The 233,488-nt window shown below is 38.4% G+C and overlaps 1 protein-coding gene, 1 long non-coding RNA gene and 1 pseudogene across 4 annotated transcripts; 1 reads left to right on the top strand and 2 right to left on the bottom strand.

The window, feature by feature from the left end:
* Positions 1-58,074: 58,074 nt before the first annotated feature.
* TET2 (tet methylcytosine dioxygenase 2) lies at positions 58,075-173,476 on the bottom strand. 2 transcript variants are annotated; one of them, XM_037154447.2, is made up of 11 exons: positions 173,194-173,476; positions 137,287-137,432; positions 96,618-100,072; positions 94,897-94,987; positions 93,464-93,557; positions 92,651-92,859; positions 77,197-77,347; positions 75,362-75,451; positions 69,145-69,282; positions 64,857-65,211; positions 58,075-62,905 (listed from the first exon to the last, which is right to left on the bottom strand). In XM_037154447.2, the coding sequence occupies exons 3-11, from the start codon at positions 100,024-100,026 to the stop codon at positions 61,356-61,358; spliced, it is 6,087 nt and encodes a 2,028-aa protein (XP_037010342.2). In that variant the 5' UTR covers positions 100,027-100,072; positions 137,287-137,432; positions 173,194-173,476; the 3' UTR covers positions 58,075-61,355. The 2 variants fall into 2 exon arrangements, with proteins under 2 accessions (XP_037010342.2, XP_037010343.2); XM_037154448.2 differs by lacking the exons at positions 58,075-62,905; positions 64,857-65,211; positions 69,145-69,282; ... (1 more) ...; positions 77,197-77,347; positions 94,897-94,987 and having other exon boundaries at positions 92,678-92,859.
* LOC128626127 (rho-related GTP-binding protein RhoN-like) lies at positions 67,243-69,061 on the bottom strand (annotated as a pseudogene).
* On the top strand, positions 172,715-186,801 carry LOC119056129 (uncharacterized). Of its 2 annotated transcripts, none has more exons than XR_005083826.2 (3): positions 172,715-172,931; positions 186,022-186,130; positions 186,535-186,801. It is a non-coding gene; the product is annotated as an uncharacterized LOC119056129 (long non-coding RNA). The 2 variants fall into 2 exon arrangements; XR_008390052.1 differs by having other exon boundaries at positions 186,022-186,332.
* Positions 186,802-233,488: the final 46,687 nt, after the last annotated feature.

Below are 233,488 nucleotides of genomic sequence, written 5' to 3'. Positions count from 1 at the left end.
GAAAGAACAGATAAGGGGAATCAGCAATCCAGCTTGTGTTCAGCAGTAGGACTGTGAGTTAAAGTCAGACTGAGTGAGTCAGTGCAAGCCTAGTTGGGAAGATGACAGAGAATAAATCTTGAAGAGAAGCAGGAGTGGGCCCAGGTGGGTCTGGGAAAGAACTGAGGCAGGTGCAACTTCAGGAACAATGGCCCTGAGGTGAAGTGTGCTCTGCTTGTTGGAGGAGCCCCCTGGCTAGAGGGAAAGGAGTGGGGTGAGGAGTGACAGGTGGGATCCCAGAGGTGGCAGGGACATCCCACAAGGGCCTTGTAGGCCAGTGTAAGGGCTTGAAGGCCTTTTACCCTGATAAATGAGCCATCAGGGTCCGGAGCAGAAAAGTGTGGGTCACTCCATCTGCTGTGTTAAAAGTAGTTTGTGCTACCTAAGCTGGGTGGCTCAGTTGGAAGATCCTCCCATACACAAAAAGGTTGTGAGTTCAATCCCCAATCAGGACACATAAGAGGCAAAGGACTGAAATTTCTCACCGTCTCATTCATTTTCTATCTTCCACTGCTCCCGATGCCCTCTCACCCTCCTCCTCCCTCTCTAAAATCAATGAACATATCCTCAGGTGACAATTAAAAACAATAGATTGTGCTGGGGTGGGGGGTGGTGGCCTGTGTAAGTCAAGTGTGGAAACAAGAAGATCACTTACGAGGTTTCTACAATAATTCAATGAATTTGATGTTTTTCTTTCTTTGAGGTAATTTTCTAAGCATAAATTCCCTAAGGTGGAGTCAAAGAATAAGAACATTCTATGGTCAAGTGCATTTTTGTAAGGGCTATTCCAAGTCACATCGTCACCAGCAATAGGTGAGATTTCCAGTTTCTTCTTTCCTACCCTTCCTGGGATAGGATACTTTATTGATGTCACTGTTATTGTTATTAATAGGTTTAAACTTTTCCTACACATTTACTTACTGTCTTTTATGAGTGTTCTATTTATTTGCCTGTTTTCTACTACATTTTAATGTTTTTATTATTTACATGATGTCCTTAGTTTTAGGTGAGAAATTTGGATTTTATCACCCATATTCAAAAAAAAATTAGACATGAGCTTTGGAAATATTTATAGTAAGATAACTGTGAATTGGGGGTGAAATCTACTAACTTTCCTTTACACAGGATTAGCTACGGTAGTATATACTTATTATGTTACTGCTTCCTGTTCTCTGTTAAAAATTAGAAAAGAATGATAAATTTTTAATGCTAATACCCTAAATTTAAAATGGATAAAATACTAAACCCAGCCCAGTTTTCAAAGAAATCATGAAAAAATGTCAAACAACAACTTTTGTCCAATTAAAGCAGCTGAAACTGTGGGCAGATGTGCATCTGTGGTCCTCAACCAGGAGAATTCGGCAGTGGGCAGGGCCAGGGATTGGGGTCCTAAACCAAAGTTTCTCCCCACTGGGGGAGTAAAACATGGATACTAGGATTCAGACCAGAATCCAGACAAAAAGTTGAGTGCACAGTGAAATGGGCAAGTAGACTTGGCTGTTCCTTCCTGTCTGAACAAGCAGCCGCAGGGGCAAGGACACAAGCCCAGGCCCTCTGTGTGCAGAAGATCCCTGCAAACTGCCTGTGAGTGGTGCAGATGGAAGTGGAACAGAATCTAGGCTGTTGACTCCAAGATGCCCTTTTCACATGCTGCTTCTTGAGCTCTTTCTTATCCTCAAAGCTCATCTTGGGTGCTGCCTTTTCTGTGAAACCTTCCCCAATCCTTCATGCTGAAATCAACCATTTTTCTGTATGAGAGAATAGCACTATTAGTTTTTAGCACCATTACAGTATTTGGGCCGTCCTGGCTTATATTGCTTTAGATTTGTTCATTGTCTCTACTGCTGGATTAGAAAGTCACTGAGCTCAGTGACTGCACCATGAAAGTTTGGTATTGTTTTACACACTAAAAATTAGCTGTATGAAATTGATACAACATCCTGTGGGGAAGACAGATATTCCATTTTACTTATTCTATTAAGGTTAGAGAGGTTGAGTAGATTCCCAGAAAGCACAGCCCTTTTGCATGTGAAGTTCTATTACTGCAGTCAAATGTATACATTTTGAGGGTTATCACTGTAGTCTGTTCCAAAGGGCCAGGTAAGGTCTTTAAAATATAAGAATCTATTTCTTTTCGGGATCTCTAGAAGAGAGGAGATTTAGTATCTAAACTGGATACTTTTTAATTTTATTTTGCTTTTAATGTATACTCAACTCATAAATCTCAAGGTAAAAATATAAGAACTTTTTCTAACTTGAATAAATTCTTGCCTCCTAAAATTTTACTCATCATCGAGATTTTTTCTAAAATCCTTTCTAAACTATCTCCCTTGCTATGGAGTCCCCAAATGAATAAAGATTTGCAAAGTGAAAAAAAAAACAACTTCATTTTTTATGCATCCATACACCTAGAATTTTTTTTTTGCCTTCTAAAACAATTAGTATTACCCAATCCCAAGCGAATAAATCCTATCCAGAAAGTAAGATTCTCTGAAAAGGATCTTATTTATTACTAGTATTTGAGACATTTTGAGAGTTCTTACACAGGCATCTTCTGATGCCCCAAGAGAAAAGTTTTACTTGTAGAAAAACTTTTGAAAAGTCGTGAAAACACTAAGACTGATCAACACATGTTTACTGCTGCTCTTTGGTGAAATAGGAGGCAGAAATGAACACGAAATACTTAAAAATAGGCTTAGGGCTCAAAGGTCAAAATGTTTCTTTTTTTAAATGTATGTCCGTCTAATTTTCTTGTTCCACACATCTGCACAGTATGAGCGCCCATCATGGGATTAATACTGTCCTATATTTAGGAAATGTGCTCCTTGAACATGGTGACAGCTGCGGCATTTAGATAATGGGTTTCTGTGTGAAAAAATGCATGTCACCCTGAGCTGTTTTTATAGTTTTTGAACATTTCATATTGCAATGAGTCTTTTACACATACTCAGAAAATGAAGAGGATCCAGCGAAATCTTACATTGCTGGGCTCTGAATGAAGTAGTCTTAGAGCACAAAGCTTCACATGTGACGTCCACCAACAGTATGTAGTGCTTGCTTAGTACTGATTTTGTATGTCTTTTTAATTGTTTAAAATTGTACTCCCACAGCCACCCACCCCACCCTTCTTTGGCAACCACCAGCTCATTCTCCATGTCTGTGGATCTGTTTGTGTTTCATTTTGCTTAATCATTTGTTTTGTTTTTCCAGATTCTACATATCAGAGAAATCATATGGTAGTTGTCTTTGACTTAATACCCTCTAGATCCATCCATGTCGTCACAAATGGCAGATGTTATTTTTTTATTGCTGAATAATATGTACACCACATCTTCTTATTCATCCATTGATGGGCACCTAGGTTGCTTTCATAGTTTGGCCATTGTAAATAATGCTGCAGTGAACATAGGGGTGCATATATTTTTTTGAGTAAGTGTTTTTGTTTTTTTCAGATAAATACCCAGAAGCAGAATTGCTGGATCAGATAGCAGCTCTATTTTTAATTTTTTGAGAGATATTCATACTGTTTTTCTGAGTGGCTGTACCAATATATGTGCCCACTAATAGTGCACAAGGGTTTTCCCTTCTCCACGTTCTCACCAACCCTTGCTGTTTGTTGAGAATTATTCCTGATAGGCATTCTGGAAGGTGTGAGGTGATGTCTCATAGTTTTAATTTGCATTTCCTTGATAATGTTGAGTATCTTTTCTTATGTCTTTTGGCCATCTGTCTGTCCTGTTTGGAGAAGTGTCTGTTCAGGTCTTCTGCCCATTTTTTAATTTAAAAAAGAATACTTAAAAATAGGCTCAAGGATCAAAGGCCAAAATTTTTTTCTTTGGGGTTGTTTTTATGGACTTTGAAAAAAATTGAATATAGCTTTAGATTATCCCCTAGATTAACTGTAAACTTTTTATTCCCTTTTTGTTTAGAACAATGAAAACTTATGAAAGCTTTTGGTTTGTCTTCTGTTATCAGAATAATTTATTTGACTTAATACTATATGTACTGCTAATACAGTGAATATGAAACACCAATGAGAACCTCAGTTATATAGCTCTTAAGGCCTCTCTCATTCCAAGGGAGTGTGTGTGTGTCCAGTGTGGTTTTTTACATAGATTTTGATGTAATTATTGATATAAATATTCACATTTGAAATTTGACCTCCCAAATTTGAAAGTAAAAGAACACGTTTTGATTTCCACATTAGAAATACCATGAGAAGCACTGTGAGAGACATGAATAATCTTACGAGAATGCTAGAACAAATAAGAATAATATGTTTATTCTGAGGTAAATTTAATCCATGTGAATCTAATATATTTAGTTCAGATAATAAACTCTCATGCAAAATAGTTTTAAAGGTCATCCGTTGTACCTAAAACTCTCTAAACTACTGTACTTGTGGGAATCTTTTTTTTTTTTTTCCACAAAAATACTAGTTTTTCCTTTTCTTCCCACAATATCAAATGTCTCTTCTTTGGTTTTTAAGAATAATTTAAAGCTAAATTATTCATGAAATTTTTAGATGTTCTTACCAGGCTCCCTCTCAAACCATAATTTGATTTTCACCAATACCCACTTCAGCTTCTATTCTCCTGCCCCTCAAAACAAGCACTATAAATGTAATTTATAGTAGTATTGGTACCATCTCCAGAATATACTCACCTACTTACAAGTCGATTTTATGTAATCTGGGAACTGCTGAAAACATAGTAGCACAGCCTGTAGGTTGCTTTTCTGACTCTGAAGAAGGATTTAGAACACGGAACATTTTGAACCGTAAAGGGCCTTGCCCGTGAGATGGGGCAGGTGCACTCGAGAGAGGTGAACTGCCTGAAGCCACCAGCCAACGACTCGGGAAGACTGACCTCAAAGTAGGTCTTTTGAATCCAAGTCTGCTGTTTTGTTTCTGCTTTTTTTTTTTAAAAAAAATATGCCTTTCTGTGTAGTTTGTCACCTCCATGTAGAAAGGTGTTCATTTGCCCCTTTGTGGGGCATGTGTTTAAAAATAACTGTGCTGCCATGACTGGGAATGAAGATGTACATCATTTTGCTATTCTTTGCTGCACAATTTCCCCAACTAACAGGTATTTAAAATGTCTGTGGTTTTAAAACAAGACAATATTCTCTACATAGAGATTACTTTTTTTAATAAGAGCTCGTTATGCTCTAAAAACATTTGACATTTACCACTGCCGAACCTCATAATATCTCTTGTAAACGTGACGATGAGTTAAAGATCACACGTAAGCGCAGGAGTACAATGTGTGGCTCAACACCCTAAATCATAAAATAGTATTTGTGCTTCACTTACAGCAACATTTCTGGCAACGTTACACTCAATTTTTGTGTATGATTCCAACAATGAGCCCTTTGCTTATCTCTGGCGTGTTTCCAGTCTGCAGCTCCCAGTGTCCCCTGCTGGGACCAGGAAGGCAACGGATGTCATCCGTGGCTGCTTTCCCCTGACACTTCCCAACAAGGAAAGTGTGGATCAATCTGAAGTTTTCCATGATGCAGTAGTACTTTGAGCACATGAGAGGAACATAAGCCAACTGTGCTATTAAAAACATCATCTTCATCTAGCATCTGTTTGGGGATGTTTTCCCATGTCATAAAACAAAAACTGCAACAAATCGGGTTTGCTCCTCCTCCGTGCTCTTTTCCAATGTGCATTGAATGGAAGATTTAAGAGGGACAGAATTCCAGAGAAAACAGGTGGCGTGGGAGCTGGAATTGACCTTGGCCAAATACTCAGTGGCACGGTTTCATCCTCTCTCACCAATTAATTGTCCATCCCATGAAATCTTTCTGTAATTTATTATAAGGAACATATGTGAGAAATATTAAGAGTTGGCCTCAGGGTTGGACACTTGGAGCGATTGTGACAAAGAACTATTTGCTGATACCTCCATGCACTAAAACAGTATACTTTTAAAATGCAGTTTCAACTGAGGTTGGTACTTATTTCTTGGAGAGAGAAGGTACTATTTTTACAAGCAGATGGCACTTGGCTTCTTACCCCGATTCTGTCCCCTCAGAAGGATAGTCTTAGTGGCAATTATACTTGACTATTTTAATGCATACACCCATATGTATTGGTTTGAGGTAATGGGTGCCTCTTGGAGAGAAAAGAGAAAAAGAATGAGTCTTTATGTTCACCACAAACAAAAGTTTGGCGCTTGCTTTAGTAGTATGTAAACCACTGATGACAGGATTCATAGAAAAATGTTGTTTCCAAGGAAATTACTCAGAAAATAATCATCTTCCTATCATCTGTGAAAATAGCAGTAAAAGTTCATATATAAGGAAATACAGTATCAGATAGTGGGTGCCTCTTCTCCTCTTCCCTGTCACAGAGAACATGGTCACTCATGCCATAGTTGTGACAACATCGTAAGAAGAGGTTGATCATTTCCTCACTACAACTGATAATCATCTACTGGCCTGATTTGCATTCACTTTGGGATGAATGTTGGAGTCATTTTAGATCATAAAGTGCTTTTTCCCTACTATTCTCATTATCTTCTAATGTGCTTTATTGTTAATTTTGAAATTTAAATTATTATTGTGAAGTATTTTAGTAAAGGATATTATGTAAAGAAAGTGGTGGTAGAAAAAATGTTAACTGAGTGACCTTGGCAAGAAGTTACATTGAAGACACATGAGATAGTGACCATGAAGTGATCATTAAACTGGGGTGTCCTGTAATTACGTTGGGAATGTACTTGTTCTCACTTGCCAAATGTTAGTGTGTTAAAGGAAAAAACAGCCTCAGATTTGTATTTGTTTCTTTCTCTGTTCCTAGCATAGTATACTGGAAGTTATTGACAAAAAACGCTCTAGATATGAACAAAAATAGCCTATTGTGTACCTCGCATTAACAGTTATTAAAATAATCCCTCCCCAAAAATCAAATACATAATGGATTACATTAGTATGATAGGAGAAAATTTGATTTTTAGACAGTTATTTTATTAATCTATTTCTGCATAACAGACTATCACAAATGAAGCAGATTAACACATTATTTCTTAGTTTCTATGGGTCAGGAATCCAGACTGGGCTTAACAGGGTCCTCTACTTAGGATCATTCAAGGCTTGGCTAGAGAAGGATTTGCTTCCAAGCACACATACTTGTTAGAAGGGTCAAGTTTCTTGCCGGCTGTTGGCTAGAGGCCACCCTCCACCCCTTCCCATCATGGGGGCCTCCCCAACATGGCTGCTTACTTCACCAAAGTGCACAAGCCAAGAAGAAAATAGAGTCTCGCAGAAAGACAGCAGTCACACGGGATAAAATCATATCACTGTGGCATATCCTACTGCTAGAAGCAAGTCACCAGATTCAGCCTGTACTCAAGGCAAGGGATGAAACGCGGGAGTGGGTGCTGGGAAACCAGGATCATTGAGCTCCATTTTATTTATTTATTTATTTATTTATTTATTTATTTATTTATTTATTTATTTATTTTAGATGAAAAACCAACATAGTACCTTTTTTTTTGTAAATTTCGAAGACACACTCAAGTTCTGAAACCAAACAGGCTTGCCACCACGTAACAGCTGCATGTGTTGGGCAAATTAGTTAATATCTTTGCACGTCCCTCTCCTTTATCTGTAAAATGACTTGTCAGAGGTATCTACTTTGACGGTCTGTTTTGAGAATCAGTGCAATAATGTTGATACCATTTAGTGGCATACAGTAAATGTCCACTGAATGTTAACTATTACTGTTACACCAAGTGATGACTGCACACACAGCAGAAAGAGATGAGACAGGCTGATTTGAGATTTTGGCCAAGGATTCTGGGAGAAGGCTGGTACCATGCATTCATTCATTTATTCATTTACACAAAGAGCAAATGTGGGCAAGGGGGCACACTGTTTAGGTGGGACATGATGAGGGAAACTTGAGGTGGCAGCATGCGATCATATCCAGCAATTCTTTATATACTTGGGTGGAAGTTTAAGTCCAGAGTTGATGATTAGAGACACCGTGTTCTTGTGACCGATTACCCATGGTTGTTCAGTCCCTGGTGAGCACCTGGCCCTTTTCCCTGACTGGATCTCCTAGTCAAAATTGATTTATTCAAGACCTAGGCCTAACCCTAGGCAACCAAAATCCTTGGAGATCTGGAATTGAGACCAAGTCTCTGCAGCCTAGTCAGTCTTCCTGCTCTCGGTAACAAAAGAGAAATTAGATAGACACACAGGAAAAGAAAACAAAAGATCCACTCATCTTACCCTTTGCAACAGCATGGGTGGACCTGGAGAACATTATGCTGAGTGAAATAAGCCAGTCAGAGAAAGAAAAATACCATATGATTTCACTCGTATGTGCAATCTAATGCACAAACTGAACTAATGAGGAAAATGGGGGCATATTCATAGACGGAAAGCAGGCTGACAGCTAGTGGAGGGGAAAATTCTTTAGGGGGTGGAGGGATTGAGCAAAAAGGAAAGAGGACTCATGGACGTGGACCACAGCGTGGTGACTGCTGGGGGTGGGGCTATAAGGGGACTAAATGGTAACGAAAAAAATACAATTAAGATTTAAAAAAGACAACAAAACAGATTAAAAGGCCATAATTTTACATTCCTGATCCCAGGCGTCCCTGAAGATCAGCTTTATTGTTGCCTTGAATCTTTAAAGTAAATATCTTTTCAACTCTTACACTGGTTCAAGCAATGTATTTATTACTTGCAACTCCCAACTCATACCCTAAAGCCACATGTAGGTGATAATTGCAGGTACTGGGAGTGAATGAACCCTCTGAGCAAACGAAGAAACCATCAAAAGAACGGTGAATGTACAGTAGAAGGAATGTGAGAGCAAAACTAACCCAGTATTGTAGGTGACATGGAGGGACAGATGGACAGCTGTGTCAAATGCCACACCATGGTCAAAGAGAATGAGGTTGGAGGAAAGCCCCCTGAACTTAAAGTTTTCTTTTTTTTGGAGTTACTATTTGTAACTTTACCACTCTCAACAGACTACCTATAATAAAATTTCTCAATTAAAAAATTTTAAAGAACTTACATGACTCCACTCTAAGAAGACACCCAACCCAATTAAAAAATGGGAAAAGGACTTGAACAGACACTTCTCCAAGGAGGACATACAGAACATTCAGAGACCCATGAAGAGATGCTCAATATCGTTAGCTATCAGAGAGATGCAAATTAAAACCACAATGAGATACCACTTTACACCAGTCAGGATGGCTATAATAGACAAAGCAACAAACAACAAATGTTGGAGAGGGTGTGGGGAAAAGGGGACCTTAGTTCACTGTTGGTGGGATTGCAGACTGGTACAACCATTATGGAAAGCAGTATGGACTTTTCTCAGAAAAATAAAAATTGACCTGCCTTTTGACCCAACAATTCCACTGCTGGGATTATATCCTGAGAATCCTAAAACATCAATATCAAAGAACCTATGCACCACAATGTTCATAGCAGCACAATTTACAATAGCCAAGAGTTGGAAGCAACCTAGGTGCCCATCAGTAAATGAATGGATCCAAAAATTGTGGTACATATACACATTGGAATTCTATGCTGCAGAGAGAAAAAAGGAGCTACTACCTTTTGCAACAGCATGGATGGAACTGGAAAGCATTATGCTGAGTGAAATAGGCCAGGTGCTGAAAGACAAATACCATATGATCTCACCTTTAACAGGAAGCTAAACAACAAAACAAACAAGCAAGCAGGAAAAAAAAAAACAAAGACACTGAAATAGAGAACAAGGGGACAGTGACCAGAGGGGAGAAGGAAGGGAAGTTAAGGGGGAAAAAGGGGAGGGATTTGGAGGAACAAATAGGAAGGACACAGGGATGAGAACTAAGGGGGCTGGAAATGGGAGGGAGGTGGGGAGCACGAGGTGGGGGAGGCTGGGATGGGAAAAAAAGACAAAAAACTGTACTTGAAAAATAACTAAATAAAATTAAAAAGAAATTTAAGCCTGGCAAATAGTATTCTCTCCTTTTTAATATGTCTTCTTAGCACTCATGCTGAGTATGTCTGTTTTCCTTTTGAACTGTTAGTTAATTGGCTGCATGAAATCTACATTGATTAATGTCACGTTTACTTATTCCAGCTGAGTTTGCCAGTCTTGAGTTTAGATATCAGCTCTGAAACAGCAGAGAGTGGCACTGTGACCGGATTAAAAGGCAGGAGAAGAGGGGCATCGCAGGTTGCTCAGGAGGATGAGAAAGGCCACACAGAGGGGAACAGCTGCAGACCAGGGTGAAGAGCGTCACAGGAGAACAGAGCAGACCAGAGACAGGCCTCTGTGAGAATCAAGAAGGATTCAGTACAGGTGAATTGAGTACACTGTATCTTTTGGCAGCTGAGTAACAAACTAGGAAACGGTTAGCTCTTTAAACACTGAGAATTAACTTAAGATACCTCTTATGTGTTCCCCCTTGGTTTTCCTTGTTCATGTGTGGTTCCATGTATTTGTGTTTCATAAAAAATACACCAATTGCTTTTGAAATGTGTGTGTTAGGGTAAATGGGCAGTTTTAGCTAGACCAGATTCACACTGCTGTCGGCTTAAGTCACTGTGACTCTGTCACTAGCCAAAAGAGGCACACAGGTCTCCCAGAAGCACTGATGGAAGGACTAGATGAAAAAAATCAAAGACGTCTACTAACCACCTACCGAGGTAATCTCAAGTCCCACTGGAGCTCTGCTGCGGTGAGAAGGAAGAAAACAACATTCCAGATTTCTCTGTGACACACCTGGGACCTATTTGGGCAGATGACAGAAGCACACAGCTTTAAATGCTTACAGAAAACACAAGTTTTGATTGGTGCTGTCTGTTACTACTGACCCACACTGCCCTTGGGACAAAGGTATCATCTCCGTGATCTCCAGCTTCTTTTTCTGCTGCTTTTGGATCCTAAGGTGAGTGTGAAGAAATATTCCAAAATCTCCTGCCTAGGTTAGTGGGTAGGAAGTAATAGTCACATATTACTCCCCACCAGGCCAATGAAAAACCGATAAAACTAGTTTGTTTTTGTTCACATGTGGCCAATACTTGTCAGCATTCTGGGCGAGGGGGATGAGGGTGAACTTTTCCCCTAAACGACTAGGCAGTGACCAGATTTAGAACCTAGAACTATTTAAAGAAGTAACTGAAACAGTTAAAAGTTTAACATCTGACGTGGGTGGATGGGACCACTCAAACGATAATTTAAAATATTAGCAGCTCAGAAAAAGTGATCCCTGAAAAGTTAGGTGAAGGGAAGCTAAATACAAAGCAGCATCTGTTATGATTAACACTAGGCAAAAAGTATGCAGGTATATAAATAAAATGTAAAAGACTATGGAAAAACTAAAGAAGGTGATTTATTAGAGCCATAGGCATCCTGGGGATTTTTTTAAAAATTCTTGTTGCTGTTATAATGTTATGAGTAACATTTAAAAAATTTTAAAAAATTTTTTAAATTCTTGTTGCTGTTATAATGTTATGAGTAAATTTAAAGTAACCAAAATTGATGTATTCATAGCGAGTGATGGTTTTCTGGGCGAACTTCAATAAAAACATCTTAACCTAAACCATGCACATAATCACTGAATCAAAGAGTGGCCCGAGTCCAGGGTCTTGAGATCCAAGCAGTTCTACAGGGTGACAGAGTGGCGAGGCCCCACACCCCAGGACCAGCGCCAAGAGAGTGTAGGAAGGGCAACAGGATTCCTCACGTGAGTTTCTTTCCCAGCAGTGGAGGGATAATAGCTAAACTCTAAAGCTGGACTGTTCAAAAGTTACATGAGTAACTCTGGGTTCATGGCTAGTTAGAAAGAGGGAAAATATATGTCAGTTTCTTCTGGGAAATCGTCCATGAAGATAAACAATAAGGATGGTCTAGTGATGATAAATTGTACATAGAAAATTGACCAGAAGAAAATGTAATTTTTCCTTGGGAGGAGATGGGTCTAACTTCGTGGAGATATAGCTGTTCTGCAAAAGCAATTAGACTTGACTTCTCGAGAGAAGGCCAACTCAGCTAGAAAGCAGGAAGTTTCACTTCCCTTGATTTAATGATGTGGATGAAAATGTGGACACTCCGCCTGTCTGTTTCCAAGGAGCATTTGTTTTGCATGTTAAACTTGAAGAAGACACAGCAATAACTTCTGCAAATCACAAAGGCTCTAGCTTAGTAGATTGAGATGTCTTGAGCAGTTTGCAATGTGTTGAAATTTTTTAATCTAAATTAATATAGTGATGAAAGCACAGACCTTAGAGTCACACGAACTTGGGCTTGAATTCCACTTTTTACTGTCTGCATGACCTTGAGCAACATACTTAACCTCTGTGAGTCTGTTTCCTCATCAACAAAATGGGGATAAGAACACTCTTTTAGAGGCCAGTGTGTTGTACTGAATAAAATGTAGTCGAAGTAATTTAAGAAGAAAAGAGAAATATTTAGAAGGAGACAGGATGTCTTACAAACTCCCCGAGGACAAGAAGTGTGGAATGCCTCTTAAGCAAGTGAATCTAGGAACTGAAATATAGTTGGGTACCCATGTGACTTCCGGTTCAGTTCATGTTTCCAAAGGCCAAATGGTCTATGTACCATTATTTATCCTTTCCAAAGACCTGCAAATGGATCCAATGGGGCTTCTCCATTAGAACATTTATTCTAATCTTCATCAGAGATCAAACTGGTTTGTCTATATCCAACTGCAAAACAAATTTAAGATTGATTAGAACAGTTTACCTGGTGTCGGGTACCCATTTCTGATTTAGTCAACAGTGACCTGGTGGGTCAGGCACTTATCACAGGAATGTCACCCTTTCCTGAAATGTAAAAAGGGTGTGGGAGTAACGAGCAAGTGATAGCCATCTCTTTAATTGAAATTTGACTTCCTACGGACAATACGGGAATGAAATTAGACAATGGCTGTGAAGTATCTAGAATAGTCCCTGACGTATACTTAATAAATGGCATCTAGGAAACAACACAGCCAATAAGCAAGGGCCTTAAGAATCTCATTTGCTTAATCTTTAAAATCATATTTTGCACCCTGGCTGGTGTGGCTCAGTAGATCGAGCACCGGACTGTGAAGCAAAGGGTTGCCGGTTCCATTCCACAGTCTAGGGCACATGCCTGGGTTGCAGGCCAGGTCCCCATTCGAAGGCAGGTGAGAGGCAACCACACATTGATTTCTCTCCCTCTCTCCCTCTCTTCCTCTCTCTCATAATAAATAAATAAAAATTTAAAAATATTAAAAAAAATATTTTGCTGCATCTGTCATCAGGGGAGGAAGCTCACAAAATTCTTAGTCATGTGATATCTATGACAGATTTCTTTCTTAATCAAAGTGGTCACTCTGAGAAAAAGCCACCTCAGCAACTGATGTTAACTGGGGTCAGGTCCCTCCACTCTGGTGAATGCTCACACCCCAGCTCAAATCTTTGTGGTCAGTCTCATTTGAGTGTCCCATACGTGTTTACTGACTATAGGTACATAAGTAGATGACTATTGAGAAGCTACATAACAGAAGGACTGAATTATTCAGATATTTTCCTTGAGTTTATGTAAAAGACATGTGACTATTGACCAACTTTTTTGCTAAATTGCTTTAAAAAAAAAAAAAAGCCCTGGCTGGTGTGGCTCAGTGGATTGAATGGGCCTGCAAACCAAAGGATTAACTGGTTCGATCCCAATCAGGGCACATGCCTGGGTTGCGAGCCAGGTCCCCAGTAGGGGGCTCCTGGGAGGCAGCCACACATTGATGTTTCTCACCCTCTCTTCCTCACTCCTGTCTCCACTTTCTAAAAGTAAAGAAATAAAATATTTAAAAATAACAATAAATCGTTTTCTCCTCCTGCACTGATTTTTGATGACATGATAGAGGTACAAGAGTCCAGACATTGGGCCCCATTGAATGCTCCTTGTTTGAACATCGAAGTAGTAATTCCTTTTCTTCGGTACCTCTCCTCTGGTTATCAGAAAGTACCCACCAAGCAGAAAGAAGCAGTCATTCACCCAACTCGCCAAGCTTAGCTGAAACACAGGCTACTTCCCAATGCGATGTTTCATTCCCACTTAAATCAGGTTGTCTATTTTTAGGATTCAAACATCCCCTTTAATGAAAGAAACATTATGGAACAGGTATGAGTGCACTTTTTCTTCTGCACCTGTAGCACTTGTGGAGTCTAGAGCTGCTGTTGTCCAGAAAGGAAAAAAAAAATATCCAAACTTGAGTTCTATAATTAATATTGTATACTAGATAAGTTTTTGAAAAATTCGAAACCCCAAACACACTGTGCAGTTTATCTTTGCAATGATTTGAATTTGTACCAAATTAATGAAATGCCTTTACTTGCTGAAGTATCGGACTTTAAAACAAAAAAAGTATATAAATAAAGGTAAAAAGTTAACTTCTCTTTGAAAGACTTTTTAATGATCTTACACTCATGGGAGATATTACCTAATAGGTTTCCTTCTTTTCCTACTAGCAGCTTTCCTGACTTGACCCTTCAGGGCTGAGTTCTACCCTCACCTCAGGTCCATATTTATTTTAGAGGCAAAGGTACTGGCACAGTTGTCATTGTGGGTGACCAGTGTCAGTGACCAGTGCAGGAGATGCCTTGTAGAAAATTATGACATACAGGTATGAGGAACAACATGCATTTTGTAGATGTCGGCAGATCGGCTATGGCAGCTTCTGGTTTTAGGCTAGAGAATTTGGGGGAGAAGTTCAGACTTCCACCTAGCTTAGGTCAACATCGGGAATGTATATTCGTCCTGCCTGGGTCTAGCCACTCTGGTGCAGACTTCCTGAAATGGCCTCAAGGTGGCCTTGATAGATGAACCTTGAGAGCCCTCCATGGCTAGGGAGTAAAAATAATATGGTTTTATGGTGGATGCACAGGCCCAGCTGACATGTTGAAGGTTGCACATAGACATTGTGGAGGACATCAGAGCTACCCTGGTTTTAAACGGCTCCAGTTTGGCAGCGACAGAGGGAAGGTACTGGACCTTGATCATGATGCTGGAGGAGCTTTGTGTAAGTGACCCGCACTATCTCATGCACTCAAACTCCTCCTCTGAGCCTGACCTGTATAGCCAGCTAGAAAATCCACAAGCATCAGCATGGCCAGAGGTTAAAGTCTTGTTTTTTTCTTCTAAAAGCACACATCTTCCTCTGGTTGAATGTGTTCCAGCCTCCATCCACTTGTCTAAGCCAGAAATCCAAGAGCGACCCTTAATTCTTCCATTTGTCTCCATATACAGTTTCACTCAGTCATGTTAATTCTGCCTCTTAGTAAATCTTTGCCTTTGTGGTTTGCACGATTCTCGGGCTACTCTTAAAGTGCTTCACTTAAGAGTATTTTTCTCTCTCAGTTTAAATGATGGTTAGTTTCCTAAGAATGAGGCATTTAAAAAAATACAAAGAAATGAATTTTCCAAAAGAAAAACAATAGCATTTAAGGTACATATTTAAGTAGCAAAAAGTAGAATATCCATATTATAGTCATGTGAATAGTAAAAAACAGTTTATAGAAAAATGAATAGATAAAGTTTTTTTTCCTGAAAAAAATGTGTAATGACAGTGCCCAAGGAAGCCACCGATTTACAGCTCAGTCCTCCTCAAACATCAATGTGCCTGCAGGTCACCCAGTGATCTGTTAAAAGTGCAGACTCTGGTTCAGTGGGAATGGGATGAGGCCTGAGACTGGATTTCTAGCAAGCTGTCAGCAGCTGCTGCTGCTGCTGGTTAGAAGACCATGCCTCCAGCAGCAAGACCTTAGCCTTACATCTCTCAGTTACGTACAGTTATATCTCAAGGAATTCTTGTGCCCAAATTCTCTCTGTCTTACTAGGTGGGGTAGAGTTTCAAACTTGGGACTTAATTACTGGCAACATTGTTCTGATGTTTCCCCTCTGGTGAGGCAGTACCTCAGAGAGATGACCCATTCACATTTCTTTATTGTAGGTGATAATATAAAATAGAAAAAAAATACATGTATTTTTATACCAGAGGTACAAGCGTCAATTTGCACAAATCCCAGTGGCATTGAATGACACTTGACAGACATGAAAACTCTTCAAAGATTAAAAATTAAAGCAAAACACTCTGAGAGTACCCATATTTATGAGTCTGAACTTGAAAACACTTCAACAATCACTGAGAGATGACTTTGCAAGATCCTTAGCCCGTCTCAGCATGAGAACTTTCGTGCAGCAAAGGACGCCAGAGATGTTGTCAGGCCGTATACACCACGTTATCCTGGAAATGGCACACAGATATTTTCCCCGAAACAGTGGTGAAACTCTTCGTCACTTTATTACAAAAATACGAGACACTTTGAGTTCTAAAGTTTGATATGTTTTTGCGACCAAATTTTTATTTTTTGGGTACACAAATAAGATCATGCTCCCTGCATGTCTTCTACTTGCTCTGTTTCCACTTAACAATGACCTTGGGCATCCTTATGTACTAGTATATACAGTTTTGGGCATATGCTTTTGATACCTGTGTAGCCTCCCTTTTTGTCTATTTGTATCTACTCTAAGTGCATTTAAAATCCTTTTGGCCTGAGGTAGAGGTTCATATTCATTAACTGAAAAAAAATAGTCAACTGACTTTAAATGACATTGTGTTACTAACATTTTCTGAATGCTTCCTCTATACCAGATAATGTATCAATTGCTTTACAAACATAACTTCATCGCATCCTGAGGCAAAATTTAATGTGGGGCGTTGTGCAGTACAATGGAGGAGTGAATCACTGTACCCAGCTCTCTCCAAAACCCATCCTGCCTTCACATTCAGTTTGGTGCTTCCTTACCTGGCCTAGCATTTGCAGTGACAAAAATAAAACTTTATATTGAATGAAATATGATTCTGTAAAAGAACAGAATACTTACTATTTAGAAAGAAACAGTCTACGAAAATCATTTGGCTGAAGAGTGGAGCATCACCTGTGTCAGTGTTTCGGCCCGGCGCTGAGTTTCGGACCAGCACTGAAAGCAGTTAGATCCTTGTGAAAGGGATCTCAGTGGGCATTCTGGTTTGAGTGCAAAAACCGCTCCAATGGAAGAGAGAGATTTAATGAAAAAAATAGAAGTTATTTAACTTGTGGTTTTTGGACAGGCACAGGATAGGAATCTCTAAATGGAAATGAAAAGTTACGTGGGAGAAAGCCAGGCACTCTGTCAGTCCTGTCACACTCATCAGATTGGGGACCGCAAGGACAAACCCCTTGTGAATGTCAGCAGAGGCTGCTGCACCAGGTGTTTTGAACTGGTCGACTTCTTTCTCTCTGTCCCCTCTGCCACTAACCTCCTTCAAACTTTTGTGATTTCTCAGCTGGGCTAGTGCCGTAGACTCCCGCCTGGTCTCGCTGTCTCCAATCTCACTGCTCATCCTGCCCCAGCCCAGTTTGTACAGTGGTGACAAAATCCCCTTTGCAAATTGCAGATCTGAGTCTGTCATTCCTCTGCAAATCCTCAGTGAGGCATCAAGCACGGGGTGAAGCCTCCGCACACACGTTCCCAGCAGCCTGGGTTGTGAACACAGAAACCGTGCCTTGCTTACCTCTCAGAGCCGAGCACACTTACGAAAGGTGTGGAATGACTGCCCCTTCATTTCTTCTTGTGTCTCCTCCATTACTACTGTACCTAACATATATTTCAGATGGTTTTTTTTTATCATATTGCAATTATTTATGTCCCTGTCTTCCCCAGCTTCACAGAGAAGGGGTTGAGTAATTTACCCGAAGACAATTTCTTGTTCATCTTTGTGGGGTAATTATTCAGCGTAGGGCCTGACAGGGCTCAGTAATTTTTTTTACATAATTTTTAGTATATGACTTATTCTATTTATTTATTTTCAGATAAATTACTTGGGTGGGGCTTCCTCATTCAAAAGGTATACACATATTTTTGGTTCTTAATACATATTTTACCAGGTTGCTCTTAGGGTTTCATCAATGTAGAAGGCCAATGGTACCATATGAATGCATTCAAGTTTAGCACAACTTTACTCATCTTGGTTTAATAGTTACTATTATTTTTTAATTAATCCAGTAGGATTATGTGCATGGTGGATGGTTTTAGATATATCTCTTCAGCTTTTCTAAGCCACTTACTTTGAAGAGAGGAAGGTAGAATGCGGGTAAGCGCTGAGGCAGGAAGCTCTGGTTCCGTCAGGATGGTCTCCACTCCTCCACCTCCATTGTGTTGACTTATTTTAACTGTTAAAAGTCGAGCCCTACACATGCATAGAACAGGTCACTATTCCAAAAGGAGTTGAAGGTTTGCTCTACATGATGTTAATTTGGAGAATAAGTTCTTTATTAAGATGAATCAGAGAGGCAAAAATTCTTCCTGACTTTTCTGGATCTCATCAAGGAACTTTCCAATGTTTTCTTGTGTTCATGGATGATTTCTGATTGAAGACCTTTTAGGTTGCTTAGCTGATATTTATTTAGTAACATTTTAGTCCTCTGGGTCTGTTTTCCTCATTGTCATGTGCTTTGTGAGCCATTTGGAGAAGGAAATGCATCTGAGTGACTTCATGCACACACCTAAAGCATACTTTGTGAGTAAGTGATGGAGGCTTGAGTCTTTATGTGCAGAACCTGCAGTGGGGCCTCTTGCTGTTTATTTCTGTGTGAATCCTGTGATAGTAATAAAGCAGATAGGAGCTGGGTGGAAAAAGAGAAGCTCAGAGAAGGGGAAAAGGAAGCGCATGTGTCAGCTATTTCAGTTCTCATCATACTTTCTGTTTGGATAGCACATCACATTTGGCTGCAGCTGAAAAGCAAAATCCTATATTTAATGAGCCAATAAAATGCCTGGAGCACCAGTGCTCTCGGGGAGGCTTGACTTTCCACTAAGCTAAAAGCCGATAATTGAGCCTGTGTGCCAGCTGAGACCTGGAGATTTCTACTGAAAGAGCTGTGGCTCTAACATTTTTTTTTCTTCCCTTCTCATATGCAGTCAGCTTCTGATGAGGACTCCAATCCTCCTGAGAATTAACTGCTATCACCTACATTATTTTGATTAACCTTAACTCTGAGATTCTCAATTTATTGACATGCCACATTAACGCAATACTCCTGTGTAAATGCCTGTGGGAGGAAATGATAAACCAGGTCTAATGCCAGGGGGACAAGGTTGAGGCTTTTTTTTTTTAAGCTTGAAATAGAATTGTAACTGTTTCTGCTTCAGAAACACACAGGGAGAAGAAAAGATTAGCAGGAAAGACCATTTTATGTAATTTTTGGCTAATCTCCCCTATAAAGTGACAAATTTAGCTGTGAGTTGGCTTTAGTGGAGTATTAAAAAAAACACATTGAAGGGACCGCGCTTCATTAGGTCTTTAAACAATTTTCCTAACATATCTGGCCCTTCATCTCCATAGTCTTCACTGTGCACATCCTGAGAGTGGATTCTGCTGAGAGTTTTACGCAAACACTTTCTTGAGCTTTTTGGGCTGGTGATGGAGAGCTGTTCTGGACATTTTAGAAACTTAAACAATAACAACAAAACAAAACATTACAGGCATACCTTGTTTTATGGTGCTGTGCTTTATTGCACTTCCCAGATGTTGCTTTTTTACAAATTAAAGGCAAGATCCACTGCTGACAAAAAGAATACAGGCTTTATTGCAGCGGTCAGGATCCCCAACCCACAGCATCGTCCAGGTGTGCCTGCATTGTTACGGTCCGTCCGGGCTGTGACCACAGATGACCTCGGACTGGGCGGCTCATAAACAAGACATTTATTGTAGAGTTCTGCAGCCTGGGAAGGTGGAGATCAAGGCACCAGCAGGTTCAGTGTCTAATGACAGCCCTGTTCCTGGTTCATGGATGACTGTCTTCTAAATGCCCTCACATTTGGGGTCTCTTTTATAGGACACTAATCCCATTGATGAGGGCTTCACACTCATGACCTAATCACTTCGTAAAGGCCCCGCCTCCTGCTTTCATCACGTCTGGGAGCAGCCTGGGATCTGGCCACCTGCCACCACGCACAAGCACAACACGAGGACTGGTGGAGGAGGAAAAAGGTCTTTATTAACAGGGTCCCCAATGTGGGGGGGAGGGGGAGCAGGGTACCCTGCTCCAAGCCAACCTTTTCAGCAAAACACAGAAAATCCCTTGTTCCCCGAAAGACAGAAATCTAAGCCCATGCCAAGAAGTTTCCTCTCATGCTTATTGGTTATTTTGGAGCCCAAGGCGGCTACACAAATGGTTCTTTTCAGGCTCCTTGTCTCTCTCTGGGGTGCACACTTGTGGGTTCCAGAGTCACCACTGTCTCACGCAGCTCCCTCTCTCTTTTGGGACCTGGAGTGCACTGTTAGGGTACCTCAGCTGGTGGTGCAGGGGAAGCTCCATCCACTGGGCTCCGGGGTCCAAGTTTACTCTCTCCAGGGCCAGTGAGTGTTCCCTGCCTATGCCTCTGTGAGCCACCCTCAGCACAAGAGCCGGGGCACAGTCCCAGACCCATGTGGTGAGAAGAGGCCCAGCCTGGGCCCGTATCATGCAGTGCAGAGCCGCTGAATCTCAAGAGGTGGCACATGGCAAGACTTGTCCCAGAGTAGGACTCCAGCTCCGTGCACTGGCTCCTGACCCTGTGAGGCAAACCACGCCCAATACCTGCCATGCCTGTGGGTCCCGTGATCACTCCTGTGTCCCACACCATTTGGGGGCAAAAGGCAAGGAAGAAAAAGAGCACTTCTCCGTGCAATCTGTTTTAAAGTCTTGACCAGCAAACCTCTGTGGCACAGAGCATCGGCTTTTCAATTAATGTGTGCTAACATCTGTTATGTCTGTCAGCCTCCGAGTGCCTTTGCCTCTCTTCTGGCTGCCGCTCTCTGGAGGGGGTCAGAGTCTTTAGCACGGGGCTGCCTCCCGCAGCACAGTTGGCTTTGTTTAGAGTTGCCTTAGGCAACCTTCCCTGTGGCAGCCCCTCCCTTCTCTACGAGGGCAGGCTCTCCTGCTGCCTCAGGGTTTCTCCCCTGCCCTCCGGTGATCTGGCCAGACTCACCCTGCTACAATCACCTTGGCCATTAGGGATTAATATAGTATTCTTTTGGGGGGGGAGCACAAACCTTTAGTCTCTAGCAATTATGACAGATTAATTCAACTCTATCTGTGGGCCTAGACTGTAGTAATGATCACAGTACTTTTAGGCTGGTTCAGAACCTGGATCCTCTGGTGTAAGATACGACAAAAGAAATCAATTATATGCCTGAAGTCCCCTGAGGCTTTGGCAGAGGTTTCTATGTGTATGAATTGAGATTCCAGGAAGCATTCTATAATTTACTCATGTGTCAGGATTAATCTGGTTATGATTGCACACCTCCAAATTTTTACAGACAATAGGCAAATGTAAGTGAAGATGGGTCATCACATTTTAGGTAAGTGTATTATTATATTTTAGGCTCGTGCAGCTACGTCCATCTTTTGCCATTTCATTTGCAAAGAGGTTTTATGTCATGTTATTCTTTCATTTAAAAGTGTCTTTAGAGAATTGAATATAGTTACATAGGATCAAATGATTTCTTTAGCACATTTTAGTAAGGAAATAATTCCCTTCTGGCCTACATTTGCAAACTTCATGTACACACAATCTGGCCAATTGGGAAACCAACTGGAAGACTCAACTACTAGAGCCAGCTTTTGGCTTTTCTCCTCCTCTTTTCCCTTGTACCCAATTTCTTCTGCATCAGTCCAATTTCATTTGAAAGTTGTCATTGAGACTTCAGAAACACTCAGAAAAAAATGAGGGAAACATTTGCAAATCAAGGGGGCACCTGGGAAGTTTGTCTCAATTCCCCTAACTACCACAAGATAAAGGGTCTCTAGTCTCCTGTATGGGGATCCTTGCTTATTCTTGCACATTATCCTCTGATGTTTAAGGAGAACATGACCCTTTTCGAAAAGTTATATACAAAGAACTTTTTTGGTTACGGAAACAAAAATTCCATTTGTATTCATTAAAACTTAAACTGAGAACCATCACCATTGAATAATACTGGAATCAATAAGATTGATATAATGTAAGTAACATAGTCATGTATTATTAAAAAAGAATTTGTTTAAGTAAGTTTCTTCCAGAAAATCACTTTAAAATTGGGAACAGATGTTCTTGGCTTAAATTTAAGTTTTGAAATCAAACCGTATGTTTTAACCCTTCCACTGATCTCCTTGTTCTCAAACCTTACTGTGCTTGAATTAAAATCAGTTGAAGGGCTTGTTAAACCACAGATTGCTGGACTGCCCCCTGCCCCAGCCCTGAGTCTTATAAATCTGGGATGGGGCCTGAGAATTTTAATTTCTAAAAGTTCCTAGGTGTCACAGGCAGAATTCTAAACATGTGCCACCAGGATTCCCATCCCCAGGTTATTCGGTCAAACACCAGTCTAATAATTCAGGTTACTTGCAAAACAGAAGATGACCCCAGATTGTTTCAGTGGGCCCTGTGCAGTCAGCTGAGCCCTGCCACGCAAGGAGAGGTCAGAGAGAGTTGAACCTGGAGAAACATTCGGTCTGCCCTTGCTCGCTTTGAAGTTAGGGTAGGGACTACAATCCGAAGTTGTGTTTGGCTTCTAGACACTGAGAACAGTCCCAGGTAAGTCAAAGAGGCAGGGACCTCACTCCCTCAGGAACTGAATTCTGAGGACAACCTGAATGAGCTTCTAGAGAAGCTTCACTTCCAGAGCTTCTAGAAAGGCGTTCAGCCCTGATGATACCTTGATTCTGGCCTGTGAGACTCTCTAAGCTGAGAACAACTCGAGCCTCACTGTGCACAGCCAGCTGACTTCCAGAAACTGCGAGATAACACATTCACGTCATTTAATCATTAAATTTGTGGTGATTTGTTATAGCAGCAATAGCACATTAATACACAGTCATACTGATGCTGCTGGTCCCAAAACACAATTGGAGAGTCACTGGCTCACCTCTTGTAATAAGTCTTCTGTTATTACAAATTTACAGACTTGGAAAAGTTCCTTTATCTTCGTTTTTCTTACTTGAGAAAATAGATACCAAGGTGAAGCTTGCCACTTTTATTACTTAAAATAATGTATGTCAACTGTTTAGAAGAGTGCTTAGGCCCTTGCTATGAAACTAACTTCTACTAGTAGATAGTACTTATTAAAATGCTCAATGACCGGCACTGGGCTATTTATCATGATTTTTGCCTGTTTTATCCTCATGTTAACTCTATCGGGTAGCTACTATCATTGCTCTCATTTTATAGACGTGCAAACTGAGACTCAGAGCAAAGGTGCCCAGAATCAGAAGTCAGTAGAAAGGACAGGTGAGGTGCGAACCTGGGCAGTACAACTCTAGGACCAGACTCCTCATTGCTGTGGCTCAGGTTATCTCACATCTGATTAGGCATTCACATCTTGTTTGACACTGGAGTCAAGCCTCCCAACACAGTTTTACAAAATAATAAAACTTCAGCTATAAAATTTTGTCTTTACTAAAGGATGCTAACATAATGAAGGGTATCTATTATTTACTTAGCTGGAATCCATTGAACACATGCTACATGCCAGGCACTGTGCTGGGGTCGAGTTGGCAGATCCGAGAGTGGTTCCTGCCCCTGTTAAATGTATGATATTGAAACCAGCAGTCTTTAAAGTGTTTAGAGAAGCGCCGTAGTCATTCCCAGTGAAATCAGGAGTAGTGCAGTCATGCTCTAATCACCATTTTCGGCATGATCCTTGTAATGCTAGCAATGCAAGTAGACACTCCAGATTTAGCAAATAACAACATAAAACACCCAGTTGAATAACTGTGAATTTTATAAAAACAAAAATATTTTTAGTATGAATGTATCTAAAATATTATATAGGAAATACTTGTGTTATCTGTTGTTTAACTGAACACATAATTTTTGACTCTTTATTTTATCTGTCTCTTCTAAATACTGCTAAATAGAAAAACTAAAGATACATGACTATTACTTGTAAGTAATCAGCTGAAAAGCTAGTAGTACTAATCAAAGATCAATTAAAAGGCTGGGTATAAAATATATAAAGATCAATGACTTTTGCATATACTAACTGTAATCAGGAAACATAGGGGGCAATAATAATTTTTAAACTTATTTTAAAATTGAGAGATAATTGACTTGACAGTGTATTAGTTTTAGGTGCACAAAATAATGATATGAGCTACATAATGATATGATTACCACAATAAATTTAATAACCATCTCATTGCAGTTAGCATTTTTTCTTGTGATGGGAACTGTTAATATCTATTTTCTTGGTAACTTTCAGCTAGACAAAATAGTGTCATTAGCTATAGTCACCATGTGGTATATTATATGCCTAGTACTTTTAATCTTATCCTTGGAAGTTAGTACCTTTTGACTGTCTTCACCCATTTTCTAAACCCCAGCCTCTGCCTCTGGCAACTACCAATTTGTTATGTATCTGTGAGTTTGGTATTTTTTAGATTCCGTATATAAGTGAAATCACACAATATTTGTCTTCTTTGTCTGACTTCTTTCACTTAGCATAATGTCTTCAAAGTCCATCCACACTGTCACAAATGGCAGGATTCCTTTTTTATGCCTGAATACTATCCATGTATATAGGTCTCTCTCTACACACACAGACGCACATACACACAGATATACATAACTGCCATATATATACATATATCACACACATCTAGCTGTCTAGTTACATATATAAATAAAACAGTCCATCTGGAAAAATTCCAGCCATTGTTAATGTAACAAGAATGGTTTCCATGTAGCCTGGCCTGGGATGCACACACGTGAACACTGGCCCCATACGTAATGACTTTCTTTGTCTCTTGTAACAGTTTGTCTTAAAGTCCATTTGGCTGATACAGGCATAGATGTTGCTGCTTTCTTCTGACTTCTCATTTGCATGGAATGTCTTTTCCACACCTCCTCTTCCAGTCTGTGCGTGTTCTTAAAGGCAAGTTGAGTCTCTCGTAGGCAGTGTATAGTTCTCCCTTGTTTTTTAATCCATTCAGCCACTGTAGGTTTTGATTGTAGATTCTAGTAAATTTACATTTAAAGTAATTATTAATAGGAATGTAGTTACTGCCATTTTGTTCATTGTTTTCTGGCTGTCTTATAATACCTTTGTTATTTTCTTCTCTCCCTCTCTTTTTCTACCTCCCTTCCCCTCTTTCTAAAAATAAATAAATAAAAGCTTAAGAAGCATAGCATCACCTTCAGTGCCATTTCCAATAGCCTCACTTCCTACAAGATGACCTTTTACCTGGAATTTATTCTAAGGTGATTTTTGAAAAAGGGTGCAAACATACACATACATATACCTACATGTATTTTAATTGCTGCATTTTTTTAGAGTATCAAAAAATTGGAAACAACATAAGTGTGTGATGATTTAAATGATAGAGTATCCATACAAGAGAACATTAGGAAACCATTAAAATGATCCTATGTATTGACTTGAATTTAAATGTTCTAAAACGTCTATGACGGTTGTTATGGGCTGAGTTGTGCCTCCCCCAAAATTTGTATGTTGAAACCCCAACTTCCAATGTGCCTGTATTTGGAGAAAGGACCTTTAAGGTGGTGGTTATGGTTAAATGAGATCATTAGAATGTGGCATTTTCTTATAGCAGCTTAAGCAGACCAATGCTGGGGACAAATAGCTAACATAAATAATGAACTTATTTATATATACTTTTATAATTATATTTTTACATAAAAAGATGTCTATACAGGTGTTTGTCAATTATGCTAACACTGGTTATCTCTGGTAGCTGTTGGGTGGCATTTCCTACTTATTCTATTCTACATTGCTTTACTTTCTGCAGTAAACATGTATTATCTTTTATATTAAAATGATGCATTTTGCACTTTGGGGAGGAGTCCATTTTGAAGCTCACCTTGGCATAATTCCATTTTATTTAATTTTCTTTCTTGTCACATCCCAGCCTCATCTAGATTGTGGGTCACATGACCTTTCCCTTTCAAGGGATGATTTCACTCATGAGTCAAGTATATCTTGAGATGAATAATCTTAGATGTGATGGTGAGTGGCTCCTGAGGAAAGAGTGGTTGGAGACTTAGGAGACAGGACTAATACCACATGTAACATATTAGGTCTTGCTCTGAATGTGAACTTGAACAGGGTGAAAACTGCCCAGTAATTAGTTAGTTTGGTGACCATCCTTTACTTCTGTCTTTCTGTTCCTCAAAATAATCTGACCTGTTGCAGGTGACAATACTGGCAGCTTTGATTTAGGTGTTATTGGTACAGTAAATTTCTACAAGGCAGAGACCAGAGGTAATTGCTTTTTAATTTTACTTAATATTTTTGGGCACCTATAAAGGCAAATGCAGCCTCACTTAAGCTAAGGCAAGTTATTTGTTAGTCAATATAGAGAGGAGGCTTGTTTTCATAAGCTGCGTCATTAGGAATTTGATGTATTCAAAGGAAATATTTTCATTGTGATTGGTGCTGTCCTAATTATTACATCCCGACATTTGTATGTAATTTTAAAATATTAACTCCTTATAATTCATCACATTTATTTTATAGTAGACCAGGGATGCATTGGCGGGCTGTTATTGACAATGAAATAAATGTGTGACCCAGGTGTCAGTTGCAGCTTCTGTTTCTTGAAGGTTCACGTGACTTTGGTTCAAATCGTCAATATCCCAGTTTTTACTCATACAGAATTCTCCACAGAATTTTTGTGACTACCCACACTCATTTTCTATGGGTCACTCCTGCTCATCATCCATCACGGCATACCCCTGACATTATAATCCAACCTATACCACCCAATATGAAGGATTTAGCCATTTCACTTCATTTTCTATGAAAAAAATCCAGTCGTGATTCTGTGGATTAATGTCACTATTGAACACTTGAAGGGCCGAAAGGAGCAATCACACTCCACTGGCCCCACCGGGTTGCTGGTCTCATTCTAATGTTTGTGCCTTTGACAAAAGACCCTTCTCGTGGTTTGCAGACACCTGAAAATTGTAGTCTAGTTGTATCAGTTTGACTCCTTTTATGAGGAATGTTTTTTTCAGGTTATTTTGCCTGCCTCTGACCCCGGGAGAATATGCATTTTCCCATTTCACTGCACTGACACCCATGCCACAGCCCAGGGGGAGGGGTGATAGCCCCGTGCAACAGACATTTACTAGGCTCTGTCCCACTACCTCAAATTGTGCTAAGTGCTGAGGATACCAAGATGTAATAATGAAATGTTTTTAGAGCTTTCTCCATTAGAGGAAACTTACAAAGTTACAGAACTTTACAACTAGAAAGGCTCTTGGAAGTCATCTGTTTGAACTCTGTAATTACATAGATGAATAGTGAAAGGATCAGATGGTTTAAATGACAGTGGCAGAACTTGAACTGGTACCTGTGTCTTTCATCTCTTTGTCTAGTTGTTTTTTCTGGACATCTGGGAATAGGGAGGAAGTCCACTGAGTGGGTACATGCGTGTGAGCTGTGATGAAGGTACACCCAGGGGTGAGACGTCAGAGGTGCACAAGGAAGGAAGAGATGGAATGAGCAGAGCCTCATGATGAGAAAAAGTGAAAGAGGATATGCCCAGCCACGAGGTGAGGGGCTCGTTCAGGCAGGAGTAGCTCCCCCGAACGCGGAGGTACGATGCAGAGCAGATGAGCATAGGTGTGTGCGCTGGTAGGTGGGGAAAGGAGAATAAAATGTAAAACCAGTACTTCCTGAAGTTCGATAATGTTTCATCTTGTTGTTTTCAAACTGACTGCCCTTAAAATTTCCTCTGATGTCACTTTTCTCAATACGGGCCATGAGAGTAAGAGCTGGTAAATTTTTGAGAAATCGGGCCATCATTCTGGGATTCCCAAGGGTTGTGAAAACAAACTGAATGTTGTGAAAGAAAATGAATCGAATGTTGTGAAACGCTCTTCTTTTTCTCAAAGGATTTCTTGGAACCACTGGAGTAAACAAAATAGCTGTGCGTAGTAAAAATAAGTGTGAGTGTTAACTGAAGGGCCATAACCAATGACGCAGCATATGATGCCCGTTGTCCACAGGCTACAGAACACCTGACTGCATCAAAGTGGTGACAGCCAGAGGGCGGACATACCGCTGAAGACACTGGTTCCCTGCTACATTCAAAATAGGAGCATCCACCATGCTGAGGAATACTTTTCCTTTACCTCTCTGCGTACAGTATTTTCATGCTCAATCAGTGCACAATTTGGTCTTACATGTGAACTGGCAACCTGGGCCAGTTATAACCATATTTCTTAAGGTTTATTGCTTATAAGGAATAAAAGCACAGTGTTAGTGTAGAACATGAATGTTTCAGAATAGAAAACAAAGGAGAGCCATGCCAGGCAGAAACCAGAACTGCGAAAGAAGCGAGGTGGTTCCTGCCATCTAAGTCCACTTGTTCTTTCCATTTTGGATTTCGAACCTCGCTTCCCAAGCTCAACTGGCTTTATCAGCACATAGCCCAGTTTGGTGGCTTCAGCATAATTCTACACGACCCTTCTCATAATTTGTGCACATGTGATCATATTATTGGTTCAGTTCTTGTGTCTCAGCTCAAATCCTGGAGAGGACCCCAGGCTTCTTGTGCTGGGCTTGCATCTTGGCTCCCTCTGGAAAGGTGTCTGCGGTCGATCAGCTCGGCTGTGGCTAGAGAGGCAGGGCGGGGTGATGAAAGCCCCCTTCTCCATCAAGGGAATACGGTTTGCTGTTTCCAGGGGAAGTCCATATGCTTGGCTCTATGATCTAAATTATTTTTTAAGCTAGTTTTAAGGAACAAATAAATCACACTTTCCAACTCATTAAGCATTTCCCAGTGGTGTCTTGGTCTGGGGTTTGGGTTTTCTTTGCGAACACTTAAGAAATTTAGAATTAGTATTTGGCATTTCATTGGAGGAGGAGAGAAAAATGTAAAAGCAGGAGAATGTGGGCTTTTGTTTGTCTCCTTAACTATAACTGTCAATAGCTGCAATTTTCTTGATGTTCCTGATTCTCTCAGAGGGCCTAAATTTAGAAGGAAATCAGAGTGGGTTTCTAAAGAAATATTTATTTGACATGGTGGGACAGCAGGCTTCCAAAAATAAAAGCCAATTTGAGAAATTAAACAAAATTGGACTGTAATGTGAGGATATGCTGATTGGGCAGTGGGATGAGTTTTCTTTTCATTCTTTTTTCTTTTTTCTTTTTGTCTGTAAATTTTGATAAGTGGTGCAATCAATCAATTCCATTTGTCCTTTTGTGGAGGCTTAATACTCTAATGCAAAGCACAATTCACAGCTCCTAGTAATGTCTGCAGGATTTAGTGGGTCATAATAATGCATTTATTGATTACACTATGAGAAATCAATTCAAAAGTCTCCCAGACCTTTCCTCCACGATGCCCTCTGTACAGGCAATGGCAGGCTGGCTGTTCACCACGGTGGTCAACATTGACTACCACGGGTGCCCAATGACAGCCCTGCTGAGAGGACCTTCAGGGAAGTAGTTCTGGAAGTAATTTTCCTTCATTGCCTTCATGTGGCCCTGGGTCGAGGAGCCTTGCCGTTTGGTTCTTTCCCTTTCCGGGGACAGCGAGAGCACTGACGGAGCTCTCTGGACTTTTGACTTCCCTGCCCACTGGATTGAGTCAGTGCTTCCCTGTGCCTTTAATGAAACTCTTTCCCACAGATGCTGAGCAGCTGTCATTTTTGGAAGATGCTCCAGGAAAGAGAAGCAGGGGCTAGAAACCCTCCATTTCCTTTGTTTGTAGCAAGCAGACTCATTCATTGAAAACAAAACTTCCCCCTAGAAAGGAGAGCAGGAAAATACTGGGTTCAGGAGGGAGCCAGAGAGGCGGGGGGCGGGGGGGGGTTGTAACGGAGGAGCTTCGTCAGAGGCTAGGTCCTCCCCTCCTTATGGGCATCTGGCTCCCTCGTGCTAGAACTGATATTGTCGATAAAATGCTTTGGATCGAATAGGTTTCTTAAAATGAATTTAGGGCATAAGTATCAGGACAATTAGGGAGAATTTAAGCCATATGCCAAAAAAGGGGAAAAAAAAAAGCTGGCCAGATTCTAATGTGTCTTAATCATTGTGTATTTTTTAAGGACTTAATTTATTTATTTTTAGAGAGAGGGGAAGGGAAGGAGAAAGGGAGGGAGAAAAATATCAGTGTGCGGTTGTTTCTCATTTGCCCCCTACTGGGGGCCTGCCCTGCAACACAGGCATATGCCCTGACTGGGAATTGAACTGGAAACCCTTTGGTTTGCAGCCCAATCTCAATCCACTGAGCCACACCAGCCAGGGCTTAACCATTGCGTATTGACTTATTCTGATCTACTAATATTCTTCTGGTGTCATTGTAGAGCCTCATGTGTAGAGAATGAGGTAGAAAGAGCATGACTGTATGATCAAAGAGAACCATGTTATTCTTTCTATTAAAAAAAGAATTATTCCCCCCCCCCTCCGCACCCATCCCTCAGTCTTCTCCCTCAGTCTGGGAATAAATTGGGCTCAGGTGGGGATGATTGGAGATGCAGAGTCAGATATGGGCAGCTCAGAGTTCCAATGTCCCAACCTACAGGGGACTGGTTGGTCTGTGACTTTGGAGATTTGATAGGCAAAATTTAATATAGGCTCATCTCAGAGGGATTGAGGGTTCACTTCCAGGCTATTGCAATGAAGCAAGTATTGCAATAAAGCGAGTCATAATCTTTCTGCTGATGGAGAGTCTTGCCTTCAATCTGTTTTTTTTTTAATGCCTCTGTGAAGCACAATAAAGTGAAGCACAATAAATGAGGTATGCCTGTAGTGTACATGATTGGATTTCTATTACATTTTTTCCAGTTATAACTAATCTTCTAGATTTTGAGTTTTCACAGCAAAAGAAATAGCCTCAATACCTAAGCCTTGACTGTTTTTATCCCACCAGAAAGAAATAGCTTAGGCCTTCCTGGTCATTGTGTCAGAGTATATAGGAATCATTCCTATAATGTGATCAATCAACGTGGAGTTTGCATTAACATAAACCACCATCCATGTGAGTTCCTTACAGCAGGAAAAGGGAACAGCTGATATATGCAAGGAGGTCTGCACAAGCAAGCTATGAGGAATTGTTGGTTTCTGTTGTCAAACGCAGACTTTTCTGATCTCATTTTTCTTTTATTGAAATATAGTAAAATGTACAGTTTGGGGGAAAGACTGCTACCTCAAAAGTAGGAAACTGTTTAAGCTACGTTAACTTAGCTCTGATGAGTTTTGGTGGTGACTGGGTACAATACTGTCAGTGATGTATCTTCAGGGGCAAATTGTCAGTCTAAACTGTGGAAGACAAAATGGTCAGCTATGTTTCTGGATGAGCAAAGTTACTGATTGCATCTCCAGAAAGTACTGTCCTTGGGAGTGAGAGAAAATTGTCAGATGCATATTTTCCAGGCAGACCCATTGGCCATGTCAGTTAAATAACAGGTTACTATTATTTTACTGCTGAACCTTGAAATGTACCATTTGTGTCCCCTTTACCATTTGAATTGACAGAGTGAACTCCACTCAAATTGTCTCGTGCATTGGTACTTAGCAAGGACGGATGTGCCACATGTGTTTTTGTGTTATGACTGGAAAGATAAATACATACGGGCAACCGACCAGACAGCATATGATGAAATGCTATGCATGTGTTCATGGAGAAAGAGCCATTCTGAATTCCTTGAATGGCACTTCCATTCAAAATGAAAGGCAGTCAGCAGAGGGTGGGGCACAGGAATGGGGACAGGGGCAGTCATTACTAGAGCACTGCATTTAATAACATGGCTGGTGGCAGGGTTGTGCTGAGTCAGTAATTCCCTTCTGAGTCATTGTTTGGCTCCTGAGCGTGTGTGTGTGTCTGACAGACAGAGACAGAAACATAGGCAGGAGACAGAGACGGACTGGCAAAAAGTGTGAGGGAGGAAGTTAGCCAAGAGTAAGGAGCAAATAGATAAGAAGATCTTGTGCTCACCTATATAACAGAAGTTTTCTAATTCATATTTGAGAAACTGGCCTGAATAACCCTGCCAAAGTGAGGTGGATTCTCCATTAGTGAAAGCATTTGAATTCCCTTCCGAGTCGCTATAAAGCTAACACTGGGTGTGTTTTTGAGACCAAGACCTTGTGCTACAACTTCCCAGGAATCTCTGGGTTATCCCCAGAAATTAGTTGTATATTTGTGGGAGGAATCTTAAGATTCTCCCTGTTTTTAGCTGGGTAAATTTTTATTCCATGTGCCAGAAAAGAAGGAAATAGAGAAAGCTTATAATATCTAAATTTGGTGAAACATTCAAAAGGATCATAAATACAGGCAAGTTTCTAGACAAATTTATTTTGGAAGAGTATGTATCAACGAAAGACACTCTGAAGAGTAGCAAAAATATAGTATCTGTGAAAAATATGTGAGCTGAAATACTTCCAATTTCAATATGTAACATTTGATTTTGGCCTAGGCTTATCAGGAACCATAAATGGTACTCTCAATAAGAAAAACAAGGGCTCCAGGAAAGAGTCAAGCAAAGGTGTAAAAACCTCACAGTATGCAACTTAAAATATTTCAGGTAATTTTATAAAAAAATAATTATTTGGAAAGTATTTATAGTGTTAAAGTAATATAGCAGAGAAGGAAATTTAACACATAAATATGTATCAAGAATAATTCTACTAATGAGATTTTCAGTTTTAGATAATCCACATAAATTATTTTTTGCTTTAATATATACAGAAATATGTGATTTTTAGAAACAATTTTATTTAATGTGGTAAAAAATAACAAAATTTGCCATTTAAAGGTTGTCAATATGGTGGCATTAATTACAGTAACAATGTTATGTAATTGTAGCCACTATCTTTATGCAAGACATTATGACAGCTGAAAGAGAAACTGTGTACCCTACGCCCCTGGTCCCAGCTCCTTCTAAACTCTCATCTACTTTCTGTATATATCACTCTCTCTGTTCTGTAGTTTGATACAAGTGGAATCCTACAATATTTGTCCTTTTGTGTCTGGTTACTTTCACATGGGGCAGTGTTTTAGAGGTTCATACATCTTGTCTCGTATATGGCTGAAGAATATTCATATACATAGATAGATAGATAGATAGATAGATAGATAGATAGATATACCACATTTATTTACCCATTCATCTTGTTGATGGACAGCTTTTGGCTACTGTAATGTCACAGTGAACACTGGTACCTTAATATTTGAATTTCTATTTTCATTTTTTCTAGATCTATACCTAAGCGTAATATTGCTAAGCATTAATTCCATTGTTTATTTTTAAGGTTTTGTTTATTTTTAGAGAGAGGGAAAGGGAGGGAATAAGAGAGGGAGAGAAACATCAGTGTGTAGTTGTGTCTCGTGTACCCCCCACTGGGCACTTGGCCCACAACCCAGGCATGTGTCCTGACTGGGAATTGAACCAGCAACGCTTTGGTTCATAAGCCAGCACTCAACCCACTGAGCCACACCAGCCAGGGCCTCCCATGTTTACTTATCCGAGGAACTGCAGAACTCTTTTCCACGGTGGCTGTGCTCTTTTACATTCCTACCAGGAACGTACAGGGCTTTCAGTTCCTCCAAATCCTCACACTTACTATTTTTGTTTTTTAAATTTGTTTTTGTATTTTTATAGTCATCCTAGTAGGTATGAAGTAAGATCTCATGGCAGTTTTGAAGGACTTTACTTATGAAAAAGAATTCTTGAATAGAACTCTTTTATCAGTTAGGCAATATATTGAAATCAACTTGTCAGTCAAGATACGACTATGGGAGGGGAAAAGGGTAAAGGTGGGGGGAGTAGGGAATGGCAACTGTTGTAGTTCAAGCAGTAGATGGCGATGTCCTGAACGTGGGTAGTCATTATGTGAAGGAAATAAAGAGATTTAAGAAGTCAATATCCAAAGATACTTAGCCGGTAGAGTCGGTGGACTTACTGACGGATTTGGGGGTAGACAGAGGAAAGAGTTCAGCCGCGTGTTCACATCTCTGACCTGAGCCACAGTGTGGGTGGTGGAGCCACTTCCTATGACGTCGACCCCAGGAGGGGGAAGAGCAGATGTTGAGGTGAAGGTGGGTCGAGATGACGAGCCAGGCAGGTTGAATCGGAGATGTCCGCGGAGCACCAGCGCGGCGATGTTGACCCGGCAAGCGGGTGGAGCTATGGGGCTGAAGCTCAGGAGAGAAACCTGGGCCAATCATGGAAAGTTTGGAACTACCTCTATTTTCTGTGTTCTTATTTTCAAAACAAGATGATAAGCTTCTTGAGGGCACTTCAAATATTTCCTTGTAGCTCTGTTTTTCAGACACATGGCAAATTTTAATTGGATGACTTTAATGCTTGAAACATTGTACTAGATGTTAGAAAAATTGAATAAAAGGTGAATATGGTCCTGTCTTGTCTTTAGGTAATTTACAACCTAGTAAGGACAAGTAACATTTTAAATATATAAGTAAATACAAAGATTGAGTGAGGTACTTTGAGGCATGGAGAAATGTATCATTCACGCTGACTTAGGAGATCTTAGAATGAATGATTCACTTCAAAGGACTTCAGTACTTCCCTGCTGATTGGATGATCTGATCATGGTGGCTACAGAATTTGTAGGGCCCAGTGGAACATGGAAGTCTGGGGTCTTTGGTTCACAAAGCAGGAAAAATTGCTCATGTATATATATATATATATATGTACATAGGAACTTCCGTGAATTGACAGTTGTTTGCTATTTAATGCTGGTCTCAGCTCAGAGAAATGAAGATTTTAAATTATTAGTATAAATTTTACCATTTATATTTACAGTGTGAAAAGCTAGTTTAAAATGCAAATATCACAGCACCTACTTCAATATGAAGAATCACTGAAATTATACAATTTGAACCTTGTGGCTCATCTCCTGTCCGAGTGCTTAAAGCTGTCTAGAACGTGTAAGCACAAAGAAGGAAGAGAGGCTCCCCACTGGGCATGGGGATATTTGAGGGGCAATTCCAGGTACTCTCTGGCACAGAGGGCCACACGCTGCCATGCAGGCCGCTCCATCTTCCTCTGACAGCCAGACCCTCTGCACGGTGTGGTGACGGGGCCGCGTCTGGGAAGTGAAGCCAGGAACCACTGCTTCCTAAGGACCCACACCCTGACTGATAACGCCTACGAGGACCCCCGAGGGTCTTTACGGCTCCACACCTGAACAAGCTCTGTACCCAGACCAGGGGTGAATGGGTGAGGGACTCCCCTGCTAAGATGCTGACTCCAGCTAGCTGTTCACATGACAGGCCACGCTGCTGCCAGCCTGGGGTGGGACCAGCTGCGACCATGTTCTTCCCACCGAGTCTGCCCCGCCCTTGCCTGACCTCAGCCCTCTGCCACAGCCTGCAGGGGATGGAGGCCAGCTGTGGTCTCACGGCAGGGCGGGGAGGAGGCTGGCCAGGGCCAGTGCACCAGAATCATCCTTGGCAGGTGGTGTGAGGCAGCCTGCAGGTTCCCAGTAAGTGTTCCATGGTCCCATGAACCTTCGTTTACACATACACACACACAACCCCAAAGTATTCAAAGTATTTTAAGAATTTCAAGAAAATGACAGCAACAGCACTAACCCTAAGGATGGGGTCCTCTGAGCACAGGGGCCCGTGTGACTGTACTGGTTGCATGCCCGAGACGCTGGCCCTAGAAGCAATTGGCTCATCAGGAGGAAGCAGTGGGTTTCTGGCTCTGTGCGTGCCAGGCCCTGGACTCCATGCTCCCCTTTCAGACAAGCAGGCACACGACCTCCCCCGCCTTGGAAGTGAGCATGGAGATGTCATTTGGGAAAAGTCAAGTTAAAGTGGAAGGTGTTACACCAAACTGAGAAGGAATGCTCCTTCCTATGCCATCTGTCCCCCTACTTACTGAGGGGACAACTCTGGCAAAAACCTGGGGCTCCGTGCAGAATGCCCCAGAAGAACTGTACCTGTGTATTGGAACAGCGTGTGTTCATACTCTCTCTCTCTTTTCCCCTTTACGCCTTCTTTTTCTCTGGTGGGGAAAAAATAGAGACAAACCTGAAATACACAAAATGTAAATGTATTCAGTCTAGACAAAACCCTTTATTTGGTTCTGATTGGTCTTTGGTGCAGTGGAATGCAGGGGAGGGGGAAGAAGCCAAAGGGGGATTTATCTGGCCTTGGAAAAGAAACTTCTGGAACAAGAATTACCTACGTGTTGCATTTCACATCATCATCCTGTTTAATTCTGGTAACTCTGCAAGGCAGTCTTCATTATCCCTGTTTCTCCAGCTGAGGACAATAAGCCTCAGAAAGGTTGAGTGACCTGTTCAAGTCCTGACACACAGAACCAAAATTTGAGCCCAGATCAAAGGAAAAGCTAACAGCTGTCTTTTGAGACTAGGTTCTTATCTTCGGGCAGCAGACTAGTCTCTGGCCTGGGTCTCAAGAAGACCATACGTGACACGTTTTTCAGGGGGTCTAATCAGTACCAGGGAGGTTGTTTCTCCAACTTTCTTCCAGCCCAGGCAGACTTTGAAAAATTTTCCAAAAGAGTAGCAAGTGTGAGATATTGCTACAAGTATTGACACAGGTTGCAGCCAAAGGGGGATGGTGGTGCAAAAAGGGATTTGGAAGGGGGCCCAGAACTCAAGGTGTCTAGGAAGTATTAGAAAGACATATAAGGTGTCCTCACCCCTTCCCCCCACAGGTGTGAATTGGGGGAAGGGACACATGGAGCAGGAATATGCAGAGCTGTTTTGTACAGCAACAGCTTTCAGCTAATCTATGGCATGGTCATTTATCATATCTATACCTTTTAACTGGCTGAATAGATGTGTTAAATAGCTGTGACCATGCTCTGAGCCAGGGCAATGGAGAGGGACTACCCCCCAAGATGTAACTGGGGGCAGGTCCCCCAGGTGACAGTGCCTGTGTGAGAGCTTGGACAAAATTGGCTCCATGACATGGGGCCATACCTGCCCAGACTTGGTATCGCAGCCCAGTAAACTTGGAATCATACAGGAATGCTGGCAGGTGTCACTGATTGTAGGAGGAGTGGGAAACGGGGCTGCAGAGGAGGACTGGGGCGGGGATTTAAACCCAGACTCAGCAGCCATTGGAGGGAGAGCCATGTGCAACTTTGCCAGAGGGAGCCACAGGGTTCCACAAGAGTGCAGACCCCTGAAGCTCTGGTGGAAGAGGACCATGTGACTTTGGTGTGCTCCCTTTGGCTATGTGGCCTGGAAGGAGGGTGAAAGAACTCTTGCCAGTAGACCATGAGAAGGTGCCACATGGCTTTGGATTAATTAGAGATCCTGCCTGGACGGCAACACAGCTGATGGTGCCAGCAGCCTGGATCCCGGATGTTTGCTTCTTTTCCTGAGTTACTGTACCCTGAATTAGGGGCAGGGGAGAAGGAAGCACTGTGGGCATCTATGGGTATCGAAAAAGGACTTTGGTATTTTAATGAAGATGTTAGGGCACTACTTTAAGTCTGTGTAGCATTAAATAGACATTTTCTTTCCTTTTCACAAATCTCTGGCATTGAGAGATGTCTTTTCTATCTGGTGGTGGACATAAGGAACCTGGTAGGGGGTCCTTTCGGTAATAGTATATTGTGACCCCCTTGGCCCTGTGTGTGTGCTGTGTTCTGTAACAGTGCGAGAGAGAGGAAGAAGAATTGGGAGTAGCTCCCTTTCCCCACTAGGAAGTTGTTAACATCTTGTCTTTCTACTGGGGAAAGAAAGTCATTAATCTTCTCTCCTCCCCCACTTCTCCTCTCCCCAGGCCCCTCCTGAAGTCCGTCACCATAAATGGTATATTGAGTCCACGTGTATAAGATAGAAGAGAAAGTAGGGGATAATTTTTCTTGCCCAGCCCAGTTAACTCTCCTGTCTCTGCAATTTCCAGTGTCAATGCCATGCACACTGGACTGTGAGGTCAAGTTCTTTCATTTGTGCACTCTGTCCCTCTGAAGCTGAAGTAGACGGACTGGGCCACTTGTGAGTCTCCGCCTTCTGAGACTGTCATCATTAAATACTTGAGAAGAGCATCAACCCCGCGGAAATGCTTCTGAGTCTCTTCTGCCCTCCCTCAGCCCCACCCCTCCAACTCACCCGCCTCCCCTCGCTGACTCCATTTCCAGGACAGGTAGTGCTCTCTTGAGTCATTCTTTCTGTTTCCAGTTGGCTCACATTAATACTGACTCAGAAGCGGAACGGCCTCTTTTCTCTGAAAAATCTCATGGTTAGATTTAGCCAGTGGTTTCTGGGTGTCTTTCTGTGCTTGGGTTGCAGAGTGTCAGCCTGTGCAGCCCTGGGGGTTTCCCCTCTTCGGTTCTCGCTATGAATGGTGGCCCTGACAGTGAATGAGTCACCGCTGTGTAACGGCCAAGGAGTAGGCGAGGCTCGGTGACGTCAGCTGCTGGCCTGTGCTTGCGCTGGGAATCAGACACATGCCCACCCACACCCACACGATTTGGCTGCTGTCATTCCGAGCCGGAAGCCCCGAGTGGAGCCGGATCCCAGGTATTGTCACATCAGCTGTGCTGTAATGTTTTCCACCGACGCTCTTCAGAGGGAGAACTGTGTGCCCGGCTAGGGGGGTTGCAACGTGTCTGTGCTGTATACTCACCATCCTGAGAGGTCATTTTTGTCTTTTCCTTTCACTCACCCTTTCTCACTGACGCAGACCCCTTTGCCGGGGAGCAGAGAAATAATGAGCGGTGCATCTCAGCCAGTTCTTTAATGGGGCCAGACACAACCTACAGGGCTCTGCTGACGGGCCTGAATCTGGCTCACAGACGTGTGGTCCCCTGGGAGCTGGATTAAAAACTGGACAGCTGGGCAAAGGGCTGAGCTACAGAGCTTCCGACTGCCCTGATTGGTCAGCCGAAGATCCTAATGCCCAGATAAAACATAATTCTTCACAGCTGCCTTACTCTCTGCCAGGACCTAGAGGCACTTATTACTTCTGTGATCCTGAGAAAATTATTTCGATTCCAAATCTCAGTTTTTCAATGATAAAACAGAGATAATAGCAGGGCTTCCCTTAAATGGTGGTTAGCGAGGACTGAGGGTTAATCCGTGTAAGGTACTTACATCAGTGCTTAGTCCATGCTAAAATTTTAAATACATGTTAATGGCTATTAACATCTTTACTAAGCCCCAGCTTGAGAACTTCCTAAGCTGCAAATATACACGTTTGAGCACAAATAACGCCCCCTTTTAATTACAAAGTCTTTTACTATAAAATCATGAGTGTGTAATTCTGTAACATAACAATTTCACACTCAAGCACACCATATGACATTTTAGGTGAAATGTTCAAATTAAAACTATAAATAATTACACCCATATTGTTACCCTCCTGAGCACACTCAACCAGGCTTCATTTTGCCTGACCCTGGATAAGTGATATCATACCCTACGTAGGGGATGAAAACAGGTTTTCGATGGTTCTGCACCTGGACATGCACATACTATGACTGGCGCCGAGTCATCTGATGCATAAGCACCTGTGTACTCTTCAATATGGTGCTCTCTACTTGCAGTAATATTTAAAAGGAAACCTGCAGGGGCCAGAACTGAGTCATATTTATCCTATTTTCATAGCCTTTTGTGGTTCTTCCGCAAAGCCTGGCACGTGGCAGGTGTTCATTTGAATCACAGTGGAGGGTATGATATTGCACGTTTACTGGGAAATGCTCCTCCTGCCTGGCTGAGTGGAGGTGACTGCTCCCTAGCTTGGTGGAGGCTGACGTTGGGCACTGGTGGCTCCACAGTGCTGGTCTGCTATGATGTAAATGTCCCAAACGCACAGGGATTTTTTTAACTATTGTATTTCCAGTGTGCAGGACAGTGCCTGGCCCATGGGCCATGGTCAATAAATATCCAGTAAAGGTATATTAAAAGAAAAACATTGGAAGAGTTTGGGAGATGATGTGTTTGGGAAAGGCACAGAGGGGCTGACTTAAAGTCTATGGTTGCATAACATTAAAATTTACCATTTCAACAACTTTTAGGTGCATGGTTTGGGGGCATCAATTAAACTCACACTGTCATGTAACCATCTCCACCATCCATCCCCAGAATTTTTCACCTTCCCAAAATGACATGTGTGCCCTTCCAAACTAACTCCCTTTTGCCCCCTATTCCCACCCATGGCAACTGCTGTCCTTTCTTTCTCTGTGAATCAGACTTCTCTGGGTGCCTCGTATAAGTAAAATCATACCATATTTGTTCTTTTTGTGTCTGGCTTATTTCATTTAGCACAGTGTCCTCAAGGTTCATCTCTGCTGTGGCATGAATCAGCATTTCATTCCTTTTTGTGGCTGAATAATATTCTATTGCATGTATATGTTCCACGCTTTGTCTATCCATTTTTTCAGTCAGCTGGCACTGCTGTAATAAATCACCACAGACTAGGAGGCTAAACAGTAAACATTTTTCTCATAATTCATGAGTCTGGTGAGTCAAGTTTGAAGGTATCAGCAGATGGCCTTGGTCTCACTGTGTTCTCACTTAGTGGAGTGCAGAGAGAGCAGGCAGACTCTGCTGTCTCTCCCTGTAAGAACACTCATTTCATTCCTGAGGACTCTACCATCCTGACAAAATCAGCTCCCATGGTCCATTTGGAGGTTAGGACCACAACATATGAATCGGGTAGGCAACACAAATGTTCTGTGTAGAATACCATTCACCCATCAGTGGATATTTGGGCTGCTTTTACCTGCTGTGAATGATGCTGCTCTGAGCTTTGATATACATCTATCTGTTTGAGTCTCTGCTTTCGGTTATTTTGAGTATGTAGCCAGAAGTGGAATTGCTAAATCATATGGTAATTCTGCGTTTGAGTTTTTGTTTGTTTGTTTGTTTTTTTTTGAGGAACCACCATACTGCTCTCCATGGTGATCACACCCTTTTACATTCCCACCAGCAGTGCTCTGGAGCTCCAGTTTCTCCACACCCTCCCCAGCACCAGTTGCTGCTATCTGGATGGGTGTGAAGTGATACCATATTGTGGTTTGATTTGAGTTGCTATGATGATTAGTGAGGTGAGCGTCGTTTCACACACTTATGGACATTTGTATATCTTCTTTGGAAAAATGTCTATTCAAATCCTTTACCCATTTGTAAATCAGTTTCTAAGTTGTTTTCTTGTTGAGTAAGAGTTGTTTTATATTCTTTGACCAATTTCTTTAAGTTCGTCTGATGTCTGTGCTTTTTTAAGGATGCTTTCTGCTGGGTTTTCTTCTTCTTTGCAATGGGTACATTTTCCTGTTTGTCTAGTGTGTGATTTCGTTGTTGTTGAAAATTGGGCACTTGGAGAAACAGCTACCTCATCCAGTCTTTGTAGACCGGCTACCGGCTGGGCTCATACATCACCAATTACCTGGGTGAGCTCTGGGCCTTGGGGTCAGCCCGAGTTGAAAACTTAAGGTTTTGGAGTTCTTTCTGAGCCTGAGTTCTGTCCAGATCTTGTATGGCATCTTCAATCCCCTCCGCCCCCATATCAGACTCTTTTTGAGTATTTTACTTCTCTGGAGTGTCTCTCCCCAGCTTCCTCTCGGGGCCTTGGACGGCCTCTTGTGTGTCTTCACCAGTAATCTCTTGCCCTAGGGATCTACTGGTCTGAGTCTCCTTGCAGCTTCCATGAGTAGCTCCTACTCCTTCTCCCCACTTGAGCTCTAAATTAGGCGAAGGAGAAACAGATTTTCAGGGCCCCAGACAGACTAGAATGTAGCAAAGAAGGTTTATTCTAACCCACTGGTTTATGGCAGGGAATTGGAAACTGGGATCTACCTTTCCCAGATCAGGACACTGCCAGGAGCAGGAGGTGGTGGGCCAGGGCCAAGTGAAAACGCCACGTTTCCTACCATTTTGAATGTGGCTTTTTCTCAACTGGGTGTACTCTTGGCTGCCGGTGGACCTTTGACTTTTTTCCATGGTTCCTATAAGCTGATTTTAGCATGTGTGAGTGTGTGTGGTGTGTGTGTGTGTGTGTGTGTGTGGTGTATGGGCACATGGTGTTTCTGTGGGGAAGTGAAAGCTTGGAGATTACCGGTCTGCCGTTTTGTTGACATCACTCCTGAATTTATTTATCTTATTTTTTGTTTTCCTTTTTCTGATTTAATCTTTATTGAATTTTTTTTCCATTACCATTTGAGTCCCTGTTTACCCCTCTCCACCCAACAATCGCCACACTGCTGTCCTTGTCCATGAGTCCTTATTTGTTTTTGCTCAGTCCCTCTAGAACTTCACCTCCAGCTCCCTCCCCACCCCACCCCACCCATTAGCTGTCATCACTCCTCAATTTAGAGTTAATGACTTCTTTTTAGAATAGCTTTGCGGGGAGTATTGATGGAAATTGATACTCTCTGAATGCCCTCTCCACTGAAGGTACCCTTAGACACTATCCCAGATTACTGGATTCTGAAGCCATGAGTTTAACTAGAGACTCTCACTAGACGGCAAAGGACCGAGTCTATGGAGAGCCATATTCGGAGTCGGGAGAAAGCCCCCTAACCCCAGGTATGAGTATATCAATGACGGCGTTACTCAGTCAGCATGTGTTATTTATGCAGTCCCCAGAAAGAAGCCATTGTCTTTACTTGATAAGGTTTAAAATACCTAACTGTTCTGGAAAAGTAGATATGACAGTTATCATGCCCACTTGCCTCATGAGAAAAATGAAAATTCTCACCAGTTTTAGCCAAGATTATTCTTCTCACAATACTGTGCCACCCCTCCTGCCCTCCCTGAATATGGAAGATTTATTTGTAGCCGAAAGCAGGATCTCTGTCTTGCTTGCTGATGTATCCCAGGCATCTAGAATGGTGTCTGGCACATAATAGATGTTCAATAAATGTCTGTGGCATGAATGAATAAATGGGAGAATCTAGTTTCCTATAGTGTATGAAAGGAAAATGAGGACTTTCTTATCTTTTTTAATACTCTGGTGAACTTTATAATGAAGTAGAACATATATACAGAAAAGGGTGCCTGTCACAAGTATATAGGCCAGTGATTCTCTATGTGAACACATCCATGTGACTGGCTCCCAGACACCGAAACACGCTGTCCTCTGCCAGTCATTCCACAACCAACCTTCACCTTCTCTCTGAAGCATAAAAACTACCCTGACTCCCTAACTACTTAATTTGTCTTGCTTGTTTTTGAGTATTCTGTAGATTAAATACTGTAATATGTACTCTCTTCTCTTTTGTGTTTTGCTCTTTTTTTGTTTTTGTTCAACATTTTGTGAGATTCCTCCATGTTGTTGAGTGAAGGTGTTGTTGAACTTTGGCCTTTTGAAACTTTAAAAACATTTATTTGAAATTAATCAATGCCAGGGGGAACCCCAGATTTATAGAATATTAGCCTTCAGTTACCACCATTTTTTAAGCACAGGGTAACAAACTCTGCTGAGAAGCAATATTCATGAATGAGCTTACTTAACCCTTTCTACTGTTTCCTGAAGTATAGCTATCATTCTCCCTACTTTCTTGATAGAGAATCTCAAATATAGGGAAGTTAACTAGCTTGCTAGTAAAAAGAAGCAACAACAAACAAACAAACAAAAAGCAACAACAGACTTGTAAATGATGAAGCTCTCTGTGGAACCCTGGCCCCAGAGTCAGCAATGTCCATGGTTTTGTTAACCGCTGCTCCCAATGGCCTCATTTGCTATCCCCAGATAGGACTTCTTTAAGAAACTGTTTTTAAATGGATACGCATATATGTGAAACTAGGGGGGAAAGTGGGGCTGGTACTAATTTGGAGATAGCTGTGTGTTAGCATCTGTACTGAATGACAAGACAGTTTCCCAGGGCCCCTCTGCGAACCTTTTGGGTCCTTTGCCCTCTGATCCCCATGGCCGGCCCAGGGACCCAGCGCCCAGGAGGAGAGGAAGAGTGGTCCTGGGCCCCGGCCTGGGTATCACAGATTTGGGCCTCAGCATCAAGTCAAGAAGGACAGTCCCCTGCCATGGCCATTCCTTCAGGCCCCCAAAGTCATGGGTCACAAACCAGCTAGAGAGGTCAGCCTCATGCCAGCTGTTCTCAATTTCTGGGTGGGAGGTGGTGACCCTGGTTGAATCAGCCCCAGTTGAGAACTGGATTCCTCTGTCAAGTGGTGAGCATCTGTGGGATGTTTCTCCAGAGGCAACTCCCAGCCTAGGATTTATTGTGTTTACTTCCCAGCTGTGTTTGAGACACTGTTCAGAATGCTGCACGATTTTCTCTTGTTGGATTTTGCTTGGGCCCGCACTTGGCCTTCTCCATTTTTGTTGCCCTTAAAAACTGCAGGCTCTTGATTTTGCATTCTCTTGTAGGAGACATCAGTGGGGAAGGACAGGCATCCACGTGGCACCAGCAAAGGCTGTCCTTGCATTATGTTGTCTCACCAACTGGCCTGCCCTTTGTGACCCAGGACACACCCTAATTTTCTATTCTCCTCAAATCTTCAATTTTTGTTTAAAAAAAAAAGCCTTTTTTTTTCTTTTGCTGAGTTTACAGATTCAGCCACCATTGAACTATTAGTGTAAAGTTTTCACTTCCCGAGTTTGGGGGAAATGCACATCCTCTGTCTCTTCGTCCTTTTCTCGAATTCTCTTATTTCAGGCCTTGACCTTTTGGGGTGCACTCTCTTGATGCCATCAGCCTCTATTGTCAATGTAATACTTTCTTTTATGTCTCTGCTGCTTTTAAAGATATATCGTCTCTGTGCTTTTATGATCGAGGCATTTGTTCATTTCTTCTGCTGATCTAACTCTCTTTAAAAGGCACCCTTCTCCTGGCTCTCCCTTTCTTGTTCTATCTCCTCTTGCCTCAGAGAGAGATTTTGAGGTGGTAAGTACAAATTCCCACTCCCCACAGCCTGTCCGGATTACCTAGGAGAGCCGGGCAGCTCATTTTGCAGCAGACTTCCTGTCGGCCACCCTCCCGGCCCAGTGCACGCACCCTCACTCACGCCTCCGTGAGGGAGATGCTGCTCTCACCATTCAATCAAGACAAAGAAATTGTGCTAGAACACAAGGAGCCAGGAGCAAACTCAGGTTATTAAAGCTGAAATTTTGTCTTTTTACCCCACGGCCTGCAAGCTTTTTTACCTTTGGTAATTATAAAAGAATGCTGTCCAGAGGACAAGGATCTCGTCCTATAATTTGTGGAGGGAACTTCTTAGAATGGAGGGCCCTCAGGGCAGCATGCCCCCGTTTGCCCAACTAACCTCCCATCCTTCAGTGCCCAGCTCAGATCTCACCTCTTCCGAGGGGCCTTGCCCGGGAACAGCCCTGCCAGGGCTTCTGTTGTGCCTGTGAGCAACCCTGAGGCCCTGTGTGATTGTGTATCTGGCACCTACTTATTCACACTTTCATTTCGTTCTTTACACTGCGCACATCCCCACCTCCCATCATCAATGTCTTAAGGGTGGCGGCAAGTTCATGCGCTTTATCTTCCAAACCGCCCTGAGCATAGTGTGCACCCTGAGAATGGGTCACAAAGGGGACTTTGGTGAACTGAGTAGACCACATCTCTGGGTTATTTGGTAGGTTCTGCCTATTCCCTTTCATTTTGGTTTTTTTTCCTCTCTTTCTCTAATTTCTCATTTCCAGAGATGCACTCTCGAGTGTCTCTCCTTCCTGTCTACTCAGAAGCCCTGAGATATTCCCAGGTTGCTTAACCGTCGCCTTCCCAAGCTCCTGCTGGGGGTATCTCCCTCCCTGGAGCTCCCACATGTCTTAATAGCAGCAGCCTTCACAGTGCTCCAAGCCCATGTAAACTTGCATTAGAGACTTTCATAATAAATTATTTCAGGCAGCAATTGGTTAATCTCATTTGAACTCTTCTTACATTCCAGGCACTTGACTGGGGGTGGGGGTCAGGCGTGGGAGTAAAACAAGGGCCCACAGGGACCCAGGTGCTGCGTTCCAGGGGCAGAGCCAGCCACTGCAGCCTGGCGAGTGGGGCTGAGGACGGACAGATCTGCTGGGAGAGGGGGACGCTAATCTCAACTGGAGGAGCTGAGGACTGTTCCCATGAAGAATTTCTACTGTGGGTGAACTAAAACATGTTCAATATGACTAGATTATAAAATGGACTGAAGATAGAGGCACAGGAATGGCAAGGAATGTAATGTTACAGTAGCAAATAGCTGGGAATAGCCCAAATGTCCATCAGGAGAGAAATGGATAAAAAGGCTGTGGTACATTTATACACAGAATACCACTCAGCCATATAAAAGCCAGGGGAGGGGAGGGGAGGGGAGGGGAGGGGAGGGAGGCGGGGGCTGACATCTTATCCTTTGGGACAGCATGGATAGACCTGGAGAACATTATGCTAAATGGAATAAGCCAGTCAGAGAAAGACAAATACCATATAATTTCACTCATATGTGGAATCTAATGAACAAAATACACTGACAAACAGAATAGAGATAGGCATGGAACATGGAGCAGACTGACAGCTGTCAGATAGGACGGGGGAGGGAGAACTGGAAGAAGGGAGGGGAAGGAATTAGCCAAAAACAAGTATGCATAACCTGTAGACACAGACAACGGGTGTGGTGATGTCCTGAGGGAAAGGTCAGGGACTGGGTGGAGGTGAGCAAGAGAGAAAAACATGGGGACATCTGTAATAACATCAACAATAAAAATAAATGGAAAAAAGATGTGACAGAACCAAAAGCGAGGGCCCATCTTGTAGGACCGGGTGAGCCCAGCTTAGGAGGCTGATGCCCACAGCAGTGAGGAGGCCCTGAAGGGAGCTGGTCAGGGATGAGGGTCGTTCTGAAAGCCTGTCACCCTGATGGTGCTAAGGTCTTTGAAGGCAGGAGAACGTGTGGCTTTTCAGCAACCCTATGGTACTTTGCACATAATTGCTTACTCTGTTGACAGTGATGCAATACAGGGCCAGAGTTTTGGCTTCCCTCCTCTCAGCCCATTGCCTGGAAGGAAGTGAGAAGGACAGTGGGCTCGTGCTACATTTGAGAGCTCCCTCTGTGTTGGGAAACTGGGAAAATACGGAGGTACTGGTCCAAGGGTGTAAATTTTCAATTACAAGATTTACAAGTTCGGGGATCTAATGTTCCACATAGTTATTTCGTTTTGTTTATATTTTTATTTATTTAGGAAATCTTTATTGAGCACCTAGTTTAGGGGTGTCAGACTCATTTTCACTGGGGGCCACATCAACTTTGCGGTTGCCTTCAAAGGGCCAAATGTAATTTCAACTCTTTAACAGTTAAGGAGTAGTTACATTTACACAGTCCTAAAATTATTTCAGCCCTTTGAAGGGAACTGCGAGGCTGGTGTGGTCCCTGGTGAAAATGAGTTTGCACCACTGACCTAATTAATACGGGAAACTCTACTAATAGTGAATGAAAGCAACTATGGTTACTGAGGAAGATAAATACACTTGGTTTTTAAAAAAATAATGTACAAAATAGTGATTTTAGCTAATAATACTGTATCGTACACTTGAATGTTGCTAAGAGAGAGGATCTTAAAGGTTTTTGCCACACATACAAAATGGTACCTATATGATAGCAGGTGTTATCTGATGCTATGCTAGCAATCATTTTACAATATATAAATGTCTCAAATCAACACATTATACTCCTTAAACCTATAAAATGTTATGTGTAAATTATATTTTTTTAAAAGTGGGTTTAAAATTAAAATTTAAAAAAGGCAAAGATGAAAACAAGGAAGCCAGATAGGAGGTTACTGTAACAGGCCAATTAAGACACCAGGATGGGAGAGGTGACGAGGTGATGTGACTGAACCAAGGAAGTGAGTGTGAAAGAAAAGTCAGAATGATTTCAAAGTTTTTAACTTGAGCAACTAGAAGATTGGAATGGCTCTTTACTCAGGAGGCAAAAATAAAATTCAAAAAGGAAGACTAAGAAGAAAAGGTTGGGGTCTAAGGTGGAAAGATTTAGGAGTTTAGTTTCAGAGAGTTTGACTTTTTCCAATTCCACAGGTAAGTGTGAACACAGAGTAGTTGTCTTTCTATTTGACTTATTTCACGTCAGCATCAGGACCTCAAGTATCTTCTGAGTTTTTGCAAATGGAAGGGTTTCCTCCTTTTCTGTGATTGAATAATATTCATAGTATTTGGTCCTTATACATGGTTTCACTTTCCATGGTTTCACTTATCTAGAGGAAATACCAAGTGGAAAATTCTAGAAATACAAAAATTCGTAAGTTTTAAATTTCCTGCCATTTTAAGTAGGGAGATGAAACCTCATTCTGTCCTTGCTCAGTCCTCTCTGGGACGTAGATCATCCCTTTGTCCAGAGTCTTACAGTGATCTGTCTGTTTTTATGCCAATACCATACTGTTTTGATTACTATAGGTTTGTTGTATGTCTTGAAATTAATGTCTCCAACTTTGATCTTTTTTCTCAAGATTGTTTTAGCTCTTCAGGGCCAAAACCCTGAAGATCCCTTTGTAATTTTGTACAATTTTTCTATATCTGAGAAAAATACCATTGGGATTTTAACAGAGAGTGTGTAGAATTTGTAGAATGATTTTGAAAGTGTGGAAATTTTTACAATATTTTTTTCAATCTATGAGCATGTGTATTTTCATTTATTTGTGCTTTCTTTAATTTCTTTCATCAATGTTTTATAGTTTTTAGTGTACATGTCTTTCACCTCCTTGGTTAAATTTATTCCCAGCTATTTTATTCTTCTTGATGCAATTGTAGGTGACATTGTTTTTGTAATTTCTTTTTCTTAAATTTTATTATTGAGTACAGCAATGCAAATTATTTTTCTATATTGTTTTTTGTACCTTTAAAATATTTTTAATATATTTTATTGATTATGCTATTATGGCTGTCCCATTTTTTCTCCCCTTTATTTCCCTCTGTCCTATAATGCCCACTCCCACCAGCATTCCCCCACCTTAGTTCATGGCCATTGGTCATAGATATAAGTTCTTTGGTTTCTCCATTTCCCAACTATTCTTAACTTCTCCCTATCTATTTTGTACCTACCATTTATGCTTCTTATTCCCTGTACCTTTTCCCCCATCCTTCCTGCTGATAACTTGTATGCCATTTCCATTTCTGTGAATCTGTTTCTGTTCTAGTTATTTGCTTAAATAACTTAGGGTTTTTTTTTCAGTTCATTTGTTAATAGTTGTGAGGTTGTTTTCATTTTATGGTTTGCATTTTTGATCACCTTCTTTTTCTTAAATGAGATCCTTTAACATTTCATATAATAAGTGCTTGATAATGATGAACTTCTTTAACTGGACCTTATCTGGGAAGCACTTGATCTGCCCTTCCATTCTAAATGATAGCTTTGCTGGGTAGAGTAATCTTGGATGTAGGTCCTTGCCTTTCATGACTTCGAATACTTCTTTCTAGCCCCTTCTTGCCTACAAGGTTTCTTTCGAGAAATCAGCTGATAGTCTTATGCGAACTCCTTTGTAGGTAATTGTCTTCTTTTTCTCTTGCTGCTTTTAAGATTGTCTCCTTATCTTTAATCTTGGGAAATGTCCTTATGATGTGCCTTGGTGTGTGCTTCCTTGGTTCCATTTCTTTGGGACTCTCTGAGCTTCCTGGACTTCCTAGAAGTCTATTTCTTTTGCCAGATTATGGAAGTTCTCCTTCATGATGTTTTCAAATATGTTTTCAATTTCTTGCTCTTCCTCTTCTCCTTCTGGCACTGCTATGGTTTAGATGTTGGAATATTTGAAGTTGTCCTGGAGGTTCCTGAGCCTCTCTTCATTTTTCTGAATTCTTGGTTTTCCATTCTGTTCTGGTTGAATGTTTATTTCTTTTTTCTCCTCCAAACTGTTGATACGAGTCCTGTTTTCCTTCCTGTCACTGTTGGTTGCCTATACATTTTCCTTCATTTCACTTTTCATAGCCTTCACTTTTTCCTCTATTTTGTGACCATAATCAACCAATTCTGTGAGCATCCTGATTGGCAGTGTTTTGAACTCTGCCTCTGATAGGTTGGCTATCTCTTCATCACTTAGTTGTATTTTTTCTGGAGCTTTGATCTGTTCTTTCATTTGGACTTGATTTTTTTTTTCTTGGCACACCTGTTACATAGTAAGTGGCAGAGCCTTAGTTATTTGCCAAGTCTGGGCAGCCCATGTAGCTGGGTTGTGGCTATGTAAGTGGGGTTGGGTCAGAAAGAGAACAATGCCGCTTGCTCTGCTCTCTGCCACTTTTCAGTCACTTCCACTGCTACCCACAAGCAAATAGGACCCTTCTGGTGCTGATTCCTGGGTGGTGTTGTGTATATTCTAGGACCCTATGGGTTTCTCTAATGTACTCTCCTGTGAGGCTGGGAGTTTCTCCCGCTGCTGCCTCAACCACCACAGGTTTTTTCTGTCAAAAGTTTTGAGGCTTTATTTCCCTGCATTGGAACCCTAGGTTACATGGTCTGTCTTGCTCACCAGTTATTCCTCCCAGTTTATGTGCACAGAAATGTGGGACCACCTGCTCCATCAGCTGCCACCTTGCCATGAGTCCTCTGTACCCCATCTGCCCATCTCTGCTCCTCCTACTTGTCTGGGTGAATGTTTCTTCTTTAACTCCTTGGTTGGTTGTACTTCCATACAGTTCCATTTTCTGGCAGTTTTCGTTGTTTTTAAATTTGTTGCCCCTCTTTTGGTTGTGTGAGGAAGCAAAATGTATCTACCCATGTCTCCATCTTGACCATTCTCCATCTTGACCAGAAGTCTTGTATCTTTCAACTTTACTAAAGTTACTAGTTCCAAAGTTTTTTTTCATGTAGTCTTCAGGGTTTTGTACCTACAATATCATGACATCTGCAAACAGTGAGTTTTACTTCTTTTTTCCAATTTGAATGCCTTTTATTTATTTTTCTTCCCTATTTGCTCTGCCTAGAACTTAGAATATCATGTTGAATAAAAGTGACGAGAATGGGTACCCTTGTCCTTTTCTTGATCTAGAGTCAGATCTTTGAGCTTTTCCCCATTGAGTACAATGTTAGTTGTGAGCACATTGTATATATTTATTATGTTGAGGTACATTTATTCCTTAACCCTATGAGAGTTGTTATTACAAATGAATGTGGATTTTGTGAAATACTTTTTCTATATCTATTGAGATTATATGATCTTAATCCTTTGTTTTGTTAATGTTGTATAACATGTTTTTGATTAGCAAATATCTAACCATGATTGCATCCCTGGAATAAATCCCACTTGATCGTGGTGGATGATCCTTTCATTGTATTGTTGGCTTCAGTTTGCTTACATTTGTTGAGAGTTTTTGAAGGTTTGTTCATTTAGTATATTGGACAGTGATTTTCTTTTCTTGCAGTTTTCTTATCTTGTTCTTATTAGGACAATGGTAGCCGTGTAAAATAAATTTGAGAGTGTTCTTTCTTCATTTTTTTGGAAGAGTTTGAGACACTTTGTTGTTAATTATTCTTTAAATATTTGATAGAATTCACCAATGAGGCTGTTTCATCCAGGACTTTTGTTTGTTGGGAAGTTTTTGTTACTGATTTAATTTCCTTCTCTGTTATTGGTCTGTTAGGCTTTTCTGTTTATGAGTTAGTCTTGGTAGATTATGTGTTTCTAGGAATTTATCCATTTCTTTTAAAGTACCCAGGTTTTTTGTTTCTGTCTGTCTGTGTGTGTATACTTGTTTTTACTAGTATCTCATAATACTCTGTAGTTTTGTGGTATCAGTTGTAATGTCTTTCCTTTCATTTCTGATTTTGAATTGTGAGTTCTCTTTTTCTGAGCAATCTAGCTAACAGTGTGTTGACTTGATCTTTTCAAAAGCTAGCTTGATTCCACTGATCTTTTTGTTCTTTCTAGTCTCAACTTCATTTGCTTTTGCTCCCATCTTTGTAATTGTCTTCCATCTGCTAGCTTGGCACATTGTTTGCTTCTCTTTTCTAGTTTCTTCAAATGTAAACTTAGATTGTTTCTTTGAGATTCTGCTGCCGTCTTAATACATGCATTCCTCTACAGACTGCGCTCTCGGAGCTGGGCAGTGTCCCACAGGTTTTGATATGTTAGTGCCTCCACTTTTATTCTGCTTCAAGATATTTCTTGATTTCCCTTTAGAGTTTTTTCTTCCATTCTTTGGATGCTCAGGAGCATTTTGTTTAATATGCACCTATTTGTGTATTTTCCAGCCTTCCTCTTATTACTGATTTCCAGTTTCATACCATTGTGTCTGGAAGAAAATACTTGTAATGATTTCAGTCTTCTTAACTGTGCTAAGACTAATTTCGTGACCTGTCACATGATCTATCTTGAAGAAAGGTCAGTGTGCATTTGAGTATAACATGTATTCTGTTGAATCAATATTCTGTATATGTCTGTTAGGTTTATTTGCTCTAATGTTTGGTTCAAGTCTAATGTTTCCTTGTTGATTTCCTGTCTGGATGAGTTATCCATTGTTGAAAATGGAGTGTTGAAGTCCCCTGCTATTATCGTATTATTATCTCTTATTCCCTTCCAATATGTTAGTATTTGCTTAATATATTTAGATGCTCTGATGTTGAGTGCATATATACTTGTGATTGTTTTATCTTTTCAATGAATTTACCCTTTTATTATTATATAATGTTTGTCTTTCATTCTGATTATCATTATTGGCTTCCAGTGTACTTTTTCTGATACAAGAAGTCTATCTGTGCTCTCTTTTGGTTTCCACTTGCATGAAATTTTCCCCCCTTTTTTTGAGTTTATGTGTATCCTTAAAGCTGAAGTGAATCTCTTCAAAATAGCATATAGTTTGGTTTTTAAAAAAAATTCCATTTAGTCACTTATTGGGAATTTAATTCATTAATATTTAAGGTAATTATTGATAAATAAAAATTTACAAATGCCATCTTATTTATTGTTTTCTGGCTATTTAAAATTTTCCTTTTTTTTCTTTTTTTGATGCCTTCTCTTGTAAGTTAATTGTTTTTCATAGTCAAATGCTTTGCTTCTTTTCTCTTTAGCTTTGTGTTGACTATTGTGGATGTTAGTTTTGTAGTTACCATGAGATTCATATAAAACATATGTATGTACATATATTTATATACTATAGTCTATTTTATGCTGATAACAATTTAACTTTACATACAAAAACTATACTTTTATGTCTGTTTCTCAGGTCATCCTTTACCATATTTTTATTGTGTGTTCATTAACAAATTGTTAAAGCTATAGCTATTTTATGCTTTTGTGCTTCTGCCTTTACTATAGAGTTAAGTAGTTAGTACATTACCATATGACAATATTAATGTATTATGAATTTTAATCCATGCTTACCTCTGTCAATATGTTATACATTTTTACATGTTTACATGTTATTAATTGGTGTTCTTTTGTTTGAATTTGAAGAAGTCATTTCCGCATTTCTTGTAAATTTGGTTTAGTGTTGGTAAATTTCTTCAGTTTCTATTTATTAGGGAGGGTCTTTATTTTACTTTCAGTTCTGAAAACAACTTTACTGGGTAAAGTATTCTTGGTTGACAGTTCCTTTCTTTCAGCATTTTGAATTTATTATTCCTTTCTCTCCTGGCCTGTAAGACCACTGCTGAAAAATCCACTGAAAGAGTTATAAGCGTTCCTTTGTATGAAAGAATGATTTTTCTCTAGCTTTTTAAAAATTTATCTCTTTGTCTTTGGTTTTGGACAGCTTTATTATTATGCCTTAGAAAAGAACATTTTGAATTAAAGTTTGAAGTGACCTTTTAAAATGTTTTCTTAAACATAGAATTATTCTTTAAAACAAAAGTCAGCTGTTTCTCTTTTTTTTCGGAGAAACCTTTAACGTCATCATCTTCCTTAAAGACTAAAGGACCTTAAATCCTCTGCAACTGGGCCCTTGATTGTTGGACCTTATCCCCTACCAGTCTTCTTATCCCTCCTTCTGTCCACCTTGGGTCTTCCTGTGCTCATGTGCTTACTTTAATGCTTTTCACCTGAAGTTCCCTGCTTAATGCAGTCTTTCTCAAATATCCACATGGCTTGCATCTTTACTGTTTTCAGATGTTAGCTTCTCAGTGAGATTTCCTTGACAAACCTACATTTCAAAAATCCTCCGCCCCTCCCAACAGCCAGCACTCCTTCCCCGTACCCTAACTTACTTTTCCCCATGAGGCTTATCTCCAGTTCTCCTTTATTCTGTTTCTCTCAACTAGAATATAAATGCCAGGAGGATAGGGACTTACGGTTACTGTTTAGTTTTTTTTTCCCATTGCTGGATGCCTAACATCTAGAAATGTACCTGACACCATTTTTAAGAGTGGGAGCTTAAACATATTTGTGAGTGCGTGACTGAAGGAATGACTACTGTAAAATCAGGGTCTTAGTCAAGATATGTGATCCCTAATGTCTCCCTCAAACCTGCTTCTCCATGATTTTGTACAGTTAGTAAGTACTGTCTCTTTTGCACTTATGACTAAAAAATGCACACAAAAGCACTATGGTAAGAAAGAACAGCCTCAGCTGAATTAAGAAACATAATTATAATAGCTTTTAAATACATTTTTTCTATATGTTTTAAATAAACTCACTTCTTCCTCAACACCCTTGTGAGACAAGTATTATTATTTGAATTTTTATACGCAGAAACTGAGAAGAAAGGATGAGCGCCTAGCTTAAGGTTACACAGCTACTAACTGGCAGACTGCAGACTTGAACAAAGAGCTATAGTTATTCATTGTACACTGTCTACTATAGGATACAAAAGCATAATTCTTTACAGTCAATTATACATAGCCTTAAAAACATAAGTAGTGTCTGCTTTCCATTGTAACTTACTCTGCCTTAAAGTATTTCATTATAATACACATATGTGAAACATAGATATTATAAACACTTATTTCATGAAATAAACCTATTAATGGGTGACACTGTAAGTAATGGAAATAAAGATATAATTTCCTCAATCATTTTTTTTTGGTTGATTTCTTTTCTGCTTTTAACTCTTAAATTGTTTGAGCTTTTCCTTAGTCTTTGTGTTTTTGGTATGTTAGACACTGGGGCATCATTCCAACTATTGGAATTGTCACATAATTGCAAGGGGATTATTAATGCATCTGAAAATCAGTCTGAGGATTTATGAAATTACAGGATGGGGTTATTTCCGTTTTTTGTCATCGTCTTCTCTTGAATTTTGAGGTCCCCATGATGCTTCAGGATCAGGAGCAGTTACGTAAACCTGTTCCGTCAGGTAAGGGCCTCCAGGGTCCTGCCCAGGGGGAGGAGGTAGGGGGAGCTGCGGGAGTTGGCTAGACAGGCACCAAGGTATGGTCTGTGGAATGACCCTCCTAGCATGAATCGAGGAGAGATGAAAAAACCTTTGTGAGCATAACAGTTTATTCTAGTTTGTGCTTAAAGTTTTACATTCCCATTAGTCTTCAGCACATTCCTGTTTTACTGAGTTCTGCAGAGGAGGTTTCATGGCACATGACCAGTACCCTGCAGGGCAGAATTGAACGCCAGGTACTTCCCATCACACTGTTACTTGCACGTCATTCGATTCCCCAGAGCAAAACCAAGAGCTGCCTATGAGAGAAGGATTGAGGGCACCGAGAGCATATCAAGTTTCATGCAACAACACTCATGTTTCCATTCATACAACTATTTGCTGTAGAACAAAGGAAGCGCTCAGTGAATATGCCTGTAAATCTTTAATTCTGTGAATTTCAATGGTCTGAACTCATTTTTGTGGGCGTGGGGAAGAAGTGGAGTAGCTTTATGTAACTGCCATTTTACTCGACACCTAAGTAGAAATCTCAGTTCAGTTTGAATTAAGAATTGATTAGAGGGTAAAATGTCAAACTGAGTACAGGAATTCCTTTTGAAACAACATAAAAGAAATCCCCCAGAGAAAGCGTATTTGTCAAGTGTAGATGCAAGGAAAAGAGTGGCCCTTTTCGAGAATGAATGTTGGCTAGACAAGCACAAAATTTGTGAGAAATTGCCTGGTAAGAGAGGGGAATGTAGGCAGGTGGCCTTGAATATACGGGAACAACAGTACCTTTGTTCTTTGAAGCTGAAGAATGCTGGTAAAACTGAAATAATCTATAATTGCAGTTAATTTTCATCTCAGTATCTTTTATGAAAGTTTTTCTCACCCCTCTACCAGGGAGAGAGTGTGTTTCTGGGTGGGGGTGGGTTGGGGGGAGGTAGGGAGACAAAGAGTCCCAACTCCTTACTGGTAAACCAAGAGCCGAAGTTAATGATCAAGTGTCTTCCTGCAGCAAGTACTCTCCCTCGCATTGACTTTGGAAAAGAAAAGCTGCTTCCCCACCCTTCCTTTTCTGCTGGTGCTCACCTCCCCTGTCCTTTCAACCAACAAAACCAAGGTCTTTTCTCACTGAATCTAGTTCTCACATAATGGGCAAGTACAAAGCAGTAGAACCAGGCAGAAGGTCAAAGCTAAGCTAGAACTACCCAAAGCAGGAAGACTTTTATGATAAATCAGCTGGTTTATCCTGTGACGGACTGAAGGAGCAGTGGCGGTGGTGCATGACAGGGCAGCTCTGTGCCCACCTGCCTACGTGAAAAGGGTCATCCTTGACAATTATTTCTAGAGAAGGCAAGTGGCCAGCAAAGCTTGTGCTGCTGCCTCATCCGTCATTTCCAGCTGTGTTGACCATTCATGTGCAAGGCACTAGCATCACCTGCCTCGGCCGGCTGGGATGCCAATTGGGCCCTGACGGGAGAAGTTCTTGAGCTCATGGAATCTTAAGTTCCCTTCACCCCGGGCATGGGAGACTAGCCAATGAGAAGAGTTGGAGGTTCCTAAAGTTCAGCCAGAGGATGGATGATGAAATGGGGTTGGCAATGTTCCTAAAAGGCTGACATTTAAAAAGATAAATCATTAGATCACTGCTTCTAAATGACATTGCTGCTTCTTTTACTCTGCTTTGTGTAGAGTGCTAGAGGAATCACCCAGTGAAGCTCAAAGGTTACTAAGTAGCAATTCCTGGGCTCAGGAATGACTATTTAAGTCAAATATGGCCCAGGATGAACAGAGAGGGGAGTATGGGAAAGGGATTACCTTAATGTATGATGAAAATAACTTCTCTGTCAATTTGGAAAGAGGCGGAGGTTGGGTTGGAGGAGGGCTGAGACACATAACCACACCTACTTACTGTGTTTAATACCTTGTGTTACCAGGAAGTGTTTCAGCAGGGGCGCACTGGTGCTGTGTGAGGGGGGATTCACCTTACAGGGAAGGGGCAGAGAGGAGGACCACCTAGCCTCTGGCTCCCTGAAGCCATGTGGGATATATGAGGATGTACATGAATGTCTGTCTATCTGGTACCTCCCAGGCCACTTCTCCCCTCTCCTCTTCCCCAACATGACCTGCCTTTTGGATGGGCAGGAAGAATTTTTCTTGAGAAGAGTGGACATGAAGAGGAATATGTCAATCTAATAGCATGCTGGTCTTTGACCAGAGCGATGTGAACTCAACCTCAGTGTATCTGCGGTAGGTGATGGTCCTCAGATGCTACACACCAGAAAGGATGGTCAGTCTAAGGTCAGCAAAGGAACTTACTGCTCTGTTCCTGACTTACACTGGCTATACATGTGAGGTGAACAGAATAAAGAGAAAACTGGGGTCAGAGCGGGGGAGTTGAATATCTAGACTATTCAACCAGATAAATATTTTGGCCATAATTATATGGATATTATCACTTTAGTTATGGTTTAGCATTAAGAATAACCATCTAAAATATCTTTAATTATTTTATTTATTTACTTTTAGAGAGAGGGGAAGGGAGGCAGAAAGTGAGGGAGAGAAACATCAATGTATGGTTGCTTCTTGCACACCCCCTACTGGGGACCTGGCCTGCAACCCAGGCATGTGCTCTGAATGGGAACAGAAGCAGTGACCCTTTGTTTCACAGGCCGGCACTCAATCCACTGAGCCACACCAGTCAGGAGTAAAAATATCTTTAAAAAAAACAAATTCTTCTCATTCCCCTTGCCTTATCAAGATGGCAGTAATTTAGAAGTAAACAGAAACTTCAACAAGACAATACTTAGAGTGCATTAAATAAATATAAATTTTATTAAAAACACTCACATAGCGTTATCAGGAATGATATAATAATAAACACTTTGAAATAACTTGCATTCATAACATTACAATACTTACAGTATTTATAACCATCCTCAGATTTTATAGACAAACCAACATCTCATGAAAATGAAGTGAAACTAAGTTTTTAAAGAAGCATAGAAAAATGCACATAGAATTCATTATCTTAGTGTCAAACTGCAAAAGTTTCCTACACGAGTTGGCCACTAGCTTTAGAAGTGAACTGTACATCACTGTGCATCAATCAAGATGAAAAAATCATTCAAGTAAAGTTGACACCACTCAGAAGCATTTTCAAGTATGGCTACATAGTCAACCTGATATTCCTATGTAAGCAAATTGGAGATCTGCTTTCCATTCATTCTGAGTCAGGTTTTATATTTACAATTGTCGATCTGATATTTACAATATGCCACTTAGCTTCCTCTTCTCCCTACGTAACCTCTCCTCAGTCCCCCTAACTATACTTCCTGCTCTTGCTGGCCAGCAGTTTGACAAGTGACAGCAGATAACATAAAAAACAAATGTCCATATAGGGATGGCTGATTCAAAACCAACAGATGTGCATACAATAACCAAATATTTGGTGTTAGATATATGGTATATGCAAAATACTAAAATCATGTGGTTTAACATACGCAAAGCCAGTATGTTTGAAACGATTGTAAATTGGTCACAGACAGGAACTAGAGAAAGTTTTTAGAAAGACAGAAGCCATGTTATAAAGAAAGATTTGACCAATAAAACCCAAAGGCTTTACTGGACTGAGAAATTATTTGAAATATTAGTAAGCAAAAATGTACTTAGACCAAAATGTAATTGTACAGTCAATGATAGTACACCACACCCCTAAGTGTTTTGCCTTTTGGGGGAAGTCCTTATGGATCTGTACCTACCCTGATTACAGGGTCAAAGCATCTTTATTTAGAGAGTTGAAAGACTCTAGCCAGCAGCCACTTGCCAAACTCCTGCCTTACAATTGTCCCTTTAACAACTCAGTGCATTCTATTTTCATGTAATTTTTTTCTGCTTGAAACAGTCAAAATATTCCCTCAAACTTTTAAAATGTTTTCCTTTACAATAAAAAAGAGTCAACAGATTTATAAAATTAGATTTAGTTACATTAGGACATTTACAAGCAAAATAGGAGGGATTCAAAATAAAAAGGTTAAATCCCTGAAAAAGAATATATTTATTAACCTACAACAATTTTACATAAACACAGGTGACACATTGGCAGAAGGAGAACATGAGCAGAAATATCCCTGATTTTTAGAACAAAAAGGTTGACGTTCAAGTCATACTTGCTAAGAAATCAAGTATTGAAAAAAAAAGGTATGCTTTTTAATAATAAAAAAGTAAGTCTTGGAAAAAAATGATGGTACACAATGCTATAAGCTTTCACCCTCAGTTCAATATCCTACTGCCAAACTAGTGTTGAGGTATATGACAAGTAGGAACATCACTCAAACCTTTAATGAATTCTTAGCTCACATTATAATATATTTGTAGCAGGCTGAGTAGCACCATCATGATGTAAATTCTGCTTCAAATCCATATATATATATATATCTATATGTATATATTTAATTTTTTTACAGTACTAAAATACTAAAGCATTGTGTTAAAAAAGTTTTGTTTACAATTAATTTACTTACTATACATCTCTTTGACTTCTTTATACAAATTAATGATTTAAAACAACTACAGCAAACTAGCTGCCTGTTTTTTTTCCTTTTAATTAACAGATTCACATGGAACTAACCCTGTTTATTCATCTTATGCAGGCATCAGTCTGCTCGGTCTTCCTGGTAAAGAGGACACTTAAGCTAAGAAATGACAACATCACAATGTACAATTACCAACAAAAAAGGCAGACTGACATTCAGCTCGCTGAGGAGCACACAGATCCATAAAGTCGCTTTGCGTCACTGAACAGCTTGGTTGAGGCTGTGGCATGCAGTTGACTATTACTGCAGTTGACAGAAAATTCTTAAAACTACGTATTTGAGCAATGAACTTCTCATACAAGTTTGTATAAAACTGTTACAGTATAGCATGTGAGATGAGCACCAGAAAACATGTTTTATAGACTAATGTACTCCCTTGAACCCAGTAAGCCTCCTTTTGGATGTAACTGGCTGTATGAAAAACGAACACATTGCTCATCAGCAGAGGCATGGATAAAAGCAAAAACATTTTTAAAAGCTTTCCTTTCCTTAAAAAAGATCAACTTTGAATTTTAAAAGGAAAGTAAACTTTTTCAAAAACGTCTCAGTACCTTAGCATTGTTCAAGTTGTCAAAGCTTAGGTAGGCAAAGTGCTTCTAAGACACCATTTAAAATATTTATACATATACATGTTTGTGCACATATACATATGTGTGTGTATATATGTACATATATAAGTTTATTGTCCTACAAGGACTTCCCTGGAACAAAATCCAGGGGCCTTTAAAATGTCCACATTTTAAAAACAGTTTGTGTAAGAATAGGTAATTATGGTAAAAACTTGAGTGAAAAGGTACCCCTAATATCGCAGGGCATTGGAGTACACTGAGAATAGCATGATATTCCCGCTATTCTTCAGTACACTGAAGAATAGCATGATCTTGATGATATAAAGGCATTACATTTTTAAATGTTAAAGACACCATTTTCTTAGCACCATTTCTTAGAACATCCAAACAAATTCAGTGTTTTGCTGTCTATTCATTTGTTTCCTGGAACTATTTTGATAAATAAAAGTTAATATTAAGGTTACAGTAAAAACTGCATGTTAAAAAGCCATCATTCCAGTATTTCAGTACATCGTATGTTCAGCACCAGATGGTATTTGAGAGTCCTGTCCTGCCACTGCTACAGTACTGGTTTGATCGGTGTCGTGACCATGCAAACTTGGTATTGTTAAAAGTGGTCACAGATGTGTGAAGTTGTAAGGGGGAAGAAAGTGACATTTACATACCATCTCGTCCAATAACAGAACCAGTGTTTAAAAATGTAAATTGTGGACCCCTTTCTTCCCCGCCTTCTTTTTTGCATAGAATGCTTTGGTCTTTCCCCCAGATGCCATCTGTGACCACTCAGGGGTCAGTGGAAATTTAAGTGCTGTGGTGAGATGACCTCTCTGTCTGCCGGTGAGCTGGGGTTCTTCCCACCATCTCTGTCATGAATACTGTATCTCCCCACTGCCCATGTCATGAGGACTACACTACGGACAGGCTGCTTGTGGTCTTGTCAAATGAGGTAACCGCGCCAGGGCGGCATCATATGTATCTGTTGTAAGGCCCTGTGACCCGAGTGAAGGCGTATGGAGATGTGGTCACTGTGGAGTCTGTGGTCACGGACATGGTCCTTTCTGCAAGGGACTTGATGAAGCGCAGGTAAGTGGGCTCCGAAGGTTCGTGCGGCTCATGGGGCTCTCGTTTCACTTTCTTGCCGTGAGTTTTCTGAGGCACATAGTCCGGGCCGTACTTTTCACACTCTTCTTCTTTCTCCCGGGCTTTCTCGGCCATTTTGGCTTCCCAGAGCGCCAAGCCATGTTTTGGCTCATTCATGCTCTTGTGCTGGTAAAAGACCAGAGATATCCTGGTGGGGTGGTTCCTGTTGGGGTTCTTCAAAGGGGTGGTGGCGTGGAGCTCACGCTTTGCACACTCGATGAGAATGGACCCATGAGTTGGAGCCACAGCCACGCCCCCAATGTCGGGGTCCAGAAAGCTCTGCTCGCTGTCTGACCAGACCTCGTCGTTTTCCTCTGTGGCCGAGGGCTGCTTCTCCTGACCGCCCGCCTCATGGAATCTGTACAAGCCTTCTTGGACAGAAGCAGTTCTGTTGTGGTTGAGACCGGGGAGCATCCTGGATAACCCATTGGCCGTGTGGGCTGCAAGCACATCGTTCTCCTTGTTTTGGAGATGCAGGGAATGGAGAGAGCTGCCGAACATGCCCGGAGATGCACCGTAGTTATGCATGATGTGAGAAGATGGGTGATGTTCCCCATTTTTATAGTTTACGTTTGGATTGCTCATATGGGGTGGTAATCTAGTGGCAGCTTCCATGAAGTGACCATCCATCTCATGTGTGGAATAAGGAGGAAATGTCCCTACGTGGTGTACATTTGGCCTAAGAGTACAACTGCTGAAGGTATCTCCTTGCATATTTTGGTTTCCATAACCTAAGTACTTAGAAGTAAAACTCTGGCTATTCCCAAACCTTGGCTGGTAAAGCGTATGGATGGGCGGTAGATTTAGCTTAGAGAGAGGGTCTTGGTTTGGGTACCTATATAGATCCATGGGCTGAGCCTGGGGAGAATAAGAGCCCAGATACCGGGAGCAGTTGTCCACTGAGACATTTCCATTGCACTGGTATGATGGATATTGGTTATTCTGATTTAAAAGCCCGGGGTAGGGGTTAGACGGATTCAAATATGATCCTGCAGTTTGGGATGAGGTGGAATAGAAGTTCATACAGTTGGTGCCTCCATATGTATCAGAAGTGTGTGAAGAGCTTGGATAAGGACTAACTGGATTGGGCCGTCTCATATATACATTGGTGGATCCAGAGGAAGAGTAAGAGTTGACAGCCTCTGGCTGAGGGTTAAGAGTCAAGGGGTGATGTGGCGGCGGTGGCAGAGGTGGCGGAGGCGGCGGTGGTGGCTGGGGCGGCGGTGGCTGCTGGGCTTGCTGCAGCTGTGGTTGTGGCTGTGGCTGTGGCTGCGGCTGCGGCTGCGACAGTGGTGGCTGCTTCTGTAGCTGTGGAGATTGCTTCTGTAGTTGCTGGGGTTGTGGCTGGTGCTGCTGGGGCTGCTGTATGACTGTTCCTGAAAGTCCCAAAAGTTTTGTGGACAAGATAAGAAAGGGCAGGGCAAGCATGCTCGATTATTATTTTATAAAAGCTAGTGAGGAGGCTTAAATGTATGTAAGAACCACCACTAGGACTATGCAACACTCAACAAACAAAGTCAAAAGTGAAGTCAGGGTTCTGATCATTGTCTAGCGTAATTTTTTTGTGTGTCTGAAGTATCAGAAATAAAATGGCAGTTCATATAACAGGACAGTCTGGTGAGTGAAGACCAAGGTAATGAACACCCAAAAGCCATTCATTCCACTGAGGGCATCACACTCTGGAATGGTGCTCCAACCACGCCACACTCTGCACATGGAGCGCCCTCCTCCCTCCAGCCCATCTTCCTGCCCTTCCTTGGCACAGTCTTCCCTGCCTTGACGAAGCCTCTAGGACCTCCTCTTCCAGTGCTTTGCAGTACTCACTGCAAACACAGGTCCCATGAAGCACCAGTCACAGTGGCTTGTAATTATGCATTTTTAGTCTCCTCTTTACCCTCCTGAAAAGGATTTCCTTGAGGGAAGGGACCATGCCTTATTTTACTTTATTTCACCATTGCCTGGCATGCAATAAAATTGGTTAAATAGTTAAAATAAAGTAGCAGAAAATTTATTATGAAAGACTCAGGAATGCTATGAGGAAAAGAATGACATTCACTTAAACACCTAAAGCATCTTCTATAATAGATGAACCCATTATATTAGCATGCTTTTGAGAAAGGAAATTTACAAAGTTGTAGATAAAACTTTAATGAAACTTTTAAGCTCTGCAAGTGACACTTTCCAAAGTCATACTTCTTATGACCTCACTTAGGAAAGTTATCTGAGATAAGAACAAATGGTGCTTCAAGGGCAGCCCCGACAACTGAAGCAGTCATTGCAGAGACTGGTTGGAAGGGACTAGAGACCAAGTTCTGTGTGCTTACACTTTACAGCCAACTTACAGGAGATGTCAGGGGCTGAAGAGGCCTCACTTCCCTTAGTGTGAGTCAGCCAATCAACAGATATTTATTAAGCATCTTTTGCATTTTATTCTAAATGGCTTCAAAATAAATCAGCAGGGAAATTTAAGTTTGTGATGCAATGATGGTTGGTTGTAAGCAAACTACACTAAACTTTAAAGATAGACATTTTCTTTTATTAATGGCCAGGCCGATACCATCTCTAAAATTTGGATATAGATATTATATTGTTGTATAATTTTTTACACTATCAACTGTAGACATAAAGCAAGGACCTTTGGCAAGAAAATATCAACTTAGTATTGATAAATCATGATCTATTCAGATGGGTAAAAGCCTTATGAGAACTACATATGAACCTACTACTGAACCTTAGATTCAATGTGGCTAAGGAAGGGTATTTTATTTTCCTGCCACTACCCCTATTAACCTTGTTTCCAAACTTATTTTAAAACATAGTACTGTTTTAGCTATCTAGGCTTAAAACTTTAGAGTCATCCTTAAATTTTTCTTCTCCTCATTCTAAAGCATCATCACCAGTGTGTTGATATTCATTTTGGAAGAGTTCACTTCCATCATTTTTGCTACAGCTCATGGCTACCACCAAGATTTATGGTCTTATTACCTTACTCTTGATTTATTGTATCTGTCTCCAAACGATTTGCTCCTTTACCTCTACGGTGGCCTACCTGCCATGGCTAGATTCCTACTACTTTCACTATATCACTCACCTATCGGAAAACCCTGCCATTTATTATAGAATAAAACCCAAAGTTTCCCAACAAGCACAGGTGGATGGTGCAGTATCTCAGTACCATCCCCAAGAGCAAAGCTGGCCCTTGCTACTTTACAGATGATTCTGGCACAGAACTAAGACCACAATTAAATGTAACCTTCCAAAATTGACAGTATTCATTCTGAAGCATCATATAATGCCTTTTTCTACAATGCTTCACGTTAAAATTACCTGCCAACTGTTTAGCCTGGGCCGCGCCTTCGGCAGGTTTTACACGAGGTGGGGCAGCCTTGTCCTTTTCGTTCTTGCTCGCGCCGTTCTCCAGAGACAGGAGCTTTTCGGCCGCAGCTTTCTTAGCTTCCAGTTTCCTTTGTCGGCAGGTCTTCACGGGCTCTGCCAACATCCTGACTTTCCGCCGGAAGGAGCTCAGGACCTGAATAGCACCGCTCCGCTTCTTCTCTGCCTGAGCCTCCACGCTCCCGAACTCGTCCACGTCGGACACTTTGTAGAGCGGCAGAACGTGCAGCTGCTCGTCCTCAGGGTTTCCTCCAATTTCTCGATTGTCTTCTCTCGTGAGGGTGCACACCTGGTAGGGAAGTAAGGCAGAGCGGCCTCAGGTTCAGTCCCCAAGAAAAGTGTGTGTGTGTCTGTGTGTGTCTTTCTTGCTCTCAGTATTTATATTTGTGGTGTTGGCTTACTGGACCAGAGCAGGGGCCACAAAACCATGCCTGTCTGTTACTAATGAAGGTTGGGTCAAAACGGTAGAAGGAGATGGATGAGCTCACTTGGACTGTTTGTGCGCGTGCCTATCAGGAACTACAATCTCTGGTGATTCTGTTCTTCACATGTATTTCTGACGCTAAGGGAAGAAGCAACAATCCTACCAGAATGAATCAGTCGCCCACTTTTCACATCTCAAAAACAGATGTGATAAATGTACAGCTTCTTCAGAAAAAGGCCAGATGCTTATTTTACCAAATGGCTTTCTCTGTTTTTGGTCATATTACATTTGCCTTGTCTCACATTTTTATGCACAAAGAAATTTCACATCTTTCCTCACACCTGACTCCTAACTCTCTTTCAGTGTGTCTGAGAAATTTCCACCAGATACTAAAGTGTAACCTAAACGTAAAATTGAAGATTTGGTTGATAGAGCGAACATGTAACTTAACCCTGTCCCTGCCTTCCTTTTCTCTCCTCTGAACTCTATTAAACCTAACGCATTGTTTCTCTTCTGATTTCTTTTCTGAGACATCACCACATACACGGAAGTACTCCAACAGTGGGGAGAGGCTACTTTTGTTGACTTAATAATACTTTTTTCTTTTGGTAGCTACAATCCTTGTTTTAATGAAGCATTATTGTTGGGTTTTTAAATACTAGCTTTTAGCATTGTTTTTTGGATGAGTGGAGACAATGTAACCATGATTATTTAAAACCCAAGGAGATATAAAATCATTGGAAAATACTCTTGAAGAAATGTGATCGTTATTATAGCAGACCTGTTTTTATAAAAAAAAGGTTATCCATGAGATTGAAAGCACATTGGTCCCTGCTTATCTAGTTCTTATCTAGTGCATTTTTCCAGCTCACTGCACAGAACCTGTGACCCGGCAGAGGCAAATTTCCCTGCATTCAAAATACCTTTCTCATCCTCTGCTGGAATGGAACGCCTTATCTTTAGGACCTACTACAGCTCCAGCTATCACTTTTTTCTTCTCTTCCCAGAAACTAGCATAGCCCCCAAATACTGAGCAGGTGCTCAGTACATCAACTTTAGGTACTTTAAAGCTAACTTTAAGTCCTGCGGATGAGCCTTGTGTTAGTTCTCCTGGATCAGATCAGCACACAAGGACCTGTGGCCAATCTGCCTCACAGCCCGTTTTCATATGACCAGTGAACGAACAGTGGTTTTTGCATTTTTAAAGGATTTTTACATTAAGAAGCCCAAAGAATGTGCCCTATGTAAACCCTGCATGGTCTGTAAAGCCTAAAATATTTACTGTCTTGAGTTTAGTAGTAAAGTTTTCCAACCCCTGCTCCAGACCAGTGATTTTCAACCTTTTTCATTTCATGGCACACATAAACTAATTAATAAAATTTTGTAGCACTCCAAAACGTTTTCTATTTTTTGCTGATCTGACAGAAAAAATTGCTATAATTTGATTCACTGACATTAGATGGCTGTTGTTGTGTTGGCTGTTGTCATTTCTCAGTTGACAATCTAAGGGAAAAGAGTTCAGTGCCCCTGAGTAAGTAGTCAGGTATTACGTTTAAAAAAATATTTTTTCCCATGGACATGAGCTTTATTTGGAGACTGTTGGGGAAGAGCGGAAAGAACTATGACTCATAGATATATGGGGTGAGGGGCTCAACTTGCTTTTTAATTCAGTCCATGCTGCCTGGAGGTTGGGGAAGTGAGAACAGCTATGGAAGTGGGAGGAGAGGAAAAGGGAAGGTCCTGGAAGGAAGCTAGGACCAGGACCAGGACATGAGGACCGGGGGTGGGGAGGGACGGCATCATTCATACACTGAGACTCAGCCAAGGTCACTCACTGCTGGATGCCAGCTTCCCCAGCCTGCCTGCCCCATCCCAGCTCCTGTCCTACTAGCTCCCTCAAACTCCTGTGGAGAGGAGGGGGATGAAGGTGTGGGAATGGTGGCACCCTTTCCCTTGCCAGGAGCAAGGGAGCCAAGGGTCCCTTGCCCAGGAGAATTGGCACTCAGTCTGCCCTGAAGTCTCAGCCACAGTCTGGAGGTCAGGAAGCCAGGGTGCAGGCAAGGAACAACTGCGCCCTTCCCCACCTCCTAACACAAGGTTGCACCTCTTGGCTCAATCCTTGTGCATCTCATCTTTGTTCCTGTTTCCCCAGTCTGGCCCGCCTGCCAGCTGTGTGGATCACTGCAGACCCCAATGTGTTGGTACAGTGCAGCTTCCTATGACCATGAACAAGGGAGGCCACAGTGGCCTTGTGGAAGACACAGCTGATGCTGCACTTACAGGACACAGCCCCCACCTGCTGGGCCAGCACGGTGCCCTGCTCATGTGTAACAGAGAAGCCACGGCTGGACAGCCCCCTCAGTACAATCAGGTTGGTCTGCATGTCCTGTTTACAGCCAACCGGCACAACCTTGTCCTTGGAGAAAACTGAGTCTCCTTGGCCTTAGAGAAAACTCCTGAGGCTCCTGAGTCACTTCTTGAGGACCCTACCCAGAGTTTCGGGTAGGCTAATGTGGAAGCAGACGAGCACCTGGCCTATCTGAATCAGGATAGGCCAGGGGCCTGATGTTACCATAGTAAGGGGAACCTGAAGTGTCCCACGTGTTGAGCTCAATGCAGTGCTTCTGTCTCAAAGGTTGCAGTGCAGTTCTCCAATATGGTGGGGTTGTAACTCCTGGGTTAGGCTTCCTGGGCAATGCCTGCAGCAGTGCCATCTCATCTTGCCACATTCCGTGTCCCCTACCAGCATGATCTTGCAGGAGTCACTCTACCCTCCATGGTCCTGGCTATGCACCACCCCCCTCCTTGGTGTCACTGCGACACCAGTATCTGGCAGGTGCCCCAAGGTCCACCGGGGCCCCTGGCACCCACTGCACCTCCCCAGTCCCTTAAAAAGCCTTGTGGCACATTGGTTGAAAATCACAGTTCTAGACCATTAAATCAACTCTTTTTCTGCTTCTCAACAAAAACTTTGCACCAGCTTCCTCAAATTACTTTCCACTATTACCTACTACCTCCATGAATTCTTTTCTACCTTACACTGTAAATTTAGCAGCTGTCTTCAGTTTTTCATTTCAAGTCTCAGTGGTCATTGTTCTGAACTATGTAACTGTATCCATGTTGATGACTGACTCATTCAACAGTTGATTAGTGTATAGTTTCTTCACCAGAACTTTCTCATTCTTTGTTTCCATTCTGGACATTCTGTCTCTAGGCAAAGCCCCACCCCAGACTTCATTAGCATAGAGTGCTGCCCTACCCTAAGACTGTATCCATTTTCTCCTCATGCCATAGCCTCCAATTATGAGGTCCAATGCATTTCATCCATTGGAATAGGTAGTTCTTATGGCCGTTTTCCACTTTGAATCTCCTATGGTAGTTACCGTGGCAATGATGATGCGTTTTTCATTTGTACTTCTCTGCAAGGTGAACTGGTACCTTGGCTTGTTGCTGGCTTTCTGCTTAACTGATTATAACCTACCGGATATCTGACACTTAATTTTTAAAGTTTTTTTGGCAGTCAACTGTAGCTGGCAATGCATAGTCGCCGGTTTAGATTAGCACCAAGAATTTCCATGATTTTCATCTGCTTGTCAACACAGTTTTCCACCAGTGTGCCAATCTGCTAGGAGAGTACTAGTGATGCCAAACAATTGTGCAATAGCAGGTCATTCATGAAAACGCTGCTGTGCAGGGTGACACTTGCAGAGGACATGCCGCTCTACCCAGATGCTGGTGACTTCCAGCCCTCTGCTCGTCCGCAGGGCATGCGGCCCGCCTGTCCGCAGCCCCACTTACCAATGTGCTGCCGTTCTGCATGTTGTGCAGGTCCCTGTGGGCGTGAGCACAGAAGTCCAAACAGGCAGTGACCCCTGAGAACGGGCGGCCTTCCTTCAGACCCAGGCGGCACTCTGGTGCTCTGTGTTCATATTCAATCTGAAAAACAGACGTGAGTGGGCGAGTGCGAGGCACTCGGCCATGGATTGACAAAAGGTACAAGACCTGCGCACTAACTAGGCCAAAAGGCACATCGATATTCAGTATTTTTAGAAGTGTTGCATACTTTATACCCCAAAGCACAGTAGAATGACACAAAATAAAGCAAAAACCTTGACATTGCAAAGTTATTTGACAGGGTTACTGAGGTTTAATTGACAAATATTAAACAGGATACATTTAGAGTGTACTATTTGATAAGTTCTGACATATGTACATGTGAAACCATTGCTGCAATCAGAATAATGTACGTATCTTTTACTCCCCGAAGTTTCCTCATACCCTGTTATAATTCATGGCTCCTCTTTGTTCCCGGGCAAGTACTGATCTACTTTCTGTCACTATTGATTAGTTTGTATTTTTTAGAATTTTATATAAATAGAATTATATTTATATGAATTTTTAGAATTTTTGTATATGTTATAAGGTTAAGAGTCCAGGGTAATTTTTCCCATATGGCTATCCAGCTGTTCAAACACCAGGGAATAAGAAAGTTCTTTCTTTCCCAATGAATTGTTTTTGTTGATGATTGACTATCCATGTTGGGTCTTTTTCTAGACTCTGACCTTCTGGCATATAATGGCGTGTGTGTGCACACCAGTATCAACTGTCTTGATTACTAAAAATGTGGATTGTTAGTAAATCTTGAAATCGGAGTGTAAATCTTCAAGTTCTACTCTTTTTTTTTTTTTAAAAAAAGGGATAAGTCATACACAACCCACAAACACAGAGAATAGACATGCATAACCCACAGACAGACAACAGTGAGGTGATGGCCTGAGGGAAGGAGTGGAGGCGGGGGGTGGGCAGTGGTGGGGAGGTGGTGGTAATAGGAACATCTCTAATAGTGTTACCAATAAAAATAAAGTTAAAAAATAAAAAATGTAGTTTATTTTTAGTAAATCTTGAAATCAGATTATAAATCTTCAGATTCTGGTCTTCTTTTAAAAAATTATTTGACCATTCCTTGTCCTTTGCATTTCTCTCTAAATATTTTAGAATCACCTTGTCAATATCTTAAAACACTTGGTGAGATTTCAATACATCATGTATTGAATTCCTCTGCTTTGATTAATCTGGGACAACGGACATCTTCACAATGCTGTCTTTGTGATCGTAAACATGGTGTATTTCTCCAGTTATTTCGGTCTTCTGTAATTTCTCTCAGCAATGCTTTGTAGTCTCAGTGTACGGGTCTTATACTTCTTTGGAAGAGGTATGCCTAAGAATTTCATATTTTTCATACTATTTTAATTGCCATTGGTTTCCATTTCAATTCTTAGTGGTTTATTGCATATATTAGAAATACAATTGATGTTTGTGTTCTGCAACTTTGTTAATCCATTTATTGGTTCTAAGAGTTTTGGGGTTTTTTTTGTAGATTCTTTGGGACTTTCTATGTAGATGAGCTGCTGTCTGCAAATAAGAACAGTTGTATTTCTTCCTCTCCAATCTGCATTGTTTGTTTTCCACTCTCTAAAATTTTTAGTTAGATGTTAAATAGAAGTGGTAAGAACGAAGAATAAAATACTTGTGAAGATTCCTGTAAAGATTCCTAATCTTACAGGTAATATGCTCAGTCCATATTAACATCATTAAATATGATGTTAACTTTAGGTTTTTGATCTATGCCTTTTATTTGTCTAAGAAAGTTCCCTTCTATGAATGCTGAATACTGTCAAATGTTCCTTATTTTTCTGTCTATTGAGACAGTCATATTTTTTCCAGTTATATTTATTAATATGGTGAATCACATTGATTGATTTTAATGTTAAGTGAATGAATAAGATAAACTCCATTTGGGCATGATGTACTATTCCTTTACACATTGTCAAATCCAATTTTCTGTAATTTAGTTAAGAATTTTCACATTAGGATTTATGAGAAACATTTGACTATAGTTTTCCTTTTCTTTAATACTTTTGTCTTGTTTTAGTATCAGAGTATTTCCAGCCTCACAGAGTGTGAGTTGGGGAGTGTTTACTCCTCTTCTATCTACTTCTACTTCCTAATCTACTTCTACTTCCAAGGTCATAAGATTCTGAATATGCCATTTGGCATTTTGTGTGGTTTGTGACTGTTTAGTCCATGCTGTGGTATGGTCAGCATCATGCTGTTCCTTGGATAAAAATGTACAGAAAATCTAGTTGGTTATTAGACAGACTTATGCCATCTCATAAGAAATACCATGCCGGGGGTTTGTGCATGAATTACTGAAAATTCATCTCCATGTCTGGAAGACAATTCTAAGTGCATGGCTTTCTGATGATGTAAGATTTACTATTCAATATGGCAGGCACTAGGTAAATGTGGCTATTTAAATTTAATTAAATAAATTGATTAAAATAAAAATAAAATTCATTAACTCTCTTGCACTAGCCACATATTAAGCATTTAATAACCACAAGTGGCTGGCAGCTATTGAACTGAATAGTGTAGACAGAATATTTCCATTTTCATAGCAAGTTCTCTTGGATAGCTCTGGTCTAAAATATTATTTCTACATATGAAAGCACATGATTTTGAGATGTGAACCTGGTAATTCAGGCCTCAAGTTTAATGTTAAGACAACCATAGAAGAGACCGAGAAATGTAAGTTTACTGGGTAGGTATAAGGAAATATTTAAATTGAGAGTAACCCCATGTAGTTGGTGGAAGACATGCTCTGAAGACCCAGTGAAGTTTGACTTTAGTGATAAGATTTTAACTATGAAAACAGGGAATGAGACAAGGCAGCACATTAAGATATGAGAAATAAAGGTAATGTATTCTCTTGGGGGAAGCAAGCAAAGATCAAATGGTAAGTTTTGACAATATCTATAACCCCAAAACATCTTCCCATTTACTATGTGGAAAGATCACGTGTCTATTTTTAAAAAATCTTTAAACCATGTTAAGACATATAGATGAACATTACCAATAGTCCCTACCATGCAATATAAAAAAAACCTTATCCATTCATAGCCATTAATTGAATTAATTTAGAGAGATATTACATTTACTTTTTATGTACAAATGTATGTAGTATTTAAATTTTGTTTTATTGTGTTAAAAACACAACATGAGATCTACCCTTCCACCTAAATTTTCAGTGTACAGTACATATTGTTGACTATAGGTATAAATGTTGTACAGCACATCTCTACAGCTTATTCATCTTGCTTAACTGAAACTTTATAACCATTGCTTAATACATCTATGCACTTATTCATATATAAATATTTAAAAACATCTCGGGGTGGTGAACACACAATATAGAGGTCATGCATTATAGAATTGTACACTTAAAACATATGCAATTTTATTACCCAATGTCACCCCGATAAATTGAATAAAAGAGAAAACTGAATTAAAGAAAAACACCAAAAAAACATCTCATGAGTTACATATTGTCTCATATATAATCATCTTGTTATAGCTTAAAACTTTTGAGTACCTTCATATTTTATGTACTCAAGGTTCAGGAAATGCATAAAATATTCCAAAGAAAATGTAACAAGGTAGAATATAAATGCTTAGAAAATCAAGTGAATCTCATTCTACAGTGAAAATCAAAGGAGTAAACATTAATGCTTTGTTTATCTGTCTCTCTTCCCAGCTAAAATCATTTGATTAATAGCATCTATAAAGAATTCACTTAACAGAAAGCAGTGGGACTTGAAATTTAGCAACATAAACAATTCATTTTCTTCTTTTCATTCCGATTTATTGTGTTTCTCATCCAGAATTATTTTTCAATAGCACCAAAGCATCATTGACTAAATTAGGTAAGGTGGTAAAATAATAATTTTAATCCCACTATTATAAATAGCATTTAAAATAACTTTCATAGACATTTGTATACATTTCTAAAATGCTAAGTTGTGATATAAAACAACTTATAAACAGATCACCATTATTAAAATTGCTTCCTTTGCTCCCACTAAAAAAAGAAAGAGTTGAGGTTTAGAGAAAGTGTTAAGGTCCACAGTGGAAATGAGTAGCTAAATCATTCATTAGAATTGGTCTGTCTGCTATTAAACTAATATAATCCCACTAGTCTTCGATGTTAGGTAAATGTTTGCCAATGTACTACTGCCCTTCACACTTCCTGGTATCCCTTTCTGCTATGTACTCTGCTCCATGCCTTCTCGTCACCTCGGCTTTCCTCCATCCGTCAGTCTGCCTCTCGCCCTTAAATCTTCAGTCATTGCTCTTAGCCCTAGAACTCACTTGACTGGTTTCTCTTCCTCCACTTAATCATGAAATGTTGATGTGCTCCAGAATCCCCTCTCCTCTCTATAATCTCTGCTCTGAAAAACAGGCATTCACACCCATGCAGTCACTTCAGTTCCTTCCTGCATTTTTTGTAACTTGCAAACCTACAGTGCTGGCCAGGGTTCTCCTTTGGATTTTCCAGTAACCATCCTAGAAATATACAAAACCTAGCATCTCCAAAACAAAATTTATCCTCTTCCCTTTCTCTCCCCCAAACTTAATTACTTTCCCTCCCTGATTCCTGATACTAGTTAACAGAACTACCTGTTCAAGTCAGATTATTTTTGACTCATCCTCAAATCCAATGTCACCAAATTCTGTAAGTTCCACCTCCAATGTTTCACATCTTTATTTCCTTTTATATATCACTGCTCTTTCCTTTGTCCAATGATGGCAATAGCTTACTTCTTTTACAATTTAGTCTTACACTGATCTAAATTATATTTCATTTATGTGGGTGGTTCAGTGACCTTTTTAAAATTAAATGACTTCACCCCCCCCCCCCCAACCACAACACACACTTAACATACCCAAATGTTAACTTCCTTACCTACGTGATGAAATTCAAAAATCTTTTTGTGGCCTGTAAGGATTTGTGACCTGGAACTCTACACTGGTACTCTACTTTCAGAGAAAACCTTTTTGTGTCAGAAATGGGTGCATACTTCCATCCCAGCTGCTACTGTATTATTCTGTAATTGCTATTTTACATATCTATATCTCTTCTAGGGGAAACAATTCCTTAAAGACAGAAAAACTACATGCTCATGTTCACAGTGACTAAACAGTGTCTGGTTTGTAACAGGTTTTCATTAAATGCTTTTGTTGTTGATATTATTGAAACAGAAAAGACTTATAGTCTTTTGCTTCTTTCCTTAGTATGTCTGAACCAGAATTTTAGAAAACCTAGCCTTCTAAGGTGCATTGCAGAACATACATATAAAATAGAAATTTGCTTGGTTCATGAAGCCAAGGCAGAAATAAGGAGGATCTAGCAGAATCTAGCATATGTGGGCACTTACTTTACAGCTTTATGTGGGTACGTACACACACACACATACACACGCACGCGCGTACACACACACTTTCTTTGAAGACAGTTATGAAGTGGTAAGAGCCTATAGTTTGGTCACATAATTTTTTGTTTTTTTTAATGTTCCAACATGTAATGTCATTATATATATATAAATACATATATATACACATATACAAATATATATAAATAAATATATTATTATATTATAATATATAAATATAAATGAATAAATGCATATATATTTATTTATTTAAAGATTTTATTTATTTATTTTTACAGAGGAAGGGAAGGAGAGAGGGAGAGAAATATCAATGTATGGTTGCCTCTTGAGGGTCCCCTGCTGGGAACTGGCTTGCAACCCAGGCATGTGCCCTGACTAGGAATCGAACTGTGATCTCTTAGTTAGCAAGCCTGTGCTCAATCCACTGAGCTACTCCAGCCAGGGCATGGGTCACGTAATTTTAATCACCAAAAACTTCTTACAGAGATAAAATTATTCATATGAGAACAAAATTAGTAGATATTGTGATCCTCAGAAACTCATATTTACTGATTAAAAGACCAAAATAGTGTCATTTTGTTTAGCAAAAACAAAACATTGCAGCATCTTTAACAATTAGAGAAAAAGTTAGAAAAATCTGTGCCTCAAAAATATTTTTGGCAATAAGTAGGTAGGTCACCAATAATAAGTCAATGATCCAGTTATTGTCAATTATTTAAACTTACCTGATTATTATATGCATCGGGTGCGAGTTTCTTGTAGGTCGGTGCCATGAGAGTGGACAGGTTTTGTAAATGAGACTCCAGTTTTTCTTCCTGTATAAAATGAATAATTCTACATTAAATTCTCTATCTATTCTCTCTGTACACAAGAGACAATGTCAGTTAGATCCCCCCTTGTATCTTAGAACCAAATTATTACATACTATTCTTCTTGCTGAATAACTAAAGGACTTTGACATGACTATTTCTAGGTGAAAGTACGGGCCACACATTACTGAGTTTTGTATGTACTATTCAATATCTAGTTCTTCAGCATTTTCATAAGATTAATTAACTTTCCACGTTGCCTACAGACAGCTGGCATTTTATAAATAGAAGCCTACGCTAGCAGTAGGGTTGGGAGCATGAGAGTCTATGGTCTGAAAAAAGCCACATCTCTACTACCTCTCCAATTAGCTGCTAAGGATGATGAGCTATTTATTAAAAGGAATTGTTTGGCCCTGGCTGTGTAGCTCAGTGGATTGAGCACGAGCCTGTGAACTAAGGGATCGTGGTTCGATTCCCAGTCAGGGCGATTTTTTCAAAGTAATATTTTTTTTTAAGTCTTAAGGTGATAATACTCAGTTGTTCTATTCATACTTAGAAGTTCTCATTTCATATTGATGTTTCACTAAAAATTCTGGGAGATGTGACTACCAGGCAGAAATGTGCTTATTCACATTTTGAAAAGGCGAGGAGGATTCTGGACAGTGCTCCCCCACCTCACTAAGGGAGAATGCTGCCAGCCATTTCCTGAATTCGCTTCCCATGGAACCTGGCTGGAGCGATGGACATTTATGAGATCAGGTTGAACTGGCTCTCCAGTGTGGGAGCTTCAAGTGGCCGACAGCATGTGAAATTCCTGCTCTTCATTAGGCTTATGAAATATTTGGCTTTCCTTACAAAAAGAAGACATCTAGCATATTTAAGTTGTTTATTAAAAATGATTCTTAAAAATATTATATCATAATTTCATGAGTTTTGCACTTCTATTTACTATCATAGACATAAATAATAAAGTTAACAAAAATTTCATTTTTGGCATATCAATGTTATAATATCCACAGTATAACTATATTTTAATTACATTTAAAGTTGGAAAGATAATTATAAAGTGCACAGAATAACTAAAAATTTGGTTATATCTAAATGATAAATACAGTTAGGTTTTCTGATTATTCAATTAGCATACTCTAGAATGCATGCTACCCAAATGTTGTTAAATTTGATACAAACCTGCAAGTTATATTTTGAGAAATATATATTGTTGAGAAAAAACAAAAACCAGTAACTTCAATAAGAAATCAGTGTTCATTTACTTCAATTGTACTTTTATATTAAAATCTAAATATGTTTTAGGTACTTAAATGCATTTATTATAGTAACTAAATTACCAAATCTTATGGTGTGAAAATGTGACTAGAAATAATCTTTTCTGAATGTGGCAATTTTATTCAGGTTCAACAGATGATAGTTTTAACACTAAAGTGTTAATGTTTAGTTTTAATATTGAATTGATAGCTGTTCAAAAGTCTAGAATTAATGTAAAAGATAGAGAATAAATATAAAAGGTAATAGGTATGAAGAGCTTATGTTGCTCAAGTCTTGTTACTTTGTTATAACGTGGTTATTGTGTTAACTTAATAAATTATAATGTGTCTACAGTTTTGCAAAAATTTTGTTGATTCATCTCTGAGATGAAATTTTTTTGTTAGACTTTAAGGGAGTGTGTCATATTGTTCATCTGTGCTCATCAATTCTCCATCAACAAATAAAGGTATTTCAGGAAGTAAACAAACCTCTTTTGGGTCATCCCCAAGCAGCTTAAATTTTCTTGGTATCTTGCTTCTGGCAAACTTACATCCATTGTAGTACATGCTCCATGAACAACCAAAAGAAAAGGAGGCACCACAGGTCTCTGGGTCCAGCCCTTGACAGGCACAGGTTCTCCTGAGAAATCAAAGGATCAAGTTCATGGGTATGGTTAGCATTGTCTAGGCTGCCAATCTCATATTCTGCGTATCTACACACAAATATGAGAACAAGTTAGTTTCCGAACAACATCTAATCTAATTCTATATTAAGCTGTGACACCCATATCAGAAAAAAACTATTTTAATTGACTTTAAATATAAACAAACTTTTTATTGTAGTATAATACACACAGAAAACCACACATCATTTTATAGCTTGCAAATGCTCACAAATGAAATATCCGAGACAGTAGGATCCAAATGAAGAAATAAAACATATTCTTGCACCCCAGAATCTCCTCTTAATTATTCCTCCCAGGAACTGTTCCCCCAACAATAACTTCTATCAGAAGAGATTAGCTTTGCCTATTTTATAATGTATATAGGATATTATATACCTACTGTATACAGTGTATCTAGATATACACACATATGTGTGATGTAGTTTTGCCTTATTATAAAATATATTAAAAATACTAGTATTAAATATATTGTATAAACTAGGCAAAACTATATGCACACACGTATATAGAATTATATAGTATAAGCTGATTTGTGTTTTGCTTTTGTTCATTATATTCAGAATATACAACATGTTAATGCATGTGTTGTGCTTTATTCATGTGTTTATTTGTTGAGTTGTTTTTCATCATATGCCACAATTGAACTATTCTACTATTGATGGGCATTTTAGTGCTTTCTAGTTTTTGGCTAAAACACACGATTGTGCCTTCACAGCCCAAGTTAAATATATCCTAGAAGCAATAAACACTAAGCTAAGAAGCCAAAAAACAAAACATGATAAAACAACCTCCTAGGAAACCTATTTTCACTAGGTATGCTTTCAGCTTTACTGAGAAATAACTGGCAAACAAAACCGTAAGATATCTCAAGTGTACAATGTGATGGTTTGATATATGTATGCATTGTGAAAGGTTTCCTCCACAGAGTTCATTTACACATCCATCACCTCATGTATTCATCCTTTTTTTTTTGGGGGGGGGTGGAGCTCTTAGTCAAATATTTAAGTTCTACTTTCTTAGAAAACTTCAAATATATAACATAGTATTATTAACTTTAGTCACCATGTTATATACTAGATCCTCAGACTTTTATAACTAAAATATTGTATCTTTTTATAAAACTCATCCTATTTCCTCTGCTCTCAAGCCTCTCATAAACATTTTTTGGCTCTGCTTCTACGAATCTGACTTTCTTTTGCATTTGTTTCTGATTCCACATATAAGTGATTCCATGCAGTATCCGTGTGGCTTATTTCACTCAGCATAATGCCCCCCAGGTTTCCACGTTGTCACAAATGTCAGGACTTCTTTCTTAAAGCCTGAAAGGGCATTCCTGTGTGCGTGTTGTATGAATGAAACACATCTTCTCTACCCATTTTCTACCCACAATTTACCCACTGTGGATACTCAGGTTGTATCCACACCTTGGTTACTGTGAGTAATGCTCTAGTAAACACTGAAGTGCAGATGGCTCTTTGAGATAATAATTTCATATTCTTTGGATATACACCCAGAAGTGGTATTCTTGGATCATATGGTAGTTCTAAGTTTTTGAGGAATCTCTATAATGTTTTCTGTGGTGGCTATACCAGTTTGTGTTTCCAACAACAGTGTATAGCATTCCCTTGCCAGCATTTGTTATATCTCATTTTTTTGATAATAGCATCCTAACACGTGTGAAGTGGTATCTCACTGTGGTTCTGATTGACATTTCCCTGATGATTAGTGATGAGAAACAGCTTTTATGCACCTGTTGGCCACTTGTATGCCTTTTATATAAAAGGTCTATTCGGGTCGTTTGCCCAAGTTATGTTGTTTTCCCCTCCCTCCCTCCCTCCCTCCCTCCCTCCCTCCCTCCCTCCCTCCCTCCCTCCCTCCTCTCCTTCCTTCCTTCCTTCCTTCCTTCCTTCCTTCCTTCCCTCCTTCCTTCCTTTTTTGCTGTTGAGTTCTGTGAGTTCTTTTTGTATTTTGGATACTAACCTCTTACTAGAAATGTGGTTTGCAAATACTTCCTTCCATTCCATAGCTTGCCTTTCATTTTGTTGATGATTTCCTTGCTGTGCAAAAGCTTTTTAAATTTGATGTGGTCACACTTAACTTACTTTGCTTTTGTTGCCTTAGCATTTAGTGTCAGATCCAAAAATCACTGTCAAGATGTTTACCCCTGAAGGGGTTAAAATCAGGCCTCCTGAAGATGTGCCACTTTGGCATGTGAATTATTTCCAAGGCAACAGAGATCCTGTGGACTCACATGAAACTTTTACCTCTCCTTTTAAACAATTTATTCTAGGGGACTTGCTTATAATAAGAGTTATCATCAGAAATAATTTTTATGACTTATCTATAGCACAAGGCAAACCCCTAGTTACTGAACATCTGCTCTTCCTAGCATCCATCCTGCAAATGACCTTCCTCCCTTCTGAAGACCCAGGGTACCCTCACTCAGAATATTATATATATATGTCATTTTCCCTTTCTGTATCTGAACCTCTCATGTTTGTGAGCTCTTCGACTCTCTCATACATGTGGTTTTCCCATATGTACACATATAATTAAACTTGCTTATTTTCTCTTGTTAATCTGTCTCATGTTGGTTTAATTATTAGACCAGCTGGAAGAACCAGAAGAATAAAGTTTCTTCTTCATACCTCCTATGCTTTTTTCTATGAGTTTTATAGTTTCAGATCATATGTTTAAGGTTATAATCCATTTTGAGTTGATTTTTGTCCATAGTGTAAGAGAGGACTTCAGTTTCATTCTCTTACATGTGACAATCGGTTTTCCCATCATCACATTATTTATTTATTATTTATTATTTATTTATTTATTAAAATTGTTGTTCAAGTACAGTTGTCTCCTCATCATTTACTGAAGGGAGTACTCTTCTCCCATTGTATGGCCTTGGCTCCTTTGTCAAAATTAATTGAGCATATTTGCATGAGTTTACTTCTGGGCTCTGTATTCTGTTCATCAATCTATGTGTCTGTTATAATGCTAGTACCATACTGTTTTGATTGCTAGAGCCTTTTAATATACTTTAAATTCCAGAAATATGATGAATTCAGCTTTGTTCATCTCAAGACTGCTTTGAATATTGGGGACTTTTTTTTTGGCTCTATACAAACTTAAGGATTTTTTTCTATTACTGTAAAAAAATCACCATTGAAATTTTGACAGGGATTTCACTGAATCTGAAGATTAAAAAAAATAGTACAGGTATTTTAAACAATATCATTTTTCCAATCCATTGGCTAAGAACATATTTCCATTTATTTGTGTCATTTTCTATATCTTTCATCAATATCTTACAGTTTTCAGTACACAGATCTTTCTACTCCTTGGTTAAATTTATTCCTAGGCATTTTATTTCTCTTTGTACTATCATGAATGGGATTGCTTTCTTAAATATTCTTTTAGTTAGCTCATGTTAGTATATAGAAATACATTGGGTTTTTGTATATCAATGTTGCATCCTGATATTTTACTAAATTTGTTTAATGTAAGAGTTTCTGGTATGATTTTAAGAGTTTTCTACATATATGTTATCTGCCAATATTGATGAATTTACTTTTTTTCTTTCTAATTTGGTTATCTCTTATATCCTTTCTTGCTTGATGTCTTTGACTAGGATTGTCACTAGCATATTAAATAAAAATGGTGAAAGTGGGCATTTTTGTCTTATTCCTATCTCAGAGGAAAAGCTTTCAGTTTCTGAACACTGAGTATGATGTTAGCTGTGACCTCTCATATACGATTTTCATTATGTTGAGATATATTCCTTTTTAATCAATTTGTTGAGTTTTTACCTTAAAGGGATGTTGAACTTTGTTAAATGCTTTTTCTGTGCCTACTTAGATAATCATTTCATTTTTATCCTTCCTTTTGTTAATATGGAGTATTGCATTAATTGATTGGATATGGTAAACCATCTTACATCCCTGGAATATAGCCCCTTCGATCATGGTGTATGATCCTTTGAATGTACTACACAAGTTGGTTTGCTAATATTTTGTTGAGGAATTTTACATTTTATATTCATCAGGGATATTTGCTGGTAACTTTCTTTTCGTATAGGGTCCACTGTTTTGGTGTCAGGGTAAATAATGGCCTTTTAAAATAAATTTGGAAAGGATCTCTTCAAATTTTTTGGAAGAGTTTGACGTGAATTCAAACTCAGATAAAATGAAAACAGCCTGACTAGTAAGGTCTTCTAGAGAATTACCAAACAGGTAAAATGATGACTCTTCCCTGGGAATGGGGTTTTAGATGACATCCAATCAAATACTCCTACATCCAGGCGTTGCCAGGACAATTTTCACCATGAATGAAGCCTCTTGGTTTCCAAAACTGTTGTGGAGTTCAGGGTACAATGGGAATAAGGCAAGTTGAAACACTAAAACTTATTCTTCTCACCAAAATCCCATTGCCTTTCTTGAATAAATGTTCCTGGAAAGATGCAGGGCTTTTGTAAATTCATAGATTTCTCAGAAGTTGATTTCGATAATATTTACTAGTGTTCTTATTGCTTTTATGGTAGAGAGATTTCAGAGATTCTTATTCTGCCATCTTTGCTGACATCTATAAAATTATAATTCCTAATTATAACATTTCTTTTGCATTCTTTAGCTTAAATTCTTTAAATACATTTTATTTATCAGCTGTTTGGTCACTATGAAATATATATTGTAAACAAATGACAGAATAAATCCATGGTAAGTTGTGAAATTTTTGAATAGTAATTTAGTGCCTTAGTAATCATCCAAAAATAATCAATTAGTTTGTTCTTTGTTTTAGTATTGTTATTAACTCATGGATTTTAGCCTATGTTCAGTAACAAGGTCTCCTCATGTTACAATATAGAGAAGCAATTTCCAAATAATAACATTACTACTAATAAACTACTGATGTGCAATGATGTCAGAAGAACAAGAACTCAATTGAAAATTTCACTAAAAGAGTTCCATAGGAGCTTACATCAAGGGAAAAAAGATCAATGAAATCAAAGACAGGGAAAACAGCAGTGGAATTCATCCAATTAGAGTAGCAAAAGTTGAAAAGAAGGAATAGAAGTGAAGACAGCTTAAGGATTTATAGGATACCGTTAGGACCAATATATACATTATAGGGGCCTAGAGGAGAAGAGATCACTTTGAAATTTATGTTATGAGGCCATTATTACCCTGATACTAAGACAATGGAAACTATAAGAAAAGAAAATTGCTAGCCAATATCCCTGATGAACAATTTTACAATGTAAAATTCCTCAAAAAATATTAGCAAACCAAGTTTTGTAGCACAAAGGATCATACACCATGATCAAGGGGGCTACATTCTAGGGATGTAAGAAAGGTTCACCATACCCAATCTATGCAATGCTCTACATTAATAAAATGAAGGCACTGGGATGACATGTTAAAGTGCTGTTAAGAAAAAGACAACTACGAAATTCTGTATCTAGCAAAACTATCCTTCAATAATGAATAATAAATTAAGATATTTCCAGATAAATAATTTGAGAGCATCTATTACCATTAGGACAGCTCTATAAGAAATATTAAATGAAGTCCTTCAGTTTAAAAGGAAAGAACACTAGACAGTAACTTGAGTGTACATGAAAAAATAAAGAGAACCAGTAAAAGTTAGTACTAAGGTAAACAGAAAAGATGGTATACATATTTTTTGTTTTAAACATTTTTTCTCCTATCTGATTTAAAGGGAACTGTATAAAGCAATAATTGTAAGTGTATGTTAATGGGCATACAATGTATAAAGTGTAACTTTTATAGAAAAGGAGTATAAAGAAAAAGGAGGGAACAGAGTTATATAAAAATGAAGCTTCTATACACTATTGTAATTAAACTGGTATTTCTCCAATTATGTTGTTATAATTTAAGATGTTAAAATCTCCAGGGTGCAACCAACAAAAATATAACTTCAAATAATATAATGAAAGGAATGATAAGGGAGTTATAATGGTACACTAGAAAATACCAATGGAATACAAAATAAGGTAGTAATCAAAGAACTGAGAAACAAACAACACAGACATATAGAAATCAAGAGTAAATTGGCAGACATAAATCAAGCTTCATCAGTAATTAGATTTGATGTATATGGATTAAATAACACCATTAAAAGGAAAAGACAGAAAAAAATGGGTTAGAAACAACCCAGCTGCCTCCAAGAGACCCGTCTCATCAAAAGATACACACAGACTAAAAGTAAAAGGTTGGAAAAAGATATTTCACACAAATAAAAATGAAAAAAGGTGGGATAGAAGTACTTATATTTAAAAAATAGACTTTACAACCAAGGCTATATAGTAAGAGACAAAGAAGAACACCACATAACGATAAAAGGAACAATCCAAGGAAAGGATATAACCCTAGTAAACATTTATGCACCCAATACAGGAGGACCTAAATAGTAAAGCAAATCTTGATGGACATAAAAAAAGAGATCAACAGAAATAGTTGAAGCTGGGGATTTTAATACCCCATTGCCTTCAATGGATAGATCTTCTAGGCAGAAAATCAGCAAGGACATAGTGGCCTTAAGTGATGCACTAGATCAAATGGATTTAACTGATATCTTCAGAGCATTTCACACTAAAGAATATACATACTTTTCAAGTGCACGTGGAACATTTTCAAGGACAGACCACATGTTGGGACACAAAACAAGTATCAATAAATTTAAGATGACTGAAATCATATAGAGCATCTTTTATAGGCACAATGCTATGAAACTAGAAATCAATCACAAGAAGAAAACTGAAAAATACACAAAGACATGGAAGCTAAATAGTAGCAAGGACATGGAAGCTAAATAGTAGGTTATTAAACAATGAATGGGTCAACAATGAGATCAAGGGAGAAATCAAAAGATACCTTGAAACAAGTGAAAATGAGAACACAAAAATCCAAAATCTATGGGACATTGGGAAAGCAAACCTAAGAGGGAAATTCATAGCAGTACTTGCCTATCTTAAAAAAAAAAACCAAAACAAAACAAGAAAAAGCTCAAATAATCACTCTAACTTCATACTTAAAGAAACTTGAAAAAGAATAACAAACAAAGCCCAAAGTCAGTAGAAGGAAGGAAATAATAAAAATCAGAACAGAAATAAATGAAATAGAGTCTAAAATAATGATATAAAAGAGCAGTGACTCCAAGAGTTGGTACTTTGAAAAGATAAACAAGATTGACAGACCTTTAACCAGACTCATCAAGAAAAAAAGAGAGCGAACCCAAATAAATAAAATCAGAAATGAAAGAGGAGAAATAGCTGACACCAAAGAAATACAAAGGACTGTAAAAAAAAACCTTATGAACAATTACGTGACAGCAAAATGGACAACCTGGACAAAACGGATAAATCCCTAGAAACACACAATATTACAAAAATAAATCAGGAAGAATCAGATAATCTGAATAGATGGATTACACCAATGAAGCTAAAACAGTAATCAAAAAACTTCCAACAAACAAATGCCATGGACCAGATGACTTCACAGGTAAATTTTACCAAGCATTCTGAGAAGAACAGCTCTCTTTCTCAAACTATTTCATAAAATTTAAGAGGAGGGAAGGCTCCCAAACTCATTTTGTGAGGCCAGCATTATCCTAATTCCAAAACCAGATAAAGACAATAAAAAAAATAAAATTATAGGCCAATATTATTGATGAATATAGATGCTAAAATCCTCAACAAAATATTAGCAAATCAAATATACCAATGTGTCAGAAACATCATACACCATGATCAAGTGGGATTTATTCCAGGAATGCAAGGTTGGTACAACATTCACAAATCAATAAATGTGATATACCACATAAACAAAATGAAGAACAAAAAGCACATGATCACATCAACAGATGCAGAAAAAGCTCTTGATAAAATCCAGCACCCATTTATGATAAAAACTTTTAGCAAAGTGGGAATAGAAGGAACATTCATCAACATAATAAAGGCCATACATGACAAACCCACTGCCAGCATCATAATCAATGGGCAAAAACTACAAGCATTCCCCTAAATCAGGAACAAGACAGGGATGTCTGCTTTTACCTCTCATATTTAACATTGTACAGGAAGTCCTAGCCACAGCAATCAGAAAAGAAGAAATAAAAGTCATCCAAATTTGAAAGGAAAAAGTAAAACTGTCTTTATTTGCAGATGATATGATACTGTACATAGAGAACCCCAAAGATTCCACCAACAACTACTAGAATTGATAAATGAATCAGTGAAGTAGCAGGATACAAAATTAATATCCAGAATCAGCTGTGTTTTTATATGCCGATAACAAACTAAAAGGAAGGAAAATTAAGAAAACAATCCCTATTGTAATTGCTTCAAAAAGAATGAAATACCTAGGAATAAACCTAACAAAGGATGTAGAAAACCTGTATGTAGAGAATTATAGAACACTGAAGAAAGAAATTGAAGACACAAATAAATAGAAGCACATACCATGCTCATGGATAGGAAAAATTAATGTCATTCAAATGTCCATCATACACAACACAAACATTAGATTCAATGCAATTCCAATCAAGATTCCAATGATCTATTTCACAGAAATAAAACAAATATTTCAAAAATTTTATATGGAACCAGGAAAGGCCCTGCATAGTAACAGCGATCCTCAGAAAGAAGAACAAAGTTGGAAGATCATGCTACCTAATATCAAACTATACTACAAGACCATAGAAATCAAAACAGCCTGGGACTGACATGAAAAAAGACACATAGATCAATGTAATAGAACAGAGAATCCAGTAATAAACCCACACCCTTATAGTCAATTAACATTCGGCAGAGGAAGCAAGCATACACGATGGGCTAAAGATAGTTTATGCAATAAATGGTGTTGGGAAAATTGGACAGATACATGCAGAGAAATGAAACTAGACTGACCACCTTCATCCACCACACACAATAATAAATTCAAAATGTATCAAAGACTTAAATGTTAGACCCAAAACCACAAATATCCAAGGAGAAAATGTAGGCAGCAAATTCTCGGACATTGCTTTAGACATTTTTTATCGACTATATTCCCCAGGCAAAGAAAACAAAAGAAAAAATAAACAAATAGGACTACATCAAACTAAAAGTTTTTGCACAGCAAAGGAAAATATCAACAAAATAAAAAGACAACCCTTAAAATGGGAGAACATATTTGCTGAATACATCTTATAAGGAGTTAATATCCAAAATTTATTAAGACCTTACAAACTCAACACCAAACAAACAATCCAATAAAAAAATGAGCAAAGGACCTGAACAGGTACTTTTCCAAAGAGGACATACAGATGGCCAACAGACATATGAAAAGATGCTCAACATCACTCATCTTCAGAGCAATGCAAATTAAAACAACAGTGAGATAGCATCTGACACCTGTCAGAATGCATAGCATCAATAAATCAACACACAAGTGCTAGCAATGATGTGGAGAGAGGGGAACCCTATTGCACTGTTTGTAGAAATGCAGATTGGTGCAGCCACTGTGGAAAGTAGTGTGGAGATACCTCAAAAAATTGAAAATGGATCTGCCTTTTGACCCAGTGATCCCACTTCTGGGAATATATGGGAAGGAACCCAAGACACTAATCAGAAAGAACATAAACACCCCTATATTCATTGCAGTGTTACTTAAAATTGCTGAAATATGGAAGCAGCCCAAGTGTCCATCACTGTGGAATAAACTGTGGATAAAACAATTGTGGGCTATTTTACACCATGGAGTTCTACTTGGCCATAAAAAAGGAGAAAAGTTTACCCTTGCAACAGTATGGACGGGCATGGAGGACATTATGCTAAGTAAAATAAGCCAGTCAGAGAAAGACAAATACCATATTATTTCACTTATATCTGTAATTTAATGAACAAACTAAACTAACACGCAAAACAGACAGACTCACAGATGGAGAGCAGATGACAGCTAGTGGGGGGTTTGGAGGGTGGAGGGACTGAGCAAAAGGAAAGTGGACTCCTGGACGTGGACAACAGTGTGGTGATTGCTGGGAGGAGGGGGTGTATCAGGGGTTAAATGGTAATGGGAAGAAACAGTAAAATGAAGATTACATTTAAAAAAGCACAATCCAATTAAATGTTGCCTACAAAAGACACGCTTTTAGTTTTCAGCAAATAGGCTGAAAATAGAAGGATAGAAAAAGATATGCAAATAGTGATCAAAAGCTAAATGAAATGCCTGCACTAACTTCAAAACAAAATTTAAGAGAATATTTTCATCTTACTAAGTAATTAATAAGTATAACAAAGAAGTACATTCTACAATAATAATAATAAAGGGGACAATTCATTAAGTAGATGTAAAACACATATAAACCTAAGAAGAGAGAGCCAAAATACATGAAGTAAATAATAACAGAATTAAAGGATAGAATAGATAATTTAATACCCCACTTTTAATAATGGGTAGAACAACTACACTGAAAATCAAGCAGAAAATAAAGAGATGAAAAAACACTGTAAGTCAGCTAATGACCACAGACATCTACTTTAGAGAGCCTGGCACCAAATAGCAGAACCCTCCTTGTTCTGAAGTGCTCGTGAAGTATTCTCCAGAATGGACTACATTAGATTATAGGACAAGTCTAATTAATTAAAAATAATCAAAGTAATATAAGGTATATTCTCTGTTATCAATGGAATAAAATTATGAATGAATAAGAAACAGAGTTGGGTAATTAATAAATATGTAGAAATCAAACAATATACTCCTAAATAATCAGTGAGTCAAAGATAAAACAATAAGGTAAATTAGAAAATATTTAGTAAAAAAGTGAAAATATAAAGTCAGTATATCAAAACTTTATGTAATGCAGCTAAAGCAAGCTTAGAGAGAAATTTATAGTTTAAAATGCCTATGGTAAAAAGTAAAAAAATTCTCAAATTTCTAAACTAATCTTCTACCTTGAAAAACTAGATACAGAAGAGCAAACTAAATCCCAAGCAAGGAGCATGAAGAAAATACTAAAAATTTGAAATGGACTAAATAGAGAATAAGCTACAGGGAAAATCAAAGAAATCACAAGTTTTTTTTGAAAAAAATCAACAAAATTTACAAAATTAGCTAGAATGACCAATTAAAAAAAGAGACCAAATAATTAAAATAAGAGTGAAAAAGGACATTATTACTGATCTTATTAAAAACATTATAAGTGAATATTATACCACTAATATATCAACAAATTCGATAACCTACATGAAATGGACAAATTCCTACAAAGTTGCAAAGTACTGAAAGTGACTCAAGAAGAAATGAGTAAACTGAATAGACTCACAACAAGTAAAAAATTTAATTAGTAATCAAACAATTAAATAAATAGCCTCAGGACTTTACAAATTCTTCCAAAAAATAAAAGAGGGAACAATTCTCAATGCATTCTATGGAGTCAGCATTCTGGCTATAACAACATTAAAAACTATCATAAGAATATATGGACCAGTATCCCTTATCAAGAGAGATATAAAAATCCTCAATAAAATACTAGCAAACAGAACCCAGCAACATATAAAACACTATACATTATTCATTATCCCATAAATGCCATGTTTCTCCACTGCACAAAAATCAATATAATGTACCACTTTAACAAAATAAAGAATAAGAACAACACGATTATCTTATTAGATCCAGAAAAAACAGCTGAGAAAGTCTAACACCCATTAATAATATAAATATTCAACAAGCTAGAAACAAAAAGATACTTCTTCCACCTGATAAAGAGCATCTACTAAAACAAAAAGGTAGTAATGAGACAGCTGGATAGCCAAATGCAAAAGAGTGAATTTGGAATCTTACATAACAACATCAAATGAACTCAACAGTGATCAGCGACTTACATATAAGAACTTAAACTAAAATACTTAGAAGAAAACATTGATGTAAATCTTCAAGACCTTGGATTAGGCAACAGTTTCTCAAACATGCACTAAAAGTACAAAAAAATTAATCCAAAAATAGATGAATTTGATGTAATTAACATTAAAAGCGTTTGTGCTTCAAGGAGACAACCTACAGAATAAGAAAAAAATGGCTGTAAACCATGTATCTGATAAAGTTCCAGAATATATAACTCCTACAACTCAGAAAACAATTTAAAAATGAGCAAAGATTTAAGTAGGCATTTCTCAAAAAAAAATGCCAAATGGCTAAAAGCACATGAAATAAAGCCTGACATTATTAGTCACGAGGAAACGCACATCCAGTCCTTGAGGTACAGTTCATACTGGGAGGGCTGTAATCAAAAAGACAGACAACAATGGGTTTGCTGAGGGTGTGGAGACATTGGGACTTACATATGTTGCTGGCTGGAATACAAAATGGTGCAGCTGCTTTGGAGAACAATTTTTTCCCCTCTCAAAAAGTTAAACATTATAATTACCATATGACCAATAATGTCACTCTTAAGTCTATACTCATGAGAACTGAAAATATGTCTCCATAAAAAAAAAAAACTCATGCACAGCCCTGGCTGGTGTGGCTCAGTGGATTGAGTGCTGGCCTGAGAACCAAAGGGTCACCAGTTTGATTCCCAGTCAGGGCACATGCCTGGGTTGCAGGCCACATGCACAATAGAGGGCACACCAGAGACAACCACACACTGATGTTTCTCTCCCTCTCTTTCTCCCTCCCTTCCCCTCTCTAAAAATAAATAAATACATCCTTTACAATTTTCAAATAGCCTTTTTTTTAAAGGGCTAGTGGGGGTGGGGGGTTAATATCTGAAACAGTATTGACAAAATGTTGATAAATATTGAAGCTAAGTAATAGGCCCAGAGATTTGTTACACTACATACCTCCATTTAATGAACATTTGAACGTTGCTATAAAATAAAGCTTCTTTAACAGTTTAACATGACCTAGAATGGCAGAATGCATTTCTGGCTTTGCCTTTCTTATGATGAAAGATACACTCCCACAACGCTTAACTTGCCAAAAAACTGTTGGTTAGGCTTAGTAATAAAATTGAACTCTCAACGGGAAATCTTTAAAGGAGAAACAGCTGGTCTGGCTCAAAGGAAATGTGAAAATCCGTTTGTGACCACCCCCCTGGAAGCTGCTCTCAGAGTCCTTTCCTGGACTTGCAGTGGGCGGTTCTGGTGCATTGGGGCCCTGGGACTGGAGGGACTCAGGGAGGAGTCTCACACGGCCTTGATCATGAAACTGAGCCAACAGCTCCAGTTTGATATTATCTGATATTCTTGGCAAAAAGTCACAATTGTAACTTCTGTCAGACATAAAATGTATTTTATGGGGTAGAAGGAACTTCAAAAGTATGTCGAGTAAAGTCTCTGTTGCCACTGGTTAAGTGTCTCTCTTAACCATGTTTCTCAGGTACATTTTTTTGAGGAATTGCTGTTTGGAGAATAGCCCAGAATTAAAATTTTATCTAAGTAATTTACACATCTTCACCTTGAAATTCTAGACAAGAGATAACAAAAGTTACAGACTGGCCTTTCAAAAGTCTTAATATTTGAAGTATATCTTTTAATTATAATTTTTTAGACCCTGGCTCAATTATCATTCTGGTTTCCACATGTAAAATAACACATTTTAGGAGGGTTCTTACATAGAATTTCCTTCTATGTGTCAGATTCCATTCCAGGCAATGGCATTTATAGGAATTAAAAGCCTTAAGAGGGAAAACATCAGAGATAAAATAATAATGAAAATTAAATCAATTACAAAGAATATGAAATGTAGTTTACATAAAACTTTAGGAAATTTAGGTACAACAACTGTCATTTTTCACAAGTTCTTCAGTGCTTTAGAAGTTTAAGCCCTCACGTCTAAGAGGAAGAGTCTGCTTTAAAAATACAAAGCAGTGTTACTGAATTCCTGAAAAAAAATGCTATCATGAATTAATTAGCTCAAGATGTCTCAGCTTTCATTTTCTTTTTGATTCAAAGCGCCTTCCTACATTTTCAAATGAGAAACAAGGACAGTTTCCCCTGAAGAGTATTTTACACCTAAAGCAGTTCATCACAAGCCTGAGTAGTGTTATGAATCCGCCACTTCTCCTTCTTTCCTTATTCATTCCTAAAATGAAAGCATGGCAGTGAGGGACCCACCATGACATTTCTGGATTATAATTTCTATAGAGAGCCACATAACAATTTTTTGTAGGAAAAGTAACTTTACAAACAGATTATTTATAGTTGATTTGCAGTCCTTCATGACCCAGACAGAGGACCTATTTTACTACAGAGTTAGCAACAGGCCACCTGTTAGAGCAATAGCAAAAGAACTGGTCTGGTTAGCAATGGGGTTGCTGCAGGGAGCAGCACCGTGTTTCCATGGGCTCGGAAAACTATCCTGCAGTTTGGTGTATACAGAGGAAAGGAGACTAAAGAAAGAAGTACAAAATTAAAACTATTCTAGAACCAGCTGTGAGTAAAAATAAGTACTGTTAGATTTCGGTGAATTATCCTATAATCTTTGAACACTAATACAGGAATAGCATAGTAGAGGAATGATACAAAGTGGAGCTTCCTCCAAGAGAAGGTTTAAACTTCCTCCAAGTGGAGAGGTTAAAAACAAACAATGAACAGAAACATACTAATACGTGGATGCATAAATATATATAACTACAAAACTCTGCTCTTCTATTCCAAATATTTACATTCCTGAAAAATGCATATCCATACCTACTAAATTCTCGATTATTTAGTCATATTAAAAATGGAAGCAATTTTGATTACTTTGTGGAAATAATGAACTACACTAAATGGAAGTCAAAATTTGTATCTCTACAACTTCTAGATGCCTCCTATTTTGTGTACCACATATACGATTAAGGTTCTTGACCTGGGTATCCTAAAATTTCTCACCAAACTTACTTTCTGTTTCCAATTCTTCCACTTAGTAGGGCTGTCCATGCTTATGTAATGTGATGGTCAGGCACACAAAGAGCTGTAATTTGTAGAAAGTGGACACACACGTATTTTCCAGTTTATGGTCTGACTGAGTGCATGTGGATAAGAGACACTCAGGCCAGTCCATCCTAACTAATGGCTATGTTGTCTGAAGGCACAAAACATGAATGAAATCATCTCGAGCCGTCCATGTTAGCGAGCACAATCTCCCATTGCATGACTGTGAAGCAGCACTATGATCCTCCTTTTATAAATGTAAAAATGTGGGTTCTCTTCCCTCCAACCAAAGATCAGGCTTTCCTATCAGTGGAAAGTAAGGAGAGACCCTGGCTTCACTTACTCTTCGTTCAGGGCACACCGACGGTTGGTGAGCGCGCCGTATTTCCTCAGCGTCTCCGTGAGCTCCGAGTAGAGTTTGTCGGCCAGAGACAGGGGGATGCCTTCCCACACCAGGATGAGAATGACAATCACTGCGGCCTCACAGGTGTGTCCGGCTCGCTCCCGCACCAAGCACAGTAGCTTCTCCTCACTGCAGCTTCTGCGCACCACCTGTGCAGGTCACCGTTCCACCCCAACACCCCACCCCAACCAAAACAAAACAAGGGTCACTTGCAGCAGATGTCAGCACTGATTTATGTATGCACATTTTCTCACGCCTGGGACACAGTTAGGGCAACATTTCCCCCGCCTGCAACTTTTTTTGCTGCCCGTGTACAAAGTGAGGGTTTACCCTGGGGTGGGAACTGCTCAATGGTTAGCAAACTAACTAAACATTGGTGGATAGCACAGCATGTTGGGTTGGCAACCCTGGAATGGCTGAGCCAGAGCTAGGTGGAAGACATGCAGATCTTTTTCATGAAGTTCAAGGTTTTCATAAATGGCGATATAAAGATTAACTGAAGGTATGTATTTAAAGGAACAATTATATTTGTAGGAGATACTTGAATGGACCTCCTCCTCCCCATTCCATTCTTTCCATTAAATATGGCTAATACACATAATTATAGAGATAACACATGATAAAATAAATACAAGCAATAGTCCCTTTAACTGTCTTAGATGACTCTAACCTGGGTAACTCAATTCTCAGGATTAGATTAATGAATCAAAATGCTAAGATTGAAGACCAAAAGCCTTGTCAAGTCACACTTACCCATTTGGCAATAGGACATCCCTGAGAACTTTTGCCTTCTTTACCAGTATAGATGACTTTTTCAATCCTAATAGCTTTACCCTTCTGTCCAAACCTTAAAGAAATCCACAGAAACACACACACACATAAAATTAGCAAATGAATCTAAGAGGCATTCAACATATTGAACATTTGAGCATAATCTTATTCTATTACCACATCCTGAGAAATAAATGGTTTACTTTATTAAAAAAAAAAAAAAAGAAATCGGCCTAAGCAAAGCAAACTGGATAACAGACTTTAAGCCTTGTTTTTCTTCAGTATCCAAATACACGGGCAATTGTAATGAACTATTTTGAAATTATATGTTGGGTAGAAATAATGGAAAAGCTTAGTTTTACACATAATTCCACAAAACACAAGACTTTTTTTAAGTTTGCTAACTTTAGTCTTCTAAGATACATACTATTTGGTTTTTGCTCTTTATTAATTTTAGCTATTTTAAAATTTAGGGAATCATAATACATTTTAGTTAAGACTTTTTCTCAAAGAATCTCTCACATTTTTAAAAAGGAAGTTGGCAAATATCTAGTATCCAGCAATTCTGAAATACACTATATTTTCCCTTATGATCAAGGTACTACTTAGTACCTGTTAATAAAAAAATGCTAAATGATTATTTAGTGAATTTCTACACACTAATTTAGAAACAAATCATTTGGAAATGGGACAAAAATGATGTGGAATATATCCTTGCTGCCCAGAATGTCTCCTACCTCTTAAAGAAAAGACATCCTAGCATAGCAACAGCTCAAGGGCTGTGGATTCCTATACGAAAGTCTCTCTGCATTGCTTATCTTGCTCTTAAGAGTCTTCTGCATGCAGGAGTAACTGTGTGGGTTCAGGTAAATACTTGCATACCTGTGACTGACAGTAAAAAGGAAAATGCAGCTATAAATAGAATGTCTCTGTTTCTACTCAGTCTATCACACATGCCCTTTGCTCACACCAAGGGACAACTTCCTTCGAGATAACTACATCTTTACCGCTCTAGGTGAATTGAACTCAATGGTTCCTATCTTCCGCCACACCTCCCCCTTGTTCTCTTTGACATTTATCACCACGGGAGTGCCAGAGTGGGCTTCCCTCTGCAGCCCGTGCCAGCACCCTTGTGCCTGGTGGGCAGGCCAGGCTGGGCCTTGCTCACGCCGGGGTTTTCTGGCACCCACGTGAAGTGGGCAGCCTGTGCCAGCTTGCAGGCTATTAGTCCTGTCAAATATTGTGACTCTCTGGTGAATAGCACAGCGTGTTGTGTTGGCAACCCTGGAATAGCTAAGGCTACTAATAATCACTCAATTTACAGTTGTTTACTGCTTTTTCTCTGAGAGCTGGAAAAATTCTGACATATACCAAAGGAGAAACGTTAATCTGCCCTGTGCCTTTGTGTTAATTACCTTTCTTCCATGATTTCTCTAATAGCTGCCACATTAGGACCTGCTCCTAGATGGGTATAAAAAGGACCTTCATCTTTTTCAATAATTTGCTCTGTTGAGATAATAGAAGATTATTATTTTAGACCTCAATTATACTAAATAGAAAGGCTACATCCACAAAACTTATCCCCCGACTGCACATTAAGGGCCCTGAATGTGACTTTACACGTTTTTTTTTTCTTTTGGACGAGTAAGCTGATGGAATCATCTGTTAGAAAATGTGCAAAATAATTAAGTATAGGTACATGTTGGCTGTCGGATGAAAATATATTAAATTACATTTCAGATATGGGGTAAGAAATTATTTTATACCAAACATGTGGAACTGAACAAAGAAAACAGTGTGGGAATTATAGTATATTATATGTAATATCAACTACAACCCAATCTTTTAAACTGAAACAATTTTTTTTTTTACAGCTAACTAAAATACTGCCTGCGACCTGAATATTAGACCATTAAAAATGATCCTGTCTTATCCCACCCCCAGGAGATTGCTTAGTTTAGTGTCAAGACACCTTTCTCTCCTCTTGTCTGCCCACAGCATTACACTATTTTTTTGGAAAATAAGAGCACTGAATCCAGACCCATATTTAATGTACTTTAGAACAATTTATGAAGAGGAAGTATACTGGAGAGAGGGTCAGGTAGAAGGAAGAGGTTCCTGCAAACTATGAAAAGATGAAGGGGGAGAGGGTTCGAGTGATGGGAGAAGGGAGCGGAGGCGAATGTAACTTACCTAATATTATCTATGATGCACGGCACTCAAGCCCAGTGAGCCAACAACCTAATACCACAAACAAAGGCCAGTAGGCACCCTCCCTGCATTCATCTATAAAATGAGGGGGTGTCCCATTGTAAGAGGAATGACATAGGGTGCGTGGACCATTAGCCACATTAGCTTAACATTTGTTTTTTCAAATGTCTTCTAGTGCATCTGAGCTGAGTAGCTATAATTAAGATTTCCGAGTATATATGTATAAAATCTGCATTCATCAGCAAAATGTTTCCCTACACTGACAGACCTATCTCATATCTTGAATTTTAACACAAATGTGTTTGTTTAAAAAAATTACATAGTTTCTATCAAAAGATAAAACTTTAAAGAGAAAATAGAAGAAAAATGAATATACATCACACAATATTTCGAGTGTATAAATAGAGAGAGGGCAACTTCATGAATATTCAGAACTTTAGCACTACAATTTCTCCCGACTCACAAAGACTGGAGATAATTTCTCCCTTATGTAGAAATTAACCTTGTAAAACTATTAATAAATTCAACTTTGAATTAAAAACTATGAAAAGCTTCTACATTAGTTTGCATATGGCAGGTACTGCTCTCGTTTTAATAGATGTTTCTATTGCCCGGCTGTCTCTCCAGAAGGTGATAGATAGAGTTAAAAGTTGATTAATATGAAACAAATACCTTTATATTTTAAAGGGTTTGGATACAAGGAAAACTGAGCATGCACAATTGTTTTAAAATTTTGGAAAAACTGAATGTAAGTGAAGTTCTTTCTTGCACAGCACAGGCATTTGTAATTTCACGAAATGTAAGCTTCAGATTTTTATGAGCCTTTACAAATTACTGCCAGACTAAAAAAGAAATCCCATCTCTACAGATAAATTTGCTAATTCTGGATAAACACCAGGTGTCTCAGGGCATTTTTGGCACTTACCTACACATCTGCATGATGGGAAATCATATTGAGTCTTGACAGGTGTATCCAATAAATTTTTTATAGGAGTATCTAGTAATTTGGAAGGTGACTCTAAAAAATTATTGAGAACAGAACCAGCTGTTCTTTTGGTTGGTGTCTTTTCTGAAGAAGGAGTTGCCCGCTGCTCTGCAGCTGGGGTGTGGCTGTCGAGGTCTGCAGCAGTGGTCTGTCTAGTTAAAACTGTGACCGGCCCTGACATTTCAACTTTTACTTGCTTCTGTGATTTGAGAGTAAGGGCCTTATGGTCAAATAATGATTTGACCTGAAACTGTTTCAGATGTTGCTCCATGGTCTCAAGGATGCTCCTTTGCTGCACATTATCGCAGCTCGGAGGTGGAATCTCTTGCTTACTTATCTTTTTCCACGTTTTGTTTTCTGGCTGTGCTGACTTGGGGTGCATACAGGCATGGGGCCTGGTTCCTGGTTCAACTTTAACTGGCCTGTGTGCCTGATTATGGCAAGACTCAGTCTGGGATTGTTGGGCTTGCTGCTGTTCTTGCCTCTGTAAGAGGTGCCACCTTAGAGCAGCGTGCTTCTGAATGTCCTTTTGGGGAGGGGTCTGAATGTGACTCCCTCCTTGGCCAGGCACCGGGAAAGCATTCGCTTGGCTGTGCATCAGGTACCTTTGCTGAGCAAGTTGTGCAGCTTGTGGACCAGATATGCCTTGGTTTTTACTTCTGTATCCCTGCAGAACTGAAGCTTGTTGAGGCTTCTGTTCCTGTTCTTGAAAGCACCTGTGAAGAGCATCTTGCTTCGGGGTCACATTATTTGGAAAAAATGGCATGTGATGCAAGTTTGGGGTCTTGTTTCCTGCAAAAAGTTCAGAATTTCTAGTCTGTTCTGTATTCTCTGAACCTAAGTGAGTACTGTTTGAACAAGAAATCTGTACTTTGCTTGCATTTGATTTTAAGATCTGACCGTAGGGGGAATTTCTACTATTCATGTTCTGTATGTGCTCCAACCCCATTTGGATATTATGAGTCTGAAACTCACTTGATTTTGAATACTGATTTTCACCATTGAAACATTCTTCCACTTTAATCTGGCTAAAGAGCGATCCTTCTCTTTGCCGATCATTATTGCCTTGGGGATGAGAAAAAGTTTGGGGCATTTGTTCTTTATTCTTCATGAATTTTTGCTGCTGCTGCTGCTGGTTTTGAGGGAGATGTGAATTCTGGGATGTTTGTATTTGTGCTGCCTGCTTATGAGGTTTATGTTGCAGAAGGTGTGAATTTGAGAATGGCTCAGTCTCTGAAGCCTGTTGATTCAAGTGCTGCTTTAATGACAAGGGGAGGAGTTTCTCAGTTTGGGAATCTGGTCTTTGTTGAAAATGAAATCTAGGGGTGCACAGTGACTCCATGTGAGTTTCGGATGAAGGGTCTGTCTTGGAGAAGTGCACCTGGAGTGAGGGTTTTTGGAACTGGAGATGCTGGTCCACTGTACCTTGAGACTGCCCTTGATTCATCTCAACTTGGTACCTTTGTGGCCTCTGCTCTGGCTGCATCATTTTCTGGATGTAAGCTTGCCCTGGGAGCCCCCCAGGCACATTGGAACTTCCAGTGTATTGTTTGGAGGTCATTTGATTGGAGGAGTTGGACTGATACTGAAGAATTGACCGCAGTGATGTTTTATTATATTTCACATGGGATTCTGCTTGGTGGAAGTGAGGGGCCTTCAATTCAATCCATCCTGGTTTCAGGCAGGGCTGTGTTGGGGGCACAAGGTCTTGTATTTGTTCCTTATCCTGGCCCTTCAGATTCTCTTGCTCTTTGTGTCCCATCAACTGCTGGCAGTGGTCCTGCAGAACTTCACTGCGACCAAGAATTGGTGGGTTAGGCTTGAGATGTTCTGATATGTGCCTTGTTTTCTCAGAACACAGTGGAACAGTTATTGTCCCTGGAGTCCGTATGTCATCCTTGTTAACACAACTATTCTGAAGCCTTTCTGGAAGTGTCAGAGAGGGGCTGGACACATGTGTAGATGGATTAGGACTCTGGGGTGGTGGTGCCTTGGGTTGACTCTCTATTTTCACTTCCCTTAAAAGAGTTGTATTACTTTGGTTGGGGTAGTGATGGTATTCTTCCAAAACACCATCATTCAGAGTGCTTTTTCCTTCTGAAGGAAGCTGAGGAACCTCTGGGAGAGGAGGAGGTGGAGAAAGAAGCAATCGCGATGGTGGTGGTGTTACAGCGGCAGGAAAGGAATCCTTAGTGAACACTGAGGTTTGCTTGAAGTAAGCACCATTCATTTCATTTTGCTTGAAATACCATTCAGAGCTGCCACCAGGAGCCTGCATATTGCTGATGGAACCTGAACAGAATTCTTCACCAGATACTAGCTTTGTGGTTCCTTGGATATTACTGTTTTCTGCAGGAGATGGGCTTATCTCAAAAACTGATTTTTGTTGTTCTGGTTTCTGAAAGGAACAGGTACCTAGCATCGCAGCTGGTTTGCCGACATCATCAGCGGCACAGGCCTCAGGCACCACTGCAGCTGGCTCTGGAGGCAGCTCAGAGTTCGAGGTCTGTGGCAAATTGATCTGCCCTGAGGTATGCAACGGGTGAGTGATCTCACAGGACAACTCATTAGTAGCCTGACTGTTAATGGCATGTATGTGAGATGTGGTTTTCTGCACCGCAATGGAAACACAACCTGGATAATATTGAAACAGTGTCTGTTCCAGGAGTTCACCATGTGTGTTTTCCATGGAAGAGGCAGAAACTGTAGCACCATTAGGCATTAGCACTGACTTGTTTTCAAGAAGTAATACAATGTTCTTGTCATGGTAGTTAGCATTTTTTCCCTCCTGCTCATTCAGAATCTGATGCTCTGGATTTTCAGACCCACTAGAGTTATGTGTTGAAAAACTTGTGAAATCTTTAACTGCATTTTCTGGGGCCACAGAGCTCACAGATTCTCTCTTATCATTCACATCGGAGACATCTGATTGACTGCTGCCTTTGTCTTGATTTCTTTCTTGGCTTTCCCCGAAGTTCTTTCGTTCTCCATTGGCCGTTTGGTCTTGTTTCAATTTCTTGTTCTGATGGAGCCCAGAGAGAGAAGGTTCACTAACCGTGCGCTTTATTCCTCCGTTTTGCAAACACTTGGAATACCCTCTGCCTTCTTGTATAAAGTCCGGACTCACACGGCTATTCTGGCGTCCTTTCATATGGGGTATTCCATAGTAACTTTTGAAAGACTGCCACTTGGTGTCTCCATTTACTTCTGGATATGGTCTCTCTGTTAAAGGGCTTCCATTCTGGAGCTTTATAGCCAGAGGTTCTGGCTGGCAAATGGGAGACGGAGATGGTGTCAGGAATGGACTTAGTCTGTTGCCCTCCACATGGTTGGTTCTATCCTGTTCCATCAGGCTTGCTTCGGGGCCATCCACAAGACTGCCCTCCAAGTGAATTCTAAAGAGCATGGACACAAAAGTTAAAGTTCATTAATACACATCTAACAGTAATAATGCATCTTACAGAATATCCATGTCATTAATAATACTGGAATTCCTAGACATAGCAAATTGTGATACTTATCTTCATGTTTCAGAGTGACAACTGGTAGCGACTCAAGAAATGATTGTTCTTGTCTTCTCAGCAAGTGTGAAATACTTATGGTCATACAGAACAAAGATGATCAAAATCACCAGCTCATGTGGGACGTTCATACTGCATTAGTAAATCTCATTAACTTTCTTCCCGAATAATTCTTCATGTCCAAAATGCTGAGAATGACATAGAAAGACTACTTCCTTTCTGTCCTCTAGCACCTTACAGAGCCAGTCACTTGCTAAGCTGCCAATTCCATTTCCTATGAATTCATTGAATTTTCTTCACCGCCACTTGGCAGCCAGATGTACATTATCTGGCTTCATTATCAATTGCAGTAACTTTTTAAAGAGTTTCCCTCCAGCCCAGCCTGTCCCGTCTCCAGTCCCCAAGGACCCTTGAAGTTGTTATCAAAGGGAAGGTTCTAAAATGTGAATATGACGTCATGTCTCCTTTAACACACTTTACTGGCTTTTTATTGTCTACATTAGTAGTTTTCAAACTCTTTTACCCAAACACACCTGAAGGATAAGGTACATTCCCTTTAGTGTTAATGTCCCAAGTGACGGGCCAGTGATGAAAAGTGTAGTTTATAAAATGCCCTTTCTAGGTGAATCTATATGTTCTTCTCCAGGGCCTGGTCATCCACTTCTATTGAGAATCCTAATATAAATGGTTTTCGCATGCGGATTTCTATTGTTCTTTCCTTCGACTTTCTCTCGCAGTTTAGAGTACAACTATAAGAACATCTTATAAATATACACAGTAAGCTCTTTCAGACCACTGTGATTGCTGTCTTGTCTGCCCAGAATGCCCAGTGATCCCTATGCAACCCTCTAGAACTGTCTCAGACATCATATCCTCTGGGGTTCCTCCTTTGATTTTCCAAGAGAATTAATCATTCCCATTTCTGTGCTGTTTCTGTAGCTGTCATATGGTGCTGTTTCTGTAGCTGTCATATGTCACTAAACATATCATACTCATTTACACTTTATTTGCTCTCTGGCCTATAAACTTAAGAATATTCTACTTTGTTCATATTTGTGTTTAGTATAAAGTAACCATCCAGTCAGATTCACTACGTTGATATAATTGTGCTCATCTTATGATCATTTCTTCATTCATTCATTTATTCAAACATTTTGAGACCAATACTGATGGAGACCTCAAAGGCCAAACGATAGAAAAAGCAGAAAGAAATGGGCACTAAAAAACACGAATGATCCATTAGTGAGTGCTGCCCCATTCATAATATGGACATGCTTTATTTTCTCACAGCTTTTCCCGTTACCGTTATTTTAAGAATGTAAATAGAAAAAAAAAACAAGACTGCTTTGCCTTTGGGCTGTTAAAGAGGCTCTATTAACATACCCATTGCTTACCAAACAAGACAAAATGAGGAAAAAGTAAGATATTAGCACTGGAAAGCAACACTAAAGTTATCATTATTTGCAGATAGTAGGAGTGCACACTGGTCAACCAAGAGAATTAACCACAGAACTGTTAGAGCTGATGAAAATTCAGTAAAGTAGATGAAGAAAAAATCAATAGTCTTGGTGTATAAAAGCGACAACCAGCCAGAAACTTTAGTGGAAAAAAATGCAGTGATAAAAAGTTATAAAACACTGGAATACCCTTAAAAAGAAATATAGAAGACCTATTTGAATATAAGTTTAAAACAAGTAGAATGGTATATGTTCTTTTATAGTTGTCATTTTAATCTCTTCATTTAATGCATTCTCAGTAAAAATGCTGGTAGACTGTTTTGAGGAATTAAAGAAGGTGACACTGAAGTTCATGGAGAGAAACAAATTGGGTGGCTAGGAATAACCTGAAAAAGAATCACAATGGGGCCCCGACAGGGCAGGAGCCAAGTTAAAAGAAACTTAAGAGAAACTAGCACTACCATACTTCAAACAGTGTGTACTTGCACACCGACTAGTAAGAAAGTGTTAATAAGACCAATGGAATTGAACAGAATGTCCAGAAACAGATACAAACAGAAATATTATTTGAGGTAATGATGACATTTCAAGTAAATGTGATATTGAAACAACTGGATACTCTTCTGAAAAAAGTGATAAAGTTGAATTTGTCACTTACATCCTATATCAAAGTGAATTCTAGATGATTTTAAAATTTGAATATGAAAAATATCTCCCATGCCCAATTAAAAGTAGTCTAAGAAACATTAAAAAAACTACTTAATGACTGGCTAAGTCCTTTGTGGCACAAACCTCAAAGACAGAAAACAGTAGAAAGTTCAGTAAAACTTATGCATGCAAAAAGTAAGTCATAAGCAAAGCTAAAAGTCACATAAAACTTTTCTTAATAAATAAAACTCATACAAACTGACAAAGAAAAACCTAATCATCCAATAGAAAAATAAGCAGAGGACATGGACAGTTTACAGAAAATGAGATGCAAATAGCTCTTAAACATATATCCATATAAAAATATATCCAGCATCACTCATAAAAATGCAAATTAAAGCTGCAACAAGATACCAGTTTTCTCAAATTGGCAAAGATCTAAGTTCGATACTACACAATGTTGGCTCGCACGCAGGGAAGCAGATGCTCCCTTGCCCATGGTTTCTGGGAGTCAAAATTAATACTAATATCAGGAAGGGCAATTTAACAGTATCTATAGAATTTCAAAGAACCTTTAAAAATTTATTTATTTTTATTAAATTTATGGGAGTGACATTAATAGGATCATATAGATTTCATGTATGCCTATGTATGATACATGATCTGTATATTGCATGTGTGTCCATCACCCAAAATCGCATCATCTTCTGTCACCAAATGTTTGGTCCCCTTACCACCTGAGCCTCACCCCACCACCCTCTTCCTTCTGATAACCACCGTACCATTGTCTGTGTCTATGAGTTTCAGTTTTATATCCCACAGATGTGTGAAACCATATGGTTCTTAGCTTTTCCTGACTAAGCTTATTTTAGCATAATATTCTCAAGGTCCATCCATGTTGTGGCAAATAGCAATATTTCATTTTTTCTCACGACTGAGTAGTATTCCATTGTATGTATGTACCACATCTTCTTTACCCAGTCCTCTGTCAAAGGACCCTTAAATCATCACCATGTCTTGGCCATCATGAATAATGCTGCCACGAGCACAGGGGTGCCTATATATTTGCAAATAAATGTTTTCGAATAGAGAAACTTTTTTTGACCCTTTAGCTTTAATGACTTATCTAACAAGTATGCTCATATATGTGCTAAATGATGTATGCACAATCTTTTTCAATAGCAAAGAGAAACAATCTGTGTTTTTAGGTAGAAGTATTTCCAAGTAAATGAAGTAAAACAAGCTGCAGAACAGTATGTATAAGAATGCCACACCTGTACATTTACAAAAATAAGTACAAAGTCCGCCCTGGGAGAAGATACAGCAAGCTGGTAACTGTGCTTTGCCTCCAGAAAAAGGACTGGGGGGCGGGGGGCTGGTGTGGAGCACTTGGAGGGAAACTGCTCTGAATTGTTCCTTGTTTCTGTAACTTTTAAGCATGTATATTAATTAGCAAATAAGACTGGTAAAAAAGTCATAATTTCTATGGAATAAAAGAAAGAAACAGAGCCAAGTGATGTATTTATTTCTGTGAGAACTCCTTGCTTCCAAACAGGAACATTAAGAGATGGCCTGCATATGCGCAGCTACCCATCACACTGGCTGGGGGGCCCCCCCCGAGACGTGGTCAGTGCCCCCTGAGATGTGCGCAGGTGTGAATGCACAGTGGGATTTAAAGACCTTAGTGAGGGCAAAGAAAGACCTGAATTTTCAAAACTATTACATGTTGAAATGCAGTATACTTTTTGAATGTATTGTTGAATTGAATTAATTTCACTTGTTTCTTTTGACTTGTGTTAATGTGAGTACTGAATAACTTAAAATTCCATCCTGTGGCTTATGTCATAATTTATTGGACATCTCTAAGCTAGACTAATATTCTTAATCATCAATAACTCTTAAAAATTCTAGGTTCCAGAATCATAAAAATGGATTTGCAGGTTTTGATGTAAGATGATTCTCCAAAATCAAAAATTAAGCATAGAAATAAGCCTAGATTAGATTAATTAGATTTCTAAATACTACAGCAAAAGGTTTTCTTTTGGCAACTGTAAAATCAATCCACAAACATACTAGTCAACAGGTATTCAACATGCATGCACCTGTATATTTATGTCATGTATCATATAAAACATCCATGCTCTGTATACAATGCATAATGTCCTACTGGATTTTCTAAATATAAAACATCTTCAGTACTTTTATTCCCTTACGGTCAATCGCACAGGATTTGGACACCCTTTAAAGTGTCAAAGGCACAGTTACAATAGGTGGAATTGTGGATCTTTTATGGGCAAAATAATTGCTCCTATGAAGAAACAAAAGTGACTTAAAATGAAATTTGTTTTAATATGGAGTTTTAAATGCAATGCCCACATCCAAGCACTAATTTACATCAATTATCAGAACTGTTCTGTCTGTGCCAGCAATTCCTTTACTGAGTACAACTATGAGATCTAGAAAGTTAAATGTTTAATTTTTTCAGGGAAGGCAGGAAAATTATGTATCTTTCCATTTTAGGATGAGAATAATTTGTTATTTGAGGAATATCTGTTATTAACCTATGAATCTGATTCAGAAAATTTAAACCAATAAAGTGTCCTTTCAGAGGGAGAAAAAAATCTTTCTTTGACTTTCATATGTCCTAAACCACACTTTATGTGTATATATCCCAGAATGTTACATGGTCCAGTAACCTATTCACAGAGCATTCTTTCAATCACCTAGTCCTTTCATGCTGACATTGGCAAGCCTTATTTTTAATAAAAAAGAGAAATGAGACCTGTTCATTTTGTTCCTCATAGAAATATTGAGAAAGCTTTCATGCTGTAATTTTTACAGTGTTATTTATACCTAGTTTTTTCAAGCTTACATAAAGTCAATGATTTGTGTATAAGACACAAAAATATCTTCCAAGACAATTTTTATAGCTATCCACCTACTAACCACTGAAACAGAGTTGATAAGTTATTTATACAAATTTAGGAAAAAAAGAAAAAAATTTCCAAATTTAAACTGCTTTTCAAATAGATGCAATTTTTGCTATCAAGATATATTTGTGTGACATTGCTTTTGCTTCTCAGAGACCAAGAACTAAGATTTAGAGTTGTTATTCATTCACATCTGCTCTCATAAAGTGACTGGTATCAGAAATAATTTGAACTCTTGCAATTTATTTTTTGAGATTTATGTTAAATACCCTTTCTCTTCCTACAGCTGAGAATGTTTAATATAATTTACAGTACCAATCCAGATACTATTCTCTTATGTAACTGAATATTCAGTTGCTTGGAGGTGTGTATATGGTAATTGATGCCAAATAAAAATGTAAGTACAAAAATCAGGAGAAAGAATCTTCATTTTAGAGTGATACTCAGTGTTACAATAGGGACAATGACTCACCTAAGAAGACATTAGTTAATTAAAATTAAGGCACTTATTTTTTCTGAAAAGTGTTACACAGTGGAAATGCAAAAGCTGAAGCAGAAGAGTCCTTGGCAAACCTGAGAAGGGTGACTGGTTGTTTCCAGGGATGTTTTTCATGGGGTCAGTATAACTTTACGGTGCAGCCTTTAGTTACATTTTCAAAATGAACAATGGAGTAAAGACAGCTTTGGAAAAATTGAACAGGTATGCAAAAAAAAAAAAAAGAAACTGGATCACCAACTTACATGATACACAAGAATACTCTCAAAATGGATAAAAAACTTAAATGTAAATCATGAAACCATAAAAATCCTAGAAGAAAACAAAGGAAGTAAAATCTCAGACATCTGTCATAGTAACGTTTTTGCCAATATGTCTCTGAGGTCAAAGGAAGTGAAGGGAAAATAAATAACCAGGACTACAAAAACTAAAAAGCTTCTTCATAGCAAAAGAAACCTTCAATAAAATAAAAAGGGAACCCACTATATGGGAGAAAATATTCACCAATGATACATCTGGAAAGGAATTAATTTCCAAAATATATAAAGAACTTACACAATTCAACACCAGGAAGACAAAAAATCCAAAAAATTTTGGATTCAGGGCAAAGGACCTGAATAGACACTTCTCCAAAGAGGACATGAAAAAATGTGCAATGTCCCTAATTATCAGAGAGTTGTAAATTAAAACTACAATGAGATACCACCTCACACCTGCCAGAATCTCTATCATCAATAAATCAACACCTGCCAGAATTGCTATGATCAATAAACCAACAAACAACAAGTGCTGCCAAGAATGTGAAGGGGGAACCCTTCTGCACTGTTGGTGGGAATGCAGATTGGTACAGCCACTGTGGAAAGCAGTATGGAGTTATCTCAAAAAACTAAAAAGTGGAACTGCCCTTTGACCTAGCGATTCCACTCCTGGGAATATATCGTAAGAATCCAGAACACCGATTTGAAAGAATATACGCACCCCTATACTCACTGCAGCATTATTTACAATAGCCCAGATCTGGAAACAGCCCAAGTGCCCATCAGTAGATGAATGGATAAAAAAAAAACAAAAAAAAAACCTGTGATACATTTACATAAGGGAGTACTACAGAGCTGTAAAAAATAAGAAAATGTTACTCTTTGTGACAGCATGGATGGACCTAGAGATTATTATGCTAGTGAAATTAGATAGTCAGAAAAAGACAAATACTTAATGATTTCATTTGCATGTGAACTCTAATGAAAAAAAAAAACAACAAAAACAAGACCTGAAAAGCAAAATGGAAAGAGAGGCATGGACATGGAGCAGACTGACGGATGTCAAAGGGGAGAGAGAAGAAGGGAATGGATGAAAGAAGATGAAGGGGTTAGCCAAGAACATACATGCATAACCCACAGACCCAGACAATAGTGTGGTGAAGGCCAGAGGGAAGGGGGCGTAGGGGACGGATGGAGATGGGCTAAGGTGGGAGTGGGGGTTATGGGGACATCTGTAATAATGTCAACAATAAAAATTAAAAAAAATAAATAGCAAAACAAGCAAGCAAAATAAAAACAACGACACTGAAATCGAGAACAGGGGGACAGTGACTGGAGGGGAGACGGGAGGGAATTTCAGGGGGAAAAAAGGAAGGATTTACAGGAGCTAGCATAAAGGACACATGGACAACTAAGGGGGGTGGAAAGGGGAGGAAGGTGGGGGGCACGGGGGATGGGAAGGGAGTAAAAGAAAGAATACTGTAGTTGAAAAATAATTTAAAAATAAATAAATTAATTAAAAAAATAAATAGCAAGTGTTAACATATTTCTTATGTGATGCTCTTATGGGACATAGCTGATATCAAGCTAATCAACTTACAGGCACAAAATTTCTGAAACCTTCACCATCTGCTCTTGCAAAGTGCTGTGAGCTGGTTCTGAACACACTGCTGTTAGAGCTACCAAAATATTGATCACACTACTTTTTGTTTTGCCAAGAAAATGGAAGTTCCCTGAGATCAAATGCCTGCCACATTATTTTGGTAGTTTTCCTGATGATCTCCTGAACAGTACTGGACAAAGAGCTCTTGCTCACAGAATTACTAAACAGTATTTTAAACTTCTGGAAGGCTAAGAAATTTTAAAATAACATATTCAAAATAAGTGATAATATGTGATGATGAACCTAACAATATATAAAACATTCATAGTATAATAAAAACATCTACTTTCATTCTCTCACTTTATAGATGTAAAAATCAAGCAATTTGCTCAAGATTAGGCAACAAAATAATCATTCTCACAGGGGTTAGACTGGCAATTTCATAGAAGCACTTCCTGCCACATAATATTTTTAAAAAGGTACAATTCAAAGATTCGGTATTATTTTGTTAATAAGTCAAATTTAGCCAACATTTGAGTTTTTTCAGGCTTAGGATGAAAAAAAATATTCTGGTTACATATTTGTGGGCTTGTAATAATTATTATGTTTAAGAGTATTCTGCAAGTTATTTCATCAAGGTATCATTTCTTTGTGTGCATTAGGATTAAAAAGAAAATGTTACATGTAGTAAATGGAATTTGAAGTAGCCACAAAGTTACTCTGATCCCTTCCTTGCCCCTTTTCTAGAGCACTCTTTATCAGAACTGGGTTGCTTATGATTCTTCTCTAAAATATTTGAGGACAACTTATAAATCTCCACAGATAATGTCATTGAGAGAGTTGGAGCTCAACGTGCCTTATTTGTGAAGTTCATAGTCATAGCTCATCAGTCAAGCACCAGCTGAATCCCCACTGCCTGCAAGTGCTAAGGAGTGCAGCAAACACGAAGACAGACAGGTCTGCACCACCCTCCACTGTGAATACGGGAAGGCCCTGGCTGTTCCAGTGCCGCTGGAGCAGAGGAGAGGGGAAAAGCACCTCCACGTGTCAGGTCTGCACACCACCAACCCGAATCTCTCGTGAAATTCATTCCTCACATGACCCACTAAGTTAAAGTTCATTTTAAAAGGATGACAATGAACTTAACATCAAACATATCCATCAACATCCCTGAGGCAGAAGAACTAGTGCTCTGAGTCAAATATGTATCAGTTGTCATTTAGTCCAGAGAAGACTATGTAAAAAACTCCTTGCGGTATATTTTAAAAACTAAGAATATTCACAAATGACAATTATTGAACTCTTAACCTAGGAAAAGTTATGGCAAGTGTTTATATGCTTCACTGTAACAGTTACCACTGCTAACCAAAATGTAGTAAGTAAGTAGCTTATTGTTGTATACATAAAATAATACTGTATACATGCACACACAGGGTTTTTGATTAGATGGTACAATGTAAGATTTCTTAATAGGTTTATCAAAAAAGGCAACAAAATGACAAACTTTAAGAACAAAAAAATTGTAACAGTCAAATTCTAAAACCAGCTTCGGCCTTTTTTTAGAGCCTAAAGAGGCAGTTTTAGAAATAATTTACCTAATGACAGGTGTTAATTAAATCACAATTTAAAATATCATAATTTAGATCCTACCAAGTCATATTATTCATATTTATCCTTTTATTCTAATATTTCCATAAAGTATGGCCTTCTAAGAAACCCAAAGGAGTAATTCAGTCAGCTATAAATACCACAATATTCTTGGAAATTCCAAAGGTCAAATTATAACCAGGTAATATGATATAAATAGAATTGTGTGCAATAATACATTATGGTCACTCTATGATTTCAGTTAATGCTCCAGAATAATGTTTCATAAGCTGTGAGAGAGACTGAGGCAGAGACTGAGAACTTTAAAAATGTCAAGCATGTCAGCCTTCATCCTCCATGTCAGAGGAATGCTTTTATGAAGCACGTTTACCTAAGTTGAAAATACTGGCCTTTTAACGTTCAGGTTTCCTAAGACCAAAGCAGGTTTTAGCCAGTGCAGTTTTCCTTTGGTATTTGATTTTGCTCCTTCTCCCACCTCTCTGACAGTAATTTATTATGAATTCAAGTCACATCCGCAGCATCTGTGAAACAATTACTGCATCTAGGACTGACTCTGCAGTCTAATCCATCATAATTATGACAGGCCTCTTTGAAGATGCTATGATGCATGACTTAAAAATAGCACATTAGTGTGCAAATGGATCAGCATCTCATTTCGCCAATATGCATTTAGGGCTGTAATTTAGCTTAGAACCATCTGAATCTTTGAATCGCTCAAGAATGGAGACTGTATCTTTCCCCACATAAAGCTGTAGATGATGCTTAAAATTTGTGAAGAGGGCTTTTGTTTTTGGGTTTATTGATCTTCTTGTTGGTGTGTCTTTCACTGCTAGAAGAGAAAAAAATATGCATCATTTAAATCTCACGTCAGCTTTTTTTCAAGGAGACAAAAGAGTCAATTTATTGGTCTGTATAGTCGCCATACTATAAAGCAGTACATTTTTTTCCTGTAAAAACCTTTGAGTTCATGTTCTAATATGAGAAGCACATAAAATACTTTGCCATCATCAAATGAATTGTTTATTGATACATGCAAATGATTGGGGGGATTCTTAAGACTAATGATTTGTAGGGGATGTATCTCCTAAAACTGTGTGTTCCGGCACCAACCTTAGGAAATTACTGTGTAAGTCTCTATCACCCCACTGACGGGTTTCGCCCCTATCAGTAATTGGGCATTAGGAATTAATTTGTTTTGGGCATGGAAACTGTTAAATAAAGATGCTATATTTGACACGTCCTCCTACAAAGATGACACTATTCTCCCAAACTATTTGAGATTCTTCCTATCAAAATGGGGCACAATTTGTCAATTATACATTTACTTCAACATATGTGCAGGACAATGTGCATATCATTTAAATGTCCCTCAGAGAGTGCTGCTCGGAAATGTTGCTTTCAACCCCTATCTTCTGCATCTGCCAAAATCTCTGTACTTAGTTTGACTTTCTTTCTTAATTAATATATAATATTACTATGGTTGTTAAGTCCCACTCTAGTGGCAAGCAAACTTTTTATAGGGTATTATGTATAAAAATTAACATCTTTGATAATTTAATAATAAAGCTAAATTTTTAAAGGAAAAAATTATCAATCCAAAACATGCATTTTCAACAGCAAAATTAATGTATCTGAGCTACATGGTAAATATAAAATATAATGCTTTATATATGCATTAAGTGTGCAAAATTTGAAGTGAATAAATCTTTTCATGGCAAAACTGACATTTATGTTTCTCATCTGATAAGAAATTTCAGTCTCAACATTAAAAATTCTGCGATGATGCATTTCATAGCTCTGGAAAAAAGGACCAGTGAACACACAAGCACATTAGAGTCGCAAAAGAAGTTCTTGCACTTCTGGAAATGTGCTGGCGGAACAGGCGTCTGGACACACACACACACACACACACACACACACACACACACACACGCCACGCATGCGCACTGTGCGCACCGTGGGGTTGCTGCCGGCGCCCTGGGGGCCACATGCTTACTGTTTAGTCCCAACACGTGCTGTTTTGAAATTTGTTCTTATCTTAGAACAACAGTGTAGACAAAATTTAATAATATATAGATTATTTGAGGGAGGAGAGCCAGGAGGGACGTCACTGGAGTCTAGAGAAGACACTACCAACAGAATATGAGTTTAGGACGTGGACAGGACTGACCCTTTAGAAGCAAATGTCCTTACAGTTTGCAGCTCTGGTCAACCAGTTTCCCAGCTGATAAGATAAGATGGGCAAGATTTTTTAATCAGTTCTCAATTATCCACATATCTGTTAATCCTGGAATTATTTTTTTAAATTTGGGCATATTCCTGGTCTCTCTCTAATCTCATTGCACTAATAATATGTGCCTCAGGAAAAGATCATCAAACATAATTAGAGATGAGATTTGATACAAGCTTGTTTATCATGAGTTATAAAAATTATCTGAATATTTTTTTCAGTTTCAGTCTACTGCATTATTACAATGGCTAAGCATGAGCTGGCTGGTCTCCTAGTCTAGGACATAGGAGACACTATCAAAAATTTCACATTATCAAGTTTTTAAAAATGTACTGCAGAAACTGTAGTTATTCAGTCTTGCTCTCACTGATACCCTATCCAGAATCTGTCCAGTGGGCAAGCAGACACCAGCAGAAAGGTGGACTCTTTGCGGACAATGGGAAACAGACACCCCATGGCAGGGAGCTATGCAGTAAGAGCCCCCGCAGGCCCCCTGAATAGTCCACACGTGCCAAGGGAGAGCTAGTGTTTGGTTGCCTGCCCCACCAAGGGCACGGGAAGGCTAGTCGGTGTCAGCTATGAAAACACAAACACCCAAATCCTACAGCCTCACTTAGGAGAATATGGAGCCTTAAGTTTTTATCATTCTTCCTCAAACCTGCTCTATCTCCTAGTGTCATTTATGTTTGTTGCATAAAAGAAAGGGGTAAGAGGAGGGGAGATATTCAAAGTGAGACTCTCCTGCTCTCAAAGCCAAGTGTTGCAGCCAGAGGTTAAGCCCGTTGGGGGAAGGGGAAGAGTATTGAGTCAGGCTTGACTTGGAAGTTTAGGACTGCATTTCAAAAACTGGAATGCAATCATTCTAATAACCACATGACACTGTAAAAATTATGAAATGTAGTCAAGCAGACACCATAGGGACAGTGGGCTTGGGGAAGATACCATAGTATATTTGAGGGGCAAGTACAGAAAAGATGCTTTAATTTTTATATGGTGAGGTATAATTTTTCCAACAAATCCAATACAATTTCTCATAATATAGAAGAACTTCATGGAATTTACAATGGGGTTTATAATCATTCAATGTTTTTATATAATGACTGTGGTACCTATAAAAATAATCTGTCAATGTATTTATTCTTTTATTCAACAAATATAATTGAACATAGCCCATGTGCTAGGCACTATTGTAGCAACAGCATTATACCACTGGACAAGAGACACAAACACCCCTGCCCTCTTGGACTGATATGTCAGTGGGGAGAGAAATGATAAGCAGCATAAGGAGTAAACTGTATGGTATAGTAAGAAGATGTTGAGTGCTAGGGGAAATATGAAAAAAATAACAGGGCAGATAATGGGAGATCATGAGCACCAGGGAGAAGCTGCAGGCTGCAGTGTGAAGGACTGTAATCAGAGGAAGTCTCACTGAGATAGTGAGATCTGAACAAAGTCTTAGAGCCAAATTATATAATGAATATGCAATTCACCAAGATGATCTTAATTGATCAATGTGTTACTTTTATTTTATTGGATACATTGTTCCATATCTTCAGCCCTAAAATCAAGAATGGAAAAGGAAATAAAACTATCAAGATGTAGAAACTATATTAGTGTCAACTAAATTGTTACAGCTCCAAGAGCACCTAAAGTATTGATGTGAAACAAACTAATAAAATACCTACCATTTTACCTAAAAAGTCTGTACCAGGGATCCTTGTAACACAGGTATTTTGGCAGGTGTCCACTGTACTGTAGTCATGAAATCTGGTTCTTACCAAAGTGTTTTTTTCTTTACCACTGTCTCAAAAGGCATATCATCTGTGTTTCAGAAAACTTTTGTACAACCTTGACTAGTTCTGCCTTCATTCCAATCACATTCTAATAGACCACAGTTACCATGATAACCTACTCACTGTCTTCTTCCTATTTTGGAACAACTAGTGATTACTGTGTTTCAGTTCATGTTTCAGGGTGCTACAGAGTTATTCTTGAGGGTAAAAGAAATATTTTACTTAAAGATGGAGATGTCATTAAACTAGTTACCCATCAAAGGGCTAACAACTAAAGATACTTTAATATGTATCAGTCCTAAGGAAAACTGCCAACATTATTTCATAATAGAAAGAAGATAATTTTAGTCCATCTGAAAGGAAAAAAAATAAAAACATTTCTCTAGTGGATAAAGCATTAGGAACATAAAAAACATCAATTCCAGAGATGTTTTAAAGGGACTTCGCATAACCACAAATCCACCAGAAACATGCTCTCCCATACATTGTGGAGGTCACTCTCATCTTCATCTTCTGTGTTCTGTTAAAACGACTGATAAACGCTCCGGATCATCTAAAATCACAGTGCACATTTTAAACAGCATCAAAGAAAAAATAGAAAAACTATATTTTTTTTTTGCACAGAAAATGTTCTTTTCTGGGAATACAATCTCTGGGATGAAGATGTAATTTCCAATATGGCCTTTATCTTTACAGATTTTAATTATTTAATTGGCAAGAGAAGACATATATGTATGAGAACAGCTATTCAGAGCAAGAAAGCTAGTTTCTAGTTCTCAACAGAATATCCGAGCAAGTCACAACCTCCACAAAATACAATAAAAAAAAAGTAAAAGGATGTTTAATATCACATGAGGGAAATGAACAATAATACATCTAAGGTCTTTATGAGGTCTAAAGTGCTACAGTTCTCTAAACTGGCAATGATAAATATCTACCAGGATATCACTGAAATGTCATCAGAGACTACTTTTGGTCTGGGGGGGTATAATTTTCACCTCATTTGTATGTAAGTAACCAGAACTAAAAGAGTCAAGTGGCGTGGCACAGCTGACCCGAGGCAGAGGTAGGCGTGAACTGCAGGCTTGTGCAATTTCTGAGTCAGAGTGTGAACAGACTGGGGCTGCTCGGCTCGGGGTGGAGACACAGAGTGGGCACTCCTCGTTGACACTGTCCTGGGAAGGGAAACACTGGGCTGGCCCAGGTTATTAGGCACATTTATTAGGCACATTTATTAGGCACGCAAATTCCTCCGTGTGAAATGGGTGACTAAGAAGCTTCCTTCATTGAGGTCTAGATAATAAAATATTACTTAAGACTCTCTGCCTCCAAGAAACATGGGGTACCCCTAGTGCAAGTTCTTTGGACAATGGACATACATTACATTTTGATCACTGGATCTGTGAGTTTCCGATTATGAGTTGGTAAATGTATATATCTGTTTCAACAGTAACCTCTGACAAATTTAATTAAAACATCACTTTTTGAGGGGAAGATAAAATTGGGTTTCTGGTTTTTCAAATTAAGGAGCAGACCCTGGGCAGTGGTATTCGCCCCAAAGTGATACCTTTTTTATATCTCTAGCAAGTCTGTTTCTAAGTGCATCGCTAATCAACTTGAGATGAACATGCATGCACAGCTGTGTGCATGCAAATCCACACCCACACTACTGGAATGGTCACATCATGTGGGATCTCTGAAACACTGGTTCTACTAGGTATTAATTAATATGTTTCTTTAAAAGGGGCCAGAGGGAGAATAAGTAATAAAAACTGGGTTAAAAACCAACTTAAACTTTGTTCCGTGAAAGGCCTCAAAGCGTTTAAGACGATGAAGGGATCTCTAAGAAGTCGCTGTGATGTGTGGTGTTTCACACACACAGCTTGGGTACAGAGTATCCTGCACAACCCACATCTCGTGGAACAGCACACACAGGAGAACCCCAAGTCAGATGTGTTGCATATGATAATTTTATGCAGTTTTAATACATGCATGGATCTTGACACATTAATGAGAACCTGTGGTCTAGGAGAGTATAAATTCGATCACCATTCATAAGTTAGCATTATAAGGAGCTCTGTGTTTATCTTCAAGAGCCAAGGATGTGCACATATGCGAGCCTTGCTTTAACCTTCAGATTAAACATGTAAACACTGAAATGTTTTCTTTGTCTTATTTCTTCTAATTATGTAACTGTTCTGATTATTTGTACTCTTCCTTAAAAAAGGCTCTTGCCTTTAGATCAAAATCTCTTCTGTCCTGGTGGTGAAAATATTCAGAAGCAGTGACAAAACTGCAAACTGAAATAAAAGTTTTAAAACAGTAACTCATAACTCTGTAGTTAATAGTAACATTTTTCCTCAATAACTTTAAAAGTAGCAGTCATTTAATTAAGGCCCAAAGTGATTTTCATCATCTATACATGCGACAAGACCACAAATAATATAATTTTGCTCAGTGTCATTTCATTATAACCTAGATGAGATGCCGTAGGAACTTAACTTTTGTTTACACCAAAGACCTATGGTAAAATTAGTTTCTTTATATATCTTTCCACTTAAAGTTGCAGAACCTACTGACAACATTAAGTAAGGGCTTACTGTATTTTGAGAGACAAATACTGAGTTTTATTTATTTTTAATATATTTTATTGAGTTTCTTGGGTTCCACTGGTTAATAAAATTATCTAGGTTTCAAGTACATGGTTCTACAATGCATCACCTATATATTGTTTTCTGTGTTCACCATCCAAAGTCTAGTCTCCTTCCATCACCATTTATTGCCCCTTTAGGCTCTTCTACCTCCTCCCACCCCCTTTCCCGCTGATAATCACCATCCTGTCTCTGATTTTTTTTTGCATAATTCCTTCACCTATTCACGTAACCCTCCAAGAGCCTTCCCTATGAGTACTTAGTTTAAAAATTAAATCTTATAAACTATCCTTTGTGATCTCTTTATTTCCACTTGCCACTTCAACAAAACCACTCCTAATTGTCCAACAGCAGATCGCATAAAAATGTCATAGGAGCGTGAAGATTGGAAGTAATTTTTTACAGTCATTTTTTTACATATTAAATGATAGAAATAAAACTGGATTAGGGTTGAGGAACTATAGTAATATATGAATCCAATGAAGGATAATATTAAATAAAATAGGAATAAAAACCTTAGTTTTTCATAATTATTTTCTAAACATCAAAAAATGCTCATATGTTCATATGTTCATGATTATGTTCTTGTATCAAAAATTTCATTGATGAAGTGAGCAATTAAAGTTTTGATAACAATGACCATCCAAGTTCCTGTTTACTTCTAAATTCTTCCAAATATGCCATGTATTAGATAGAATAGAGTCTTCAGCACTAGTGCAGAATGCAATATAAAACAACCCTGAAGCATAATTTTATTTTTTAATGAAAAAAAGAGATTTATTTATTTATTTATTTATTTATTTTTAGAGAGGAGAAGGGAGGGAGAGAAACATCAATGTGTGGTTGCCTCTCACACGCCCTCCACTGAACATCTGCAACCCAGGCGTGTGCCCTGACTGGGAATTGAGCCAGTGATCTTTTGGTTCACAGGCCCATGCTCAATCCACTAAGCTGCACCAGCCAGGGCCCCTGAAGCATAATTTTAAAAATAAAACAAGACCCACATGAAAATTCAGATGCTCATCAAAAGTTTTATTTACATTAAATTATCCTGTGTAACTCTGTACTTTCACCAAATTCACCGAAATTCATTAGTTTTTTATGGGCCATGTAAGTTATATCTTTAAAGCTGAGAAAAAAATATGCTCTCAGGGTTTAATCTGGGTGATTTCCTTTAATGTAGCTTGGCACTAATGTACATTTTCACAGGGCATTCCAGGAAGGACAAGAAGAAGAAATTTAAAAAAAAAAAAAAGATTGTAACTCACTAAATGTAAACATAGAAAAAAAACTAAAAGGGTACTTCCACATGTTGGCATTAAAAATATCATTTGAATTCAAAAGAAGATCTAATTACCTGCAAAATAATTTCCATATAACCGCTGCATTATTTAGATATCACAAATTCACATGTCACAGCAAATGGTACATTTAAAATTAATTTGGTCGATAGTGTGCCAACACAAATAGCTATATATCTGTTTTCATGACTTTGTAAATGATGAATTAGCTCTTTGTTTGAAAATAGTTTCAAACTCACCTATTTCAAAATAGATCAGTGGATGATCCAAGTTTATGGCATTTTTCATAAACAATATAATTTTCTAGATTAAAAAATATAATAGAAAATGACATAAATTTTCTGCTTAAATTTATCACATAAATTTTCTTATGTCAAATCATTACTTTTAGCTTTGGCCTGGTGGCTCAGTTGGTTGGAGCATGATCCTGTACACCAAAAGTTTGTGGGTAGAATCCCTGGTCAGGGCACATCACTGGGTTATGGGGTCAATCCCCAGGCTGGACGCAGACAAAATGCAACCAATCCATCTATGTGTCTCTCTCATACTGATGTCTCTATCTCTGTCACTCTCTATCTCTCTGCAATCAGTAATGATATTCTCAGGTGAAGATAAAAAAGTCATTACTTGTTACAGTTTGATTGTATTTGAATATAGTATGTACAATGTAAATCTGCAACAACATACACTAAAAAGGTCACTAACTTCCTAAAACTAGCTTTCCCTTGTTTCCTTCTCTTTTTCATGATGCAGTGGGTATAAGAATACTGATTTTAATATCCACCTTGCAAATGTGGCATCATAAGTCCACCAGTTAAAAGAAGCACTGAATCAGGATGAGGAAAAATAACCTCTCACATAAACTCTTACAGGTTCCTGAGGGGTAGTAACCACAGCACCAACACTTCCTTGAAAGGGCTTCGCTAAAACTCAGAACAGTTATTTCCTCTGACTCTCCTCCCCCTCACCTCTTTCAAAGAATTATAGTGAAATAAACACATTTGAACATTAATTTGTTTTAGTCTTTGGCTTTAAAAATATTAATTTTTACTCCACCGGTCGTCTTCTATCTTGCCCAGAAGTTCTAAACAAATTCCAAGTCCACTAACTCTAATATTCACAGGTAGAAATGTTTTACAATGCCTTTCAAACCCATGGTTAGCAATAAGGGCCATTAAAATACTCTAAAGCTAAATTAATTTTATTTGAGAAAAGAACAAAGGGTAAAAGAAAATGGTGGTTAGTGTCCTAGTGGGAAAATTGCTTTAAGCACAAATGAAGAAAACAGAACTCTGAATTGTCAGATATTTTGATTTGAAGGTATTGACTTGCAGTTGAAATATTACTCAGGCTATCCACTTAGGATAGTTCATAAAAATTCAGCACTGCTCTGCTGAAAGAGGTTACGGGTTAGAATCCCAGAATGGAGTTGGCATTCTGCCCCCCTGTCGGTTTCCTACAATTCAAGGTGAACTCTTTCCCGGGTTTAACTATTCTCTTACTGGCAACATGCAGCATAAAGAGATGGTGAAGTCACTGGAGACACACACATGTGCGCGCGCACACACACGCGCATGGACACAACTGGCTGATCTTTTCTTAACTGCAGCTAATGCACGGTGATGTTTAAAATGGCATTACTGAAGCAATGCTGGGAAAATGTATTTCTGTCTGTTTCTCTCTCTGAATCACTTCAGAAACTCTCAATCTGTCCTCAGAACCCACTCCGGCCCTTCCAACTTTGAAAGACAGCCACAACTCCTACAAAGATTTACAGTACCCCCTAGCTAGTTTAAGTTTGACATAGTTGAAATTATAATGTGCTGAATAAGAATTCAGGCTTTCAGGCTTTTTGGTAAAAAATATAAGTCAAATGTCACAAAGTTTTAAAGGCCCTTTCATTGATTTTTTTGAACATATACTTCATGCTCTGGCAATTGATCATAACACATGTTACTATAAACACTGAAATAACCCATTCCTTTCTATTTAATTTTCCAAAAGATTTTATTTACTTATTTATTTTTAGACAGAGGGGAAAGGAGAGGGGAAGAGAAGAAGAGAAACATCAAAGTGTGGTTGCCTCCAGTGCACCCCCTACTGGGGGCCCAGTGTGGCTGGCAACCCAGGCATGTGCCTTGACTGGGAACTGAACTGGTGACCCTTTGGTTCTCAGGCTGGTGCCCAATCCACTGAGCCACACCAGCCAAGGCTAATAACACTAATTCTATTTCTAATGTATTCAAGCTGGAAAAAATACACTAAAAATATAGAGAGCCTTCACAATTCTAGCTTCAAAACTTACGAGAATGCTAACTTTGACTTAGTGTGCACAAATGAGTAATTTTACTCTAGTTTAAAATATAAATGTGCAAACTAAACTCAAAGCAGAAGGAAGGAAATAATATAAAGATTAGAGCAGAAATAAATGAAACAGAGAACCAGGAAATAATGGAAAAAATTAACAGAACTAAAAGTTGGTTTGTTGAAAAGATTAACAAAATTAATAAACTTTTAGCTAGACTGACAAAGAAGAGAAAGGACTCAAATCAATAAAAATATAAATGAGAGAGGAGACATTACAACTGATATCACAGAAATATAAAGGACCACAAGAGACTACTATGAGCAACTATACACAAACAGACTGAACACCATAGAAGAAATGGATAATTCTTAGAAACACACAGGCTACCTGACTAAATTATGAAGAAATAGAAAATCTGAACAGAGCCATACTGAGTAAAGAGATTGAATCAGTAATCAAAAACTTCTCAACAAAGAAGGGCCTAAATGGTTTCACTGTTGTGTTTTGTTAAATACGTAAAGAATTAACACCAATCTCAAACTCTTCCAGAAAATTCAAAAGGAGGAAACACTCCCAAACTAATTTTACGAGGCCAGATAAGGACACCACACACACAGGCACACAAAAAAACTATAGGTCAAAATCCTTAAAAAATGTAGATGCCAACCATATCAACAAAATAGTAACAAACTGAATTCAGCAGCATATTAAAAGTATCATACAGCATAATCAAGTGAGATTCATCTCTGGGATGCAGGACCGATTCAACACATATAAGTCAATAAATCAGACATGTCACATAAAGAGAATGACACATAAAAATCATGTGATCATCTCAACAGATGCAGAAAAAAGCATTTGACAAAATTCAACATTCACTCATGATAAAAAATAATTCTCAACAAACCAAGTAAATACAGAATGCACATCAACATAATGAAGACCATAGATAGCAAGTTCATGGCTAATATCAAATAATCAGGGGTGTAAAATTCATTTTCACTGGGGCCCACATCAATCTTGAGGTTGTCTTCAAAGGGTCGAATGTATGTTTAGGACTGTATAATTGTAAGCACTCCTTAACTAGGGACAAGGAGCTCACTGCTGCCAGGTAGAAACAAGGTGCTGGGCTGGATAAAACAAGGTGGAGGGGCTGGATTTGGCCCATGGGACTTGTGTTTGCCACCTGTCATATAAGTGGTGAAAGGCTGAAAGTTTTCCCTCTAACATTAGAATAAGACAAGGGTACACACTCTCACCATTCCTATGCAACATAGTACTGGAAGTCCTAGCCAAAGCAATCAGTCAAGAAAAAAGAAATAAAAGGAATCAAAATAAAAAGGAAGAAATAAAGTTGTCTTTATTTGCAATGACATAATTTTATGTATACAAAAATCTTAAAGACTCCATGATAAAACTGTTAGATCCAATCAACAAACATAGTAGTTTCAGGATGAAAAATTAGCATACAATTATCAGTAGTGTTTAATAAGTTAGCTAAGAAAAGAATTAAAGAAAATTATTCTACTTACAATAGCATGAAGAACAATAGCATACTTAGGAATAAATGTAACCAAGAAGGTGAAAGATCTCTACACTGAAAACTATAAACCACTGATGAAAGAAATCAAAGAAGAAACAAGTACATGGAAAGCTATCCCATGTTCATGGACTGAAAGAATTAATATCATGAAAATACCCACACAACCCAAAGCCATCTGCAAATTCAATGCAATTTCTATGAAAATTCCAATGGCATTTTTATACAAAAGAAAAAAAAATCCTAAAATTTATATGAAACCACAAAAGACCCTGAATAGCCACAAAAAAAAAATCCCGAGACAAAAGAACAAAGCAGGAGGCATCACACTTCCTGATTTCAAGCAATATTATAAAGCAACAGTAATCAAAACTATGGTACTGGCACAGAAGCAGACATATCAACCAATGAAACAGAATCAAAAACCTAGAAATAAAGTGATGAATATATAGTCAACTAATATTTGACAAGGGAGCCAAGAATACTCAATGGAGAAAATACATTTTCTTCAATAAACAGTACTGGGAAAATTAGATATTCATATGAAAAAAATGACAGGAGATGCCTATCTTACACCATTCAAAAATTAACTCAAAATAGATTTCTACTTCTAGTCCCCAGCAGAGTTCCCAATTTAAATTTGCTACTGTCTCCCAGTTATCTGTATATCCAAAACTGAATTCATTATCTTTGATTTCAGACGTGTCCTCCCTTAACTATTCTCTATTCGTGTTGAGTAGTGATATAATCTATTCAGTTACTTAAGAAGAAATCTTGGATGTTTTATTCTTTCTTCCCTCTTACAAACATTCCATCAAATACCAGGTATTTTTGGTTCTACCTTCTTATTGTCTCTGGAATCCATAAGTTGTCTACATCCTTGCTCTTAGTACCATAGTTCTTGTTGCCACTACCTAGTTGCTGGATTACTACAACAGTCCATTAAATGGACTTCTTGCCCCTAGTCTTGTTCATCTTCTAACTCTTCCTTATACTAAAGTCCACTGCTGAACACCATTACTTCCCTACTTACTTCCCACCCTTCAGTAGATCCTCTTAGCCTCCTATCCCCCTTAATATGACCCTAAGACCTTCTCTCTAACCTTTTATCTCATGTCTATTTGCCCCAACCACTTACTGATACATTTATAATTTGTAGTTTCTTTAACACACCATATTCTCTCTTACTTCTGTGCCTTTGCACATGTGGTTTTTCTCACTGTGATAAATCTTACCTATGTCTTTCTTCTTCACTATTCCCATTCTGGAAGAAATGAACTCTTACTTATTCTACTCAGGTTTTAGTATATAGAATACTTCCTCTAGAAAATCTTGAATGAAGTCATTAAAGAGGGTTAAGATGCTCTTCTAGATGCTCCAAGAACACCTACTACATTTCCTCACCGTAGCACTTACACTACATGCCATCTGCCTGTATGTTGACCTGCATCCTCCACCAGGCTTAAAGTTCTTGCCAAGTAAGAGCTGTGCCTATTGGTTTCATAGTCATAAACATAATGTCGAACTTAATACCTGGCAGAAAGTATTTGGTGAAGTAATGATTATGTGTATATATTCTCTCTTCTGTTGGTTTATAGGAGTCTTAAGATCCACAATTGGCAATTATGCCTTTTAACACAGATCTTCATTTTAATGATTAAGTGCATTAAAAACTGACATGAAAATTCTATGAAGAGCAAAGGTACATACTATCAGGTATAGCTAACACACAGGAAAAAATTATTTAAAACAAGTAATACCTAGTCACTGAATTAGCAATTAAGGAAAATCAATTTAAAGTCTCTTCCCATACAAGTGTATTTTCAACCTATGTCCCAATACACAAAAAATAAATCCACAAAAAAACTACTTTGACTACAATATAAATGACTCAGTTTCTTTTTAAAGTACATTGTCTAAATGTACAAAGATCTTACAAAGAAATGTGGAGCCCTAAATTCTGCTAGTGATTTCCTTTGTTATCACTAACAAAGTTCATCCTTTGACTCAGTTACTTCTGAATTACGTACAGGCAAATTCCATGTCTTATTTAGCTTTCCTCTCCAACCTAATGGCTAGTAGAGGTATTTAGCAAGTACTCAAATATTTTCTGTCCACTGAATACAAATAGGATAGGTCTGATTATTCTTGATAGGCTTCTCAGTAAACAAACAAACCTGAACTGTCAGCACAATACCTAAACGAAGTATTTTATGTCAAGCACAGAAGGATATTTTTAGCATTGGTGTTCCCAGATAAACAGAAATAAATTCTGAGTTTTCTGTTTTTGTTTAAAATTGTTATTTCACCGTTGGCTACAAGTTTCAGATTTCTGAATTTTCTTAAAGACATCTACTAAAAATAAAATATCTTCACTGTGAGAGAATAAAATCACATATTTAATTGCATTAAGAAGCATACACATAAAAAAGAAAGAAATCTGTTGCGAGGTATCTGTTCTGTTACCATTGTGACAAACCAACCTGACATATGTACTATCCGAATTAAAATAAAGTTGTCGGGAGCACATCATGTCAGCCATGGACCTCAATCAGTGGGCACAGAGTGTTTAAACCTCTAACTCTGGAAGTCAGTACAGCTGACTATTTGATGTAAAGATCCAAAGTCAGTGGGTTCTGTGTCCAGGATTACCCAAGCATCTCAGTCAGAGTCAGAACAGAAATTTCAAATTTCCTACAAGATAAGGCTGAAGAGTTATTTTGACCCAGAAATCTGTTATTGTACTTGACTTATTCTAGAACAAATTCAACCTTCAAATACCGTTTATCAAATGTAAACCTCGAATTATATTGTTATAAATTCAATCGCCCTGGTTGAGTAACTCACGACTGGAATGAACACCAAAGGTGAATGTATAAATGACGTTCATGTAGACATTCATTCCAGTGTATTTAGTTTGGCTGGATGCAGTCTTCACTCAAACATACACACCATGCATGAGGCATCTATTTGTGTTTCTGCTGTGCTCGCTGTATTTATTAAATTCCGAACTTAATTAAACTGTCATGCATTTTAATTATTTTACAGCAGATGTTGAAATTCAATAGCTCTGTCTCTTTATTCCTGTTTACTTCTAAAACACTTATCACTATTTGAATTTGAGATTACATTTGCTGACAGTTCAATTCTTTGGTGGAAGGAGATTGGTTTTAATTGGTACAAAGTTTCCTGCTGTTTCCTCTTTGTTTTGGCAGGTCACCATGTCAAAAAAACAGGAAGACATCAAAGAGGAGAATTAATACTAAATTAATCCTAAACTTTGAGATTAATTGGAAACACTATCTTCTCACCACTGTGCCTTTATGTACTCCTATTTTACTCTTCTCTATCCTATAAGCTAGTAAACAAAATTGGACACCCTCAGCAACTTTTCTATGCTTGGAAAAGTTTTAAGAAATGTAAAAGGCTTAAGTGGTAAAATAACGATGCCCTAATTAGGTTTTTAAACTTGTTGCACACAAGAATAAATCGTCTATCTGTGTCCCTTATACTTCAGTGAATGGCAAGAAACATAATTCGATGATAAAAGTAAATAAGAAAAGCAGAGATTACCAGTTAGAAAACTGATCCTACTGCAAACTAAAAATGTAATGAGGAGAAATATGTTGGAAGGGCCCAATCATTGCTGGGCTGTCAAATTGCTCATGGATTGAAAAATTGATGTTTTCCATTTTTGTAGGAAAATGTCCTACCTGCTTCCTGCAAAGTAAAAGAATGTTTGAAACTCTTCTGATACATATGAAGAGGGAGTTTTATTTATTCTGCTAATACTTAACTGTAGAACAAAGGTACTGATCATGATTTCCACAGCTGAAAAGGTTGTGTTAGGAGTCCAGTTCTTTCCTTCCTCTGAAAACACAGAAGTACAGAATTGCCATCGTGCCCAATCATTTAAATTCCTTCTCCTGGTCCCTGAACACAGACACTAAAACTGAAGTCATGGTCAAAGCCAAGTGAACGTGCTTACCACTTGTCTCCTAAAACCTCCTCCTCCTTCCTCCCGCAGCATACCAGAGGAGCTATGCAATGCAAGATCTTGCTCAAAATTTGCTGGTTATTCTGGATAAACTTCAAATCATCACAAATCCAGTTTTCTGCACTACAGCTTCAGTCTTTACTCTCCTTTTAAGGAGAATTTCCATGCTTAACGTTTCTGTGCTTGTGTTAAAGCAATCTCTGGCGGAATTAAGTTTATTATCCTCAATGGACACTCATAATATGGTACATTTTTGCTTTAATTATCTTATACATTTACAGCATTAGCTCCTTAACTTTGAGATCCTGTTGAGAATCTTATAAAATCACCTGGTCTCCTCTTCCTCATGAAATTTGTGTAAAATTTCCAGCGGACTTATGGAGCCCCCCCAAATTAATGCTTAGAATCTTTATCAGCTAAAGACATAAGCTCTTCGATTTCGTTTGAAAAGTTCACCTTGAATTTGCAAATGTAAATAAAGGTTACTCCGAACCTTTTATAAGATTTGGCTTATTTTTGCCTTTGTGAGACTGCTTGACAATTTATTCTCTCTTCTTAAAAGCTAACTTTCTATTTTGAATTTCCTTGAAAGCAGCATTTAATATTAAATCCATTCAAGAAGCTAATTGTCATCAGGTTCATGAACAAAATTAGACTTGGATGACTTGTAGAAAAGTGGTAACATAAAAGTAGACATCCAAACCCTCTTTCCAGTAAATAATTGGAATAATTTTTTTTAAATTATAAAATATCCTGTATCAGTACCAAAATACCAGGGAACAAAGCCAGTCAAGATGCAGAAAGTTTGAGTTTCTGGGTAGCATGTAGATGAATCAATGTTAAGGGACATCACTACAAGTCTAGCCACAGCCCCTGTTCCTGAGTCAGTTGTGGAAAGCTGCAGAAAATTTTAAAAACCAATGTGACCGCCCAGTGCCCTTAAAAAAAAGTACCATTTTTCATGCATGGACTGGGGTAGACAGGGGTAACAGAAGAGGGAAGGCCTTTACAACAGAAGCCCTCCACCCCTGTCCCATAGCTGAGAGGAAGCCAGAAACCCAACAGTGCAGTGGTATTTCTCTCTGAGCTGCCTACTCTTTTGCCCAGCTTACCCTGACAAAGGAAAACTGTCTTCCCAAACCAAAAGATGCCCACCTAACACAGAACAGCAAAAGCTAAATGGGAGGGAGCCTTTGGAGAAAAGGGCTTTTTTTTTTTTCTACTTAACCATGAGGCAGCCAAGGGAAGCAGTGTTGGGAAAATAAAATATGCATGAACTCTCCACAAAGAACACCTAGGATGGCAGGACACTTCTCTAACCAGGCTTCCCATTCACAGCAGGCTCACCTCCACAAGAATGCTCAATTTCCTCACCTGGTAGGGCTCACTGTGGGAGGGGCCCCCTGAGGGGACTGAGGTCTTCCCCACTAAGTGGGCTAAAGCACCAAAACAACAAATCAGACAAAACCCAATTACAGACCTGGACTAGAGGATTCAATGAGTGAAAGAGATGGTGGTGGTAGATGGGGGGAATGATGCTGCAGGGATCTGAGCTCTGAAGCAATATTTTCAACAAACAGGAAAAAACTTACAGCGATAATGTTCCAAATGTACCATGAAAGGAATGTTTTGAACAATCTAAGACAATTCTGTCACACTTTTATGGTAGCAGGTAAGTCAGCCTTCCTTAAAGGATGTATAAGTAGGGGACAAAACCAGAATGATACTGATGGGTGGGGACAGCAAAACTTCAACCGAGAGAGGAAAATAAACATTACTCAACTGTAGAAGAGAACCATGCTTTCAGAAATGATTTACTTACTGTTCTAGAAATAAATCTTAGGCCTCGTGTTCTTAATCCTGCCCAAGAAAGTTTTTATAGGTACTCTCTGAAACAATGGGTGAATGATTAAATTAGAAAACAGACTATAATTAAGAAGGAAATTAAGAAGACAGGTAACAATTTCACAGAGAAATATAAAATGGAGTTAAAAGAAGCAACCCTGCCCCCGCCACACAGAGGATTAACACTACAAATAATAAAATTACAAGTAAAGAATAAGCTGAGGAAAAATTTCTTTCTTTATTTTTCTAAATAACCTTTTGTTCAAAGAAGACATAAAAACTTTAAAAGAAAGAATTTCTGACAAATGATAACGAATGCAGCACATCTCAAAGTGCATGGGCTGTAGCCAAATTATAATCAGAGGCTTCAAATCCTTTTATTGACAACATAAAATAGAATAAAAAATAAATGATATAAGCATTCTAACCTAGTAATTTAAGAAAACAAAACAAAATAAACCTAAGGGGCAAAGTAATAAACAATAATATAATTAATTATTAACAAAAATATATGCACTAGGCTTAGTGAATGAATTCAGGAATTGATTATTTGAAGAGGAACAATACATTGACAAAAAAATCAGCACGTCAATTTAAAAAAACAACCCCCCACATAAATTAGTGTAGACAGAGGTGCTACATTTATAGAGACTATTAAAAGAATGATGAAATATTATATACCAATAAATTAGAAAACCAAGATAAACTGAATAGAGTTACAGAGAAATACTGCTAAAATTTGCTCAAAAGTAAGTAAGACCTAAATAAACTTACACTTCTGAAATACAATCTTTAAACTTTCCAAATTATTATAGTGCAATTAGACCAGAGTTCAAATGTTCCCACAGACATATTCTTACAATTTTCCAATAAGCATGTAACTCATGTTATTTAAACTTTACAAAGTACAGAAAAAGGAGTAACTAAAGTTCCCTCCATTGGGAAATTATTCTGAGTAACTGAGAGCACTTTTTTCTCTATAGACGGCACACCTGATATTATATGCTATCTACATCTGTAGGCATTTGTAGTCCCTTTTTCATTTGAATAATAAATGCTTAGTATGTACTAAGGATTCAAGATCTTCGTCATGGAGGAAGAGATATTTTCCTGGAGGAGGAAAATATCATAAGGAAACAATATAATTAGCTTTCTAATAATTATTATAATATGTTTTGGAAACAGAAAAGAAGCTAAATTTTCCTCAAGGAATTGGGGATGACTTTACAGAGGTTGTGTATGTCTTATTAAAATTAAAACTTACTCAGATTTTGTCATCATAGTAATTTAAATTGATAAAATTTCTAAGAATTGACTCGCCTTGACAAAGCAGAACATAAAAGAAGGAACTTAAAGCCCTGGCTGGTGTAGCACAGTGGATTGAGCGTGGGCCTGCGAACCAGACAATGACGGTTCGATTCCCAGTCAGGGCACTTGCCAGGGTTGCAGGCCAGTTCCTAGCAGGGGAGTCACGAGAGGCAACCATATATTGATGTTTCTCTCCCTCTCTCCTTCCCTTCCTCTCTAAAGATAAATAAATAAAATCTTTAAAAAAAAAAGAAGGAACTTAAACACAAATTATGCAAAGAAAACTATTTCTTACCTTTAAAAAGTATGAAACTGAATAAAGGGAAAGATCTTTTTACTGTATTCTTCTCCATTACTATTTATCCCCCTCATACTCCCCTCCCCCCTCAACTACCACGCCTTGTCCAGGTCCATGAGTCCTTCTTCCTTTTTGCTCACCACCCTCACCCCCACAGCTGTCAACCTGGTGAACTATCTGGTTATGTACTTACATACTTCGAATAAATATGTAACTACAAACTATATATCTTTGTCCTAATTGCAATACATTTAAAAATGTTCAACTATTCCATTCTATTCTGCATTTTATGTAGAAAGTTTATTTACCTTCCTCTAAAGCTATGTTTTACCCCTTTTTTAAAGTATTTTTTATTGATTTTGCTATTACAGTTTTCCTAATTTTCCCCCCTTTACTCCACCCTGGCCCCAGCATGCCACACCCTTAGTTCCTGTCTATGGGCTGTACATATAGTTCTTTGAATCCTCTGTTTCTGATTCCATTTTTCTCTCTCCCCATCTATTTTATTCCTACTAATTATGCTTCTTATTTCCCATACCATTCCCCCCACATTCCTCCCTTCCTCTTCCCCACTGAAATCCCTCCATGGGATATCCGTTTCTCTGATTCTGTTCCTATTCTAGTTTGGTTAGTTTTTGTTTTCATTGTTTTTCTTTTTCTTTTAGGTTCATTTGTTGATAGTTGTGAGTTTGTTGTCATTTGACCGTTCACAGTTTTTATCTTCTTTTTCTTAGATAAGTCTCTTTAACATTTTATATAATAAGTGCTTGGTAATGATGAACTCCTTGAACTTGACCTTATCTGAGAAGCACTTCATCTGCCCTTCCATTCTAAATGAAAGCTTTGCTGGATAGAGCAATCTGGGATGTAGGTCCTTGCCTTTCTTGACTTCAACTACTTCTTTCCAGCCCCTTCTTGCCTGTAAGGTTTCTTTGGAGAAATTAGGTGACAGTCTTACTGGAACTCCTTTGTAGGTAACTGTCTCCTTACCCCTTGCTTCTTTTAGGATTTTCTGGGTAACTTAAAGATGATGTGAATCTCTTTGGGTCCAAGTTCCTTGGGACTCTCTGGGTTTCCTGGACTTCCTGGAAGTCTATTTCCTTCACTAGATTGGGGAAGTTTTCTTTTATTATTTATTCAAATAAGTTTCCAATTTCTTGCTCTTTTTCTTCTCTTCCTGGGACCCCTATAATTTGGATATTGGAACATTTCAGGTTGTCCCAGAGGTTTGTAAGACTCTCTTCACTTTTTTGAATTCTCATTTCTTCATTCTGTTCCCACTGGATGTTTATTTTTTTCCTTTTGTTCCAAATCGTTGCCTTTAGTCCTGGTTTCCATCCTGTCACTGTTGATTCCCTGAATATTTTGCTTTATTTCGTTTTGGGTATATTTCATTTGTTTTTTTCATTTTTTTTGATTAAGCTCAGTCAGATCTGTGAGCATTTTGATGACCAGGGCCTTAAATTCTCCATCAGATAGGTTGGCTATCTCCTCATCTTTTAGCTCTCTTTCTGAGGCTTTGCTCTGTTCTTTCATTTCGTTCCTATTTCTTCACTCTGGACACCTGGTGAGTTGTAAGGGGGCGGGCCTTATGTAATCACCCAGGCAGGGCAACCCTCCTTGCTGTGCTGCCTGTGGAGGAGGGGCCAGAGAGGGAACAGTGCAGCTCCCCTCCTCATCTCTAGTGCACTTTTCAATGGACCCTCTTGTGAGACTGGGAGTATCTCCCACTGCCACGACTGCTGTAGTTCACAGCCACCTCTGAGTCTCAGTTTCCCTTTAAGGCAGCCCTGCCTGTGCATCCCACCACGTTGGCGCAGACAGCCTTGTGTGCCCAGTGCGTGGAGTTGCAGCAGTTTTTCTGTGTCTGCTCGAGCCATCTTCCACCTTATCTGTCTGGTCGTTCTGGTTAATTTTTTCTTTAATTCCTTGGTTGTTGGGAGTTCCGTGAAGTTTGATTTTCTGGCGCTTCTGGTTGTTTACTGATTTTTAGATTGATTGTTATCCTCCTTTTGGTTGTTCCAGGAAGCGAAGGGGTTCTACCTACTCCTCCATCTTGGCTGGAACTAAAAGCTATGGGTTTTAATACTCACTTCACTGGTTTGGTTAGGGAACCTGGGGCCCTGCAAGCTAGCATGCATTCTCAGCTAGGTCCTCATGACATCATGAAGCCCCTCGCTAAACATCCTGTCTCCCACAAGACCTGCATTCTTAAGTCGCCTGACCACTTTCCTCCTTTTACTTGAGAGTGAAAATCAGAATAAAACAAAAACTGCTGAAAGTTGAATGTTTGTTATGCAAAAGGTTAATAAAATTTTCAGAAATCTGTGTTTTTTTCAATAAATAATTTAGAAAATCATCATCAACTAAACTTTCTAGAAGTTTCAAATCATTTACTGAATTCATAACTCACTAAACAAGGTCTGAAGTGTGTTTATTCATCAAAATTATCATCCAATAGATATCAAACACCCCTAACAGCTTTCAAATTTCTCTTTCTATAGTAAAACATTTATGTTTACCAATAACACTGGAATTAGAATGCTAAATGTATTCCTAAGTCTCTGAAATAGCCAACAAAAGCACAAATCCCAACTATAATAAATTTAATTTGGGGAGGATACTTTAGAAAAAAAAGAAAACAGTATCAAATGGTACTTAAAAATATTGTAACAACAATTGAGCAGCTCTGAGGTTCAAGCTCTGAAATAATGTAACTTTGTACGTCAGATTTACCGTGTGGAGACATTTGACGTTCCAACTATCCCCTCCCTTCCTGTCTCCCCAACTTAATGGGTAGGTGCTGTATCAATTTTAAGAAAGGGCCAGAGAGAATGAAGAAAAATAGAAGATAAAAAGATGACAAAGTGAATCCATCCTTTTGAAGAGTGTGATTAAGTGTCTGCTACATCACCTAACGCTGGGCACAGTGTTAGGCAGAGGAAAAGAAGACACAGCCTTTGTCCTAGGGATGTCTGAGTTCGTGGAGAAAGCAGGAGCACACGACTACAATAAGTGACACTGAGAAACAATGGTGTCACAAATACGAGGCTGCACTGATGAGAAACCTGAGCTGGATCTCTAAGCAGAAAGGGCAGCTGACCAGGGGAGGAACAACAAATACAAAGGCTTAGGATGAGTGAAATAAGTTCTGTTCAAGACCTATAGTTAGGAATAATTATATCCTATAATCTGATGAACAATATGATGCCAAGGAGGTTGAAAAGTAATCGGGAGCCAGACAAGAATATTGAGCACAAACTTTGATCTACTTCCTATAGGCTAGTAGTGCTTAAACTGAGTCCTTTATATACTGTAGGTCCACAGAGCTGCACAGGCCCAGACTGGCTGAAGACAGGTAGAAAGGTGGTCCTACGCACCTTTGCATTGACCACCTCTACAATGACCAGAGGAAAAATGCTAATTGAAATTTAATTCATTTTCATTGAACAAATTCTGTGGGGTGGAGAGAAGGCACATCTGCCACTTTAACAAAGTTTGACAGTAGGTATCCATCAAAGGGTATTTAAGAAGTAGCATGCATGGTCAGATTTGTGTTTAGAATGAGCACACCGGAACACATTCAACTGAGCATTAGAAAATAGGAAGAACAGAAGTAGAGAGAACAGTAAGGACCTGACTAATCCATGGGAAAAGGAAATTCCAGAAAGTAGTAAGAAGGATTATGGTGTGGAGATGCTGGATTCGTGGGTATGGGTGGGAAAGAAAGGTAGAAGTTCTTGTCAAGTTCAGCATTCTCAGCGAAGAAAGAAACAAGTAGGTTAGGAGGACTTAAGGAAGGATGTTGTATGCACATGTGTGTACAGGTGTGTATGTGGAAGGAGAGTCAAGATCTTGAGAAAATGGTCAAGGTTTTTTTTTAAGTCCCTATAAGATCCCTTCTAAGAGTCAAGAACTGTATGTGCCTTGGTTTGAGAATTACGAAATTGTTATACACATATACAATATTAGCTGTACGATCACAGATTCTTCCAGAAACCTATTACTTGTTCTTCTAATTTTCCCAGCTTAAAAAAAAAAAAACAGTCAAAATAGCACACTATTTTCACATTTTTAGGAAAAGATTAGGTCAGAGTTAACATCTGTCAAGATGGATAAACTTCTCTAGTATCTCCATTTATATTAAAACTTTCTTTCAGAATACAAAGTCTATTCACTCAGACTCTCATTTCTGTTTAAAATACCCTATGAGATCAGTGGAGGCAACTGATACTTCACCTTCTGATGGGGAAACTGAAACACAAAAACGGTAAAAATAACTTCCATAGGGTGCATTCTTTTAGCAAGGCTCACTGGTTTGAAACTCATAGTACATGTCATATGCGGTCATCGGTACCAGCAATGCTCTAGAGCTATTTGTGAATTTAGGGATTGTCAGAGTTCTCAGGAGAATCCCATGAGAGTGTCAACAGTCATCTGAAATTCAGTCTCCTGGGACAGTAAGACTACGAGACCGGTTTGGGGCTGAAAACACACATAAGACAGCACATGTAACAGAGGTATCATGTTCACATGGTTGAGTCATGGCTGGCACCATAATGTGGCAAATGAAATGGAGAGAGCGAGGGCATGTATAACACTTGTAAATAGAAAAATAAACATTTTCTATTTTAAATACACCTCTTCTTACTTGCCAGATCATTATAATTTATTAAAAACAAGAAGACATTAACAAACCAATGGGTCCCAGAACAGTTCAGTTGAAGAGTTCAGTTTGAATAGCACTGCAGTAGATGATTTTTGTTTAAAGTCTTATGACTGAAAAGATAAACTGATAGGCTTGTTAGAACAATGACCACTGATTTCAGTTTATAAGATTGATCTTTAAGAAAGCAACATTTGATGTCTTAATTTTAAAGTCGAGGTAATGATTTAAATTTGAGATAGCAGAAACCACTTTTCTTCTGAAAGATAACCAGAAAAAAAGTACAATGATAGAAATACTTATTCCACCTCAAACTATTAAAGAGAAAGAAAGATGGCTTATTTTAAATCAGGAAACATCACCAAGACTAGATTGGAGACTCTAAGCATATGTAGCAATGACCCTCTTCTACTCCTACCAATGGTTCTTGGACCCCGTCTAAACAAGTTAGATCTGTTTCATGAAAGGAGATAAAAAATGTCCCCATTAACTACAAGAGCAGCTAAACACAGTGCTAATGGGCATTTCCAAACCTTCTAACTCTCTTCTCCACAAGCAAGCCAGCAAAACACAAATCACTAACACTTTTCACAGCCAGCATGGGTTTCGGGGTGGTGGGGGAGAGGCTCTTAAAGTGGAAACCTGAGGCCAGTGAAGGTTTTGCCATTAGCTCATGACATGACCTCAGGCAAGTCATGTTCCACCTCTGGGCACCCTGACTTCCCTATTTCTTTTAGCGCCAACACTTCACTGGTCATTTTAAAACTTGAAGAGAAACTTAGACTCCTCCTGTATCTCCCATGTACAAAACCCTGATAAAATCCTCATGATTTTTCCTTAAAAGATATCAAATCTATCTTCCCTTTCAGACTTATTTTTATTATAGTAATCCTTTTAAATCACACTCTAACCATTTCCCCCATCTCCCCACTCTTCTAAACTTGTCAAAATAATAACATTGTTAAAGACTTGAAATACCTTGTTACTTACTGCTTCAACTGTTCCTCAACATTTGCCAGACAGCAAGTAATAATCTTAGGTCTGGCCTTACGATTTTACAAAATTTGGCTCCACCTGCTTTGCCATCTTCTCTCCCACTGCTTGCCCACTGTGCACAAGACTGCTGCCTCTGCCCCTCCCCCAAGCCCTAAGCCCAGCAGACCCATGCCCTCAAAGCCAACATCCTTATTTCACTTCACCTCATGCTCCCCTCCACCTGTCTCTAGTGGCATATTGTATGTGTGTGTGTTGTTTGTAAAAATAACTTGAACTAGAACTTTTTCCTTGGAGTTTCTTTTTGAGCATCACTGACATATAAATGACACATTGTAAGATCAGTATATATAAGGTACCATATAATAATTTGATATAGACATTGTAAAAAAAAAGGTCCCCTCATGAAGTTAATTAACACATTCATCATTTCACATATTTAAAAATTTTTTTGGTGAGAACATTTAAATTCTACTCTCTTAGCAAATTTCAATTATACAATACAGTGTTATAATCACATGCTCAGACTTTATCTATCTTATAATTGAAAGTTTGCACTCTTTTACCAATTATTCATATTCTTTTTATCCTTCAAGTTCTAGGCCACAGCCTGCCATGTATTTTTGCGGTCCCCTCTGACTGTTGTAGTCTACACGAACTGTGCTATTCCTTGAACTTCCAAAGCTCGTATCTGTATCACTTGGGTATATGGATACATGTTTATTGGTAGGATAGGATGAAGTTGCAGAAGATGCTCTGATTTTCTCGGACTCACCTGGAAAACTGTTTACAGTTCTAAGGCTTTGTGGCTCTTCTCTTCTCCCTGGAATACTCTTTATCTTTACTATGTAACTTTATGATTATGTTTCTATTTCTTTTTTGCACTTTTTATTTATCTTGTTTTTGTCTGTCTCCCACTCTAGATTCTAAGCTAAACAATGAAAAGAAAACTTTTATATATTTTGCTCATTAATGCATTCTAGTTCTTAAAGAGTGCCTGGTATTTGCTAAGTTACTCAAGAAATAGTTTTTTTTTAAGATTTTATTTATTTATCTTTAGAGGGGAAGGGAAGGAGAGAAGGAGAGGAATATCCATGTATGGTTGCCTCTTGTGGGTCCCCTGCTGGGAACTGGCCTGCAACCCAGGCATGTGCCCTGACTGGGAATCAAACCGAGATCCTTTGGTTCCCAGGCCTGTGCTCAATCCACTGAGCTACACCAGCCAGGGAAAGAAATACTTTTAAACTAAATTCACTAATAAAAAACTGAAAGCAGCATTAATAATAGCAATAACAAAGGCTAGTATAAAATTGAGAACTTATTATGTGCCAAGCCCTATAACATATCATCCACATAATATTATATTATTCCATTATATTAACTGTCACCTATTTGCTAAGTAAAACAGGCTTAAAGAGGTTAAATAATTTTCCAAAGAACATATAGCTAATAAATGTTACTAAAATATAAGCCCTAGGCGTATTTGCTACTGAAAATAAGTCCTAGACTGACCTTATCAAAGTACAGGAAAGTAAATGCAAACTAAGATATTTTTTGCACACGAGGGCTACTTGTAAAATCTTATTTTCTTTTTTAACATATAGATAATAATTTAATTTCTTGACCTCATTTCTTGCTGGTAATTTATCTTCACTTTTCTGTAAACTTCTGCACTTTCCTACCTACCCATCTCTCACCTCCAAGAAGACAAAATCTTAGGACTTGACTAAAGAGATAAGAATTTCACTTTGAAAATTCCTCTCAGTTCTTAAGGTCAAGTACAGAGTGAGCAGTCACAGTCCTCACAGTGAAAGGCAAAGCATCCTCTAAGGGAGGAGGGGAAAAGCAAAGAATGCTTTATTCATAATTACCTAAGATTTTCCAGCATGAGAGGGGAAAGAGGAAGTCTATTTTCAGTGACAATGATTACTCTAAAAACATTAGCATGCAAGGGGAAAATTTTCATTCTGAGAGTTACTACAGTGCTGAGTTCTCTTTCCCTTACTTAAAACTCCCAGGGCAGAGAGGTAATCTAGGCAAAGGCATTTGCCCTGTGTCTCGAAAATGGCAACATCCAGGAATCATGGGAGTTTAACTGAGGACACCCTGGAAAGGGTTTCTCAGCACCAGGTCCATCGCTGAAAAGTATCAAGTGGCAGAGTGCATACTTATATCCTCAGAAGTCTGGAGTGAGGGCACAGATTATAGCTACATGGGCTTTCTGGGAAACCAAAGCTGAATCACTTGCTAAAGGAGTTACAGAAGGAAAAAAAAAAAGCCTCATGATACCTTTTTTCTAGCTAACCTCCATTTTCTTTCCTGCAAGGTCTTCATAATTTTAACTGGATTATAATAAAGACAAAGCTATGTAGTAGAATTCATTCTAGTGTCCACTTTAAATATTTTGGAATAAGAGTACATGCATTACCTCCTTTTACTCATCCACATAGGTGATACTGATCTGATAAATAACCCTTATGGTGGGACCTTCATTAGCAGGTCAGTGACATTCAGAACAAAATTGATCTCTGTTAAGATCAACTCTAAGAACGTGATGTAAAAAGTATTTGGTGTCTCTCTCTCTGTGAGTTTTCTATGTTTTTTCAATCATGTTAAAAAAGAACATGTAAACTATGACATAAGTTTTCCTAAATTCTGTCATTTTATATGTTAGTTCTTTACTAGTTCTCTGGAGCCAAATTGTCATGAAGCCCAGCTGCCTAGGCTCAGCAGGTGCTCACTTTTCAGTCCAGCAGATGACCACAAGTATCATTTTTTGGTCCTCAACAAGACTGAGACAAAGTGGCCACAGTGATGTAAAAATGGACAGCAGAAATATGGGGGCAAGTGGTTACAGATATCACATTTCTCCACGCTTATAGCTGTATTTGCATGGTGGTTATCACTTTAAAAGTCACAGACATTGAGAATCCGATGAAAGTCTTTTCTCCAGAAAAATGAAGCATATACACAAAACTCAGCACACAACTTTGGGGAATTCATAGATTTTAAAGTCTAAGCCATGTGTCTAGAACATAGATAATACAGGTAGTTGAGAGAGTACAGAGGAACTCGGAGTTGAGCTTGGAAGAGACATTTACCATAAAATTGGGGATAAACTTCTCCCACGCCAAGCACCAACTGTCCCCACTGTCTTACCAGCAGCTCTGTCCCTCACTGCTCCTCCTGGATCACGGCCGGCTGGCTGCTGCTGAGCCCATCTCCTGCTTCCAAGCGTGGTAACTCAACGGGAACAAGGGCAAGTAAACAATCTTAAGAGGGTCTGCTGCTGAATGTTGGCCAGCCTGGGAAAGACACAGAGTGAATATTTTTAAGTTAGCAAAAAGAAACAAGGCATGCACATCTGGTATGAAAGCTATTACATAGAGTTTAAAAGGTTTAAGATGCCCATAATTGGATATTTCCACTACACCGTTGGCTGTTAAAAAAGAATTAGGGTTGGAGGATCTTTCTCAAAGCAGTGAAACTCCCAAATGCACCACAATAACACTGTCTAATGTTTGTAAAGCACTTTGCAATGCCCACAGCATCTCTGCCGACTCCGGTGCTCCTCACATCTTGATTGTGACAATCGAGCAGGCTTGGGGTCCACTGGCTCAGAGTCCTTCATGTGTTTAACCACAAGGCTCTCAGTCCTGGCTGCAATGCTATCACATGCATGTGAAGCTGAGGCCTCTGCTCAGAGATTGTGATTTGTTGGACTAAAATGAAGCCTTATTCCCCAAGTTATTCTAAGGTGCAGTCAGGACTGAGAATCACTAGTCTAAACCCCTGTACTTGCTGAGATGTAGCACTACCTTAACCAGTAAACAGCAAATGCTTATTCAGAATATTTTATCAAGGCAATGTGCTAAGTGACTGGAGAAGATAAAGCATCATAACACGTGGCCCCTTTAATTTAGCTGGAGAGATTGGACACGTACTTTTAAAATATTACCTACTAACGTACATAACCAAATATATATAACCAAAGTGCACTGGTCAAAGATGTAGTAAAAGTCTTGTAGTTAAAATGTCTACTGGCTACAAAAAGGAGAGATTATCATCCATGAAATAAAGGAGGAAATTGAACGCGTGGTCTGGGAAAGTCTTCTGAGTTCTAAGGGCAGGGTGAAATTCAGAGAAAGACAGACAGGAACAGGAAGAGAGCACTTTTAGGTCAGAAGAGCTGTAAGGATATGTATCACACATTGAGGGAGAATCAAAAGCTCGTCTGACTGCAGGATTGCTATAAGGGAACATTAGAAGAATTTGGACAGGCAGATTTGAGTCAGAGCATAAAGAATATCGGTAAAATGGCTAAGGAAGTTGGGCCATTTATCCAAATATCTGAAAATAGTATCTGGAATAACACTGGAAGCTGTTGAAAGCTGGTGCCCCAAGGGGTCTTAGTAAATTTACTGAGTTCTGAGTAAATGTTAGTCAAAGTGCTGGGTGTGTTACATGTGTTACCTCATTTAACACAAACAGCTGGTGAGGTAGTTATTATTGTCCCTATTGTACCGAGTGAGAAGAGAGGCCACTCAATGTTCTCAAAGTCACGAAGCTAGAAATAATAAGCTGAGACTGGAGCACACTGTCCCTTTAGAAATAAGGCATCACGTAGGTTTTTTAACAACTGAGGTATAATTCACATATCATAAAATGCATCCCTTTAAAATATACAATTCAGCATTTTTAATATATCCAACAAGGTGTGCCATTATTGCCACTATCTAAAATCTAGAACAGTTCGATCACTCCTCAATTAAATCCAGTACCCATTTGGAATCAGTTCTCATTCATCCGTCCTCTAGTTAATTGAGTTTCTCTCTCTATGGATTTGCCTATTTTGGCTATTTCAAATAAATACAGTGCTGTACAATTTGGCTCTTTGTGTCTGGTGTCTTAGCACAATGTTTCCAAGGTTCATCTACATGTTAGTGTGTATTACTACTTCCTCTTTATTGGTGAGTAACATTCCACTGTATAGGTGTATCACATTGTATTCATTATGGTCATTTGAGGTATTTCTACTTGTCGCTATTATACATAATGCTGCTATGAACATTTATTTACATACAAGTATTTCTTATTGTAGTAAAATGTATGTAATATAAAATTCGCCATCTTAACCTTATTTTAATTGTCCATACAGTTCTATGGCAACCATCTATGACAAGTTATTCACCACCCATCTCAAGAACTTCATCTTCTCAAAATGAAACTCTGTGCCCATTAAATACTAACTTCCCATTTTCCCCTCTCCAAAGCTCCTGGCAAACACAATTATACTTTTTGTCTCTATGAGTTTGATTATTCTGTATACCGCGTATAAGCAGACTCATACAATATTTGTCTTTTTGTGACTGGCTACTTCATTTAGCACATGTCTTTAATACTCTTCCATGTTGTAGCACGTGTCATAATTTCCTTCCTTTTTTTCCATTTACTTGTATTAGCATTTTTTATGCTGAATTTACTCCTGCAGCATAACTGTTTATTTCTTCAGTTTCTCCTGGGATGTTATTGTCCTTCTGTGCAACCTCCCCTTCTGGTTCAGACACGATCTGCTCTTTTTCAGTAGGATCATCTTGGTGTAGCAGGGAGAGCCCATGTAGGGGTTCATCTGCCCATGAGCTCTGTAAATTCTGTGCCACGTTTTGGGAACTTTGTTCACCTGGATGTGCTCAATAACCAGAGAATTTATATCTGAAACCTTAACTTTCTGCATTTTTAAGCATGTGTAACAAAAATTCAGCAGTCTTTTCAGGCCATCTACCCTGTGTCCAGCCCCACTGTTTGGCCTGGGCATACCTACCAACTCCACCACTCTAAGGACAGAATGGTACACATTACTTTTGTAAAGTGACATCCTGAAGATACTGATGGCTTTTCAAGTATGCGTGACTTTGATGGCCTGGGCAGTTTCACGCATGTTCCGAAAGTGAATATGATGATCTGAACTTCTTGATTTGCATGACTTTGTGGGATTTTCTTGGTCAAATGTATAGAAAACCATTATCAAAGGTCACCTCTGGCCGCTTGTGGGAAGAGCTCCTTCCGTTTTTAAGGTGGAACAGTATTCCATTATACATTACATTTTGTTTATCCACTCATTTGTCGATGCACACTTGGGTTACTTTCACCTTCAAGATGCTGTGAATAATGCCGCTTTGAACATGAGCATTCATAATTACTCTAAGCTTCGTGTGGATACACGTTTTCAATTCTCTGGGGAGTAGGAGTCTTAGGAGTAGAATTGCTGGGAAATATGGTTATTCTGTTTAACCTTTCGAGGAACTGTCAAACTGCTTTTGCAAAGTGGCTGTACTATTTTCCATTTCTATCAGCAACATATTAGTGTTCTAATTCTTCCACACCCTCACCAACAGTTGTTACTGTCTGTCTTTTTTATTATAGCTATCCTAGTGGGTGTGAAGTAGAAGATTTAGGTGTTAACATAATATAAGCAAGATATTAACTTCCTGTAGTGGTTCGGATATAAACTGGTAAGAGAATGAGAAGGCTCCAGAGGAAATGAAACATAATGACCAAGCAGAAAAATACTACTGATTGAGAAATGAGTGGACTTTAGTAACATCTATATGTAGGAAGAAAAAAGATTCATTTAGAGTAATAAAGTTTTGAGTTTGCTAGCTTGAAAGAATGATGGTATTAATCTGAGAAATGGACAATTCTAGAAAGAAATCTGAAATGACAAAATAAATTCCTGACATGATATATTTGAGGAAGCTATATAATCTAAGTAAATATAATAATTGTCAGGCAGGTGAAGTTCAGGAGGTCAGGGTTGGAGACAATGAAATATGTCCTGCTTTTAGAAAGGATTAAAGCAGCATTGGTACCACTAGAAAAGGGTCACTGTCTGTACATGCTTAGATTCCTAAGGCTGGGTTTAGCAACTTAAGGACCAGTCAGGAAGGTGAAGCAGCAGAACTAGATACTTGCCTTCCTATTTTCTGTTTAAAACTGTAGAACAAAACTTAAATAGTAACAATGACATATTCTTTACCTCAGAGTTTTATTGGAACTTTAGCTGTAAGTCTTTTGAATTGGTGTTAGATTTCCACCTCTACCTTGGGGCCTTCAGGACAGCAGTACCCTTAATCAAAAGGGCGTGAGCGGCTTAGCGGGACAGCCCTCTGAGGGCTGGCATGGGATCAGGAGTCCTAGAGCAAGGAGTGTCACTACAAGCAGCTATCTGGTTGGCTGGGAACCCAGCTGGCAAACTGTCAGGGAGAAATATGAAGTTCCAGTTTTCTATGCCTCAAACAACCCTGTTATAAAAAGAGGCCATCTGAACAAATAGAACGTACACCTGTAAGAGACCACAGGTCTCTTGTTAGAATTCAGTTCCTCAATGGTCACAATCCTGGCTTTGTTCAGTTTTGGAATGTCTCCCATATGATAATATTCAGAAATCAATAGAGTGATGACTTGTGAGCTTGAGTACCTGTTTTGAAAGGGAAGTTCAGTGAGACTATTTAGGGTACCTATGGTCAAGATTCTCAAAGAAGCTGCAAAATATTGACAGTAAGCTTATGCATTGAGCTTTCCCTCTCACCTGGAAAACTGAGCTTATAAAGAAAAAAACACTTAGAATGCAAAGCAGAATAAACATGCAGGGTAACTGTTGCTGAAGACAGGTTAAGATGAGGAGGGGAGCGGGTGGGGGTGGAAGGGAGGGAGAGAGACCTAAGAATGAAAGCCTGAAGTTCACTTTAAATTTTCAATGCTCTTACTCCCACACACATATCCACATTTTTAATCTAATGAAATAAACCTCACCGTCAAAGTTGCAATCTTACTAAGGCTATGTGGTTTCAAGACAGATTTTTCTTTGTTCTCCTAAATTGAAACCTATTCTGATATATTTTACCTTCACCAACTCTTCACTATGTTTTAACAGGTAATATGTACTTTCTATAATATTTTTCAGAATGTAGATGAAAAACTAAACACAGCTAAGACTTATTGAACGTCCTAGTCCTTTAAGACTCACAAGGCTACTGACCACGCCCCTCAGCACACACTCTGTGGGTGGCAGGCCTCTGGGGCCGAGCTCTTTCCTCCACCAGGCCTCTCGGCCTCCACTGGCTGAGATCCAATAAAGAAAACATTTTATTTTGGTTACAGGTAAGTTCATCTATATTTCAAGCCCCAGAACAGATACTTTCTCTCCAATAGGAAATACAGCTTTTCTTTACAAACCAATTATCCCACCTGTCTATGTGTATGTATCAATATGAACTATACATACATCATGTATAGAAGTCTTTCTTTGGGGCCTTCAATATATTGTCTGTTCAACAGATGAATCCATCCGTGATCAAAAGTCATTAAATGCCTCCGGTACAAACAGGGGACTGTTATTTGCTGGATAAAACCCTTCCTTTTCCCCTGTCTCTTCGAAGCTTCAAAACTATAGGTGTTTCCTCCTGTTGTGACGCTGCCTTCGCTGCTTCCGCAGCTGAGTGTGATCCTCCTCCAGGCCCTAATGGGGTCAGACTGGAGGCCACTGGACAGCAGGTTACTGACTTCAGCAGTATATGCCCGTGAATGGTTTTCCTCCCCTTTCTCCTCTTTCCTCGTGCATGTGCTCTCTCCCCTCTCTCTCTCACCCCCCCACATGCATACCCACACCCTCTTTCTGCTAGTAAATGACCCCAACTGGATGGTGCCACAGGGAAGTGCTATTTCAGAATGCCAGCTACTTGGCAGCCATGGCTGCTCTATTAATGCTTTTTAAAAATCACTGCAGTAGTCGAAACTCTAAGAAGAAACCTAAAGGAAGTCCCTTTGCATATTTATGCCCTGCACTTTCTAACACATTTTTCCTTGGTGACTTCAAGGAAAAATTCAGTAAGTGTTTACAGAACAAATTCCACGAAGAAAAAAACAAGTATACACCAAACGAGATTGTTTCTAATCAATAGCCCTTATAGAACTAATGTTGACAATGAAAGATGAAATATCAGGCAGCAGTTATAAAGTGTTTGGCATAGTATTTCTGTTGCACAGAGAAATTATTTAAGAGTCAGAGCAATGGAGGAGTTCAGGTACGGATTCACTTGGCACTGCTTGTAGGTTATCAGATCAACTTCTATATCTCCCAGAAACTAACAAAAAGCGGGGAGGGGCATGAGGGAATAAGTATTTTAAAAACCAAGATGGAAACCCATATCAGAAGAAAATGCTGAGTAAAAATCAAGCAGAACAAGCATGTATAAATAGTTTCATCTGGAACACAAACATCTTTATGACACTCTTACACTTGCTAATGCGTGATCACTTTGGTTAGAGACTGGGCAATTACAAACCAGTTGAGATGTGCCCCGTATCTTAACTCTGAAAAGCCAGTACAGGATATGGTTTATTTTTTATCCTCTAAAATAGGAACCATAATTCTCTAAAACAGAACTGGCATCCCTAATGTCCAAGCATTTGGGGGATCCCCTCTAGAGATTACATGTAGTGAAGGAGAAGAAAGGGGTAAAGGAGAAAAGGAGGTAAGGAAAAGTGTGTGCACACTTTTCTGATTTTAATGGTTCATCTGCCATTTCCTTTTTCTCCACACAAGGAACTTCATATATTGGCGATTATATGATAGACTGCAGGGCAATCATTTTACTTGGAGCTAAGTTTTGAGATGAATCGCAGAAGCAACTTCTGTCCCATAACTCTAATAAACCCTTAAGCAAACTAAGGAAGTAGGCAGGTAGAAGAGTAAGTCCATCTCAGGCTCTAATTCTGACACTGTTACTCCATAACTTCATGGCCCTCAGCCATGAGGACTGCAGTTGCCTATGAAATGTTGAATTGCAGTATTGCCATTCCAGACCAGGTTTAGCATGTTATGACCCTATGACTTAGAGATCTAATTTAATGCAGACAGAAAAAATTACATATATAAGAAAAAGAGGTATTGCACAAATGAATAAAATATAAAAACACGAGCAAAATTATACTGATAGAATTATCCCAATTTAAATTTCACTTAAATACTATTAAAGCTTTATAATGAATAATCCTTAAATTGTGATATGTAACTGTAACTGATAGTCATAATGCTAATTATTGATTACCAAGATATTTTTACAATATATATATTCCATTCCTTTAGATACGGTAATTTTATAAGTGATGTAATGGAATTTTCAGAGTAATGAGGTTACTACCATGGCTCATTTAGACTGAATGGCTAATTACATCCATTCATAACAGGAATACATTGAGGACTGATAACTTGGCAGACTGTAAGTGCACTTCAAAAAACTGCTCCAAACTATAATATTACCTAGATATTTAAAAAATTAATTTATTTTTCCTACTCTTCAGGAAAATTACTAGGTGTATATTAATCCCACCTTGTCATTTCTATAAGACAAATGGGAAATAAAAGAATACATTTTTAAATTTATTAATTATGATATAAACCATTAAATAGCCTGGATAATATGCTCATGCAAGAGTGCTTTAAATCTTATGACCTATGTGAGTGAAGGTGTAAAGCTATTACATTAATAACATCAATACAAATATCAAAGGATCGATGAGAAAAATTCTGAGGCTTGATGAGATGGCAAATAGTGTGTAAAATGAGATTTTATACTATATATAAAGCTGCCGACATTTGATTTATTGCTATTTTTAAAAAGCAACATTACTTCTAATATAATACTGCCTACATTTTGCATTCTAAAAATTTAAACAAATCAACTCTTATTACCAACAAAAAGGCAAAGGAGAAAGAAAAACTCCAGGAATTTCCCAAAGATTCTAATTTTATCTTGTTTCTTAAAATGGAACATTATACTGAAAAGATCTCAAGACACAGAAAAACTCCAGTGTTAAGATTACCTTGTTAAAAATAAATTATGCATTTTGCAAAATTGAGACATTAAAATCCTTCTATCATAAGGTATTCTTAAAAACAGTTTAGTAAACATCAAGTTAAGACAAATGATGATTCTCTTTTATCCACGAAAACAGGCCGTGACAATCAAAATAGGAGTGATAATCACATGAGTGGTAATCAAAATATTAACAACTAGCATGTGAAAACATGAGTTAGAGTGCTGCAGGCGGGCCCCAGAGGTCACCTCCGGGCTAGATTATCATAGTTGGGGGATCATGGGGAGGGTCAGGGAGTCCAGAGGACTGAGCCATGGTGGCTTAGGACAGCAGAATTCTCCGGCTGCCTCGGCAGTGTTTCAGTAGCCATCAGGACAGCCACACTCACGTCCACCTGCTGCATATCAGTTCTGGCTGTTTACATGACTCTTCCAAGGGATAAAAAAAGGCATTAAGTAAAAGTTAAAATTTTTTGCAAATCCACCACCTCTTATTGGAGAACATGTAGCTATTAACTTTGGCAATGGCTAGAAAGCAATATCATGGGTAACTCTGATGGAAGGAATGAAAATTAAAGATGAAGTTTTTCTTTATTTTTCAGGATTAACTATGAAAATTATATAAAATATTTTATGGTAACTTTTAAATTATTAAAATGTAAAACTATGAAGTTAAACCTTCAAGTAATGACCACGATGACAGAATTGAAATATATTTCGCTCTAAATAAAGACATTTAGCATGAAAAGCTGTAAATTCAATCATACTTAAGACAAAAAGTCATGTAAATGAGAAATCCAAATAGATATTTTAATAACAAAGCTTGGATGCAATATTTTTTCACGAAATTATCATTTTCATATTAAACTGGATTTTCATGTAGTAATTTCCTGGATATGCGGTACAACTATTGCTACTTAGAAGATAAATGATTTCTTATTAACAAGCATATCATAATAATAAAGAAATGGCAGCATAATTTTCAAGTATTTGATGCTACGTTAGGGCTGTAGGAGGTGGTCTGTATAGAAGCACGCTCTTGAAAAATGTTTTAAATCATTTCTTATCTACAGCTTCTAGGTAAAATATACAAACCCAAAGGGGACAGGAATTTGTTGTTGTTGTCCTCTTGTTGAAAGGGATTAAAGTCACCTAGCAATCTCTGTGTTGTAGAAACCAAAATAAGAGTTGGTTGTCTACTAATCAGAAGAGTACAAGCAAGTACAGAAGCCCTATTAGTGCAGGGTGCTTTGACACGCAGTTTTCACAACATGACAAAGTAAAAATCATCAAGAAATTTCCCAGGAAAAAGAAACCCTCTGAAAGCATATTAGTTGTAACCACCTCAGAGTCTACCGATCGCTCAGAGACACATGCACACTCCAAGAATGCAAATAACAAAGACTCGACCAAAGGGCACACAGATTATGGCTTAGAAAGGGGGCTGGAAGCAGAAACTTTTTAAAGGTCTTTCAAATATTCTAGGTACAAATATGAATGACAACAATAATGATAATAGTAATGTGTAGAACCAGAGACTATTTTTGGACCTACTTTTATAGAGATGAACAAGAAATTAAAATTTGAGTCATAAAGAACGATAAAAGGATAATGCCAATTAGAATGTGAAATACAGTTTGTGATGATAGTAAATAATAAAAATGTATTTCAGAAAGTTCTATTTTGTGTCATAATATTTCAGAGTGCAAGAAATGAGCTCTGAAATAAACATAACTTTGCTCCCTAGTCAAACCCACTATATGTCTTAAAACAAAAGAGCTCAATAAGTATAGAACATGTGTGCATATATTTTATACATATGCAAATATGAGAGCAGAAAAGAACAGGAATGTGAGAACTTGTTTTCCTCTGTGTATTAATGACAGGGGTCTTAGAATGCGGGTCAGTATTTTTAGAGAGTGAAAGAATAAAATCACCACTTTCAAATCTTCATTGAGCAAAGTGGAGTTTGGAAATAAAGGAGCCACTGACTCTGCCTTTAGAAAATGATGTCTAAATGATGTCTACCTTTGAGGTACCATGGGTACTGGCTGCCTTCTTCATGTGTCCCATCCCCTCCTCCACCAGCCTTTCTATGAATGACTGGTGCTAACCGTTCACTGCAAATAAAGCCTTTATGCTAACTTAGGTTCACAGGCAATGAAAATCAATATTAAACACCTTGATTCTTCTCTGACCCTGAGCAGATGAAAACTGGAGTGTGTACTCCTTATAGTTGGGAGTGTTAAAGTGTCATTTCTAAGAAAGATCAATTGTCAGTTGACTGAAAGACATACTTGCTCTAACCTCCAAGAATGAAGCAGAAAAAGCAGAGAATGGAAACAACCAAATGAACACCATTAGTGGATGTATATTATTTCAGCTTAGTAGCCATTAAAAGCCAGATATTTTGCATGCTAGAAAAAAATCTCTTTCCTTTAGAGAAAAATGAATAAAACTAACGAACCTACTTGTGAGGCAAACATAATCAGGTCCCACAAGAAATGCAGCTGCTTTAGAGAACCTTACTGAATGTAGACGGTCCCATGGTTTGAGGTCAGGCTTCCCCCCACAAGTGCCCGCCAGATCAGGGTACATGGGTCATTTCCAGAGCCACAAAGGAGGTCATGCTTTATCAGAGAGCACATTAGAGGTGGCATAAATCACCTAAGTGTAACAGCTAACTAAAAATAAACTTCTACTACAAGTGGCATTTTGTAAATGAAGATAATATATATCCTTCATTTTCTGAGCAGGGATGAGGGAAATACATAAAACCGAGCAAGACTTTTCATCTTCAACACTGTAGAAAAAGGCATGGGGTCTGTAGGTACAAGAATTTGGCTTACAGCCTTTGAGGTGCCGTGGGTACTGGCTGCCTTGTGCATGTGTCCCACCCCCTCCTCCACCAGCCTTTCTATGAATGACTGGTGTTAACCATTCACTGCAAATAAAGCTGTGGGTCATTTAAGAAGATTACGTTATTTCCTTGACCTCAAGTTGGAAAACTGACTGACCAAAGGGGACTTGAACTGAAACATTATGGCCACCCATAAGGAAGAGAAGACACTCTTTTATTGCCTCGTTTCTTGTATTTCTCTAATTGTGTTTTTCCTGTTGTCTTATTTTTTTCAATTAATAAACGTTATTTTTAAGAACAGATGTAGGTTCACTGTACAATTTAGCAAAGTACAGAGAGTGGTCACGTACTTCTGCCCACACACATGCACACCTTCCCCATTATCAACATCCCCGACCACTGGAGCATTTGTTACAGCTGATGAACCTTCAGGGATAAATCATCATCACCCAAAGTTTGTACATTCTATGAGTTTCCTTTAGTTTTGACATGTAAAATGCCATGTACCCACCACGGTTGTATATTATAGAGTAGTTTCACAGCCCTAAAAATCCTCTGTACTTTGCCTATTTACTCCTTCCTAACCTTTCATCCCTGGAAACCACTAGTCTTGTTACTGTCTTCATAGTTTCACCTTTTCCAGAATGTCATGCAATTGGGATCAAGCTATATGTAGATTTTGCAGAATGGCTTATTTCACACAGTAATATGCATTTAAGGTTCCTCCATGTATTCTCGTGGCTTAGTAGCTTCTTTCCTTTTAGTGCCGAATAATACTGCATTGTCTGAATATCACAGTTTATTTACTCATTCACCTACAGAAGATCATCTTCGTTGCTACCAAGTTTTGGCAATTATGAAGGAAGTTGCTATACACATTGGTGTGCATTTTTGTGTAGATATTACTTGTCAACTCTTTTGTGTAACTACTGAGGAGCACAACTGCTGGACTGCATAGTTCGAGTAAGTTTAGTTTTATAAGAAACTGCCAAACTTTCTTCCAAAGTGGCTGTGCCATTTTCCATCCCAGTCAGCAATGAATGAAGAGTTTCTGTTGCTCCAAATCCTCACTAGCATTTAGTATTGTTAGTGTTTTGGATTTCAACCATTCTAATAGGTACATACTGGAAATTCATTGTTATTTTAATTGCAATTCCTTAATAACATATGATGCTGAACATCTTTTCAAATGCTTAGTTTTCATCTGTACATTGTCTTTGGTGAGATGTCTATTCAGGTCTTTTGCCCATTTTTAAAATCAGGTTGTTCATTTTTTATTGCTTTAAGACTTAAATTAGTTCTATTTTGAATAAAGTCTTTTATTATATGTCTTTTGCAAATATTTTCTTCCAGTTTGTATTCTCATCTTGTTGACATTGACATTGACTTCAGCAGAGAAGTTTTTCATTTTAATGAACTCCAGATTAAATGATCACTCTCATGGGTCATGTCTTTAGTGTTTCATCTAAAGAGTCATTGCCATCCTGAAGGTCATCTAGGTTTTCTCCTATGTTATCTTCTAGGAGTCTTATAGTTTTGCATTTTACATTTAAGTTCATGGTCCATTTTGTGGTTTTGTGGAGAGTGTAAGATCTGTGTCTAGATTCAGTTTGTTGCATGTGATGACCAGTTGTTTTAGCTCCATTTGTTGAAAAGATTTTGTTCCTACTCCACCTTTGTCAAACACAGATCAGTGAACTATATTTTTGTGGGTCTACTTTCTGGACTCTCTATTCTGTTCCACTGATTTATTTACCTACTCTTTCACTAATACTATACTGTATTGATTGTGGTAGCTTTGTAGTACGTCTTCAAGTCAGATTGTGTCTGTCAGTCCACCTTCTTCTCCTTCCACATTGTGTTTGAATATTGGGTTTTCTGCTTCTCTATTTAAAATTTATAATCAATTTATTGATAGTTATAAAATAACTTGCTGGGATTTTTGACTGAAATTGTGTTGGACCTATAAATCAAGTTGGGAAGAACCAATATCTTAACAATATTAAGACTTCCTATCCATGAACATAGACTATCACTCCATCAATTTAGTTCTTTTTAATAGCTTTCATCAGCATTTTGTATTTTCCTCAACAGATCTTGTACATACATTTTTAGATATATACCTAAGTATCTCATTTTGGGGATACCAATGTAAATGGCAATGTGTTTTCAATTTCAAATTCCACTAGTTCATTGCTGGTGCATAGGAAAGTAATTGACTTTTATATATTAACCTTGTACCCTGCAAGTTTCTATAATTGCTTATTAGTTGTTGGAGTATTTTTGTTGATTATTTCAGATTTTCTACATAGAACATCATGTCATCTGGGAACAAAGAGTTTTATTTCTTCCTTCCCAATCTCTTATTTCCTCTTCTTGTCTTATTGCATTAGCTAGGACTTCAGGTTCTATGTTGAAAAGCAATAATGAGAGGGGACATCCCTGTCTTGTTCCCAATCTTACTGGAAACACTTTGAGTTTCTTATCATTAAATGTGATGGTAGCTGTAAGGTTTGTTTTTTTTTAAATAGATGTTCTTGATCAAATTGAGGAAGTTCCCCCTCTATCCCTAGTTTGCTGAGCTTTTATTTTAAATATTGTCACATTTTGTTAAATGCTTTTTCTGCATCTATTCTTCTTTAGCTTGTTTAATGTAACCAATTAATGGGTTTTTAATTTTTTTAAATTTATTGTTGTTCAGTTACAGTTGTCCCGCCTTTTTCTCCACCCACCCCCCTTTTGAATGTTGAAACAGCCTTGAATATCTAGCATAAATCCTATTGGTCATAGTATATAATTCTTTTCTGTACTGTAGTATTTGATTGGCTAATATTTTGTTGAGGATTTTTGCATTTATGTTCATGAGAGATATTAATCTATAGTTTTCTTGTAATTTCTTTGTCTAGTTTTGGTATTGGGTAATGGCCTCAAAGAACAAATTAGCAAGTATTCCTTCTGCTTCTATTCTCTGAAAGAGATTGTTTTAAGTCAGAATATTAAGTGCAACTTTATAATAACTTTCTCAATGTGTGTGTTGACAAAGACCTATGATTTTTTTATCTTTAGACTTCAGTTTTATTTTAAGAGATCATGTTCATTTTATTCTGTAATAAACTTAAAAGACATCCATCCACCCATTTGGTCAGATTTATTTATTCTTTAGCAATGGAAGTATTAAATGATGGCAGTGTTTAGTCTCAATCTTTAAAAACAATACATTCATTATAATTGGAATTGTTTAGCTTTCTCATGGGAAAAGACACCCAAATACAAACCTGTATACTATCCCCTCATAGTTCTGTAGCACAATTTTATAAAACAATTTTGCTGATAATTGAACAATTTATATGTTGTAGGCAGAGGAGTATCAACAGTGATTAGTGGCCAGTCTTGTAAGTCAAGAGCTATGACTAAGGTCTTTTCAAGTCATTGCTACCCATTATTAAGAAATTACATACTCTATTTTTATGGGCTTCAGTAATGTGTTTATGTTTCCATGCATCTACCTTGTCAATATTTTGTGAAATGAAGTCCTGAAGAAGTCTCAAAGTTTTCCTAACCAGTATTAATCTCTGTATAATTCTGTTTATATACATTAGTTTGTTAAGAGAAGGTCTCCTAAGAATATCAGTCTGACTTCAAAAACATCTTAATTTATCATGTAATTGATATCTGAATAAATGGACTTTTGCATTAACTAAATAATAGAGAAAATATGCCACATATAAAGGGACTTTGCATTAACTAATAGAGAAAATATGACAGCAAATTTCTCTGAATTTCCTAGTCTCATCAATTTTTGCATTCTTGTAGCAAATATGTCATTTTCAAAACTATACTTTATTTCCTTTACTTACTAAAAATACTCATTGTTTTAACTTTTTCAGTAGAGTGAATTTTTCTTAAAAGATTAATCCAGAAAATTATCACTTTAGCAAATTGTACACAGTAAATAGCAATTTCCTCTAGGAATTAAAAACAGGTAAAATTTCATTCTTTGTTGCAGGAGTGAACTTCTTCTTAAAAAACAAAATCTATATTCTTAAGAGGATCTGAAAAGCAAGTTCTTTTTTTTTCCTCCACAGCATCTATTCTCTGAAGTGATACTTAACATTTGGTTTATGAAACAAGTGTTGGTGAGGATGGGGGAAAAGGGGGACCTCTGTGCACTGTTGGTGGAATTGTAAATTGGTACAGCCACTGTGGAAAACACTATGGAGCTTCCTCAAAAAATGAAAAATAGAATTATCACATATAATCCAATGATTTAACCTCTGTGTATTTATCCAAAGAAATCTGAAACACTAATTTGAAAGGACATAGGTATCCCCATGTTCATTGCAGCTTAATTTATAATAGTCAAGATATGGAAGCAAGCTAAGTATCCATCAGTAGGTAAATGGATAAAGTAGATGTGGTACATATACATAATAAATTATTACTCAGGCATAAAAAATGAAATCTTGCCATTTGTGACAACATGGATGGTCCTAGAGGGTATTAGGCTACATGAAATAAATCAGACAGAACGAGACAAATACCATATCATTACACTTATTTGTGAAATCTAAAAAACAAAATAAATGAATAAACAAACTCATAGGTACAGAGAGGAAACTGATAGTTGCCACATGGGAAGACAGCTTGGGGGTGGGGTGAAAAGGGATGCTTCTTCATCCCTGGTGAAGTACAAACTGGCAATTACTACACCGTCACTGGGATATAAAGTACAGCATAGGGAACACAGTCGGTGTTATTTAAAAACTATATGTGCTGTTAGGGGGTTACTACACTTATACCAGGGGATCAATCTGTATGTTATGTAGGTATCTACCTACTATGTTGTATAGCTGAAACTGATGTAATATTGTATGTCAATGGTTATTAAAATTTTTAATTAAAAAAATAAAGTTTGGTTTATGGAAATAAGACCAAAGGAACTTCACTCTTCACTGTCAGAGAAGCAATATAATTACATAACAAAATAGTAGTAGCATAGTCAACTTAGAAAAAAAAACTATTAATTGCCCCGTCAATTTCATTACCAAATATGTATCATCTATCAGAACACTTTTAATGAATGCTTTTTTCCTCACCAAAAGATTCGCTTTTTAAGTTAGGGGAAGAGTTAGTAAGTTTCACCTCTTAAGGCCATGCATATTCTCACATTATGAGAAATACGGCAGAAAGTATAAAGATAAACCTATAAGAAACCCTGAATTGAAGCTTCATAGTCCTGAAATGTTTATACAAGCATTTGAATGCAATACTATTTTTTTTTTACCTTGGAAGGAAATAAAAAGGTCACTTACAAAATGCAATGAAACAAATATTTACTTAACATTTGTAATATGCTGTATTTGAAGTTCAGTGAAATTTAAAAAATGTTATTCTGCCTAAATTCTTCATTTAATGGACGAGGAAATCCATAGTAAGCATCCTCCCCAGCATCAATCACATTACAAGTCACAGATTTCATTTAAAGACAAGAATTCCTTTTTGCAATACCAAGGATGTGGTAATATATTTGGCCTGTCTGAAAAAATGCATGTTATGGACATGTGAAGGAGATAAGCCTTGGAAGAAGATCAGAAAACAGACTCCAAAACAGGTAAAGACAAGCATGCGATGATGAATAATGCAATCTGGAGGAAAGATCTGGTCTATTTCTGTAGGTCTATTCTCAGATGTAACATGCTGCAGCCTTCCTTTTTAAAGATCCCAGGGACCAAATTGTAGTTTCCACTGTAAATGGGCACAGATAACTAATACTGGCCACAAGGACATGCATCCTTTATGAAGAAGCAGTCACAGCTTATGAGTTGCACCTTGGAGTGCCAGTACAGACTTGAAGAATTCCAGAGGAAACCTCCATAAGTTCTGAGTTTATTTGAAGATTTTTTTGAGCTCTGATTTTTAAAAAATTCTCATCTTTCTGCCACTTTAAAAAAAATAGAAGATCAATGAAGGACTCTGATTTGCCCTCCCCCCTCCTCTGGTTATATAGTTATGTATTATTCTGTCAATACCATATATTACAATGCCTAAATCAGTTCTCTGAATTTAGAAAATTCCTATACTTGGAAGAGGTAAAGAAAAAATCATCTATCAATTTGTACTTCATTTCACTAGCATCAAGTAAATGCCATTTTGGGTTGTTTACACTACTAAATTTTTGGAATGAGAATTCTGTATAGTATCTGGCACATCCAAAAAATACCAACTGTGGACTTCCCATGTCCCAGGCACTGTGCTAGATACTGGACATAATACTCTAAACAAGACAGAAATAGAACTCCCAGCATGGAGCTTACCAAACTCAAAGTCTGCTGGATTTTTAGCCTTTAATAATAAAAACAAGAACAACAGTAGGAAAATACATTCGGAGCAAATGAAGAAGGCATTTCAAAACCAGCAGAAACTTACATAGGAAGAATTATCTACCTATAACTACTTTTCACTATGAAATAAATGCCAAGGATATTCAGGCTCAGAAGTAAGGAACCAGTGAATGATGTCTCATCACGACCTTAAACAGTAAGAGAGATTGGGAATGGCGCTACTTCTCCTAGCGTAGAAAGAAGCTGGTAGCCATATGACTGAATCAAAGAAAGCAGAATGAAGAACATAGGCAGTACTCATCTGCCTGAGCTCCAAAAGTCTGTTTATAAATCACTGTCTAAAAGTAATAATAGTTTTGCAAATCATGTTTACATTTTGAAGCAGCCACAAAAGTCCTTTGAACACAAAATGTAACTAAACTATTATCCAATTATAATAATATCAGAAAGAGCATAGCTGACAATATGTATAACATTTTAGCTACAAATGTTTCCTTGGCTCCAAAAGCTCCCGGGACATTGTCTCAGCTATGTTGCATGGATATGAAAGCCTAACTTCACCTAGGATGTGAGCTCAATAAATACTTTATCCATATTTAATTTCGGATAGGGAGAAATAAGGAAATACAACATTGGTAGCCTTAAAGAGAAAAGCAGTAAAAATAAAATGATATTACTGTCACTTACTTTTTTTCTTAACATTTTCATTCACTCATACATTCAACAAATATTTATTGAGTGCCTACCATGTACAGCCACTGCCCTGTGTGCCAAGGCTGTGTACCAATGACCCATACAACGCCCCTGTCCTCTGAGAACTCGGGGAACTAATGGGGAGGGGGTCAGACAATAAAAGAAAAAATTTTAAAAGCTTGAAAAAACAAATACTCTGCCAAATGATAATAAACTTCATAAGAGGTAATAAACCTTACGAAAGAAAAAAATAATCAATCCAATAATGAGTGACCATTCTGTTAGACTGAACAACTAGTCAGGTAATATGTTCCTGAAAATGTGACTCTCAAGGAGACATCAGAAGAAGGGAAGAAGCCATGTCACTCCTGGATGCCTGAAGCAAAAGTGTTCCAGGCAGAGGAGCAGCAAATGAGAAAAAGGGGAGGGAACAGCACTTGTTTCCAGGTTGTAAAGGATCATTGAATGCTGAAATGGATGCACTGGAAAACGTCTGTGCCTAGACACATTTGGACTTAGATCGATCTGAGCTTTTTTATTTTCTAGTGGAATTACAGAACTGAATAAAGATCTTAATAAACATTTAAATAAGAAAAAAGTTATATAAAAAAAAAAGAAATCAAATTTGTACCAGATATCTCCTAAACAAAACTGGGCAAAAGACAGAATGTACCAATGTCTCCAAGGTTCTGAGGGATAATTACTTTGTACCAAGATCATAAACATAATTACTTATCGATTAACTCTGAGAAATAATTTAAGGCATTCTGGAAATGCAAGGACTCAGTTTGCCTCCTACACAACATTTCTGGGGTGGGGTGGGAACTGAGAATGCATACCAGTAAAAAGAAAAAAAAAGAATCAAATACACAGAAAGTCATGGGACTAAAGAAATAATAATAGACTTAACCAGGAGAACAATGAAAAGAAACTCTAATTCAGAATAGAAAAATCAGAGAGCACAGAGAATAATGATTTTAAGAAGAAATATTTCATTCACCAATAGCATAATTAAGAAACTGAAAAAAGTCACTGCAGTATGATAAAAATATATGTTCTTTTTATCAATAAGAACAAAGGAGATTAGAATTTTCAAGAAAAATTAAAAGCTCACAAGGAAATTTAAGTCCAAAAGTGAAAGAAACTAAAATAGGGCACAAATTTGAGGAACTAAAGAAACTGAAGGAAATGCAATACATTTGACCTGGAAGCTTAAAATACTTCCTTTGGAACCAACCGAGCTTCAGTGCAATGGGATCATGGTTTCCTTTCACTACATGTTCAACCACACCACTTGATATTACAGTGATCCCTGTTATAATCAGAACACTGTAAATGCAGTTATTTTCGATTAGCAACATGAAGCAACAAACAAAGCACAGGAGAAATAGCTACAGATGCAGAATAAAATATAAATATTATAAACCTAACAATAGAAAGGAATGGTATGATATCCAGAAGTAGTCAGAAGGTAGGGGACAAAAAGTAGATAGAAGTGAGGAATACTAACTTTGACAGCTTCCATGATGGGAAGTCAGGAGGCTATAGTCTGACATTGGTCATTTTAAAAATTAAATGTGCTACTATAGGAGAAAATAAAGACATACTTCTGACTTTATTATTTAAAATCGTTTGGTTTTGTTATTACCATATACTTGCAATGTTTGGAAAGTCATTGTAGAAATTAACCAATCAATCATATGCCACAGTTTTGTACTTATTTCCCAGAAATGACAGTTCAGCCTTAGAATGGTACTCAGGAGAATTTCCAAACTACACAAGACAACCAGTGTGTCAGGAAGTATGTGTGGTATATGTGGTGAGGGTCTGCTGTGCACTTGGTTACACACTGAATATTATTGTGGGGGATCCAACAAACACACAAGATGTGATCTTGGCTCTCATCAAAATTTCAGTCTTGATGAAAGAAGACAGTTAATATATTTTAAACTGTTAACTAATTGGGAGACACTCCAAAACATCTTTCACATGGGCCCCAAATCCCAGGACACCACTATGTAAGGAATTTTCATTCCGTGGGAAGCTCCTAGGAGCACAGGACTATCACCAATCTTTAAGCAAAGTACACCAAAGTATCTATTCCTGTCTCTAAAATGGGATATGAAACACTTAAGAAACAGTAACATCTATAATCCTCAGTAGTTTTTAAATTGTGCATGCTATTATTTTATATTTCAATGAACAAGCCTGCATCTTTTCACTTAGTTTACCTAGTAAAGGCAATAAACAATGACTGTGAACAGATGAAACTACAAGCTCAAAGTTTCTATCTTGATTGAAACAATACAAGGAATGGAAATAATCTTTAATCTTTTCCCTCCAGGGGCATTCTTCAGAGCCCTTGTTCTCAGACTTGTGTAATCCGTCAGACCCCAGGGCTGGGAAAGCTATGTCAACTCTAGTGCCTAGGGCCATTCAGGCATTTGAGGAATCACACCTTTGAGCAAAGGGCTGGAAGCATCCTGGGAAATTCTTCTCTTGACCAGTGTGGACAACCTACAACTTCCATCTTGTTTGATTTTTAAAAAATCATAGTACTGATTCTTTACTATGAGTCTACTATATATGCCCAAGCATAAGGAAGGTGGCTCTCTTCTTTCCTCATACATGGATGCTTGACATATGCTTAAGGAATGAACAAATATTTATTCAATCACTGCAATTTTACCAAGTACGATGCTGTACACTTGATTTATATCAACTCGTCTGAATGACTGTCTCAACACATATATGTTTTACCAGCTGTTTCAATTGTATAGATGCAGAAGCAAATTCTGAGACGTTAAAGTTGCTATGCTGAGTAAGAACACACACAGCTTATAAGAAAAGTCGGGGTTCAAAACTAGACCTTGTAGCTGTTTAGGAGTTGATTTTGATCCTTTAGAAATAAGGAGATAACATAGATTCCTTTGAGCGGAAAATACGGTAAAAAGCAGAAATAAGTGAAAAGAGGGTGGGAAAGAAAGGTCATACAGGTGAGTACACTGAGGAAGAGGAAGAAATGACAGTCCCAATAGAATGAAGAGAGAAAAAGAATGAGCGAGGGAAGTAGAAATGTAAAGGGGCCAGGCAAGTTAACACAGTAAAATATTTTATAGAGTTTAGTAACAAATTTGCAAGTAGGGAGACGGCAAAGATAATTCAAAATGAATAGGAAAGTTATTTACTCCTGTTCTAGTTTCTTCCTCAGTAATATGGGAACACTAACGGCACCAAAAAAATGAAGGCAATGTGAGAATTAATAAGATAATCTCTGGAAAGTACATGGCACTTAACACAGTGTAAAACATATTCGATATTGACTGTTATTAGAATAAGTATCCTATTATGCCTTGAGACACTGTCTTTCCCTTCTCAAGCCCCCATTTTTCTCATATGTAAATACGACAGATAAGTTAGAGCGTGTCTGAAGTCCTTTCAGCCATTAACAACCTATGATTTTATTTTTGAAAATGGACTACATTTTTGCAAACCTGATGAATGATTTATTAAAATGTTAAAAGGTGGTGGAAATCCAGGTAGCAATCAATGTTTCATAAGTAGTTGGAAATATCTCTAATTTACAGACACACTGAATTAAACATGCAGTCCAAAAAACCTGCTAAAAGTTCAAAGGAAGAAAGTTTTAGATAATTTGCAACAAGTAGGCAAGAAAACTCGAACATGTATTTATTGAAAACACTTCATAGTCTCCGTGTGTGTGTGTATATGTATGTATACATACACATATATACATTATAGATCTATATTTTAATGTGTTCCCCTTACTGTTTCGGCACTTTTCCATGTTAAACACAGTTGCTGGTATAATTGAATGAATACCACCATTTTATTATTACATATTTTCCAAAATTATCATTTACTTTTTCTTTCCCTTTCTCATAATTCTACCAAATAAGAAGGAGCTCCCCTCCCCCATGTTGTTGTAGGTACAGGCTGTTAAACAGATTATAATATTAAGCAAAGTAGTTCTACACAAATATTTAGTGATGGTGCATATCATTTCTATATGCAGTAGGAATGACATACTTTCAAAAACAAAACAAACAATGGGTGAGAAACAATTTTAACACAAGAGAAAATGGTAGCTCTAACTCCAATGATCTGTTTTCATGTTCATACGTGGTAACATTATTATGGATGGTTAAGTTGCCATAACTTCTGAAAGAGCCTGAGTCAGCTTGGTTATGAAAGAGAGTGATACTCTTGAGAGCTTCATCACCTCCAGTCCTTGGATTCTAAAGCACTTACTCACTTGTCCCAGTTAAACGCTACTATTTTAAGTTCAAAGTAGAAAGCTTCTTTCAGGTGGTAACGATAGGTTAAAATAAACTATGGGGGGTGTTGGGGGAAAGCCTCCTTTAAACATGTACCATATTTCCCCCTTCCATCCCCAGTTGAGTTTTACTACCATCAGTGCTTCCTTATTCTGTCAGTCAGTATTCATGGTCCAGTTCATTAAACAGCTTATGAGCTACAGACCACTCTTTCCCCACCCATTTCCATTTTTACATCACTAGTGTTCAGAATTCTGGAACAGTGTGTATGAACAGTAAACTGTGCTTGACCACATGGGGAGGCATAGGGTGACCTGGAAGTCCTGTGCAACAGGGAATAATACCCTAGCACCAATCTTACCAGCACCAAGCCAGCTGTTTGTTCTTATGTATGAGCTCCTATTTGATTCCTCAGCTATTTCCTAAAAGAACCACATATATCAATGTCATGTATACAAAAGATCCAGAGGTTTTTGTGCAACTTCATAATATTTTTAAAATGCATGACATTAGTACTTTTTTTCATTTTATATTCATAGAGATTTTAATGATGGTTTGTTTAATGAACCATTTCTACCAAGGACTTAACTCATGTACCAAAAGTCCAAAACACACGGTGTACACTCATGAGTAACTGCAAAGGAATAAACAGCCTAAAATTTCTGTATTGCTTCTTGTGTGTATATTTCACCCTCAATCTACACTTTTGATATTTTATAATATAGAGAGAATTGCCGAAGTCTCATCTTTATGAAGATAGCTCATCCATTAACTTTTATTGCTTGCTTGCTAATTCAAGTGAAACTATACTCAAGTGAAAGTTATATTTAAATCCATTTCTTTTTAAATTTAATCTTTATTCCATTTTTCCCATTACCATTTAATCCCCTTATACCTTCCTCTCCCCAGAAATCACCACATTGTCCCATTTCTTAGCAGAAATGCACTGATAGCCTTTATCAAATTATGACTACTTTTAGTGTATAAGCACCCATGATTTACTATCCAAAAAGGTATAAGAAGAAGAGAAAAATTAATGTTCCAATACAGGGTAAAATGGTTCTTGTGAAAGTCCAAGAGCACTCAGATGTGGCACTGCTCTTAGTAGGAAAGCATACTCATAAGTAATTTCACACCAACTTTGACTGTTTGGGCCTGGGGTGATTAAGATAAATATGTCATCTTCAGACCAAAGCAATGAAAAGCAAGCAAATACAAGCAAATAAAAAGAATAGTTTTAAGTCTATAATCTATTTCTACCATATCTTAATTCAATGTTTTAGAAATAAATAGTATCTTATAAGTGATTAACACTAAATAAGTTATATCTTTACAAAAACAGGAGAAACTTTTTACTCAGCAACAGATATAAAAAAAAAAGAATCCATTCTTAGATTTCATTGTGTTAATTAAGTGAGTCACTCTCTTGGTAATTTCTTCCAAATGAGAACAAACTCAGATGTAAAAACAGCAAAATTTATTTAAATAAATTTAATAACTAAAATTGATTTCTAAGCTTTATAGGTAAATGATAGATTTGGACAGATAATCTCTAAGTTGCTCCATAGCTACATTTCTGACAGCTCTGGAGGGGAAGGGGGTGGAGGGGTCAAGCAAAAAAAGAAAAAAACACAGAGAAAGAATTCCTGACACCGACAACAGTATGGTGATTGTGGGGGGGGGGGGGAAGGGAGTGGATGGAGGAGGAGGAGGAGGGTGTAGGGGAAATAAATGGCAATGGAACAAATACAATGAAATTGTTTAAAAATGAGAAAAGCAAAACAAAGAAGACAATAAATTTGTTGCTTGGTTTATCTCTTGGAAAAAGAACTTTTATTTTTAAAAGTTTAAGAAATATATTTCCTTTATGGTATCACTTTTCACTTTTCAAAGATTCTGATCTTTTCTCTTTTTAGAAAGGTGGTATTACATATATATATATATATATATATACATACATATATATATACATACATATATATATATATTTACTCCCTATGAAAGCAGAGTTCACACCTGATCTTAGCCAAAAGGCCAAGAAGTGATGAAGGCGGGGTTCACATAAACCAACTATTTAATTAACGACAAGTTTATTTTTCAGTGATCTTATTTCAATTCGTTATTAGGCAAGAAGGGTCTATTTTTGGATAATCTATTATGATACCCATCTAAAATGCAATATAAAAAGAACTCAAAATTTACTCATATTTTAAATATTTCAACCAGTCATCTTGCAATTTACAATGAAAAGCACCCAGAAACATAAAACAGATACACAGGATTAGACATTTAAATTCTTGGTGCTTTATTTTTTAACTCGAACTTTACTAATGAATATAAATGAAAAATTCTCAAATCAATCTGGGAAAAGGAAAACAATTTCCTAAGCATAGGGAGCAAAAAAAGAAGCGAACCCCAAATTTTGATGAGAAATTAAAAATGGAGGACGGCTGACGGGGTGTGGTGACTGGGAATGCAGGGAGGACAAAGTGGAGGGAGAGAGGAGGGTGCAGGCTGGGAAGCGAAGGGTGATCAAATAATCATTTTCTTGAGCGTTCTGTGGTCTGAGTGACTAGCTCGGCAAGTCAGATCATGAATTCTCTTGCCTCTAAAGATGCTTACCAATGGGGAAATACACTGTTAAAAAAGGTGTTTGTGAGACTGGGCAGCAGCCACCTGCACTTCAGTCACAGTGGCACTGTAATTACAACCAGGACCAAGGCACAATCTGCCCACATTTTCCAAAGTCACAAAAAAACTTCGGCATAGCTAGCTGTCGGAGTTAAAAAAAAGATCAATCCTATATTAAGGCACAGCCTTTGAGGTTTTGGTAGAAAAAATGCTCATTGAGTGGGTGAATCCTGACCTAGACACCTTGATCTTTGGTTCATGACCCTGTCAGAGCCAGACAAGGGCTCGCGGACTGTGAATTAAACTGTTTGATTTCTCCGCCCACAGACACACAAAGCCCTGTACGCTCTCAGCTGTTACATAAGAGTCTCTGGAATCCCAGGATGGTGTTTGTAAATAGCGCTGCCATGCTCAGGGCACCCACGTGTCAAATGTTGATGTGACCGCGTGTAATCGGAAGGCGAGAAAGCATCAGCGAGCTCCAATGAGAAATCTTCCATTTCTTTGGCCCCCAAAAGGCACAGACATGTGTTAAGAAATTATTCTAAGGGTGGTTTACTTATTTTTCTTTCCTCCTCTCTTCTGCTCGCCCCCCAGAAAAATTAGTGGGAGGAAGAACTGGGTAAAGTAATCGATCTCCATGGCATTTCTTTCTTTATTTAAGTAGTTCCCAACCTAAGGAAAATATCAAAATTAACTTCCCTCCCTAATTAAATTTAGGGTAACTTTTTGTAATCTCATCAATGCATTCTGAATGAACTTTGTACCTCCTCTCACCCCAAGACTTCTCCTTTTCATTTGCTCATTTACTTCAGTGTGGACTGAAATATGATGAGAGAAGGGATTACATACCACTAGAGACATACTAAGTAAGCAGATGGTTTGCAAAGTGACAACTGACAGCCAAATAAAATTACAATGTGACCTTTTCAGTAGTAAATATCCAATGGTTTTATTTGGGTGAAGAGAAACACAATTTAGTATTTTACGTGTCTTATTTAAAATTTCACTCTCATCTACATTTATTTTATATTTTACAATGACTTTGTGAAGAGGAAACAGACTTATTCCTTAAGGAGGCTGAACTCTTACCAATAATAGAGAATAATAACAATGTGAATAACTAAGATTTTCTTACATCTAAGTATGAAAAATTTCCCATAACCTTCAGAATTATTTAAAGCATGACAAAATATAACAATGCAAAAAAAAAGTTAAAGCAAAACTGTCAGTAGTAAATTGAACTTGTGTATCTAAAAATACTCTGAATGAAACAATATCTCAAGCCTGGGTTTTAAGTAATTTAAAAAAATGCCTTGTCCTGTATATTTCATATACTTATTAAAATGGTTTTAAAATCATATACTTATCTATAAAAATGTCTATAAAACTTGCTACTTAAGAGTCACACTGAAGAGTAAACATGTTAAATTTCAAAATATTGAAAAATTAGTTACCAAAGTCAGTAACCAAATGTCCTTTCCAATTTTGATTTTCAGTAGAAACATATAATCAAGTCATAGCCATTGAAGGTAAGTCATTAGAAAAATGCCTACTAGATTTGTTTTCTGACAATATGTTTTTCCCCAAGCAACAATGTGGGAGGCATTCCAAAATTAAACACAACTTTCCCATAATGTCAATTATAGATATTACACCTTCTTAGGAGGAAACGTAACCATTTAGGTGGCTGGATTTATATAAAGATAGGTTAAATCTAGAGTACAAAGTTTAAAATATGTGCTTCCCTGGTAAAATGTACCTGCTTCTCTTTTAACTAAGACAAATTAATTTACATGGTATTTTTAGTTTGGAAGATATGTTTCTCTCTCATATTTGAAAAGTATCCATTTATGGTATCTGTCCTTCCACCAGCTATGGTGGGTACGTTAAAATATGGATGTAACTGAATTACTGTTTTAACAAATAAATTCACTTCTCAAGATGCCCATTCTATGAACTATATCAGACACTTTATTTGCAGAAATGATTTCTTGTTCTGTTATGAAGTATGCAGTAAAACAAACAAAAAGCTAATAATTATCCAAATTAATTAGAGAGTGTCTAAAAGCAATCCTTTTAATGCAAAAATCATGAAAGGTTATAAAAGAGCTGAGTGAGTTTTACAGCCAATGGCAAATATAGAAATTTTGTGACTTCAAAGTAAGAGACTTCAAATAAAAATGGAAAAAGTGCTGAAAGAACAAACAGATTGAAAATATAAATTAATAGGAACAAGACAGTATATTAGGAATGGAATCTGGGTGTGACATCATTGTATTATTTTCAGGTTCTGGTGCTTTCCTTTGGAAGCAGCACAACTAATAATTAAGGTAATTTTAATGGGTGCCCTGGTTTCTTTGTGCAGACAGGGAAGAAAAACATGGGGAATAACTCAGAGACAAACCAGGTTATCTGCTCTGGGTTTCACTGTCATTATTTAAACCTGTTTTCTTCAGTACTACAAGACAAAAATATTCCCATTTGAGGGAGCTATAATAAAAACTCATAGTGAGTAGTTCCCATTAAAGTATAATCTGGACACAGAAACTAGATTTAATACTCTAGTAAGAAAATAAGTGACTTAATAAGGCAGGTTATCGCAACAGCTCATGAGACATGGCAATAGTAATTAAAATTATCATTACTTTGCAGTATCCCCAGAACAAACTATGACATTCTCTAAATAATAAAAGTAGCAAATAAAAATATGAATACTATCTATGGCATACAAAGCTAAATACATAAACAATAAATCAAAATATTCCAATGTCTATATATCTAATTTGTTTAAAAGGGTTATAATTTTTAGAAGGGCATTGGAAAAGCAAAGATAGAGTACTACACTCAAACCCAGGAAACACCCTTTCTTATATTATGGAGGTACTTGTATAAAAATCTGTGGTCAGCCGAGGTCGTTCACCAAGTGTTAAGGGAAACAAAACAGGGTAAATGCGAGGAGGCTATTTATTTCTCCCCTAAAAAAGACCACCCATATTCTACCCATGGCTCTCCATAATAATCAGTATGTCAACTTCTTGATGGGTTACAGGGTTGTCCAGCTTTTTGGCATCTCTGGGCCACACTGGAAGAGAACTGTCTTGGGCCACACATTAAACACACAAACACTAATGAAACCCGATAAGCAATAAAAAAGGCTTTAAGTAAATTTACAGTTTTGTGTTGGGCCGCATTCCTAGCCATCCTGGGCCGAATGCAGCTCAGGTCCTGAGGGTTAAACACCCCTGGAAGGTTCAGACATGAGTGTCTGACTTCTGCCTGTCTGTCATGAATATGCAACAAACCTACAATTAAATGCCATGATCATATTCCTAAAAAGTGGAATTCTGTCATTTCCACAGCTCTTCCTTGAAAAAGTAATGATCAAAGCAATTACATGACGCCAAGACATGTTCTCATTGAGTAGAGTAACATGTATGCTGTTATTAAAGCCGAATGCCTCCATATCATTGAATCTCTCCCACCCCAGTTGTCAGTCATGGTCCCAAGCTATGGGATCCAACTGGCAGCCACCCAACACTGTCATCAGAATAAGATGGGAGATAAGCATTGCTCAACAAGAAGAATGTCTGGTATCTAGAATCACATAAAGTTAGAAATTCAAATAAACTGACCCCACATAACTTACCCTGTGTGTCCAAAACTGTAAGTCCTAATTTCACAGGGACTAGCCCTAAACATTTGTACTCATTTGATTGTGAATAATTTTGTAAAAATTTGGCTGGTGTTTGTAAACACTGTGGCCACGTCTAGCAAAACAGAGAGCCATCAACAATTCTGACCCTAACTTCTCACTTTGTCTTGGCATCACAAAGACTCTTGCAGAGCAAGTTCTTTCTTAACTGGATTTCACATCTGTAACGCACTGCAGTATCAGTGCACAGAAGCAGACTTCTTTGCTTAAGCCCAATGAAACGTTTTGCCGTTTTAATTTTACAAATGATAGATGATAATAAGCGAAGATATCAAGAGTTAAAATCAAAATTTGGTAGGCTACCCTGTGTATCCTCCAGTGCCCTTCTGTTTACATACAGATGAGAAATGTTAATGCAGAAAATAAAATCATCTAGGACTTGTCCTTGTTTCTAGATTAAACTACACACCTGGCAACAGTTTAATGGAAAAAATGGCAACTTTTACATGCATTCCTTTTAACACTCGAGCAACATCTTCTAAATTAATTGGAAAATGGCTAAGTAATCAAATACATTTGAGAAAGCTTCTTGCAATTATACATTAAATTCCATTCACAACGTCACCAAACCTATCACCTGTCAAATGAATTATCTCAGAGAATTCCTAAAGGCTCTTACTCTCCACTAAACACAATGGTAAAGTTTTGTGTAATTAAGTCTCCTTCTCGTCTATGTGAGTAATGCAACTTCACAGAAGTGACTGGCATCATATTTCTACAAAAATACAATTACATTCAAACAGTACCTACATTTCTTTGCATGAGACATGAGATATTTTCTGAAAGCCATGTATATTGTCAATGGTATGGTTTTTTTAAACAATTTCATTGACATTGTTAGCATAAAATAGAATTTATTCTTTAAAGTATATAATTCAGTGTTTCAGAGTTGTGCAATCACTACTACTTACTTATAGAACATTTCACCACCCTTAAAAGAAATGCCATACCGACCACTGGCCAGTGCCCTTTCCCCTATCCCAAGCCCCTAGCAATGACAAATCTACCTTGGGTCTCTTTAAATTTGCCTATTTTGGACATTTCATATCAGTGGAATCATACTGTATGTGGCCTTTTCTTACTTCTTTCGAGGTTCACCTATGTTGTAGCATGTATCAGTAATCCATTCCTTTTCATTACTGAGTAATATTTCTTTGTATGAATATACCACAGTTTATGTACTTATGAGTTGATGGGCATTTGGGTCATTCTAATTTTTGATGACTATTAATAATGCTGTTATGAATATTCAAATACAAGTTTCTACATAGACAACTGTATGCATTTTAAGTCTTGTTTTATGAGTTCCCTTATGTCGCTGACATTTAACTACACTTTTTTTTAATTTAGAGGGGAAGGGAAGGAGAGAGGGAGAGAAATATCAGTGTATGGTTGCCTCTCATGCATCCCCTGCGGGGAACTGGCCTGCAACCCAGGCATGTGCCCTGACCTGGAATCAAACCGCTATTGTTGGGTTTGCAGGCCTGCGCTCAATCCACTGAGCTACACCAGCCAGGGCTAACTACACTTTTACTAGTAGCAGTAATGTGGTGGTTCAGCATAGTGGATGAAAGACTGAGATCTCGAGATAAGCTGCCTGAATCCAAATCTCAGCTAAGCCGTGTCTGTATGTACCTGGGCCAGTTTTAAACTCACTGTGCTTCAGTTTTCTCACCTGAGATGGGGACAATAATAATACCTATCTCTAGACTTGTGGTGAGCATTAAATGACATAACTTATATTATCATAAATCATTAACACAATTTAAAATATTTTGAACACAAAGGCATTTTAAGCAAAAAAAAAACCCATCGAGGCACATTTTGATAAGGCATGGTGCCACAATCACATGACTGATAAAGTCATGAACTATGTTGAGCTTTTTGTTTTCAGGAAAAAGTTTTAAAATATCTGATCGTGTGATAAAGTAGTATAGAGTTAGTACACACATGCACATTTGACAAGTACAGGTCAAACTGTGGAAACCTGGATAAGATGGGAAGACTAAATCAGTGTCAGCATCTTGGTTGTGATATTACACTACAGTTTTGCAAAATGTTACCACCAGGAGAAATCAGAATGTTGTGCATGCCCAGTTAGTATTATTTTATACAACTCCATGCGAATCTACAACTATCTCAATAAAAAAAAACCCTGAAGAATATAGAATCCCAGTACTAATTTACTAAAAGTCATTAAACTATGTGCCAACAATGGATGACTTTTTAAAATTCTCACCCAAGGACGTTTATTGATTTCAGACAGAGACAGAGAGGGAAGGGGAGGCAGAGAGAGAGAGAAAGAGAAACATTGATATGAGAGAGAAACATCAATTTGTTGCTTCCCATACACGTCCCAACCAAGAACTGAAGCCATAACCTAGGTATGTGCCCTGACTGGGAATCAAACCCATAACCATTTGGCATATGGGAGGATGCTCCAATCGACTGAGCCACCTGGCTAGGACTACCACGGATGACTTTGATCACCTAATCGCACTAGGCTTTAGAAGGTACATTTGAGGAAAAGCACTATCGTTACCATCATCACCTCCGTCACCAAGGAGGTGATGATGGTAATTAATTGTCTCTTATAATTGTGAATATATTACACATTTTCTAATTAAAGAACGTTATTTTTGTTCTATGCTACTTATTAAATATTTTCCCAGTTTTCATTGAAATTGAGAATAAACCTTGTGTAAATTTAAGGTATACAATGTAACAATTTGATATATGTATATACATTGGGAAATGATTACCACAATAAAGTTAGTAAATAAACCTATTACTTCACATAGTTATAGTTTTGGTGTGTATGTGAGTGGTCAGAACATTTAACATCTACTCTTAGCAAGTTTTTGGTACACAATACCGTGTTGTCAAGTACATTGACATGGTGTGCATTACATCCCAGAACTTACCCATCTTACAGATGAAAACTGGTACCTCTGACCACATTTACACCACCCCCACTCCCCACTCATTCATTAAATCTCGCCTGAGTAGGAAAGCACGAGGTTGTATTAGGGAATGAAAGGACACAGGAATCAGATTGAAAACTCCATCAGTACACATAATCTAATTTAAAAGGAACTCTTACAGTATTTTCCGTGAAGCAATCAGCCCATTTTATGTCCTACCTGGGGTGTCCAACCTGCAGCCTGCAGGCCTCACGCAGCCCAGAATGACTATGAATGTGGCCCAACACAAAATCATAGATTTCCTTAAAACATAATGGGATTGTTTTTTGTGATTATGTGTTACAATGTATTTCATGTGTGGCCCAAGACAACTCTTCTTCCAGTGTGGCCCAGAGATGCCAAAATACAGGACATCCCTGTAAACTCTATTTCAAAAACACTTCACCCTAATTTATGCATCTTTCAATTTAATTCTCTGATTATTTGGAGATTGATTTCAAATCAGTTTGAGTAACAACCCTTACTAAGTATAAAATTAGTGAGTTCTAAATTCTTAAGACTACAGATTCATTGACATTATCACTGAATTTATTTTTAAATAAAATATTGAAAATCCACCTACTATCTATTTCTACTTCTTGAAGCCTGGCACCTTTAACTGCACTTCATGACAAGTGGAGAAAGCATAAATTAAAACTGATGGAATTTTCTATTTTGGAATGTGCGACCATAATTCATTTTATTTAGAAAAGATCATATACCCATCATCAGTGTTTTCCTGCAATGTACAATGTAGGATCAGAATAATGCCGGAAATAAGTGGACAGATAAAATGATTTTGGGGTTGCAGTCACAATGCCTCAAGTGCTCACTTTATTCTCTCCCCTTCTGGAACTCTTCTCTCCTACTGTATACCAAACCAACAGATGCACTTGATAACCTCCTAAAATAATGTCACAGTATTCACTGAGCTTTTGCAGTGAGTCAAAATTAAAACTGGAGATCTAGACCAAGTAAATACTGTATATTTGGCAAAATCATTTGTGGTTGTGTTCTTCAACGAAGTTTCCAAGATAACCACCAGCTCTACTTGGCAACCCAAGGCTCCCACAGTTGAGGCTCCAATTGTAAAGTTGGCTTGTGAGATAGTTCACTGCTGCTGGCTTTGGTGCCATTACTACTCTTAAGAACTACTGTGCAATGGTGGAATAATAGTTGAGAAAAATGTTACTCTGGTGAACCAACCCTGTCCTCTGGTCCAGAGTTTTAACCTGTCCTCACAAGAGGAAATGATTATAGCACAACACTCAATAGGGTTGTTTATAAAACAAAGAAAACTGCCTCTAGTAATCTCAGATGCTAGGTAAGACTATTAAATTCTATCAGCAGCAACAATTGAACTTGGAGTAGAAGCAATTAGAGCATAAAAAAGCAGAACTAATATTTCTAAGTATTAGACATTCTAAAATGTCAAAATATCCATAGCTTTTGAAGATATTTTATTTCAAGGTAATTTCATAAGAACTCACAAGAGTTACTAATTTGGATTTGGGGCAGGAAGCAAAATAGAGTTGCTGCCTAGGTGTGTCTGTGGATGAATCATAAGAAGGGCTTTTTAATGAGGTCAGCAAGTAAGGAAACACATTTCAATGGTGACATTTGGCTCACAACACTGTGTATGGGTGGAGCTTTGGAGAGATTGATAGAGAAATTCTAACTTCAGCAAGTGAAACCAAAAGATTAACTACAGTTTTTTATTACCTAATTCAAGTCCAGTGCCCAAACGGGACTCTCGAAGTCTGTCCTAACAAGTCCTCTGCAGGTGCACTGCACTTGTTCTGGAAGTGCTGATGACCTGCTGCTGTGTGCGCCCCCTTGCCACTCTCTGCACCAGAATCCCGCCACTCCCTCGGGGCCCTGGCATGGACCAGCACAGTGCCCCACCTAAGGAAGGCACCGAGAAAAGAAGAGTTTGGCAAGTGTGTGAATTTAAACAAAGCAAGAGACTTCCCTCATTCTGAGTTAATTCCTCATTAACCATTAGTTCAATAAGAACATAAGTGAAGCAACATTGTAGCTTAGGAAAAACTACCTTGTGGTTGTCTGCTATCAGTCTCCTGAAATTTAATTATCCCAGACAGTTCTTCCATGAAATTTTTGGATCACCCAGATGTTCCTAATTCTCACAAATATGGTAAATGAAGAGCTGATGTTATGTTTTTTATTACAAACTATTTATTCCATACTCAAGTAATTTGTTTTTTTTCTAATAAAAGAAATAGTGGTACTTTTGTTCAGATTGGTGAATAATGTGTTCATCTCTCTGTAGTCATTGAAGCTCTCATAAAACATTAATTAGCAGCTATTTTCATTATGCAAATATGATGCATAAAATAACAACAGTCTAAATTTGATAATAGAAAAGCAAAAGCCTTCATAGTCACAGTCAAAATTATTAAGCAATACAGGTAGTCTTATTTACCAATGTGAATAGAAAATACCATATCTACTATTATTTGAATAACTTGAAGTATCTACCACATTTTAAAAAGTTCCCCAAAAGTAGTTAGATATGACTCTGTTAGCAAAAGAAATTATGTTTAACTCTGAATTGCTGAAATAATTAACCATAGTTTTCTCAGCAACTACTAAGCATTTATGATCATCCCTGTGCTTTTTCTTTAATGTTTTATGAAAAATAACCAAATGAGCTGTTTCTATGTCACAGAGATGAGTAATACTTCTCCCTGTTCATGTGAAATAACCTCTAGAATCAACAATTAAAGTAAACTTAACAGCTTGTTGAGAGATCAAAATAGAAAGAGTTACAAAGTGAACTACTGAGGACAGATGGTTTCAAAAATCTTATTTACGGAGTAATGTCTATTACTGTGTTTTTCCTTGTCTTGTTTTTAATCATATATGTGTCTTATTAACTTAAGCTTGACTTTCCAATCATTCACTAACACTTCTCTGCTTAATAACATTAAAAAAATCAATATCCACTGTGTTGAAATTTGTATTCTATTTCAAATCCATTATGAAACACATATGCAAACATATAAAATAATATAACTCCCCTCCAGTATTTCAACTTCCCATTAAAGTGCAAAATAATTATTTCATTAGCAAGGCAATGACATTCACAACCTTCAACCACACAAAATCGACGTCTTTTCCTTGTACATCTCAACTTCCCCTAAGATACAACCTTACTCTTATGATATATCATTTGTTGGTGATTATTTGGGGGTTTGGAGTTGCCATTATTAACCCTGATTAAAGAGGGGAAATTACAAAATCTAATATGAGATTTGAGATTTTAAATCCATATATGTATCCAACTTCCTAGACAAGCAAATATAAAAACTATTTCACTAAATTGTAAGCACATAACTGGAAAATAACCCTTCTTTCAGTTCCTAAACACTAGATGAACGAGGGGGAAATCACTCAATGCAGCTAAAAGTATGTCACCGAGGCAGTGGCCAGCAAACGAGGTATTTCATAGCAGACCTTCTCAGGAGTCTATCCAGGCCACACTTTATTTTGCCATAGGTAGAAAACTCGCCATAGAAACTCTGTTAGCTTAATAACGCCAGTCAAGCAGCCCCAGTGAAAGGATTCGTAAGGATTTCAGAGTGAGTGTGTGGAGGAGGAGGAGAAGGGAGAGGAAAAGCAGAGACAGTGAACGGCAGAGAGATAAAAGAACCAAGAAAAGAGAGCAGCCAGGAGAGAAGGAGAAATTTGGACGGGACTGTGAAAAATCTGCCTCTCCACTCCTCCGTTTCTTCGCTGGGATTGGGTTTCATTTCTTCGGGCGCCCCTGACCTTGCCGTCTCCAACTCCGCGCGCTCCCCCTCCTGCCGGCCCCCTCCCCGGGCCTGCGCCTGCCTTTGTGTCTGCCTGTCACTTACCGGGAGCCCCACGGAGCGGATTCGGGAGCAGCACAAAGCCCGGACAGAGATTTGCCCACAAATTCTCTCACACTCACTCCGCAGGCTGCAGGGCTCGGCCCGTCTAGGGGCTGATGCGCCTCGAGAAAGTGGGTTCTGCTCTTGTTTGGGGGACCGGAGAAACTATTCTTTCCTCTCTCCCTCGGCGCCGCTCACAAAACGCGCGGACTTAGGAAAAAAAACAAAACCCCCTCGGTGTGCTCCGGTTTCGCTCCCCGTGACACTCGCTCGCACGCCCCCCGAAAAGAGGACACGGGGGTAGGGAGGCGAGTGCACACCCAGAGCCCGAGCGCCGGCGGAGGAAAGGGTCGAAAAGCCCGTCTGCGCCCTTTCCGGGGTGGGCGCGGGCGCACGGGGGCTCGTGCGCCCTCCCCCGAGGAAGCGGGTGGGAGGGCTGGAGGGCAGCGCAGGGACCCCCAGACCCGGACTGTTTTAGGAAGGAGAGCCAAGGAAAACCACACTTTCCTGGGGATAAAAGGCCGGGGAAGCGACTGGTCGGAGTGACAAAGGTAACTTTTCCGGGTTGGGAGCGGACGAGCCACCGCAGGAGAGGGGAGAGAACGCAGAACTATAGGTTTAAAGGGGGGGGGGGGATTAAAACTATATTTGTCAGCCATGTTGAAGAGGCTCCAGTAATTTGTGAAGCTTCCCTCTTCCCTCTCGGTATTTGTGGGTGACACTGCAGGGTTCGCTCCCCCGTCCCTGGAAGCCCGAGAGAAAGCGAAGGGGAGAGGAAAGGGGGAGTTTCGCGGGAAGGAGAAGCGCTCTGACCTCGTTCTCGTCCCGCAGCCTTGCAGCAATGCAGCAGTCGCGGTCGTGTCTCCTTTCTAACAAATCCTAAAGGGCAGCCATCTTGCTTCCTTCTGCTTCTCTACGAAAGCAGCCTAGCCTCCGCATCAATATTCATAAGGCAGTTTGACGTCTGTTCTCATCACTCGGCGGGGCCGGCGTCTCGGGGCGGCCGCGCCGAGGGGGCGGACGTGACTCGCATGCCAGCCCGGCCAGGGCGCGCTGCGCTCGCGGAGGCGGCTGTCGCCCGAGCTCTCCTCCTCCTCCTCCTCCTCCTCCTCTGCTGCCTCGCCAACGCCGCCGCCCGGCCTCCTCCTCCTCCTCCTCCTCCTCCTCCTCCGCCCGGATTCCGCCTCCTCCGCCGGGCCTCCGTCGCCGCCCTGGGGCCCTCAGCCCCCGCTCCCCGGGAGTCACCCCCCAGCCGGGGTGCCCTGCACTAAGGCTGCGGCGCTCGGGTGCCGGCCACCGGGGCGCGTGGTCTTGGCCCAGTTGCCCTGGCGCAAGGCAGCGAGCGGAGCGGGTTGGGGCGGGAGGGAGGTAGCGGAGCGCCCGCCCGAGCGAGGGGTGAGGGCGGGCGCGCGGGGGAAGATCCAGCCCCCGGGCGCCGCGGCCAGACCCCGGGCTCCGGGGGACCCTCGGACACTTCTCTACCCCGGGTGAGGGCGCGGGGCAGGCGCGCAGGGGGAGGTGTCGTGGGTGCCTGGCACCAGGATGCCAGACCCCAGTTAACCTTTTAAACTTTTTGTTGGTACCTCACTCCACCACTCCTTCAGAGGTATATGAACCCCCTCTCCCCCGCGTGCGCCCACCTCTGTCCAGTCCCCTTACTCGATCCCATTCGCCAACCTCCGTTGAGACTTCCTGGCACACGCTCCGCGCGCACCCACCTCATCCCGCAAAGGCCCGCACCTCCATCCCGCGGTCCACCGCCTCTCCCGGGTTTTGGCATCCTCTCGACACAATCACTTGAATCTTGCAGAGCAGACTCACTCCTCAGGTTCTTCCAGGACATGCCCTTAGTACACTAAGGGCCTGCACTTTCAAAGATTCTGACACGTTAGGAACCTGACCGGGACCCGCTGGCTACTCCCCGGCCCAGCCCACCTTCTGTTTACTTTGCCACGTGGGCTGGGAAGGAGAGGAATTCCCACACATCCAAGAGGAATTTCTCAGTGACCACCTCTTGCTAGATTTGGTGATGAGAAGGAAGCCTGTACCTTAAATGCGTAGGTTTCCTCCCGTAAGAGCCTCCATTGTAAATGTTTTCCCCACTCGTATAGTTAAATAACGAAGAAATAGACCCATCAAGGACAAAATTCCGAAAGACAGACGCTCGATTTTCCCTGATGTGCCGGACTCGGACTCGACAACTACGCCTGTTCATTGACAGTTTTTCTTTTCTGTTGCCGAGTAGTTTTGCTTCTCTTTATAATGCTCCTTTTCCTAATCACAACTTTTTATTTAAAAATGAGATGAAGAACAAAGCCCATGAGAATCATGATATCGAATAGTAGATTCTGAGATTCGTCTTCTTTCTTTAAGCTGTCGCGTTACTGACATTCGAGTTTTAAATACGTATTTTGCCAACATCTTTTATAGCATCGCTGCATTGTGACCCTTTTAAGCCAACACGAGTTCTTTTGTGTATCCCACTCTTTCGTGTCTGCAATATCTTCACAGGTAAAGTCTTCTGATTATTTTATGAAATCGGAATATGCCCTCTTTGAAAGTTAAGGAAGGGAACTCTATGTGTCACATTGTTACTGAGATGAATGTTTAAAGTGTGTTTTAAAGAAACATTGTTGACTCCATTTTGAAACAAAGTTGACTCAGATTTCTGATTTTGCATAGGCTCAGAAAAAACATTTATTTTCCCTAAACATTTCATTCTGTGGAAATGAATCTCCGTCTTTTCTAACTGTACACTATCATCAAGGTCTCGGCAGTTGCTCCTGGACTTCAAGTTGCCGGGGAGGTTTCCTGGATTTGTTTTTTTAAGTCCAAAAAGTAAAGTTTGCCAAAAACTGTGGTATATGTTTACATAGTGCACAGTAAAGCAGAATTGCTAAGAGCTTGAGTTGGGTGTGTCCGACAGACCTCAGTGAATCTCGACTACTCTACTAAATGCGTGACCTTGAGCCTGGTCTCCTTAACTCTGTGTATCAGTTTTGTCATCTGCTACACACCCTCTAAAACAACAGGGCTGTTGTGAGGATCAAATGAGACACCAGGTGAGTGCCGGAGTAGCTATTCTGATTACCAATCATAAGCCATCTACTTCCAGGAGTTTTTCTTGATTGACTAGCAATACATGATGTCTTCTTACATTGAATAACATGTGGCAAGTGCTGTATTCACATGTGTCTCATCAACAGTCACACATTTCCATAGTGACATATGATAATTGGAAAAATGATCTTTAGGGTCACTTCCTTCTCATTTCATCTTTTAAATTTTTCACCCTGTGTAGTAACAGGTGGTTCTTATCTATCTGGAATCATACTTGGCTTGCAGTTGGTTTTGCAACAGGCCCTAAACCTTTTCTCACCAGCTACTTTCTCTGCACCCTCATGCCACCCTTAAACACATGGAGGGCTTTTTAATTTTAATTGAAAAGAAAATACATTACTGTTTTTGACTACAGTGACTTTTTTAGCAGCAAAAGAGAAGTAAAATTCTGAAGATCCCCAGGTGTAAAATAGTGAGATTTTTGTGCTGTTGATAAAAAAACAAACAAAACAAAACAAAAACCTCTTGGTTCTATTTCTGGGAAAGAAAAGATATAGTGCACATAGTCAGTTATTTCTTGGATATTAATGCACATTTGTATGGGTAACTCAGAGCCAGCTTTTATTAATTGCGTGCTTTCTTGAGATTCCTTTTATAAGTGTAGATAATCTATTTTTAAAAGTAATGTGCTGTTTTAATGAGTCAGTTGTTATCAAATTCCTTCCCATTTCTCCCCTCAGACTAGAAATAGCAGCACTGCTTCCAGACAGAGAAATCTTTGCTTCTTTCATGAAGAAAAAGAAACAGAACAAGTCCGGGACCTGCTAGTGTGGGCTAGGAAATTGCCTTGATCGGCCTGGGCACCTGCTGTCTAACTCTTTTGCTCAGCCTCCCAGCTACTGAGGGTGGAGGCAGCTTCCTGTCTGCTCTGTCCATTCAAGAGCTGACAACAGCAGCTTGCTTGACAATGCAAATTTCTTGTACTAACAAGAAAAAAATAATAGGCAATTCTTAATTTCCTCCTCACTTGCATACTAGGAAATTTTCTTTAAAGAGTTGATTTTTCTCTTTAACAAAGAGAAATTGTTGTGATCCATATTGCTTTGAAAGAATTATAGTGGCTTAACAAAAGCATTAAATCATTGGCTGTTGTTTCCCATTTATGAAAACCTGTTTCTGAAGTATAACATGATGAGGATTCTCTGCATGCTTAAAAAAACATTGACCTTCAAGCAGCACAGGGGTCATTTCTGCAAAGGGGCTCTCTTGTTTCCTTTCGTCCAGTGACATGACTGCATGCCACACAAAAGTATGTCTTTAACATAGGTAGAATGCTAATTTAAAAAAATCTCTGAGGAAACATTTAGATGTAAAATTTTAACCTATTGATATAAATTAGCATTAATAAAACCATTGTTATCTAAAGCCAAGAGTCATAATATGACGATGGTTCTGATAGATTCTCTTTTATTAATATGATTTCTACTTACTTTTTCTATGATATTTTTTCTTATTGTTACATTTCTCATTCTATAATTTGGAAAATTTAAAGAAATAGAAACAGCCCTGGCTGGTGTGCCTCAGTGGATTGAGCACTGGCCTTCAAACCAAAGGGTCACTGGTTCAACACCCAGTCAGGGCACATGCCTGGCTTGAGGACCAGGTCCCCAGTAGGGGCGGGGCGCATGAGAGGCAACCACACATTGATGCTTCTCCCTCTCTCCCTCTTTTCCCCTCCGTCCAAAAATGAATAAATGAAATCTTAAAAAAGAAGAAATAGATACAAATGATGTAATCCTAACTTATTTAAAGCTGCCACTATCAATTATGTGTGCTGATTTAATAGGGACAAAATACAATATCAGGTGAGACTCAAATGTTTAATCCTGTTAAAAATATTGCCAAAAGCATTATAAAAAGAATATTAGGATCATTTAAGGAACAAATGACATGGAAATGCCTCCAAAAATATTGTAAACATGTTGCTAATATCAATCTTTTTTCTTCTCACAAATTCTGACTTCACAATCCAATAGCTACTCTTCTTATTCTCACCCAAATTTGGTAACTCACTTAATATCCCACTTTCTTTTGAGAGAATAATTTTTCAACTTTAATGATAAACTTCAATAAAGAATAAAATTTTAACTATCAGCGGTTACCTCAGCACCATTTTATATTTATTTAAGGTTTTACAGTTTTTAAAACATTTTTGTACACTATTATGTTTTTATGGTAAGGCATACAGTATATGTTTAATGTTTAATTGTCAATATCATATGCATTTTCAAGATGGCATTTAATCCCATCTTCTACATATGGAAAGTGAGATTCAATGACCTTCTCAAGGTCATGTGGCCTGCGAATGGAAGTGCATCTCTCAGACTCAAGTTCTGTAAGTTCAAGATCAGGCCTTTTCTTTGCTGCAACACAATCCTCTTGTCTTTTCCTGCTCATCTTCCTCCAAATGTTTCTATTATTAGTACTGACAGATATAGAAATCTTCCCTTCAAACTCAGAATAATTATCCATTATTCTTTGTTACAAAAACAACCCTGAAATAAAACACACCCCAAAACTCAGCGTTTACATTTCCTTATTCTTAATATTCATAAGCTAATCTAATACTAGTCATTAAATACTGGCCATGCTCCAAAGCATTGGGATAATTGTTTTCCATGTTTCTTCTTCGAATGTAATGTTTTTTTACAGCTAAATCAGGTAGGTAATATCTTGTTGAAAATTAAGGGTTGAGTAACCTGGCTGGAAATAAAGAGCTTGAACCAAGGACTAAGTCTAGGTTCATCTGACCCTAAAGCTTCTGTCCTTTGCAAGCTGCACCATCTCCCTCTTTTTAGCAGATACTGTTATCTCTGTGTAGGTCATTTGCGCACATTATTATTATTATTTTTGAAGCAATAACATCAGTGTTCCCCATCTCTTCCTCGTATAAAACAAAAACAAAACAACCCTCTTCTGTCTAAATATCTACTTGGTTTTTCTTATCATCTGCTTTCTAACCATATTTTTTTGTTTTGTTTTGCATTTTATGGTAAAAGGCTGGCATGCAGGAACTGTTGGGAACAATGATTACATTTGTGTAATAAACAAGGGACAGCACTCCTCTGCCCACCCCTGCCCCCACCGCTCTACCCCACTAACACACTGTTTATGAAGATAAGTTCTGCCATCTGTTTTCAATGTGGGTGTGGTGAAAGGGAACACCCTTGATCTGCTCCTGACTTCCTCCAACGATTTAGGATTCCTTCCTGCCAAAGGAGGAAACTGGCAGGTGGAATGAGCGCCACCTACTGAAAGCGTTAATAGCACATGGATCTTTGGGGATGAGATCCTTGGAAAGGGATCGCAGGAAATCTTCCCATTGGGAAAACAAATCAGAAACGCCCGTGGAGCTTTTGAAACATATACACAGCTAGGTTCCACTCCTCTGCTCCTTCCAGCCTCTTGGAGACTCGGATTAATGAGCTCTGAGATGGGGCGGGAGTAACAGTATTTTTCAAAGGATTCGGGGACAATCAGATGTAAACATCTGCTTAAAAATCGTTGGTATAGCTTAATGTGTACAAATACAATGAAAACAATTTTTTATATTTAAGAGCACGCAGAGTCGTCACTCATGGGGCAAATGTGTATCGCCGTGGCCTGGGGCAGCCTCACACCTTCACAGAGACCTGGCAGAGCCGCCGGTGTGCCCCTTTTGTCTTTCGGGTTGATTAAATCCATTTAGGTTATTTTGTGATGGGTAAAAAAATAAATATTTTGAAGACGGGATGATGAACTGACAAAGAGTTATCCAGATTAACAGCAGTGAAAGGAAAGATTAGGGGAAACATAAGTGATAGGATTGATACCCCGATGCACTGGGGGAGAAAGAAGTATTAGAAGTTGCACAAGTTCAATTTGTGAAGAATTTTTTTGGATTTTTGTTCTCAAGGGAAAGTTCTATGGGTTGAGTTTTGTCACATTTTTCTAAAATTGTTTAAGCCATTCTTTAGACAATGAGACAAACCGGTTCTGTTATCTTCCCCACGCCCACCCCAAATGATGGTCACGCAGTGGCATGTGAGTGTATTTCTAGCATCATGTTGAATATTAATGCAAGAGCTGTACACAATAAACTAATTTTAGCCCCCCCCCAAGTTAAATCAATTAGTTTCTTATAGATAGTCTGTATGGAAAAGAAACAAACATTTAAAAGGTCATAGGGTAGTTGTTACTTGACCTTCAGAGTTCCTCGTTTATTTTAAAGTATGTTTTCATACTGCCTAGATGTTTGTGAGAAAAACTAAAGGGCCTGTCTCGGTGCCAACCCAGAGTCTGTGGGAGCACGAGAGGCCAAGCAGTTTCCTGCACAGCTCGGCACTACCCACCTTTGTTTAATTTATTTTATTTTATTTCTTAAAGAGCACAATATTATCACTACTTGGCAGAAAACCTCCTTGATCTGTCAGTAATTGGGGATGCCTCTAAGTTGAACATATGTGATCGCCAAACAATTATTCTGCATTTCACAAAGACTTTTAGCCTCAAGAGAATAAATTGTATCTAAGCAATGACCATAAGATAGGGGTTTCTGGGACAATGATTGGAATAGAAGGCAAACCGACATATACAAATACATACACATATTAAATCAGAACATCCAAATCATATCCTAAGGGAGTATTTTATTGGGGACCACTAACTTTTATTTCTCTGAAATGTTATGATCTCTGATCCTAGTTAGACTAGCTAGGGAGAGATACACAAGGAGAAATTAGAAAATGGTGTGTTTAGCTTAGCATGGTGGGGGGAGGGGTGGGTTGTCGGGTGGGTGTGATCCTAGTGATAATACTAATATATTTTAATGAAGGAAACCTCCCAAAATCTCCTTGAATTATAAAACACCAATAGCCACTCTTTCCTATTGAACGAGAACTAAAAGAGTCTCTCTCTAAATTTAAAACCCAAGAAAGGGTAAAGTCATAATTTTGATGGATGAGGACTGCTGTTAAAAGTAAAAACAGATATTCAAAAATTTAGAAAGAGAAACTCAGTCTAATATAAATAAATAATACAGTCCAGAATTGTGGTCTAGACTCTGCTACTGAAAATTTGCCAAAAATAATAACTTTAATACACGTTATCTCATTTAGTATATACAATAATCTTGAAAATAGTAAGGCAGTTATGACCCAACCTATTTTTATTTTTAAACATGAGGGAACATGTGTTTAACACATGAGGGAACATGTCAGAGAGATTAAGTAACTTGCCCAGGGTCACACAGCAGGTGATCCATTCTCAGACTTAAGCCTTCCTCAATATTCTTTCCACAGACTGAAACTAAAGGGAAACAAATAAACCAACTTCAATTCTTTCCTGGAGGCAGAAAAGAAGCTCTGATCAACTTGTGACATTGTATCTTTGGCTGATCACATTTTCATTTCTAGCCTGTGCTCACACAGAGGAGAATGCTATAGTAACAGAAACATTTAGGAAAAGTGTGTTTAAGTTATTCCTTTTTTATTGTTTAAGGTCATTCATCCACTGTGGCAGGAATTCTGTTCACTCCAGATGTGAAGTGAAAATTAATCTATTCCCTAAAAATTCTCAGGGAAAGAATAACAAGTTACTTGGAGTCCTGCAATAAAATATTGACTTTTTTTTTCTTGATTTCTCTCCTCTCAAGCCATAGAAAAAAGTGTGTGTGTGTGTGTGTGTGTGTGTGTGTGTGTGTGTGTATTTAAAATCATTGGACAAGAAGACATAGACTCGCATTTGACAGAAAATAATGTTAAAAATATCTAGTTAATTGAAATAATTTTTTTCTTTTATAGAGTAGGGCTGGAAAGAGTGAGTTTTGAGAGATTTAAGTCAGATTTCCACAGTCACAAATTTTCTAATGAAACCAAAACTCAAAATGAAACTATGCATAAATGTGTAATAAGTAAAATATTTTGCCCTAAACTATTTCAACAAAAAGACAAGTTTCATATCATTTTAGCAAATGACAATGCTTTCCAGTAAGGCTGCTTGTCAAGCAATGACACTTTATTATATATCCTATACCTTTAGAAAGAAAGCTAAATGGAATAAATTTATTATACAGTTGTTAATTCTTGGTGACGATAATTGTTTTACTTTGTAGCTTGCATTTTTACTTTTAAACTTTTAGAGACTTCATGCATCAGCCTATGTCGGGGGGTGCATATTGACAGTAATGCATAACATTCAAAAGCATAATGTTGGTGACAAGAGAAAGAATAGTAGTTCCCACTCTTTAGTTGGGACTTTTTGAATTGCTTTGTTTCTAAAAAGGCTGTACCATAAATTCAGAGGTTCACAAGAAGCTGACCAAAGGATCTGGGACGAATGAAAACTTAGTCACAACACCTTCTCAGAAGTGTTTTCAAAGAACTTTAACCTTAAAAAAATGTCAGTCTTACTTTCCATTGCATCAATGGTTGTTCAAGTCTGAATTTCTAATTTATAATACTTTATGGTAGTGCTTGAGAAACACAAATATGTCCCTTGTGACTCAGTGTTCACATTCTTGAGAGGCATTTGAATCACTGCGTAACTGAAACCAAACCAAGTCAACCTGTGTCACCAGGAAGGTCTGCTTAGGAAACCCTCAGAACACAGGAGGATAGGGCTGGATGGAAACTGTCATAGCACATCCCTCAGAGAGTTGTAATAATGACGTTATTCTGTTTATTCTTGTTTCAAGTCAGTGGTGGCAGTTCCCGTGCTCTGCTTTCTCATCCTTATGCTATATTAAAATTAAACTTGTGTTATGGTGGGTCATTGCTTTATTCTCACTTCAATAAACTGATTTATTCTTTTATTAAGTGATAAAATAGGGACAAGATAAAATAGTGAACAAGATGTGTCCCCTGCCCTCACAGAGCTCATAGTCAGGTAGGAAACAGATACACAAATGGGCAATTATGAATCATCGTAGGATACATGAAGAAAAGTGTGTCGTGTGCAGTAGTAAGGGTGCTGAGCTCATATGTGCAGCTTTGGAGAAAACTTCTCATGAAAGTAACAGTTAAGCTGCAGTCTTAAGGATGAATAAGAAGTATTCGGGCCCAGTAGAAAGTCAAAGCATACTTGGTGGAGATAAAAGAGTACATGAAGATGGACACTCCAGTGCATGGGATGCTTGGAGAAATACAACGCACTCCATATGAGTTGGATAAAAAACCAAGAGGAAATTTCCAGCCAAGATGGAAGCATAAGTAGATATGCTCTGCATCCTCACATAACCAAAAGAAGGACAGCAACCAATTTAGAAAGAAAGAACAACCAGAACTGCCGGAAGATCCAACTGTATGGAAGTCTGACGACCAAGGAGTTAAAGAAGAAATATTCATCCAGACTGGTAGGAGGGGTGGAGACGGGCCGCTGGATGGGCGGAGAGGCCTCATGGCAAGGCAGCAGACTAGACGGATGAAGTGCAGGCTGGCGGACAGCGGAGTCCCACATTTGTGTGTGGATAAGTCAGGAAGAAAAAAATGGTTTGTGAGACAGACTGCACAACCCAGCGTTCTAATACAGGACACTAAAGCCTCACAGCCTCTGACTGAAAGAAACCTGTGGGGGTTGCAGCAGTGGAAGAAACTCCCAGCCTCACAGGAGAGTTTGTTGGAGAGACCCACTGGGTCCTAAATGTACACAAACCCACCCCCTGGGAATCAGCACCAGAAGGGCCCAATTTGCTTGTGGATAGTGGGGGAAGTGACTGAAAAGGGAACAAGAACCAAATAAGTATTGTTTTTTCCTCTCTGACCCCTCCACCACATACGGTGCCACAACACAGCAGAGTGGGTTGCCTCGCCTTGGTAAATACCTAAGGCTCTGCCCCTTAGAACCTAACAGGTGCACAGAGACAAAGAAATATGGCCTAAATGAAAGAAGAGATCAAAACTGCAGAAAAAGAACTAGGCAATGAGGAGATAGCCCACCTATCAGATGCAGAGTTCAGAACACTCATGATCAGGATGCTCACAGAAATGCTTGAGTATGGACGAAAAAGAGGAAGATGTGAAGGCTATGCAAAGTGAAATAAAGAAAAATATGCAGGGAAGCAACACCGAAGGGAAGGAAACCAGGACTCAAATCAATGATTTGAAACAGAAGGAAGAAATAAACATTCAACTGGAACAGAATGAAGAAACAAGAATTCAAAAAAAAAAATGAGGAGAGGCTTAGGAACCTCCAGGACAACTCTAAATGTTTCAACATCCAAATCATGGGGGAGCCAGAAGGAGAAAATGAAGGGCAAGAAACTGAAAACGTATTTGAAAACATAATGAAGGAGAACTTCCTCAATCTGGCAAAGGAAATAGACTTCTAAGAAGTCCAGGAAGCTGAGTCTCAAATAAATTGGACCCAAAGAGAAACACACCAAGACACTTCGTGATTACATTACCCAAGATTAAAAATAAGGAAAGAATCTTCAAAGCAGCAAGAGAAAAGGAGAGAGTTACCTACAAAGGAGTTCCCATAAGACTACCAGGTGATTTCTCAAAAGAAGCCATCCAGTCAAGAAGGGGCTGGAAAGAAATATTCAAAGTCATGAAAGTCAAGTACCTACACCCAAGGTTACTCTATCCAGCCAAGCTATTGTTTAGAAATGGAAAGGCAAATAAAGTGATTCCCAGATAAGGTCATTTTAAAGGAGTTCACCATCACCAAGCCCTTATTATATAAAATGTTAAAGGGACTTAGCTAAGAAAAAGAAGATTGAAACTAGGAACAGTAAAATGACAATAAACTCACAACTATCAGCAACGGAACCTAAAAAAAACAAAAACACACTAAGCAAACAAGTAGAACAGGAACAGATCAAGGAAATGGAGATCACATAGAGTCTTATCACTGGGGAGGGAGTGGGGAGAAAATGGGAGAAAAGATAGTGGGAATAAGAAGCACTAATGGTAGGTACAAAGGTGACAGGGGAGGTTAAGAACAGTACAAGAAATGGAGAAGCCAAAGAACTTACATGTAGGACCCATGGACATAAACTAAGGGGAGAAATGCAGGTGGGAGGGAGGGTGCAGGGCAGAGGGGATAAAGGGGAGGGGGAACGAGACAACTGTAATAGTATAATCAATAAAATATACTTAAAAACAAAATGTGTGACTGTTCAAGGCAAAAAATGTCAAGAGCAGGAGTGAGAATGCTCAGGCTGCAGCAGGGCACAGCATCTGGGTCTTGAGGGTGAGTGTAAATCATGGGAGAGTTTTGCATTGTGGCTGAAATGCAATGGGACACTACAGCGTGTTTTGAATGAGAAGGAAGTGATCAGATTCGAACTTTGGAAAAATCTCTGTAGTTGTACCAGTGAGAATGGATTGAGAATAGAACACAATAGCAGAGGCTAGGACACCAATGAGGAGATGGGGCAAGTTGCTCAGGAAAAAATTAGAGCATCTGGCTTAGAGATGAAGCCATAGGAAGAAGAGGATGGAATGGTCAGTAAGATCACAAGTGAACGTGGAGCACAGTCCTTACTTTGAAGCAAAGTGGGGCAGTCGTAGGGCTTTAGGGTGCCACCCAAGTTTGTGACTGGACCAATGAGATGGGTGGTGGTGACTTCCACTGGAGATGGAAATAACAGCAAAAGAAGAAGCCCTGGAAATAAGATCTGGGAGTTGTGGGAGAAAAAAACAATCGGTGATGAAAAAGTTAAGTTTGAGGCACCAGAGGGTCATCCATGTGGAGGTGTGTAGCAAGCAGCTGGATATCTGAGTTTAAAACCTAGAAAAGAGCTTTAGAATGGATTACGAAAGTGTGAATTATCTGCATCAAGATGGCAGCTGGGACAAGTAACCGTGGGCTCTGAGTGAGAAGAGAAGTGGAGCCCCGGCAGAGAGACAGAGGAATGCCACCCTTGAGGTCTGAGAACCAGCAGAGCAGCCCCCAAAGGAGGGAACTTGAGGTGTGTGGTGCTGTGGGAGGCAACTGAGGAGGAGCTTCATGAAGGAGGTCTGACCTGGTCAGGAGGGCCACATACTATGGAGGTGTCACCTGAGACGTGTAATGAGAAGTGTCCCTTGGTGCATTGACTGCAATCCTTGGCCAAGTGAGCTTCAGTACAGGGTCGTGGTGACAGGCCGGACAGCCCGAGGGTGAAGGACAAACAGGAAGTGGGGATGTGGAAATAGGGAGTGCAGGGCGCTATTTAAAGAAGGTTAGCTAAAGAGAGGAGGAAGGAGAGAGCAAAGGTGCCACAGAGGGATGTGGAATGGTGGGCATAATTTTTTAAGATGGGAGAGACTTGAGCTTGTTTACTGATGGAAACTGCAAATTGAGATGAGTGGTTAAAGATACAGAAAACAGAAGAAAACTTATGGAGCAAGGTCCCTGAAAAGTGGGGTCTTTTAAAAAGATTATTCTCCTGACAAGCTGGGGTCGAAGATAGGGCTTATACAGGAGAGTGGCCAATTTGTTCAATGTTAATGTGTTTTTCCACTTTTTGTGGCTCTGGTCAGGCATAGTTTATAGTGAGTGACACAGGCTAAAACAAGTCATTTCATTGTGTCCCCTCCTCCATTTCTCCCTCTGTAGTGGGCCCTGTGGACTTTCTTCACAAGTTTTATCATCGCTTTGGGGAGAGAAAAATGGAGTCTGTGAAAGGTTTTATGAATTAAAAGTTGATGGTTTGGACGAGGCTGAGGTAATGTCTGTAATATAATATACAATTCTAGAAGAGCTTCCTTTATAACATAAGGGTATATTAAAGAACACCACAAGTGATAAATAAAATCGAGGTTTTCTGTGGTGGCCGAGACTCTCCGTCTGGGTGACGTGCAGTGATGGCTGTCCTTTCTGATCCAAGCTTCTCACTGGAGCGGCAGCTCTGCGAAGCAAGCACAGAGGTAAGAACACACACCAACTACTGATTGCCTCCTGAGTGCTGGACACAAAGCACATATTATTTTTATATTTTTACAAGAATCTTATAAGTTAGATATTATGATTTTCAATTTACAGATCAGGAATAGCTCAGAGAGAATAAATTTCTACCAAGAACTAGTAAGTGGCTAAACTAACACTAGAACTCTGGTTTGTCTATTTCAGAGTGTGAACACTGTGCATTGAGCAACATGATGTACCTTTCAGGAATACCTAATTTAAGATTAGTTTTACTCCACCCTGGCTGGTGTGGCTCAGTGGATTGCATTGCTGTCCTGTGAACTGAAAGGCTGCCGGATTGATTTCCAGTCAGGGCACCTGCCTGGGTTGCAGGCCAGGTCCCCAAGTGGGGCATGCACGAGGCAACTGATGGACCTTTCTCTCCCTCTCTTTTTCCCTCCCTTCCCCTTTCCATAAAAAATAAAAAATAAAATAAAGAAATACCACAAACTGAATGGCTGAAACAGAGAAATTTATTGAAAAAAATGATAAAAACATAAAATTAATTTTATTCCACATTTTCCCCATAGCCATGTGTTATTATGCAATGAAAATATCTTCTCTGTAAGACAACAATAAATGCAACATGGGGAAAAATGGGTGTAAAAGGAGAGAGTGTTGGAGGAAAGCCAGATCCAGAAACATAGAGATTAATTGTAGTAGAAAAAAATTACCTCCAGCTCCACATTCCTATGGCTCACGCATTTGTTCAAGCTGTTCATTTCTTCATTTAATAAATGCTATTTTTACCCATCAGGGCACATGCCCAGGTTGCAGGCCAGTTCCTAGCAGGAGCCACTTCCCAGCAGGGGATGCACCAGAAGCAACCATACATTGATGTTTCTCTCCTTCTCTCCTTCCCTTCCCTTCTAAAGATAAAGAAATAAAATTTATTAAAAAATAAATAAAATAAATGCTATTTTTAAATGTACAGACAGAGGGTTTTTTGTCAAGATAGAGCTAAAAGTAATCATACAATTAAGTACTCAATTCCAATTATGACAAGCACTGCAAAGAAGGAGTTTGGAGACTGGAGAGGGAAGATGATAAAAGGAAGGGTAAAACTCAGTTTAGAAGTCAACTTAAGTTATTTTTATGCAAAGCCCTTGGAAAATGAGTAGTGACGAACCAATCTCCTGGGGCATGAGGAGCAGTCCTGTTCCAGGCAGAGGGCGGGGCAGCAAAGGGAAGGTCCGGAAGCAGAGAGAGAAGTGGCGCACAGGCCCACGGGCCGTGTGGCTGGAGGATGAAGTTGGAGGAGGCTGGCCAGGTGGGCAGGGGCCAGAACATACAGGGCCTTCTAGGTCACATTGAGTGTGGAGTCACTTTTTGTCATTGTCCATTGATTTCACTTGCTCAGGATCCATTTTCCTTTTGTCAGGTAGTAACACTCTGATTTATCCTTGGGGAGGCTCAGGGAGATCTGTCTCGTCTCCCTTCAGCTTATGGGAGGACACGTGTTAAATCTTGTCCAATCAGAGAATAACCTCCGCCTCTCCCTACAGGAATAATTAAGTGGAAACATACAACCCAAGTCAGGCCAACCAGAACTGGTAAGACTAACTTTCAGCCTTTTGCTGGTGATGCTAAGGAAATGTATTTTCTTTCTACTGGGACTGTGGGTCCTATGGGATGGAAACCTAAACGTTTGGGAACCACAAGGGAAAAAGCTCATTTTGTTTTAAGGGAAATGTTTCTCCTGCAGTGTAGCCAACATGGAGAGAAGTGGACAAATGAAAAGGGAGTCCAGTTGACATCGTTGAAACCATCTATTCCATAACTTTTCGGTTTTGTGAACCAATAAATTCCTCTTATCAAGGCAAGCCTGTTTGAGATATATTTTAGCCATTTAAATCTGGAAGGGCTTTGGATTACTTTTTTTAAAAAAAATACAGTATAAGAAATTAAGTATGGGTAGTACCAGACTCTAAAATGTGGAATTAGTTGAATATAGGTAGGAAAGAGGCAATGAGGACCACTCTTTTTTTAGCTAAGAAAGTTATACCTCAGTTGATTAACCTGCTATTTGGGGTATCTTGAGCTAGAGCATAGGCCTATTGGCACAGGACATTAGAGGATACGTTTGGGAAAACAAATCGGCAATGTGTTGGTTTCTTCTTGTGAGGCTTGATGAAGACCTTTATGAAAGTGACAAGCTGTAGTTAAAGCCGATTTGTCAAAAGCAGTGAAAACACTCAGAATAACCCTTATCTAGACATTCAAAACAGCTGAGGGTCAGAAGCATTTTACCTCTTTGGAGTTTGAAAACTCAGCTCTCTGCTCCAATCTACATTTTGTGCTAGCAAATGTCGGGGGTGGGGTGTAGAATGAAATTGGAAAACAAGATTGAAACCAGGAGCACTACTCATCCCTGCTGACCGAACACCAAGGTCAAAACCCCTCTGGCATCTAGACTCAAAGATTAGGCATCAACACTAACTCTGGCTTTTGTTGCTAACTCACTGAGTTTACTGGAAACAAATAGGTTGTAGAGTTTACTAAGCTTTTAAGGAACTTGGGTTTCCAGAGAGACAAATACTCATAACCTCAGGGCTGTGATTGTTCAACCCCCAAGGCAATCCTCAGTCAGGATTCTAAAGCCACACTAACAGGAACAGCTCTATTAGTGGGGTATAATCATTAGAAAATAAATTCTCCCCAGGGCCTTTCTCAGATGTGGTGCTACAAGACAAATTACAAGGGAAATCATTCCAGAAGACTCTTGAGAGAGCAGACAGAAGGGCTCCCCAACAAATGCACTCTGAAGCCAAGACAAGGTAGCCCTCTGCTCCCGTTCAGCAGGATAATGTCTATGTGGATAGTATATTGCACGTCACCCACTTCCCATTTCCCCTTTTTAAGTAGAAGTTTTTATGTTAGTTCTTTTTTTCCTCCTCATAAATGTATATATTATGCTTACTGGGGACAGTTCAATGTATCATTTTTCTGTCGATTTCTGAACCATGAGGAAGGTACCTTAACAAGTAAGTCTGAACTCACAGTAGATGCAGTAACTGGATAAAACTTGAGTGGTGCTGGTACATATGTTTTTGATTCCATAGGATATTATTGCTTGATGTAAACCTGGGGAATTTTGGATTTTGGGGTATAAAAAAAGATGTGTGGATGTTGTGCAGGCAAGCAGTGAATTGCAATAAACATGTGTGTTTTGACCTACCCAGAGTCCATTTTTCCTGGGTTCACTCCCTGATTTTCTCAGTGGAACTACTCTCTTCTCCCCCCACCCCCCACCACACCCAACTTTTATTAGAGGTGAGTAAGTGAGTCTGATTTCACTTGCAGCTTCAGAAGGTCGACATCCACACAGACCCAAATAATTAGGACATGGCAACCCCCTGGTTTTAGCCATTGGTTCTGGACATCCTCATCTACAAGTTCATATTATGGCTAGTTAAATCAAAAGCAATAAGGTAGTTCTGGGACTGAGAAAGAGGCATTTTATTTCTGGCAGGGTTGCTGCAAATATAGAATAGAGTCCTGGAGTTTCTAGTACCTGTCATAAATGAAGCACACACCTGACAATGGAATTGAAATAGGTGACATGAGACTAGAGATGTTATAGAGAGTAAGACTCAGTCTTGGTGATACGGTTTGAACCACTTCATCTTGCCGAACCTAAAGATAATCAGTCTTTGAAATATTTCATCAGGTGAATCAATACTCCCTCCATTTTGCTCCTGTATTTATTTGAGAGGGGCAATCTTGTTTATGTTGAGTTTATTTCCTTCCCTGTTGAAAGAGTCTTCCACCCAAGAGCAATGAGAAGTCAGGAAATGGATTTACTCAGGAGAAGATGTGATCAGATTTGAGAATTTTGAAGATCAAGATTTGATTGAGTATCTCTTCTTGAACACCACTGAAACCTCTCCCATTTCATTCCCAAAATGTAATAAAGAAGAAGAGTCCTTCAGGTGACTTGTACCTATAACACACCCAGTGTTTATAGTGAGACCAAATGTAACTGAGGTTAGGGGTCATCTACATGGTCATCACCAGGTAGATGAATATTTTGTACACATCATTTTATTTACTCTTCTTTAATGGCCAAACAAAGTTAGGGTTCCCTTTACTTTGCAAATTTTATCCATGTGTATATTTATACATTTACTGAGCCAGTGAGCATTTCAAAAAAATGACTAAGTATCTGGCTCATTGTCTAGCTGTGGATTGAAAATTTTAGAAGACAGTTGGTAGAATTACTTTTTTTCCAAGACAGAAATATATTAAGTATTTTTTAATGAAAAGATGGAAGAAAATAGGCCCACCCATTGCTATAACTGTCTATGTTAAGATTAAAAATAATTTATTAGCACTATGTAACATGTACACATATTAATTAAGATTAAAAAGAACTGTTGGAATTTTCTAATGATGTTAGAAGTGTTCTGGCTCTGTTCTGATATACTGTATAAACTAAGATGCTTTACGTCATTTTTAAAATTTTAGCCAGTGGGTAAAAGTAAAGTATACAATCATTGATCACATTTTTAAAGGAATTTTATTCCCCTCCACTTTATCTCTTTCCCCCTCTGTGGGTGGGATTGTGGACATGATGCTATGAGCCAGTTCTGAACATGGGCCATACCGATGAGGCTAACATTTTAGAGGAGACAGAACAACAAGGTAGAGGTAACTTGAATCCTCAAATAATCTCCTGGATTGGAGCCACATACCTACCTTGTACCACACATGAGAAGTAAATAAACACTGTATTATCTAAAGCATTGTATGAGTATTTTGGCAGCTCTTTATTACAACAGCTTAGCATGTAACCTAACTACATATCCATCAAGTACAATGGATTATTATTTCCAAATAATCAGCCTGGTGTGCATGCATGCATGTGTGTCTGTGTGTAGCAGATTAGGTCATCAAAAACTAAATGAAATCTAACTTTTGTCTTATAATATGGAGGGAGTGCCCTCTATGGCCGTGGTTTTCAGATGCTAGGATGCATCAGAATTTTCTGGGTAGCTTATTCAAAAAGACAATTTAATTCTATCTAGCTATATATAGAACTTGAAACATTTAATTCTGTGTGTTCTAAAAATGCTTGAATTATGCCAAATTTTATTTAAAAAATGATTAAATTCTAGGGAGTGGCTGAGAATCTATAATTTATATCAGAAAGATATAAAGCAAGAGAAAGAATTTTGGCTGCAACATTCAGTCCCACATGAAAGAAAGCAAAGTTCTAAACTTCAAAGTAAGCAAACATCAGTTTAGAGATAGAATTGTCATTTTAGTATTTGTTTCTTGGGTGTTTCCACTACTTTCTAAAGCAGCAAGAGGTAAGAAAACAGACATGAAAAAGGAAAGGAAATACTAAACTTGACCTCTCAGTTCAAATTCTCACATCTACAGAAGATTTCAGAAACAATTTTACCTGATAAAGCCTTCAAGGAAAACAGGAGACGACCGGCCTGGGTGTGGGAAGAAACCCTAAGTTATGCACATTTAAATTCCTTCCTTTTTTTTTTAATTATGTGCCTCTACCTTTAATATATATTTGCCATGAAGAAAAGATATCCTGTTTTCCAACTGAAGACTTATTCCATTTTCTCAGAAAGTGAGTAAAATATAAAATGAGGAAAATTAACACCAATTTTCCTTCAAGGTAGCTATGTTTCATGGCAGAAACGCAGGTGACTCATCTAGGCCTTAGCTGCCACAGGGCAGCTGAGTATGTTCCAGAAAAGCAGCTTTAAATGCCTCTCTCACTCAGAGGAGGAAAGATGTTGGGCTTCCTATCTATTCAAGTCAAAAATAAAAAGGGAGAACTTTTCACACACTGATTTTTTTCAGTGGATTTTTCCTAGAGTTAAACAGTTTGCTTTAGTGAAGGTTTTACAAGGCTCTCCTTGTTTTCATTCATTGGAAATAATGCTTTTTTTCTCATTAGTACTGAGTATACCGGTCTCCCCAAGAGAGTCAGTCAAGAATTATTTTCTAGGAAGAGATTTTGGAACCTGAAATTTTATTTGGCATAAACTGAAAAAAAGTATCTACCAATTAACAGTATAAAATTTCTCAACAACTTGTTATGTGTCTGGGGTTGGGTAAAATACTATTATCTATTTTCTATTGCAAAGAGGAAGTTGAAGATTAAGTATTTATGCTAAGATGCTCACAGTTTCACACTGCTATGAGGAATAATCATGTGACATAATGCCAATAATAGATTATGTTTCTTACTGAAGGCTTTTAGGAAACAATTTTGAGAAAAGTAAACCAAGTTTTTAGTGGTTATTTGTGTGGTTTTAAAATAAATGCTATTGATATAATTTTTTTACTTTCAAAGTAAGTAGCATATTTTTACATTAAATGTTGCCACTACATTACTACCCTCTAGTTGTGAAATCAAATTATCATTACAAAAATTTAAAAATCTTTGGTGGTATAATGTCTTCCTTGGCTCCCTGTGGCAGTATTCCTGTGTCCAGGCACTAACCTATATGTGTGTTTTGGCCTGTTACTTACCTTTTATCCCACAATTATTCTGAGTCTTAAGATTTCCTTCCTTATAACATTTTTCCCTCTATAATTCTCCACATATTTCACTGAGGAAGAGTAACCTAAAATTCTAGATTACTGAATTTTGTAGGTGAAATTTTGCTCAATGATTGGCTGAAGGATATTTGCACAAACGGTTTCAAGGCTATCTTGGGTAATCATTGGACCTATTCCCAGAAAAGAAAATACTCTTCTAAGACTATTCAACAAGTTTATCTCTTACCATTTAAACGCATGCTCTGTTTTGCTCAGAAGCAGAAGATGTTAAGCATGAAACCCAACTTACCAATTGCCAGTTTGTCATTCAAAACCAGGCTTCTGAGGCCAATTCTAAGTGGCGAGGTTTGGGGTAGCACTCCTGTGGTTTTACAAGTGATTGCCCTTAAAGTATGAGTTTCTTCAGTTGAATCCACATATACATCAATGAGGGCACAGTTAAAGAGTGACCTTCCCACTCCCCATTCTATTTTAACCAATATCTAAGTGTAAGTTCAGCCACAAAATTAGCTGCACACATAATGTCCTGATGCTGCCAGCTGTTTCCAAACAGAGACGGCCTTGGCTGCCATCAGTGCGACCAATGGAGTTTAGCTTTTAAAGCTGATTTCATGTTTTTGTTTTCACTGTGCCTCCTGAAGTCTCACTCAAATAGATTCTGCAACAGTGTGTTTACGACCAGGTTGTTCTCTGTACAATAACACTTTACTTTTTAGAGGAGAGGAGAACATGTTTTCCTCACATTAGATTAAGGTCAATTACTGAAGACCAAGTACTTTCCATTTCAGCATAGATTGGTTCATCTGCCCCGTGAGCAATTTCTTTGGCCAAGAACATCTAGGAAAACAAACATGTCATTGAAATGTCTACATTTCTCTGGAGAAGAATACATAATTTTCTCAGAATTTTCTCTGTTTCATAAAAACTTGAAATTATGATCACAGTTTGTGATAAAAGAGACATTCACTTCAAGAGGTCCAAAAGAGTGTTCAGAAATTCTCCAAAAAGCTCATATGAGAGATTATACTACAGTTGGATAAACTCCTTTTCTTCCATAAAGGGGCACAGAGTAAGTTTTCTTACTAAAAATTTGTGCCAAAGATTGTTTTCTTCAAATTTGTATATTCTGTACTAGTTAAAAATATATTTATGTATAATTTCCTTCTTGAAACTTGTTAATGGTCTTCAATCAAGATAAACATTAGAAATCAATAATATAAAGCTAACCAAGTTAACATCTGTGTTACATAGGTGTTTTTAATCCATAAAATGTAAGACCTTTGAGGATTTTCAAAATTTTTATTCTTGCTAGAATACTGTGTACAGAAGTCTTGGAGCATGGGGAAATATTGACATTTAAAGTTTTTAAGATTTTTTCAACTTAAAAAAACAACTTTTCTGTTATGCTATATTCTTATTGAACAATAATTATTGAATACAGAATGTATATTCCCATTAGGCACCTTCATAATTACTTTAAAAAGTTTTTAGATTCCAATTAATTCTACTGTTTATTAGTGCACTTTTTAGGTATATCACCTTATCATTTGACAACTAGATATTCAGAATTAATTATTCCAAAAATAATACTTCTAGAATATGATCCTTAAACCTTTTAGAAGAATCCCAGTGAAAGAACTGTGTCAGAAAGAGTCCCACGCAGCAAACAGAGGGCATATTCAAATAAGGGTAATTTGAGGAGCATTTAGGAAAGAGATATTATAGATGTTTGCAAGAGGTTTCTGGAAATCACAAAGAACACAAGTATCATCCCTGAGATTAATGGACCGACATGAAGGAATTGTTACCAGAACCAGAGGTGAGCAATGCATAGAGTCTGCCACCTTGAGAGGAGCTATAACTGTAGGATAAAGGATAAAGCAAGTTTGAGGTGACTCCACAGAGGAGTCAGGAAGTAGATATCCCACACTGACTCTTTGCCCTCTGCGTTCCAGCTGGGCCTTCCAGTCTGCTCAAGTGCACTTTTAAATATGGTAGCTCAAGTCCCACATGGCTACTGAGCACTTGAAATGTGGTTGTAAGTGTAAAACATATGACAATTTTTGCAAACTTAGTATTAAAAATATTCAAAATATTATGTTAACTATTTTTCATTAATGAAAAGTAGGAAGCATAATATTTTAGACATATGTATTGAAGGCACATATTATTAGCTATTAACATATATCATTAGTTATATATTTACCAATATATGTAATTTATATATAATAATATATGATATATTATTAAATCTAATTTCCCCTATTTCTTCTTAATTTTGAAAATGTGCTACTAGAAAATTAAAAATGTTGATATAATTATTAAAATTTAAAAACATTTTAATAATATTTTATCCTATATATTATTTCTCTTGGAAAACACTGAGATAAACCCACCAGAAGTTAGAGGATATAGAATTCTCCTGATGCAGTTAATTAAGGCCAACCTTCTATGGAAGAAAGTGGGATAGAGAAGGAAGGCACAGGGACTTTCAGAGGCCAACGGAGATGTCTGGTTTTGGGCTATTAATAAAGAAAATTAACATTTAAAAAATTACCCTGAGAGGATTTTTTCTTGGTGATTTCTATTGTTGGCCTGTGGAATAATTTGCGAGCAAACTTGCTAGGCCGTTTCACAGAGATGAAGACCAACGAGCATCGTTTAACAACAGCAATGGAGTGAACCAAATCATCAGATGAGTTGTTTAGAATTGCGAGTATTTATGCAGGTTCTGCCTTGCTAAACCCTAACTATAAACTGAAATCTGTATTATGGAAGTATCTTCTGGTCTTTGAGGGACAGCAACAGCAGTCCTGACAAGTACACACAATAATTAAAATGGTTTTTCAGGATGGTGTTTTTGATAAAAACACTTGATAGAAAATTTGATTAAAAGTTTTTTATGAAAATCATTTGACAAAAAAGATCTTGTTGAAGAAAACTTCGCTTAGACATGTATCTATTTATTAAACAAACTTTAAGTCCAAGCTACTTTTATGTTTGCTCTTTGAGCTCATAGTCCTTATTAAGAGAGAGAGACTTAGCAAATAAGCAAGCAAATAAATAATATTTATTCCAAAAAGTCTCCTACATTATGAAGGAAGAAAAACAGGCAGTATATTTTTAGATTGTTGTTTAGATTAGGATGGTGAATTAGTTTTTTGTTGTTGTTGTTGTCATGTAACAAGTTGCCAAAAACTTAGCAGTGTGAACGTCACCAGTTGATTATCTTACTGCTGCATCGGGTCTGAAGTCTGGCACAGGGGGCCTTGGTTCTCTGCTCAGGGACTCAAGGCTAAAAGCAAGTTGTTGGCTGGGATTCATTGTTACCTGAAGGCTCTGTGAGAAAATACATTTCTGTCAAAGAAAAAAAAACATCCAAACCTACAGAGAAATTTTATGAGTTTATTTCAGCCAAAAAACAGTACAAGCCTAGAAGCAAGATCTCAAAGACTAAGAAAATGCTCTAGGGAATGGCAGTTCTGCAGTTCTTTTTATACATTTAGAGTCAAAGGAGAAAAGCTCAAGGAAGGTTATAGAATCCATTGGTGGTAGATTAAGAAGGAGGAGAAAGCAAAGTGGAGCAATGACTAGGATTGGATAAAAAGCAGAATGGAGAGGCATATACTCCTTTTACATTGGTGGGTATGGGACAGGTACTATTTAACATTCACAGTAAATAAAAATGATAGGAGGGCAGCAAGATAACAATGAGTTTAGTGGTGTCATGCTCTGGTGCCTGTGGTTATGCCTTCAAGGGGCCTAGAAAAGAAAATTACTCTGACATTTCAAAGGCATGTTTTCCTCCATGCGATGTGTAAGAGCGATAGACAGGGGTCCCTTAAGGTAAAGACTGACCTTTGCTAAGGAAGCAATAGACTTGAGACGTGACTACCCGCCATGACCTGCCCAGTTAGGAATTTATAATCAGATCACCCTGTGTGGTTCTGTTCAGCCACTGAGCCTGTCGGGACTCTGCTATGTGGCCCGCTTCTTGTTCATACTTCCAAACTCGTGGCTGCTATTAGCAGAATTCAGTTCCTTGAAGTTGTAGGACTGAGATCCTTGCTCCCTTATAGGCTGTCAGCTGGGGCTACTCTCACCTCAGGTAGTTCGGCCCACATTATTTGACCTCCAGGTTAGCAACAGCACATGCAATCCTTCTCGTGCTTTGAATCTCTGACTTCTGCTGTCAGCCAGAGAAAATTACCTACTTTCAAAAGGCTCATATGATTAGGTCAGATGGACCCTGTTAATGTCCCTGTTTTAAAGTCAACAGATTTGGGACTTTGATTCTACCTTCAAAGTCCCTTTACAGCAGGAGCTTTTAGCGTTCGATTAAATAGGTGGAGGAAGGTGCATGTATATGCCAGGCCAGGGCACATTGAGGGGTTATCTTAGAGTTCCATCTACCATAGATGGTCAGGAAGGAAAAGCCTCTCTGGGAATGAAGGCCTGAATGATGAGAAAGAGCCAGCCATAAATAGGTTTGGGGAAAGCATTATAGTCAGAGAGAATAGCAAGAGCCAAAACCCAGAGGCCAGGCAGAGATTTACTTGTTCGAAAAGCCAAAAGAGGCCAAAAGGGGAAGGGATTAAGAAGTACAAATTGGTAGTTACAGAATAGTCGTGGGGATATAAAGTACAGTATAGGGATTATAGTCAATAATATTGTAATAACTACGTATAGTGTCAGATGGGTACTGGATTTATTGAGGTGATTCCTTGAAATGTCTAATCATGGGTTTGTACACTTGAGACTAGTGTAATACTGTATATTGACTGTAACTGGAAAATTAAAAAATATATTAAAAATAAAAACAGAAAGAGGCCAATAGGACTAGCTTGCTGGTTAGAAAGCATATAGAAATGAAATCAGAAAAGTAAACAGACTTGAGACCAAGAGAAAGAATTTAGAATTCATTCTAATTGCAATGAAAATCTTCTATCCAAAGGTTCAAGAGAATGAGAGACATTTTCGTGGGCTAAATATCTCTCCTAGAGCACCCTCACTAAGGTAGACACTTGGCCAAATTCTGGGGTATGCATTTTTTTTTCTGGTGTCCCCATCCTTTTTCCTGGTGATTTATCACACAGAAATTAGATTCTTGCATACTTGTCTTAATAAGTGTAAGACATAGTGAAATCAATTTCATTGAATTTATTTTTATAGTTTTGAGTGCTATGACACACTACTGATTATAGTTCTATAAAGTGGATAAAATAAATAAATATTGTAGAGAAAACATTAAAAAATAAAGTCCTTTATTTTCTAATTTTATAGTCTTTAATTAAAATGAATTTAGTTCAATTAATACTAGACAAATTGTTCTTTAAAATCATTCATATTATATAAGCTTGAGTGAACAAAATGAAATTTTCTCTTGCGTGAGAAATGCATATGTTTTATCTAGATTTTGAAAGTCACTGATGCATGAGGCCACTTTATTTGACTTTTGGATAGTCACTTGGGTAATTTTTTAATTCTTTCTTGCACTCAAAATGTTGAATCATTTGCACAGCATAGAAAGAGCCCTGATATTCAAAATGATGTGCATTTCAAATTGGGAGTTCCTCAAAAAATTATAAAGAAAATACAACATTTCAAAACGCTGAAACCCCTGGAAGCATACAGACCATCACATTCTAGAAGTTGATAAAGGCTATATACACATATCTATTGTGCAAATGCTGGTTTTAAGTACTCGGTTTACCAGAGAGGCATAGAAGGCCTCTTTAGGATCTTATGTTTTGCATGCTTTCCCAAATTTCTATTCTCATCCTCTATTTCTAGGCTCCAACCTCATGTTTACATTCCTCATGTATCTTCTTGTTCCATCTTCCTCTTCATTTATTGTCACATGGTTTTAATCACTGTATTATCCTCTTTGTACCATCTTTTAAGTGATCCCACCCATCTAGAAAAAAAATCCATCTTTTATCAACATTCTACCACGAGAGCCAAGCTCTCTAGACAAAACTGGGAGAAATGATCCTCATAGTCCTTAGAGTCTTTGTTGACTTCATTTTAGCTCCTCTACTCTATCAAATATCTATAAATCTCAGGTCTCCTTCTTTTCCAACATTAAGGCTCAGATTAAGCTAAATCATTTTGGAAACTTCTCATATGTATTAAAATTTAAATAATCAGTGAATAGTTTCACATGTGCAGGGAGTGTCTGTATTTTTCAAAGGACTAAGAATGTAATCTTGAAATGTTCAGAGCAATGAGGTTAGGTGCCAGTCATGCCCACTGTTCTAGGAACTGCCCTGCCCAGGGAAGAAGCACCGGGTTCTTTGTATTTCTTTGTACAAAGTCACGTACTAATCTGGCCAGAGTGGACACTTAACTAATTAAGGCCCACACATAAAAATACCAGTTACCAATAAGGCTGATTGGTACAAAAGGTTCTGACCAAGGTGGTGAGATACTTCAGTAAGCCAATTAGCCTAGCTCCTTCCAGAGTTTTGTCTGGAGATTTCAGAAAAAAAAATTGTCAATAAAAGTGCAAAAGCAGAATGAGCAGGTCAGTCAGGAAAAACAGAGCTAAAAGAAAGACCACAAGGTAATAAAAGAGAAAATAATTGGTCTCCATGTATTTTGGTTATCTATTGCTATATAACAAATTACACTGAAACTTAGTGCTCCCAACAACAATTTTATTTTCTTATGATTCCGTGGGTCAGAAATTAAGGCAGAGTTTGCTGGGTAATTTTTTCTGCTCTATGAGGCCTTAGCTGTCCCATTCATTCATTCTTACTCACCTGGTGGTTGAGCAGAGCTGGAAGTTTCAAACAAGCTGTACTGAGGATATGGCGCTTTGGTACTCCTCCATGTGAACTCCCTCCCTCCACGTGGTTAGCCTGAAGTTCTGCAGCACGATGGCCTCTCAGTGCTGCACTTCTCACGTGGTGGCTAGCTTGTGAGAGGAAGCCTTTCAACAGGGGCAAAGCAGAATATGCAGATCTCTGAACACACAACCATGAGAGTAATATAGTCATTTTTATAACATTCTATGTCAAAGTATGTGACAGGCTCAGTCTGAGTTCAAGGGGAGGGGAAATAGACTTCACCTCTTTGTGAGACAAGTGTGGCATGAATTTGATGATATCTTTAAGCCACCATATCAGGTTTTTCTTAGAGCCATATGGCTCTCCAGTTCTGAGTCTTTGTACTATGCAAACAGAATGTCCCAATCGACAGAGTTGGGTGGTGTTTGTGAGACTGGGGTGTTGTGTAGTGCCACTTAAGTCATGACTTGCTGATACTCACTGTGCTTATTAGTAATGTTTTGCTTAAATCATGTCCCATATACAATACCTCTTTGGTCTAGGGATATAAGGAAGGACTTGAGCTTTCTTTAAAGTTTTGCTAGCAATTATTTTCTATGGAATTCCCTTTAAATGTGCTAAAAACTCTTAGGTTAATAGAATAATTGAAATATAAAACTAAAAAAAATACAAAACAGATTTTTTTTTAAGATTTTATTTTTTATTTCTTTAGAGGGGAAGGGAAGGAGAGAGGGAGAGAAACATCAATGTTTGGTTGCCTTTTGTGTGTCCCCTGCTGGGAACTGGCCTGCAGGGGACTGGCCTGCAACCCAGACATGTGCCTTGACTGGGAATCGAACCGCGATCGTGTGGTTCGCAGGCCCGCACTCAATCCACTGAGCTATACCAGTCAGGGCCCCAAAACAGATCTTTATAAATGGTCTCCTTACTAGTATGTACAGAGGATAAGAAAAATACATCTGGACTGATAGTAAGAGGTGTAATGGGATTGAATATGTGTTGAAGAGCAGATATGACCAGGATTAGACATTTAGAGTGTGCCTCATTAATTGAGTGTACACATAATACATATGAGTGAATTTTTTACTGATCCATCTGAAATGACAATGGCTTTTCACAGCAAATGCTGTTTTGAGAGTTCACAGGCCAGAAGTATATTCAGAATGCATATAGCATAAAGCATGTCTCAGGCAACGACCAGAGTGGGGGCGAGTGGGAGGGGGACCAGAGGCACATGGAATGGCCAAACTAGAATGACTTATGGCGAAAGAGATGCTCCTGTTAATTTGTAGGACATAAAGCCCAAGGTTCTTGAAGACAAGAGAAAAGTCACATCAGGGTTAGAAGACCTCTGTCTCGGCTTTATTCATTTGTTTATTTGTTTATGTAAATAACTCCAAGACAGGTTAAGAAACTTACCCAAACTTTCATGAATACTTGGGTACAGCCATTTGGCTTCATGTATGTACCACACCATACATGCAAGTAATATTTTGGACCATCTAAAACTCACCTCTGGTTTTGTTACCATTAATAAGACCTACTTCCCTGTGTTTGCTTTTAAGGTATGCTTTGTTAAATTTAAAGCTATTTCACCAGTTTTATGTCAGGTTTTATCAAATTTTAATCAAGATTATGACTTCTTAGGTCTGAGACTTTGTAGTTCACACAAGCTACTAGGTAATATTGATGATGCTTGTCTGTGGACCACACTTTGAATAGCAAGGAATTAGGTCATTAGGATACCACACTGTCCCTAAAATACCAGTGGGAATCACCGGGCAGTTAACACTAGGTGTAAATGCCAAATGAATTCTACTTTCTCAAGACAGCCAAAGACTTATTCATTTATTGAAGAAATACTTATCAAGAATTTACAATAGGCTAGGCATTGTTCTAGAAAAAGAAAAGATGACATTTTTACTGTCATTTCTGTTATTATAATAAAACAAATCACCCAATTTGTGCCTACTTTGAAATCATTTTTGATATGCCCAAGCAACTTACTTTCTAAGTCATAAACATATGACTTTTACTAGGAATAGATTCTTTTACTGTATCAATATATTGATCAAGTTCTCAGAATTTCAAAATATTGAAATATTTTCAGAGACTGTGTTCAGTTAAATGTTGCTCCAAAATAAAATGTTTCATCAATTAAACAAGTGAAAAACATGTTTTACTTTTAGTCCACAGAGGAAACACAGCTTGTATTGCATGGTACTTGAACTTGTTCAATGTGCACTCCATGCTTTGTGCAACACATGTGGTCTTTTGAGGCATAAGCCAGGTCAGGTTGATCTGCCAAATGACAGATATTGCTGAATGTCAACCAGGAAGATGAAGTGAAATATTTAGTACTGTCTTTCCTCACTGCAGGGGCAACAGCCTCAATATTTATCAATCCAATGACATACTCACTAGAAATTAAACTGGGAGTTACAGCAAATGTCTAATTGTATCCATTACAGCAAGAGGGTGAACTCTGTTGAGCCTCAAAACTTTCTCAACACATCTTGAGGAGGTACAGTTTTTTAGCTACCAGTTGGTGTCTATGAGAACAACAGCAATTAAAAAATAGCACTCATGCTATTGCAAAAGTGATTGCCCCAGCCTCCTCTTTCAGTTAATGAAATGTCAAAAGTTCAAGACTTAAGTGATTGGTAAAACTAACAAGATCCAAAAGAATGCCACTTGCTGGAATAAAGCCTTTAGGATTTAAAGCTTACTTACAATTATGCTATCAGAATCATGTTTTGTATGCGTTTACTACTTAGCCAGAATTTGTTTATTTATGAATATCTTTTTATCCCATAAAGTGTAAGATACTTGTGAGTAAAAATAGTGCCACCTGCTTCCCCAGTGTGCCCATATAAATTCTTGTTCATTACCAGTGCTCAGGGCTGCTTGGTGAATAATGCTAGGACCCAGTCTGCATGCTTATTTTCTTTATTAGCATTACATTTTCTCTGCTTATGCCAAAGAGGTTTTCTTGACCCTCTTCTTGCCTTGCTGACAATGGCTGCATTAGAAAACTAGACATTCAAAAACTTTGGATAAATTTCCATTGTACACAGTTGACTTTTTTAGAAAGACAAAGAATTACATCTTTGTAGATTGTCAATCTATGGTATGGATTACATAAACTGTCTGAATATCTTCTGAGCAGTCCAAACCCTGACTGTTGGTATTAAAAATTCAAAAGGAGGCATTGGAGAATCGAACTCCATCAGCATTGGTTTCAGGATGATCAAAATTTACTCTTCAGTTTCCCCTCAATTGTTTATAGTCTATGAAACTGAGGAAGCGCCATGCCTGGATATAACCTTGTAGAGTTGTTTTTTTGTTTTTATATCTCCCATACCCCTATGATTATATTACTTAATATAATTATCTTATATGGTATTAGACCTAAGGCATTGAAGATGTCTTCAAGGAATGTTACCCAGGAATACTCCATCTATAATGGAAATGATTCTAAACATAGAACCAAGTCCTACACTATTAAAAGATGTACCTGATTCTGACCACCTCTGGACACAACCACTCATTGTGTGAAAGTTGCAGATTAAAGAGCACCACGGGCAACCTCTGATGTTCACCAAGCACCACTACATGTCAGGCACTATGCTAAGACCTTTCTGTGCATCAGCTCATTTAATATTCATGAAAACCCTAACTAGTAGATTTAAATTTTGTATCAATTTACACATGGAGAGATACAGGCACAAATAGACAATGAGAGAGTCTTGTCCAAGAGAACTCAACTAGCACACACAAAAGGGATTCAAACCCATGTTTATCTGATTCTAGAGTTCTCATCCTAACCATTACTATACTGCGTGGATCTTCTTTAAGTAGCAAATAGATATAGAAGTGTTGCCAATTCTAAAGTCACAGTGAAAAGGTAAAAACTTAAAATAAGTGTGTTCATAAAATTGGTACAAGCAGTTTTTCTAATGTTGTAAATATTGTTTTCATATCTTGAAAAGATGTTTTATAGCAGAATAGGCTGAGAAGTAATGGGGATTTAATGTGGTTTCATATGGAAAGCCTGCAGCAGAGGTGAATGTATAGATAGAGTACATATTTATGGACACCCCAAAAGGTATATTCAATATAGTAGATTATGCATATGCAAGCCCTACTCTATTGAGATAGCAGTTAACCTAAGTCCACTCTCATGACAATGGCAATGGGGGTTTTGAAAAGGAAAACTACTACCAAGCCTAATATGAATTGAAAAGATCAACTTCTGCTTCATGACTTTACATAGTTGAATCATAATGTGGATGCAATATTTAGTCCTATATTCTTCACTTGGTTTTATATGGTAGTATTTTTCCTTCTTGTATAGTCTTATGGTTTGAAAAAGTCTTATCTACTTAATGTTGCACATTATACAAATATTTCAATATAGAATTTTTTTCCTCCTTCCTTCTTTCTTTCCTTCCTTCCTTTCTTCTTTTCTTCCTTCCTTCCTTCCTTCCTTCCTTCCTTCCTCCCCCTTCTCCTGTCTCCCTTACTCCTGCTCTCTTTATCTCCCTCATTCCTTCTTAGGATAACTTGTGAGATGTGCTCAAAGAAAAAAAACTATTTTTGCAGCTCTTAAAACTTCTTGCTAAATTATCTACCAAAAATGCTATACCAATTTATGTTGAAATCACCCATGTATAAACCATTTCACCCTTACCAGATTGTTTATTATAATTGCAAATAGTAAAATGCTTCAACATAGCAAAAATTCAACCTTTTGGGGGGCCCTTTTAAAGCTTTTTATCTTTTAAACTGTTAGAGAAATTAACCTTTTAATAATTAAAAAAGTGCTCAATATACTTTAAAAAAAGTAGACTAACAAAATCAGTTTATTATCCACCATTTATGTCTGCTCAAGAGCTTTGAGACATATGGCTATCTCTGTGAAAATACCCCTTTTTTGTTTGTCTACTCAAGAATTTACACTGCTACTTAAGTCTAGGAAAAGAAATTCCCCAGGGCGAGGTTCTTTTATTATTATTTTTTTTTTACCACAGGCTGAATTTGCATTCATAGGTTCCCATTTTCTCACTCTCGAAGTTACCCAAGAGATACCACAAAATAACTGGCAGTAGAAAAACTCTTGTGGTTCTAATTATAAGAGGAGCACTAACCTCTGAAGAACAGGGTATATTCTTACATGCAGAATAATCAGCAAGTGCTGCTGATTGGGTTTCACACATTTCCCCCTGGATGAGGTTCTAGGTGGAAAGGATGAACCTCCTTTTCACCTACATGAGGGTGGAGCACAGCTGAAAACTCAGGCTTTGTAAACAGTATCACCAGTCATCTGGTTAAAAGTTACCTGTGAATAATGCTTTTTTTTTAATTTTGAGAAAATTTTCTATTTTGGAAAACTTAGAACCTACAGTTAAATTATGAGAATAAGACAATGAAAACCTGCATTCTTTCTTTACATTCACTAATTGTCAATACTTGGCCGTATTTACGCCATCTCCTTTTCTCTCTATTACATTTTTCTTGCACCCTTTGAGATTGATTTGCATCTTATCACTTCACTTACCCTAGATATTTTAGTATGCATCTCCCAATACTAAGACATTCTGTTACACAACCACAATGTGATGATCGCTCTCAGAAGCTTCATCATTGGCTCAGCACTATTGTCTAACTTAGGGTTCACACCACATTTCTCTGATTGTCCCAATGGCTGTATAACTTTTCTTTTAAAATCTAGGGATCTATCAAGAATCATGTATTTTCTTTAGTCTGCTTTAATCTAGAACAGTTTCTCAGTCTTTTAAACAAATCTTTCATGACATTGACATACTTAAAAATTCTAGAACTGTTCTTACTCTACATTTTGGAATGGGAAGGATATCTTTCTGACTGTCATAGCAATCTATTTTTGACATAATTTTTATGTGTCTTTCTATTATATCTTTTTCCCCCATGTCCCTGTACTATCCTTTATTGATGATCTAGAAAACCCTCTTTCTCCTCCTTCATCAGTTTCTGGGGCACTTTTTGTTTTACATTTATTTTTTCCCTTTTCTTTCCTGAAGTAACTTTTCCATCCCTTGTATGTCCTGACCTGTTTTCTTCAGATAATGCTATTTTTAAAGACTGTAATTGGCCTGGTATTATGTCTTCTTTTAGGCTCTTTAGCACCTCCCCTCAGGACTATGTGTGTTCTGCAAAGAAAACCTTTTTACATATATTTTATGAAGTGTAATTTAAATTTCCCTTTTAGAGTTATACTTGATATTGCTTATCTTCCCAGATCTCTTTTCTTTATGTAGGTCTCAAATGAAGTTTTTATTTTTCAAATTGCCCTAAACTCAAAGTTTACTTTTATTAAAATTATGTTCACTTAGAGTATATTATGTTATTCTTGACTCTTTGGTAGAAAATACATTTTATTATATTTCTGGTTCAACATACATGACACTCTATCTATTTTGGTTGACACAAATGTTAGATTTAAAGTTCATAAAAAGGAAAGTAAGCTTCATATACCTAAGCAAACATACCTGTTGAAAAGTGGCATTTGTGTTTATTTGATTATCTGAAGATAATGGCATTCTGATTATTTGAAGGTAATACTATCAAATACTGTCTCACTGGAGGAAATGTAAGACCTGGAGGGACTTCACAGGTAATTAATTATTCTACTTAGTTTTCAAATGCAGAGCTCGAGAGCCTAAATAATTTAAGGTCACAGTTAGTTGGTGGCAGAGGCAGCCACCATATCCTGATTCTAAGTTGAGATTTATTTCTTTTGCTCTCATTGTGTTTTAATTTAATATTTTCTTAGAAATAATATTCAGATGCATAATAGAAATCATTGCAAAGTGCTTGGAAATGTAAGACAAGGAAATGTTAAGAAGGCCAATCACAACCTCATCAAGTATATCTTCTGATTAAAAGTATAGTCTTGCTTTTGTTAGCTAAAGCTACAGACATAACATTTATTGAATTATTGCTTTGGACTGGGCACTCTGCTTGGTATTCTACATGTACTCATTTAATCTTTGCAATATTCCTTGAAGTGGGTATATTTTATCACCCTCGCCTTACAAATACAAAAACTGAGCCATAGAGAGCCTGAGTAACTTGTCTTAGGTTATTTATTGGTTGCACCAACACAGGCTGCAAACCCATTCAGTTTTCAGGGTTATGGCCCTAACGTTGTGATATACTGCCTCTCTTGGTCTTCAAACAAAATTTCCATCCATTCTCTTTCACAGAATTTTCAATAGAAACTCAGGCACTGACATGTTTGAATGATTAATTTATTGTTACCCAGTCATTGAGATGCCAATAACCATCAAAACTACCTTTGCCTGAAATTGGGATTTTCCCCAGTACCACAATGTGCTACAGTCTCTATTCGAAGAGGCTTGTTGGTGAGACTTCCAACAGAAATTTTATTGAGTTACATTAACTTATCACATTGTACCATTTGCCAATGTGAATTGGCAAGATGGCTGTCTAGTGATGTTCTATCATCTCTGATTTTGGAATTTCTTTTTTTCTACATGGGGCAGTCACTTGTATCTGCTACATATCAGATATTAATAGCTAGTTAACAATCTCCTTTTAAAAATGGAAAACACTAAACTAAATCCTGCACTAGTGATTAATCATTTTTATTAAGTGCTCACAATGTTAGTATAGCTACTACTACAAAATAATTTCCTAAAAGGTCATTAGGATTATAAATAATTTAATTTGCTTGACAACAAATTGGATAACAGAAAACAGAATTTTGGTCATGAGCATAGGATAGGAATTCAATTGTCAATTAGAGCTCACCTGATAATGGGATACGTTTTGGACCTAATCCCTGGGTGTTTCAGACATCTCTTCAAACACAAGCTATAGTTTGTTGTACTTGATAAATAATACATGATACCATAGTAATCCTCCATTAAATTTTAAGCAAGTAGGAAACAATACTTAAAAAGTTGTAAAAATGGGTCTGAGTTTCATGAGGCTGTGCTTCTCTCAGTCTCCTCAGCTCTGTGTTGGCTGCCAAGAGAAGAAAACCTTATGAGGAGAAGGGGCTGAGAAGCTCTTGAGACTCTCTAAGGACTGAGGACTTGAGGTAGCTTTGGTATGAACACATAATTTCCCCTGACAATCTGGGAAATTAGAATAATCACTAACATATTGGGATGACCACCTATACAAAGACCACTGATGTCTTCAATAAAATACCCTGTTTTTTGTTTTTGTTTGTTTGTTTGTTTTGGTGGGGCAGCCTACACAGCAGGTAATTATAGTTAGGTCACGATATAAGTTGATTAGGCCCTTATTTCAATAGGCATGTCTTGCTTGAAAAACGCAGTACAAGGGTCTAATCCAGGGAGAGTGTGAGGCTGAGTATCTTTCTGTGGAAAAAGGCTTGAATGGAACAAGGAAGAGAGTAATAGGAAAGAGAAATGCCAAATAAAACCTTTTTGATCTTCTAAATGCTACATAAAATTCCAGAATCTTATACTCTATGTCTATCATAAAACAAAATCTATAGGGAATCTCTATGAGTTTGAACATGCAAGGTGATGCTGCATTTTTATTGAGGGGGTTTATTGTTGGAGAGCATCAAAGGGTAAGTTTGCTATTTGCAGCAGAGGCTGGGGCTATACCCTAACACAAGCATTAAGCAGTTCACTGCATTCGAGTAAGCAGCGCTTTCAAGTTGATAGGTACTATTTCTAAAGGGAAAGATTATAAAGAAGACAACAGTAAGAACCTGCATTAGGAAAAGGTAAGCAAAGGCTAATGGTTCTTACAGCGACATGTTTTCTCACAGGTGTCATCAGTGGGGACCCTGGAACCCTAGGGAAAACTACTACTAGATTAAGAGTTTTATGTTTTAGTATCAGAAAGGAAAATAGGGTTGAGGTAGAACAAGGGAATGAAGACTCTGCATGTGAGTCAGTTTTACTTAACATAGCATTGTTCTTTTCATTTATAAATGGAATTGCATGAACTTAGGTTGATATATGCTAGTTTGGGATTCAGAGAGCATATGCACTCTGCTCTATATCTTCATGCGTCTTGACTTATGAATGGCACATTCATACATATGTTTGTTGCATTGAACCATCTGCCTAGGCAACTGTAAAATTTGTTCTTTCTCTGGTCCCCACCTTTACAGTTCACAGTGGCTTAGGACTCAAAAACCTAGGGATGTAGTAGTAGACATTGGGATGGTCCAGATTTTCAACTGCATGATTGAAGTAGAATTTCTCAAATCCACCTGAATTATGGATTTACTAAAAAAAAAAGAAAAAAAGAAAAAATTCTAATTGCAATCAAGTAATTTACAAATGCATTTTGGAACACATTTGGTTGTTTAACTTTAAATTTTCTTTAATTTTTACTCATTGATTTTAGAGAGAGAATAAGGGAAGGGGACAGAGAGAGAGAGAGAGACATAGATATGTTGTTCCACTTACTTATTCTTGTATGTGCCCTGATCGGGGGATTGAACCCACGACCTTGGCATACAGGGAAAACACTCTAACCATTTGAACTATTGGCCAGGGCAAACACATTCTATTTTAATCTGAGTGTTTGTAAAACTCTCCACTGAGTGTTTATGAAAGACAAATAATATGCTGCTCTCTCTCACGTACAGCTATTTCTGGGGACGTAGATGCTGTTACCTGTTTGGGCCTGTGAAGGGTGTTTATTTAAAAGCAAGGCTTTCTCTCCTTACTCCTGGCTAACACTGAAGTAATTATATATCTCACTCCTATCATTTGACTTAATCTCTCCCTTTAAATCAAGTGAGACAATTTTTATATTTATGAATTTTCCAAAAGCAAATATTCCAACTACTTATATGTTAATGAGGAGATTATTACTTTAATTAATAAAAAATACCCAGAGAAAATTCCCAAAGCTCTCTTAGTCATTCAGATCTCCCCAGACACGCCTTCACCTGTCACTACTACCCTGCCCTGCAGGGCTGCAGAGGTCAGCCCTGATTCCCTCCACTGGGCCCCCAGGAACCAAGGGTGGGAGTCAATGCTCCCCGGGCACCCTGAAGGTGAAGTAGCATTGGTGACTTCAATGAGTCTCCTGCTGTACCTCAGTTCTTTTAGATTTTGGAAGTTTATGTCTTCATTTCTCTTTCCTTGTATCCATTAGCTACTTAGAACCAGATACTTTATCCTTTTTTTTATTGTTGTTCATTAATAGTTGTCCCACCTTTTTCCCTATTGCTCTCCCCTGCCCCATCTTCCCCCCACTCCCACAGTCAATCCCCTCCATTGCCCATGCCCGTGAGTCCTCTATTCACCATCCTTTGTTTGCCCCTTCCCCTTCACCCCTTGCAATCCCCTCCCCACTCCCTGGTCACTGTCGGTTTGTTCTTTACTGGACAGCAGATGAAGATAAGGAGGTGGAGTCAGCCTCTGACTAAGTTTCAGGCAACATCAAGCAGTTCATATTCAGCATCAGTCATTATTACCTTATTTGGCTTCTCAAGTGGGGAAAAGGCGTAGAAACACAGATTACATATATTAGCCAGTAGAACCGAGGTCTAACACAGAAAATAAGTTCTGTTTCTTATATTTCATAAGAAGCCTTTGCAAAATTTCTGAAGCAGCAACTAGTGCCAATTCCCTGATGACATGAGCTCAGCCCCTAGGGCAAATGAAGGGAAGATGTGCCCGTTCAGGTAGTTAGAAAAGAAATTCCAGCTTGCACTTGAAACATGCTTCCTGCACATCATATACTGATGACTGTTGTGAGAATCATCTTCCTAGGCTACTAAAAAGCTGCTTTTCCTCTGGTTTTCTACTTTCAAAGTTCTCAGGAACTTGAGGTTCAGAAGTACTCTGCACTTTAACTCAGGTCTTTTCCATCTTACGTGTGCTCTTGCAGTATACTTTTGCTACACACCCAACAAGAGGTAGAGTCTTTGTCTCTTTCCCTTGAATCTTGGTTGTCCTGTGGAAATTATGTCCAACAATTAGTAGGTTTTTAGCTACATCATAGAATGATTAGAACTCCTTTGATTCACAGAACCTAACCATAGATATTGTGAGATATATATGCCAAGTTCCAAATAGTTTTTTGCACAGATTGGGCCAGGGGATTTGGGACTGGTTTGGTTCATCCTGAGCAAGTGGTGGTTCATGTAGTTACTAATCCTTCTGACTCAAAGGCATTGAGAACAGAGCATTTCGTATTGTGATTAAGTGTTGGTTTATGAGTTAGAACTAAAAGAAACAAAAGTAATAGAAGGATCAAGGTTGAAGCTGGTGTGGGAGGAAAGAGTATGCAAAAATGCAAGCAGGATAATTTATAAAGATTCACAGGAAATAATTGTGACGAGGCCTTGGCATGCTCAAGTCAAAAGAGAAGTTAGAACACATTTAAATAAATAAGAAAAGAAGAGAGAGGAATAAGAGGAACTGTACTGAAAAGGACAAACCATGGAGACGTGTACCCAGGAAATGAGTAATTGAACCAAAAGTCATCTGACTGAGGCCATCTGTTCTTATAAATTCATTGGGTGAAAGGCACTTGTGGGCATGTCTACAATGTTTACATATATTTAAAAATAAGTGTTTTCACTTTGTGTTTGTTTTATTTACATGAAAAAATACAATGCCATCTATGTTTATAGTCATTTCTATACTCTTCGTAGAGTTCTATAGCATAGACTTGGAAGCAGGGTAATAAACTCTTTACTGAGCTCAGAAATCTGGTTATCAGCTATATTCTCATCTTCTTCACATTTAGTACATAATCCATACTGAGTATTATTTAATGTGATAAAACTAGAATGGGCCTTGAAACTCGGAATTTTAAAATTCAAGTGAGAATATGAAAACATCATAGCATTGTTGAAAATATAGACCAAGCAAATACACACACCAATGCAGTCTTGAAACATAGGCTTAAAATAGGATGTTTTTCTAATAAGAGAATATTAGAGAGAAATTGAAATTAATCCAAATACTGATCCTGTTAGTTTAAAAATTTTGTGGCTCTTATGAAAAGAAAAAATGAGTATTTCAGCAAGAGGATATAGTGACAGCATGAAACCCTAAATAGAAGGGGGTAGAATGGGAAGAGCGAGAGGAATAAAGGTGACAATAGTTTAGTTATTCATTTTACCGTTCATTCATTCAGAAATTATTGAGTGCTACAGTTAATGTCTCATTTTGTTTTTAAAGATTTCTTATTTATCTTTAGAGGGGAAGGAAAGGAGAGAGAGAGAGAGAGAAATATCAATGTGTAGTTGCCTCTCGTGCGTCCCCTGCTGGGAACTGGCCTGCAACCCAGGCATGTGCCCTGACTGGGAATTGAACTGCGATTCTTTCGATTCTTTCGTTCGCAGGTTCTCAATCCACTGAGCTATACCAACCAGGGCTCGTTTTATTTTTAATTGGCTGCACCAACATTTCCCATTTGGTGTACTTTTTTGCAGTATAATCTTGCTACTCATCCATCAAGAGGTGCAGTCTGTTTTCCTTCCTCTTAGATCATGGCTGGCCTGTGTCAATTTTGTCCAACCGGTTAGCAGAAATGATGCTGTGTAACTTCTGAGGCTGGGCTTTATAAAGACCTTCAGCATCTTTTTTTTTTATTGGCACCCAGCCACCATGCTGTAAGGAAGCCCCAGTAGCTTTCCAGAAGAGACCCACTTGGTGAAGAAGAACCAAGTTCCTCAAGCTTCTTGGCTGACAATCCCAGCTGAGCTCCTTACTTGTCAACTGACAGTCATGTGAGTGAAGCCTTTGTACATCTTCCAATTGTCCTGATTCCCCAAAGGACACTATATGAAACAGAGGAACTATCCTATAAAACCTCAAAATCAAGAGAAATTTCAAGTCTTTGTTGCTTTAAGCTGCTGAATGCGGGAAAGTTTTGTTAAGTAGCAGTATACAACTACAAGTGCTTACTATGTACCTGTCATTGGGATAGTTGAAAAAAGATCCACATCCTCTTTCAAGAAACTAGCCCTGGCTGGTGTGGCTGAGTGGATTGAGTGCTGACCTGTGAACCTAGGTTCAATTTCCAGTCAGGGTATGTGCCTGGGTTAAGGGCTGGATCTCCTGTGGAGGGAATGCAAGAGGCAACCACACATTGATGTTTCTCTCCCTCTCTTTCTCTCCCCTTTCCTCTCTCTAAAAATAAGTAAATAAACCCTTTAAAAAAGAAACTAAAGGAATTAATAGTCTAGTGGAAGAAAACTATATGCTAACTATATATATTATATATGCTAAAAAATTCAATTGTAGCATAGCATGTACAGAGAGAATACAATGAAGTAGGTGATGAATACATTCTGGGTAGTTAGAGAAGACTTCTGTATGAGGAGATAACATTTATCCAAGGTATTTAAATAAGCATTTTAGAATAAGATAATTTCATGCATAAATGTACACAGGCATGAAGCAGTATATATGTATCAGTCAGGACACACTTGATAGACAATATAAGAGAATGTAAATCAAACTGGATTAAGCTAAAACTGGAAGCTCTTGTTTTATACACATGAATCACCTGGGGGAGGCCTGGCTTCCGATTTGGCTGCACACAGGGTCTTAGATGAAGTAATCACTCTCCAGTTCCTTTCCCCACCTTATTTATTTTACATTCTCTGTGTGGTCCCAGATGGCTGCCAGTAGATCTAGAGGTTCAATAATCCCTTGGTTTGTGTCTCATAGGAAAGCTCTAGAGTTCCTTTTTCAGGTTTCCTGAAAAAGTAAATCTCATCATGAATCACTGGCTCTAGTTGGTTAGTGTCCATTCCTGGAACAATCGCTTGGCCCAGTTGCAGGCACTTAGTCTGGGCAGGGGAGGGGGCTTTCTTCCAGAGATAGCTTAGAATATGGTTTCCAGGAAGTAGAATGGACGTTAAATGCCTACTACAGGGTATTTCATAGTTGAAGCTACTTAAAATTTCTAGAGAGTGAAATGGCTTAAGAATGAACAATGACAGGAAATGAGGCTGGAGATATAGGCAGAGAAAGACTATCCAGGACCTTGTATCTTATGCTAAGAAACTTAATCCTTAATGTGTAGGTGATACAGAGACATTGAAAGGTTTAAGAAAGATCAGAGACAAATCCTGCTTTTAAACCTCCCATCTTTGCATTAGAAAGAAGGTTTGGAAGGAGTAGGGCTACAGTCAGGGAGGCTGAATAAGAGACACAGTTCAAACAATAGATTCAACAGATTCTTGGGAAGTAGAGTCAAAACTGGGTTTAGAAATTGACTTAAAACTGCAGGTGAAGAAAGCCTCCAGAAGAGTGAACTGCACTGCAGTCCTACAAGGTCTGGGAGCTCCTGTTGTGTTAGAGAAGGCCCTGGGACAGAAGGCAGGAAGATGCCCAGGTTATCAGCATCACAAGGTAGTTTCTGCTCTTTGGTCTGGTACTTAGTCTGTGATTGACTTTTATCTTCTCCTTTTCTTACCACTAATGCTAGATTTTTTAAAACCCTCAGCCAACATGTCAGCTGGTCTAGGTTGCACCATGCCTTGTTAGCTTGAGGGGTCTGTGTCATAAGTTACTTTGCCCTTGTTAGGCTGTGATTGCTCCGATTGCCAGTTAGCTGTTATCACCAGGCATGGAAGCACCACAGCGAACTGTGGTGAGAGCTCCAAGTTGCAGATATAGTTCTCTTTGTCTCTACTTTGTAGCAATTCTAACCTCTAAAGAGAATCAGATTTCAATGTTGCCATCAATAGAGCATCCCCTTCCTTTGACAGGTGGTCCACTGGCCTGAGGAATTTACAGTTCCAGGTTCCATAGAATACTTACAATGTTTCCTGATGGAAGAATTCCCTTATAACACCACCCTTCTCAGGTTAGAACCTCAAATTTAACAAAGCCTGAGAAAGCAGGGAAAGAGAGCACAAATTTCGCAGGTGCATTATTGGCAGTGATGGCAAGGGGCCAATCCTACTATTACCTTTTGGTCATAGTTTCTATGTAGGGAGATCATTTCTCCCTTCACAAAATGTGAATGGCGAAATATCGTTATCAAAGCTCTGACAAACAGCATTTTCCCCTAGGGACAAGCATGGGTGGAGCTGTAGTGAGGCAGCAGGCCTTTTTGTCTCGCAGCAACATTGAGCTGACTGAACAGGCCCAAGATTTCTCTTCCTTTCTGAGGAGGAGGACTCAGGACATAGTTGTATGTTGAGGGAGGGTCATTGGTACACAGGTATAATATGGGTAATTGATGGAGGGATCATGGCCACATAGCCATATAATTTACTTGTGTCCTCTGGACCTGTGGAGGTCTGACTCCCAATAGACTTCTTACATGGCTAATTGCAGCCATAGAATCAACATCCAGCTCACAAAATTGGGCTGCTTCCACAACATCCGGCTCATGTTGGGAAGATCTGGGTGCATGAGCACATGCGCCATGCTGGAGTGACTCAGTCTCTGCTGCAGAAGGTAGTACCTTGCTTTAAAACCAGAGGGCTCTGTTCTGGGAGCCTGCCATGGAGGCTTTCCCAGAGACCGCACAGAGCACCTTTTTCTACCGTGATATGTAGCTTTATCATCACTTGCCCATCTAGGACTTTTCTCTGAGCCCACTCAAAATTTTCAGCCGTCTTAGGCACTCCAATATGAGTTAGAGTAGTAGTCTCAAGTGCGGTATATGCTGCCTCCAAAATTTAAGGAGGCCTACTGTAATGATGTTGATTCTCCCGGAAAACATCCCCTGAAACAAGGATTCATGCGCAGGTTGTTTGTTTCATAGCTGATCCCAGGAAATAATGCGGAGGATGATAAAATGAGGTTAGTGATGGAAGTCAATAAAGTATTTATTTTCTTATTAAAAACTGCTTTATTGAGATATAATTAACCACAAAATTCTACATTCAAGTGTATAATGTAAGTTTTTTTAGTATGTTTATAGAGTTGTACTAACATCTAATATTAGAACATTTTCATCACCCCCAAAAGAAACCTGATTCCCATTAGCAGTCATTCCCCATTCCTCACACCTCTCTTTCTACTGCCCAACCCAGTCCTAGGCAACCACTCCTTGACTTCCCTGCCTATGGGTTTGACTAGTATGGACATTTCATATAAACAGGATCCTGCACTGTTTGGTCTGTTATTACTGACCAAACATTCAGTACACTGTTTTCAAAGGTGACCCAAGTCGTAGCATGTATCAGATTTGCATTCCTTTTATTGGCAAACAATATTCTACTGTTTGAATACACCACATTTTGTTTATCTGTTTATTGCTTGATGGACAGTTGTTTTCCACTTTTTGATTAATATAAATATTTAGCTATGAACACTTTTGTGTACAAGTTTTTGTGGACATGTGTTTTCATTTCTTATGTGGCCATACCTAGGAATGGAATTGCTTGGTTACATAACAACTCTATGTTTAACACTAAACAGTTAACTGTCAAGTTGTTCTTTAAGTGCTTGCATCATTTTACATGCCTACAAACAATGTACAAGGATTGCAATCTCTCTGCATTCTTGCCAATGCTTGTTACTATCTGACTTCTTGACTTGAGTCATCCTAATGAATGTGAAGTGGTGTCTTATTGTACTTACGGTTTGTATTTTCTTAATGACTAATGATAATGTGCATTTTTACGCCCTTATTGCCCATTCCTTTATGTTCTCTTGAGAGATGTCTATTTAAGTACTTTGCTCTTTTTAAAATTAGGTTATTTGTCTTTTAATGATTGAATTGTAAGTGGTTTAAAAATACATTTTAGATAAGATTAGTCTCATCAGATAAATGATGTGAAAGTGTTTTCTTCCAATCTGTAGGTTGTTGTAGCAGTCAGGATTTTCCAGAGAGAGAGAGAGAGATTGAGATTTCCTATGTATGTCCACTCAGCAGGGAGTGGAGAAGGTGTGGCATAAATAGAAGTATGCAAGACCCAAATAGAACTAGATTTGAGATTCTAGAAACAAATCTGTTGGTTACGCAATTGGCCACTCCCTTCCTCACTGACACAGGGGTTCATCTGGAAAATGAGTAGATAAGTCTTGTGGCAGGGCTGGGAATGATCTCCCCAGAGCTTTCAAATCCAGGCTGCGAGCTCTGGGTTGAGACTTCATAGCAGATGCAACCAGACCCAGCAAGATGACTGTGACTGTGAAGCCCTGGACAGTGATCCTGGTGCACATTGTGAGCTGAGGACACTGGCTGGGACCCAGGCTGAAGCAGCTGAGGGCCCAGGCAGCCTATTGGAATGGGCAAGCTGAGCAGGTCCCTGGGCTGAATGTTACAGTCTTCACTCTGAAGGCAGTCTGGACACAAAATGCCTTCCTTTTCTAGGAAACAGCCTTTTCTCTAAAAGCCTTTAACTGACTGGATAAGGCTTGCCCACATTATGGAGGACGATCTGCTTTACTCAAAGTCTACTGACTTAAATATTAATTACATATAAAAAAAGACCCTCACAGCAACATCTAGATCAGTGTTTGACCAAACAACACATGAAATTAACCATCACAGTTGTCTTCAGTTTTTGGCAGTGACATTCAAAGAACAAAATCTTTTGAAAAATTAGTTCAATTTATCATTTTTTCAATTACTTATGATTTTGGTATCCTATCTAACAAATCATTTCCTAACCTGAGGTCATGAAGATCGACTCATGTTTTCATTTAAGAGTTTTCTAGTTTAGCTTTTTATTTCTATGATCCATTTTGAGTCAATTTTTATATATGGTATAAAGCAAGAGTCCAGGTTCACTTATTTTTGACACATACATGTTTAGCTTTTCAGCACTATATGTTGCAAGGACTGCTTTTTTCCCCATGGAGTTTCTTGGCACCCTTGATGAAAATGGATCAAGTATATATGTGAGGGTTCGTTGCTGGTTTTATCCCATTGATCCTTGTCTCTGTCCTTATTCCAGTACCATGCTATCCTGTTTATTGTGGCCTTATGGTATGTTTTTCTAAAATATAATCTTTATTGTATTCCGTCCATTGCCATTTAGTCCCCTTATACACCCCTCCCCCTAGCAATCACCTCACTATTTTCCATGTTCATGATATGATTATGTTTTGAATTAGGAAGTGTGAATCTTAATTTTTTGTTATTTTTCCAGATTATTTTCCCTGTTCTAGGTCTCTTACATTTCCATTTGGATTTTAATGTTGTCTTGTCAACTTCTCCGAAAAAAAAAGGTTAAGATTTTAAAAGTCATTCTGTTAAATTGTAGATAAATTTGGAAAGTATTGCCATTTTAAAAATAGTAAGACTTCTGATCTATTATGAGATATCTTGCTGTTATTTAATCCTCTTCGATTCCTTTCAACTTTTTAAAATTTTTAGTGTATACATCTTGCTCTTCTGTAAATTTATTCCTAAGTGTTTTATTCATCTTGATGCTACTATAAATTGAAATTTTAAAAAGTTATTTTCAGATTGGTTCCTGGTAGTGAATAAAATACAATAGGTTTTTCCTATATTGATCTTGTATCACACTACTTTCAACTATGTTATTTCAAATAGTTTTTTTTGGGGGGGTTGTGGATTCCTTAAAAATTTTTTATATACAAAATCACATCATTTGCATTATAGACAATTTACCTCTTCTGTACAATCTAGATACATTTGCTTTCTTTCACTTGCCTATTTGTCCTGGCTAGAAACCTCCAGTACAATATCGAACAAAAGTGATGAAAGTGGGCATCTTCGTCTTGTTTCTGATATGAAGGATAGAAAACAGTAGGTCTTTCTATTATTAAGTTTGATATCAGCTGTAGTTTTTTTATATTTGTTCTTTACCAGGTTGAGGAAGTTCTCTTCTACTTCTTTTGTCTTATTTTACTAACGTTGTTTATTACATTAATTTATTTTTGGATGTTAAAACAATTTCACATTCTTGGATAAATATCACTTGCTCATGGTGTGTTTTCATCGTGCTATCTATGGTTTGCTAGTAGTTTGTTGATGGGAAGTGTTGTTTCTTTTTATGTTTTTGGAAAAAATTTATAAATTATTTATATGAATTATTTAAATATTTGGTAAATTTCACCAGTAAAACCATCTGGGTCTGGGATTTTCTTTGTAGAAAGTTTTTAAATATATTTTATAGATTATGCCATTACAGTTGTTTCATTTCCCTCCTTCATTCCCCTCCCCTCACATTCCCCCCCTTTAGTTCATGTCCATGTGTCACAAGTTCTTTAGCTTTTATATTTCCCATATTATTCTTGCCTTCCCTCCTATCTATTTTCTACCTACTATCTATGCTACTTATCTTCTGTACCTTCTCCCCCCTTCTCCATCTCCCACTCCCCTGTTGCTAACCCTCCATGAAATCTTCATTTCTTTGTTTTTGCTCCTGATCTAGCTGTCCTTTTAGTTTGCTTTTGTTTTAGTCGTGGTTGTTAATAATTGTGAGTTTGCTGTCCTTTCACTGTTCATATTTTTTATCTTCTTTTTCTTAGATAAGTCCCTTTAACATTTCATATAGTAAAGGCTTGGTGATAATGAACTGTTTGAACTTGACCTTATCTGAGAAGCACTTTATCTGCTCTTCCATTCTAAATGAGAACTTGGCTGTATAGAGCAATCTTGGATGTAGGTCCTTGCCTTTCATGACTTGGAATACTTCTTTCCAGCTCCTTCTTGCCTGTAAAGTCTCTTTTGAGAAATCAGTTGACAGTCTGATGGGAACTCCTTTGTAGGTGACTGTCCCCTTATCTCTTGCTGCTTCTAGAATTATCTCCTTCATTTTAATCTCGGCTAACGTAATTATGACGTGCCTTGGTGTGTTCCTCCTTGAGTCCAACTTCTTTGGGACTCTCTGAGCTTCCTGGACTTCCTGAAAGTCTATTTCCTTTGCCAGATTGGGCACGTTTTAAAGTTCCTAATTTAATCTCATCCTATCTGGGTCCGTTCAATCTATTTCTAGTTGAGGCGCTTTCAGTAATTTGTGTCCTTCTAGGAATTTGCATTTAAGGTATCTAATTTGTTGGTTTACATTTGTTTATAGCATCCTTTTAAAATCCTTTTTATTTCTCTATGATTAGGAGTTTTGTCTTCTCTTTTATTCTCAATTTTAGTAATTCATTTATCTAAGCTAAGGACTTGTCAATTTTACTGATCTTTCAAAGAATCAACTTTTGATTTTGTTGATTTTCTCTGTCTTTCTTCTATTCTCTGGTTCATTTATTTCCATTTTAATTTTAATTACTTCCTTTTTTCAGTCAATTTGGATTTAGTTTGCTCCTTTTTCCCCCCTAGTTTCTTAAAATGGGGGTTTAAGTTATTGACTTGAGAGCTTTCTCCTTTTTAAGTATAGGTGTTTACAGCTATATATTTCTCTCCAAGAACTGTTTTAGTTACATCCCATAAAAGTTTAGTTCCCAAGCAAGTTATCAGTGAAGGAAAGTGAACCTTAATTAAATGGGGGACTCTTGGATACTCTGTGAAACAAAATGTTCAGAATTTATCCCACTTAAGGGCTGAGGAAGTGCTTACCAGTTCTCACCAGTTACTAGTTGAGGGTTGCTCTGGGAATTCATGAATTACCTGGTGCTCCTGGCTTTCCCCACACTCTGGTGGCTATAAAGAGAGCCCTCAAACAGACACTGCAATACTGGCAGTTAGAAGTCAGGCTTATATGCACATAAATGGAAAATGATAGGGTACCTTGTGTAAGGCACTGACAATATTTGTTTTACACATCAAATGTTGTGACTCTTTATTAATGGCAGAGTTACAAGGTACAGTGGTTTGTCCTTTACCTTAGAGTCCATGAGGACATGTCCCAACATATGTCATATCATTGGCTCCCTAAAAATCTTCAAAATGTGTGGCAAGCCCTGACCTTTGTAGCTTTTATTTCTTACTCTGGCATGAATGATTTTTAACTGTGGCAATTAGACTACATACCACTTCCTGTTCATCACAATGTCATTAATATAGGAGACCAGCACAATGTTCTGCAGAATGTCAAGATGATTCCCTCTTTTTGTACGATAGAAAACAGGAGAAATAATATAAGCACAGGACAAGACAGTGAGTGTGTATTATTGTCTTTCCTACACACAAGTGAGTTGTTTTCACCCTCGTTATTGATGGGGACTGCAAAGAACATCTTTACCAGATTAATAGCTACATACCATGTGACACCATTTGATCAATAAGGAGTGTTGATCAGTTTCAGTAAAGATATCATATCTTATACAGACACACAATTGTGGCTCTTATTTATTAATTTCAGTGTAATCAACCATCGATATACTGATGTTAACTTAATAGTGGTATGAGGACCATAATACCTGTGTCTTTGTCTTGATTGTAGTGTTAACCTTGCATTTTCGTATGAATTGTGGTACTGCTACTGATTTACTATTTGGCTGGGCAATGTAGTTTCAGAGCCTTTTCCTTGGCCTTTCAGATAATAATGGTTCTTCTTGCATAATTCAGTGAACCATGTGAACTTTTGTTAGCTGCTGAGTATATTCATCCCAATTATACACTCAGGGACAGAGGAAATAACAACAGGATGAGTCTCTGAGCCATTGTGAGGTAAGGCTTGGTCAGAATCATCTGACCTTCAAAAGCCTCACTCTAACAAAGGTAACAGGGCATGAGGGCGTTTCACATCTCCTTGAATTTGTGTCAGCCCAGAGGTATACCTAAAGGTCCTTGAAAGGTTAGAGTGCTTCTCTTTTCCCAGTGCACATTTTACTCAGGTAAATAGCCCCAGGTCCTTTTGGTACTAAATTGGGGAATGTTTATTGTACATGCTTATTGTGGCAATATATACAATATACTTTCATTAAGTAGGTCTTTAAGAATCTTTCTTTTGGGAAGGCTCTTCTTTTCTACAAAGATTAGCTTTTTGAGAATAGGGTCTCATCTTAGAGCTGGTTGGATAATTGTGGTTTCCACTGTGGAGGCCGATATCAGCCTCTGCTTGCTAGCCCTTGATTTTTGTCAGTATTCAACTCTCCATCTATCTTACCCTGAGGAACTCCACGGTCAAGGTTCTCTGATTGCCATTTGGGGTTTGATACCCTTTGTGGGTAATGGCTTCCACCTTGCTTCTGATTATTAAATGCCACCACCTGGTATTTGATTTTTTTTTGGAATAATCTCACCCCCGTGGACACAAAAGAAATGAGTTCCACTGTGTCATCATTTCTTCCTATATCCCCAAGCCTACAGAGAAGAGCTACCATGGAAACTCTCAGAGATATCATGGAATTTAATGAAAAGTTTATTTCTTATTGTCTTATTAAAAGGGACATCCTTTGGGCCCTCCTGCAAAACACGGTTAGGATGCAGTTTCTCTTCCACTACTCTGAGCCTTCCAAATCCTTCCCTAATACTCTGCCAAAGCAACTCTGGTAGCTCCGCCTTTTTTACTATAGGCCATAACTGTGACTAAGTTTCAAGGAAGCATCCCAGCTAGGGGTTAGGGCTGGTTGCAGGTATTCTTGCTGAGACATTAAATCCTGAGTCATGGAAGAGTACTTTGATGTCGGTGAATCTCTCCCATTCAGGTTTACATACTGCCTCCCCATCTTAATTCTCAGAATCCACTCATATATTCTTCTAATCCCTGACAGTACATAGAAGCCAGTGTTACATTTTCTGTAAAGGAGCTATTTTCTTCTGGAGTGAGGACTGCATTTCTTAACTCAGTGAATGTGGAGTCATGACTGAGTTATGGTTTGTATATGCTAAGGGAGGTGACGGTGGGCCTTATGAAGCAATATCATACTGCTAGGCACCTGCCTCAGGTGAGGTTTTTACAAGAGCTTCAGGTAAGGACAATGTAATTACCTTTGCTCCATATCATGCAGTCCAATGATTTTCCTTTTCCTTATACTTCATCACATCTACCATGAATAAGAGCCTTAGTAATTGAGTATGCTACAGCATGCTAGGTTTTTATCACATCTTGCTGACCTCCAGTAATTTTATTATTGGTATTATCTAAATAAAGGTAATCCACTATAGAATCTTATTTTGAGGGTCTGCTCTCCAGGATCGTTTCTGGTACCAAGTGCCTTTGGGTTTCCTTAAAAACAGTTCCTGAGACAAGAACTTGGGTACAGGTAGTTTATTTAGTTTGTTTGGAATGTGATCCCACAGAGCATGAATAGCTAAGTAAGGAGAGTGAGAGAGCAAAGGCGGAAGATACAGTGTAAAGGTACTTTTCTGAGGTCAGTGCTCTGGGTAACACAGGGCTTTTGATAAGCACAAAGAATTCCTCCAGGAATTAGCTATCTAAAAGATGAGTCTGCAGTCTACTGCAGATGAGTCTTTATCTACTGACCTCCCTGTGGTTGACTGCTCTTGTTTAAGTGAACAAGCCAGGTCCTATGACTTTATAGAAGACCCTGGGGGCAGAACATGGAAAGGTATGAAGCAGCAGGCACTTGAGGTGGGACTTTAACAGTAGGAGCTGAATTGGGATTGTCCATAATGACCACGGTAGCCTAGAGTGAAGATGTGCAGACAAAGAAGTAAGACTTAGGAAGGACATTGAGGCTAGAGATATAGATGTGAAAATTCTGTAGAGGTGATACTGAAAAAAATAAGATTAAGTGAGACCATCATTTGTGAACATAAAGAACACCTATTTTTAAGAGGACCGGGGAAAAGATTTCAGAAAAGAAGACTAAGAATGGATCTGAGATATAAGAGAATCAGGAGAGAATGGTATCATGGAAAACAGAAAAAGAAAAATTTTGCAAAGGAGAAAGTGGCCATTGTGTATAAACACCATAAAGAAATATAATAAAATAAGTACTAAGACACATTCTCTGTATTTATCAGTCAGTCAGTTATCTTGACCATTGTCTTTGTAGGTTTCAGGAAGATGGTAAAGATAGAAGCCAGACTACAGTGGGTTAATAAATCAGATGAGAGGGAGTCCAGGCACTGAATATGGCAACATTTTCAAGGTGATTCACTGAGAAGCAAAGTAGAGGTTCAATATTCAGGATTAACAAGACAGGGAGAGATTCTTGAGTTGGTGTTTAGGTTTCGAAGCTATAAATGAGTCACGTCAAAGACTCCTTTTCTTTCTTCACCTTGTTCAGTTGACTAATTCTTTATGGAGGAGTTCATAGACCAGTTAACAGGAGTCTGAACTGCTTTAGGAAATGCCATTCTTCTATTTATCCCATTACATCCAGCTACAAAAGGAGAGACTTGGGTTATAACTTAGCTGTGTTCTACTCTCATCACCAGAGTTTGAGTGAGGCCTGTCTAGAGCTTGGAAACGGGAGGAGAAAATAGTTAAAATAAACACAAAGCTTGTTTACATATTCACAGGAAATTTCCCATGACATATTAAAATGCAAACAAAGAGATCAAACTTAAGATACGGATGCAAATGTTGAATTTCTCTTAATCCATAAAAGCCAACTTTTCTTTCTTTCTTTTTTTTTTACAGTAAAAAGCTCTGACAAAGAAAATTAGCCAAATGCACTACTCTTTACTGTGGCTGCCAGCTTTTCAGCATCTGCTCACATTGTTGCACTGATTTACCCCCTTATTATAGGCAGGCAGGAGCTTGAAATTCCTTGCTGAAGCGGAAGGCGTCTGTGCAGATGCATATCATATCATATCATAGGCAATTGCAGTGTGACTCACACCATGAGGCTGGGAATCTTGGGAGTTGAAATGAGGACAAAATGGGAGGGATTTCCCTTCCCTAGGCTGGTCTCCAAGAACTCACTTTTCACACACTCCATTTTTAACATAAGCTTACTGCTTGGCTAGAGTGTATCATGGAGAGAGATTAGGAGGCCTGTAGGAAAAGTTAGCACTTGTTGCTTTCTTTCTTTCTTAACTAGCTTTCTTGACTTTGCTTTATTGTGCTCTCATTGCTGCTTTCTCACAAATTCCATAAATATGTATACATATATGTAAATTTTATAGCTAAGGTTGGTGATGCTGATAAAACTACTTAAGATGTGTAGAGCAATATTATTAGAGAGTCCAAAGAACTATGTGGCTTGTAATCCTTGGAGCACTTGTTAGGAGACATTAGAAGATACTTTAAGGACAGAGATTGATGTATCTGCATAGGCAGCTTTCCTTCTTCCCCTTCTCTCTCTACCCTTCCCCTCTGCTCCTTTCTCCTTCTCTCCATTCCCTTTCTTTTTTTCCTTCTTCCTTCTAAATGATAGGGTCTGCCCCGATACCCTGTTTTTAGCACAGGGTTGTTATGAGATTAAATAACATATAAGAAAGTATTTTAAAAAGCCCTATGGTGCTGTTCATGATTATGATCACTCCTGTGTGCTATTTTGGAATGAGGATCAAAGATGTTATCGCTAGTGGAAACTCGGCAATTGGCTTGCACAAATACTTCTTTCCTTTATCCAAGTATGTGACTGAGCTAGGAGCAATAGTGGACTTGTCATATTAGTTGTTAACTAATTGATTGATAACAGTAGTCATACATTTGTCTCAATTTTACCTGTATCAGACCTTGTGTGTGTGTATATGTATCTGTATCACAGAATTTTAGGATTATTAGCCATAAATTCTATCAGTTTTCTCAAACAGTTCACCAGTTTGTTGATGTCACGATTATTTGTACAGTGTGACTATAGCCTCTCTTCTTGGTGTCACCCTCCTTCCTTAGCAATTTTCATGTAATCACCAAAATATCTGCTTCTGTTTTTGTTTCTGACTGAGTGGCCCAGTCTAGTTCCCTGAAGTCCAGAACTATGGGAGCATCACCGAAGCTTTCCTCAGCCTCTGAGATCATAGTGGCTGCCTTTCTGAACATTCAATGAGTAAAACATTAGTGCTTTCTATACACCCACTGGTCTTGAGCTAAAATTAAATCACACATGGAGTATTATTTAAAGGTTGATAATCTTCATGCAACATTGCTCCAGCAAAGAAACTTGAAACCCCTTGAACAAAATTCTGCTGTACAGCCAAGAGTGCCGTGCTTAGGTTCCAGCTTAAATGCCTAGCATTTGTGACTTTAAGCAGAGGAGTTGTTTCTTATTTGATGATAGGGAGAAAAAGAAGAAAAGGAGTCTCTCTCCCTCTCCTTCAGTTTGAGCAAGACCATAGGATTCTATGGCTTCCCCCTCCCTCGGTCAGTCTGAGGTTTTATTGTTTAATCACTTCATGTCAGTGTTGTATACGATACACTATACTTTTAGGACATGAGGTACTCTCAGAGATTAGATACAACTTGAAGCATGGAGCTAAGTATTTCTAAGACAGTGGCTGTAGATGCTAATTTAGGTTTATGGAGTAAAAACAATGGCCCATGCCAAGCTAGGTGGAGTATCTGGGAGGCCATTCCAAGTGAGGGAGGGCACTTTGTAATGAGGGTACACCTCCCTTCCCTACTCAAGACCCAGCGGTGGTTGTTCATGACAGAAAACATCACTTGCTATTGTTTTCATTTTCCATTTTCAAGTTTTTTTAATTTTTATTTCTGCTAGCAATTTTTTTAAATGATCAGAATTACTGGACAGCTCTTCCCCTAAAGGAAGCATAAACTTAAATTAAAAATGAGCTTTTGCTTCTGAGATTAGGAGTGTAGAAGTTTTATCTCCTCTTGTGGAGGTACAACAGCAGATGCCTGTTGTAATTTTCCCCTTGTGCACTGACCCAGGTTACTCTCAGAGGTCAACTGAGAATTGATAGGAAAGGAAAAGGAATGACAGAGGCACTGTGTTGTCATTGCAGATCATCAGTGGAACCCTCTTACTGTACGTGAACTTAATTCACAGAACTCACCCATCCTAGGTGCCAGTATGATTTCTTCTTTTCCTGTTTTTTTTTTTGGGGGGCTCTACTTTATTGCATCATTTTCCCTGTTTCATTAGCACTGACATATTTTTTGAACTTGCCCAAGCTCATATTTTGTAGCAGATTGTCTGGGTTTAAGAAGTATTTACTTATGGATGGCTAGGGGTGTTGTCTGATCAGAAATAATGAGTGATTCTTAAGAAACTAAAGGAAAGTAATTAAACTGTTTTTTTGTTTTTTTTTTTGCAGAGAGGGCAAGAACGATGGAGAGCATGGCGAGCAGAAGAGTATGCTGCTACCTTTTCCCAGAAGCTTCCATGGCGGAGGGAAGGCAATGTGATTATTTCCTAGTTCTTCTAGGGTCACAGTTGTACATACTATAGTCGAGTCTTTACTTTCTGCAATCTCACATTTTTCTTCCGCCATCCTCTGCTCAAACATAGGTTTCCTGCTGATGAAACAACACACAATAATATATTAGGAGACCAACAGTGAGCATTCTGTCTTATAAAAGTCTGGCTTAAGGCCAGTGACATGCTAGGGAAAGTTTAATGCCTGGCTCTCTGGGTAAAAAGCTCTGGTTTGTAGTATTTGCTGACTTTCATGGTGTAAATGCTCTCACCATGTCTGATTTCAAGACACCAATGTGGTCACCAAATACAGAGTTGGGAAGAGTTATGCAAAATCAGCTTTTCCCAAGCTGGTGCTAGCTGACTCTAGCACACTGCTGAAAATATGCTAAGTGCTAAGAACACAGCTTGGAACATAGTGAATTTTAAACTTATGTCTCTTTTTATCAAACACTATTAATTACTATTGTGATTATTATCATCCTGTCTCTTCTTCTTTTATGTATATAAGCAGGCATGCATCGGTAATATGCTGAAAAACTCTAAAAGACAGTTTTAATTTGCATCATTTCCCAATGTCTAGGTAAGTATATGTGTACAATGGGTGATTTGAAGCTACTGGTGGATGTGCACTTGGTCTGCAAAATTCCTAATTTCATCATTCTGATACAGGGTGCAGACAGGGGGGGGGGCCCAAAAAGATTTAGAAAAGTGTCCAGAATTCAAAGTGTATAGGAATATTGGAGAGACATATAAGATGTCCTCACCCCCCCCCCCCCCCCCCCCACAGGGGGAAGAAAGAATGGAGCCAGGCCATTGAGAGCTGTTTTGCATAGCAACAGTTTTGGAGCTAACCTCCGGAGGAATGGTTATTTAACATATCTATAACCTTTAACTGGTTTCATAGATATGTTAAATAGCAGTGGCCAAGTTTGGAGCGAGGTAGAAGAAAGCAGCTTGGGGCCAGAGAGATGGAACTGAGAGGACTCAAGATGGAACTAGCAGGGACTGAGGATGGAACAAGAGGACTCAGGATGGGAACTAGGGGCTGCTCTCCTGAGTGAGAAGGGCTTGGACTCAGAATGTAACTAGGGGCTGCGCTCCTGAGTGAGAAGGCCTGTGTGAGAGCTTGAGAAAGACTGGCTCCAGGACATGAAGGGTCCCCGCTTGGCCAAATGAGAGAGAGCCACGCGGTTTCAGCAGTGAGGACCCCCCTCTAGGTGAGGTGAAAGAGGGAGCCACGTGGTTTTGGCAGGGTGCAGACCCCCTCTTTCCCAGGTGAAAGGGAAGAACCACGCAGCTTTGCCAGAATGGAGATCCCTGCAGCCAGGTGAAGAAGAAAGCCACATGCTTTTGGTGGAGTGCAAACCCCTGCAGCTTTGGTAGAAGAGGCCCACGCGGCTTTGGGGTGCCCCCTTTGGCCGCGTGGCCTGAAAAAGCAAGAGAGACTTTGACTGGAACTGGGTACAAAGGACTCTTGCCAGTGGACCATGAGAGGGTACCACAGTACTTTGGATTAACTTGAGATCCTGCCTGCACGGTGACACAGCTGACGGTGCCAGCAGCCTGCAACACAGACGTGTGCTCTTTTCCTGATTTATGGTACCCGGAGTTGGGACAGTGGGAGAAGGGAGTGCTGTGTGGGTGTAGGTGTACAACCTAAAGGTCTTTGATATTTTAGTGGTGGCATTAGGCCTGAATAGCATAAAATAAACATTTTGTTTCCTTTTCACAAATCTCTGGCATTAAGAGATGTCTTTCCAATTGGCGGCGGACAGAAGGGCCCAGTAGATTTTAGTATTTTGGTTTTCGGGAGGGGCCCCTGTGGTATAGCAGTTTTGGGCATCCCTAGATGGGCCAAATATTGTATTGCCCCTCCCTCGGACCTCCTCCTGTTGTTCGGTAACAATTCTTCCTTTCAAGACAGGAGCGAACTGCTCCAGCACACAGGTGCTTTCAGAGTTGGTTTTCAGGTATGTATGTATCATCTCCAGGATTTTTTCAAAATCTATTGAAAGGGCAGGTTGCAGTTTTTAGGTTCTGTGCAAATAAATTTTTTTTCTTTTGAATAATAGCCTATAAATAAGTTGTTTCTATTTCTTTTCCCCAAGTCTTCCTTCTTTCTCTATTTGCATAATTATACCTCTCAATTTACCAACATTTTTTATTTTAAAATTTTAATTATTTTTACGTATTTATAAGTATCTAATGTGATACTCATGGCTGACATAGAATATTGTATTACTTTCAGGTGTACAATGTACTGGATTGACATTTGTGTAGTTTATAATGTGATCACTATCATAAGTCTAGTAACCACCTATCGCTGTACAAAGTTGCTGCACTATTATTGACTGTATTCCCTGTGCTACACGTAACATCCCCATGACTTATTTATTTTATTATTGGAAGTTTGTACCTTCATTCCCCTTCACCTGTTTCACCCATCCACTCACTCTGTCCCATGTCAGTTATTCTTTTGTCCTCTGTATCTATGAGTCTGTTTATGTCTTGTTTTGTTTGTTCATTTGTTTTTTTCCCTTTAGATTCCACATATAAGTGAAATTATGGTATCTGTTGTTCTCTGTTTGACTTAGTTGACTTTGCATAATACCCTTTAGATCTATACATAATGTCACAAATGACAAGATTTCATTCTCTTTTACTGCTGAGTAATACATTATCTATTACATCTTCTTTATTTATTCATCTATCAGTGGGCACCTAGACTGCTTCCACATCTTGGCTATTATAAATAATGCTTCAACAAACATAGGGGTGCCTATATTCTTTTGAATTAGTGTTTTTGTTTCTTTGCATAAATACTCAGAAGGGGAATTTCTGGGTTGTGTGGTAGTTCTATTTTTAACTTTTTGAGAAATTTCCCACAGTTACTGTACCAATTTACATTCTCACCAAATGTGTAAGAGGGCTTCCTTTTCTCCACATCCTTGCCAACACTTGTTGTTCATTACCTTTTTAAAAAAAATTTATTTGTGTATTTTTAGAAGTCAGTGGAGGGAGAAAGAGAGGGAGAGAAACATCAGTGTGTGGTTGCCTCTTGTGCACCCCCTACTGGGGACCTGGCCTGCCCCCCAGGCATGTGCCCTGACTGGGAGTTGAACAGGTGATCTTTTGCTTCACATGCTTACACTCAATCCACTTAGCCACACCGGCAAGGGCTATTAACTTTTTAATAATAGCCATTTTAACAGGTGTGAGGTAGTATCTCATCGTGATTTTTATTTACATTTTCCTAATTATTAGTGCTGCTGAATATCTTCTAAATATCTGTTGTCTACGAATAGATTTTAGAATAAAATCTTATATTAACATAACTCATCTGACATTTCTTAGAAAACCTTATAAGTTTAGAGCCTTGGACTTAAATTTATGTATTAAGAAAATTTAATTGCTGTTCTGGATCTTAATAGTTACAAGCCTTGTAATTGTGAACAAATCCTAAGTCAAAGATAATAAGGAATATTTGAAAGGATAGCTGCGAGGAATGAAGAAGCATGTTACAAATTATGTATATTTGAATATATGGCATATTCTTACCATCTCAAGAATCAATATTGTGGCTAATTTCATATCAACTTGTACATGAAGGCAGTGTGGTGGATGAGTAGTATAGATTTTTAGTGTCACTAATACAAATGAAGGCAAAAATTCTTAAGCTTAGGATAGCTTGGAGAAAAGCTAAGATTATGGAAAATAGGATAGGTAGAAAAGAATGGAGAGAGCATCCTAGATAGGAGTATATAAATAAAATAACAGCGTGGTAATAAAATCAGTAATATTCAGGGGGAATATTCATTCAGTGCTTATTCTGTGGTTGCTATACAAGGGGGCACCAAAAAACAACTGGAGTTATCTTCCGGAGGGTGAGCCCTTTACAGTGCAGACTTATCCCACTGGTTGAGTGTTCTAGAAAGTCATCTGTATCAGCATGCCAGCCAGTGCTGTTGTGTGAGGCTGCGGTTGACTTCAGTGAATTTTTTGAAGACTCTTTCGATCTGTTTGTCCATTTCATGATGGGTGATTTACAAGCATAACTGCCCACACCTCCCTGAGTGCTCTGCAGTTTTTGACAAAAAAACTGCACGACCCCCAGGCCCCTTTCTATTCACCAGAGCAACTTTATTTTTATTTCCTTGGATGAGAAGAGTCCTCACAGGGAAATGTTTTGCTGATGGGGAAGAGGTGAAACAAAAATGGCAGAAGCACTAAAAGTCATCAAAAATGACAAGTTCAAAACCTGTTTTGAGCAGTGGAAAAAACATTGTGATTGGTGTATTGCATCTAATGGAGAGTACTTTGAAGGTGACTGAAGTTTAAACCTGTTACATAAATGCACATTTTTAAAATAAATAACTGTTAATATAGTGGCCTAAGCTGCAGAATAAATTTCAGCAGTTCAAAGATAGCAAGGCAATGAGTCTATGAATCTTTCAGCCTTTCTCTCATGCTTTTTACCTCATGGTCACAGAATAGGTGCTGCTGCTCATCTCTTAGTATCACCAATTATCCAGTGAGTTTGATATTTTCTTGATAATTGTTTCCCACAAATGATTGTTAGAAGCAGAATCATATCACATTTGGTTATTTTTAACAATAGTATGTGCCTTAAGCCCCAAATTTATTTTTATGAGATAAAAATAAATCCTTATTTGTTATAAATAAATAAATAAATAAATAAATAAATAAATAAATTCTGTTTTGGGTGTGTCCCCTCTCATATGTCAGACACTGTGCTTGGTGCTATAACTGTAAAGCAATAAGACGGAATTCCTATGTTTACAGGCTCTGAAATCAAGAAAGAGATGATGAACTAGATAAACTAGAAAAGTGAAATTAAATTTTGCTGGGTAAATTGAGGTAATTTGGTGGAAGAATGTAGAGTTTGTAATTATCAGATACATAAGAAAAGTCACTGTAGGATTGTTAGTAGGTGAATGACAATTAAAATAGTATTTGGTAGCAATCAATTTAATTGAGTTATGCAGAGTAGATTGGAATGTTGAAGACAGGCAGAGATAAGAGAATATTGAAATACTTAGAAATGAAGAGAGCTTGATTTGAGATGGACAACATTTGGTCCCTGATTGAATAGTAAGAAAAAAAGAATGAATCAAATTTTTAGAAAAAATGGTTGGTAAATTTCTCTGTATAAAATCAGTCAGCAAATATTTCAACTTTACAGATTACCTTGTCTCTGTTGTAACTACTTAGTTCTGCCACTGTAGACAGAAAGCAGCCATAGACAGCATAAAAAAAAATGAACCACTCCACGTTCCAATAAAACTGTCAGGAGCAGATTTAGCCTACTGACTCTAGTTATTCAACCCCTGATGTAGAGTATAGAGAAATTGACAAGGGTCATTGTTTAGGAAGAGAATTATAGCTTCTTTTGAATATGCCAGGTGTAGATGATGAAGGGGAAACGTAGGTGGAAATAAGGAAATTTAAAATTGGATTTTGGCTGAGAGCTCAAGCTCGCATTCACATTTGAGTTATTCAGTGTAAAGGTAAGAAGGTAGCTGTGCTTTTAGGGTTAAGTCAGGAACACAGAAACAAGAAGCAATCTAGTGCAAGGAATTGGAGAAGGAGCTAAGGATTCAAATAGGGGGAAACCCAGAGATTAGGAGTAGCTTTTGGCTAGGATCCCAAATTGTGGCAAGGATGGATGCAAGTGGTGTTTCTGGAGTTCAGGGGTGGGTAAAGTTATAATAATGGCCTGTAGTGAATGACCTTTTTCTGTGTCTAAGCCCTTTGCAATGTTATATTTCTGTTTTCATCAAGAAGAAAAGTTTATTTTTTTCTACCCATGTGAATAAGGACTAGGCTTATAACTTGCTTTGACCAATAGAATGTGGTGGATGTGCATTGTGTGAGTTCTGGAACGAGTAGGTCTTATGAGATCTTGCAGTTCCAGCCCTTTTGAAACCTTTACATCACCATGCTGTGAAGATGCCTAGCCAAACTAACAGCCAAAAACAAATTGCTGGACCTGTGAGTAAAACCATCTTGAACCATCTAGTTTCAGGCAAGACATCAAACATGGCATCCAAGTCAGGTAGAGGAAGGCAGAGAGATACCGTGGCTTCTCTCATCTTTTATCCTTCTATCTCTCTCACTGCTTCCTGTCAGTGCCTTCTTTCTCCCTCCAATGCCCCCATTTGGTCTAACTAAATGAAGCCCGCTGATGGGGGACTCCAGTAAATGTGTCTGCAAATGGAGCAGAACTGGGGAAGCAAGGCCAGGATCAATCAGCACAGCAGCTTAAGCAAAGGAAGGCAAGTATGAAGGTGGGGAGAATAGCAGAGGGTTTGGTCTTGTGCAGGTTACAGAGTAAGGAGAGGAACTCATAAAGAAGCAGGGATGGACCAGCCAGACAAGGTGAAGAAGGAAGAATGCAATGCTGAGTTGAAACAAGAAATGAGAGGAGTATAAGGAAGGAAAGGTCTCATAAATGGCATAAAATGATGCAGAGACTTCCAGGGGTGACTGGAAAAAGAGACAATTTTATTTTGTGACATGCAGGAATTAGTGACCTGTGAGTGGCCTATAAACATTGGTAATTTTCCCCCCAAATGATGGTTTGAAAATCCTCAAAGGTTTGTAAAAGTTATAGGGGATTCATCATTAAAAATGATAATGGCATCTGTCCTGGTTTCTAGTATGTTTAAATATTTTTATTTA

The sequence above is a fragment of the Artibeus jamaicensis genome, unplaced genomic scaffold, assembly GCF_021234435.1.
Source record: "Artibeus jamaicensis isolate MK-2021 breed Jamaican fruit bat unplaced genomic scaffold, CSHL_Jam_final scaffold_3222, whole genome shotgun sequence".
Taxonomy (NCBI): Eukaryota; Metazoa; Chordata; class Mammalia; order Chiroptera; family Phyllostomidae; genus Artibeus; species Artibeus jamaicensis.
The sequence above is the reverse complement of the archived record's forward strand: the minus strand, read 5'-3'. Positions and strand labels throughout refer to the sequence as shown.

Excerpts from the sequence above, each read along its gene's own strand:
- TET2 (XM_037154447.2), bottom strand. The coding sequence starts at position 100,026 with ATGGAACAGGATAGAACCAACCATGTGGAGGGCAACAGACTAAGTCCA. Across the intron at positions 93,558-94,896 it reads AGAGAAATCATGGAAGAAAG|GTTTGGACAGAAGGGTAAAG; the intron begins GTAATTAACACA and ends GATTTCTTTAAG. Across the intron at positions 75,452-77,196 it reads TTGGGGATGACCCAAAAGAG|GAAGAAAAACTGGAGTCTCA; the intron begins GTTTGTTTACTT and ends CATTTTATACAG.